Below are 288,358 nucleotides of genomic sequence, written 5' to 3' on the forward strand. Positions count from 1 at the left end.
TGCCATAGTCAGATTGGAAAGTAAGTCACAATATGTAGGGTTAAATAAAATCCATCTGATGAGAATTTATGGTTTGTAGGGCATGACTCCCCAGACCCCTTAGATAGGAATTTGGGCAAGATAAAAAACATCAGAGCTTAGTCCTCATGAAGATGCGAGCAATTACAACAAAAGAAAAAATTGACAAATGAAATATAATCAAACTTAGCAAATAACAATCAACAGAGTAAACAGACAACCTACAGAGTGGGAGAAAATATTTGTAAACTATGCATCTGACAAAGGTCTAGTACCTAGCATTTAGCTTTCTCTGCATTTGATATTCAATTGATTAAAAGAGACATTCTCCAGTATTGTAAAGGAATTAATTCAGGCTGTAGGCAAAATCATACCTTAGTAGAACAATCTTTCCACACTGTTCTCCCAGGAGATGAAGACATCATCAAACATCAGTCTTCAGCCACATGATGTCTATTGAAAGAGGCATTTATAAAATAATTTCTATCTTGATGAAAAGGTTTATATCATGTATTCTTTATCAACCCCTGTGCTGCCAAACTAATAGGTGTTGACTCTTCATGTTTCTTATTTAAGGAAAGCTCCTATTTTTTTCTGGAATTTTGAAACACTTGACGACTAAAAGCTAAAACTGACCTTGAAGTGAAGCAAATGATAGATGAAGCTGACTTCTCACACAAGACATCTGGACTAGGCCAGTATACGATTAAGATCCCCGACATACTTGGTCTCTTACATGTTGCTTTCGCTATAGTCTTGGTTTACGTCTTCTACTTGCACAACAGAGTTTTCTTGAATTATATCTCAGCTGAGCAAGGAATTGTTTACACTGTAGTCAATGCCTCCTGTTACACTTGGATAAATACTTTTCAAAATTAGAGACCAAGTTGGAAAATTCCACACATTTGCTAATTATCTAAATAGAGTGCTTATTGCTAAAATGCTTTTTTAAAAATCTCTTTAACTGACCACCCTCTGAAGTCAAAATGTTGCTATAATGCAGTCTTCAACTTTTATTACTCACTATTAGGTTTATTATTGCTATTGTAATATTTAAGATATGTCTGTAACTCCTTATCCAAGTTTACTTAGAAATAAAAGTTTTACGAAAGTTACAGTTGCTTAGAAGCCCAACATGATCAGTCAAGCCCATGATTTAGAAAAGACATCCAATCTGACAATCTTTTCAGGACCTAAGCAGGCTTAAGAAATCCCCTTGCAAAACTTCTATGTCACCTAAATACGGCTCAGTCTAGCCTTACAATCTTTTAGACCTTGAGATCCCCTAGTGAGGGACATGGATCCCTGGGACAGATCCATCCCAGTGATGAGGGAAAGATTAGACTTGCTAATTAATCTGCTTTCTGGAGAAAGATCTTAGTCAATAGGGGGAAATGTAAAAGAAAATGAAATAACTAAGACCAAGCTTTCTAAAGTGGAATCAGGAGATTGTGAAAGGATTGCACTCACACCCGCTAAACATCAAACCACATATTTTCCAACAGACTTGGATAAACAACCGTAGTCAGTATTCCCAGGTCTTCAATATCTCTCAGCTGGAAATATTCTAATTAATTAACCCATCAAAATGGATTTGTGATTTAGAATTTCTGACGATCAAATGAACCGCCTCCAAAAATAAGTTTTTTGTGTGTGAAAATTCTCTATTAAAAAATACTCCAGTGCTTGCCTATGCGACACTACTTAGGGCTGCCCTGATTCAGTGCACCCAAATTGCAGTTCTTTGTTTGCCAAATAAATGCTATTTCTTTTGACCTTTTGTCAATCATTTTTTAGTTAACATATCTCTATCTTCCTTTCTTTTTTTTTTTTTTTTTTTTGAGACGGAGTCTTGCTCTGTCGCCCGGACTGGAGTGCAGTGGCCGGATCTCAGCTCACTGCAAGCTCCGCCTCCTGGGTTCACGCCATTCTCCTGCCTCAGCCTCCCGAGTAGCTGGGACTACAGGCGCCCGCCACCTCGTCCGGCTAGTTTTTTGTATTTTTAGTAGAGATGGGGTTTCAACGGGTTAGCCAGGATGGTCTCGATTTCCTGACCTCGTGATCCACCGGTCACGGCCGCCCAAAGTGCTCAAGGCTATCTTCCTTTCTGTCTCCCTCTCTCCGTCTCTGTCATCAATTCTGCCAGAGATTTGTCCTTTTTATTGGTCTTTTTGAAAAGTAAGTTTTTGCTTCATTGATTTCCCGTTTTTCTATTTTAAATTTAAAATTAATTTCTATTATCTTTATTCTTTTCGCTTGCTTTTGATTTACTTTGGTGACCTGTTTTTTCAATTTTTTGAGAATGGCACTTAAGTTATTATTTTGAGATTTTATCTTAAATTTGGAGATTTTCCTGCTGTCTTTTTCTTACTAGCATTTAGTTTTATTCCATTATGTTCTGAGAAAATATTTTAAATGGTTTCAATTCTTTAAAAATATCTGTGGTTCATGTGATGGCCCAGGATATGGCTTATCTTTGTGAACATACAACAGTCACTTGGGAAAAAAAGATGTATTCTGCTGGTATTAGGGTTCACATATGTGAATTAGATCCTGTTGCTTGATTGCACTGTTAAAATCTTTTATATCCTTATTGATTTTTTTCTCCAGTAGTTCTACCAGTTGCTGAGAGGTGAATTTTGAAGTCCCCAATTGTAAGTATGGATTGGTGTCTTTCTCCTTTCAGCTTTGTCAGAATCTGCTTTATGTATTTTGACATTTCATTGTTTGATGCATATGCACTTGGATTGTTTTTTTCTTCTTGAAGAATTGATTCTTTTATTATTACACAATGTTCCTCTGTGTTTCTCGTGATCTTTTCTCTGAAGTGAACTTTATCATATTTTGATATTAATGAGGCAATTCCTGCTTTTGTATGATTAATATTTGTTTAGTTAAAAAAATTTTTTTACATTCAATCTATTTTGTTAAATTTGAAGTCAGTTTCTTGTAAACAGCATATAATTGGGTCCTTTATTTCAATTCACTTAGCCAAGCTCTGTCTTTTAATTGACCTATTTAAACTATCTACATTTAAGGTAGTTATTGATATGTCAGATTTTAGTCTGTCACTTTATTATTTGTTTTCTCTTTGTTTCCACTATTTCTTGCTCTTCTGTTTATCTTTTCTTGCCTTCTCACGGACTACTTGAATATTTCCCAGGATTCCATATTAATTTCTTTGCTATTTTTATGTGTTTCTTTTTCTATAGTTTTCTTAGTGCTATATTCATTATAGTATCCATATGCAAACTTCTCAGTCGACTGACATCAGCTTTTTTTTTTTTTTTTACTTTAAATAAAGTTTGGAACCTACTTTCATTTATGTTCCTTTATATTATCACTTTAAAATGTGATTGCCTTGAATATCAGGTGGTATTACATTTTTTGTTTCAATCAAGTATGCTTTATGCAATTTCATGGTATGTACTCATATTTCTGCTCTTTTCATTGTTTTTCACTCATGACTCACCAAGATTCCTTCTTTCTGTTAGAAGAAAAACTTTCTTTAGCCATTATTTAAAGGTAGGTCAGCTAGTGACAAACTCCTTTAGTTTTCCTTCTCCTGAAAATGTCTTTATTGCCCCTTCAGTCCTGCAAGACAGTTGCTCTAAACAGAGAATTTGTGGTTGACAGTTCTTTTCTTTCATCACATGGAAAATGTTCCACTTTTTTTGGCTTCTGTGGTTTCAGAGAAGAAATTTGTTGTTGTTGAACTGTTTCCTCCCTCTAGGTAACACACCATTCCTTTCCAAATGATCTCAATACTTTTCTCTTGGCATTTACTTTCCAGAACTTTAATTATGATGTCTCTGGGTATGACTTTCTTTGGGTTTATCCTATTTTGCATTTGTTTAGATTCTTACATTTATGTCTTTCACCAAATTTGGCAAGTTTTCAGACACTATTTCTTCAAATACTCTTTCTGCCCATTCTCTTTCTCTTCACCTTCTGGGATATCCACTGTTGAAACTTTGTTATTGTACAGGTCCCTGAGGATCTATTCACCTTTTTACAGTATTTTCTCTCTCTATTGTTCAAACTGGGTAAATTCAGTTGATCTACATTCAAGTTCTCCAATTCTGTCCTCTATCATCTTAATTCTACTATTGAATACATCTGAAAAATATTAAAATTTCTATTATTCTGTATTTCAGTTCTATAATTTTCATTTGGTTTTGGATTTTTAAACGTTTTTTCATGTGATTTTTTGATTCCTCATTTTTTTGAAGCACTTTTATAATGGTTGCTTTAAAGTCCTTGTCAGATAATTTTAACATTTCTGTCGTCTTGGTGTTGGCATCATTTGATTGTGTTTTGCCACTCAAGTTGTGATATTTCTGGTTCTTGTTTTAGCATGTGATTTTCTATTGTATCTGAACATTTTGGCTATAATGTTAGGAAATTCTGGATCTTATTTAAATCTTTTATTTTATCAGGCTGTTTCCTTGTTCAGGTTCAGCAGATCCTGGCCTTTTATCATGAGCTGTGGTTCCAATGACAAATTTCTTTTTTAGAACTTTTGGCCTGCGACTTTGTTCTGCTTGGTGTATATGGTGCAGATGAGACTCCTATTGGTCCTTGCTCAGGAGGTGTAAGGATTCCAGGCTGCCTGTATCTAGGTGGGGAAGGGAGTGTCAGTCTCACTGGGAGAAATAGGCCTCCCAGTCTAGACCATTTGTTCTGCATAAAACCTCTCTTCATAGTGCTGCCTGGTTACCTGGTATCTCTAAGTAAGAGAGAGGAGTTTTAAGCCTAGGGAGACAGGGAGGCAAAGGAGCATTTTGGACTGTCCACATGTTGTAGCTGAATCCCCCTTGCAGGTCCTCCCTGGCTGTCCAGTATCTCATAGTGGTGAGGATATTTTCAGGCCCAGCAGTGAAATAAAGTGTTTGTTTGTTTGTTTGTTTTCTTATCCAGGGTGCATGTTGTGGCTGGATCCATCTTGACAGCTGCCCAAACACCTGGTGTCTTTAAGTGGAGGAGGAGAGGGGCCACTCAGTCTTATGGGGACAAAGAAGTTACCTGGACAAGGCCACTTGTTGCAGAATTTCTCTTGCTGTTGACCCTCCTCCTTTCCTTCTGCTTCTACCTACTGCTTGCTATCTCTGGGTAGAGGAGGAGAATGCTTCTTGTGGCCACTTATTATCAGTAAGGCTCCTGATCCATCCCCACTGCCAATGCTGCCAGGCTTTCCCAGTATTGTTGGCAGGATTCTCATTCAATATGGAAAATGAATAAGTCTCCCTGAGCCACCTTCTGTTGCTAGGTTGGGGATCAGGAAGCATGAAATCTGGGTAACCTTCTGCTAAGTGGGTTTGTTGGAGGTACTGCCACTATGTATTCCTTCAGAACTGAGATCCCTAAGCAGTTTGAATTCCTATTTCTACTTTTTAAGGTTATTTTTTGGTCACCTCTTAAATTATTTCCAAGGTTGATAATTATACTTAGTGGAGAGGAATAGAGAGGAAACAAGGCTATACCATCCTGTTTGGACAAGAAGTCACTAATTAATATTGTAGATACAATTCCTAGAAATAAATGTATTATTTGTTATATTTCCTTTAGGAGATGAGAGGTTGTCTGGAACATACAAATATTCCAAATTACTTGTAGGGAATTGCTCATAACAAATTGTAGCAGGACTAGCCACAGACAAATCTCCTCAGATACCAAGTTAACGAAGGAAGGGGTTTATTCAGCCAGGAGCATGGGCTAGACTCCTGTCTCAAGAGCTGAGCTCCCCCAAGTAAGCAATTCCTGTCCCTTTTAAGGGTTCACAACTCTAAGGGCGTCCGTGTGAGAGGGTCATGATCACTGAGCAAGCAGGGGGTACATGACTGGGGGCTGCATGCACCAGTAATCAGAACAAAACAGAACAAGACAGAGATTTTTACAATACTTTTCCACACAATGTCTGGAGTCTATAGATAACATAACTGGTTAGGTCAGGGGTTGATCTTTAACAACCAGGCCCAGGGCGTGGCACCAGGCTGTCTGCCTGTGGATTTCATTTCTGCCTTTTAGTTTTTACTTCTTCTTTCTTTGGAGGCAGAAATTGGGCATAAGACAATATGAGGGGTGGTCTCCTCCCTTATTCCCCCTCTTTGAGACTCTCACTCATTTTATTAGTGGGAGTTCTCACTTTCATCCTCACTACTTATGTCTTCCTGCATGACAGATCGATAGTGATTTATGTAGTACACTTGTGCTGAAGCATTCTGGTGAACTAGAGTAGCGATGATACCTTTTACCATTTGAATGAGTACAGGTAGTAAACAAAGGATGAGTAAGCAGGTTCTTATGAGTACTATAATTTCTATTATAACAGTTTTAAATCCTCCTAGTGCTGGAAACCATTTTTAAACATGGCCTCAGGGTCAAATCCTTGCCACACTTGTACAGGCACATGTGCCAGTTTTGTCATATCTTTAACTATATCTTCGACTACTTGTCCCTGATAATCTATGTGCAGGCAGCAATTGGTAAGGTTAAATTTTCTACAGACTTCTCTTTTAGCTGCTAGCAAGTAGTCAAGAGTCAATCTATTTTGATAGATAGCATTTCTCATCTGAGTTTCTTGCCAGGCCAGAATAGTCAAGGCTCTGCCAGTCTTATTAGTGATTATTTCTAAGAGAGCTTGTATGATTCGGTTGAGCATATAAATGGGGGTCTGGTATCCTTACAGACTGTCTTGTGCCTAAGTAGCAGGCCTAAATATTGTATGATTCTCTCAGGGGGCTATTTATTATCTTTCTTTTTGTTTGTTTTGTTTTGGCTAACACTTTACTCATATCATTTATGAGCCCCCAACAGTCTTCAGTTCTTAATATTATTTTAAAAACTAGTCATGAGAGGCTCAGATGGGTCATAACACACATCAGATTGGTCATTTCCTAGGCTACATGCCTCATATATAATAACATTATACAAACAAGTTTTTTTTTGTTTGTTTGTTTTTTGTTTTGTTTTGTTTTTTGTTTCTTTTTTTGAGACGGAGTCTCGCTCTGTCACCCAGGCTGGAGTGCAGTGGCCAGATCTCAGCTCACTACAAGCTCCGCCTCCCGGGTTCACGCCATTCTCCTGCCTCAGCCTCCCGAGTAGCTGGGACTACAGGCGCCGCAACCTCGCCCGGCTAGTTTTTTTTTTTTTTTTGTATTTTTAGTAGAGACTGGGTTTCACCGTGTTAGCCAGGATGGTCTCGATCTCCTGACCTCGTGATCTGCCCGTCTCGGCCTCCCAGAGTGCTGGGATTACAGGCTTGAGCCACCGCGATAAGAGCTCCAGTACACTTATAATAATCATAAAATAATAGGACCATAGCAACCTTTTGTCCTATCTCAGTGACTTGATGTATACACTGGGAACAGCCCTCAGTCTGAGGAAGGTCAGTTGAAGTCTTTACTGTACAAGTCCAAATTTTAAGGAAAATGAGTCCCACGATAAGTTTCCTCATGCTTCGGCCATGCATGGACCAATCAGCTTCCAGGTGTTACTGGAGCAGAGCTTGTCATCTTCTTCAGAGTCACTTTGCAGGGGTTGGTAAAGCTGCTCCCATCCATGTACAGCTCCCAGTCTACTGATGTTTAAGGATGGTCTCGGAGGTTGGGCCTACTAAAATAAATTAAGCCCAATACCTCTACACAGTTATGTTCAACTGGGCTCTCTGATACCAGGAGCAAGGTGGTAGGGTTTAGGGTGTTGTAAACTTCAATGGTTATGTGGGGATTTTCACAGAGCAAGCTTTGGTGTCTAGTTAGTCTAGCATTTGTTAGCTAATGATGTCCTTTGGTATTTATTAAAGTCACCACAGCATGGGGGGACTTTACGTTTAAGTTTTGCCCAAAAGTTAGCTTATCTGCTTCTTGTGCTAACAGGGCCATTGCTGCCAGAGCCCTTACACATGGGGGCCAGTCTTTGGAAACCTCATCTAATTGTTTTGAGAGATAGGCCACTGGCCTTGACCAGGGCCTGACAGTCTGGGTTAAAACTCTAACTGCCATTTTTTTTTCTTTCTGACACATAGAGTGTAAAAAGTTTTGTAAGGTAGCCCCAGGGCTGGGGCCAACCTGAGTTTTTTTTTTAACTCATGAAAAGCTCATTGCTGTTGGTGGTAATAGATGTAGCTTATCCAATCTACATTTTTATTAACTGTCACCCACTAAAATATTGACTTAAATCCTGTAGCTATTTGATTTCAAGGTTTAAATTGATCTGATATTCCTTACAGGGCTCCAATTGCATCTAAATAGATGTGAGAGTTGAAAGACCTATAAGGGGCTTCTCTTGCTTTATGATGTCTTATTTTTTTTCTCCCTCTGGTTGATGAAATGCCAGGGTGAAAGGGATAGTCAAATGAACTAAAGCACAAGTGCCACTCCAGTTATTCAACAGAGTGCCCAGTAAAGGTCCACCACAATACCACCACATGTCCGCTCGGGGATGAACAAGGGCTGACTGATTGATAAACTCTTGAAAATTATTAAGCTCATTGCAGGTCTCCCTTCAGGTCTCCAGGGAATGCTAAGTTTCCTTCCTGTCATGAGAGACATGAAGTGAACTTAGTATTGGGAGACGGAAGCTGGATGACCCTCAGGGGCTGACCCTCAGGGTGCCAGATTTTGGGATATAGCAGAGAGAACTTGGCATGACTTATTACTCCAGGCTGTAGAATCCTGGAAAAGAGCTATCATGCAACCTACACCTGGTCAACTGGAGGACCACCTTAGTGGAAGGGGGACAATCTGGGCCTCTGGCCTGCCATGTGCACAAGCATAACAATTGCTTTTGTTTAACATGCAGATGGAATATTTGATCCATTTTAACCAGGCATTCGCATCTTGGTATCCTGCCTTAATTGCTAAAGTTTGTTTTAAGTCTTTAACTTCTATAATTCTCTAGTAAAATGAATGTGTGATTTTAGGAAATTACAAAAACTGGTTGGGGCAGTCCATCCTTGCTGTTTAGTGGTCCACAGAATGTTGGACCAACTATGGCATAAAAGCTCTACACTGGGGGCAAGACTCCTGGTTGGCACTGGGGTCTTTATCTAAATCTCCCTGGATTAAATGGTCCTAGTTTACTAATGCCCAGTCTGAGGAGAGTCCGGAGGGACAGAAGTACTTTTCTGAAGTAGAAAACTGTCTTTGACTTGGCAAGTCTCCACAGGGTATAACAGGGTATAACAAGGCAAGCATTAAATGCAACAGTTTGAGGTGAAATTGACTTGGTTATGTTAATAACTAGATGGTCAGCAATAGAATGAGGAAAGAGGAAAGGGTAATAGAATAGATGAAAAGAGTTAAATTTTTCTTAGCTTTAGTTTGGTGGGGTTTTCCCCTGGGACTACGGCCCACGACTCTTGAGGCAGTGGCACTTTCTTGACTCTGGTGTGATGAGTCCATCCTTTTTGCTGTATGAACAGCAGTCTTGGGGGTTAGCAGCACAAGGTAGGGTCCTTCCAAGGCTGGCTCGAGTTTTTCTTCTTTCTACCCTTTGATGAGAATGTGATCTTCAGGCTGGTGCTGGTTTACCAGAAGTTCTAGGGGTGGTACATATACTAAAAGATTTTTAGTTTTTCAGGGAAAGGAAAGTAGAAGAAAAACCAAGTGTATAATTTTTAAGAAATTGATCTTTTGTTTTAAATGTGGAGGCTGGGCGCGGTGGCTCAAGCCTGTAATCCCAGCACTTTGGGAGGCCGAGACGGGCGGATCACGAGGTCAGGAGATGGAGACCATCCTGGCTAACACGGTGAAACCCCGTCTCTACTAAAAAAAATACCAAAAGCTACCGGGCGAGGTGGCAGGCGTCTGTAGTCCCAGCTACTCGGGAGGCTGAGGCAGGAGAATGGCGTAAACCCAGGAGGCTGAGCGTGTAGTGAGCTGAGATCCGGCCACTGCACTCCAGCCCGGGCGACAGAGCGAGACTCCGTCTCAAAAAAAAAAAATGTGGGGGCCTTGGCAGTGGACTTTATAGTCCTTAGTGCCTTTTTAGTGAGAAATTTCCTTTAGCATCTATTTTTATTAGTTTTTAAACCAAAGAAAGCCAAATACTATCTTACATTTAACAATGCTTCCTGTATGATTTTTATACCAGGTAAGCTAAATTTTACCTTTATATTAGTGTTATTAATGTTAAGCCTAATTTTAATAAAACCTTTTAGACATATTTATCATATTTTTAATGTTTGACCATAAGGTAAAGTTTTACAGAGTTTTACAGAGTCTTTTTAACCTTTTATAATTTTTGCTAAAGAGCAGGTTGGTGCTTTAAGAAAAACCTGCGATGCTTTTATTTTAATGTCCAGTTTACAGAAAAACTGGATGGTACCTCTTTAACTGGAGCCAATGTTTACACACAGAATTTTCTTTCCAATTAACATTTCAAAACTTGATTAAACCTTTAAAACAAAATATACATATTTTTAACCTTTTAATGTAGGTAAAAATTTATATTCTTATGCCACCTTCTTTTACCAAAGGTATATTTTACTTTCCTTATACACCTTGCACATAAACTGTTGTTTTTTTGTTTGTTTTTAGTTTTACATTCAGGAGACCTAGTTACTTTTAAATTATACAACATTTCTTGCATAAATTCTTTTTTTAATAACATTTTTCTCTTTCACGACTTTTGCAGACAATTCTTCAACATACTTCAACTTTCTGACTTATTACAAATATTTCTTTCTGTAAACAACCAGTTAATTTATTTCAGGACAAGAATTTACCGTATAATACTCTTTTTACATAAATTGCGCCCCGTTTTTTTCCTATTGTTTTGTTTTTTTGAAGATGATAACCAGTCTTTTCCAAAGCAAACTTTTTTTATGTCTGTGGGCTAGACTGTCTAAGGCAACAAGAATAGAAGTTACTATAATATATGTTACACTGTTAACTTTTAGCAAACTTTACTTTTGTTGAAAATCTTGTAAGTTTGGTATTTTAATTATCCTTTGCTATTAACAAGACCTTGTTTTGTCTAAATTAACTTAGAATTGGTATAGATAGTTTTTTTTTTTTTTTTTTTTTTTTTTTTTTTTTTTGCTTTTTTTGATTTAGGATAGTTCTGAACTGAACTAGTGAGGTATGATCACAATGTCACAATGAGGTTTCCTCTAAAAGTTACTTTTTTTTTTTTTTTTTTTTTTACTTTTTTTGTGTTAGCAAAGCAGTTGCTGTTACAGATTGAATGCATTTGGGCCATCTGCGGATTACTGGGTTAAGGATTTTTGATAGGGAGGCCTCAGTGCTTTCGGGATATGCCCTTGTTTACACTGACAACAAAGTGGTATTGGAGTGTTACAGGACTATGGAGAATACCTTCAATTATCAATTACAGGTTTTAAATTTACCGTGGCTTTTAAAGGAATAGGGTACACTGTTTTTATTCTTAACTACTTGTATATATCTCTCTTTGACTTTCCTTTTGCCTCTGTCTCTTCCTCTCTTTTGCTGCCTCTCTCTTTCTCCTCTCTGACTCTCTCTCTCTCCTCTCTGCCTCTGTCTCTGTCTCTGTCTCTCTCTCTCTCTCTCTCTCTCTTTCTGTCTCGCTTATGCTGCAGTTCTCTCAACCACTGTGGAGAGACCAGCTGTAACCAAGCATCTATATATGGGAACTGGTCTGGGTGCCCTGGCTTTACAGGTTACCTTGTGCCATACCTTTGAAACAAGGGACCTGTCCAGGCTTCCTTCTGATGGCCAACCCACCTCTAATGCTGGCCAGTCTATTTTACACAAAGTTCTAAGTTTTCCTGGTGTCATAGTACTCCATAGTCTCCCTTAAATCCTTTTTTGAAGTTTTTCAACATAGTTCCTACTATGGTGGGCTTATCTGTGCCTGACCCATGCTTCTTTGAGACAAAAACCCTATGCTTACACCACATGCACACCACAAAACAAAGAACAGGTAAAAAGGGCACACACACACACTTTTGCAGTTTACATCAAACCAAAATCAAAACCAAAATCAGAGTATCCAGAAATCCAAGCCAGGTCAAAACCAAAACCAAAGTATCAAGCAATACAAGTCAAGTCAAAAACAAAAACCAAAATGCCAGCACAGGCACACCATCAGTTGGATCAGGCCACGCTTCCACTCAAATGGAGTGGGCAAGTTCCCAAGACTGGTCCTGTCAAACAATCAAACCAAGTCAAAACCAAAACCAAAACCAAACCAAAGTGCTGATAAAGGCACGCTGTGGGTGATCAGGCCACACTTCCATTCAAACGGAGTAGGCAAGTTCCAAAGACTAGTCGTACCAAGTTTCAGAAGTCTGGTCTCCAAGTAGCAGTTCTGTCCCAGTGTTCAGCCACTGCATTGATCCTGCAAGGGGTCCTGCCACTGCTCTGGCGAGGCATCCCACTGGGGCAAATGTCTACCCCTGAACGCTCTCAGGATCCGCATCGCTCAGGCTGGTCGGAGTCCCCCACAGGGATGTTCCACTGGCCAGGTTTAAGTTGCCTAAGGAGCTGCCTCGACCATCTGCCAGTCACCTCACTTACCAGTCAGGGAACCAAGAAATGTAGCAGGACTAGCCACTGACAAAACTCCTCAGACACTGAGTTAAAGAAGGAAGGGATTTATTTGGCCAGGAGCATTGGCAAGACTCCTGTCTCAAGAACCGAGCTCCCCAAGTGAGCAATTCCTGTCCCTTTTAAGGGCTCATAACTCTTAGGGGGTCCATGTGAGAGGGTCGTGATTGAGCAAGCAGGGGGTACGTGACTGGGGGCTGCATGCACCGGTAATCAGAACGAAACAGAATAGGACAGGGATTTTCACAGTGCTCTTCCATACAATGCCTGGAATCTATAGATAACAACTGGTTAGGTCAGGGGTTGAGCTTTAACTACCAGGCCCAGGGGGCGGTGCTGGGCTGTCTGCCTGTGGATTTCATTTCTGCCTTCTAGTTTTTACTTCTTCTTTCTTTGGAGGCAGAAATTGGTCATAAGATAATATGACGGGTGGTCTCTTCCCTTAAAATGAGCTGAAGCAACGGCAACAAAAGACAAAATTGACAAATGGGATCTAATTAAACTAAAGAGCTTCTGCACAGCAAAAGAAACTACCATCAGAGTGAATAGGCAACCTACAGAATGGGAGAAAATTTCTGCAATCTACTCATCTGACAAAGGGCTAATATCCAGAATCTACAAAGAACTCAAACAAATTTACAAGAAAAAAACAAACAACCCCATCAAAAAGTGGGCAAAGGATATGAAGAGACATTTCTTGAAAGAAGACATTCATACAGCCAACAGACACATTGGTGAGAAAAATTGCTCATCATCACTGGCCATCAGAGAAATGTAAATCAAAACCACAATGAGATACCATCTCACACCAGTTACAATGGCAATCATTAAAAAGTCAGGAAATAACAGGTGTTGGAGAGGATGTGGAGAAATAGAAACACTTTTACACTGTTGGTGGGATTGTAAACTAGTTCAACCATTATGGAAAACAGTATGGTGATTCCTCAAGGATCTAGAACTAGAAGTCCCATATGACCCAGCCATCCCATTACTGGGTATATACCCAAAGGATTATAAATCATGCTGCTATAAAGACACATGCACACGTATGTTCATTGCGGCACTATTCACAATAGCAAAGACTTGGAATCAACCCAAATGTCCATCTGTGACAGACTGGATTAAGAAAATGTGGCACATATACACCATGGAATACTATGCAGCCATAAAAAAGGATGAGTTTGCAACCTTTGTAGGGACATGGATGCAGCTGGAAACCATCATTCTCAGCAAACTATCGCAAGAACAGAAAACCAAACACCGCATGTTCTCACTCATAGGTGGGAACTGAACAATGAGATCACTTGGACTCGGGAAGGGGAACATCACACACTGGGGCCTATCATGGGGAGGCGGAAGGGGGGAGGGATTGCATTGGGAGTTATACCTGATGTAAATGACGAGTCGATGGGTGCAGCACACCAACATGGCACAAGTATACATATGTAACAAACCTGCACGTTATGCACATGTACCCTAGAACTTAAAGTATAATAATCATAAAAAAATTTTTAAAATTAAAAAATTTTAAAAAAATGAGCAGAGATGCTGCTTGTTGTGAAACATATCACTTTTCAAAAACATGTTTCTAATCATGCATGATATGTAACTAGAACAGAATTGACATATGGTAGGTGCTCAAGAAATACATGTTGAATGAATAAAATAATGGGTAAAAATTAAGGAATCTCATCCCCAATTTTATTTGATAATTCAGATGGTTTAAGTAAAGTTTAGACGGTTTGAAATAAATATCACATACATTTTTGCTAGATATGCCTAGTTATTTTTTTTTTTCTGATTCTGAACACAGGAAAATCCTTTATAAATCTATAGTTAACACATCAAGAAGAAAATCTAAATGTGCCATAACATTGTACGAAACACCAGACAATTCTTGAAGAATGAATAAAAAAGATAGCTTCTGAGATCTTGAGACTCTGTGCAGAAGAGATTTAGGGGCATCTGTGGTTTGGTGGATTGGTCCAGCTCAGGTCCAACTTTAGCCGAATAGTAATATTAATTAGCAGTAACTTCAGGATGACCTGATCAGGGACTTCAGGTGGTGGTATGATCTGACCAATGGAGGACAGAGTTCAGACTGATGGCCCCTTCCCAGGAGAGTGCCCTTTGTTTTGTGAAAACACCAGGCTGCATGCAGATGCCTTTACAAGGAAGATAAGAATGTACCAAATGTACCATCTCACACCAAGCTTACATGCTTCTCTCAGTTGACCCAAATAACTCCCCTTTACTTCTGAGCTCTGAGGATATCCCTGAGAAGTTGCTGCTATAGCTCCTCATTGTTCCTCCTTTGTAAGGTACTATTTTCCCTTTTCATCTCTTGAGGCGCATTTCCTTTATCAGGCTAGCAAAGCAGTCACAGCCCTTTTCTGAGTGGGCACTGCTGTTGATCATCTTTTGAATCTGTTGTCCCGGGAGACAGCTGGGTCACACAGAGCATGCATGGCTCCATCCCAGGGACCTGATTTTCATCCCTGACAGCAGACCCAAGCCGGAGGCTTAGTCTTTCTGCATTCCACTGCTGATGAGCTCCAGCATGAGAAATTAGTGGGGAATGGCACAGGCCTCTGTCTACAGACTTCAAACACTAGCAGCAGATGAGGCCTGGTGTTGGTTAAGGGCCATTTGCAATTGCAACTCTCTGTCTCAGCTGTACTTTTTTATGTTTCACATTACCCATTCTGCTCCACCTCCCTCTCACATTCCCTGGAGATGGATTGTGCAGGCAGACACTGTCTGCAGTACCTCAGTGGGAGAGGGAGGCCTGCCTTCACACTGCACATGTGGTATTTTTTTTTTTAATGTGAGGAGGCTACAAGTAACCCCTCATCAGTTGGACATTATGCTATTTTTCTGCCATGGCAATAGGCAGGGCTTAGCCCTTAACACTTTCTGTCTTGGCCCCCTTCTAACCAATAGTATATTTAGTGAGCCTACAGTTTCTACCTGAGGAATAGAGGAATTAGTTGTGCAAAGGCTGGGGTTTCATGTAGCACTCTCACCTGTTGAAATGGGAAAAATTCCCTAATCCCCCTTGCAGGGTGTGCCATGGGGATGTGGCTTGCTTCTTTGGTGCCCCACAGCTCAAACCCCTAGGGGGAGCATGCATACGGGCAGATCGATTGTGGGGAGCATGGGCTCCGTCCTCAGGGCAGCATTTAAGGTTTAGTGTTTACAGCTCCCAAAGCCCCAGTGGGCGTGTGTTACAGAGTGCTCCTTCAGTTTAGCTGTCTGCAGGTGGCTTGTGTTAATCAGCTCAATTAGACCCTCTGCCTTATCGCAAAGGCAGAGGGCTTTCTGCATCCCAGGTTCTTGCCTTGGTGTACCAGAAAAATCAGATCACATGTGGGCTTGGAGGATGGGTGCAAGGTTTTATTGAGTAGAGGTAGCTCTCAGCCAGGTGAATAGAGCGGCCAGAAGGGGGACAGAGTAGGAAGGTGGTCTTCCCCTGGAGTCAGGCTGCCTAGTGTCCAGACTCTCCTCCAACTGCCCCTAACTGAATTTCATGTCACCCTGCTGCTGATGGCCTGCAGGCATCTGCTGGTGTCTGTCAGTGTGCTCCTTTGCTCCTCTGTTCTTCTCGACATCCAGCTGCTTGTGTGTGTGCCCACTAGGGTCTCAGGGTGCACAGGATGGGGGGCATGGCAGGCCAGAGCAGTCTTGGAAAATGCAACATTTGGGTGTGAAAATAGGAGCACCTGTCCTGTTCTCCCCTAGGTCTGTGGGCACAAGCCCGAGGATGGAGCCCTCACTAGGGACCCTACCCCTCTCTACCCAGCACTTCCCTGCCCCCCGTCCCTTATCACTGTGAGCAGAACCACACCAGAAACATATCTTTCCGTGGACAACCACATTTCAGGGACGGAGTGCTAAGTTCTGGATTAATTACTCTCTCATAGCCAGGGAAAAATGGACAGCTGCCTGCAGATCCTCCCAGGGTGGCTGGACTGAGTCTGTGGACCAAGGTACATGGGGATTGGGCTCAGTTGGTCAGAGGTAGTCTGAAGTAGTCAAAAGTATTTTCCCTTTTGACACATGCTGCTCCCTTCCTTACCTGTACCATTTTCTAGAATTTTAGCTTGAAAAGTTCTTATGGAACTGCAAGGACATTTGGGGAATAAAATCTTAAGAAAGATACCTCAGGTTATGAGAAATGTGTTGGAGGTAGAGAAAAGTTAGCTACAGCATAAATATAGTTCATTTTACTGAAAAAAAAAATCAGTGTTACTCAAAGTTTGTTTTTCCATTTTGAAATAATGTTTTAAAACATGAGGATATATTATGGATTACATGGAGAACTTATCTGCATTTCAGTGATAAAACAGGATACTTCAACAACTTTTAGACTTGAGTTTAGGTTGAGTTGAGCTACATCCCCTGGGATGGTAGCCATTGTACCCCATCATAGGGTGCAGAAGCAGAGCACCAAGGAAACACCTGGCCTGTGCCTCTTGAGGAATGATCAGTTCAGAGATGGGGACCTCTGTGGGGCTGATGGAGACTGGAGGTAGGAAAGAGGACCCACAAGAGGGGGATATTGCTGTAATAAAGCATTAAGAAAAACATGAGAATGAGCTCATTAAAAGCTTATCACTTAGAGATTGCATGTCTAGAAACCTGGCATAGGAGTTCACTAATGAAAGGCTCTGTGTGCATTATTTCACAAAAAAAAAGATCAAGACTTAATCATGAAATGAATCTTTCACTAAATCTGCCTTTTCAGAGAGATTCTGGGTATAAAAGATGAGTATGCATTATTATAGAATTCCATATAGGATGTGTAATATGTTTTTCATGATACCCTATATTATCTTCTTTAACCTCCAAGATAAGTAGGGACATAAAGCCACTTTAGAGATGAAGAAACTGAAGTTAAAGGGGTGAAGAAACTTGCTCAAGTTGACCTGGCTGGTGGATATGGCACAGCAGATACCATCATTCCAGTTTCCTTGTGTTTTTTTAATTCTGCTTTTCTTCACTATTCTTCATGGCCTCAAACTAAAAAGTGCATGGCAATATGCTTCCATGGCATGCAGCTTAGAACATCTTTCACTTATTAAAGATGTAAATATGAATTTGTATGAAGAATGCAGTGAATAATTTAGAGATGCTAATATTTGTTTACTTGGCATTTTGCAATATATACGTGGAACTTAACAAGCTTTGAAACCTAGATTTGCATCTAGGTCTAAGGTCTAAGTAAGACTTAAAAGTTTTTGCAACATTCTGTTTTCTCACAGAAATGCAGCTAGGATTTCCGTTTGACACAATAATATATCTTGGTATTTTAACATAGAATTTTCAAGACAGAAAAATATTTTCATGTCCTATTGAATTTTTCAGTAAAAATTGTCCTTGAGGGCTTTTGTGTGTGAAGTTAAGTAGCCATTTACACTTGGGTAGGGCAGAGGGAGAAGAGCATAGTGGCCTCTTACCCTTGGAAATTATTAGAAGGAACCACTCAAAGACATCCTATGTGCTGCTTTCAATGGCTACATTGGGAGGGTGCTTTGCATGGTCTAGAGTCGTAGGCCCTCCCACTTCCTTCTCTGTGCCAACAGCCATGGCTGGGATGCCCATCTCTACAGAGCTCAGATCTTAGCACCAATCTGTGGTCTGGCTGCCAACCTACCACCTGCCCAAGTGACAAATGTAGCCTGAAGAGTAAAAATTGAGGACCTCAAAGCAAAGTATCAACAGAAGGTGGATCAGAACTCAACTCTGCTGATTTCTAGCCCAGTCTTGCCTTCACTTGGTTTCATGGCCCTCAGAGATTTAAAGCAAAGTGACCTAAACCCAAGAAATATTCTTGCCTCCAAAGCAATGTCTGAGGATTAGCCTCCAAATTAAGAAATGTTCCTTCATTTGAAATAATCATTACAGCTGGAAGGAGTCCTTGATTGGAACATGGGTATGACACTTATTAAATATTTTATTCTTTCTCATCTTTCTCCCCCTTTTTAAAATCTGGGTAAATCTGTTTCTCTTTACATTTCTAAATCAGAGGTTGTATGATAGATTTCTCATAAGGCTCCTCTTAGCCAGTGAAACTTTCTCTGGCTCATTGTTATTGTAAAGTCCCCCGCCCCCCCGCCCCGCCCCACTTAACATGCACTTATTTGAAAAACAAATCTTGAAATTTTGGCCATTAGGCTTGCTGCCTATAAATTTGTCTGCTTGCAGAGACCCTCTCAGGGGTACCCCACAGGTGCCAAAGTCCTAGCAGCTGTGGCAGTTACACACTGATGAATTTAGGGAATGGAATGGACTTCAGATCCAAGATGACCAATGAGATACACTTTACAACTCAAGCTGAAGCTTATGCTAGAAATTAAAAGGCCTTTGTAGATGGCTTTTGTTTTCCCCCTGAGTCTTCTAAATCAGGAAGACAGCTTGCAGCAGCCTGCATATTGGTTATTTCTTGCATGGCGTGGCTCCCTGAAAAACCAGAGGGCCAACACATTTGCTCTAGTTAGGTTTAGAACGAAGAGGAGAGAGGGTTGCTAAGAGGCTGCAGTGGAGTTCAGACCCCTGCAGAAGAAGATAGATGGCTTTTCCAAGTAGATTTTGGCACCTGTTCATGTTGCCTGCATTTCTAAATCTCTTGGTGACATATTTTGCTAAGGTGGCAGCTCTAACAGACATAATAGTGTATGATGTAGCATGAGTCTGGCTATGGTTCAAAGCAGACCAAATAAAAATACAAGCAAACAACTCCCCTGTAGTGTAGACAATTTATAAGTCAATAAGGAAAAATGTGATAATGAAATTGAAGATGTGGTCCTATTGCTAGTGGGGCCCTGATTTGTAGTAATTATGAGAGATTTCCTTGACTTTACCAGCATGGTGTTAGCACATGCACACTCTTACACAGTAACAGGGCCTCTCAGTGTTCAGGCACTCCTCCATGTCCTAATCACAACTATAATTAAAAATGACATAAAAAGCAACTAAAAGCATTTTATTTTGAGGGAGAGAAGCAAATAGTTGTCTTCTTTATTTTAAATATTTTAATCCTTTAAAATAACCTTATTGAAAAAAATAAACTCACTGAGAAATAACCTCATTAATTCATCATATGACCTGAAAAACAAAACCGAACTTTAAGGTTCTCATATTATCCTTCCAAAATTCTTTACAGCACTTTATAAACCACCATCCATCAGTGCAGAACATGTGGAGCTGGTGTTAGCAGAGCGTGCAATGCCTTTGGAACATTCTCTGTACAGCAGCTTGCCTGTAACGGTCAGTAAGGAGCACAGCTCTTGAAGACTCTATCCGAGGTCTTTGAAGAGTTGCATGTTTACTAGCAGCAGTAAAACAGAGAAAACGGGAAATGTTAAGGAAGCTCTAGATGGCTGAACTCCCAAGAACAAGAAAGTCTGGATCTTGAGCATAAATTTCCTCAGAAAAGGACTTTGAAGTTTGTTTCAATCTGTGAAATTCTAGTAATGGTCTAAATTTGCTCCTCAACATCTGGTGTAGATAATTACAACAAATGGTATGGATATGTCCATTTGTTCATTAATTCATTCATTTATTGGAGATGGTTTTATTGAAAGCCTCCTATTATAAGAAAATGGCCTTTAGCACTTCAAGGAATAGAAAAGTGAGTAAGGTTGTCCTTGCCCTCTAAGACCTTCTATCTTAGGGAGGGGGGAATCCATAAGTATATAATGGTAATATAGAGTACCCTGAGATAAACATCAAAAGCTGTATCTGACTCATAGATAAAATGAGGGAGGGATGGTATATTGTTGGGACTGATTTAATGAAAGGAATCATGAAAGGGTTTTCATTACAGCTGCTGAATATGTCTGGGTACTGTAGCTGAACAGGACGGGAAGTGTGGGAAGATATTCCAGGCAAAAACTCAACCCAAATAAAAGTGTATGAATGGGGAAATGCAAGGCAGGTTTGGGAACAGTGAAAAGTTCAATTAGATTAAATCATGCAGTCGGTGTAGTAGTGAGTGATAAAATTACATAGGTAATTTGGTGCTAATATTACAGAACACATTGCCGAAAGTGCTCAGGGTGATTTAATTCCCCAGCCAAGTATTGGGAGAAACATTTTTAAGACTCTGCAAGAACAGGTAGAAAGTAGTGCACTCCTATATTAAAAATAACTCCTTATTTCAGGGACAACTTCTAGTCTGTTACTTTGTGTAGCTGGATCTCAACTTATTAATTCATCCAGTTAGGTTTCCCAGCTATATTACCCTTCTCTAGAACTTTCTTTATACAGAATGACTGACACTCTAACTCTCTCAATGGAAGGAGCCATGTCCCTTCTTTCTTCCACCTCATCTATTCATGATTCTCCACTGATCATTGTAAATCATGATCTAGTCATGTGTGTACAGCCTCTAATGACATTCCACTGATCAGTGCCCCCATCTGCATACAAAGTAATGAGTGCTCAAAAGAAGTACTTGCCCAGGACTACAGAGCTAGTAACTGTTACAGCCAAGAAACTCTCAGATTACAAAGTCATGCCTTTGGATTGCCCAGGAAATTGATATTCCTGGTTGTCCCATCATCTGTATTATCTGAGTCATTGTTTCTTTCTTTTACTTATTCATTTATTAATTTGGTAAACTTTTACTCAACACTTAACGTGTTCCAGCCCTGAGTTAAATGCTGAGGATATAATGATGAACTAGATTAATTTAGTTTCTACTCTCATGGGTATTACAGACCATTTGGAAAGACAGGCATATAATTTTATTTACAATTATATGAATAAAAGAGTACTCACTTTCAGGCCCCAGCTGCCAAAACTTCAGTGAACCCTCTGGGCCAAGGATTTCAGGCCAGGCCTCTCTTGTTTTCTTCTTCCCCTACCAGTCACTCTCAACTGGAATTCTCTCACTGAGATTTGTCTAGTTTCTGATTCCTTCCCATAGAACTGGATGCTCTGGGGCTCCCTAAATGTATTAATTAATTCATATAAAATAAAAATACTGACAATAAGACAATGGAAGAAGCAGTAGGCATGCTTATCTGAATATTTCACGCTGACAAAAATGCAAACGTAAAGATGACAAGTTCAGAATTCAGCTATGTTTTGGTGATTACAAGAAGGCAGAATCAAATTCCACCCATGGTGCTTTTGCAGAACTGATTTAGAAACAGGTCGACTAAGTTTAAAACGTAGGGCAACATAAAGAGACTCTACCAAGTCCAGAGTGAGTTCCCTGGAGATGGGCTGGAGATCTTAGGATTACTGACCTATGGGAAGAAAGGCTAAAGTTAAATGATGATTTATTTTTGAAAAAAAAAAACCATAAATCCTGACCTTCATGCAATAATAAAGTGAATATGTATCAAAGTTTTTTTAACTTATTAATGAGGGAACTAGTAAGGTGTTCAAAAACTTGTTTAAAGGAGACTCCCAGGAGCAGACACATGCATAGGCAATCAGTGATACTGAAATTAATTTGTGTAATAGATGCAAAATTGGCTTATTACACAGGCCCAAAGCTATATCAGTTTTACCTCCATTGGGCAAAACTCACTTGCATTTCTATGAATTAGAATAATTTACATAAATATCAGTTTTCTACAACTTACAGAGTTGAAAATAGCTCAAACACAGTGATCAGTGCAGACCTTTATAGAATGAGGTGATCTGCAAGGGTACAAAAGCAACACTTAGTTTTCTATTGAAAAGGCATTCAGTAATCTTTTTGGTTTATTTAAAAGGCTTTCAAAATTTTTATTTCTAAAACTTCTAACTCTCTTCTCTGAGAAGAGGAGGAGTAACTCAATGGCTCAGTTACATTTGGCAATGATTCCTTCTCTGTGTTGGGTGACTCACATAGAATCTACTGAGAAAACATGAGCCTTACCTCTGGGAAAAAATAGGTATGCAAGTTGATGCATACAAACAAGTACAAGTGTAGTATAACCTGGATACACTGGAGTCGAGCAGAATCAGAGGATGAGTAGGGTTGTTTGAGTGATAACTGTGATAACGCCAACCATGAGAAGCCAGGAATTCAGCTCTTCTTAACATGGAATTAACAAATGACTTTTATAAATAGAAAAGCATACTTGAAACACTATCATTTTAGAGAATGGAAGTGATAAATAAGAACTAGAAGATGTGGATCAGGACAAGAAGAACAAATGAAATAAAATAGGAAGCAATATAGCCTTAAGTACTACATTTTGCATTGTGGTAGGAGTTTGAGGAGAGGTAATTGTGTGCTACAATATTGCGAGCAATTTGTCCACATGTGGCGAGTGGGAATGGAGTCAAGGGGACTGCATTTGCAAAGAGGAATAATTGACCGGGCACATGTGACAAACAGATTTCTGAGTCTGGCACATAATAAGCTAAATATGCAACATATTATTATATAATTACATTAATATTATACAACAGAACCAGAAAAAGGCTGCCATGGTTCATAAATAAATGAATTATATGTAGGGAATAATAAATGCCTATATCTCTATAGCATTTTGTACTTTTACACAAATTTTCTCATTAATAACCTCTAGATATATGTATTGTTATTTCTGATTTACAGTGGAAGGACTGAAGCTCAAGAAGCTAATGAGTGGCAGAAGCTTCACTTAACTAGGTCCCTCTGATTTTCATCAAACTACAGCAATTTCTTCTGTACCATGAACCAGTTCTTTTATTACACTACCATGGCCAGATCCTGGATAGAATTCTTTGTGGAACCAGAGGTCAGGCAACATCTACCCAGGAGCTTAAAACATACGAAAACAAGACCCACCAACAAAGTCTAAAAGATCTTCAATTATGTCCTCTAGAGGCCAGAAAGCTGAGGGGAACAGATTGGGTATCATTGTGACTGAAACACTAAATACAAAGTAATAAGCAGCAGAATCCTCTGATGGAAAAATGCAAAATGAGAAAATAATAACAAACTTTTTGGGAAGATTGACTATATGCCAGCCAGTGGCCAGCTACATTGGCTTTCTCATTTTTTCTTCACAGCAAGCCTATGAGATAGGTGCTATCATTATCTTCATGTTTTTGATGTGGAAATTGAGACACAGAGATATTGGCTAAGTCCCCAAGGTCCATGTCTTGTAAATGGTAGAGCTGAGACTGGGACCCAGGTCTGCTCAGTTTAAAATCCTCCACTATTCACCACTCTACTTTATACAAGCACATGCTGCTATAAAAGTGACTATTGTTTAGTTAGGGCTTTTCAGATTTGAAAAGTGTATCTGAGGGAATTTTAAAAGAATTCTTTTCTGGGAGATTAACGAATAATTAGATGATATTAGAGATATTAATTTGCATGAAGTGTACAATTGAAAGTTTAAAACAAAGACATAATGCACACTCTTAAACTAATTGAATATTTACAATGTTTTGAAATTACAAATGTCATTGCCATAGGAGGTCAAGGTGACACCTGGAGAAGGAATGCTATGACTTAGTGGACAGTCTGTATCATACAAGTATTTAAAATAAAGAGAGTCTTATTCTAGTTTAGTAACCATTAGGTGAGGAGATACAAATATGGATACTAATTAGTAAAATAAAATAATGAAATAATCATTATTCATATAAATTTATGCTGCATGAAACCTACAAAATCCTATGGAAAGAATTCTTGGTTTCTTAAGCAATTCATTTTAAAAGCACTACTGCCTTTCAGTGGGATTCCAATTAAATACAAAGGATATCCTAAAGATTTGCCAAGTGCTATCTTTAAATGTTACATTGGTCTTCAATTATTATTCATTCTGAGCCAATGGCATGTGCATTAGGAGATACTGCCATGTTCCCACAAATTGTCTCAGATGAAAATCTAATACAATTAAACAGAAAAAGTCCAGAAAACCCATGATGTCAAATTTCCCAAGCTGTCAGGGATTGCTTCTATTTTCTTTGACTTCTTTTGTTTGATCCTTGTCCCAGTTCGATCTCTGGGCTTGTTCAAACCTCTCTCTTCTCCCCACTTCTCTATCAACACTGACTTTCAGTTTAGTTCCTCTCCTCAGATCTGTTTATTGCCATTTTGGGGTCTGGGGTTCCCAGATGTGCTCTACCAAAATACCAGAACTCCAGCTAGCATCGCGGGTGAGTGTTCTAAAGAACGCTTCCTCTCTCTGTGGCACATTATTAAACAAAATACAGCACAGAAATGGGAAAAATTTGCATTTGGATTAATTTATTGAAGCCCAGTGTCAATACCAAGGATAGTGAAAATGTAATTGATGAAGAGGACTCATTGAAGTAACTACAGAGGCTGCCCTGCACAGAATTCCCATTTCTACCTTTAGTGTCACAGAAGGTGCATTTTTTTCCTGGCAGTTTTTGAATGCTTCTTTTGTCCTTACCTCCAGTCATCAAGGTTTTAGGAATATTCAGGTTGAACCTCATAGCGGCTGGACATGAAATGGGGACATAAGAAAATTTTTAAAAACTAATTACATGACCTATTTTCATATTTTCACTGGACTGAAAGTTAAAACAGTCTGCCCACTTCAACCCAAGGAATGTGGCCACCCTTGCGACAAACAACCTGCAGTCCCCAGTCAAAAACCTCTCCTTTCTGGCCTCAATCTAGGGAAAGAGTTCTCCTCCCATGGTGGAGCTTTGCCAGGGTGATTATGCCCCAGCTAGTACTAGTTGGGAACTCCATATCTTATATGAATTTGGTTATTTCTGGAGACAGGAGGATGGGTCAGAGGACCTTGCATTCATCTTCTCCTGACAGTGTGGTGTGTGATTCTCTGCTTCTCTTCAAGGTCTTACTGGTTCTTGCTTTTCCTCCAGCACTCCCTGATTCCCCTGGTGAAAGATTAAGGCATTTTGCCTTCTAAGTTTTCTGAAAGCACATCATGGCATAAAGCAGTGGTAATTATTTTATTTCAGTTTCTAAATCATTTATGAGGACAGTGGATAGTTTTAATTTGACTCATCCAAACCTTATTATTTCCCAGTAGATGACTTTTTTTTTCCATTGCCTTGTTTGGCAAAATCCCTGATTTGCCCCTGGCTAATTCAAAGAATAAGCAAAAGAGATGTTTTCAGGTGTCCTTAATCTCAGAGTTGATAATAAATTATGCAGTTATTAAATAAACTTGTCTTGTGGCCAAGGGCAAAAATAAATAAAGATGTTTGCTTCAGTGAAGATAACTCTTTATTTCTAGCCTTTTCTAAATCTTGCCTGGATCCGTAGGGCATTAGCACATTAAAGAAAATCTTCAGCAGTGACTAAAGGCCTTCATTCCCAAGACCATTTCTCATCCTACTGCTTAATCACTTCTCCTGTAAGTCCAGGCTCAGAGGAGACACATATTTAGGGAAGAATTTGTGGATGGAAAACAGCTGAATACAAGTTGATAGAATGATAGAATGAGTCAAACCATCCTAAGGTAAAACAACAAACTATTTGGGGGAAAAGAGAAAAATAAGTCCAGGGACTTACTTTTTATTGATTGTATTGTTCATTGGTTGCATATTTTTGCTTTCTGTTTGTCTTCTTTAGGGTCTTCATATTTCTACAAATTCAGGGATCCATGTCCTTTTGTGTAGACTCCTTATATTGACTGACCCTACCATTCACCAACTCTCCCTGTTGAGATTTAGCCAATATCCTTCTTTTGCTTACCCCCAAGATTTCTAAATGAAACTCTATGACAGATGCTGCAAGACTGGACCTGTAGAAAATTGCAAATCAGGGGAAACTTTCTTCAGAGCTTTGCAGTCCCCTGTCTAAATGTCCAATGCTAGTAATGACACAGTCTTGCTGACAATGTCATATAGTCTACTGGGATTTGTATAAATTTCCCTGGAAAGCCTTTTAACAATATGCATCAATAAGCTTGCTGCATTGATACATTTTGATCTGATAATTCTAAATTTGGGAATTTGTCCCAATGAATGAATCTAAAATACAGCAAAAATTTTATGCATCAAGATATCAGTTTCATCATTGTTTCTATTTGTGTGAAATTGAAAAAAATCTAAAAGTCCAACAGTGGGGGAATTATCCATAAATCATGATATACCCACATGATGGAATATTATTCAGCTTTCAGATGTGCTCTAACATGGGGAAAATGTGTATTAGAAGGTGATATTAATATTAAGTAAAATGTGCAGTATGAGCTCCATACATAATAAAACTTGCATAGAAAAAATAAAGAATGGAAATAGAAAGGGGAATAAAGATTTTGGGGGTAATTGTCATTGAGTGAAGTTTGTCTCTTTGTATTGTTTTTCATTTTCCAAAGTTGGTGTAATGAGCATATATAACTTTGTAAATAAGGAAAAATAAAATTCAGAGGAAACGTTGGGTTTTCACTGCTTTTCCAGAGAAAGAGCAGATAGAAAAGCCATGTGGTAGCTGCCTCTGGGCCCTGCTGGGAAGGCAAGGGATAGAGGAAACTGTCCTTGATGCAGCTCTTGGGGCTTCCTTTTAAGCCTAGTGTCTTGACTTGTGCTCTGATGAAAAGGGATCTACTGAGATTTGGAGAGTTTCTAAGTTTAGAATTAACCCACCTGAATAAGAGGTTTGAGTAAACTTTCAGGAAGGAAGGGGTTTCAGTGTTTATAACTTTTGGGGTTCCCTTGGGGGTGCAATTGCCAAGGAAGTCACCACTTGACAATGGAAAAATCAAGAGCTATGTCTCATCGTTATACCTGTTATACCTCATTGAGTTTCAGTTGAAATGTACCCCTTCCCAGATCATCCTTCTTTTCCTGGTGGGTTATAAGTACAGGCTCTAGAGTCAGACTGCCTGTTGTTATATCCTGGTCTCAACTCTTAGCAGTTGTGGACCATAGGGAGGTTTCTTTACATCCCTGAGCTTTAGCTTCCTCACCTATAAAGCGGGGATAATAATTGCCCCTATTTTATGTGATTCTAAAGATTAAATGAGAAATTCACACAAAGTGATGAAGAAATGCACATAGAAAACATGTATTAGATTAAGTTGTTACTAGATGTGATATACTAGCAGTTTTAAAAATTAACTATAAAATTTTTAAATTATTTATTTTGAGTTTCCTTGTTTATTATGTTTCCCTTATTCATATATGATCTCCATAAAGGTGGGGGTCTCTTAGCAGAGGGGACTCACCAAACAACGGGAGTGCAATGGTGAGAGTATGATGAGGGTAGATAAAAGGAAGGGCAGTTGGTCACCACAGTAATGGGCTTGTAGCTGAATCCAGAGCTGATGTGAGAGGCCAGGGCTTCAAAGGGCCAAGGAGATGAAAGAAGGGAATGTGACTCCAATGCAGAAGACAGGGAAGGGTCTGAGAGTGTTGTGAGGACAGGCTGTGTGCATGAGAAACCAGCTGTACAGGACCCCCAGCAAGGTCACAAACAGGACAGTTCTATCTCAAGGACTGAGTTATTTCCTGGAAGCATAGCTAGGACTTTTGTTATAGAAACAAGGAAGAGAAAAATTTTAAATAGTAGATAAAGGAAATGGCCCCAGAAAAGTGACTCCCAGGCCCACATCAAATACTACTTCCAATAAAAACCTTCCTTGATTACTCCAGCTAGCCACTTATATGGTGTTTAGCTTTCACTGTCTTGTATTTTGAATAATTTGTGTTCAGTACATACTTGGACTACTGAATTGTACACTGAAGTTTTCTCCAACAGGATGGTTTGCTCAATTTTGTGACATCAGTGGGGGAAAAAAGCTAGACTGATTACATCATGCCTCAGATGGCATTTGCAAACCTTTTTGAATGATTAGAAGTTGATATATCTCCGACTCCTTCCGGGCCTCAAACTGTAATTTCCTTACACAGTTCACAATTCCAACTCTCTCTCTTTCTATCTTTCTCTTCCTGTCTCACATCACTGCCAAAATTTGTCCTAAATGTTTAAGCTATGCTTGCTGTATTGGTTTTGGATTTGTAGGGGCCAAGGAGGAACGTTCGCCTTGGTCCTCTGAAGGTTTGCTGAAAAGTTAGCTTGCAAAACACAGAGCAATCACAGTAAAGGCATACAGATTAATGTGTATATATGGGAGGCTTTAGATGAAGATCCAAAGATACGGAGGAAATTGTCCATTTTTATGCTTAGGTTCAACAAAATTCCCCAGACAGCTATGTAGAAATATGATTGGAGAAAAAAGGTATGATGTAATGCTAATAGACGAACTGAGGAAACCCAGCAAGGCCTGTCTAGATTCTGCTTGGCCTCTCTGAGCATGCATTCCTTCCTTCTGGATATAGGGCAGAAGCCTCTCTGGAATTCTACAGTCAAAAATTTTAAACCAGGTAATTTCTTTATGGTCAATTTTTATGCAGAAAGGTGGAGGGAAAGTTAGAGCAATATTTGTAGGTTTTATGACTGGCTCTGTGGAAAAGAGGTTCTGGTTGCAATGATCTGCCTTAGGGAAGGGGGATTCTAGTTTCTATAGAGTTCTCTAGTTTCTACAGATTCTCACCTTGGGAGAGAATGGGACTGAGAGTCAGGAGGGCAGGAGAAGGTCAGAGAAAAACTTTTGCTTCTGAGGCTTTCATTTTGGGGTATTATTTTTGGAGCCCCAGCAACTTCCTTCATATATTGATGCAGATTGCTGTTGCCTAAAATGGTAAACTTTTAGAAGATAGGCACTGTGTTTATTGGTATATTAGCATCTCTGTGCTTTGAGTTAGAACAGTGATACTAAGCCTTAATTTTTCAATCTCTGGGTAATATTTTTTTGTGACATCCACTTTTTCTTCTTTGACAGTTCAAACTCCTTGACTAAGTCTCAAAATAAATTCTTTTCAATTAACCATAATTTACAAATACTATGTGCAGGGAGTATTTCTAAGGTTATTTGGAAGCAGCAATACAAACATTTGTCATAACTCCCCCAAATTGGAAATGGATCTATGAGGGGATAACAGCTAATAGTGTTACTATCCATATATATAAAAGTGACTTAATTGATGAAGGTCAGTAGCAGGGCAGGTTAAATATTTCCTTTGATGAATTATGTTGTTTCCTGATATGCCTAGTTTCAAGAAGTTGGGCAAGCTAGAAGTTGGATTATGACTTCATCACCTATGACTTACATGGAATGCACAATTTTGATCCAAATGTTTGTTCTAATAAGATTTCAATTTCCAAACACTGGTAGCAATGAGAGCCAAGAGCAAGAATGTGACAGTGTGCCAGGTTGATCACAGTGTTTATCCTTCCTTCCTTCTTTCCTTCCTTTTTCTTTCTTTCTTCTTTCCTTCCTTCCTTCCTTCCTTCCTTTTTCTTTCTTTCTTTTTCTTTCTTCTTTCTTTCTTTCTTTCTTTCTTTCTTTCTTTCTTCTTTCTTTCTTTCTTTCTTTCTTTCTTTCTTTCTTTCTTTTTCTTTCTTCTCTTTCTTTTTTCCTTCCTTCCTCTTTCTTTCTTTCTCTTTCTTTCTTCCTTCTTTCTTTTTCTTTCTTCTTTCTTTTCTTTTTCTTTCCTTCCTTCCTTCCTCTTTCTTTCTCCTTCCTTCTTCCTTCCTTCCTTCCTTCCTTCTCTTTCTTTCTTTTCTTTCTTTCTTTCTTTCTTTCTTTCTTTCTTCCTTCCTTCCTCCTTCCTTCCTTCCTTCCTTTTCTTTTCTTTCTTTCTTTTCTTTCTTTCTTTCTTCTTTCTTTTTCTTTCTTTCTTTCTTTCTTTCTTTCTTCTCTTTCTTTCAAAATGAAGTCTCACTCTGTTGCCCAGGCTGGAGTGGAGTGCCATGATCTAGACTCACTGTAACCTCCACCTCCCGGGTTCAAGGGATTCTCCTGCCTCAGCCTCTCGAGTAGCTGGGACTACAGGTGTGTGCCACAATGCCCAGCTAATTTTTTGTATTTTTAGTAGAAATGGGGTTTCATTTTGTTAGTCAGGATGGTCTTGATCTCCTGACCGCATGTTCATGAGTCACTGCACCTGGCTTATGCTTCATTTTTAACAAAAGTTGTTTTCAACACATTTTGACTTTGCTCAAGAATGGCACTAGTTTTTAGAAAAATTTTGGAGTGGTGAAGTCAAGGAATTTCAACTGCAGTAGATCATGTGCTCAATGACAGCAGCAAAATGGCATCCATTGGGGATCCTAATACAGAGGCACCATTTCTCCACTCTGGGAAATGATTAGGCGCAGAAATGCAAACATCAAGCTTTGCTAGGTGCACTGTTATTTCCTTGCTCAACTCCAGATGATAAGGTAAGCAACTGGCCCTGAAATTGTAACTGGGTCAATTCAACTATCAGATGCCTTACTGTGATAAAAATGTCAATAATATCTCAGACTTAGGCAGTGCTTTGTAGTCTACAGAGAACTTTCATCTACTGTCTCTCACTGGATCCTGTCACTTGATTCCTTATGATAGGAAAAGTTAATATGTGTATTACCAAGTCCATGTCTAGTTCAGTCCTTGCTGCATACATTATTGGCACTTAACTACTTATAGAATTGAAGTTGTTGAATCCATGGTTTCAGATAAGAAAGGAATGTTTAATGATTTCTGCAAACTTAGCCTTCCCAGGTGAAACTCCTGAGACTTAAAGTCATCTTTTATGCCTTCTGTCCTCTGGTGTTGCCATTGGCACTTGTAAAAATACTTCTTTTCTCCGAGTCACTCTTGATACCAAAGAAAGCTATTATCCCCACAGCTATCCCTGGTGCCACTGAGCTGTAAGGATTTGAACAAGCTTGAGAATAGTGTTTAATGTAATTAGTTCCATGTTAAAAAGAAAAAGAAGAGGGAGTAGGAAGGAGCAGTAAGTAGAAAGATGATTAAGACTTTGGGTGTGGATCAGAATGGCATTTAAAATGAATACAATAAAAGTTATCCTGTAATCAGTAAACAGCAATATAATTAGAAAATTTTTTTCCTATTTACTTCCTTTAACATGCAATGAGGGGAAATGGTGACAAAAGAAAGTCAAGGACTCAATCAAACAGATGGTTGTCAAGTTATTATTTTCTCCTTACTGTTGTTTACAGGAAAAAACTTATTTAACAAAACGTGACTCACAGATTCCAGTGAGACCAGGAGTTCTCTATGTGAAGGAGAGGAAAATAGTGGGAAGAGAACTCACATCATAAGCTTTTATTATGCACATTATTATGCCTCATTAATTAACCCAACCACTGTCCTAGTGACGTCTTGGGCTCACTTCACAGGAAAAAATTAGTCTGGATTGCCAAGTTAGATAGACAATTACAGGAAGATCGAATTATGCCTACATTGCATTCTGTCAGGGCATCAAGCCAAATTCCTGTCAAACTCATAAGACTGGAATATCCTTACAAAAAACAGCCCTGAAGAACCAACGTCACAAGCCATTTGACGTCTACACGGAGGATGTATTGATCTTGCCTGAGCTTCCTTTCTCAGAACCGCATAATAGACTAAGAAAGAGGGCTTTCTGAGCATCTTACTCTCTTCCACCCAGCAGCTGGCTAGATCCTTTGTTATGTCTAATAAAGCACAATGAAACAGGGAAAAACATCCCACCTCTTGAGCTCCATCCCTCATCCTGGCTGGCAGCTGTCACAGATTTGAAGAAGCAGCATGGACATTTAAAGAGAACAATGAAAATCCCCAGTGTAGGTTTTCCCCAGTGGAAACCTTGGTTCTGTCCCCTATCTTGAGAAACACTTTTCCAAAAAATCTGAGCTGAGGCCAAAATAAATAAAGCTCACCCCAGATTTTCAGAACCCACAGTGGAATGCCTGATGTCCCCAGCATCAGAGACAACACGATACTGGAGAGAATAAGAACAATTGCCACAATGCTTTCAGGTAAGGTGATGTTTGCTGGTGGTTCAGGACTCAAAAAGAGAATTGAATGTGCTTTGTATATACTAAAGAATGAAAGTTTAAGAATTTAAGTGTGGAAGGTTAGATGAGACTTGGAAAAAAATTTTTTTCCTGATTCCCATTCTGGGACATTCCTCCTTTGTAATCAGAAGTGTCTACCTGAAGCCTTTTTCCATGATACTTCCCTTTTATGAAGAACTCCCCCTCCCTCAAGTGGTGGAATCTATTTGCTCCCCTCTTGTGGTTTTCTATGAAACAAAAATTATGTTTTAAGAATTCTGAGCTCAAACCTAAAGAAGACTAGCAGGTTACATGTTATATCTCTGAAAAATCAGCTGACATATAAGTTCAGCTCCCTGGGAATCACCATATTGTGAGGAAGCACAAGTTAGCTGAAGGAAGCACCACATGGAGGAGAACCAAAGAAGCCAGAGAATAATGAGAACTTACCCATATGCCTTCTATTAAATTGTCCCAGCGAGCTGTTACTGGTCAGCCATCCTAGCTCATGCCTGGAAATTGCGGAGCAGAGATGAGCTATCCTCACTGTGCTCTGTCTGAATTATAAGCAAATAAATGGCCGTTGTTTTCTGGTGGCAAGTGTGGAGAGATCTTTTTCAGTGCAGACGACTAGAATATCCTCAAAATCTGGCATGAATGCTTCTCCTGTAATCTTCATGCCATTTCAGACCTTCAGCATATTACTATCCTGCTGCAATATCCAAAACAAAGATATCTTTCTCTGGCCATCTCCCTTGCCCCAATTTTGTCCTCTTTAAGGATATAGAAACTGATTATCTTAATAGTCGTCAGAATTTCTCTTAAGAAGGGAATTCTCTGCACTTGTAAAGATAAGTTTCTGAGCCCCTGGGGATTGAAGGCTCTGTGGGCAATAGCCAAGACTTCTGAGAAAAATGGCTAAACTTGTCTGCATAGGAAAGGAAAAGTTTTGGAATGTAGTGAGAGAGAGAGAGAGAGGGAGAGAGAGAAAGGGAAGAGAGAGAGCTCTGAAGAGGCCCTGGGAGGCAGAAGATCTCCCCTGTGTAGGGAGGCAACCAATGGACAGCTCCCTATGACTCATGAGAGAAACTAAGGCACATATTGAAAGGAAAATGACTACTGTAAAATTTGAATTTGCTTGGTGTTTTGACATGCCATATCCCTCCTTCCTTGTCCATCTCTTCCCCATAAAACCACCATATCTTACCACACTCACACCAAAAGCATGGGCAACAAAACAAAACATACATAGGAGAGGTGGAGTAAGATGGTAGAATATAAAGCTCCACTGATTGCTTTCCCTCCCCATATCCCTACCAAAGACACCAAGTTAACAACTGTATACACAGAAAAAAACACCTTCATACAAACCAAAAATCAGGTTAACACTCACAGTACCTGGTTGTGACTTCATATCTCTGAAAGAGGTGCTGAATAAATAGAAAAAACACTCCTGAATGACTGATTCCACCCCTACCCCACCCTGGCAGCAGAGGTGTGATACAGAGAGCATCTCTAGGTGCTGGGAGAGGAAGAACATAGCAGTTGTGAGGCGCTAAACACAATGCTGTTCTGTTAGAGGAGAAAGAAAACCAGCTGACCAAACTCACCAAACTCAGCTGATGCCCACCCATGTAGGGAACATTTAAAGGATCTCTAGGAAGAAGGGAATCACCTATCCCAGCAGTTCAAATGTGAGTACCCGCAAACCTCACCATCAAGGGCTACAGCACTCTGTGTCTTCAAGTAAACTTGAAAGGCAGTCTAGGCCACAAGGACCACCAATCTTAGATGACTCATAGTGTTGAACCAGGCCTACAGAGAGTGGACTGGGGTGGGGGCACACAACATACTGAGAGGCCAGCTGGGGCAGCCAAGGGAGTGCTGGTATCATCTGTCCCATAATCCCAGGTGGCACAGCTAGAGGCTCCAAAAGAGACCCACTCCTTCTGCTTGAGGAAAGGAGAGGGAATAGTGCAGAGGACTTTGTTTTGCATCTAGGATACCAATTCAGCCACAATAGCATAGAACACTAGTCAGAGTTGTGAGGCTTCTTTTTCAGGCCCTAGGTCCCAAGTGACATTTCTAGAGACACCCTGGGCCAGAAGGAAACTCATTGCCTTGAAGGAAAAGACCCAGTCCTGGTAGCATTTATCATCTGCTGACTGAAGAGCCCTTGGGTCCTGAATAAGAAGAAAGGATACTCAGGTACTACATCAAGAGCCTTGAGTGAGCCTCTGAGACCTGCTGGCTTTAGATGAGACTCAGCACATTCCCAGCTGTGGTGGCTATGAGGAAAAATTCCTTTGGCTTGAGAAAAGCAGAGGGAAAAGTAAAGGGGACTTTGTCTTGTACCTTAGGTACCAGCATAACCACAGAGGGGTAGAGCACCAAATGAGCTCTTGGAGTCCCTGATTCCAGGACTTAACTCTTGGATGGCATTTCTGGTCCTGCCCTGGACCAGAGGGAAGTCCACTGACCTGAAGGGTGAGTCCCAGGCCAGGAAGTATTCATGACAAGCTGATTTAAGAAACCTTGGGTCTTGGCCGGGCGCGGTGGCTCAAGCCTGTAATCCCAGCACTTTGGGAGGCCGAGACGGGCGGATCACGAGGTCAGGAGATCGAGACCATCCTGGCTAACACGGTGAAACCCCGTCTCTACTAAAAAAAATACAAAAAAATTAGCCGGGCGAGATGGCGGGCGCCTGTAGTCCCAGCTACTCGGGAGGCTGAGGCGAGAGAATGGCGTAAACCCGGGAGGCGGAGCTTGCAGTGAGCTGAGATCCGGCCACTGCACTCCAGCCCGGGCGACAGAGCGAGACTCCGTCTCAACAAAAAAAAAAAAAAAAAAAAAAAAAAAAAAAAAAAAAAAAAAAAAAAAAAAAAGAAACCTTGGGTCTTAAGGGAACATCAATAGTAGTCTGGCAGAACTCCTCGTGGCCTGGGGCGGCAGTGGCTATGAGGTGAGGCTGTTCTGCCTTTGAAGGGAAGGGAAGAGTGGGAAGGACTGCGTCTTGTGGTTTGAATGCCAGCTCAGTTGCAATAAAATAAAATACCAGGTAAACTTCTAAGGTTTTTGACTCTAGTTTCTGACTCCCAGATAGCACTTCTGGACCCACTTGGAGCCGAGTGGAGGGACCTTGCTGCCCTGAAGGGAAGGACACAGGCCTGGCTGACTTTGACACCTGCTAATTGTAGAGCCTCAGGGTCTTGAGTGAACTGTAGAGCCCCAGGGCCCTGACTGAACAGCAGGCAGGAAGTGGTTACAGCAGACATTGGTTGAGACCCAGTGCTGTGCTGGCTTCAGGTCTGACCTGGTACAATCATAGTGGTAGTGGCCACAGGGATGCTTGTGTCATTCTACCCCCAGCTTTAGGTGGCTCAGAATAGAGACAGATAGATTCTGTATGTTTGAGAGAAAGTAAGGGAAGAGCAATCTGCCTGGCAATCCAGAGAATTCTTCCAGATCTGGTCCAAGACCATCAAGGCAGTACCTCTACGAGTCTGTGAGAACCATAGTGTTACTAAGTTTGGGGTGCCTACTAAAGCAGATACAGCTTAGATCACAATATTCAAGCCCTTTCAAATATCTGGAAAGCCTTCCCAAGAAGGATGACTACAAATAAGCCCAGACAGTGAAGACTATAATAAATACCTAATTCCTCAATGCCTGGACACTGACAAACATCCACAAGCATCAACATCATCCAGTTGAAAACATGATCTCACCAAATGAACTAAATAAGGCACCAGGGACCCATCCTGGAGACACAGAGATACATGACCTTTCAGACAGAGAATTCAAAATAGCTACTTTGAGGAAACTCAAAGAAATTCAAGATAGCACAGAAAAGGAGTTCAGAATTATATCAAGTAAATGTAACAAGGAGATTGAAATAATTAAGAACCAAGCAGAAATTTTGGAGCTGAAAATTGTAGTTGGCATACTGAAGGATGAATCACAATCCTTTAACAGAATAGATTAAGTAGAAGAAAGAACTAGTGAGGTTGACGACAGACTGTGTGAAAATACACAATGGGGGGAGGGATAGGATTAGGAGATATACCTAATGTAAATGACGAGTTAATGGGTGCAGCACACCAACATGGCACATGTATACATATGTAACAAACTTGCACGTCGTGCACATGTACCCTAGAACTTAAAGTATATTTTTAAAAAAAAAGACAGAAGAAAAAAAAAGAAACAATAAAATATGCCTATAGGATCCAGAACATAGCCTCAAAAGAGCAAATCTAAGAGTTATTGGTCTCAAGGAGAAGGTAGAGAAAGAGATAGGGTAGAAAGTGTACTCAAAGGGATAATAACAGAGAACTTCCCAAACCTAGAGAAAGATATCAATATCCAAGTAGGTTATAACCAAGAAGGTTATAGAACACCAAGCAGATTTAATTCAAAGAAGCCTATCTCAAGGCATTTAATAATCAAACTCCCAAAGGTCAAAGATAAAGAAAGAATCCTAAAAGCAGCAAGAGAAGAGAAACAAATAACATACAATAGAACTCCAATACATTTGGCAGCAGATTTTCAGTGGAAACCTTACAGGCAAGGGGAGAGTCACATGCCATATTTAAAATGCTGACAGAAAATAACTCTCACTCTAGAATAGTATGTCTGGTGAAAAAGATCTTGAAGCATGAAGGAGAAATAAAGGCTTTCCCAGGCAAATAAAATATAAGAGATTTCATCAGCACCAGGCCTGTCTTATAAGAAATGCCAAGTTGAATACTTCAATCAGAAAGCAAAAAAATAAGCAATAGATAATCACCAGAAAGTATAAAACTCACTGCTAATATTAAGCACACAGAGAAACACAGAATTTTTTTTTTTTTTTTTTTTTTTTGAGGCAGAGTCTCACTCTGTCGCTCAGACTGGAGTGCAGTGGCATGATCTCAGCTCACTGCAAGCTCCGCCTCCCGGGTTCATGCCATTCTCCTGCCTCAGCCTTCCGAGTAGCTGGGACTACAGGCACCTGCCACCACACCTGACTAAGTTTTTGTATTTTTGGTAAAGATGGGGTTTCACCGGAGAAACACAGAATATTATAACCCTGTACCTGTGATATGGAAACTACTCTTATCCTAAGTAGAAAGACTAAGCAATAAACCAATCAAAAATAAGAATGACAACAACTATTCAAGACATAGTCAGTACAAAAATATATAAATAGAAACAAGAAAAAGTTATGAGTGGGGGAGACAAAGTTAAGGCATAGAGTTTTTATTAGTTTTCTTTTTGCTTGTTTCTGCAAATAGTGTGAAATTGTTATCAGGTTAAAATAATGGGTTATAAGATAGTATTTGCAAGCTTCATGGTAACCTCAAAAAAAAATACAATGGATACACAAAAAATTAAAAGCAAGAAACTAAATTCTATCAGCAGAGAAAATCACCTTCACTAGAAGAAGACAAGAAGGAAAGAAACAAGGAAGAGAAGACCGTAAAGCAGCCAGAAATCAAATAACAAAATGGCAGAAGTAAGTCCTTATTTTCAATAATAATATTGAATGTAAATAGACTAAACCTTCCAATCAAAAGGCATAGGCTGACTAAACACATGAAAAAAAGACCTTTTGATCTGCTGCCTACAAGAAACACACTTCACCTATAAAGACACATAGGCTGAAAATAAAGGAATAGAAAAAGATATTCTATGCCAATGGAAACCAAAAAACAAAAAACCAGGAGTTACTATAATTCTATTAGATAAAATATATTTCAAGACAAAACCATTGAGAAGAGACAAAGAAGTTCACTATATAATGATAAAGGGGTCAATTCAGCAGAGGGAATAACACTTGTAAATAAATACGCACACAACACTGGAGCACCCAGATATATAAAGGAAATATTATTAGAGCTAAAGAGAGAGATAGGTCCCAATACAATAAATAGCTGGAGACTTCAGCACCCTTCTTTCAGCATTGGACAGATCTTCTAGACAGAAAATCAACAAAGAAATATCAGACTTAATCTGCACTACAGACCAAATGCATTTGATAGATACTTATAGAACATTTCATCAAGAGGTGCATAATACATATTCTTTTCCTCATCCCATGGATCATTCTCAAAGATAAACCATGTGTTAGGTTATAAAAACAAGTCTTAAAACAAAATACTTGAAATAATATCAAGTATCTTCTCTGTTTACAATGGAATACAACTAGAAATTTATAGGAGGGATTTTGGAAATGATACAAATACATGAAAACTAAACAACATGCTAGTGAATGACCAGTGGGTCAATGAAGAAATGAAGAAAAAAATTGAAAATTTTCTTGAAACAAATGATAATAGAATCACACCATACCAAAATCTATGTAATACAAAAAAACAGTAAGAGGGAAGTTTATAGCTATGTGTGCCTACATCAAAGAAGATGAAAAATTTTAAATGAACAATTAAAAAATGCTTCTTAAAGAACTGGAAAAGGAAGAGCAAAACAAACCCCAAATTAGGAGAAGAAAAAAAGGAATAAGAATGAGAGCAGAAATAGTTACAATCGAAATTTTAAAAAATATGAAATATCAATAAGACAAGATATTGGTTTTTTGAAAAGTTAAACAAAATTGTCAAACCTTTAGCAAGACTGACTAAAAAAAGAGAAGATCCAAATAAATAAAATCAGATATAAAAAAGAAAACATTAAAACTGATATTGCACAAATTCCAAAGATTATTAGTGGTTAGTATGAGCAGCTATATGCCAATAAATTGTAAAATCTAGAATAAATGGGCAAATTCCTAGATACATACAACCCACCAATATTGAACTGGGGAGAAATCCAAAACCTAAACAGACCAGTAACAAGTGACAAGATCAAAGCTGTAATAAAAATTCTCCCATTAAAGAAAAGCCTGGGACCTGATGGCTTTACTCCTGAATTCTGCCAAACGTTTAAAGAAGAATTAATATCAATTCTACTCAAACAATTCTGAAAAATAGAGGAGGAAGGAATACTTCCAAACTAATTCTACAAGGCTGTTATTATCCTGAAACCAAAGGCAGATAAAGACACATGAAAGAAAGAAAGAGAGAAGAAGGAAAGAAGAAAGGAAGGAAGGAAGGAGGAGAGAGAGAGAGAGAGAGAGAGGAGAGAGAGAGAGAGAGAGAGAGAGAGAAAGAAAGGAAGGAAGGAAGGAAGGAAGGAAGGAAGGAAGGAAGGAAGGAAAGAAAGAAGAAAACTACAGGCCAATATCCCTGATAAACATTAATGCAAGAATTCCTAAAAAATACTAGCAAACCAAATTCAACAATACATTAGAAAGATCATTCATCATAAGCAAGTGCAATTATCCCTGGGATGCAAGGATAGTTCAACATGCACAAATCAATGTGATACATCATATCAACATAATGCAGGATAAACACCTTATTACCATCTCAATTGATGCTGAAGAAGCATTTGATAAAATTCAACATCCTTCATGATAAAAACCATTAAAAAATGGGGATAGAAGTGTACCTCAATATAATAAAGACCATATATATAAGACCTACAGCCGGTATCATATTAAATGGGGAAAACCCAAAAGCCTTTCCTCTAAGATCTGGAACATGACAAGGATGCCCACTGTCACCACTGTTATTCAACATAGTGATGGAAGTCCTAGCTACAGCAGACTAGAGAAAGATATAAAGGGCATCCAAATTGGAAAGGAAAAAGTTAAATTATCTTATTTACAGGCAATATGATTTTACATTTGGAAAAACCCAGTGACTCCACAGGAAACTATAGAGCTAATAAAATATTCAGTATAGTTTAGTGATAAAATTTCAGGATACAAAATCAACATACAAAAATCAGTAGCATTTCTATATGCCAATAGTGAACAATGTGAAAAATAAATTAAAAAGTAATCCCATTTATAATAGGCACACATAAAATTAAATACCTAGGAATGAATGTAACCAACATAATGAAAACTGTAAAACACTGATGAAAAATATTGAAAAGGACACCAAAAAATAAAAAAATTCCACATTCATGGATTGGAAGAATCAATATTGTTAAAATGCCCATACTACCCAAAGCAATCAACAGATTCAATGCAATCTCTATCAAAATACCAATGACATTCTACACAGAAATAAAAAAAAAATCCTAAAATCTATATGGAACCACTAAGCAAAATGAACAACAGTGGAGGAATCATATTATCTGACTTCAAATTATACTACAGACCTATAGTAACCAAAACAGCATGGTACTAGCATAGAAACAGACACATAGATCAACAGAACAGAATAGAGAACCCAGAAACAAATCCACACACCTACAGTGAACTCATTTTCAACAATGGTGCCAAGAACATACACTGTAAAAAAGACAGTCTCTTCAATAAATAGTAATGGAAAAACTGGATATCCATATGCAAAAGAATGAAACTAGACCCCTATCTCTCACCATATACAAAAATCACACCAAAATGAATTAAAGACTTAAATCTAAGACATCAAACCATAAAACTACTACAAGAAACAATCAGAGGAAAATTTCTAGGACATTGGCCTGGGCAAAGATTTCTTCAGCAATATCCCACAAGCACAAGCAACCAAAGCAAAAAATGTACAAATAAGATGACATCAAGTTTAAAAAGCTTCTGCACAGCAAATAATATGATCAAGAAAGTGAAGAGACAACCCATAGAATGGGAGAAAATGTTTGCAAACTACCCATCTGAGAAGGGATTAATAATCAGACTATATAAGGATCTCAAACAACAAGAAAAAGCTCCACAAGAAAAAGTCTAATAAGCCTATCAAAAAAAAAAAAAAAAACAAAAAACAGAAGATTTGCATAGAGATATCTCAAAAGAAGACACACAAGTGGCAAACAGACCTATGAAAAGGTGCTCAACATCATTGATTATCAGAGAAATGTAAACAAAACCTACAATGAGATATCATCTCACCCCAGTTAAAATGGCTTATATCCAAAAGACAGGCAATAACAAATGCTGGTGAGAATGTGGAGAAAGGGAATACTTGTACACTGGTGGTGGAAATGTAAATTAGTACAACTAGTATGGAGAATAGTTTGTAGGTTCCTCAAAAAACTACAACTTGAGCTACCATATTATTCAGAAATTCCACTGCTGGCTATATACCCTAAAGTAAGGAAATCAGTAAATCAAAAAGATACCTGCCCTCCTATGTTTGTTGCAGCACCGTTTACAATAGCTAAGATGTGGAAGCAAACTAAGTGTCCTTCAACAAATAAATGAATAAAGAAAATGTGGTACATATCCTCAATGGAGTACTATTCAGCCATAAAAAAGAATAAGAGCCAGAAATTTGCAACAACATGGATGGAACTGGAGATCATTATGTTAGGTGAAATAAGCCAGACATAGAAAGACAAACGTTACATGTTCTCACTTATTTATGGGATCTAAAAAATAAAACAATTGAACACATGGACATAAAGAGTAGAAAGATGGTTACCAGAAACTGGGAAGGGTAGCGAGGGGCAGGGGAGAAGGTGAGGATGGTTAATGTGTAGAAAAAAATAGTTAAAATCATGAATAAAACCTACAAGTTGATAGTACAATAGCCAATAGTAACTTGATTGTACATTTTTAAATAAAGAGTATAATTGGATTGTTTGTAACTCAAAGGATAAATGCTTGAGGGGATGGATATGGATACCCCATTCCCCATGATGTGCTTATTTCACACTGCATGCCTACATGAAAACATCTCGCATACTCCATAAATATACACCTACTATGTACCTGCAAAAATTTTTAGAATTAAAAAAAGTAGATACATTGGACTTGATTAAAATAAAAAAACTTTTGTACATTGAAGGATACTACCAATAGAGTAAAAAGACAACCGGTAGAATGAGAGGAAATACTTTCAAATCATATATCTGATAAAGGATTAATATTCAAAATATATGAAGAACTTATAAAACTCAACAATAAAATCCCAATTAAAAATGGGCAAAGGACTTGAATCTACATTTCTCCAAAGAAAATATATAAATAGCCACTGAGCACATGAAATGATGCTCAACGTTACTAATCACCAGGGAGATGCAAATCCAAATGACAATGTGATACTATTTCACATCACTTAGGATGGCTATCATGAAAAATCAAACCAACCTAAACAAAAGAAAACAAAGGCAGAAAATAACAAGTGTTGGCAAGGATGAGGAGAAATTGAAGCCCTTGTGCATTTCTGGTGGGAATGTAAATTGGCGTAGCCACTTTGCAAAATGATATGGCAGTTCCTCTAAAATTCAAATGTAGATTTTTTATAAAACATTTAATGAAAAATGGGACATTTCCAGTTACAATGAACATCTGTTGAATAAGTGATTGGATAAACAAAAGAAAGAATTAATGAAAAAATGAGTTTTAGGGTAAAGCATAGCTCATTTAAAACCTGTGTAGGGTGGCAGAACAGCATGAAATCTGGTCAGATAACCTTGTTTGGGTTCCTCTTACTTTTATGTGCCATTGGTCAAGTTGCTTTTCTAAGACTCCGTCCTCTTATTTGTAAAGTGAGATTAATACTAATGCCTCTCTCACAAGGTTTTAGCTAAGACCAAATTAAAGCTACTTCCTTTTCCCCATTGCCTAAGACAGAAACATCTTGGTGTACAGGATGTGAGGGAGTTTGCTCAGAGCTCTAGGTGGGGAAAAAGAGGGAAGGGGACTACCATTGTAGGTAGCTCTAGGTGGGGAAAGAGAGCGAAGGGTACTACCATTGTAGAACACAGGGTTGCTTTCCATTTACTACCAGACTTGTGTTCGGTAACTCTATGCAAATAATTTCCTTTTATAAGTTATTGTTTTACCATTTTTCATTTGAGGTTCTAAATCTGGAAGTGGAAGTATATGGGAAGAAGAAAGGACGGTTGATTTTGATAAGTCATCTAAAAGATGAAGAGCAAAGAGAATTAACATTAGCCACATAGGATTACTAAAAATAAGCACTGTGTCCATGGTTCTCATTTTATTATTGCAATGGGAGCAAGAAAAATAAAAGAACTGGAAACGATTTTAGCTCTTGGGTTATATAAATTTTGACCCTCAAATAACAGTTGCAGAGAATACATTCTCCTTCCAAACTGAACTTCTCCCTTGACCATCTCCTATCAAAGAAGAAGAAGAATGTATCTATTGGGGTGGATAACCAGCAAGTATGCTTGGTTCCCTCTTCTCTGCTCTTTGTATTTTCCCTTCCCTAGGCAAATGGACTTTATTTCCTTTTTAATCTTCCCTGTTAAATGCTGGTGAGAATCATTTTACACATGGCCGAATTGCCAAGCAACATCCCCACAGTGCTGAGCTGCTTTTAATCTCTGATCATTTGTGACATGGAAAGTGAATTTTATTGATTTCTGCTCTAGCCTTGATTATTTCGTTTCTTCTGTTGGCTTTGGGTTTAATTTGTTTTTCTTTCTGTAATTTTTAAGGTGAAACTCAAGGTTATTGATTTGAGACATTTCTTATGTAATAAATGCTATATGGATTCCCCTCTAAATGTGTTTTTATTGGCATCTCACACAGTTTAGTTTGTTGTAGTTTCATTTTCATTCAGTTAAAACTACTTTCTATTTCTCTTGACTTCTTTGAGTGTTTGATTTTTGGATTATTTTGAGGGTATATAATTTCCAAATATTTAGAGATTTTCCATATCCATTTCTGTAATTGATTTCTAATTTACTTCTTCTTTTTTTTTTTTTTTTTTTTTTTTTTTTGAGATGGAGTCTGCCTCTGTAGCCTAGGCTAGAGTGCAGTGGCCCGATCTCGACTCACTGCCACCTCCGTCTTCTGAGTTCAAGCGATTCTCCTGTCTCAGCCTTCCAAGTAGCTGGGATTAGAGGCATGCCCCCACCACGCCTGGCTAATTTTTGTATTTTCAGTAGAGATGGGGTTTCGCCATGTTGGTCAGGCTGGTCTTGAACTCCTGACCTCAGGTGACCCACCCACCTCAGCCTTGCAAAGTGCTGGGATTACAGGCATGAGCCACTGAACCTGGTTCTAATCCACTTCTGTTGAGGGCAGAGAACATTCTTTACACAATTGTATCCTTTTACTTTATTGATACTTGTTCAGCAGATAAGCTTCTTGGAAGTAGTTTATCCCTTTAGGATTTTCACTTTAAGCTTTGTTAGTTGGGAAAAGAGGAGTTTTTAGTCTAGGGCAAATTTTGCCCCTTTACTGAGGCAAAACCATTCTAAGTATTCTATCCTATGACTCAGAGGATGTAAGGTTTTCCACTCTGGTTGGAGAGAACATGAACTATTTCTACCTCTGTGTGATCTCTGGGATTATTTTCTCTAATACTGTTGGGTTCCTCCTCCCTTTACCCCCAGGTAGTTTTCTGTCTCATTTATACTCGGCAGTACTCAGCTGAAGATTCAAGGGAGAACCTCCTTTCTCTACAGCTCTCTTCTCTCTGGTACTCTGCCTATGAACTCTAGGTGTCTTCCCTGGACTTACAGGTTATCTCTCTAACTTATCATTGCCACTGGACTCTCTCTGGATTTTCTCCTCCTTGTGCTACAACTTGAAAACTCTGTCTAGGCAGTAAGATGGGGTAATCGTAGGGCTCACCTTCTTCTTTTTACCATCTGTTAGGGATCACTCATTGCCTTTTGTTGCCTAATTCCAATGCCTGAAAGCTGTCATTTAATATATTTTGTCATATATGTGGTACGACTTATGTATTCATTTATTTGACTTATGTGAGGTGAAAAAATAGATCCAGTCCCTGATTCCATCTTAGTCAGAAGCAGAAATCCACTGAAAAATGAATTTAAATAACCATTTGGTAGATGTTACTCACCCAGGATACAGATTCAAGTTGAGCATGCCTTAAAACATATGCTTTGTTTTGTTTTCTTCTATTATCCTTTCAGTTTCACAGTTTGGTTTACTCAGTGCCTTCCTCTGGCTTGTCCCAGAAATCCTGTAACATCAATCTTGATTCTTTGAGCTGGGAAAAGATGTCTTCAGCCCATCCAAACTCTCCAAAGTCTGAAGAATTGGTAGTGCTCATCAGAGTTTATCAATTTGATGAATTAAACTAATGACACATAGTTATACAAATTTTATATATGTATATACACACATATTACATACATACCCACAAATATTTTATGTTCTTTATACTATAATGACTAGTAGGCTGATAGGCTGATTGGCAGAGATATCTAAACACCTAAAAGCTAAAATGATCCAGCTATAATAGGATCAGGGTCTAGTCTTTTGAAAATCTTTGGTATGGTCTAGAATTTCTTTTTCAATAGAGTTGTGTCCTGGTGGCTGGATTAAAGAAAGACATTTATAAAACTATTGTAAAGGTGCCGGGTGAAAGAGATGCTACAATTTCACAGCATCCCTCTGTTAAGCATACTTGTGAAAGTCATGATGATGCCTGTCACATGCTTGAGGGAACAAGCAGTGTCATGGAGTTGATGAAGATGCTGTCTCAAGTGAGGGCTCTCCAATAAGCAAAGAACATCTGTCACCAATATTTCAACTTCTCATGGCATCTGCAGCTTTGCTGCTCTTTGTGTATACTTACTACAGACTTCATTTCACTTTTCTCCTCATCTTAAAAATATAGTCATTCTGCGATAGGATTAGGGCATGTCTAAGTGTGCTGCTGTATGATTTAAATCCCTGGCCCTACTATCTGAGTCCATAATCAAGCCATATAGCCTTTCATATCTCTTCCAAGCCCCACCCTCATCTCTTCCTTCCCTAAAACTCTCTTCCCTCCCTGCTTCAACATTATCACTCAATCAGCTCCTGGGCTACTCCTTCCCAAATTCCATATTTGGAGATTTGAAGTGTTTGAAATCAACAGAAAACTAACAGATATGGGATAATACTATAACTGATTTTTTAGAAGACAAAGTAAACCCTTTAATGGGATAATCTAACTCACTGAAGGAACTCTGGATCAATAGTCATCTTACATTTCAAGACAGAAAGAGTCACAGGATAGAGAAGGAGAAAAAGCAATTAAAAAGCTCAGAGACTTTTCTTCTTTGAAAGCAAAGTATGTTTCATTTGGATGCAGTCATTTTTAAAAATTAAAGTAGACTTAAATTTCAATAAATCTACTTTGCACTTCCAAGATTTGAGTTACTTAAAAAGCACACGTATGTTTATTGCGGCACTATTCACAATAGCAAAGACTTGGAATCAACCCAAATGTCCATCAGTGACAGACTGGATTAAGAAAATGTGGCACATATACACCATGGAATACCATGCAGCCATAAAAAAGGATGAGTTTGTGTCCTTTGTAGGGACATGGATGCAGCTGGAAACCATCGTTCTTAGCAAACTATCACAAGAACAGAAAACCAAACACCACATGTTCTCACTCATAGGTGGGAACTGAACAATGAAATCACTTGGACTCGGGAAGGGGAACATCACACTCCAGGGCCTATCATGGGGAAGGTGGAGTGGGGAGGGATTGCACTGGGAGTTATGCTTGATGTAAATGACGTGTTGATGGGTGCTGATGAGTTGATGGGTGCAGCACACCAACATGGCACAAGTAAGCATATGTAACAAATCTGCACGTTATGCACATGTACCCTAGAACTTAAAGTATAATAAAAAACAAAACAAAACAAACAAAAAAAACAGTCGTGAAGTGGATTTCCTTAGGGTAGTGTGCTGAAGACAGAGCGTAGATCAGAATCTTTGGCCTTAATCCTTTTGCTTAGCACCTGAGGCTGCACCTTTGTAGTATTTGCATCTAAATACCTGGATACTGATAGGAGATTAAGAGAGGGAATCCCCTCTGAGGCCAAAACAGGAACTCTAGGATATGCTGGTGCTGCAGTCACCCATATCATTCCTGTGTTTATAATGCATGAGCCCTGCAATGGCCAGGACGATGGAGCAGCTACATGCCAGCCTCTATTTGCTCCTAGACTTAAATTGCTGGCTGAGTCCATGCTGGTGAATAGAGTTCATTTCTCCTTCAAAGAACTTAGGAGTCAGTCAATCAGAAAGAATAGGGGGTGGAGCAGGTTATTAAGAACAGGCTCTAGGCCGGGCGCGGTGGCTCAAGCCTGTAATCCCAGCACTTTGGGAGGCCGAGACGGGCGGATCACGAGGTCAGGAGATCGAGACCATCCTGGCTAACACAGTGAAACCCCGTCTCTACTAAAAAAATACAAAAAATTAGCCGGGCGAGATGGCGGGCGCCTGTAGTCCCAGCTACTCGGGAGGCTGAGGCGAGAGAATGGCGTAAACCCGGGAGGCGGAGCTTGCAGTGAGCTGAGATCCGGCCACTGCACTCCAGCCTGGGCGACAGAGCGAGACTCCGTCTCAAAAAAAAAAAAAAAAAAAAAAAAAAAAAAGAACAGGCTCTAGAATTAGATTAAATCTTGCCCTCACAGCTTTGTAACTGTGTGACAGAGGATGCCAATAGGGGATACTTTTTCCCCCTCCTGGTATTTCCTTCTATGTGATGGGAATTTGTGCAAAACTTAGGAATCAGTCAAACAGAGAGTATAGCGGGTGGAGCAGGTTATTAAGAGCAGGCTCTAGAATCAGATTAAATCCTAACTTCATTGCTTTGTAGCTGTATGACCGTGGATGCCAACAGGGAGCAATTTTCTCCCCCTCCTGATGTTTCCTTCTCTGTGACAGGAATTTGTGGTAAGTTATAAAAATGGACACAGATTCTTCCCCTCTCTGTAATTACACCCCTTATAAGTACCATCGATTGTTCTTCCACTCTGCCTTGGTCTTTTTCTTTGGACAATGAGATATAATCAAATATAACTCCAACAAAGCCTTGAGAAATGCTTTCACATTGGGCTGGTCCTCTCTTGCACCTCTTGGGAGCCACTTACCTGCGGTGGGAAGGAAAGGTATTTCAAATAAGACCTGGTGACTGGGCCTGCTATCCTTACAAATACCTCAAGTTCTCAAGGGGACAATAACATCTTAAATGACATTTGGAGAGAAAGGAAAAAAATGGATGTTAAGATCTCCTCCCTAGATTTGATACATTCATTGTGCCAAAATTAATCTTTACTAGGTAATTTCTTCTCATTGACTTTGGACTTCCCAGTTATGAATTCTGACAGACTGAATTGCACCTTCCTGTAGCTGAAGAAAATGAAATCTCCATCTATCTTTTTTTTTTAATTATACTTTAAGTTCTAGGTTACATGTGCACAACGTGCAGGTTTGTTACATATGTATACATGTGCCATGTTGGTGTGCCGCACCCATTAACTTATCGTTTACATTAGGTATATCTCCTAATGCTATCCCTCCCTACTCCCCCTACTCCACGACAGGCCCCAGTGTGTGATGCTCCCCTTCCTACGTGCAAGTGTTCTCATTGTTCAATTCCCACCTATAAGTGAGAACATGTGGTGTTTGGTTTTTTGTCCTAGCGATAGTTTGCTGAGAATGATGGTTTCCAGCTTCATCTACGTCCCTACAAAGGACATGAACTCATCCTTTTTTATGGCTGCATGGTATTCCATGGTGTATATGTGCCACATTTTCTTAATCCAGTCTATCATTGATGGACATTTGGGTTGGTTCCAAGTCTTTGCTATTGTGAAGAGTGCCACAATAAACACACGTGTGCATGTGTCTTTATAGCAGCATGATTTATTTATAATCCTTTGGTTATATACCCAGTAATGGGATGGCTGGGTCAAATGGTAATTCTAGTTCTAGATCCTTGAGGAATCGCCACACTGTCTTCCACAATGGTTGAACTACTTTACAGTCCCACCAACAGTGTAAAAGTGTTCCTATTTCTCCACATCCTCTCCAGCATCTGTTGTTTCCTGACTTTTTAATGATCGCCATTCTAACTGGTGTGAGATGGTATCTCATTGTGGTTTTGATTTGCATTTCTCTGATGGCCAGTGATGATGAGCATTTTTTCATGATTCTGTTGGCTGCATAAATGTCTTCTTTTGAGAAGTGTCTGTTCATATCCTTCACCCACTTTTTGATGGGGTTGTTTGTTTTTTTCTTGTAAATTTGTTTGAGTTCTTTGTAGATTCTGGATATTAGCCATTTGTCAGATGGGTAGATTGCAAAAATTTTCTCCCATTCTGTAGATTGCCTGTTCACTCTGATGGTAGTTTCTTTTGCTGTGCGGAAGCTCTTTAGTTTAATTAGATCCCACTTATCTATTTTGGCTTTTGTTGCCATTGCTTTTGGTGTTTTAAACTTGAAGTCCTTGCCCATGCCTATGTACTGAATGGTATTGCCTAGGTTTTCTTCTAGGGTTTTTATGGTTTTAGGTCTAACATTTAAGTCTTTAATCCATCTTGAATTAATTTTTGTATAAGGTGTAAGGAAGGCATCCAGTTTCAGCTTTCTACATATGCCTAGCCAGTTTTCCCAGCACCATTTATTAAATAGGGAACCCTTTCCCCATTTCTTGTTTTTGTCAGGTTTGTCAAAGATCAGATCATTGTAGATATGTGGTATTATTTCTGAAGGCTCTGTTCTGTTCCATTGGTCTATATCTCTGTTTTGGTACCAGTACCATGCTGTTTTGGTTACTGTAGTCTTGTACTATAGTTTGAAGTCAGGTAGCGTGATGCCTCCAGCTTTGTTCTTTTGGCTTAGGATTGTCTTGGCAATGTGAGCTCTTTTATGGTTCCATATGAAGTTTAAAGTAGTTTTTTCCAATTCTGTGAAGAAAGTCATTGGTAGCTTAATGGGGATGGCATTGAATCTATAAATTACCTTGGGCAGTATAGCCATTTTCACGCTATTGATTCTTCCTATCCATGAGCATGGACTGTTCTTCCATTTGTTTGTGTCCTTTTTTATTTTGTTGAGCTGTGGTTTGTAGTTTTCCTTGAAGAGATCCTTCACATCCCTTGAAAGTTGGATTCCTAGATATTTTATTCCCTTTGAAGCAATTGTGAATGGGAGTTCACTCATGATTTGGCTCTTTGTTTGTCTGTTATTGGTGTATAAGAATGCTTTTGATTTTTGCACATTGATTTTGTATCCTGAGACTTTCCTGAAGTTGCTTAACAGCTTAAGGAGAAAATCTCCATCTATCTTAACTCTATCAGCTTTGTAGTGTTCTTTGGCAATACAAGTCTATGATTTCTTCTCTAAAATTTGTGGAGTCATGTGTGTTTCTGAATTCAGACTTAGTCAGATAATGTATACCAGTTATTTACATAACACCTCTAATAGGATCTTCAGAAGTACCCTGTAATCTACACATTCATATTTTGAAGCAAAGTATATGAATATTCATACTTGGCATGATACATAAAAACTATGAATCACATCAGTCAGTTGAGGTGAATATTTGCTGTCAAATACTTTTTGAATTTTGGAAATGCAAATGAGGGACTGTGGATAAGAATGCATTTGAGGGCTGGGCGCGGTGGCTTATGCTTGTAATCCCAGCACTTTGGGAGGCCGAGGCAGGCGGATCACCTGAGGTCGGGAGTTTGAGACCAACCTGACCAACATGAAGAAACCCCGTCTCTACTAAAAATACAAAATTACCCGGGCATGATGATGCAGGCCTGTAATCCCAGCTACTTGGGAGGCTGAGGCAGGAGAATAGCTTGAACCTGGGAGGTAGAGGTTGCCATGAGCTGAGATTGCACCATTGCACTCCAGCCTGGGCAACAAGAGTGTGAAACTCGGTCTCAAAAAAAAAAAAAAAAAAAAAGAATGCAGTTGGCAGTCTAAGAATAAAAGTTTTCCTAGGATATTGCTCTGCAGCTGGACACAGCTTGTTTTCTACATTTGCAAGGTATGGGGCCAGTGCTACAAAATGTTGTGTGTTCTATTCACTCTTGAGAATCTTAAAAATGTAAGGAAGATCAGAGACTCAGACTTGAGCTAACGTACAGTCTTAAGCCTGGCTGAGCTGCAGTCCCTCCTGTGAGATACAACCCAGGCGATGTTGGCCATAGAAACTTTATTCTATGTAGGTAGTAATAACCTTTCTAACTGAGACTACAAAGGGGAAGAAGTGGGAAAATTAAACTTCCTTTGATTTTTTTATTCATATTTGAGTCACTTGGATTCAATGATAGTTTAAGGAAAAGAGAAGAAAGGAGTGAGGGAGAGAAGGAAGGAAAGAAGGAAAGATCTAGCTTACTGGCCTGGATAGAGGGGACTGAGCTGTGGACAAAGAAAAAGGCCAAAGAGTCAGGCAAAATGGGCATACATGGTGGAAAGAAGACTGGGGTTTGGGGGACTGTGGCTTAATGCTCATCAAGAATCAAGGCCACTATTACCCCTAGCACAATAGATTTGGGACTTAGGACAGCAGGCAAGTCTTCATTTCTCACTCTCTAGTGAAAAGGAATTTCTCAGTATATCAAAAGACCTGGTTTTCAGAAGCTCAAGGCTTCGGTGGGTCCAGGCCTCCTCATGGGAGGGTGTTAGTGTTTACATCCTCCTCAGGGACGATCCTCCTCATGGGAGGATCCAGTGCACACTAGGATCCAGAGATACATGATGGCTATCGATCTTACAAAATGTTTATTTGGGTCGTAGGAGGAATGAATACATAAATCATTGTTAACTTCTCCAGAGAAAACCATTACATAACTCTAGGTATAACTCTATTTATTAAAACTCTAACTTAAATTAAAACTTCTATTTTAATTTGGTATAACTCTAAATTAAAAACTTCTATTTTAAATAGAAGTTGAGACTTCACCGTATATTGTCAGTTACTATCTAGCAGCATTTTATACTTGGCACATGGACAATGCACATATTTTCTTTAAAAGCACTATAACCAGAGGTCCCATGTACCTCCTAGAATATACATGATATGACTTCCTTTGAAAGGTGACCTGCTATTTTGGCTAATGACCTTGCTAATATAAATGTCATGGAGAGATTACTAAACATTTTTTTTCATTTCTTACAAGAGATCTCTCTCTCTCTTCAGTTCAATGCTTTACCTGAAGTCACAGAGTGTCTTGATGGAGCAGCCAACACTAGGACCTATATAATTGTATTTATGGGTGACTCTGCTTGACCTTCCCATCTCCATGGGCAGTAACATAGCCCTGGTATGCATCCAAAAATGGCATAGCAACAATCACCTTTGTTTTATTTTACTTTGTCGTCAATGGTTAATATTTCCTGGCACATCAGAAAAGGATTACATCTGGATTCACAGGCTTCCTTCTCCTATTGGTAGCCTTTGTGATTTGTCATAAGCTGTTGATCATTAAATAAGCATGTCTTTTAATCATGACCGGTCTGGGAACAGCTTAGACTAACAATCCTAAGAAAAACCCGCCGCTCTTTCCTAAGTCAGATTCCTTTCAATAGAACCGTATTATGTTGGACTTTGTTGTATTTCCTGCTTTGGTCCAATAATGGGGCTTTAGTGACCCTTGCTTGTTTTGAAGAAGGATGACAGATTTCCTGCAGCTCTTTCTATAAGCAGGCAGCTGCAGAAACATCACAGTAATAAACCAAACATATCTGGGCACCCAGGAAAGCTCCTAAACATTCACTATCCTTTTATTCTTTGCTCTGGGGACTTTCTTCTGATATGATATGGGAGACATTTTCCACCCAAAGTTCTTGACCCTGCCATCAACCATGGTCAGTCTCCTTTTTCAACCCTGTGGTTAGGTAACTGTTGTGTTTTTTCCACTCAGATGTTGATTATTTGTCCCAGCCAGTCATTCAGAATGTACAGATTTGATCACAATGAGAGGTAACCTTGAACACACAGACTGTACATTGATTAACTAAATTTTAGACATCGTACTATGTCACTTAACTCAGGTGGAGATGAGGTAAAACTATAGATCACATTTGTAAATTCATTTTCTATATTAATTCTCACTTGAAACAATTCTTATGGATATTTAGGAAATACAAAGCAAACTTTGAATACTTCACTTTTGCAAGAATGACAGCCTATCTCTCTAGCTACCTATTTTATTTTTTAGAATAAACTGGGGCCTGCCCAAGTAAATTACATTGCTTTTTTTCTGTTTTTGCATTGTAAATTAAAATATGTACAGAAAGACATGAAGCAAGCTGAAAGGCTTCCAGTTTCATCCACATCCCTGCAAAGGACATAATCTCTTTCCTTTTTATTCCATGGTGTATATGTATGACATTTTCTTTATCCAGTCTATCACTGATGGACATTTGGACTGATTCCATGTCTTTGCTATTGCGAATAGTACTGCAATGAACATGCGTGTGCATGTATCTTTATAATAGAATGATTTATATTCTTTTGGGTATATACCCAATAATGGGATTGATGAGTCAAATAGTATTTCCAGTTCTCAATCTTTGAGGAATCACCACACAAAACAACTGCAGGGTTTTATGAGTTACTGCAAGGCAGAAATTATTGTTACCATCACTCAGGTCAAGAGATAAAATTTGTTAACATCTTAGAAGCCGTTTCAGCCGTAGTCCTCTCTGCCCAATTTTAATCACAAACTTGTATTTTCTTGTTCACTTTTGTGAATTTCTTTATACTTTTATTACTCCAGTGAACATCCCAGGAGCTTCAGTTAGTCTGATCCACTTAAAGAAAACTGATACATCTTTTAAGTCTTCTCCTTTTATCCCTTTCTTTTCTTTATAATTTATCTATTAAAGAAAAAAAGGGCATTTGACCTGGATATTTGTCTGCAGTCTCGATTTTGCTCATTGCCAACAAAAAGTTCAGTTCAGCCTGCTCCTGTATTCCTGGTATTGGCTGCAAACTGGATCAGATCAGACAGATCCTGCTCCGACTCAGTTCCTACCCATGTGTCAGGACGGTAGGCAGTGGTATGTTTTTACAATGGGAGACATTCGATATCTGGGTGTCTCTCTTTTTGTGACGTTAACAGCCAATGATACTTGATGACTGGATTCCTTACTAATTTGGGGAATTGCAAATGGGGTCATCCTAATTCTGTCATTAATTTTCATTTATGAGATGGGAAGCTTTTATAGCACCACCTTCCCTTCATCTACAATTTGGTTGTCTACTGATAAGTTATCTTGATTCCGCTTCCAGATATTTGTGTGTGTGTGTGTGTGTGTGTGTGTGTATCTACGTGGAAGGAAGTTCTGGGGGTTAGTTTTAAGGATTTATTGGGGATTGACTGCTCCAGCCCCTTTAGGATACGCCGCAGGCCTCTTCCTGTAATCGACGCTCGTGCTCGACCGTTTCTGGTGCTAACCCAGAACTGGTCCATGACACTTTCCACTGCTCTGGCTACTCCGGGCTTCTTCTGGTTGTGGATATTTCAGGCAACTCAAACACCAACACAGGGCTTTTGGGTGCTGATATTTTGCCCTCAACCCCTTGTAGTTTGAGAATTGTGGAGAATTGTGGAGAAAAGCTGCTATCTAGTTTTATTTTTGATATGACTATTATCCTTGCATTTTTCTTTCGCTGTCTGGTTCTTCTTTCTTTTTCATGGTGTGGTTTGGAATGATTAGAAAGCAATGCAGCCAACCCTGCTGACTCCTTCCGGAACCATATTTTAATTGGTTTCCTAGACATGAAGGGTAAGTCACATGCAAAAGTGTGTGTGTGTTTGGGGGGGGTGAAATTGTAAGGAGAAGTCTACTTCATCGAAAGTACTAGAACTCCAGTTTTAATTTTTAAAAAATTGTTTTTATTTTTTAAAAAATTGTCATGGTAGCACATGCCTGTAATCCCAGGTAGTTGGGAGACTGAGGCAGGAGAATCACTTGAACCTGGGAGGCGGAGGTTATGGTGAGCCAAGATTGCATATTTGCACTTCAGCCTGGGCGACAAAAGTGAAACTCCGTCTTTAAAAAAAAAAAAAAAAAATTGTCTCTATTTCTGCATCTTGCAAAGCTTGTAAGAACTGTTTCAGCTATAAATAAACCTCTGGCTTTGCTGTTGGACTCACCTGGGTTCAACCCTGGCTGTGCCATGGATTGACTCTGTGACCTTGGGCAAGTTAATTAAGTGATCTGAACCTAATCTGAAATTCAGAAAAAATATTATTCATCTCATGAATCCAGTTTTTCCAAGGCCATTCTCATATTTTCTTTCTTTCTGCTCCCACTTTCGCCTCCTACTAATACCCACTAGAAATTCCAATTTTTACCCCATAAAAATCTCTTGACTCTGTTCATTTTTCTCCATCTTCACTACCACTGCCATATCCATTCTAATACGAAGTAGTATCTTCTCTTGCCTGGGCTAGTCAAATACTCTCCTAAACTATCTGCCGGCAGCCGTTCTGGGCTCTCTTGTACCCATTCTTTAGACTCAGGCAGAAGAATTTCAAAACATAGTTGTATTAACCTTTTGCTTAAATAACACTGATTATGTCAACTTGTTCCTAAAGCTCTTTGTAGTCTTCTCATTGTTTATAAGATGAGGTGCAATTTATTTTGAACTAGAAGGTCTGGCCTCTGCCATCTTTCAAGCATATCTCACATCTCTCTCTTCATTTCCCTTTTCAGTTCCAGTGGTACTGGCCTACCCTCATCACAAGAACTTTGCATATGCAATATCCTCTTCTTGAAATGATCTTCCCACCTTTTGTTGCTAAGTTAACTTTTAGTGATCCTTCAAATCTCAGAGTAAGCATTTGTTGCTCAGGGGAAGTCTTCCCTGACCTCCTAAGTAGCACAGATCCTATACAGCAACAGTGCTCCTGCCTCAGCATGTGGAACACTGATTTATGACAGTAAGTCATTAATGTCTCTTTACTGCACCAGAGTTTAAACTCCATAAGGGCAGGGGGAATGTTGTCACCACGGTATCCCCAGCCCAATCCCTGGCACATGGTACTTAGACAATTTTTATTAAATGAATGAATGAATGATTTTTTAGATGGTTATAAACACAAAAAACTTTTGCTGGTGTTGTGAACTGCTCTAAGCTATTTGGTTTTATGTGATAATTAAGTTCTTTAAAAAAATCTCAGTAGCCATGGAGGTCATGGGGTTAGTCACTTCCATTCAACCTCATTAACAGGTTATGACAAAATCAAGTCTCAGATTGGATGTGCCACCCACACAAAAATCTCACAATCAGTGTTGTCAACATGATGGTTTTGTAGACCTCTGTGCTTCTTGATTGTCTGAGAAAATTGATTGAAAGTCATGACCTAGGCAAATCCAAGAATATCCTTGAGTGGGATTAATCCATGTATGACATTTGGAGAATTTTCCTCAGGTTGTAACAACTGGGCTGTTCAGAATTCCAAAGCTCTCTGGACTTTCCAAACTCAGACACTACCTTAAAGCAAAACCACCAAAGCCTATGGTTTTTTAGGCTCCTGATTTATTCCTTTATCTTGGAGTATCACTTTCGTTAAAGCCCAGAATTCTAAGAAAAAATAGTACAATAAAGAATAAAGCAGTTATTGTGTACATGTGATTATTGTAGGAATAAAGCAAAAAAATAGAAAGGAACTTCCCTCATTAAGAAAAAGTCGAAGTCATTGTTCCCTAGCCATATAATAGTCACTTAAAAACAATTCAGATAATTGTGATTTATTACGAACATTCCCCACGCACCTGAAGGCTGAGCTTCCCTGTCCCTGTAATGAATGAGTCATTATAACTTGTTTGTGTAATAAAGAGAGGAAAACAACAAGCTCATATCTCTCTCACACAAATGATAAGGTGACACATACTTAATCAAAATAAAGGACACTTAAATACTTCAGAGGTCAGTTTTCAAAGGAATTCTTGAGCAGTGTTCTTTTCAGTTAACAGAGAAAACAAATTTCAGGAAAAGGATATAATAATCATTCAAACTAGATTAATGGTTCAAAACTGGGGGTGATTTTGCACCCTTAAGGGACATTTTTTGGTTGTCACCACTGAGTGATGTCTGGCATCTGGTAGGCAGAGACCAAGGATGTGGCGGCTTAACATCCTACAATGTACAGGACTGCACCTCCCACCCCACCCACCCACTCAGCAAGGAACCTTGGCCCAAAACGTCAATAGTGACACCCCTGAGAAACCCTGGGTTAGGTCATAGATGAGGAATGAGTGAAGCTGAGAAGGACCTGCAGATCATTACAACTATGTTGGGTTTCAAGAGACAGTGACTCATACAAGTCACCAAATATCTGTAAGCTGAGCTAAGCCTAAGTTCTTTCTACTCCACCATACTCTTATTATCGACTACATAATCTTGTTTTGTGTCCTTGAGGACATGTTGAAAATAAATGAAGGGTGAATTTTATAGTAAGGTGAGGCATTCAAGGAAACAAAGACTTAAAATGTAGTTGATTTTTTGAAGTGGGTATGATAATTTTTATACTTGTCTTTAATATAATCTTTCCTAATTATTTTATTATTCTCTTCTCCTCCGTCTTCTTCTTTCCCCACCTCTCTACTAGCGGTTTCCATCCCCATCAGCATATGACCTTCCATATTTTTTAAGTTTATAGAGATATAAAGACATAAACAGGCTGGTCATGGCGGCTCACACCTGTAATCCCAGTGCTTTGCGGGGCAGACGTGGAGGGATTGCTTGAGGCCAGGAGTTTGAGACCAGTCTGGACAACATAACAAGACCCTGTCTCTACAAACAAAAAATAATTTAAATTAGCTGGATGTGGTGGCACATGCCTGTGCTCACAGTTACTTGGGAGGCTAAGGTGAGAGGCTCACTTAAGCCCAGGAGTTCAAGGCTGCAGTGATTTATGATTGCACCACTGCATCCCAGCCTGGGTGACAGAGCAAAACCTTGTATCTAAAACGAGAGAGAGAGAAAAAAACAAAGGACATAAACACCTATGTATTACACATATTCCTACATACACTTCTGGCATTTTTGTTTTATAAGTATGGATTCATATAACATAATTTCCTACAATTGGCTTCTGTCATTTAAAAATATTTCCTGGGAAGTCTTTTCAAGACAACTGTTGTAACTCTCTTTCTTCATTTAATGGTGTTTGTCTACCATAATTTATTTAATCATTTCCCTATTGATGGACATTTATTTTGAAGTGAGATTGCATATTTGGGAGATTCCAGGTAAACCTAGAGGTAAGAGAAGCATCTTGCTTAAAACTAGAAACTCTAAGGCTGGTCGCAGCAGCTCATGCCTGTAATCCCAATACTGTGGGTGGCCAAGACAGGTGGATCGCTTGAGGTCAGGAGTTCAAGACCAGTCTGGTCAACATGGTGAAACCCCGTCTCTACTAAAAATACAAAAATTAGCCAGGTGTAGTGGTGCATGCCTATAATCCCAGCTACTTGGGAGGCTGAGGCAGGAGAATCACTTGAACCCAGGAAGCGGAGATTGCAGTGAGCCGAGATCACACCATTACACTCCAGCCTGGGTTACAGAGCAAGACTCCATCTCCAAAAGAAAAAAGAAAAGAAAAGAAAAGACACTCTATAAAAGGGAAGATTAAACTAAATGACACTTGATTTTAAAAGCAAAACTTTAAATAAAATTAAATTTACTAAATAAAGTTAAAATGTGTGTGGAAAAGTATGAGCAATTTCAACAATGTTTACTTTGGGGAAATGTTTATGATGCAAATAGTAGGCAAAATAATTAATTACAATATCCAAATAGCTTTTATAAATTGCTAGAAAACTGGGTAAAGAAAAGTTACATGCAACTCATTGAAATTATATGCGAATGGCCACCAAACACATGAAAATATGTTCAAATTCTGTAGAAGCCACAAAACAGCAAATTAATGATGTGCTATGACTTTGTACTTATCACGCTAGCAAAAAATTAAAAAGAATCATAATACTTACTGCTGGCAGAGATGTGTTAAAAAGGATGTTCTCATATATTTCTGATAACAATGCAAATTGCAAACCAATTTGGAAAACAGACCAGATTAATTTTTATGAATTTTTACCTGGTCATAGAAGCAACTGCTGTTAAAGTGGTTTGGGAAAAGAACAGCTGAAAGAGATTTCTTTGGTAGCTTAAAATACTGGTGGAGCAGCAAAATAAGAGTGACAAATAAGCTTCAATCAGTATGGACACTTTAACTGCCCAGTGGAAAATTCTATCATATAATTCAAGTCAGATATGCAGTAGTTCTATCTCTTTCCTGAATTTCTGGATGGTAGTAGTGTGAAGTTCTTGGGGAAATCATGGTGGGGAGAGGATGTCTGATATACGGATTCCTAAGCTGTGATTCAAGCTGGATTCCAGATACACCAGGATTAAATGCTGACACGAAAGGGACAAAGCTATCAAGTGCTTGATGATTCTAACTGTGGCTAAATCTGAAATCAGCTGGCAATAGAAGACACAAAGGCACAGGTGGCATGGAGAGGATGAGTCTGGAGCAATTCTCATGTACAGGATACTGTCCTTGAAGCTTGGCAACCTGGCCAAGCATGGAGGGGCCATGTCCAATGAGGGAGGGTGTCCTGGGTGAGAAAAAAGCAAATTCACGGTCTGCACAGGGGATTCATCTCTTTTTATTCCTCCCTTCTCTTGGTCCCTAGACTCACCACCATTGATCATGTCTTTGAAAGTCAAAGGAGAAGGAAGAGAGCTCAAGTCCCAGAGGACTAGGGTATAAATTAGGGTATAAATAGGTGTATAAATTGAAACTCTGCATTGTAACTAATTTCAATGCAAATGAGGACAAATACCAGTAGAAATTATCTATTAAGCCTATTGCAGAGTGAGGATATTATGAAAACAGTCTCCAAACCTAAATTTAGGACACATGGTCTCATAAATATAAATGTTCTCTTAAGAACAATAGAATGGGCTATTTTCCACTGGGATCATTTCAGAACATCTGAGGAATATAATCACTATGAATACGTGGAGAAATGTAATGGCAAATTAAGTTTCAGGTCAACTGGGATGAGGGGACAGGATAATCTGTAAGTCCTTTCTCACTCTCTACTTCCAGGCCCAGATGCCAACCTCACTCCTCCCAATCTGGTTTGTAGCACAGGGGACAGGGCAGGCCACAGAACTGTAAAAGGAAGTGAGAGCCCGGTCTCTGTTTCCCTCATTCTTTTTCTCAATAACTGCTGAACAGCCAACACACCTGCCAAAATAATTTGAAAGAAGCCCAGCATTAGAGCAAGGTCTGAGCAAAGTGCAAACTAAAAATGGGGCCCTAATATGCAAGACTGTCTAAGCAATCACTGAGATTTATGATATTAATACCCACGATTTTTCATAAAGGCAGCAGAAGGTGTGCTTCCTACATGCGAGAGTGGAACTTGGCCCAGATCCCCAGTGTCGGCTCCTATAATCAAAGCCAATAGGCAGCCTCCCCTGGGCAGAGGCAAGTACAAGTACAGCCACCCATTCCAGGGTAACAAAGCACTCCTCCTCCATCCACACGGTAACCATCTAGGCTCTATCACTTAGGTGAGAGTTGTGTTTAGAATGAAGATGTTAATAATAAGACTTTATGAGTCAGAGCCCTAGAAAAAATTTGGCTTGGAGTCTGGGTTTTGTGGACATTAGACTCAGAATGGGTACGTTGATTGATTGTATTCAGCCAAGAATAAACCTTTCTTGTGCAGCTGAGTCACAAGACCATTTGGTGCAATTGTTAATAGCTGAAAACTCAGTAATAAGTTCCATATTTCACAAGTGGTGTCTCATACCAGAGATGTTGCTTCATCAACCTGGACATGTTCCTTGCTTAAATATAATCTTGGTAGTGGTGGCAGGTACATTTTAAGTTCTCCATGCTTTTTTAGGTACCAGATGTGCCTGCTACAGATAATACTCAGATGTTCCATGTCTTTCTACAAGGTGGGGTATGATTTGATTTTTTTTACCAGAAAACAAATTTTAAGTGAAATTGGTATATAACAAGGAAGATTGTTCAAGTGCATAGTTATAATCCAAAGGTTGTTAAAAATCCACTTTTTTGAGTAAAGAAGATAGTAAAAACAAATATTATTTTTATGATGAACAAGAGGAAAACAATTATGGTCTTAAGCCAAACAAACATAATCAGGCGTCAGGAAACTTCAAACATGTAGTTTCACTGCAAAGCCAACATTTTAAACTTTCTCCGTGGTGGCCTACTGCTGTCAAGAGACTCTCGTTAAAGGAGGAGAGAATTAATACATACATGTCATAATCATGTGACAGATAGGTACTGTGAAAGCCAACCCTGTAGATATTTTAAGGAGTCCTCAGGGAAATCGAAAATGTAGGGTGGAACTTCTATTTCTAGCAAGATGAGGAGTAAGATATTGTTTAAAAAAAAGGTACAATAAATTGACTTTTTAAAAAGTTTAAAATGTATATTTGAGCCTACTCATGTGATTAAAACAGTGAATGTGTTAGTCAATAGTAATATATAAAATGAGAAAAAGATAACCTAAATTGTTTAAGTTTCTTGTACTGTTATAAGGAGAAGATATCAATGAACTATAGATGTTGGTAAGTTGTACACACATACTAAATTTCTAAGGTAATCACTAAAAATACTAGAATGTACACTTTCCAAGAAAATCAAGCACTCCAAAATAAGTAAGAAAAGCACAAAGGAGAAACTTAGAAAAGCAGAATAAATACAAAGGCAAAGTAGAATACATGTGCTTATATTGTTATATAATAAATATAAATTGTTTTCCTATCCAAAGACAAAGATTGTGAAACTAATATATCTTTTTAATCCAACATCTGCTATTTACAATAGATACTTCTAAAACATAAGGACACAGGAAAGATTAAACTAGTGAGAAAAAATACTAGGCAAACACTAATCAAAGGAAACCTTATGTACTTTTATGACTGTCAGAAAGGTAAGACTTTAATAAAAGCATAATTAAGGATAAAAAAGGCCTCAAGCCTGTAATCCCAACACTTTGGGAGGCCGAGGCAGATGTATCACGAGGTCAGGAGTTCAAGACCAGCCTGGCCAAGATGGTGAAACCCCATCTCTACTGAAAATATAAAAATTAGCCAAGCATGGTGGTGCATGCCTGTAGTCCCAGCTACTCAGGAGGCTGAGGCAGGAGAATCACTTGAACCCAAGAGGCGAGGTTGTAGTGAGCTGAGATTGTGCCACTGCACTCCAGCCTGGGTGACAGAGAGAGACTCTGTCTCAAAAAAAAAAAAAAAAAAACACTACTACATAAGATTTCAGCTTTTTATCAAGGAAAATAAACAAATCTAACCTTGAATATTTCTAATAATGTAGTTGCAAAATATATAAATAAAATGGCAGATGTATAAAAAGAAATGGAAGATTTTTTACTGTCACAGTGGTGGGAGAGTTTTATGTCTATTTCTGATTTCATATATATATATATATATATATATAAGTTCATTATATTAAACAGAAAAAAATCCAGATGGATACCCCCAATTAACCTAATTTGATCATTACACATTGTGTGCCTGTACCAAAGCATCACATGTACCCCATAAAAATATACAACTACTATTTACCCATAATAATTAATTTTATAAAAAGAGAAAAAAAAATCTAGCAAAGTTACTATCTAACAACATATGTAGGGATTTTCTCTCAATAATTCAAAAATGAAAATTATTTTTAGGTATTTGGATTATTTACGAAACTTACCATCTACTAGGATATAAAAAACACTAATACATCTTAAAGGATACGTACTACACAGATTATTTTACTCAGTCACAATGCGATGAAATAGAAATAGATAGTCAAAAGATAGCTTTAAATCCATAAAAAGTCATAGCTGAAATAATTTGAAAGCAAAGCAATAATAGCCTACAATTAAATTATAACACAAAGTATAAAATAAATATCCATCCGTTTATACTGACATAAATAAATTATTGAATAAACAAATAACAGAGAAGAGACAAATCTACCATGCAGAGAAATTTCAAATAATTTATGTAAATATCCTCATGCCATCTCTCCTAGAGGAGCATAACTCTCTATCCTGTAATGTGAACTGCGTATAGTGACTTCCTTCTAAAGGGTACAGTGTAGAAAGTGAAAAAAAAAACAACTTAACAGTAGAGAAACTTGGCAAACACTACTTGAGGGAAAGTGATCAAAGTTAACATCATTAATGATAAGTCATGTCAATACTACATCCTTACGAAATGATGTGATGAAAATGGTATTTTACTTTCCCCCAAAAAACCATAACCCCCTAACCATGAGAAAATGATTAGACAAATCCAAATGAAGAACATTCTACAAAATAACTGACCAGTGCTCTGTAAAATTATCAAAGTCATCAAAAGCAAGAAAAGTCTAACAAATTTTTACTCTGTAAGGGAGTTCAAAGAGACAAGATAGATAACTGAAATGTAGTATTCTGGAACAGAAAAAAATAGATAAGAACAAAAGAAATATAAACAAAGTATGAGCTTTAATTGTTAATAACATATTAATATTGTTTCATCAGTTTTAACAAATTTACCATAATATTGTTAGAAGTTAATAATAAGTAAACTGAGTGTAGGGTATGTGGAAACTTTCTGTAGCCTACGTGTTATCCTTGCAACTTTTCTGTGACTCTGAAAGTATTGTAAAATAAAAAGTGTATTTAAAAAAGTCCTGGCCGGGCGCGGTGGCTCAAGCCTGTAATCCCAGCACTTTGGGAGGCCGAGGCGGGCGGATCACGAGGTCAGGAGATCGAGACCCTCCTGGCTAACACGGTGAAACCCCGTCTCTACTAAAAAATACAAAAAACTAGCCGGGCGCAGTGGCGGGCGCCTGTAGTCCCAGCTACTCGGAGGCTGAGGCGGGAGAATGGCGGGAACCCGGGAGGCGGAGCTTGCAGTGAGCCGAGATCGCGCCACTGCACTCCAGCCTGGGCGACACAGCGAGACTCCGTCTCAAAAAAAAAAAAAAAAAAAAGTCCTTAAGTTAGAAATAAAATAAACATTGCCTTTGAAAACCTACAAAATTCTAAGTGAAAATTGGTAAATGGAACAGAATTATTATAAAAATACTACTTTCAAAATTTGTGGGATTTAGCTAAACAGTAGTTTAAAAAAGGTATACAGCCTTAAATGTTTATCCTAGAAAGAAGGAAAGTTAAAACTTAATTAGCTAGGTGTTCAATTTATGGAATTAGAAGGATTATCATAATGAACATAAATAAAATAAAATAATAAAATAAAGAACAATAATTTTAAAAATACAAAGTAATTATATGAGAAAGGATAAACATAGACAAAAACTGGTTGTTTGAAAAGACATAAAAATTGGCAAGATTAATCTGGAAAAAAGGAACAGTCCCCCTCCCCCAAAAAATATTAGATATTTTTAAAAGACATAATTATAGATGCAGCAGATTTTCTTAAAGATGTGTTATTAAAAGTTTGTGCCAACATGTTTTAAAACCTAGATGAAATGGAGAGAAAATATGAAAACTGATTTAAGAACACCATGTGACAAAAAATGAGCTTGAGTTATTCAAGCTTAGAGATGAGTTATTCAAATGTTTAAGGAACAGAGAATTCTGTCCTTACACCAAATCTTCCAAAGAATTGCAAAAATGAGGCCACTCCCAACTATTTTATGAGGCTCATATAACCTGAATATTAAAGAAGAAAAGATAAGAACATTTTGAGAACAAAATCAGCAAGTTCTGATTTATAAACATAGATGAAAAAAGCTAAGAAAAAGTGTTAGCAAACTGAATTCCATATTGTAGAAAACAAAAATACATGCTGGCTGAGCTAATTATATTCCAGGAATACAAGGCTGGGTCAATCATAAAAAAATCTATTAATGTGATTAATGACAGGGACAAATCAAACCAAAAAAATCATATGATTTCTTCAATATATGCAGAAGAAGTATGCAATATACTCAACATTCATTCTTTATATTTAAAAATTCCTTAATAAACTCAGGTAAGAGGAGGATACTTCAACCTGAAAGAAAGGCACTACAACATTTTAAAATCATTATTCTAAATAGTAAAACTCTTAAAATGTTTCTGTTAAAATTAGAAGCATGACACATCTTCCTCCTATCAAAATTTCATTTAACATTATATTAGAGGTTTTGTCAAATGTATTTTTGGTTCCTTGAGCAAAAATCTCTTTTTAGAAGAAAAAAATCTTGTTATTTTCAAATGATATAATCCATATAGAAATTCCAGAGGAACTTGCAGACTCTTACTTTTAGACTTAGAGAAGTTTATGCAGATTGTCTATAAGTATAAGCTGCAACTAGATTATATAATGATGAGTCATCATTTACCATATCAATTAAAATACAAAACATCCACAAAGATAAAAAAAAGTAAAACCTTTATAAACTTTGAGTGACTTTAAATATCCAATTTAACCAAGCTGTATACCATGTACATGGTTAATAAGACTTAAATTACAACTATGTCAATTCTCCACAAATTTAATAGATTGATTTTATGTTATTCCTATCAATACCCCAACAGGGCTTTCCACAGAACTTGACAAACCAATCTTAAAACTTATGTGAAAAAGCAAAAGGACAAGAATAGTCAAAAGGCCCCTGGGATTTTCTTTGTTGGAAGGTTTTAATTACTAAGTCAATCTCTTCATTTCTTGTTTGTCTTTTCACATTTTCTAGTCCTCCATGAATAAGTTTTGGTACAGTATTAGTCCATTTTCACTCTGCTGATGAAGACATGCCTGAGACTGAGTAATTTTTAAAGAAAAAGAGGTTTAATGGATTCACAATTCCACCTGGCTAGGGAGGCCTCACAATCATGGTGGAAAGTAGAAGGCACGTCTTACCTAGTGACAGACAAGAGATAATGAGAGCTTGTGCAGGGAAGCTTCTCTTTATAAAACCATCAGATCTCATGAGACTTATTCACTACCATGATAATAGCACAGGAAAGACCTGCCCACATTATTCAATTACCTCCCACCAGGTCCCTCCCACAACCTGTGGGAATTACGGGAGCTACAATCCAAGATGAGATTTGGGTGGGGACAGAGCCAAATCATATCATTCCACCCCTGGCCCCTCTCAAACCTCATGTCCTCACATTTCAAAACCAATCATGCTTTCCTAACACTCCCCCAAAGTCTTAACTCATTTCAGCATTAACTTAAAAGTCAGCAGTTCAAAGTCTCATCTAAAACAAGGCAAGTCCTTTCCAGCTATGAGCCAGTAAAATAAAAAACAAGTTAGTTACTTTCTAGGTAAAATGGGGTTACAGGTATTGGGTAAATGCAGCCATGCCAAATGGGAGGAACTGGCTAAAATGAGGGGCTATAGGCCCCATGCAAGTCCAAAATTGAGCAGGGGAGTCAAATCTTGAAGCTCCAAAATGATCTCCTTTCATTCCATGTCTCACATTCAGGTCACGTTGATGCAAGAGGTGAGTTCCCATGGTCTTGAGTAGCTCTGCCCCTGTTGCAGGGTACAGTCTTTTTCCAGGCTGCTTTCACAGATTGGCATTGAGTGTCTAAGGCTTTTCCAGGTGCACAGTTCAAGCATTCAGTGCATCTACCATTCTGGGGTCTGGAGGATGGTGGCCCTCTTCTCATAGCTCCACCAGGCCACAGTCCAGTGGGGGATTCTGTTTGGGGGCTCCCACCTCACATTTCCCTTCCACACTGACCTAGAGGAGGTTCTCCATGAGTGCTTCACCCCTGCAGCAAACTTCTGCCTGGACATCCAGGCATTTCTATACATCCTCTGAAATCTAAGCAGAGGTTCCCAAACCTTAATTCTTGACTTCTATGCACTCGCAGGCCCAACAACATGTGGGAGCTGCTAAGGCTTAGGGCTTGCACCCTCTGAATCCATGGCCTGAGCTGTATCTTGGCCCCTTTTAGTCATGGTTGAAGCAACTGGGATATAGGGCATCAAGTTCCTAGAATGCACACAGCAGAGGGACCCTGGGTCCAGCCCACAAAACCATATTTTTCCTCCTGGGCCTCCAGGCCTGTGATGGGAGGGGCTGCTGCAAGGGTCTTGACCATGCCCTGGAGACATTTTCTCCATTGTTTGTGGGTTAATATTCAGCTCCTTGCTACTTAGGCAAATTTCTGCAGCCAGGTTGAATTTCTCCTCAGAAAATGGGGTTTTCTTTTCTATCACATTATCAGTCTTCAAATTTTCTGAACTTTTGTGATCTGTTTCCCTTATAAAATCAAATGCCTTTAACACACCCAAGTCACCTCTTGAATGCTTTGCTGCTTAGAAATTTCTTCCACCAGATACCCTAAATCATCTCTCTGAAGTTCAAAGTTGCACAAATCTCTAGGATGGACAAAATGCTGCCAGTCTCTTTGGTAAAACATAACAAGAGTGACCTTTGCTCCAGTTCCCAACAAGTTTCTCATCTCGATCTGAGACCACCTGAGTGTGGATTTCATTATCTGTTATCATTAACGCATTTTGGTCAAAGCCATTCAACAAGTCTCCAGGGAGTTCCAAACTTTCCCACATTTTTCTCTCTTCTTCTGAGCTCTCCAAATTCTTCCAGCCTCTGCCTGTTACCCCGTTTCAAAGTCGCTTCTACATTTTTTGATATCTTTTCAGCATTGCCCCACTCTACGGGTACCAGTTTACTCTATTAGTCCATTTTCATGCTGCTGATAAAGACATACCCAAGATCAGGCAATTTACAAAAGAAAGAGGTTTAATGGATTCACAGTTCCATGTGGCTAGGGAGGTCTCACAATCATGGTGGAAGGTGAAAGGCACATCTCACATGGTGGCAGACAAGAAAAAAGAGAGCTTGTGCAGGGAAATTTCCCTTTATAAAACCATCAGATCTCATGAGGTTTATTCACTATCATGAGAATAGCATGGGAAAGACCTGCCTCTATGATTCAGTTACCTCCCACAAGGTCTGTCATGACACACGGGAATTGTGGGAGCCAGGATGAGATTTGGGTGGGGACACAGCCAAACCATAGCAGGTAAGTTGGATATTTCTAGGAATTTATCCATTTCTTTTAGGTTATCCAATTTGTTGGCATGTAATTGTTCAGCCTCTTATAAATCTTTTTATCTTCATGGTACTTGTTGTAATGCTTTCTCTTTAGTTTCTGATTTTGTTTGAGTCTTCTCTCTTATGTTCTTATTTAGTCTATGTAAAAGTTTGTCAGATTTGTTTATCTTTTTTTCAAAAGCTTTTAGTTTCATTGATTTTTCTATTCTCAATTTTGTTTATCTCTGCTCTAATCTTTATTATTTCCTCCCCTCTGCTAACTTTGGAGTTAGTTTGTTCTTTCTTTTCTAGCTTCTTGAGGTCTAGGGTAAAGTTGTCTATTTGATATATTTTCTCTTTTTTAATGTAGGCATTTATTGCTATAAAATTTCCTGTTAGAACTAATTTTGCTGCCTCCTATATGGTTTGATATGTTGTATTTTATTTTCATTTGTCTCTAGACATTTTCTAATTTCCTTTTTGATTTTTTTCTTTGATCCATTGTGCATTTATGCATGTGTTATTTAATTTTTACTTATTTTTTAATTTTTCAGATTTCTTTCTGCTATTGGTTTCTAGTTTCATTCTATCACAGTCAAAAATACTTATTATTTTAATCTTTTTAAATTTGGTAAGACTTCTTTTGTGACTTTATATGTGATTTATCCTGGAGGCTGTTTTATTTACAATTCAGAGTAAAGCATCTTCAGTTGCCATTGAGTGAAATGTTCAGTATATGTCTATTAGGTCCAGTTGGGTTATAGTGTTGTTCAAGTTCTCTGTTTCCTTATTTATCTTCTGTCTGGATGTTCTATCCATTATTGATAGTAGAATATTAAAATTCTCTATTATTATTGTGTTGCTGTCTATTTCTCTTTCAGTTCTGTCAATGTGCGCTTTATTCATTTAGGTGTTCTGATGTTTGGTACATATGTATTTATAATTGTTATATCTCCTGGCGAACTGACTCTTTTGTCATTGTATTATATCCATTTTTCTCTTGTGGCACTGTTTAACTCAAAATCCATTTAGCCTAAAAAGTTATGGCCACCTTTGCTCGATTTTGGTTACCATTTTTATGAGATATATTTTCTTTGTATTTTTTTCACCTTGTCCTACATATTTGTAATCTAAAATGAGTCTCTTGCAGAGAGTATGTGACTAGGTTTTTAAAAATTTTATTGATTTAGCCACACTGTGTTTTTTTGTTTAGAGAGTTCAATTCATTTACATTTTATGTCATTATTGACAGGAACAGATTTACTATAGCCATTTAAAAATTATTTTCTATCTGTCTTATAGTTCTTTTGTTCCTACTTTTTTCATTATCTTTATTTGTGTTTCATTGATGTTTGTAGTGAAATACTTTGGTTCACTTCTCATTTTCCTTTGCATACCTTCCATAGGTTTGTTTTTGTAGTTATCATGGGACTTCCATAAAATAGCTTATAATTATAACAATGGGGCTTAAGCTGAGGACAAGAGTGCAACTGCACACACAATTGCATATTACTCCTCCTCTCTACACTTTGTTATTGATGTATCAAATTGCATTTTTATTGTATCAATTGTATTTTTATAGTTACAGTTATCTTTTATACTTTTTTTACTTCTATGCCAAAACTAAAAGTGATTTACACACAACTAGTATAGTATTATAGCATTTTGTATTTGTCTGTGTATTTACTTTTATCAGTAAGCTTTATACTTTCATATGCTTTGTCTTAATGTTTAGCATATTTTTGTTCCAACTTGAAGGACTCCCTTTAGCATTTTTATAAGCCAGGCCAAGTGGTGACAAATTTTCTTACCTTTTATTTCTTTGAAAAAGTAATTATCTCTCTTTCATTTTTGACAAGTAATTTTGCTGAATATGGTATTTTTGATTGGCATTTAGTTGTCATTTTAGTACTTTGAATATATCATCCCACTTTGTTCTGGCCTGCAAATTTCTGCTAAGAAATCTGATAGTCATATATTGCTCAATTGTATGGGATGAGTCATTCTTCTCTTGCTGCTTTCAAAATCACTTGTTTATTTTTGGATTTTGACAATTTGATTATAATGTGTCTCAGTGCTGACTTCTTTGGATTCATCCTATTTGGATTCCACTGGACTTCTTGAACCTGTTTATCTATCTCATGCACATATTTTGGACATGTTTGGCCATTATTTACTTAAGTAAGCTTTCTGCCCCTTTCTTCTTTTTTATGAAACCCTGATTACAATATATATATTACAAATATATAATATATAAAATATGTAATATATATTATATATAATATAATATATTACATATTATATATTATATATTATATATAATATATATTACATATAATATAATATATATTATATATATATCAGGGAAATCATTCATAAGAATGGTTTTCAAAGGATACAGAGAGATGGTTCCTCTCCATTTCATTCTAGCCAGAGTTAACCTAAGCATTTAGAGGTTTTCCTTCCAGGTTTGTATTGCTTTTATTTCTTTCCCTATGTTTAATATATATAGAGAGAGAGAGAAAGAGAGAGTATATACATATATAGTGTGTGTGTATGTGTGTCTTCATAGCGTCCCATAAGACTCTTAGATTTTCTTCAGTCTTTTCCATTATTCTCTTTTCCTTTAGGTCTTCTTACTGGGTAATTTCAAATGACTTCCAGTTCTCTGATTTTTTTATTCTACTTAATCAAGCTTGCTGTTAAACACTGTTAACTGAAAAATCACAAGATTTATACATTTAGAAAAGGAGAGGAGATTTCATTTCTTGTGAAGGGTTACAGCCTTCAAGGTCACTATCTGCAAATGGGAAGCATAGCCTCTGGCAAATAACAGGGAGGCACTTTTGAAGGAGCAGGGATTAGGGTAGGAGCCTTATGCTGAGTGGGTTGGCTAATGTACATATTCAACAGGTTACAAGAGGAGCTACAAATATTCAAGCAGGTGATCCTGACTCAACATCTTATTGCATTACAATTAGGGCTTATATTTCAAAAAGCAAAGAGGGACATGGAAGCTCTTAAGTGCATAACCTCTTAACTGGCTAGAATGGGTCCACAGTTGGTGATCTTCTTATCAGACAAATCAGTTTTTTGTCTAATTAAAGTTGTAGTTATGTATGTCTTGTAGAACAGAGTGGTCAGTTAGTCAGTGCCTGGTGGTAGAAGAGCTGCAAGTTTTTTTGAGATGTTGCTTATCTCAAGACCAGTGTTTGTTTAGCTGCTAAAGAAAAAGAAAAATCTTGTGGCAGTTAGAACATAGTTTATTTTTTAAGTGTGGGGGGTGCATGACTTAACTCTTGCCTGGCATGGCCTTGGGTCCTGTTTATAATTTGACATTTTATTGCCACAAAGAGTTTGTTTTGTCAGTCTTAGATCTCTATTTTAACATTAATGCTGGTCAGTCATTGTGTCTAAACTGCCAAAGGGAGGGTGTACAATAAGGCATGTCTGACCTCCTGTCCCATCACGGCTGGGAACTCAGTTTTTATGGTTTCTTTATAGATTTTTTGGCCAAGAGGCAGTCCATTCAGTTGGTGTGGGGTGGGGGCTTAAGATTCTAATTTTAGTTTATAATATTAGTTATTTTTTTCAGTTCATTTACAAAGTTCTTCAGCTCCAAAACTTATTCTTTTTGTTTGTATCTTTTTCTTGAAATTCTTGTTTTGCTCAGTCATTGTATGAACTCATTGAGTATCTTTTAAAGAATTCTTTGTTAGGTAATTCATACACTTTTATTTATTTAGGATTGATTTCTGGAGATTTGTTTGTTTATTTTTTTGTTGGGGCATTTCTCCCTGTTTCTTCATGCTTTTTTAAACTTTGCGCTGGTACTTATACATTTGAGAAAACAACCACCTCTCCCAGTTTTTACACACTGCATTTGTACAGGGAATGATAACTTCATTAAGATGGGCTGGGGATTCTGGGGCCCTCTCAAATCTTTTCTGTGATATGTCTTCTTTGGACTTTTGCATGTAGATTCTTAATTGTAGAGATTTGCTTGTTTCTTTTTTTAGGAACTCATAATCTCTGGCTTCCTCTAATGTCTGTCTGCTGTACCATGGGTCCTCTAAAACAGCAGCATGCTCCCAGCTCATTCTTATTCTCAGCTTCCCCCAAAGAGCTAGAGTATATTTGTTTCATCAGCAACCCAAGTTGAGTTAGAAAAAAACCAGTTGCTCATGAAAAGTCAGAAAGTTTGATACATACTCCACTCTTCTCTTTCTCCCCTGAGTGAGAGGCCATTTCAGCCCAATATGCTCTACCATAAGCCTTCTGAAGCAGCAATAAGCTTCCCATCTCTATTTTGTTTTCAGTGACTCCTAGAAATCTAGAGTATGCTGGCTCCTGTAAGTGCTCTGAGACAGGTAAAACAGAAGCCAGTCCCTCAGGTAACTCCCAAAAGGTCAGAACACTGGACATACAGCTGAAACTTCTTTCTTCCTTCTTAGGGAGAGGCTAGGAGCTAGGAGTTTCTTCCCAAATGTGTGGTGCTGTGACAAGGGGAGAGATTATGGTATTAAGGTGCCATAAATTTTTCTAATGGCTTTGATATGGTTGATTTCTGCATTCACTTGGGGTGCAGAAGCCTCTTAACTGGTTTCTACTTTATCATAAAGGGAATTGGTCTATATATTGTTGTTGAATCAGTGTTTCCACTGGAGGAAAGAAGTGTCTGGGGCTTCATACTCTACCATCTGGATAATGGCAGTCTCAAAGTATGCTTTTAAGGTCATGGCAACAAAGTGAGGTAAAGCATTAATACCAAGATCCTTAGTATGGAGCAAACCCAGGGCAGAGAGATTGGTCCTGGAGGATGTTATTTGGTCATTGAATTAAGCAATGCCTGAAGTCTACCCATGCATTTATGCAAACAATTTAGTTCTCTTTTTGTTTAAGCTATTTGGCCTAGGTGTTCAGTTACTTACAATCTGAAGAGTCCTCAGTGATAAAGTTGTGATGTAGGGTTTTTTTCTTTTTAACTGCATTCTGTAAATGTAGTTATTACATAATTACATTGCTCCTTTCAATGGTATCAAGAATTATCATAACTTAATTTTAATTTACTATTTCTGTCCTCATCTCTTGCTACTCTTGTCCCATGCACATGTGCTCCAGCCACATTATTCTATGCTTTGTCTGCAAGCGTATAATTACATGCTGCATGATTTTTCATGGTATTATTTTTTCCTGAAATGCCTTCTACCACCTCATGGCTATCAAAAAGTAGTTAAACACTATAGACAAGCTTAAATATCCCCTCATGGGTGATTGTCAGGATCAACCCTCTGAACTGCTGAAATTGTGTTCACATTATTATAATTCAATATTTCAATATTTTTAATGAGTTGATGGACCCATTTGCTATTACATTAGATAGGGAGCCCCTTGATGGTAAGACCCATGTCTGTTAATTTACATGCCAATTATTGAATGCTGGCTGACATTCAATAAATATTTACTGAATTAATAAACAAATGACTACCTCAATGGAAAATAGCAGGATGAATGTAAAGGTTTATAGTCAGCAAACTAGTCAGAACTCAGCAAATAAATAAAAGAATACAAAGAACTTCCTTGACCTTGAAGTTATCTTTCAGACTTTAAAGGGGCCCTTTCTGCTTAAGCAGGTTTGCTATTTTCACAATTTTATGAAGCAATGTGAACCTGTTGAATTTCTTTTCGAATCATAGTAACTAGACCAGAATTGACATCCTTTAAAAAAATACAAATTTTTCTCTGCCATTTTATCTTGCCTAATGAAAAACCCATTCATTTGGTCTTTTGGCAATTGCTGTAACACGCACTCTGGGATTTTTAAGAATGGTTTTCAAAAGAAATAGAGAGCTGGTTCCTCTCCATTTCATTCTAACCAAAGTTAACTTAAGCATTGAGAGGTTTTCCTTCCAGGCTTCTACTGCTTTTATTTCTTTTCCTATGTTCATTCATCACCATGGATGCTATGGTTGGAGAGAAAGCAGTTTCGGTTGCAGAACTTGCTTCCTGTTAATACTTCCATTACAGAACATTTTGGAAGCAGATGCAATGACTTGAATATAATAATAAAAGTAAAATAATTATATCCAGACAACTAAAGCCTAGTGAAAATAATTTTGCAAAGTAAATTTTTATTTTCCTCTTCATATCATAAATATATTGATATCAGTCCTTACCTCTCTGCTCACATCCATTTAGTTTAATAATATTGGAGATATAATTTGCATGGTAATTTTATGTAAACATGTAGATCACTATGTTTCACCTCCACTGCAAAAATATGATTCATTATTTCATGTATTGTAGTAACAATGCTCTCTAAACATAATAATTGTATATTGAAAGCACATTACAAGACATAAAACAGAAATTTGTTTTATTTCACAAATGCCAGCAGCATCACATATTTCCACTTTATTCAATAGGATCCAGAAGTGTGTTTAGGAGATAGCTTATAAAATTATTTTCACGGGCTTAATAGCTTTTTGAGAGAGAAGCCTGGTTCCTAATCATTTTTATTCTATTCACAGCACAAAGTTCACAGTGAGTAATACAAAATTTGATCAAATTAATGCACAAATGAATGTATTGTAAAAAATAATGTTAAAAACACAAAATTAGGGAACAAACTGAGCTTTAGTAAGCATTATCTATAAATATTTGAGGGAACAGAAATGAGAAGCCAATATTGGTGAGAGCACCACCCAATAGAGCTTGATAGATCTGGTCACTGGAGAAACTTATTTTAATGTTTCAAAGGTATCAAAAACAATAAACAAAACCAAATAAAAATTAATGATAACAACCAAAAGGACAGTCTTCAGTCTCAACGCAGTGCTTTGATGTAATATATTTACATTTTCTTCCTTCTCAGCCCTCACTAAAATAGTTGCATAGGATGGTACAGTTCTTTCGCTTAAAGTACTTCTGTACTATATATATAATTTATTTAAAAATATAAGGGGCCTCTACGGCTCTCAGGGACCTCCATGTTTTGGCAAGGAAGAGAATGATAAAAGAAGATTCCTCAAATATGGAAATTAATTTTTGGGTAACTTAAAGCAAAACAAAACAAACAACAAACAAAAGTAGAGTGAGACATATAAAAGATATCCCTGAAGCGGTTTAATCTGGTTACCTTTCTTTGCAGACCAAAAGAGCACTTCTTTTCTAAGATTGACATAAATGCATAAATTGTGCATCCTAAACCTTACTGGAGTTACCTAATTCTATTACAATGTCACTTTCAATTATGGGACAAAAGAAGTCAAATCTTGTTCTTGCACTTCCCGGTAGAGATATTTTTCACCTGTATCAGGGCCTAGAGTTGAAACTGGAAAACAAACTACAATAGAGGCTGAACTATGAAATTGAATTACAGAGTACAGAAGCCAGCTCAGAATACAATTTGTCTGTCTTTACCAAAAGCCATGTTCCTGGGAACATACACCTGTTTGCACGCTAAGAACCTTGAAATTTAAAAAAATAGCATGATAAGATTTAGAAAGAGGACAATTTTTTTTTCACCATTCCCCAAATCTATTGGCCATTTACTGCCCCAATTAGTTTTTTCAAACAACTTTAAAAGATCAACACAAGGTTCAATTGATTATCCTACTTAGATAAGGAATTGTAAATTATTAAGTTTGGCTTTGAGATTTCACTTTACATTTGCACATTTATACTTACATGTACCCATAGCTAAAAAGCTGCTTTCATTTTTAAAATAATCCCACAGTCAAATAGTATACCAGCATCCAAGCAAGACTGCTTGTGTGAAGATAGACACCTGGTGGTCAATATATAGAACTGCAGCTTAGGAAAGAGATTTCTTGGAGGTTGTCTCTTGTTTTTCCCCCATTTCCCTCTGCTTTCTGGGTACAGACTGCTGTTGATGGTGGACATACTGCAGCTGTGTACAAGTGAGTCTCAAGTTCAAGTCAAGAGATTTCCAGAACAGTTACATCAACTCCGTGAAAGCTTCAGGTCACAAGTTTTCTAAATTATTTGGAGAGCCAACCAATGTAGCATGCTAAGAATTTTTAAAAGTTACTGAAATCTCTTAAGCAAGAAGTTGAACAGGAGCCACAGTGTTTGGGAGTAAGGGTTAATCTCCACCTACAAACTTCTTCACTTTCTGTCAGGATAATAAGCTTCTGTTTCCTTTTGGGAAGAAAAAAGAAGTGTCGATTCCTTTGGCACCACAAAAACAAGCATTTTGAGCTTTTAAATATGGCCCTGCCCCTGAACCGACCCTGCCTCATGTCTAAGTGTTTTTCTCCAAATTGAACTTCACAAGATGAAAATACGTAACTTAAAGAAATGGCAAGCTAAAATCTCTCTCTCTCTCTCTTTTTTTTTTTTTTTTTTTTTGTTACTCCTGGCTATTAATTTTATTCTCTTTAAGTTTTAAGTCTTGAGATAAGCTTCTGGAAGCAGATAGAGAATAGTTTCTTTCTCAGAGTACACTTGGTTTTAGACAGGCAGTGGAATCATAGCAGGAGTTCTCACTCTAATTGTAGCAGTAAAGGAGGAGAAAGACATGCATCAGAAGGACAAAGTGCGTGAGTTGGATCAGTGTCTGATAAAGTGACATGCTACAGTGCCGAAGATGCCTTGATTTCCCATTAAGCTGCTACAGAGAAAGGCATAGCTTAGTCACATGGGCTGAATTCCTTATGGTACAATTATAGGCACAGTTACACCTGAAATGACAAGACATTGTGGTCAGAATGCCCTTTGCTTAACTTCTATTGGGCCTTTGCTCTGTGTCAGTCACTGTGCACAGACTGCCCCAAATAATGCCACACGTTTCATCTTCCTGCTTGCTTTCATTTGGCCCAGCTGGGCACACAGCATCCCAGTCCTGGCCAGCAGAGGGCTGGGGTGTCCATGCTTGGGTCTAACCCAGGCCTCCCATCCTGTTTCTAACCAATGTGTGTGCTCACATACATACATCATCATATGAAAGCCAAGGTCTTCTCCAATATTTAGGGGCTGCCTGGCCAGTAGTTTTATCACCAGAAAGAAGAACGGGAAAAGATATCAAGAAACGTCCTTTGTCACAAGAGAAACATATTAATTTAGGTTGAATAATGTAGTAAATAGAGTGATCTCTCTTTCCATTCTCAGTCAAATTAATGTGAACTTCTGGTCAGGATTGGGGATACTGGAAGAAGAGGTTCCTTGTCATGATTATGAGAACTATCATATCACAAGAACTATTTAAATGTTAGATGCACAATCCTCTTTCTGAAACCCTTGTGAACAAATCCACTATTCAGGATTCAGAATTTTCAGATGGTAGATATGCAATACAGTCTATACACTGAATATTGTGGAATACTCTGATCAGGGCCTGGAGTAGGACCCCTAATTCGACACATGAAGACTTCAATAACTGAATGTGCGGTCGTCAAATCAATAGGGATAAAATAAACACCACAGGTAGTCTCACATTGGTTCAGATCAGGCATTATCATCATATGAATCTAGCACACATGAAAAAACACTTGCTTATCAGGCTATTTTTGAATATTTGATGGTGGATAGCAGACTGCGGTTCTGCCTGTGTGTGATGCAGGAGACATTCCCAGGCATGAAGCCCTGTCCAGAAGGCTCCTACAACTCTCCAAAATCAATAGGGCAAATTACACCACCAAGAAGGAAATCTATTATCAAGTAGCCAATTTTCTTTGTTTATCAAAAGGCAATGTATTCATCATAAAACTGTAAAACTTTTAGAAGAAAACATAGAAAAATATCTTTATTATCTGGGTTTAGGAAAGGAGTTTTAAATGATGCCAAAAGCATGATACAAAAAAGAAAAAATGAAATTTTATCAAAATCAAACACTTTTGCTCTACTAAATCACTTCCAAGAGAATAAAAAGACAAGCCACAGACTAAAAGAAAATATTTTCAAATCTCTTATCTAACAGAGAACTTTGTATCCAGATTACATAACAAACTCTCAAAACTCAACAATAAGAAATCAAATAACCCAATTAAAAAAGAACAAAGAGCTTGAACAGGTGCTTCACCAAAGAAGACACAGGAGTGCCCCCACCACTGTCGCCTCCTTATCCACAGGGGATACGTTTCAAAACCCCCAGTGGATGCCTGAAACTGTGGATCATACTGAACCCTAAATAACTAATAATAATAAAACAATTATAATAATATACTATAATAAAAGTTATATGAATGTGGTCTCTCCCTCATCTTGTACTGCACTCACTCTTCTTATGATGATGTGAGATGATAAAACGAATATGTGATGGAATGTTGTGACAGTAATCTGGGAAGTGAGGTGCCTACTCAGTGACTAGCAGGCAAGTAGCCTATACAGCATGAATACACTGGACAGAGGGGATTCAGGTCTCATGGAGCAGGGCTGCACAAGATTTCATCACACTACTCAGAACAGTGTGCAGTTTAAAACTTATGAATTGTTTGTTTCTGGAATTGTCTCCTAAATAGTTTCAGGACGCAGTTGACTGCTGGTAACTGAAACTGCAAAAAGCGAAACCTTGGATAAGAGGGGACTACTGTATAAAGTACAAGAAAAGATGTTCAATACCACAAGCCATTAAGGTAATGTGAATTTAAACAACAATGAGCTACAAGCACACACCTATCAGAATGTCCAAAATAAGGCCAGGCGTGGTGGCTCACGCCTCTAATACCAGCACTTTGGGAGGCCGAGGCATGCGGATGACCTGATGTCAGAAGTTCAAAACCAGCCTGGCCAACAAGGTGAAACCCTATCTCTACTAAAAATAGAAAAAGAAAAAAAAAATAGCTGGGTGTGGTGGTGCACGCTACTCTGGAGGCTGAGGCAGGAGAATCGCTTGAACCCGGGAGGTGGAGGTTGCAGTGATCCAAAATCACGCCATTGCACTCCAGCCTGGGCAGCAGAGCAAGACTCCGTCAAAAAAAAAAAGAATGTCCAGAATAAATACTGACAACACAGAGTGTTGACAAGGATGCTGAATAAGTGGAATTCACATACATGATGGCTGGAATTGGAAAATGCTACAGCGACTCTGGATAATGGCTTGGCAGGTTCTTTATAAAGTGAGACATACATCTACACTATGACTCCACAAGGTCAATCCTGAGTATTTACCCCAGGGAAATGAAAATGTATGTTCACATGAAACTGATAAGCAAAACAAAAACTTCGGAGCAGCATTTTTTTTTTTTTTTTAGCAGTAGCTTCAAACTGAAAATAACTTAAATGTCCCTCAATGAGTGAAAGGGTAAATAAACTGTGATACCACATATGATAGAACATTATCAAGTAATAAAAAAGAACAACGTAGATAACTCTGCGCTGAGTAAGAGATGCCAGTTTCAAAAGAAAAGCACAATGCTGGAGAAGTGATTAGTGATTGCCAGGGATTATGGTGGAGGGAGGGAGTGACTATAAAGAGACAGCATGGGGAAGCTTTGGGGAGTTATGGCACTGTTTTGTACCCTTTGTGGTGGTTACACAAATCTATACATATGTGGAAATCCATACAGCTGTACATCAAAGAAAAAAGTCAACTTTACTATAGGATAATTTGGAAAATAATTTTTTTAAAGGCCAGTGCCTCCCTATTTGACTTTTCTATTCACAGTTTGTTGTCAACCTCTTCTTTACTTAACTGATGACATGATGACATCCTGTTTTCGCTAACACTGCTTGCCTGGCGGGGAGATGTGAGGCATGTGTGAGGCATTGCAGATACAAAGATGAGTCAGGCTGAGGCTCATGCACAGGGCTCACCACCTGGGCAAGGAAATGAGACAGGGAAGTGAAGAGACATCAACAATTTATGCTACAGAAATTCAAGGGGTGAGAAGTCCCTGATCACTATGGAAGTGTAAGTACAAAGCATGTTTTCTTAACCAAGAAGGAATAACTGGCTCTGCCTAATGTTTCCTTACCAAATATATTGTTGATAAATTTGAAGACTCCCTTGCTTTGATCAAAAAATATTAAATTAAAAAATCTCATTAGTTGATAGGAACAGTGCCTGTTGGGTTGTAAATTTATTGAAACATGGCCTGTGTCTAATTCCACTTATATATTCCAATAACCAGCACTCTGACACGTAGAAGTCCCTTCACTCATTAAGTATTTATTAAATAAATGGATGAAAGATAACATCATAAGCACAATATTTGAATCATTGCTAGTCACTACAATATTATTTTGTATTGAGTTGTCATGTTCATGAGTATAGCTTCTGTCATAGTCATTTGGAGATGAAACGTATTTTAATTAATATGTGCCCACTACATTCTGAGGCTCTGTGGGTGGCACTCCCCAGGGGAAAGTCCCTAAAAGTGAGTCACCGTGATTATTCATGTCTTGTGGCATCAGTCTTTGAAACCAATATCTACAGGAAATAAATACCAGGAATGTGAATGCAGATGCTTCGAGAAGACCACTAATCCTGCTATGATAAGTAACTGGGCAGTTATTCAAGTGGGGTGTTTTTAGTGCCATGGAAACAGACAGAGTCGGTGTTTTCCAAAGGAAAGTGTTTTAAATCCAGAGTCCTACCTAATCTGGATATAAATATGCTGACTGTTAACGAATCTAGCTTCCTAAACCAAGCCCGACCTTAATGTTCTCATATGTGAGATAAAGGTCACCCACCACAGTCTGGTGTGAATTCGTGGCAATTAAGGTTCTTACTTAGAAGAAGTCATCATTTTTATTCCCATCTGGGCAAAAGTCAAGTTCAAAGTCAGAGTTGTATCAGGGTTCAGCTTCTGTGATCAGTCAGACCATTTCTGTTTAGAAGTGAGTTTTCTAGAGTAAGTGCTAAGTATTTTAGGCAAGGAAACCCAGCTGTGAAAATACTGCTAACATTTGTACAGTTGTTTTATATGTGGATTTATTTTTACTTGCACTTACTTTAGTGAGATTCTTTGCAGAGAAGTTCCTCTTCCCCTCCTCTCCTACCCCGTGGCTGACTCTGGCTGCCTCTCGTGGGTCATTTGAGAAACGACAGTCTGTCTCTCTAATCCTTACAGGTCACAAGTGTTCTGCATCACGGCACACCCTTGACTAATTAGCATTGATAAGTGATGCTGGGAGAAAGAACCCTGGAGAAAAAGCAGAAGGCTTGTTTTTGCCAAATTGGAATTGACCCAGCTAGCAAAATTTTCCAGCGTCCTTTCTTACTCTCTTGCCTCTTGTGTGTTCTTCCTGCCTAAACATACATTTCTGACATGAGGTCTTGGACAGCCCATGAAATACACTGCCCTGCATACCTTTTGTTCCAGGGGGCATGGGGACTTTATTTATTTAATAAACTTTTCCTAAATGGTCTACTGTGTACAGGCCATAAGGGATAATAAGACATCATTTCTGCCTCCTACCTCTTTATGTTGTTTCAGCAGAGATATAGTAAAGATATATCTCACTATATGTTAGTTATGGAGCACCTACTGTGTGAAAGGCATTGGGTAGGTACAAATAGAAGAGGCTTGCAGAATAAACAGGACTTCAGTAGGCAGGGAACCAAAATAGGACAGGACAGGTAGGCTGCGCAGCAAAAGGAAAAGCTCAAAGGCAGGAAAGTAAAGGGCCAATTAGAGGGCCCTGGGTAGGGAATCCAAACCAAAAGGGCTTAGTGGAAACTTCTGGGTCTATACCCAAAAGCAGGGTTTCAAAGAGATATTTATTCTACCAACGTTCATAGCAGCCATATTCATAATAGCGAAAACAAGGAAGCAACCCGAAGGTCCATCAGTGGACGAAAGGATAAATAAAATGTGATCTATAAGTGAGTGGAATAGACTTAAAAAGGAAGAAAATCCTGCCATATGCTACAACATGGACAAGCCTTGAGGACAGGGTGCTAATGAAATAAGCCACTCATCAAAAGAAACTACTGCATGATTCCAATTACATGGTATAGTTAAGAGAAATCACAGTCATAGAAACAGAATGTAGAATGGTGGTTTTCACGGGCTGTAGGGGAGGAGAGAAAGAGGAGTCATTGTTTAATGCGTATAGAATTTTAGTTTTACAGGACAAAAAGTTATGGGGATGGATGGGGTGATGGATGTGCATTATGAATGTATTTAGTAACACTAAACTATACACTGAAAATGGTAAAAATTGTAAATTGTATGTATATTTTACCACAATAAAGAAAGAATGGAAAAAAATGGGCATAGTGGAAAAACTCAGGGTTCAAATCCTACCTCTTTCCCTTATGCACTGATTCTTCATATACAGACTAAAAATAACAATTGTGCTTTTCAGGGTTGTTGTGGGTATTTAAGAAAATCCACTTAAAACAGGCAGGCAGGAGGTAAAAGATAGTTTTTCGTACTAGTCAGTTTGACTATAGCAAACAATTTATGAAGAAGGACGTGGAAAATGAGGTGGCAAAAGCAGTTTAGAGCCTCAAGTGAAATGCTTTGAATGCCTATCTATACAATGGAGTTTTATTCTGTGAACGGTGAGGAACCATTGATGGTCAGTGAACAAAAGAGTGACATGGTCATGGAGCTGTTTTCAGAACAATGAAGAGTGGATTAGGAGCAGGGAGAGAAGGGACTCACCAAATAGCTGGCAATTGCTGCAGTGATTCTGCTGAGAAAATGGAAAGAAAAAGGTTTACTTGAAGTGACGGTACTTTGCTATGGGAACATTTCTATTCTACTTTAAATAAAATTCAAAGTTATATCAAGAAAACTTCAGGTAAAATGAAAATAAGTTAATGTTTTCCATGCTTGATCAATTCTCAATTTTTTAATCAAACACTCTATGTTTGGTGACAAAACATAAATGTGATGTGGCATCCTTCCATCAGTACACACTTTGTATGTTAACAAGAAGCAAACCCCTGATTTCATAAATCCCAGACCAGACAGCAACTCAGGTTCTGGGAGCCTTCTGCCTCCAAGAGACCACCCAGCTTTCAAGGGTCCACACAGATCTAAGTGAAAAACTATAGGAATAACCATTTTGGAACCAGCTTACCTCAAAGACTTTCAGATGTTTATTTGAACATTTAGGCACATTTGGAAGAGAGCAACATAATGTCCCCAAAGAGGAAATCATTGAATAAAAGGGTGTGTGTAAAAGAATTGTGCAGCCATTAAAATCACGTGTTTATGAAACAATGCTCATGGTATATTAAATAAACTAACTTAGAAAAAAATGTTCTTTAGGGTATCATTTCTGTTACAAAGTTAAACATATATTAACATAATACTATGTGTATAAGTAAAGAATTGAAAGAATACACGTTACATTGTTTTTTGAAATGCAGTCTCACTCTGTCACCAGACTGGAGTGCAGTGGCACGATTTCGGCTCACTGCAATCTCCACCTCCTGGGTTCAAGCGATTCTCCTCCCTCAGCCTCCTGAGTAGCTGGGACTACAAGCGTGTGCCACCATGGCCAGCTAATTTTTGTATTTTTGGTAGAGACGGGGTTTCACCATGTTGGCCAGGGTCTGGATCTCTTGACCTCATGATCCACCTGCCTTTGCTTCCCAAAGTGTTGGGATTACAGGAGTGAATTCCTGCTCCCAGCCCACATTACATTTTTAACAGTGATTGTCTATGACGGAAGATATTATGATGGTTTTAAATGAGAGATTACAAACTGACAGCTTAAGGTTGCATTTGACTTCTAGACATTTTTGTTCACTTAACCTCTTCTGTTCTGTTACCCCTCTTCACACTATTCTCCAAAGACCTACTCACTTTGTATATATTTAGGTTACCTGCCGGAACACTGTAGGTGTTCCTGGGTGAAGTTTTCACCTTTACACTTCTCTACAACAAGCAGGCTTTAATTTTATATAAGAAAAAGCAAAAGTTTTAATAATTAGCTTCAATTTGCAGTGTGCACATTAGAGTTAAAAATTTTCCTTTAAAAAAATTAGATAAATCATTTGCCTTCTGCTGCCCTTAGTCCTAGGGTACAAGAACTAACAGCATACTTACTATCATCCCCATAGGAGGCTCCTCAGCTGATAGCTCTGGGTATGACCAGCCCCACCTCAGCCCTTGTTTTTGAAGGCTCTAAACATTCTGATCTTAACACTTGGGGTAGAAAACCAGAGTAAAATATTTATCTACACATGATGGTCAGTATTTAAAGTGAGAGAATAATAAAATTATTATTCAATACATGCAATTTTGGAAGGTGCAGGATCTTTAAAAATATGAATTGCTTGAGTGAGGAAAATCAAAGCAATTTTTGGTGGTGGTCCATTCAATATCACTCATTTAATCCAAGAACTTCATTTTATAAATTGGGAAATTAATAACCAAAGACATAAACCAGATAAGACTTGATTAATGAGATACTGAATAGAATACTAGGTAGATCTTATGCAGTGGTTACTGGGGACCAGGCCCTTGTCCATTCAATCATTCAATCCTCTCAGCAGCCTGCATGGTAGGTGTGACTTCTTGCCATAGTGTTTGTTCCATTTCCAAATAAATTATCAGAGATGTACAGAAACAGCAGTATAGACTTTAGAGCTGATGAAGCCCTCATTGATCACCTTTCCCAATGTCCACATTTTATGAGTAAGGAAACAGAGGACCAGGTACATTTGATGACTTCCCCAAAGTCACTATTTTCTAGGACTAAAATTCCAGCATCCTGGCTGTTTTCCAGGTGTTCTTTCATCACATTATGTTCCCTTCATGTGTGAACTGAAAAATAAGTTAAGACCAGGCACGGTGGCTCACACCTGTCATCCTAGCACTTTGGGAGGTCGAGGCTGGCAGATCACCTAAGGTCAGGAGATCAAGACCAACCTGGCCAACATGGTGAAACCCCATTTCTACTAAAAATACAAAAATTATCCGGATGTGATGGTGCGTGCCTGTAGTCCCAGCTACTCTGGAGGCTGAGGCAGGAGAATCACTTGAACCCAGGAGGCTAAGGTTGCAGTGAGCCCAAATAGCGAGACGGCACTCCAGACTAAGTGACAGAGCGAGACTCCATCTCAAAATAAATAAATAAATAAATAATAACATAAAATATAACAAAATAAGTAAGTTAAATTACTAACATTTTGACTTAATAAGGTGGGATGACGTGAAGGAACTTTTTTATTAAGGAAGTCAAGTAAAGCTGTTATTGAAAAAATGAAGAATATATTTTAAAATTTTATAACAAGGACTCTGGTTAATAAAAATAAACAACTAAGTGTATTTTCATTCTACTCCTTGGAAAATATGAAGTACTCATTCTTACTCAAAAATAAATAGATAATCTTAATAACCATACATCTATTACATAATTGAATATAAAATTAAAAATCTTCTTGTAAGAAAACCCCAGATCCAGAATGTTTTCATTGGTGAATACAGGGGATTGGCAAACTGACCTGTGAACCAAATGTGGCCCAACATGTTTTTCTACAACCAACAAACAAAGGAGAGTTCTTACAGTTTTAAATGGTTGGGAAGTAATTGGAAAAAAATAGTTATTTCTTGACATCTGAAAATTATGTCATTCAGATTTCAGTACCCATAAATGAAGTTTTGCAGAAACACAGCCATGCTTATTCATTTTTGTATTGTTGTAGACAATACAATGGCAGCATTGAATAGTTGTGGCAGAGATGGTTTGGCATATAAAGCTTAAAATATTTGCTATCAAATTTTTTTAAAAGAAGTTTTCTGATCCCTGAATTCTCCCAGTGAAGGAATAAGTAATACAAACTCCACACAATTCTTCTAGAAAACAGAATAGAACACTTTTCAACTTCACTTTATGTAGCTACCAAAATATACACATGACGTATACAGGCTTGTCCCTTGATATCCATGAGGGATTGGTTCCAGGACCGCTGTGGATACCAAAATCCAACAACAGTCAAGTCTCTGATATAAAATGGCATAGCACTTGGATGTAACCTATGCACATCCTACAGTACACTTTAAATCATCTCTATATTACTTATAATACCTAATGCAATGTAACTGCTACCTGTCACACTGTATTTCAATGTGTACTGTTTTTTACTGTTTTATTGCTATTTTTCCAGGTATTTTTGATCCATGGTTTATTGATTCTGCAAATGCAGAATCCCGACATAAAAAATGCAGACCATACACTGGAAACCATAGAACATGGCAAAAAGAAATTAGAAGACCCAAACAAATGAGTCCTCATGAGTTGAAGGACTCAATATTATCAAAATGTCTATTCTGCTCAAATTGATCTATAGATTCAATGCAATCACAATCAGACTCCCAGAAAGAGGTGTTTTTGCTTATTTGTTTGTGTTCTGTTTTGGTAGAATTGCTAAGCTGATTTAAGAATTTATAAGGAAGTACAAAAGACCCAAAATGACCAAAATAGTTTTTGTTTGTTTGTTTTAATGAGATAGGGTCTCACTATGTTGGCCAGGTTGGTCTTGAAGTCTTGGCCACAAGCTATCCTCCCGCTTCAGTCTCCCCAAAGTGCTGGGATTACAGGTATGAGCTACTGTGCCCAGCCACAAAATGACTAAAATAGTTTTGAAAAAGAAACAAAGTTGGAGTTCTTATGTCATGGGATTTCAAGTTTTATTATAAAGCTACAATAATCATAACAATGTGGTTAAGGCATAAGGATAGAGCCATAGATCAGTAAAATAGAATAGAGAGTCATAAAATAGTAACTCACATATCTGAACAATTGTTTTACAACAAAGAATATAAAGTAACTCAATGGAGAATAAAGAAAGGATAACGTTTTGAAAACTGGCACTAGAACAACTAGATATCAACATTTTAAGTAGGAGGGAGGGAGGGAGGAAGGAAAGGAAAGGAAAGGAAAGGAAAGGAAAGGAAAGGAAAGGAAAAGAAATAACAAATAATTTATATTCCTTCCCTCTCTTTCTGTCTCTCTCTTTGGATACAAGAGAAAACATCTCTTCAGAATGCTATTTTGGGTGATGAATAGGTTATATGTTAGGAGAGAAGGGTTCTAACCACAGAGTACGTGGGTATTGACTGAAAGACCAAAGAGTTTTATTCTTAGTATAAAGGCAATAGGACACATTGTAAAATGTTGAGTGGAAATGTGACATAACTGGAAGGGCATTTCAGAAAGCATTTTAAAATTGAAATGTGTAGGAAGGATTTAAATATGAAGAGACTAAAGTCATGGAGAGCAGTAAGGAAGCTTTTACTAATTTGAAGCATGAACACAGACGAGCTAGGACAGGGTGCTATTTTTGGGCATGTTCCCTCCCTTACCTGTAAGGGGCAGATAAATCCTGGGAAGAACCAAATAATGCATATGAAACGAAGAGGACCATTTCCTGACAAAATAGATCAGGTATGAAAGGAGCTCCAGGGAGAAGAAAATCAACAAAGAATCAAATAATTGAGGCAAACTTCAAGAAGGCAGTCATATTTAATTTGTGCCTTGAAGCAGGGTAGAATTGAGATGCATGAACTTGTATAATTGCACGAAAAAGGGAGAGCACTAGGCAAACAAAGAAAGTAAATGTGGTATTGTAACTCTCAAATATCCAAAGAAGAAAACTTTGGTTTGATTGTATTTTAAGGGAAGTAATTTAGGCAAAATAATGGTTTCCCCAAAGATTTCTCCATACTAATGTTAGGACCTGTGACTATCTTACCTTACACGCAAAAGAAACTTTGCAGATGTGATTAAGGTTGAGGACTTTGAAATGGGGATATTATCCTTGATTATTTTAGTGAATCCAACCTAATCACATGAGTCCTTACAGTTCTAAAAGGTTAGAAGTCCAACACATGTTTCACTCCTTAATAATGCACTTGTGGCTGCTAGCATCCAAAGCCATCCCCTGACAATTCCTCTTTTTTTTTTTTTTTTTTTTTTTGTTGTTGCAGGTATTTGCCTTTGAATTCTGGGCCAAACTTGTGACTTCCTTTGGTCAACAGAATGTGGCAGAAATAATATTCTGAAACTTCTGTATTGAAATCTTAAAAGGATGATCAATGTCTACTTCCTGCCTTGTAGAATCTGGATGGCACCCTGTGAGGAGGCACAAGTAGCCCTTGGAGAGACCCACGTGGAGAAGAACTGAGGCCCTTGGCCAATAGCCCCAGGTAAGCTTCCCATTCAACACCCAGCACCAATTGTCAGCTATGTGAGTGACTTTCCAGCCACCCTCACAGAATGGCACATTATGCAGTTATAGGCAGTCAAACCAGAATTACTCTTAAAATGTTCCTTTCTTATTCTTTTAAAAACATTTCATATTTTCTTCCAGAAGCATATGTTTTCTAAATTGTAAGCATTTTAATGGCAAGGACTCCATCTTGTTTAAATTAATATTTCAATAATTATCCCTTAACTGGCACATAGAAGCTACTCAAAACTATTTAAAGAATGAAGAGGGAATGAATGAGTATTTAACCTATAAGTGGAAGGAAAAAAATACAGTGTATTAAAATTAAAATTGTAATAATTAAAGTGCTCAGTTAAGCTTGGAAGCAGAATTTTTCACTTGGGGATTTTATCCAAACCCAACCCACAATATTGCCATTAAAACTAAGAAGTACACACCACTTCATCCCAATTCTAGCATGCACTAATAATGTGTCTTAATTCCCATTCCCAAGGCAACTCAGTTCTTGGGTCGTTCTGTATATTCATGTGTATTCTGTTCAGCAGTTCTAAGTATACTCAACAAAGCATGATACAGAGAGTAGCTCAAATGGTTATGCTTGCTGGTTGTTTTTTTTCATCTGAACAAAAATGGCTTGTCTTCAGACATTTTTTGGAAATAAAATGCTCTGCTCCAATTGTAGGAAATAATATTTGTCCATAAGTTTCAAACAGGAATCTCAGAAGTTTTTAATTACTGTGTATTATTTCCCCTTTGAGCTCACAAGAAAAAAAAAAAAAAAAAGAGATCTGACACTGTGGTTGGCATGCCAATGAAGCCTGTTGTGAACTCTCGAGTATAATATAAACCTCCACTGAACACATAAAATTCTTGGCTTCTGAGAGGAGTCTTGTAGCAAGAGAGCATTGTGTTTGCTTCCAACATAGTTATTCTATTCAGAACTCTAATCCCAAGTCACCTTTAAAAGACCAAGTCCAAAGAAAGTTGACACAGTTCACATTTTTTAAATTAAAGAACAATTTCTATTCTTTTTATAGTTGACAAGAGTATTGTAACATTGTCTTATTAGTAGTGAATAATTCTAGAATACATAAATAGTTCACTTTATAAAAATCTTTTAGGTGACGCTGCCAGATCGGGATGAAAATCCAAAGATTGGAAACAACTGAACTTCCCATCTGAAATTAGCTGCCAAACTACCCAGATGGGAAGAATCGAATACCAATTTTTTTTTTTTTTTTTGAAATTTGAGAAAAGTATCAGAATGGTCACTCAGGCTTAAAGAAATAAAACAAAGAAAGTAAATGTGGTATTGTAACTCTCAAATATCCAAAGAAGAAAACTTTGGTTTGATTGTATTTTAAGGGAAGTAATTTAGGCAAAATAATGGTTTCCCCAAAGATTTCTCCATACTAATGTTAGGACCTGTGACTATCTTACCTTACACGCAAAAGAAACTTTGCAGATGTGATTAAGGTTGAGGACTTTGAAATGGGGATATTATCCTTGATTATTTTATCAAGGGGTCTAGGCTGGTGAATCTTAGTCATTCTGATAATGAAAGGCTAATGGCATGATCTCTGGAGTCAGAACCCTTGATAAGTATTCCAGCTACATCCCTTGCAAACTGTATGGAGGACAAACATGACATTGAATGGATGATCAACAAATATTAGGTTGATGCAAAAGTTATTGCTGTTTTTCCCATTGAAAGTAATGACAAAAGCCGCAATAACTTTTGCACCAACCTAATGCTAGCTATCAGGAGTCTGCACATGAAACAATGCCAAAAAAAAAAGTCCAGAGAAACAAAAGAAGTTAAGGTTGGTTATGCTTTTCTCTGTTTATTATCTCACTCACAAAGACCCTTAGATTGGTCTTTAAAAATCTTAAGCAGTGTATAGTCCAAAGGGAAATTAGAAGAACAAAGAAAGTAAAAGAATCCGATGGATAAATTACCTAAGATTAGAACATGGTACCACATGCATCTTGGATGACAAGAAGTATATCAGATTTTAAGGAGAAGACATATTGCACACATCTCCTTATCTTCCTATACCTCACAGGTATAGTAGAGTCCCCAGGATTTAGAATTTATGAAAGTACTGATGATAAAACAAGAGTTACAGGCAGAAAGAAGTCTCATGCTCTAGATCCCCAAGGATATTGGAAAAAAAGACATTTCAAATATGGAGACAAATATGAAAAGGAATGCACGTTGTATGAATATGCTTATTCTCCAATGTTGTATGGTAGTGATGGGAAAGGCAATGATGAATAGATGTGGTTGGTCTTGGAACCGTACTGATTTAAGAAGGATGTGGCTGATGAAAATTGAGTCAGGTAAACAATGTGTATGCTGCTCGTTATGTCATTTTACCTATCTTACTTTCTGTTTCCCCTCTGTGAAATAAAAGAAAGAAACTCAATTGCTGTTAAACTATGTATTGAAAAACCAAGGGTTCTGAGGAAGGGCTTCTTTTCATTTGGGTTCTCCAAAAGTACATCCCAAGATAAGGATTTTAATATTAGTCATTTATTTGGAAGCTAATCCCAGAAATTGTGGTCTTGGAATGGAGAAATGAGACAGGGAAGTCAAGTAAGTCTATAAAGTGTGAGTTATCAAGAAAGTCACCCCTGTGAGCAGCTTGAAAGGAATGTTACTGTGGAACACAGAAACAACGAGAAGCAGCAGTTTTTAAACCTTTCCTTTACCATCTTCAAATTTATTGAGGACCTGAAAAAGCTGTTGTTTGTGTTGGTTATATCTAAAAATATTGATGACGTTAGAAATTAAAACTAAGAAAATTCTAAATTATGTATTTATTAATTTTAAAATAATTCTAAACACATTACATGCTAAGTAATGTCATTTTATTAAAAACAGTTACATCTTCTAATATCAAAAATGTGAGAATGGCATATTTCATAATTTTTGGAAATCTCTTTAATACCCAGTCTAATAAAAAACAAATAAATTATCCTATGCTCTTTCGCATTCAATCTGTTGCTATATATTTTGGCTAACATAAAGCTTGCTTCAGACAGATATGTGGTTGAAAAAGAGGAGTCTTTTAATATCCCCTCAGATGGTTGTGTACAATCTTCTTTGATAGTACTCCAAAACTTGACAAGTAGCAATTTCTCAAAGGTTAGTTTCAGTATGGAAATGGAAATCATATGCATGAAAGTTTTGTACTCTATTTCTTTAAATGCCTTTTTAAAAATCTTGCTCTTTAAACAAATCTTGTACCCATGTTGGATTGTGTAACATCATGCATTGGTCATATGGAAATTATTAGCTACCTTAGGCAAATATTGTAAATGTTACCATATTTCATTATACAACTTAAAAAAATTCCATTCCTGAATATCTTCACTCATCTCATCAGAAAAAGCCTTTAAGCATTGGGAAGTCATCAAGCTCACAGTGGTAGATGTAAGTTTTCCAAAATTCTAATTTTCTCTTGAAAGCTCAGATTTTATTATTGGCAACAAATACTGTCAATGATTTACTTGGAGTGATGGCCTCATTTCATTAATTTTCCAAAAACTTGTCTACCAAGTACACGAGTCTGAATAACCACAGTTTGTCCATTCTTTCAACTCCATCACACAATTGCCTTTCTTTGAAATAACCATCATACTTCAGTATGCTGCAGAAGTGCTTTATACATAGCTTTTACTTTATTATATGTTTTTACAATTTGTATTTGAGGGTCAATATTTAATAAAATGTAATAGTTTTTACCGCTTCATCAAGGATATTCCTTGTGAAACCTCCACAACACAATGGTGTGAAAATTTTCATCACACCAAAAAGAAACCCTGTAGCCTTTAATATTTACTGCCATTTTCTTGCAACTACATGCCCTAGACAATCAGTAATCTACTTTCTACCTCTATATGTTTGCCTATTCTGGACGTGTTATATAAATGGAATCATGCAGATTTTTGTGACTGGCTTTTTTCACTTAGCATAATGTTTTCAACATTTATCTACATTGTAGCCCATATCAGTATTTCATTGCTTCTAATTGTTTAATAATATTCTATTATATGGATATGCCACATTTTATTTTTCTATTCACTAGTTGATGGACATTTGGGTTGTTTCCACTTTTGGGATCTTATGAATAACGCTGCTATGAACATTTGTATATAAGTTTTTGTGTGAACATATGTTTCCATTTCTCTCCGGTATATACCTAGGAGTAGAATTCCTGGGTCATATGGTAACTCTATGTCTAACCTTTGGTGAACTGCCAAACTGATTGCCAAAGAGGCTATGCCAGTTTACATTGTGATCAGTAGTAAATGAGAGTTTGAATTTTTCACATTCTTAGCACCACTTGTCATTATGTCTTTTTGATGATAGACATTCTTGAGGGTGTGAAGTCACATCTCATTGTGATTTTGATTTGTATTTCTTTGATGGCTAATGATGTTGAGCATCTTTACACATGTTTATTGACCATTTTCTTTGGAAAAATATCTATTCAGATTATTAGCCCATTTGTTGCTGTTGTTGCTAAGCTCTTATTTTTATTGGTAAATAATATTTTATATTTTGTGTATAATAATCAAATTGGGGTAACTGGAATATCCATCGCTTCAAACATTTATCATTTCTTTGTGTTGGAAACACTTCAAACCTCTTCTAGCTATTATAAAATACATAACAAAGTAATAATATTATTAACTATAATACATTATTAACTATATAACTATTATTAACACTACTGTAGTATTAAATAGTGGAACTTATCTATCTAACTGTATGTTTGTACCTATTAACCAACCTCTCTTCATCTCCCATTGCCCCCAATCCTTCTCAGTCTGACGTAACCATCATTATACTGTCTACTTCCATGAGATCAATTATTTTTGCTGAGAACATGTAATATTTGTCTTTCCATGCCTAGTCTAGTTCACTTAACATAATGACCACGGTGCCATCCATGTTGCTGCAAATGACAGGATTTCATTCTTTCTTATGGCTGAATAGTATTCCATTGTGTACATATACCACGTTTTCTTTATCCATTCATTCATTGATGAACACTTAGGTTAATTCCATATCTTGGCTATTGTGAATGATGCTACAATAAACATGGGAGTGTGGGTATCTCTTTGATATATTGACTTCCTTTCCTTTGAATAGACATCCAGTAGTGAGATTGCTGGATCATATGATAGTTTTTAGTTTTTTGACAAACCTGCATACCATTTTTCACAATGGCTATACTAATTTACATTCTCACTAACAGGGTTTAAGAGTTCCCTTGTTTCCACATATTTGCCAACATTTGTTATTTTTTGACTCTGGTAGTAGCCATTCTAACTGGGGTGAGATGACATGCATTTCTCTGATTCAGTGATGTTGAGCATTTTTTAATATACCTATTGGTCATTTTTTATGTGTTCTTTTGAAAAATGCCTATTTGGATTATTTGCCCACTTTTTAATGAGATTATTATGATTATTATTTTCTGGTGAGTTGTGTTCCTTGTATACTCTGGATATTAGTTTCTGATTGGATGAGTAGTTCACAAATATTATCTCCCATTCTACAGGTTGTCTCCTCACTTTTGATTACTTCCTTTGATGTGCAGAAGCTTCTTAGTTTAATATAGTCCTATTTGTGTATTTTTTGTTTTTTCTGCCTATGTTATGTAAGACTTAGCTATAAAATCATTGCCTAGACCAAATTCCTGAAATGTTTCTCCTATGTTTTATTCTAATAGCTTTTTTTTTGGAGCGGGGGTTGGGGATGGGAAGAAGCTTTCAGTTTGTTGCCCCGGCTGGAGTGCAGTGACACCATCTGGGCTCATTGCAACCTCTGCCTCACAGGTTCAAGTGATTCTCGTACCTCAGCCTCCCCAGCAGCTGCACTACAGGCATTTGCCACGATGCCTAGCTAATCTTTGTATTTTTTGGTAGAAACGGGTTTCACTATGTTGGCCAGGCTGGTCTCAAACTCCAGACCTCAGGTGATCCCTGCACCTCGACCTCCCAAAGTGTTGAGATTACAGGCATGAGCCACCACACCCGGCCCTTCTAGCTTTTTTTTTTTTTTTTGGCGGAGTATCGCTCTGTCACCCAGGGTGAAGTGCAGTGGCGCGATCTCAGCTCACTGCAACTTCTGCCATGCGGGTTCAAGTGATTCTCCCCCTGCCTCAGCCTCCTGAGTAGCTGGGACTGTAGATGCATGCCACCATGCATGGCTAATTTTTGTATTTTTAGTAGAGACGAGATTTCACCATACTGGCCAGGCTAATCTTGAACTCCTGACCTCAAATGATCCACCCACCTTGGCCTCCCAAAGTACTGGGATTATGGGCATGAGCCACCGTGCCTGGCCTCTAGTAGCTTTGTAACTTCAGGTGTTATGTTTAAGTCGTTGATTCATTTTGATTTGATTTTTGTATATGGTAAGAAATAGTTGTCTAGTTTTATTCTTCTGCATATGAATATCCAGTTTCCTCAGCACTATAGATTGATGAGCATGTCTTTTCCCAATTGTATATTCTTGACACCTTTGTCAAAAATCAATTGACTGAAATGCTATGAATTTATTTCTGGGTTCCCTCTTATGTTCCCTTGGTCTATGTCTCTGCTTTTATACCAATGACTCAACCTTTGGTTTATTCTTCTTTTATTCTTCTTCATTGTGGGAATTTATGTTAGGGATGCAACGCTGGCCATGTTGGGGATTTATAAAACTTATTTTCTTTTAAATTTTTGTATTAAAACAAATAAAAGAAATAAAAGTGTTGCAGTTTGCCACAGGCACTCACGGCTAGCATTGCTGCTCAGTGTGATACAGCAACTTCTAGACCTTTCATTTAAGATTACACCAGAAGCTTTTCTTTCTTTCTTTCTTTCTTTTTCTGTCTTTCTTTTTTCTTTAAATAACTGTATTTGGACCTGACTCTTGGAAGGGAACCATTAGCCGTCTAACTCGATCACTTAGTAGTGCTGACCTTAGTGTCACTGAGTTTGGTATAAGATTGCCTCTTAACGAGGGAAGCAGGCCAGGAAACCCTGACTCATCTGGAGCAACAGTTGAAGGGGGCTCTGGGAAGGTAGGGAAATGTTTGAGAACCTGTCACCTGCCTAGAAAGAGCCGTCAGAGCTCCCTGCACCAGCTTTGAGAGTTCCCTGGGGTTGTGGCAATAGTAGTGGGGTATGGGAGTCTCTGGCTAAAAACCATTACGGAAAAAGTCATGGAAGGGCACACACCATAGGCACAACCTTGAGCCTTTCTAGAAAAGAATCAGCCTGGGGCTGAGAATATTTTTCACCATTTTACCTGTACAACCAAAGTGTTGGTCTAGAATGACTTAGGGTAATATAAACTGCATCAATCCCTCTTATGTTTTCCTTAATTAAAATCACACATATATACGTATGGACAACAAGCAAATAAAAACTGGTCTTATTTCTTTTTTTCATAGCAAAAATAGTTTATCATCCTTACAAACATCTAGAAAATATGCTGAAGCATGTAATGATAATAACAATAATACCAAAAAATTAAGTAGATGTAGTCTCATCACTCAAAGATAAGCACTTGCAATTTTTTGGTATGTTGTCTGTCCAGCCTTCCTTTTTAAAAATGTTTTGTATATATTGTGGAATCATAGAATCATTTTATAATCAGTTTTATGTTTTCTTTTCTTTTTTTTTTTTTTTTTTTGAGACGGAGTCTCGCTCTGTCGCCCAGGCTGGAGTGCAGTGGCCGGATCTCAGCTCACTGCAAGCTCCGCCTCCCGAGTTCACGCCATTTTCCTGCCTCAGCCTCCCGAGTAGCTGGGACTACAGGTGCCCGCCACCTCGCCCGGCTAGTTTTTTGTACTTTTTTTTAGTAGAGACGGGGTTTCACCATGTTAGCCAGGATGGTCTCGATCTCCTGACCTTGTGATCCGCCCGCCTCGGCCTCCCGAAGTGCTGGAATTACAGGCTTGAGCCACCGCGCCCGGCCTATGTTTTCATATAACACTATCTAGTAAACATTTGTCCAAGTCATTAAATACTACTCTTCTATCATCATATTTGCCATACATTATCTCATTGTTCAGTAGAATGAGTTTTGTTTCCTTCTCAAATGTTTTAAACTTTCTAAGAGTCAGCTTTCTTATCTAGCATACCTATTACAGGTATTTTGAAGATTCATTAGAACCAGCAGCAGAACACCTGTCATAATAACCACTCAGAGGGCGTAACTTGTTCGTGTTACTTCTATTTGTACTACTTTCCTGTTGCCGTGTTTTCAAATTATTCCTTTTTGTAAATACAAATCAATAATTGTTTTTTAGACTAAATAACAAAATAGATTTACAGAATCAAGGATTTTAAATGGAAAACTCTAGTGTGTTTTTCATTGCTCAGTGAGCACAGTCTGAATATCTTCATGAGTACGTCTGTTCCAGGTACCACAGTAATATGACATGCACACAGAGGATATGGCTGGCACATGCCCACACAAAAGGCAGTTAAAAGGGGACATAAATGGACATGAAAACAAATTGGCTTTTATAGTTATCTCTTGACTTAAAAAAATACAAGGCAATAACCAAAATACACTTTCTATAACATTTTAAGGAAGACTTGGCTGTTTATGTTGAACTGCTAATATGATACAATGGGAAGAAAAGATATACTTGACTTGTGCACATTAGAGTGAGCATCTGAGCATAAACTGCCACTTTATCAACACAAAGTCTATTTCATTTCAAGTTCCACTGCACTCCATTTCTTCACAGACATAAGATCATAAGATGAAGTTAGAGGAGAGAGGCAAGAACAGATTCCTTGAATTGCACAGAGCTCCATAATGTAGTTATGGAAAATAGATATAAATTCTGTACTTAACTTTCAGCATGTAGCAAACTGATAAGAAAATGACAAGAATAACTAAAGAATGCTAACTGAAGTGCCATAATTGTTGAGAACAGAGATGATAATAAATTTTACAGAGAGTTGAGTCCCAGGGGATGAAAAGAATTGAAATGTGAGTAGTTCACAGCACTGTATTCCAATCAAGGAGAATTGAATGAGAACAGGTAAAGAAAAGTGATTTATGGGTGGCATGTACAGAAAGCCATAAAGAGTTTAGCTTGGTCAAAAGAAAGAGTGTGGACAACAAATAATACTTTACTGAACACTGACCATGTATGTGATAACTTCTGAGTAGAGGGCTTGATGTGGTATCTTGCTCGAACTCTACAATTCTGTAATAGATCATATCATGCTCATTTTATGGATTGTGAAAATAGAAAGCCCTGAAGATTTTAGGCAAGAAGACTGATCATTTGGAACTGTGCTCCTGGAAGATTAATTTGATGTCAGTGTGCATGACAGAGTGTAATGGGGAATAATAGAGGTGGAAGGCCTTTCTATTGTTACGACCATGGCAATAGTCCAAATGACAACTGAAGAAGATATGACTTATAAAACTATAATGGAAAAGAGAAGATGAATGTGAGTGTGTTGCAGAGGTTGAATCCAAGCGATTAGTAAGTAAGTTGCATGTGAGAGGTAAGAAAAATAAGGATGTGAAGGTTTTACACATAAATGATTACAAGGATGGTAGTGGCATTAAAAGAGGGGGAAGAGGAGGTCCCTGGGAGGGTTGATGATGGAATTAGTTTGGAATGTACTAGGTTTGTAGAAAAGCCAGAGGTACATCTCCATCAGATAATAGGTATGATAAAGTAGAATCCAAGAGACAAAAATTTGGGAGTAGAAATGTAATAAAAGTTAGTATTAGGCCAGTAGCTGGACACATTTCACAGAATTGGCCACTGCATATGGTTGTGTCACAGAGATATAACAGGACAATCAAACTCCCAAAATTTGAATTTCCAAGATTATTTAAAATTTATCACATAACCATTCATCTCAAAATTGTTTAGTGAATTTTAATCAAGTGAGGATAGCTATTCAAAATATGATTCATTTTACTTTTGGGAAAAACGTTCATGTCACAGCAATGAGGGTGTGTGCATGTGTGTGTGTATGTGTGTGCATGTGTGTGTGTAAGCATCTCACTTAACTCCCCTTGGGCCCATCTCTTCCCCCTGTGTATTTTGAGTATTGATAAGAGCAGAAAATATAAGTTGCTGCTGAGGAAGACTTGAAGAGGCAGTATGCAAAATCACTTAGCAGAACCTAAGCCATGGTTGAGTCAGACTACTCACATTGGCTAAATTGTGAAGATTTTCTCCTTATGTGGTGAGTCTTCCTAATGAGAAGCTTGATAAATAAAGTTTATTTTGTGTATAAATGTTTCCACTTGATGTGTTTTTCTCCTAAAAACAAAATACAATAAAAGCAATTTTCATGATCTGTCCTTCAAAATTGAATCGCTGGTAGCATTTTCCCCCCAATTCCTAAAGTAAACAACTTCCTTTCAGATCTAAAATATAAATCATAATTGTGCTTTCTCTCGGGGGCTTCTGCCTTTTATCAAATTAACAGCTCTCGAAAGAAGCGCATATTTTCAGCTGACCTACAGTTGGACCTAACATTTCTTTCCCAAACTGTCAGACATTTTAGTCATGGAGGAGAGAGGACACACTTCCAGAATCTGCTGTGTGTGGCCCGGATCCTGTTCTCTGGCCCCAAGCAGTCTATCGCTCTGCCTCACAGGGGCCGCTTTTGGCTAATGAATCCTTAGCTCCAAGTTTTTCCTCTTCCTAATGAGTGCTAATAAAATGCATTTAACTCCACTAATGCAACAAAAACTCAGCATTATTTCATTGTATCTACTTAATAAGAACCTTGTTTAATATCAAATTACAGCCTGCTCAGCCAAAGCATTATACTGGGGGAAGTGGGACTGTGAGAAGGGAGTATCGAGTGCTCTAATTTGGACATTCCTCCTTAATATGCCCTGCAGTATTACGTGATTGCTTAATTCATTTAGCCGAGCTAGTCTGATCCATCTGCCAACTGTTGTGTAAAATTTACTGCAATGCTAGGCAACCGGTCCCACTACACAAGCTAGAAATATAGTATCGCTTTTCCTGGGACCAAGTTATTAACAGTTGTTTGGGGAGAGGCAACAGGCAATGGTGCAGATACTGTTACAAAAAGGAAGACCTTCTGGATGTGCCTCGTTTTATAAAATGGTTACAGCAAATCCCATTTTTATTCATCAAAATGTGTTTCTAATTGTTCATGGTCTAATTTCAGAGGCATTTCATCTTTACTTCAAATTTATCTTCGATGAGTAATGATGTCTAATCTCCTATGTATCTCAGCTTTGAACTTCTCTGTCTTCTTTTGAACCGGCCTCTCTCTCAAGAAACGATCAGTAACAAATATCTATTGGAAACTTTCCATGTGAAGGAAATAATCATTTCATAATTTGAGTAATCATTGCTTGAATTAGATAAAGTTCTGTGTATATTGGATTTTCTTAAAGTGAAGTATATCTGTACTCTTATTTCTGTAAACTAGAGGGAAAAGCCTTTGTTTTGAGTTTCCCATCAAATTTAGTGACCTGGAAATTTCTGTTCTTCTTGTCACCTGAGAGAGATTGCATTTGGAGACTCTTTCATCTACATGGTTCCTTAGGGTACAAGATTGTATTATCCTTGATACCTGTGTATTAAACTGGTAGATAGACTTCTCTTGGATGTTTGAAGGAGTTAAAAAGATTTGTAACTTATTCATGGATTTATGAAGAGAAGAGAAGTTGGGGAACCTTAAAAGAGCTTCCTTCTGTCTTTTTATACATATTCAGAAAAGCCAATTGTTACATATAGATAGGAAAATAGTTTACAAACTGTTTAGGAAAATTCCAGTGTAAAGGAGTAATAGTTATCTCACAAGACCTTATAACTGGCCGCCTGGTAAGAAAATGGATGAAGATGGTAGGACTTCATTCAAGACTTACCTTGTAGAGTTCATGTAGAAACTATTAAGACGAGAAGGTTGTTGCTCAATTTCTAGTAAGTGACTTGAATCAAAATTTGGTTCTGCCCACAACAGTTAAGTACCCTTGTAACTCCTTAGTGGGTGAAGTGGAGATTCTAGATCCCTCCAGCCAAGAACAAGTCAGGTAGTTATGCCAGCTATAACCATGTTCCCTAGCATTCCAACATCTCAGAAGACTAAATGGATATTTCCACCTAAACAGAAGGCATGCCTTTGTTCAAAAATGAATCTGGATAGGACAGAACTTTTTATACCTTCTAGTAATACAATTAGTTTTTTTCCTTCTTCCGACCTTAATTTTTGGTCAGAATATAAAATCAATTTCAAAACAAAATAATATGATTCCAGATAATTGCATGAAATATACTATTAATAAAAGAGCCAATATGTAGTGATTTTATGTGATAGGGAATATTAATATGAAATTATGTCCTATATAATGTTTTTCTCCCAATGTTTAAAAACTCTGTGGTTATAGATCATCTATTTATTTGCAAACAGCACTAAATAATTTTGTATAAAATCTTCCAAGCTAAGTTTATTTTCAGTGTATTGGTAGAGAAATGCATCTAGGTAGCTTTGTAGTCATACTACATTCATCCATAGGCTAATGAAAAATTAACTTGGGGAAGCTTTGGGAAAAGCAGTCAGGTACTGAGTTTTTCTTAAACAAAAAACCAAAAATTTGGAAGAATATCCTTTTTGAAATCTATTCTTCTTAGGGAAAACTAGCTTTCATCCAAACTAAATTATAAGAAATGGTAGGATTAACTAATGTATAAGTAGAAATTTCTCTCTCTGAGATATTGTACTGTTCAACTCCTGTAACAGTGAGAAGAAGCTTCAATTACTTCGGGGAAGAGGCTAAAAAAAGAAGAGGTTTATTATGTCCCTAGTGGGTCAAGGTTTCTAAAGGTATCTTAGCCTCTGTGCTCCTAAAATAAAACGTAACCCTTACTAACAGAGCCTTGCCTGGGAATAAACATGCTCTTAGTTTTCCTTGTATCAGACATTCTGGAAATGTTTCTTTTAAAGAACCAAGACTCCGGTGAGAGCTAAGAAAACGAAGTCATAAAATCTCTTTCAATCCTGAACCTTTAAGGGACTAGACAAAGAGAGCTGTTTTGCTTATATAATGAAGAGGATCATATAGACTTAGTTTTACTGTTGTTTCTTTGAGCACTAACTTGATATCATTCTTGTATTTGTTAAGCATCACCACAGAGTCACCTTAAACTCTTCTCACTCGTCCTTCACAGACAACCAGCCACTGAGTCTGGAATCTTCTATATTCTTCTTTTCCTGCTTCTCTCAAATACATCTTACTCACCTCTCCCCTGACATCACTTTAAAATAGCTGTATTGAAATACTGAAATTGCCATTAAAAGTAATGGCAAAAACTGCAATAACTTTTGCACCAACCTACTAATTTAAAAACCAGAAATCTACCCATCGTAAGTGTAAAGTTTGATTAGTTTGAGTAAAATTATACATTTGTGCAACAGTCCCCACAATCCCGATTTAGAACACTTCCCCTTCCCCAAAAGTTCCCTGGAGCACAGTTGCAATTAATCCCCACCTGCTGAGTCTCTGACAACCATGGAACTAACTTCTGTCTCTAGGGATTGCCTCTTCAGGACATTACATATAAATAGAATCAGGTGGTCTTTTGCATCTGGCTTCTTTCACTTAGTGTGATGTTGTTGAGATTCAGTTATGTTGCAGCGTATGTCATTATCTTGTTTTATTATTGCTGAATAGTATTCCATTATATGGCTATACCACAATTTGTCTGTCTGTGTATCCATTGATGGGTGTTTTGGTTGTTTCTAGTTTGGGGCTATTATAAATAATGCTGTTATAAATATTTGTGTACCTATCTTTTTGTGGGCATATGTTTTCATTTCTCTTAGTAAATATACAGGAGTAGAATTGCTGGGTTGTATGATCAATATATGTTTAATTTTTTAAGAAACAGAAAAACTCTTTTCTAAAGTGGCTGTACCATTTTATACCTTCCTGCCAGCAATGTATGAGCCTCTTTCTCCACATCCTGGCTAATATTTGTTATTTGCAGCTTTTTTATTTTAATCATTCTAATGGGTGTTCCATGGATCTCGTTGTACTTTACTGATTGGCTTTAACCTAGTGACCAAGATGTTGAGCACCTCTTCTCCTGTTTATATTCTCCCTTAGTTCAAACCTTCATCCTTTCTCACCAGGAATACATGTAAAGGGCTATGTGCTATTTACAGCTTTTCTTTATCCAGCATACCTTCTCTTTAACATTCTTCTGATAATAAACTCCTTTTGTCCTATGGAGACACCATTACACACTATTCAAGTGTGGAAGATCCTGCCTTCCTATTGAGAGCCATGGGAATGAGGCCTGACTAATTAGAAAATAATATTTTCTAAACAAAGTGATTGCTTTAAGATTTAGGTCATCGCATTTCCCTTGAAAGAAGCCTTTCTGCAGAGACCTGGGAAATACAACTAAACACATATTCTAATCTTGTTAGTCGCAAGTACCCAGAACTAGCTAACCTAACAACCTCTAAAATTGTGGGAAATCATGCACAACGCATTCTACGGCTTCCTTGACTCTATCATCACCCACTCCTGTAAAAGGCTCCCCTTATGGACAGGAGAGAAATAGGGCACCCCACTTACACAGCCTCAATAAATGAATTTATCTTATTCTACTTTACTCAATTTTTTAAATTTTATTTTATGTTATTGGTTATTCTCCTCAGATCTCCTTCTCTTGCCCTAATATTAATTAGGGGTTTGATCTTGAGAAAGGAGAATGACTGACCAAATGCTCAGGCTTGTTCTAACTTGCTTGGAATAGCAAGTCTGCCAGAAACTTTAAGGCCCTGTATGGCCAGTGGTCAGACTGTTAGGGGCTGGTTGTCTTTTACAAGCCTTGTAACTTTAGACAGGTTATGCAACATCTCTATGCCTTAGTTCTGGGATGAGTAACATGGGATAGTAACAGTTCCTACTTCATACATTTGTGGCAGTGATTACATATGTCATACATCTTAAAAAGTGCTCATAACAGTGTCTGGAACATAGTAAATGCTCAGTAAGTGCTTATTGCATGTGCAGACATAGGAGGTACTATTAATGAACACCACAGGTAACTGGCTGAAAGAACTGGCTCTGAAACCTCAGAGAATTCCCTTGTCCTACTTCGCCAATTGACTATTTGTTTATGATTCTGAAGGAAAAGTACTATTGTTGGAAAATGTTATTGTTTTAGATCATCTGTTCCAGTTTCTGCTGCCAATCATTGCTCTAAAGAATTTCCTCTCTACCACATTTCCTTCCCCATGAACTTCCTCCCTCCAATTCAGTAATTGCTGAAAATAACCAGCTTGAAATATAACTTGATAAAAAGCTCTTAGCTGTCCTCACTGTGCTTTAATAGTGAATCCTCCCTTAAATAAAATGCAAAACAAGACAATAAGACATTCTAGGCACTTTCTCTTTAGCCAAAACCAGGAATTTTATATGGATAAAATTCACGTTTTATTTGTACAAGCCCCTTTAGCAGATTTTGTTTATATTATTGGCAAAATTATGATCACCATTACCTTTATAGAAATGTATTTCTTCTTTTCTTCATTCATTTATTCTATGTATATCTGTGAATATTTACTAGATAAGGGGCTGTAGAGTGTATTAATCAATGTTATATTCTTATTTTTCAAGGGCTTTGAATCTAATAGGAGAAAACTTTTAATATTCATACACACAACTAAAGCAAAGTATCACATTACAAATGCTGAATGAGTGCTACAAAAAAAGCTCTAGAAGTCTTGAGAAGAGTTCACATTGGTGTGATGATCATGGAAGGCTCCGCAGATGGTAAATTTAATAGGACATTGAAATAGGGTGAGAGGAATTGCAATTGGAAGAAATTGCAGGAGTTGGGAAAATGCGATGAGATCAGAAATATCAAGTGGACCTATCTTGCTGTGGGAATGGAAGTGTGATTTGGGCAAGCTGGAAAATATTTGAAAAGAGTTTCCATAGTCATACTAGATTTGCTCATTATAATAACAATTGTTTATATATGTGAAGATATACTGTCAAACTTTTAGCAAAATAAGTGCTTTGCAATCATTTTTCCAGTTGCATGTAGAAATTGGCACTGATCTATCCACACTGTCTCCATCTGGTCTATTTTGTGACCCAGAACACACAATTATGTGTGTGAATGCTGGTGTGTGAATGCGGTGCTTTGAAAAATATAACTAATTGGTCCGTCATTATATCTTCTTCTGCCACTCACAAGAAATAACCACTAAGCTCCTTAATTAATGTCATAAACAAAGATAAATCATCAATCATTTTGTGATACTGATAGCTGTTCAAAGAGGGCCCACCTCTCTATTTTTAGTAAAGGAGATGTATAATTATTGAAGCTGGTGGAATGATCCCAAAAGGAATTCAAGAGGGGGAAAAAAAACAACTTTTATTCCTATCTAGAGGCAATTCCTTTGGCCCACTCAAGGGTTTTCCTCCAGCAATTCTGCCATCTCTCTTATCCCTCTTTCCTGGATTTTTTTGTGAGAAAGGTATGTATGTGTGTGTGTGTGTGTGTGTGCACATGCGCGCATAGGTGCCTGTGTTGTTTCTTGATATACTTTAAGAACCTGTTACAGAGTATACTCTCAATATATATTGTTGGTTGAGTGCCTTTTATATTTCCAGAAATTTATCCATCTCCTCTAGGTTTTCTAGTTTGTGTGCATAAAGCAGTTCACTGTAGCCTTGAATGATCTTTTGTATTTCAGCAGTATTGGTTATAATATTTCTCATTTCATTTCTAATTGAGCTTATTGGATCTTCTCTCTTCTTTTCTTGGTTAATCTCACTAATGGACTACCAATTTTATTTATTTTTCAAAGAAACCAACTTTTTCTTTCATTAATCTTGTGTATTGTTATTTTGTTTAAGTTTCATTTAGTTCTGCTCTAATCTTCATTATTATTTTTTTTTCTGCTGGGTTTGGGTTTGGTTTGTTCTTATTCCTCTAGTTCTTTGAGGTGTGACCTTAGAATGTCTCTTTCTACTCTTTCAAACTTTTCGACGTAGGCATTTAAGGCTATGAACTTTCCTCTTAGCCCTGCCTTTGCTGAATCCCAGGGGTTTTGATAGGTTGTGTCAGTATTATTGCTCAGTTCAAAAAGTTTTAAATTTCCATCTTGATTTCATTGTTGTTGACACAATGATCATTCAGGAGCAAGTTATCCAATTTCCATGTATTTGCATGGTTCTGAGGGTTCCTTTTGGAGTTGATTTCCAATTTTATTCTACTGTGGTCTGAGAGAGTACTTGATATAATTTTGATTTTCTTAAAGTTATTGAGACTTATTTTGTGGCCTATTATATGGTCTATCTTGGAGGAGGTTCTATGTGCTGATGAATAGAATGTATATTCTGCAGTTGTTGGGTAGAATATTCTGTGAATATCTATTAAATCCATTTGTTCTAAAGTATAGCTTAGTTTCTTTGTTGATTTTCTTTTCTTTTTCTTGAGACAGAGTCTCGCTCTGTCACCCAGGCTGGAGTGCAGTGGCTCAATCTTGGCTCACTGCAACCTCCACCTCCTGGGTTCAAGCGATTCTTCTGCCCCAGCCTCCCAAGTAGCTGGGATTACAGGTGCACAACACCATGCCTGGCTAATTTTTGTATTTTTAGTAGAGACAGGATTTCACCATTTGGTCAGGTTGGCCTCAAACTCTTGACCTCGTGATCCGCCCACCTCAGCCTCCCAAAGTGCTGGGATTATAGGCATGAGCCACCACGCCAGGCCTCTGTGTTGATTTTCTGTCTTGACGACCTGATTAGTGCTGACAGTGGAGTACTGAAGTCCCCCACTATTGTGTTGCTGTCTATCTCATTCCTTAGGCCTAGTAGCAATTGTATAAATTTGGAAGCTTCAGTGTTAAGTGCATATATAACTAGGACTATGATGTTTTCCTGTTGGACTAGTCCTTTTGTCATTATATAAAGTCTCCTTTTGTCTTTTTAAACTGTTGTTGCTTTAAAGTCTATTTTGTCTGATGTAAGAATAGCTACTCCTGCTTGCTTTTGGTGTCCATTTGCATGGAATATTTTTTTCCAACCCTTTACCTTAAGTTTATGTGAGTCCTTTGTGTTAAGTGAGCCTCCTGAAGATAACAGATACTTGGTTGGTGAATTCTTATTCGTTTTGCCCTTCTGTATCTTTTAAGTGAAGCTTTTAGTCCATTTATAGTCAACGTTAGTATGGAGATGTGACGTACTGTTTTACCCATCATGCTATTTGTTGCCTGAATACCTTGCATTTTTTCATTGTATTATTGTTTTATAGGTCCTGTGAGATTTATGTTTTAAGGAGGTTCTATCTTGTTGCATTTCAAGGATTTGTTTCACTATTTAGAGCTCCTTTTGGCAGTTATTGCAGTGCTGGTTTGATAGTGGCGAATTCTCTCAACATTTGTCTGAAAGAGAATGTATCTTTCCTTCATTTATGAAGCTTATTTCACTAGATTCAAAATTCTTGGCCGATAATTGTTTTACTTTAAGGAGGCTAAAGATAGGACCCCAATCCCTTCTGGCTTGTAGGGTTTCTGCTGAGAAATCTGCTGTTACTCTGACAGGTTTTTCTTTATAAGGTTACCTGATGCTTTTGCTTCACAGCTCTTAAGATTCTTTCCTTTGTCTTGACTTTAGATAACCTGATGACTTTGTGCCTAGGCGATGATCTTTTGTGATGAATCTCCCAGGTGTTCTTTGAGTTTCTTCTATTTGGCTGTCTAGATCTCTAGCAAGGCTGGGGAAATTTTTCCTTGATTATTTCTTCAAATAAGTTTTCCAAACTTTTAGATTTCTCTTCTCCCTTGGGAACATCAATTATTCTTAGGTTTGGTTGTTTAACATAATCCCAAATTTTTTTGAGGCTTGTGTGTGTGTGTGTGTATATATATATATTCTTCTTTGTGTTTGTTGAATTGGGTCATTTTGATAGCTTTGTCTTCTAGCTCTGAAGTTCTTTTTTCTATTTGATCAATTCTACTGTTGGGACTTTCCAGTGTATTTTACATTTCCCTATGTGTCCTTCATTTCCAGGAGTCATGATTTTTTTTTTTTTTTTTTTATTTATGCCACTTATTTATTTGGGGTTTTTTTCCACCCATATCTTGTAACATGTTTTTAATTTCTGTAAGTTGGTAGGCACTTTTCTCTGATGCCTCCTTGAGTAGCTTAATAATCAACCTTCTGAATTTTCTTTCTGGCAATTCAGAGATGTTGTCTTGGTTTGGGCCCATTGCTGGTGAGCTGGTGTGATCTTTTGGGAGTGTTAAAGAACCTTTTTTGTCATATTACCACAATTGTTTTTTCTGTCCTTCTCGCTTGGGTAGACTATGTCAGAGGGATGATCTGGGGCTCAAGGGCTGCTGTTCAGATTGTTTTGTCCCACAGGGTGTTCCCTTGATGTGGTGTTCTCCCGCTTCCCTTAGGGGTGGTGCTTCCTGAGAACCAAACTGCAGTGATTGTTATTTCTCTTCTTGGTCTAGCCCCCCAGTGGAGCTACCGGGCTTTTTTGAATGCCTTTTAGATCAGAGCCCTGGATCAGTACACTTTTTCGTGCTTTGTCCTTATGTCATAAATTGGCTGCTATAAGAATGGCTGTGACATGGATTCCTTTGTATGTGTGAGCTGGAGTATGCACCTTGTGGATGAATTTAAGCACTTTTCCACAAATCTATGGCAGCCCATTGCTCTTGTGTTTTCCTCAGTTATAGAACAGCCAAGTCAAATGGCCATGAGAAGTGACTGGGAGTCGCCCAGTCTGTCACCAACAGTGCAGATGGAATTTCTTTATTGATTAATAAAACAAGTGGAGAAGATCCCTAAGACCATGTAAAAGTCGTGGAGAAAGAACACACCCTCTTCCCAACTTTTTCTTCAGATCCAATACATATGGTTGAAAATTCATCTATGCTGCTTAATCAAAGAATATGTCAATTTTTTTCAGTAAAATGAAATTGAAACCACTCTCCCACTCTTCACATATTTTAGGCAGGATGTGGATTGGCATAAATACCCATCTGGTTCCCAAGGGCTCTTTTCAGGTAGGATTAGAATAATCTCAGGACATACATGGGAACATGCATTACTACACCATGATGAAAATTAGAGAACTGGCTTTTCCCTGTCCCTTGTCCTGAATAAAAGTTGGGACCAGGGGTCCAGATTTTGACCTGATGGATCCAGCCAGTGACATTTTAAGTGAGAATCACACACACACACACACACACACACACAAACTTTTTTTTTTTTTTTTTTTTTTGAGACGGAGTCTCGCTCTGCCGCCCAGGCTGGAGTGCAGTGGCCGGGTCTCAGCTCACTGCAAGCTTCGCCTCCTGGGTTTACGCCATTCTCCTGCCTCAGCCTCCCAAGCAGCTGGGACTACAGGCGCCCGCCATGTCGCCCGGCTAGTTTTTTGTATTTTTTAGTAGAGACGGGGTTTCACCATGTTAGCCAGGATGGTCTCGATCTCCTGACCTCGTGATCCGCCCGTCTCGGCCTCCCAAAGTGCTGGGATTACAGGCTTGAGCCACCGCGCCCGGCCACAAACTTTTATATTGAAAAAGAAAACTAATATTTTTAGATAATGAAGAGGAAGACTCAGTAGGAAATAGACTGGAGTCTATTCCAGTTCCAATTTCACACTGAAGAGCAAATGTTATTTGTCTTTATATCTAGTGTAAGAAAGCAACATCATTTTCAGTAATAAAACAAACATGGGATTCATTGAGGCTTGTAGAAGAGAGAGGAGGACCGTAGAGTTACAGATTTCTGCTGCACTATACACAGCTGGTTTTAAGGATGCCTACCAGATGGTAACGTTTGTCAAAGATGAAACATTGTATCCACAAGCGTGGAGGCTGTGCCCTGTGGCAAAGCAATTCTCTTCAGAAAGAATGTTGGGGAAATAATTTTTCTCATGGGCTAAATGTATACATTTTTAATGATTGTGGATTTATTTCCACCTTGAGTCAAGACAATTTTAAGTTTGTTATACTGTCTCATGAACTAATAGGTTCTAAATAGTGAAAAAGAGATGAGATGGAATAGGGGAGGAAGGGAAAATGTGCATTTTGGGGAGTTGAGTTTCCTTGACACTGAAAGATTGCTTCCAATATAATCACTGGTTTGTGGTTTCATTTTCCCCTTTAAGGACAGTGTACTTTATTCAATTCTGTATATCTCTGAGGTAGGAAATTGCTTATGCTGCTTTGACTTAACTCATGAGTGTGACTGAGGCTCAGAAGATCATTTAGCACCTAACAGAAGCAACCTTTCATTTTGTGGCAGGTGGGTAGGGGCAAGGATGGAAGATAGCATAATTCATTCCTGCGGATCACAATCTCCAGTTACTCCTAATCCGAGTCATTCTTTTTCTCAGTGAGAATCAGGTACATAGAGGATACCACCAGGAAGGTTATTTTAATTTACCCTCTTGCTGATATTCCTCTCACTCTGGGTTAACAGAGCTGAGCATGGCAATACTTGATTTGTCAAGTCTGTTTCTAACGTATTTTTCCCTGTGCTCTGTCTTCCACCTCTGACTCAGCCATACACAAATGCACATTCTGAATGCTTCTAACCCTTCTAACCAATAGACATGATTAATTGTTTTCAGCATAATCTAAGGCTGAAGATTTTAAACTGATCCACTCTAATACCAACCAGTTGATAATCACCAAAACAACTTATATATTTGTTTTTCCCTATTAATTGACTTTCAGTGAAAATGTCATGATGTGTCAACATTTGCAAATTCCTGCCATGCTCATACAAAGTAAAAATTGCCATCCTAACTAAGCCGCAGGCCTTCTCAGACATGTTTTTGTTCTAAGGAGGAAGATTTTGTTACACTTATGTGAAGAAATTATTTCCAGCAAACAAAAATTCAGTGTCTACAATGTGACATCAGAATCTCAGTTAGTCTGGAAACTCTATGAAGAACACTTTACAAATTGGCCTTTCCGAGGTCACATCTCTATTTTATTTTTACTCCTTTCGAAGGTATTCACATCTTCCCCATGCTCCTTCCCCGTTTTCAAAAGGAGGTTGAAATAACAAGCTTTCTGTTATTCAATTAATAAGTCTTTCAATCGTAGTGTCAGGCAAAAGTTCAGAGCCAAGTCTGTAAAGGCTAACTACTCAAGACCATAGGCCAGTAAGTTCTAATGTGAAAGAGAGCATGTCTTTCTGTCAGACATTAAGCACATGATAGAGAATGTGCACACCTGCTAAAGAACATGAAAGGGTCTTTCCTAAACTGTATTTTGCAATAAGCTCTCATTTCTCCACATAATAGCTCTAAACCATGCACCTGACTTTCGTTGCCCTAGGGGAAATCAGTACTGTTGTAGACGTAATGGGAGAAGTGCAGTATATTGCACTGCAGGAACCACCTTCCACCATCACCCTCCCCATCCTCCAAACACACTCCTGGAATAATCCCTGTGGAACTCCATTGCTGCATCAGTCTTTGATCAGTCTTCTAAACTATGCAGCTCAGAGTAGCTCAAATTCACTGCCTCCGAACTTGAAAAATTAGCACCATATCTTATATGCTTTGTTCAAAATGATCAACACCACACAAATTAGCATTTTATTATACCAGCATTAAATAAGAGCTAAAAAGAATGAGCTTTCTTGACATTTGTGCTTAAGTTTGCCAAACTCATTCCTTTTCCATCTCTGTGACCTCTCAAATGACATCGCCTCCCTCAATTTTTTTCATCATCTATAAAAGCGGGATTGTAATAATTCCTATGGTGATACGAAAATTAAACGAGATCCTGTGTATAAAGCACTTTCACAAAGCTGGAATTCCATACATATTAGTTATAACAATTGCATAACAATTATTATTATACCATCCTGTTAAGCAAATGCTTCTTCAGTTATTCAATACATATTTAACTTTCATGTGGGTTTTAACTTGAGTAGGTTATACATGAATACTAGCTTATAACGTGGATCTCTAACCTCAGCACCTAATATAATGGTTGTTATCAATACATAATTTAATTTTCTTTACTAATTACATTTCATAGTGTTCAGAATAGCACTAAGGTCTTGGGAGCACGTAAATATTTCTTACTCCTTAAGTAATTATTATAGTAGCTTGTATTTTGTGCCTGCTATGTGCCTGGCCCTGTGCTAGGTAGTTTACACATATTATCTGTAATTCTTAAGCAGCCTCACGGGATTGAATTGTGGCATGTGTGATAGAGAAATCTCTGATGATTTTACATAAGTAGATTTGAATAGCACTATGATTCATTAGTAGATGGAGTGAGGATATTCGTTTATTCATTCATTCAACAAGTATTCCCCAATTTCCTTCTACATTCTAGCTGCTCTTCTAAGTCCTAGGCTTATAACAATCAGTAAGACTTGTCCTTATAGAGGGGGAAGCAGGTAATTAACTAATAAAACGATAAGATACTTTCAGAGAGTGGTAAATGCTCTAAAGAAAATAAAACAGGCTAAGAGTGTAGAAAGAATTTAGTGTGCCATGTGAGAACTGTTAGATTGGTTGGTAATAGGCAATCTGTGGAAGGGACTCTCGTGCTGAGACCTGACTTTGCACAATTTAAAGGCTTGTTATTAAAGAGTACTTATTATTATTATTATTTTGAGGCGGAGTCTCACTCTTGTTGCCCAGGCTGGGATGCAATGTCATGATCTCGGCTCACTGCAACCTCTGCCTCCTGGGTTCAAGCAGTTCTCCTGCCTCAGTCCCGAGTAGTTGGGATAACAGGCATGTGCCACCACACCCAGCTAATTTTTATTTTTAGTAGAGACAGGGTTTCTCCATGTTGGCCAGGTTGGTCTCGAACTCCTGAACTCAGGTGATCCGCCCACCTCAGACTCCTAAAGTGCTGAGATTACAGTGAGCCATCGCACCTGGCCTAAATAGTACTTATTACAAAAAACTAGGAGCCTGGAAGGATGTACATCATACTCTGGGGATTTTTGCCATAAGCTAAGAGAAATGAGTTGGAAGCAGTAGAAGGAGTGATTCAAGAGAGGATTTAAATGAATAAATGAAAGAATGATGTTAAACAATATAAGCTTATACCTCAACTCACTAAGGCATCAGACACCTCTGGTCCCTGGTGCCAGACATATCTGGCATGGAATGTGACTGGGGACCTCGAAGTTATATCAGGGGGTTTCCCCTGAGTACCCTGCTCCTTCTTTGTAGAGGGCTCCCTTTTGTCCATTTTTCTCACCTCTTATCCGTGGGAGCAGCATTTTGCATACAGTCAATGTTCACAAATGTTTGCTATGTAGCTATTGCTCAAGCACTTTAACTGCTAAAAAACAATGCTTCTAGAGAGAAAAGTATTATTGGTCCTTTCCAGTGACTGAGTTTAATTAATAATCTGTCTAGCAGCTATGTGACCTTAAGTTAATCACTTAACCTCTCGGGACCTCGGTTTTCTCATCTGTGAAATGCATATGATAACAACCGCCTCCCTGTGTTGCCCTTGGGACTGGAAGAGGGGAGGTGTGAGAAAGCCCTTAGCCATGTCTAACCTGGGACGCCCTTGTAGGGGCTTCCATACTCTATCTCAGGGGATGAGAGGGCGGAGAGAACTCACTGCACTGTCACCGTCTTCCCCATTGCCTCCATCACAACACAGGTGTGGGAGGTGGGGAAAGGGATGGGAGCAAGAACCAAACACATTAGCAATGTTATGGTTGTTTATTGTTTTCACCTATGTGGTAATAAATCAATGTGACGTTTCTCATTTTAATTAGTCTTCTTTCAGTCTGGGAAGTCAAGGCTTTTCAATGCTGATAGGGAGCTGAAAAATTACCTGAGAACAAGTGTCCGGAATGAGTCTCAGTATCCTGGCTTCAGAGTGCTGCAGGTCACTGGAGATGGGGAGTGAAGAGCCCTTCACTTCAGAAAGGGAAAATTAGCGTTGGGTGTAAGGCTGACAGCGGTGGGTGGAGAAGGAGCTGAATTCGTCTTTTCCTTGCTTACTGCTAGTTCAGCCCCGTGGTGAGCTGCAGGGAAGAGAGTGCAGAGGGAAGGGAGACTAACAGGATAAATTTCTGTAAATGTTTCTATACAGCCTAACATGAGAATGCATTTTATACACACACACATATGTATATAATTTTATTGTGTATATATATATCCAAATAATTTATATATATAATCCAAATCATTTTTTATATATATCCAAATTATGCATACATATATATATACACACACATATATATTATATGCCCAAAAGTTTGAGGAGTTACTGTCCTCAGTGGTGAAAACAGGGGTAACTATAAAAAGCGAATCAAAGCTCTATTTTAAAATTTGTCAAACAACACGTTGCCAAATAGATTTACTTGCCTTGAATTGAGTTGTATCACAAGGAAGCCCATTTCCTGCAATGTCTCAGGGAAGATTCAAAGCAAAGCCCTTGTAAAGTGTGTGGTTGTACAAGGATGTTCACTGGCTTGTTGGGGATCATGGTTATATTGCTACTAGATAATAAAAGGAAAAAATGACCCTGAGCCCTTTTAACACAGTCTTTGCTGATCTTCCTGAAATCGGCTATTCCTTCCTTCAGCAATGTTTAGAATGGTCATCTACTTTCTCCTCATGATCAAATTTGGCAGCAACAGGATGATATACAGGCACCGCTTGGGTGCTCATCTTAATTCTTCCACTTACTGCGTGTCCACGGGAAAATCACTTGACTCTCTGTGCCTCGATTCCTTGAATGCAGTGGAAATAAGATACCCATTCTACCTGCCTCACACAATTGTTTCAACCATATGATGGCATAATATAAACTATAAAGCATAATAGAATAATAAGGAATTGTTATTGTTAGTATATTTTATTATTAATAATACAAACTAATTCCTTCCATTTTATGGAATTTCTAAATTTGGGAAAGACCTTAAAGTTCAGCTAGTTCAAGTTGTCCTCCAATTTCAGTCTGTTTGACCACTTCTCTATGAAGTGATAGTTCACCCTTTCCGGAGAACTTCAGCCAGATTTACTGCCATCAAAGGAAATCTGAGCCACATCGGGCAACTCTGATGTTTCCTGTTCTAATGATGGAGTTGCGTGGAAATCTTTCATTTCTATCCTGAAGTATTTATTTAGCCTTTTAGAACCCCAGTCTCTTTTCCAAGATGGTAACTTTTAACATGTTTTAGCAGAGCTCTTGCTCCTAAATCTTTGCTTTCTCCAGCTGAGGACCCTGAGCATGTTCAAATATTCTTCAAGTTATATGGTTTTGGGTTTTCTCATCATTCTAATTGGTCAGCTCTAAATATTTCTGTTTTCTATTTCTTTCTTAAAATGTGCCTCTTTCAGCTGAATATCCTGGCATGTTATGACCAGTGTGTCTAAAATACAACTTGATATTCTCACCAACCAGATCTGCACATCTTTCCCCATCTTGCTTTCCCCAACTTGCTAAAAAGCAAGTCTTCATCTTGCTTTTTAGCACAAGTCAAATGCCTTAATTTTCTTATTTGTTGTTGTTGTTGTTTGGTTTTTGTCACTTGTCACCTGTCTTCATTCTAAAATCTGCTCCTTCAGTAAAGTTTTCCCTGAATATTTTTATCCAGGGCCAGTGATCACCCTCATCCTTACAATCTTCAGACACTCAGGATAGTAAGTGCTCTGAGGAAACAGAGCTGCAAAGAAGGACAGGAAGACGGAAATGCTTGGTTTTCATCAAGGAATCAGGGAATCGATTCCAAAATCATGAAAGACAGGCTTCTAGAAAAGAGGCTAGATGTCTTCTATGTTGATCTAAAGAGCAAAATTGAGACCAGTCAGGGCAACTTGGTGGGGGAAGCTCCAGCTCCCGCATGAGATACTGTGGAGAAGAGCATAGTATTTGGGACAGGATAGCTCTGGGTTCAAGTTTGAGTCTGCAACTTCCTGATTCAGTGGTCTTAAGTGATTTTCTGTGTTTGTTCCCAGATTAAGCCTCTCCCTCTACAAAATGAGGTGAATTTTACCAACCTCCTATGGTCCTTTTTAGGACTAAATGAGACAAGGCATTGATTCAATTAGCCAGGCCCAGGACTCTGTATCCTGGGGTCTTTTCACTGCACCTGCTAACTTGTCCTGCCTCTACTCAGTTTACAAGAAAAGTCTGAGTGATAGATTAAGTTCATGTTCAGAAATATTCACTCCCTTCACATAACTGCATTGGAAGAACAGAATTTCCTGTTCCATTCATGGTGAGCTTGGCTATGTGAATTGTTTCAGTCAGTGGGATACCAGCATCCACGATACAGCAGCCTTGAAAAGTATCTTCATGCTTCAACTTACACTCTTGAACTTCTGCAATTACTATGGAAAAAAAATATGCCCAGAACAGACAGTTCATCCCAGGAGGAGGATGAAAGTCATGGGGAGTGGAGCTGTACCACCAGAGCTGAGGCCACCCCAAATCAGCAGCCCCCCAGTTGACCCCATCCTGCTGCAGATGCATGAATGAACCCAGCTGAGACCAACAGTACTGCAGAGCCAACCAGCACACTTGCAAGCCGCGTAAATGCATTTTTATATGCTCCTGAGATTTTGTGGCTGTTTTATATGCAACGTTATTGTGGTCATAGTTACTTGAAATAACCAGTAAAATAAGATATGAATGGCTGACAAGGCTCAATGTTTCCCTCCCCTGAAAGACATGGGAAGCCAATATTTTTATTTGTTTAATAAATATTTAAGTGAACACCATGTGCCAGGTCCCCAATTGTAGTTAATTTTCCATTGTACGAGGGACTCTGCTTTAAAGAACTCTACTTAAAGCAGTATAGAATTATACTAGCATCCCAATTCCCTTGACTTAAAGTTATTACACACAAAGCACAACAAAATCTCCTGCATGTGCAGAGCTTATACAATGTCCTTCTTTTTAAATTTCTGTGCATCTGTCTGCCTGGTGGATGCTGAACATCACATTGTTTCCCTGGTTTCTAGAGCTGGTCTACCTGAGCATCCTGGAAAATCCCTGTAATGTTAGGTAATGAAGTAGAGTTTTACTGCGTGGAAAGCTATTTCCTTTCCCTTTCAGTAAAGTGTCTCGAACTCTACTCCCTAGTCTTTTCCACCTTCCTAGATAATTCCAGAGGAATTAGGTGTTACACAATCCTCTGAAGGGTGGAGGCAAAGAAGGAAACTAATAAGGACTTTTTTTTTTTTTTTTTTTTTTTTTTTTTTTTTTTTCATACCTGTGCCTCCCTTAGAATGGGGATCACAGCGGGACTGCACAATGCCATCGCTCCTGCTCTCTGAAGGCTGGGGCTGCAACTGCACAGAAGAGGGTGCTCTTGTGCAAAGCTGCTGCCGGCTTCCTGGGAGGAGGTGAAGTTTACCGTTCCTTGCTGAGCGGATGATTCATTGCTCATGATATTTGGTAAATGTAGTCTGCATTAGTGCACACATATTCTGCAACAACAGATAAAAACCCCAAACAGCAAAAATGTCAGGAAACTCATTCATATGGAGGCTGCACATCCATCATCTTCTGCTGTTCTGATACGACATAGCCAACTTTTATCAGCATCCTTCCCTTTTACCCTATCTGCCAGGACCCTTTAAATGAAAATTATCAAGGAATAGGGACAAAAATAGTGCCATCCTTTTTAGAATTTTCCAATTGCTTTCACCATTTGGAGAATAACTATATATCCATTAACTTGTTTGTTACACAAATATTTATTGAAGGCCAGTTATTCTGCTTTTTCGGTGCTTTTGGAGAAAGAATTGAAGCTCCGTCCTTACCAATCAGACCCAGATGACCTGATTTTTGCTTCCCTCTCCAATGTGATTTCATGCTAACTGCCTTTTCTCTGGCTCTTTTCAGTCTCAGGCTTTTGCTCTCATATTTCATTTTACTAGAATTTTTTTTTTCTGATTCATATTAGGGCTTATTTGCTTTGTTTTTCTCATTCTCCAGAGCTCAGCATGAATGTCGTATTCTCAGAGTGATTTTCCCTAAGTCTGTATGTTAGTCAGGGTTCTCCAGAGAAACAATCAATAGAAGATATTGATAAAGATCTAGCATCTTGTGATTATGGAGACTAAGAAGTTCCAAGATCTGCAACTGGCAAGCTGGAGACCCAGGAGAGTTGATGGTATAATTCAACTCAGAGTCCCAGTCAGAAGGCATTAAGGACTGACTTCCCAGCTGAAGACAGGCAGGCAGAGAGAGAATTCTCCCTTACTCAGCCTTTTAGTTCTATTTATGCCTTCCATGGATCGGATGAGGCTTTACACAGTCTACTGATTTAAATGTTAATTTCATCCATATATACCCTTATAGACACACTCAGAGCCATGTTTAACCAAATATCCAGGCACCTTGTGATCCAGTCAAGTTGACACATAAAATTTACCCTCACAGTCTGCATCTATAAATATAGATATCCTTCCCTAATTACTAATACCTAGTCTTGTTTATCTTCTCCTCAGTGTTTATCACAATGTGTACATGCCTTGTTTCTTTGTTTGTCACATGTGTACTGTCTGTCTCTCCTAGAATGCGAGCTCTCTGAGGGCATGGACAGTTTGTCCTGTTTTTACTCTGGCCCTTCAGCTCAGAAGAGTACCAGGCTCTCGGTAAACACTCAATATGTATTTTTGAATGAAATAGTGCAAAAAATTAAAATAATTATGTAATGAAATAAATATTGAAAGGCAAAATTAACAGATAGTTATGAGAACAGGCCGGGCGCAGTGGCTCAAGCCTGTAATCCCAGCACTTTGGGAGGCCAAGACGGGTGGATCACGAGGTCAGGAGATGGAGACCATCCTGGCTAATACGGTGAAACCCCGTCTCTACTAAAAAATACAAAAAACTAGCTGGGCGAGGTGGCGGGCGCCTGTAGTCCCAGCTACTTGGGAGGCTGAGGCAGGAGAATGGCGTGAACTTAGGAGACGGAGCTTGCAGTGAGCTGAGATCTGGCCACTGCATTCCAGCCTGGGCGACAGAGCCAGACTCCGTCTCACAAAAAAAAAAAAAAAAGTTATGAGAATATAGAAGAACAAAAGTCTAATTCTTTCTGGAAGAGTCAGGAAAGGCTTTAAAATGAGGAGACAATTGAGCTAATGGGAAATCCGCTAACCTGTAAGGAAGTCAAGTAGAAGAAAGATTTGCAGAACAGATCAAACAGTGTGTGCTAAGGTGAGTATGAGTATACTCCAGAAGTGGCAAGAAAGTTAGTGTGTCGGGGGATCAGAAGAGACTGAGAAGGCTCTTGTATGCAGTGGCAGGATCAGCACTTGACTCACCAGAAAATGAGAAGTCAGCGGATGCTGGAGGTTTTAAAACAGGACATTTACTTTGGAAGCAGAGTAGATAAAGCTTGGAATGGGGAGAAACTGAGGCCCTGGAAACTAGTGAGGAAACAGTTACAGTAATTTGGAAAGATAAAAGATGAAACAGCAACAGAGGCATGTAGGCTTGAGTCCACGGCTTTGGCAGAAGCTGAATTCCTAATAGGAAACCCTGGGTTTAGAAGTGGGTAAAACTGGCTTGTGGCTTTGGGAACAGGCTAAGAAGAACCAGTGTCTTCATCCAACCTGTGATAATCTCAAAGTGTTAGTGTGTTTGCAATACCATAAAGAAATATCTGAAACTGGGAAATGTATAAAGAAAAGAGGTCTAATTGGCTCATGGTTCTGCAGGGTATACAAGAAGCAAAGCACCAACGTTTGCATAGGGTGAGGGCCTCAGGGAGCTTCCAAATATGGCAGAAGGTGAAGGGGAATAGGAGTGTCACATGGTGAGAGTGGGAGCAAGAGAGAGACAGAGGAGGTGCTACACAATTTTAAACAACCAGACCTCATGTGAACTCAGAGCAGCAGCTCACTCATCACCAAGGGGTCGACGCTTAGCATTCATAAGGGGTCTGCCTCCATGATTCAAAGACCTCCCACCAGGGCCTGCCTCCAACACTGGGAATTACATCTGAACATGAAATTTAGAGGGGAAAAACATCCAAATCATATCACTGGGGAAACAAAAAATAATTTGCTGTTGCAAGGACATCGGATGGGGAGGCGGGCACAGAGCATGGCCCAGCATGTGGGCACAGAACATGGCAGAGATTCTGCCATGGGGGCAAGATGACATGGAACGGACATGCCAGGTGGCAGGGCAGGGTCTGTATAATCAACTGAGGGGGACAGATCTTTGTAAGGAGCTGGCATGGCTGGAAGGGAGCTGTTAGAGACCCTGAGCAGATTCAAGCAAAATAAAAGAGGAGAGAGTAAATTTTGGGACACTTCTGAGGTAGAATTATATAGCCTGGTGACTGATTGAATATGGGATGACAAGGGTGAAAGCCAAGAAAGTCAAGAATGACTTCATTGCAACTTTGAAGCAGGGACTAGAGGAGTAACAGATTTGGAGGAAGTATTTGAAAAGTGATGTTTTCTCTAAATTGAATTACTGAACTCACCACCTCACTTGCACTCCTTGTGGTCAGCCTCTTAATATTCACATTGTGGGACTTTTCAGCAAAGAACTCCACAGGAAGAACATATGCTGCTCAGTTTCAAACCTTCGTCACATTCCAGAACAGCTGTCTTTACAAGAGGCACCAGAGAATTCACCCATTCTCTTCTCCATCATCATCTTCCTTTTCAGTACTAGCTCTTATTTTTATTTTATTTTATTTTTTTGAGGTGGAGTCTCGCTCTGTCGCCGGGACTGGAGTGCAGTGGCCAGATCTCAGCTCACTGCAAGCTCCGCCTCCCGGGTTTACGCCATTCTCCTGCCTCAGCCTCCCGAGTAGCTGGGACTACAGGCGCCCGCCATCTCGCCCGGCTAGTTTTTGTATTTTTAGTAGAGACGGGGTTTCACCGTATTAGCCAGGATGGTCTCGATCTCCTGACCTTGTGATCCGCCCGTCTCGGCCTCCCAAAGTGCTGGGATTACAGGCAGTACTAGCTCTTATTTACTGAGCACTTACTGTAGTAAATAACCACCATTTGCTGAGCACTTCCTATGTCCCAGGACTCTTCTAGGTCTACTACACATGCTAAGTCAATTGAACTCCTTGCACACTTAAGTGAAGTAAGCACATCATTATCCACTTGTTACAAGGGAGAGAACTAAGAGACAGTGAGGTGAGTGACCTGCCAAGAAAAGTCAGACATGGTGGAAGTACTATATGTGTATTAGTGCCTTTGGTCTTCCCAAAACATTTGGAGTAGCATTATTCCCTTCTTTCAGGAACAAGGAGAACAAGGAGTGAGGAGGAGGTTGCATCAGTTTCCTCAAACCATCCAGCCCACAAGTTCCAGAACTGATATTTCCAAGTACAGTTTCTAAGCTGGGGCCCAGAGAGGAACTGATTCTTTGAACACCTTTCTGTGTTCAAAGGCAAAGAACACAAAGAAACAGAACACATTTTAAAAGTTGCAAATAATAGTGAGGACTACAACTGATGCTTAAAAAACACAAGTTTAAACTGTGTAGGTCCACGTACATGTGGATTTTCTTCGCTTCTGCCATTCATGAGACAGAGGGATCAACCCTTCCTCTTCCTCTTCCGCCTCAGCCTACTCAATGTGAAGGCAAAGAGGATGAAGCCCTTTATGATGATTCACTTCCACTTAATGAATAGTAAGTATATTTTTTCTTACTTAGATTTTCTTAATAACATTTTCTTTTCTCTAGCTTACTTTATTATAAGAACACAGTGTATAACACATATAACGTATAAAATACCTATTAACTGATGATGTTATGGGTAAGGCTTGCGGTCAACAATAGGCTATTAATAGTAAAGTCTGAGGGGAGTAAACATTTAGATGTGTACTTTCTATTGTGTAGGAATCAGCAACCCTAGTCCTGTGTTGTTCAATGGTCAACTGCATTTATCAAATACAAACAATGTGAAGTGCTTTACATTGCTGTCTCCTATAAAGGGTATTATCATTCCTATGTTACAGATTGAGGATTTGAGGACATAGCAATTTGCTCAAGGTCACGTAGCAAATGACAGAGCCAGGATTCAAACCTACACCTGACTCCTGGGAATTATTCAATAATGGAAAAGTAATGCACTCTAGAATCATGGACCCTGTTTTGTTTTTCTGGCTTCCTCAGAGTTGGCTATTAAACACCACATTCAGATTCTCAGTTTTTATTTCTGAAGGCAAGGTTTACAAACACTTTTCCATCCTACCATCCTCCACATGTCCTCAACTCCAATTATGTCTAAAATTGGAACTTTCTTCCAAAATCTCTTTAATAAAATCTGCAGATAGTTACATGTTATTAGTTAAAGTGAGAGCTAAATGACGAGAATACATGAACTCTATATATAGAGAAGAACAACAGACACGGGGCCTTCCAGAGGAAGGACGGAGAGGATCAAGAAAAATAACTAATGGGTGCTAGGCTTAATACCTGGGTGATTAAATAATCTTTACAACAAACCCTGTGACATGGGTATACCTGTGTAAAAAACTTGCACATGTACCACTGAACTTAAAATCAAAGTTAAAAAAAAAGCCCTGCAGATATTATCAGGCCTCAAAACACCACCTGGGCAATGGCAGAGGACAATTGTCTCCCTTTACATAGGTCTGAGAATCTTCACACGGAGTGAGGTCAGGTTACCGGGCTTTCCCCCAGCATCCCTAGCAATCATTGTCTCTAGGTATTCATTTTTATTCTCCAGGGATGTAAATTGCGAAGAGAATAGCTTCTTAAGACTATATTGTAGACCACAAATCCAAGACTAAACATGTTAACTGTGAATTTAGTCTAATCTGTACGCTGGCCTTTCCTATATGTAAAAATACTGTGAGAATCTTGATTGAATGCTAAACCGTCCTCTAGTTCATGGGCCTCTGCTCCCACTGCTGCCCCAGGAACATTCCCTTCATTCTATTAGTGCTACTGCCTGACAAGTTGACCAGGATGGGGTGATCGATTGTGCAGGAAATAACTTTTTGAGCTCAGACCACAAGGACCAATTTAAGAACACAATTTCTGTCTTCTTACTGTCTTAACCTCAGCCCTTTTTTGTGTGTGAAATTGATAGATTTGGATTGAAAGGACTAGAATATTGGGCAGTAGACTAAAGCTATATAAAATGCGACATAGACGTCATTAGCTTGTTAGTGACTTTTGCTGTAAGTACATGCCTTCCAGGTCGCTGGGGAGGAAGCAAAGCGGGACACTGCCGGTACTCTTCTGGAACCTGGGGTTTTATTCTTCATTTTAGACTTAAGTGAATGAGCTACTTGACTCATTCATAGGACTTAATTTGTGTGTGCCTGGGTCTTAATTTATAAAGGTGACTGAGTGACAACATGGGGAGTTAAATGCCACTGAAATAATTTTAGCTCAGAAGCTGTACTTTCAAATATCAGCTCCGTAACTTGTGGGCTGGATGGTTTGGGGAAACTGATGTAATCTCCTCCTCACTCCTTGTGCTCCTTGTTCCTGTAAAAAGGGAATAATGCTACTCCAAATGTTTTGGGAAGACCAAAGGCACTAATACACACAAAGTACTTCCACCGTGTCTGACTTCTCTTGGCAGGTCACTCACTTCACTGTCCCTCAGTTCTCTCCCTTATAACAAGTGGATAAAATAATTTATTGCTTGTCCGGGCGCGGTGGCTCAAGCCTGTAATCCCAGCACTTTGGGAGGCCGAGACGGGCGGATCACGAGGTCAGGAGATCGAGACCATCCTGGCTAATACGGTGAAACCCCGTCTCTACTAAAAATACAAAAACTAGCCGGGCGAGGTGGCGGGCGCCTGTAGTCCCAGCTACTTGGGAGGCTGAGGCAGGAGAATGGCGGAAACCCAGGAGGCGGAGCTTGCAGTGAGCTGAGATCTGGCCACTGCACTCCAGTCCGGGCGACAGAGCGAGACTCCGCCTCAAAAAAAAAAAAAAAAAAAAAAAAAAAAAATAATAATAATAATTTATTGCTTTTACAGTTCCTGAGAGAAGGAGGCATGGTGTGCTGTGCAGGGCTACATGGGGAAGCACCAGGTTTGATCGGGAGGAGAAGTGGGAGTAAGGCTACAGCCTTTAGTGAGGTTTCCATGGGAAAGAGCAAGGCAGAGCAGAGGAAACAGCTAAAGACACGTTAGTTTGAATAATTTCAGCAGGCTTTGGGGCATAGGGACTGTCCCTAGTTGTTTAGCGCTAGGCCCTACCTGGTTGATTTAGGGCAGGTGAAATATTGTCTTGGTATGTGAAAGTTAAAGAAGGTAGTTGTGGGTATAGACCCAGGATTGGTTGGAGGGTTTAGAATACGATTTTCATGCACTTATGAAAACCGTATCACAAGGAAGATATAAATATGTTTGGTCATTAGTTTGGTCCTATAATTAATGAGTGTCAAATAGGCAAATATAGAATCTATGAAAATACAGAATACTATGGCAGAAAACTCTAGAGTATACTTCTTGCATGTCTCTCTATCCCATTTCTCTATTCCCCTCACTACCCCAGGTCAGCAGGAAGGGTAAATGAGTAGGCTGGTGGTTTCTCTTAGTGCTCACCTCAGGCTATGATTGTATAAATAGGGGCTTTAGTGGATATGGCTTCGAGACCAATGTATGGTTTTGTCCCTGTCCTACCTGAGAACTGGCATTGCCAGTGACCCGACCTTAGCAGTCATCAGAAGACAGACTATCTACATGAGATGAGCACTCAGTACTTATAGTATGGGGAGTGTGAAGGCCAAAGGACAGTCCTGCTGTCATTTCTCAGAGAAGCTGTGATTTAACCTAGAAGAGGATATGGATAAGCAGATTTTTAGCATACAAGCAATGATTATGAAAGTGTGCAGGGCAAGAGATAGATATTTGGAAAACAGGCAGAATTTAGCGATGAATCCAGAGTGACCAGTACCCAGATTCTCAGTTCTCTCATTAGTAGAATTTCAAAGACTTCTATTATGCTTGCATAAAAGAGTCAGAGTCAATTTGTCTAGGCTGCATGTCTGCAGCAAATTTGAATGTCTACAGTAAGATAAAATTCTACGGGAATTCTGGTGGTGAAATAACTTTTTAAAAACTGTAAATGAATAAATAAAGGATTTGTAGAGAAAAAAACACATTTGTAGAGAAGAAACCATTACTGGTTTTGTACCACCATTCTTTGCAAGGAAGAAGGTGGCTGGAAATCCATAGAGAGTAACCACATAAAAAGAATGCGCTTACCCCCTTTTAAATTTATTTTTCCTTTCGCATTTTCTACCACTAGAAGAACAAAGGTGCCTGGAAAGACAGCCTTTCTGTGTATTCTTTATACTTTATATGATTGCATTGATCATTTTTTAACTCTTCTTATTTGCCACTATGAAGAATTTTTAAACTTTTATATAAAAATATATGTTTCTCAAGAGCAAATGGTAATATATACAATCTACAGTGGATGAACCAAGAAATAAGGATATACATGCATTGTGCAGGATGATGATAGAAAATACCTAAATATTAGAAAGGATTTTTTAAAAGCAGACTGGGTTGGGAGGATACATTGTGAAGGGGAATCTCTGAGGAACTAAGTTGAAGTCCCTTCTCACATGAAAGCCCAAAAACTGTGGCAATGAGGTCCTCTCCCTGCTCAATGTTACCTAAAGAAATGCGTTCAGTACGAATTTATAGTGCTGCTTGAAAAGGCAGGCAATCTGACTGTCTTGTCTCTGGAAACTTGAATCAGTAGACAGGTCTCCTTTGAGTAAGTGCAGGAAAGAGAAGTAACAGTTCTCACTGCCTTCCTCCTTACTCCCTCTCTCAGTCCTGTCTCCTATCCCCAGCTTTTTATCTGGCTACTTTTCATAAGCCTCCTTCAGGGCACCGGCTTCTGTGGGATGTTCTTCAGGGACCCTCTCAGATGGGCTGGTGCCTCTTCTTGATGATTCCATAATGCCTCGAGCCTATCTTCATCATTACATCCTGGACTATGTAATTTTTTTTTTTTTTTGAGATGGTGTCTCACTCTGTTGCCCAGGCTGGGGTACAGTGGTGGGATCTCAGCTCACCATAACCTCCACAACCTCCACCTCCCAGGTTCAAGCAATTCTCCTGCATCAGCCTCCTGAGTAGCTGGGATTACAGGTGTGCACCACCATGCCCAGCTGATTTTTGTATATTTAGTAGAGACGGAGTTTCACTATGTTGGCCAGACTCCGCCTACCTCAGCCTTCCAGATTTGGACTTACTCATCTTTATATCCTTATTATGGGTAGAGGGCTTGGAACATTCTAAGCACTCAAAAATATTTAGTTTAATGAGAGAAATGAATATCCCAACCACATCTATTCAACAAATTATCTGAAACAAAATGATTTCTATCCCTATGCCTTATGCACTAGCATAGAACTTGAAAGTTGCCTGTTAATTAATAGATCCTAGTTCTTTAATTTGAGAACAATCTGCTGTATCTGCATGGAAAATTAATCTCCAGGGATATATTTTAGACTTTGGACATTGATTGTGTAACCATTCTCCCTGTTCCTTCCACCCTGAATGATTTTCAGCATCTCTGTGCAATTTCTGAATGCAATGTCCCGGTAAACCCATTCACACACTTGACATAGAAACAAACGTTGTGTTTGTTTATAAAACTGGCTCAGTGAACAAGGATGAGAAATTGAGTTATTTATTCGATGATTCAGGCCTTGATTACTAAACTAGAATTTGCCTCTGTACCTTGAGGGAGTGGAGAAAAGAAATCAAATAGATTAAATGAGACTGTTTGTCTTTCTGTGCCTCTGCCGGAAGCGCTGTGCACGGGATAATTAGGTCCCAGGAATAGGAAATCTGACCATGAAATAAAAAATACGAACTTATCATCCATAAGAAGTGGCCAGGTTCTGGTTTCACCAAAATGTTTCATGTTAACAAATGTATATTTTTTTCTAATCTAGAAAGTTCCAGTCACAAATGCCTAACCCCTCTTGGAATTATGGTTTTGTGGTGCACGTTGATCACTTGACAGCATTGTAATGTGTGTTTTTCCCATGTGAACACTATGTGGAAAGGGATCATGAAATGCCATAACATGGAATGCAGAAAGGTTAGTTTCCATCTTCTGGGAGAATGCTGTCAGAAACAATATATACTCTGCGAATTTGATTGATGGACAACCAACATTCATGTCACCATTCCAAATCCTGTCACTTCTATTCGAGAAGCGCCTGAAGTATGTGTAAAGGGAGCAATGAATTCTCTCTCCTGCCCATCTTGCTTACATGCATCATTGCCTCCCTACTTAAGAAATGCCTAGCAACTCCAAAGGCATTAGCATGCATGTAATGAAATTTGATAAGTATTTATTAATTATCAGTAATCGAATGGCTAAGATTTTGTTTGTGTAATTATTTACAAAGGACCATGGAAACCTCAAAGCAATATGGTTCATTACACCCAGGATACCTCACACTCATATCTCAGGAAAGTTCTAAGAAGATTGCTTAATTCTTTAATGCATTTAGTAGCAGCTCACATTAGCAGTCATTTCCTAACTCTCTAGTTTCTATCCATTTTTGAAAAAAACAGGAACTGATTCACAATATGAATTAAGCTTGTATCAGTGCATGCCATATTTTATTCTGGTCTTGTGTCACCCATCCCATCTCACAAAACCTATATGCACACGTAGACATTATTTCCTGTCAGAAGGGTGATATTGAGTAGATGCATTTATTCATTGCTTTTTTTTCTAAGAAAGTACAAAAGTTTATTGAATACCGACTATGAGGCAAGCAAGGTATATAGATCCTGATTTTCTAAATTGTAGACAAATATCCCAAGGTCTTCCTGGGTCACAAGATGCTTCCTTCTTGTTCTGCCACCCCATTCCTGACACTGCCTTGTATTACTTAGAGAAGGCCCCAAACACAAGTAGAGCACTCTTGATTTCAGGCACATAGGAAGGCACAAGATAGGAGAGGAGAGATGCAAAACCGTCATTACTTTGCCTCTGTCTACAGACCCAGCCAGTGCTCTGCAGTGTCACCCCAACAAATGGCCCCGCATCAGCTTCACATCCTGTCAACCAGCCTTGCTTTCAAGTCCTGGTCTCAACTTCATCACATTCGTGCTTTCAGAGCCAATGATGTATTTCTCATTTTCTTTCAGGAAGGCTTGGAAATATCTCATTTTCTTCTCCTTTAACTTCTACTCTAAAAATAAAATAAACCAAAAATACAAACTGAAAATCTGTCAGTCAGAAACAACCCATTCTTTGCTGTCGTACCAAGTGAGAAGCATTATGCTTTCCAATCCAATTCAATTGGTTTAAAAGTGCTTTTAGACTCTCGCTTGAATTTGTCTTCTCAAACTACAAGTCATTTATGCTATGTTGGTTATTGAAGCAAATTAAATAATATAACACAAACAGAGATATTGTGTTAAATATTTTGTTTATCTTTTCACACTTACCTTTTCTTTTTCTTTTTTGAGATAGTCTTGCTCTGTTGCACAGGCTGGACTGCAGTGGTACGATCACAACTCTCTGCAGCCTCAACCTCCTGGGCTCATGTGATCTTCCTGCTTCAGCCTCTTGAGTAACAGGGACTACAAGCATGCACCACCACATCCAGCTAATTATTTTTAAATTTTTTTGTAGAGACAGGATCTCACTATGTTGCCCATACTGGTCTCGAATTCTTGAGGTCAAGTGATGCTCCTGCTTCAGCTTCCAAAAGTGCTGGGATTACAGGTGTGAGCCCTGGTGCCTGGCTGCATACTTACCTTTCTGAATCTCACGCCAATATACACGCACGCACCCACAATCTCACACACACACATTGTCTTTAAAAAGATTTCAGCCACAAATTTACTAGAAGAAATAATGTAATAAATATTTCTGGAGTTTTATTTAATTTAAATGAGAGTAAAGGAGATATAGAAACAAAAATGTATTAAATACCTAATATGTGCAAACAATTTTTTTTACTTACATTATTTATTTAACTCTTAAAATGTCCCTGTGGAGTAGATTCGATTGACTTCAATTTACAGATGAAGACACAGAAACTAAGGGAGAGATAAAAATCTTACCAAAAGTCATACAGTTAATAAATGAAAGAGCTAGGAGTTGGCACCCATTCTTTCCAACTTTAAGTTCCTTTTCCTACTCCATGTTCATTCTCTCAAAGACACTGTGGGAACTGCTATGGAAAATAAAAGGATGAAAAAATTATGTCCTGGACATTATCTTTTGAAAGTCGTTGTTAACTGAGGGAAGTTCTTTGTCACATTGCATGGGTGGCATTTAGTGGATGAAACCCAGGAGCTAAGTGTCTTGTCATGTGCAGCACAGCCTCACACAATAAAGAATTACCTAGATAATGCTAATAGAACCCCTTTGAGAAACTTTGACTGCAGGCTTACAATTGTGAGAAAAACATGGAAATGTAAAAAATGGAACAGGGGAACAAAATTAAGTAAATGTTAAATTAAAATACCATTTTTTAAAAAATACTAATGAACCTCTGACTTTTCTAGGCTGATGGAGGTTTTGCCAGCTTGAACATGTGGTTTCCAAAATGACTCTGGTTGTCAATATCCATCCAGTAGAAGAAGAAAGAGGAAGAGGATTGTGTGGTAGAAGACTGAATGAGTCAGTCCTGGAGTCCCTACTACTCATACTCCATTGGCCAGAACTCAGTCACATGGCCACGTCTGACCATGAGGCAGTCTGGGAAATGGATTCCAGCTGTGTTCCAGTGAGGAAGCAGGTTTGATGAAGATCTAGCCGATCTCTCTCACACAGAGGTATCAAAAAGCATTAAAGAAAGGCAGTGCTATTTTCCCTTCAAATTCTACTCCAACTCATTCTCTTACTCTGTAAATAGCTTCAGCATCCACTCAACTTTCCACATTATTTCAGTCACAAAGTCTGTATTAGTCCATTTTCACACTCCTATAAAGAACTGCCTGAGACTGGGTAATTTATAAAAGAAAAAGGTTTAATTGACTCACAGTTCAGCATGGCTTGGGAGGCCTCAGGAAACGTACAATCATGACAAAAGGTGAAGAGGAAGTAAGGCAGCTTCTTCACAAGATGAGAGGAAGGAGAAGCGCTGAGCGAACGGGGAAGATCCCATTACAAAACCATCAGCTCTCATGAGAGCTCACAAGAACAACAGGGGGGAACAGCCCCATGATTCAATTGCCTCCATCTGGTCCCACCCTCCACACATGGGGATTATGGGAATTACAATTGGAGATGAGATGTATGTGGAGAAAGGAGCCAAACCATCAAAGTCCATTTGTTTTCTCATTCATTTAACAAACATTTTCTGGCTATTAATCATTTTGCCAGGAACTGTTCTAGGCACTGGGAACATAATAGTGAAAAAGACACAATATTTTATTATTAGTCAATGATAATGGACTGAAAGAAGAATATAGTTGACCCTTGAACAACGAGGGGATTAGGGACACTGATACCCTGTGAGGCTGAAAATCCACGTATAACTTTTGAATCTTCCAAAACAACTCATGCCTGTAATCCCATTACTTTGGGGAGGCCAAGGCAAGCAGATCACTTGAGCCCAGGAATTTGAGACCATTCTGGGAAAAATGGGAAATCTCTATTGCTAAAAAAAAAATTAAAAATTATCCAGGCATGGTACTGCATGCCTGTAGTACCAGCTACTCAGGAGGCTGAGGTGGGAGGATCTCTTGAGTCCAGACCGGAAAACTTACCTACTTATAGCCTACTATTGACCAGAAGCCTTACTGAGGACATTAACAGTCAATTAACACATATTTGTATGATATGTGTATTATGTACTGTATTATATAATATTATATGTATATTATAATGTATACATTATAATATATATATATAATTATAATATATGTATATTATATACTGTAATAAAGCTAGAGAAAAGAAAATATTATTAAGAAAATCATGAAGAAGAGAAAACATATTTATTATTAATTAAATGGAAGTGGATCATCATAAGGTCTTCATCCTCATCATCTTCACATTGAGTAGGCTGAGGAACAGGAGAAAGGAGAGGTTTGGTCTTGCTATCTCAGGGGTGACAAAGGTGAAAGAGGTAGAGGAGGTGGGAGAGGAAGCATATATTATATTATAAAAGTAGTATAGTATGTGCTACAGTTATTTTATGCAGTTATGATTTAATATGTGTGTTTACTTTTTTAACATTTCATTGTGCTGAAAATGGCACCATGTACGATCTGTGCTTGTGTGTGCGAGTTTTGATTTTTTAATTTTTTATAATAGATTTGCATATATTTTAATATGATAAATGATAACAGACTAGTATCTCCATATATTTAATGCATTTCTAACACATCTTTTTCTTATTTTTTTGATATTTATAGGCCATGCAGTTTATCTGCAAGTTTAATTGTCAAAAATCTCCAAAAAGTTTTCCAATACATTTATTGAAAAATATCCACATATAAGTGAACCTACACAGTTCAAACCTATGCCATGCAAAGATCAACTGTACAGTCAAGATGATGTTTTCAAAATGTAAATGAGGTCATATTACTCTCCTGATTAAAAGTCTCCAAAACTTTTTCCATTGCTCTGTGGAAAAAAAAAAATGTAAATGATTTGAAATAGCAAAAGAGATTACTGGGTGTTGTATTACTCAATTCTCACGCTGCTAATAAAGACAGACTTGAGATTGGGTAATTTACAAAGTAAAAGAGATTTAATGGACTCACAGTTCCATGTGGCCAGGGAGACTTCACAATCATGGTGGAAGGCAAAAGAGGAGAAAGTTACATCTTATGTGGCGACAGGCAAGAGAGTTTGTGCAGGGGAACTCCCATTTATAAAACCATCAGATCTCATGAAACTTATTCACTATCACAAAAACCACATGGTGGAAATGGCTCCCATTATTCAATTATCTCCACCTGGCCCCACCCTTGACACATGGGGATTATTACAATTCAAAGTGAGATTTGGGTGGGGACCCAGCCAAACCATATCAGTGTGTTTTTAATGAGAATATTAGATGTTCTCTGGATGACCCTCTAGGATTATCTCATTCTATAGGATTTAGGCTTATTTTACAAGTCATAAATTGTTAAAAAACAATATATAATAATACAAATGATTTTTGCTTATAGAAATGCAAATGGTTTTTCCTGGCAGAATACAATTGACTTCTACCCTACGGAAAAGGTTATTCTGAGTCTTGAGTTGTATTGTCTTGTAGTTATTAATAGTTTTGCTTCTGCTGGCAAATTTATTTCACAATTCTTGATCGTGTGTGTGTGTGTTTGTGTGTGTTCTTCAGATGTATTTATGTATATGTATATATCACATTCTGATTGAACCAGTTTAACATTTTACTGGTTTCCTTATTAATGAATGAACTAAATTACACTAGTGATGTGCATTCATTTCATATTTGTGATAGAGTCATAATTTTAACTTTTGAAAATTATAGTTTAATAGCATTTAGAATAAAACTTGGACTTCCCATACTTTCTTCACATTCCACTGTTTAAAGCCCTATGAAATCTAGGATTTGTTCCCTTCCCGACCTCATTTACTACTCCACCTCACCTTGCTCATGCTGCTCTTGCTCCCCTTCCCCTCTCTCCTTCCTCAAATACTCTCATGCATTATTCCCAGTTTCCACTTAGATCTCATCTCAAGTTTCCTCTCCTCAGAGAAGCTTTCCCCATCAGGCTCAATCACATTGCCCTGTTTTAATACCTTCAAAAATGTTAGTATTATCTAAAAGTAACTAGCTCTGCTGTCCACTTAGATATTTGTTTTTATGTTCTTGCCTGTTTTGTTCACTGTTATATTTCCAGTGCCTAGCAGATGATCTAGCCAATAAATATTTTCTATAATTCTTTCTGGGTAAAATAATTGACATAAAATAAAAAGAAAAGGACTATGTCCAGGAGATTATAAAAGAGGTTTCTCTGACTCATCTTGGGGTGCCTTCAGCAGGCCTCTGCATCTGAGCTCTGCTCTCTTTCATGAGGAGACTGCCATCTCTTCCCACTCTTACCCTGATCATTTGCTGACTGGTTTCTGCTGACTGATGTTCCTCTTGTAGGCCATCCTTTACCTAGGGATTCCCAAGTCAACTTTTTATAATACATCTTGTATTAGTCATGGTTCTCCAGAGAAACAGAACCAAGAGTATGTATATAGATATTTGAGAGGGATTTGTTAAGGGAATTAGCTCACATGAATATGGAGGCTGAGAAGTCCCTCAACACGCCATCTGCAAGCTGAGATGCCAGTGTTGCAGGACTTTTTCCTTAGCTCAGCTAAAGACGGGGGTCCTTATCACATGGCCATGAAAATTCAGGCTCACAGACAATTTGAAGGGTGAATAAAATGGGATTTATTGGGCAGAAAGGAAAGAAAGGAAGAACAGGGACTCTGCACAAGGCCAGAGTCCCTGCTAGTGTGCTTCCTGCCTTGCAGTTTGAATCCCAGGTTCCACCCAGGAAGAGGAGGGGCCAGGCTCCTCCCTGCTGCAGACAGCATGAGCTCCTGTGGCTCCGCCCCAGTGCATATTCCTCCCAGTGAGCAGACTGGTTGGAGTTTTGCCAGGGAGCCCTTTCCACCATGCTGTCTTATTAGCATGGCTTGGTCCAAGTCAGTGATGAAACTTAGTATGAGGCTGAAGACCTGAGAACCTGAAGGACTGCTGGTCCCAGTCTCAGAGCCTGAAACCCAGAGAGTTCTGGAGTACTGATGTTCAAGGGTAGGAGAAGAAAGGTGTCCCAGCTTCAGGAGAGAGAGTAAATCCCTCTTTGCTCTTTTTTGTTCTATCAGGACCTTCTGCCAATTTGATGTTGCCCACCCACATTGGTGAGGGTGAATCTTTTTACTCAGTCTACTGAATCAAATGCCAATTTTTTCTGGAAACTTCCTTATAGACATACCCAGAAATAATACTTAACCAGCTATCTAGGTAGCCCTTATTCCCACTGACGCATAAACTTAATCACCATACATGTCTTAGGGAGCTCTTAAAAATAAAAATTCCTGATGCGGTGGATCACATCTGTAATTCTGGCACTTTGGGAGCCCTAGGCAGGCAGATCACGTGAGGCCAGGAGTTTGAGACCAGCCTGGCCAACATGGCAAAACCTCATCTCTACTAAAAATACAAAAATTAGCTGGGTGTGGTGGCACACACCTGTAATCACAGTTACTTGGGAAGCTGAGGCATGAGAATCAATAGAATCCAGGAGGAGGAGGTTGTAGTCAGTCGAGATTGTGCCACTGCACCCCGCCTGGGTGACAGAATGAGACTCTCTCCAAAACAAATAAACAAACAAACCAACAAAAGCAAACAAAAAGAATTCCTGTGGCCTATGCTGACCCCCAGGAGAAGCTGATATGGCAAATCTGGTATCTTTATTTCTGATAAGCTGAAAAGGAGATCTGTGGGAGTCTGTGACAACATTTGGTAAACTAAAATGAATTTTTGTGAAAAATAAAAACGGATCACATTTCTTTCTTGTTTCTAAATCTTTGTGCCTTCTCACTGCTAGCCCCATAATATTCCAATTCTTTAGCTTAATAGACAAAGTCAGCCCCATTCTGACCTTTATGTCTCTTTCCCATTGTGTCTTTCTGTCACTCCTTGCCTCCTACCACATGGGCCTTTCAGACAGACACTGAGGTCTCCTTTCGTGGCCCCACATCTAGCATATTCTGCTCTGCACAGGAAGACATCTTAATATAAGTCTATTCATCTCTCCATAGTGCTCCAGTGTTAACATCATTGAACCTTACCTGTGGCTTCATTCCTTTGTATTTTCAGAGCTCATTTTGTTGTTGTTGGTAATAGTGCTGTAAAGCTTTTATCTGCTATGTCAAAATATGTCAGTTTACTAGTTCCTCTCTTCCAGTGGACTGTGAGAATCCTTGAGGACAAGAATTATGTCTTATTTATCCTTATCTCCCCAGGACTTGGCAAAACACTTGCCAAGGTTAAGTGTTTGATAAGTGTTTTGATAAATAGAAAAATGATGGGAAAGATGCTATTTTCATTGAACTTTGAAAAACAATGAGAAAGCAAATAAAATAGAACAGGGAAAATGATATACCTCAAATAGTGAGCAGAAAGGCATGGAAGAAACAAAAGCTAAGGGAAGATGCTTGTGGAAATGACAAGTGTTTAGTGAGAAAGAGCTGCACTACTGGGGCATCAAAGTGGTACACAATAGCCTGATAAGGACCGGCTTTCCTTGCAAGTTGAAAATGAGGCATGAAAGTTCAGATTTTGTTTTTAAGCAAAGTTATAGAGCTAAGGAGTTTGATTCTTTTCTCTTGAATATTAGTCCCATTCCTCCACTGAGGAATAAATGACTAGAATCACTTTGTCATTTTAGCCTTGTCAGCAGCGAGTGCTCCACTGCACCGTAAGTCTGATAACAGTGGAAGAGACATTAGCTGTAAATGTTGGTGAGAATTACCATTGTTCAGACTTCTGCAACTGCTGTCATCAAGATGTTGGGGGAATTGCCCCACTTCACGGACAGTAAACCTGGACCTCGGTGGGGAATGGCAGGGGCAAGGGGATTAGAGCTCCTGATGAAAAGAAAGACTCGTGAGAATAAACATGGCAAACTCATGTGGGGGATAAGGCAATGGATGAATTTAAATCAGATTATACCCCTATTATCTACCAATATGCACTTGAATTGGTCCTAAAGGAAAACCACAAGAAATAACCTTTTACATGGTGCTGGCATGTTAAAATAGAGCCGTGGTTTCCTCCCTCCTCTTAATTGCATCTTAGGGCATCCGACATTGACGCTTCTCAGACGTTCTTTCTCAGGGCTGTTCAAGGCCATGCCTAACTAGGACACTGGTGTAGCACACACTGGATTCCAGGTAAACTTCTAAATGTTTTGGACACATTCGCTTACTTCCCTCCACAACAGTCCCGTAAAGCGAAGAAAGTGAGACTCAACTTGGTTAAGTGATATAGCAAGATCACAGATTTAATTCAGAGATTTGAAAGATGAGGGAGACAATCTGACACTTTGGAATCCCAGGTGACTTGAACACCGTATATTTCATCTAATTTAAGACCACAGATTTTTATGATTAACCATTATTTTATATACTATGACAAAGATTGGGGGAAAGGGGGCCTGCCAATTAACCTACAATGCACTATTGTATAATAGAAACATTTCTATTCAAATATGTCAAAATATAATGAAAAATGTGTATTTTAAAGTTAATGAAATAAGGTATATTGGGCAGAATTATCTTAGCCTCTTTGTCTACAACTACCTGTCATGAGAACATAACTAGCACTAGCATGGAGCAGAATGTTATGTTCAAAAGAATATCCCAGAAAGGTGAGCTTATTGTATGATTTTTTGTGTGGGTCCAGGGTGTTTTTTTAAATACATATTTTAAATTAAACTAGAGTTTGGCATGAAGTTTTTTGATTACAGATATTTCCATTTTTGGGGGCTGAAAAAAATGTTTTCTTCCCCTATCAAATTTAGAATACTTGGAATCTTCAGTAAAAAAGAAAGCTAAAGATTTGGTTCTGATTGTCCAAAGACAGCATATCAGCATATCAGCAAAACATGCTTTATACAATAATTTGCATGAGGCAAAATGTGTCTCTGCATCTTAAAGAGGTTTCTGTAAATAGTGGATTGGTACAATTTCAACAAACTCCAAAGAGCTTATACACCAACCTTGTTGTCTGAGTATAGCGCAAAAAAAAAAAAAAAAAAAGAAGACATAAAAATCAAATATAAATGAACACATTATTATCATTATTATTATTATTATTATTAGAGACAAGGTCTGGCTCTATTGCCCAGGCTGGTGTGCAGTGGTGCCATCTTGGCTCACTGCAATCTCCACCTCCCAAGCTCAAGCCATCCACCTACCTCTGCCTCCTGAATACCTGGTACTAAAGGTGTGAGCCACCACATCCAGCTAATTTTTGCATTTTTATAGTAGAGACGGGGCTTTCGCCATGTTGCCCAGACTTGTCTCGAGCTCCTGGGCTCCAGTGATCTGCTCACTTCACCCTCCCAAAGTGCTGGGATTACAGACATGAGCCACTGTGCCTGGCTAACACCTAATTATTTTACCAACAGCAACAAAAAATCATGAAACAAACAAGAAATCAAATTATAAATTAAAAATATTTAGGGGTAAAAAATAAGACTAAAATATGTCAAAACATGTGATAGAGTTAAATGGTGCTTGAGGAAAATTTTAGAACCTTGTATATAAAATTCAGAGTAAAAAAACTGAAAACATAATAAATAAAATTTGCAAGTCAAGAAGTTAGAAAAAGAACAGAAAGAAAAAAGGAAGCAAAATGAAGGAAATAAAAATACCAAGATCAGATATTAAGAAAATAGATGCAAACAAAAATAAATAAAACTATGATGTGTTTGGTTGCAAAGATTTATAAAATAAACAAAATTTTGACAATACTAATCAGTGCAGAAAGAGAGAAGGCACCAAAAAGTAATATGAGAAACTAGAAAAAGACACTTAACCAGAGGTAACATTGTTTTTTTAAAAAATACTATGAACAATTTTATAACATGAAATTTGAAATATTAGGAGAAAAGGTAACTTTGTTTTAAAAACATATTAAAAATCTTTAAAAATTCTAAAAATTATAAACATCAGATAAAATAATCAGTATTATAAAATCAATTCCTTAAAAAATGAAGCAAACAAAACAATGACAAAAAAACTAGTTTTATAGGCAGCTATATAAAAACATCAGAGAAAATGTATCATCTAAAAATTGTTTTAGAATATAGAAAAATTAAGAAAGTATTCCAACATATTTTATGAGGAAAGTATATCTGATGATAAAAATAAGTCAAGATCAATCCAAAAAAGTACAATTTTAGTCATTCTAATTTATAAGACTAGATTCAAATATTTAAATTTTTAGCACCCTAAATTCAATAATTAGAAAATAAGGAACAATAATATATAATTAATGATTAGATTTATTTTGGAAAGACATTTTATTTAACAATTGAATAATTAATCAATGCAATTTATCACATTAACACATTAAGTAACAAAAGAATCATCTGAATAGATTTCAAAAACATTTATACAATCAAATGCCTGTATATTATAATCTTATCAACTTAATTTGAGTTAAAGGTAACTATAAACTTACAATGCATGTGTATTACACATATTCTCATTAAAGTCAGAAAAAAAATTTTTTCTTTTTTTTAATGAGATGAAATCGCACTCTTTTGCCCAGGCTGGAATGCAGTGGCCCGGTATCAACTAACTGCAACCTCCGCCTACTGGGTTTGAGCAATTCTCCTGCCTGGCTTCCCAAGTAGCTGGGATTATAGGCACCCACCACCACACCCAGCTAATTTTGTGTTTTTAGTAAAGACAAGGTTTCACCATGTTGGCCAGGCAGGTCTTGAACTACTGACCTCAGGTGATCCACCTGCCTCAGCCTCCCAAAGTTCTGGCATTACAGGCGTGAGACCCCATGCCAGGCCAAATGAATTTTTTAATGATTTTTCTATTTAGCATTTAATTTGAGATCTTAGCTGGTGCAATGACATAAGAAAAATAAAATGCAATGTAAGAAATGGAAAAGAAAGAACACAAATATTATTTTTACACGCTAAGATTATTTGTTTAGGTAATTCAACATCTACATGAAAATTATAAGAACTAATCATTGAAATTGTTGGATACAAGATTATTACATTAAAAAATCAAAGTAGCCCTATACATTAGCAACTAAAAATAATGTTTAGGAAAAATAATATGCTTATAATATATATTACATTACATCAAAGCAACAAGAAACATATAAATAAATGTTAACAAAAGGTGTCATTGTAAAAAGTAAACTAAAATAATTTATTGAAGTAGATAAATGAAAACATAGAGTAAACAGGATAATAAACCATCGTCATCCATTGGTATCCATGGGGAATTAGTTCCTGAACCCTCCATTGATATCCAAATCTGCAGATGTTCAAGTATTTTATATAAAATGGTGCAGAATTTGCATATAACCTGCACATATTCTCCCATTTACTTTAAATCATAGCTAGATTACTTGTAATACCTAATACAATATAAATGCTATGTAAATAGTTGTTATACTACATTTTCTATTTATTATTTTTTTTCCAAATATTTTGAATCGTGGTTGGTTGAATTCACAGAACGTGCAGATACAGAGGGCCAATTGTATGTTAATGTGTGAATGGAAATGCTCAATATCATAAAGATGGACATTATTTTCAGATTAATCTTTAAACTCAATATAATTATAATAAAAATCCTACAGAGTTATGGACAGAACTCGACAGAATGAGCCTAAAATTTATATTAAAGAATTAAGAGTCAAGAAAGATACAAAAAATTTGAAGGGAAAGAATAGCAAGGGGAATTTATGCGATTTAATATTAATATTGCTTATAAAATTGTTATATTTAAAACGGAATATTATTGGCACAGATCTGGATCAAAAGAACAAAGTACCCTAGAAAGAGGCTCATGAATGTGTGATAACTTTCTATGTAACAAAAGTGGCATTAAAAATAGTAGGGAAAGGATAGATTGGTTTAAAAATGGTCCTAGTCTTCAGATTGGTTTAGAAATGGTCTTAGACTTCAGATGCATCTGATGCTGGATTGAGCAAACACTAGGCTATATCTGCAGAGCCTAGAGCTGTTATTTGGTCCTGCTTACATTTCTTACTGGAAGGTTGGACTGCACTGATGCTGTGCCATAACTGACTGACTTCCTTGTTCATCAACAGTAGCACCAATCTCACCTTATTCCAAGAATTCATAAACAGGGCTGTTCCAAGGATAAAATAGCAGGTAATTTTATGTCTTAACTGATTTTCCTTTAAAACCTCATGTGTACATAGGTCCAAAGTTGTATATCTTTCATAGAAGCCCAATGAAGTGAATTTTGCAGCAAGTAGTGGGATATGTTTTTCATGGCCTTTCCTGATTCCCAAAAAAGCAGCCCCAGCCAGGCATGGTGGCTCATGCCTGTAATCCCACCACTTTGGGAGGCCAAGGCAGGCAGATCACCTGAAGTTGGGAGTTCGAGACCAGCCTGACCAACATGGAGAAACTCCGTCTCCACTAAAAATACATTAGCTGGGCGTGGTGGCGCATACCCATAATCCCAGCTACTCGGGAGGCTGAGGCAGGAGAATCGCTTGAACCCAGGAGGTGGAGGTTGCAGTGAGCCAAGATCACGCATAGGACTCCAGCCTGGGTAACAAGTGTGAAACTCCATTTAAAAACTAAAACAAAAACAGCCCAACCCTAGAAGCTATTGAGCAAGGCTCCTTAGGAGTGAGGTCTTCCTATGCTAGTCTGAATCTGCTCTTTCACATGCCTGGGGAGCAAGGGCACAAAGAGACCAAAAGGAAAACTCAAGTTGGAAGCAGTCATGTAGATTTTTGTTAAGGGACATATATATCTGATATATATATTCCTCCCAAATTTGGTCCTGAAATAAGTGATTATTTGATTATTTTCTTAATGAAAATTTAAAAAATTAAGTCCCTATATCATACACACATATATACACATATACAGACATACAGTCAGGGTTCTCCAGAGGAACAGAGCCTATAGAATAAGTGGTGTGTGTGTGTGTGTGTGTGTGTGTACATAGAGAGCGAGAGATTATGGGAACTGGCTCACATGATTATGAAAACTGAGTCCCATGATCTGCCATCTGAAAGCTAGAAAACAAGGAAAGCCAGTGGTGCAATTCAATGAGTTTGAAGGCCTGAGAACCAAAGGCCTAATAACTCAATGGGGTACCCTCTCAGATGAATTGGAAAGCCTGAGAACCAGAGAGATGATGGTGGGGTGTGGGGTCACTGGTACCAGTCCTGGAGTCCAAAAGCCTGAGAACCAGGAGCTCCAATGTCCAAGGGCAAGAGAAGATGGATCTCATAGCCAAGCAAAACATGTGACTTTTTTGCCCTTCATGTCCTAAACAGATTAGATGAGGCCCACCCACATTGGTGAGGGAGATCTTCTTTACCCAGTCTACTGATTCAAATGTTAATGTCCTCCAGAAACACCTTCACAGGTACATCCAGAAGTAATGTTTCACCATCTACTTGGGCATCCCTGAGGCCAGTCAAGTTGACACATAAATTAACCATCATACATACATTATTAGAATCCTTATCTTAATATAGGAAAGAATTCGTCAAACAATATAGAAAACCCACACACCTTCAAGGAAAATGTTGACATATAGATATGTTAAAACTTTAAACTTTTATATGGACAGAGAAAAAAGACAAGGAGAAGATGTTTACAATGCATATAACTAACTTACATGACTCCTATAAATCAATAAGAAGCCATATTGTCCATTAGAAAAGTATGCAATGGACATAAACAGGCAATTCACAAATGAATAAATATGTTTCCAATAAATATACAAAAACATGCTTAAATTTATGACTAAGCAGGAAATGCATATTAAAATAATAAAAAGTTACCATTTTGTTCCCCCAAAATTGGCAAAAAATGTTTAAAATCTGATAATAGCAAATATTGGCAAAAGTGAAGTAAAAACATTCAGAACTGATGAGAATATAAATGGATACAATTTATATTCCATTTTAAAGGGGAATTTGGCATATCTAGTAAAATTGAGGAAATATTCGTAGGCCTTTTTTTTATGGATAACTCCTGAATAAGCACACGGAAGACAGGGAAAAATATTCAAAGCAGTAGAAAAAATAGAAATGGTAGTACGTGCACAGCACTTAAAATGAATCAGGATTTCAAATTTTATAATGCTGAGTTGAAAAGGCAACTTGCTTTTTCTTTCCAAATGGTGGATTAGAGGCTTTTAGCATGCCTCAGTTACTTGGAAATAGTAAGACAGTGCATAAAGATCAACTCTTTGAGTTTTAATTCAAGAAGGAAAATGAGAATCCACCAAAATCGTGAAGGACACCCCAGATCCCAGAGAGGAGAACATGAGCAAACAGTCCCTGTCACAGCATCCACCTGATAAAAGTGAGTAAAGACCCAGTACTTGAGAGAGGCGGGAAGCCTCCCTCTGTGACTCACCTTTCCGCGGGGATCTGAGCAACTCAGGCTGAGGAAGAGCACTTTGTTTCTCCCAAGCCCCTGACCTATCTTGGGGATAGACTTGGAGGTACTGAGAGAGAAAAACACTGGGAAAAGCTGCAGGCATTTTCCCTGACCTGGGACAGAAAAGAGGAAGCCACTTTTAACCCAGGCACACACAGAGTCAGCCTTTCTTTGGTGACCCAACGGTATAGCCATGCAGGCATTTTTGTCTCAGGCCAGAGATTGGAAAGTTGCTCTAAAGTAGGGTAGGGACACCCACAGCCAGAATTGCAGTAAAAGCCTCAGCTATAGGCACTGAAATGGTGCTTTCATAGGCCTGGGGGAGCTGCAATTTCTCCTGGGCCACGAGATCTGCAGCAAGAGCTAGCCTGGTAACCTAGAACTAGTCTGCATGTATCATTGCTGGGTGCCCCAGTCTGCTCCTCTGAGATCATGATGCAACAGGGCCCCTCAGTTCCACCTCCAGGAGGATCTCCAGGCATTCTGTACTCACCTGGTTTAGCAGCCTGAGCCACTCTGCCTTTCTTGGGCATAGATCATGGTGAAGTGGGCCCTTTCTGCTTCACAACGAGACAGATATCCAAGCACTCAGAGCATCTACTTGTATGGACTAGCAACTTGAGGTGCCACACTCTTCCTGTTCAGAGATCTTGGTGCAGTAGAGCCTTCTCTGTTCAATGTCCAGGCAGATCTCCATGTATTCAGAGCACATGATCACCTGGATCACCAGACTGACCCACCCCACCCTTCCTGGACATAGAATATGGTACAGCAGGACTTTCCCCATTCCACTCCCAGACAGCTCTCCAGGCATTCAAAGCACTGGCTCATCCACATTGGTAGCCCAAGCTGCCCCATCATTTTGTGCAGAGATTCTGGAGCAAGGGGGCCCTCTCTGCTTCATGCCCAGGCAGATCTAGGAGTATTTGGAGCTCCTTCTTGCCTGGTTCAGCAGCCAGAGTCACCCCACTCTTCCTGTGCAGAGATCTTGGTGCAGGGAAGCCCTCTCCCCTCCATGACCAAGTAGATTTCCAGACATTCAGGGCACCTGCTCACACAGATTGGCAGCCTGAGTGACCCTACTCTTCCTGCACTGAGATCATCGTGCAGCAAGGCCCTTTCTACTCCATACTCAGGCAGATCTCCAGGTATCTGGAGCATTCACTCACCTGGACCAGCAGTCTGAGCCATCTCACCCTTCCAATATAGAGATTACAGTGCAGCAGGGCCTTCACTGCTCAGTGCCCAGGCAGATCTCTAGACACTTGGAGCACCTATTCCCTAGGTCAGCATCCTAAGCCAGCCCACTCATCCTGCACAGAAACTGTGGTGAAGCAGGGCCCCTTCTGCCCCATACCAAGGCAAATCACTGGGCAATTGGAGGACCCATTCATCTGGATTCCCAGCCTGAGCTGGCCCACCCTTCCTGTGCAGAGATTGTGGTGGAATGGGGCCCTCTGCACTCTGTGCCCTGGCAGATCTCTAGGCACCTGGAACACTCACTGTCCCGGATTAGGAGTTTAGGGAACCCCCCATCCATGCAGAGAAATGGGGGCTGAGGTTTTGTGACTCCATGCCTGAACATACCTCAGGGCACTTTTTGGTCACCCATTGGATTCTCCCTTATTGCTAGTGTTTGTGACTGCTATCAAGCAGCCTATTATGTATGCCTACTGACCTGGGCATGCCCATCTTGTCTACTGCCCCTGGGGCAGAGCAGAGCTCAGACCACTGTGTACTCCACAGATCAGACCATTGCCTGAGGCAACAGAAAGCACCTCTTGAAAACAAGGATCAAGTATATACACAGCCATGTTGGCTGCAGCCAGCTCTTACCCATAAGTGTCATCCGCTTGTTTGTAGGTCAAAACACACAGCCCAATATAAAATCTGTGAAAAGAAGTGCATAGGGGTATAGAAGCAAAGCCAAAAGACCCTACCCAACATTCTCTACAGTCACACCTCCTAGGGCATGGAGGAAAGAGAAAAAGAAAGAAAAAAGAAACAATAATACTATAGTGAAAGAAAGAAAAAGAAAAAATACTACCCACATGAAAATAATTATAAAAATTAGAAGTATCAGCATCTCCAAATGAGCAGAAAGTAGCACAAGAATTCTGACACCATGAAAATTCTGAATGTAGTGACACCACCAAAGGAAATGAAAACTCATAAATGACGGATAAAGAATTCAAAGCATGAATTGCAAAGAAGCTCAATGAGATCCACAATAAGGTTGAAAATCAACACAAAGAAACTTCTAAATCCAGAAAATGAAGGAAGAGATAAACATCTTAAAAAAAAAAAAAAAAAAACACACACACACACACAACCAGAGCTTCTGAAATTGAAAAACTTACTTAAGGAATTTCAAAATACAAATGAAAGTTTTATCAATAGACTGGACCAAGTAAAAGACAGAATTTCAGAGCTTGCAGACCAGTCTTTAGATCAAACCCAGTGAGATAAAAATAAAGAAAAAATAATTTTTTAAAAAGACACAGTCTTAAAGAAATACAGGATTATGTAAAGAGACCAAATCTATGAATTATTGGCATTCCTGAGAAAGAAGGAGAAAAAAATAAACAACCTGAAAAACATTTTTGAGGAAATTATTCAAGAAAATTTCTCTAATCTTTCTAGAGAAGTAGACATACAGATACAAGAAATTGAGAGATCACCTACATACAAAATGAATATCATCAAGGCGTATAGTCACCAGACAATCCAAGGTCAACACTAAAGAAAAAAAATCTTAAATGCAGCTAGAGAAAAGTGTTAGATTACCTACAAAGGGAACCCCAGGCTAATAGTCTACCTCTACCTCTCAGAAGAAACTTTACAAGACAAGAGACATTGGGGGCCTATTTTTAGCAGTCTTAAAGAAAAGAAATTCCAACCAAGAATTTTATATCCTGACAAGCTAAGCTTCGTAAACTAAACTAAACTACAATCTTTTCCACATAAGCAAATGCTAAAGAAATTCATTAGCATGAGACTAACCTTATGAGAGACCCTAAAGGGACTTTTAAATGTGGAAACAAAAGAAAGATACCTGCTGCTACAAAAACACACTTAAGCACATAGCCCACAGACCCCACATAAACTACAAAGCAACCAGCTAATAACTTCACAATATGATAAAAACCTTACTTATCACATTAAGTTTGAATGTAAATGGTCTAAACACTGACTCCACTTAAAAGGCAGAGAGTTGCAAGTTGGATAAAAAAAATAAGACCCATCCATTTGCTATCTCCAAAAGGCCCATCTTACATGTGTTAACACATTCAGGCTCAAAGTAAAGGTTGGAGAAAGATCTATTATGCAAATAGAAAACAAAAAAAGAGCAAAGGTTTCTATTCTTATATCAGATAAAACAAATTCTAAACAACAACAGGAAAAAAGTACAAAGAGGGATATTACATAATAATAAAAGTTTCAATTTAACAAGAAGACTTAACTATCCTAAATATATATGCATCCAATATTGGAGCATTCAGATTCATAAAACAAGTACTTTCAGACCCACAAAAAGACTTAGATAGCCACACAATAATAGTGGGGGACTTCAACACTCTACTGACAGCATTACACAGATCACTGAGGCAGTAAACTAACAAAGAAATCCTGGACTTAAATTTGACTCTTGACCAATTGGACTTAATAGATACCTGCAGCATACTCCACCTATCAACCACAGAATATCCGTTCTTCACATCTGTACACAAAACATACTCCTAGACTGACCACAGTCCTGGCCATAAAGCAAGTCTCAAAAAATATTTTTAAAAATAGAAATTATACCAACCATACTCTTAGACCATAGTGGACTAAAAACAGAAATCAATACCAAGAAGGTCACTCAAAAACCACACAATTACATGAGAATTAAACAATTTACTCCTGACTTATTTTTGGGTAAACAATGAAATTAAGGCAGAAATTTTAAAAATATTTGAAATAAGTGAAAACAGACACAAAATACCAACAGTTATGGGATACAGCAAAATCAGTATTGAGAAGAAAGTTTATGTCACTAAACACTTACCTCAAAAAGTTAGAAAGATCTCAAATTAAGGCTGTAACATTACACCTGGAGGAATCAAACAAGAACAAACTAACTCCAAAGCTGGCAGAGGAAAAAAAAAAAAAAGCAACTACAATCATAGTGAAACAGAATGAAATTGAGACCCAAAAATCCATAGAAAGAATCAATGAAACCAAAAGTTCCTTTTTCAAAGAATAAACAAGATCAATATACTGTTAGCTAAATTAACAAAAGAAAAAGAGAGAAGACCCAAATAAGGACAGTCAGAAATGACAAATGTGGTACTACAAAAGATCCTACAGAAATACAAAATATCCTCAGAGATCATCATGGAGATTAGGAGAAGGGACACCTCCCTAACTCATTCTATGAAGCCATCATCACCCTGATACCACAACCTGGCAAAAACACAATGAAAAAAGAAAACTACAGTCCACTCTCTCTGATGAACATGGAGGCAAAAGTCCTCAACAAAATACTAGCAAACAGAATCTAGCAGCATGTCAAAAAGTTAATTCACCACGATCAAGTAGGCTGCATTCCTGTGATGCAAGGTTGTTTCAACATATGCAAATCAATTAATATGATTCACCACATAAACAGAATTAAAAATCAAAATCATATGATAATCACCATAGATGTGGAAAAAGTCTTTTATAAAATCGTATATCCCATTATGATAAAAACCCACAACAAACTAGTATTGAAGGAACATACCTCAAAATAATAAGAGCCATCTATCACAAACCCACAGCTAACATCATGTTGAATGAGCAAAAGCTAGAAGCATTCCCCTTGAGAGCTGGAACAAGACAAAGATGCTAACTTCACCACTTCTATTTATTCAACATAGTACTAGAAGTCCTTGCCAGAACAATTAGGCAAGAGAAAGAAATAAAATGCATCCAGGCCGGGTGCAGTGGCTCAAGCCTGTAATCCCAGCACTTTGAGAGGCCGAAGTGGGTGGATCACAAGGTCATGAGATCAAGACCATCCTGGCTAACCTGGTGAAACCCCGTACTCTACTAAAAAATACAAAAAACTAGCCAGGCGAGGTAGCGGGTGCCTGTAGTCCCAGCTACCCGGGAGGCTGAGGCAGGAGAATGGTGTAAACCCGGGAGGCAGAGCTTGCAGTGAGCTGAGATCCAGCCACCGCACTCCAGCCTGGGCAACAGAGCGAGACTCCATCTCAAAAAAAAAAAAAAAGAAAATGCATCCAAATTTGAAAAGAAGATGTCAAACTATTTTTCTTTGCTGATGATAGGATTCTATAGTTAGAAAACCCTAAAGACTCCATCAAAAGGCTTCTGGAACTAGTACATGACTTCAGTAAAGTTTCAGGATACAAACTCAATATACAAAAATCAGTAGTATTTCTATATACTAATAATGTTCAAGGTGAGAGCCAATAAAGAATGCAATCCTATTTACACTAACCAGCAAAAAAATTAAAATATCTAGAAAATCATCTCTCCAAGGAGGTGAAAGATCTCTACAAGGAGAACTACAAAACAGTGCTGAAAGAAATCATAGATGACACAAACAAATAACAAAACATTCCATACTCATGAATTTGAAGAATCAATGTTAAAATGGCCATACTGCCCAAAGCAACCTACAGATTTAGCACCATGTCTATCAAACTACCGATGTCATTTTCACAAAACTAAGGAAAAAAAAAAAAAAAACTATTCTAAAATTCATATGGAACCAAAATAGAGCCTGAATAGCCAAAGCAACCCTATGAAAAGAGAACAAAGCTGGAGGTATCACATTACCTGACTTCAAGTCATACTATAAGGCTATAGTAACCAAAACAGCATGGCAATGGTACAAAAGGAGACAGGTAGACCAATGGAACAGAATAGAGAACCCAGAGGTAAAGCCTCACAGCTACAGCAATCTGATCTTTGACAAAGATGACAAAGGTAAGCATTGGGGAAAGGACTCCCCATTCAATAAATTGTCCTGGGATAGCTGGCTAGCCATATGCAGAAGAATGAAACTGGACCCCTACCTTTTACCGTATGCAAAAATTAACCAAGTTAAAGTAAAGATTTAAACATAACATGTCAAACTATAGGAATCCTAGAAGAAAACCTAGGAAACACTGTGGACATAGGGCTTGGGAAAGAATTTATGACTAGGTTCTCAAAAGCAGTTGCAACAATAACAAAAATTGAACAGTGGGACCTAATTACAGAGCTTCTGTACAACAAAAGAAACGGTCAATAGAGTAAACAGACAACCTACAGAATGGGAGAACACATTCACAAACTATGCATCTGACAAAGGTTTAATACCTAGAATCTGTAAGGAACTTTAACAATTCAACAAGCAAAACACAAATTACTCCATTAAAAAGTGGGCAAATGACATGAACAGACACTTCTCAAAAGAAAGCATACAAGTGGCCAACAAACACATGAAAAAATGTTCCACATCGTAATCATCAGAGAAATGCAAATCAAAACCACAGTGAGATATCATCTCACACCAGTCAGAATGGCTATGATTAAAAAGTCAAAGAACAGCAGATGCTGGCAAGACTATGGAGAAAAAGGAACACTTATAAGCTGTTGGTGAGAATGTAAATTAGTTCGGCTATTGTGGAAAGCAGTTTGGATATTTCTCAAATAATTTAAAACAGAACTACCTTTTGACCCAGCAATTCAATTACTGGGTATATATCCAAAAGAAAATGTGTTAAGCAAATGTAGAAAACAGAAGACTTAAATGTCTAGCATTGTCAATACGAATTAAGGGTATGAACTTTAAAAATGGAATGATTTCTGAAGGCCAACTTAGCCTGTTTCATGATTTTGCTTAAGTTATATGTGCCAACAAAACACATTTGCTCGGCTGGAGAGAGCCTGTTAAGAAATATCACAAAACTTATCAGCCTAACCAGCATCTACCAAGAAGCTCCAGGACTCCCCATCTGGAGAAGGGTTTCCTCTCATTTGCTTTAGAGCTCTGGAATTTACAGATACTACTATGTGGGCCTGGTGCAAAATTCCTGGCTCAGAGTTGTATCTTTTTTTGTAATGTGGAAAAACAAACAAACAGTGATTTTTTTTTTTTTAAGAAATCAGAGAACACTGCAACTCTTCATCATCCTGCGTTCTGTGTGCAGAAAGTACCTCAAATGGTTTACAAGAAACTATGCCCACAAAAACGTAATAATAATAAAAACAACAATGATAGCTCCTATTTACTGTACATATACTACTTTATATGCACTATCTCCTTCTTTGTTCATATCGGCCCTGTGAGACAGATGTTTTGTTGTCTTAGAGGAAACTAAGAATCGTATAAAGTTTAAATAACTTGTCCTTAGTCAAACAGCCACTGAGCAGCTGATTTAAACCCACTTGATTCCAGTTTAGACTCCTTACCACGAGTCTATACTGTATAATGTGTATGGGAATCTTTCTTGACTTCTGAAAGACTTCTGAAAGAAGGAATTTCGATGGCTTTTAAACTCGAGTCTTATCTTTTTGTTTCTTTTTCTAGTATGATCGCAGGACTACAAAGAAAGAACATTTGCAGAGCCATAATTTTCTACCATACTGATAGGCCCACTGATGAACATTTACAGTCCTCCTCTTTGAGCTATGCTTCCTGCTTCTGTGGGCCAAGTTTATGCTTCTGAGCTCCTCACGAGTGCTTTTGCAATTGATCCACATGCATATAGCCAGGTGCCCTATGTGCATGTAGAAAATGAGCCAGACAGGGCATGGACTTGGTACGCTTAGCACAAAGCAGACAGGACAAAGTTCTGCAGCAAAATGCTGGGACCCCCCCCAAAAAAACCCTCCACTCAGACTATGCAGCCAAAAACCTGGAGTAGCTGAAGGAACAGGTTTCCTTAGAGAGTGGTTCTACATTTCACTTCCCAGGAGGAGGATGACCTCAGAGCTGCAATATTTGGAGTGTGGCAAAGCAGAGATCAAATGGGTATGGTGCTACAGGGATTGATGGCTATCTTGCAGGAGTTAGAGTAGGGAAGGAGGGAGCTGCGCTTGGCTCAGACACTGAGGATCTGAAGTCAGATCCTAGACCCCATGTGAGTGAGCAAGTGCAGAGATAAGCAGTGAAGGTTGGGCCCTTAAGGGATGCCCATAATCAACTGTTAATAAAAAGGGAAGAGAAGGAAGCTCAGAGCCTCAGCCAGCCCTGGTATCCTGGCTCTGAGAAAGACTTTGCTCCTCCCCAAGCTGTGCTGTCTGTGGGGACTCAGTGGACCACTGTCTTTTCCAAGGACACAGTCAGTCCTGTACCACACAGCTGCCTTCATACTTATATTGGTTCCCTCCTTTTTTAGGACCATGAGGATGGGATAAGTCAACCCACACATATTTATTATGCACTGTCTGTTTTCCTGAGCTCCAGGGCTGTATTCTCCACTGTTCATGAGGTATCTCTGTCTAGAAGTCTTGCTGACCCCTGAAAGTATGCAAAATGAAATTATCTTTTATCCCAAATATCTTTCCCTATTTCAGTGAAAGGCATCACGGTCATAGGTTGAATAACTTCCTAGGATTTTATTCCTACCTCATCATTGTCCCCACACCTGCTCAGTTGCAAATGTGACAGGTTTAGTGGTGAACTCTTTCTCACTTCCATCCCCCTTACCTCTGTTTCCATTGTCCGCAGGCTAACTCAGGCCCTCATTATCTCTTATCTAGACCATGCTGACTGCCTCCTAATTGATCTTGCTGCAGCACATTCTTCTGCCTCCAGCATATCTCATCCACTGTTGCCAGATAAATCTTACTAAAGCAGGGCCCAGATGGTGTCACTTCCCTGCTCTGATGCCTTTAAAGACTCCCCATGGCCTAGAGGATCAAGAACAAAATCTTCAGCTTGCTCTGTGAGGCCCTTGAGATCTGGGATCATTACTCCAAGACCTCTTCCCTTCATGCACTTTCTCCCCTCTGTATGTTAGTGTGGCAGGTCTTTGCTTAAGCTTTCTTTTACCCACAGTGTTTTTCCACCAACTGTAAGTTTTTAAACCTTACCTATCTTTCAGAGCTATCAGATGTCATGCATGAATCCTTCCCTGAACCCCTCCAGTTACAAGTGAACACTACTACTGTGGATCTTGTGGCATTTATTGCTTTTTTTTTTTTTTTTCTGTTGCATTCATTTACTCAGGTAGCAAATGCCTTGATGATTTTTTTAAAAGGGGGCTTAATGAATAGCTGTTAAATTCTTTTTTTTTTCTTTTTTTGACCATTTTACCACTTTCTCTTACTAATGAGGAAGATGTCATACGTTGCTTGACTTATGTGGTATAATGTGGCTGTTTTCCTGAAAAAGTATTGAATTAAACTCTGAAGTCAAGGGCTCAAACAAACTTAAAAAAATCTTTAAGTTTATAGTCCACCATTGTCATAGCATTGTTCCTTATGCTAACCATAGAGCAAAACATATTTCGAATGCTACTGACAAATCTGTCTTCCATGACAATCTTCTCATTTTACTCTTCTTTCTTGTGGGTCCTATCTGTAGATGGAGTGTGAAGGAGAAGTAGTACTTACCATTCTAAGAATTCATGTAAATGTAATTTGAACAGGCATGACTTCAAAGCCTACAGATGCTTTATCATCACCAAACACTTCTGAAAGCAACACAGGTCAGAGTTTTCCCTAAGTCATTTTTTAAGGTTGGCTTTGATCCTTCCGGCAGTCACTGGGTAACACTTCTAATCTTAATGTAACAGGAAAGATGTAATAGTATGCGCATTCTTCAAAGCTGGAAAGTTACATATTCTGGTCATTATAGATTTTCTTTCTTCACAATATTCTGTGGTACTTCCTGAAAAGACAACTGGCCTTAAATTCAAATGTAACTCTGGATTAACTAGCATCTAATAGGGAAGCATTTTACAAATGTTACCACGATTCACATCAGCATTGTAAAAATATTTAGTAAATAGACTAAATTTATAAATAAGTTCCATGAAAAAGTTACTTTTTTTCCTTACAATGTCATGGCTATTAAAATAAATTTTTATCAGCTTAAAGCTTTGTTTTGCCTTTCATCATTAGAAATAATAATACTTGCCCTCTGAATAGTCACACAAATTATTCAGCTATAAATATTCACCTTTTTATTTTTTTAAGTGAAGGAGAGTATTCTGTAAGCTTTTTATAGAGGACAAGGCATAAATCAATTCTATGCAACATAAGGCAATAGAATATTGGAACATTTTTATTTTACTTCAAATTTGACTAGCTCTTTGTCAGTTAAGTCTATATAACACAGATGATCTTGTACTCTTTCAGCAACATGATACTATGCTATTTTCCTACATGTACAGAACTGTTTTATTTTTTATTTATTTATTTTTGAGACAGAGTCTCACTCTGTCGCCCAGGCCAGAGTGCAGTGGCGCCATCTCAGCTCACTGCAATCTCTGCCTCCTGGTTTCAAGCGATTCTCCTGCCTCAGCCTCCTGAATAGCTGGGGTTACAGGCACAGACCACCATGTCTGGCTAATTTTCATATTTTTAGTAGAGATGGGGTTTCAACATGTTGGTCAGGCTGGTCTCAAACTCCTGACCTTGTGATCCGCCCACCTCGGCCTCCCAAAGTGCTGGGATTACAGGCGTGAGCCACTGTGCCCGGCCCCAGAACTGTTTTTGTAATAAAGTTAACATAAACTTCTTATATTTGTTCTTTTTCTTTGGCAAACAGAACTTTTTAAACACACAAAATAAATCTAAACAAAATACATATAAAAGAATTTAAACATAGGTTTATTTTGCTACATTCAACAACCACAATAACTTTCATTTATGTCTGGTGTTAATTTCACTCAAGGGCAACATAGCAAAAATTACATGAGTGCCTCATAGACAATTCCTGTGTGGTATTTGTGTGTCTTCTAGGTAGCACCGTCTAAACATAATGGTGCTATTAAGATTACTGACATACGTAAAGTTTATATTTTTCCTTCACAGAATGCTTACAGACCAAGCTACTTTTTAAATGTGGGCATTTCTAGAGAGGCAGGATAATTCCTTTAAAGCAATTGAAATATGAAGGGCTCCAACTGACACATGTTCCTGATTAATCAATTTTTATTGAGATTCTAACATACCTACAGTATAAGCAGTAAAACAACCTATGAAATGTGATTTATGTCAATAAAGAAATTATAATTAAGTTGAGAACCATTAGGTTGATCCTATGGTTATGGATCACAAAAAGGCTACATAGTCACTGTGGCATGATGTAGTTTGTAACTTATGAAAAAGGGAACTGGAGATAAATTTGAGGAGAGAGGGAATTCTGGGAAACATGAAATATACTCCCAATAATGGGGCACCACTTGAGCAAGGGGTACTGAATGAGCAGAAAACAATGCCAATTCAAAGAACATTGCTTTAGTGACCCCATGGTGCTCTTGTTTGATTTTATGCTAGAAATGTCAATGATATTCACTACCACATATTTCCTTCCCACCTTCCTAAAGGAATTTCTCTACTCTTAGCCTAGAAGGAGCAACCTAGCTACAACTCGATAGCCTACTACCTACCCAGCCACTGCTGATTGACCGAGGGTCTTCTAACACCCATGCGGAGCCAATTAAATTTCTCTCCCAGAAATTGAAAACAGAGTCTCAAAAGTGGAGTCAGTCAGGGTTGGTCACATGAGATAGAAGGTCATGTGGATTTAGGCACTGGAGCTTCAGAACAAGAGGGATTAAGAGACATTTGAGAAGAAGCTGCCGATAAAACTGACTCAAGAGGAAGAGAGCTATAGAGCAAGTAGTTGTTTAATGATTTTCAGTTCCTGCGAAGTCCCAATGTACTCCCTGAGCTTGATTTCCTTAAGCTAGTCTAACACAAGTGTTTTCTCCCCACTCTTACTAAGTCACCTCTAAAATGACCTTCTGGGTACACTGTAGTGGTCATCTCATATTTTTCATTGGCCTCTCTCTCATTAGCTCTAAACTCTGCCACCTTTTCTATTATCACTTCTCTTTTGTCTTCTGTTATTGTTTTCTTTTCGTCTCTTATCTTTCCTCCCTGTTACTTCACCTGTACTTTTCAGCATTGTCACTACAAAGGTTAGTCATTTATTATAACAAGGATGGGGCTACTTACGTTTGGCAAATGAACCAACCAATCATATCATCCTGTCAGTAATTTTCTTATCCTTGGCACTTGATTATTTTCATTATTGCTTAATATTTGATTTTTTAACTTAATTTGGATTGACATTTATTTTAATGTGATAAAATTACTAGTCATCCATTAATAATTCTCATGAATGGAAATGACGGCTTTCATTGCTTTTCTTAAGTAATCATGAAAATTTACTAGTTTTATATATACAGACAATGTGGGCAGAGGAGTATGATTTATTTCTGCATTAAAATAAGCAAGTTGAATGATCTCACTGTCTAAAAAAGCTATGTTTGAATCACTAGGTCATTCACTTCCACCCCTAGTAATCATGCTGTTGGTGAGAGAAGATGGGAGGCAGAGGCAAGTTAGAAGTCATGGAAACCCATTCAAAATAAAAATAAATGCATTTAAAAGGTTTCTATTTTTGCTATCATTTTCATTAAGTCAATCTTTCCTTCACTCAATAAAAACATGTTAAGTCTTTCTGATGTAGTAGGCTATGAGCAAGATTTTGAGAGGACAGGAATGTATAAAACAGACAAAGTCTCTTCTCTCCTGGAGTTTATATGCTAATGAGGAAAGACAGAAAATAGATAAACAAATAAATATAATATCCAACAGGTGGTAATGAATGTTATTAAAAAAACAGAGTGGAAGCTAGAGAACGCTGAGGTATGGTGTTTCTTTCAATTGCATAGTCAGGAAACATGTCCTTGATGTACTGACATTTGAGCAGAGATTTTTATTTTATTTTATTTTATTTTATTTTATTCTATTTTTTATTTTATTTATGAGACAGAGTGTCATTTTGTTACCCAGACTGGAGTGCAGTGGTATGATCATGGCTCACTGTGGCCTCTACCTCAAGGGCTCAGATGCTTCTCCCACCCCAGCCACCCAAGTAGCAGGAACTACAGGCACATGCCACCACACTCAACTAATTTTTTGTATTTTTCTTTCTTTCTTTTTTTTTTTTTTGGTAAAAACAAGGTCTTGCCATGTTGCCTAGGCTGGTCTTGAACTCCTGGGCTCAAGTGAACCACCTTCCTCCACCTCCCAAAGTGCTGGGATTATAGGCATGAGCCACAGCACCCAGCCTGAACAGAGAGCTAAATAAGTAAGGTAGTGAGCCATGATATTCTCAGATGAATCAACTAGACTGCCTGCAAATACTCACTGATCACATAAAGAATCATCTCACTCTACATTTCATATTGGTCTCATGGAAGAGGTTCTGTCATGCCATATACTGTGTAGTGGGGTATAATAGGTTAAATTATGACCCCCAAGAAGCTATGTTTAACTCCTAACCCTTGGTACTTGGAAATGTGACCTTATTTGGAAATGAGGTGTTCAAATAAGGTCTTTGAAGATATAATCCAGTTGAGATAAGATCATACTGGATCAAGGGAACCCTACATCCAATGACTGGTATATCTATAGGAGAAAGGGAAGAAATACTTGAACACAGAGACACAAAGGACACAGAGAAGGTCATGTGATTATTGAGGCAGAGACTGGAGTCTCACAAGCTTGTGGACTGGCAGCCACAAGCCAGGGAATGCCAAGGATTGGCAGCAACCATCAAAACTAGGAAGAAGCAAGAAAGGATTCCTCCCCAGAGCCTTCAGAACAACCACGGCTTTATTGACACCTTGATTGCAGATTTGTAGCCTCCAGAAGAGTGAAAGAATAGATTTCCATTACTTTAAGCTACCTTGGTGGCAATTTCTGTGGCAGCCATGGGAAACTAGTACAGAGGTATGAACTAGAGGAAATCATTGAATAGGCTGTGTCAGATGGTTTCGAAACACATACATACATGCAACAACCACCACCACAACAGAAAATAATTAGCTTTTTAAATGGATAATTAAGGATACATGAAAATACAACAGATTAGATGAGAATCAGTGGAAAATTTAAGATCACTCTTTCCACGTGCTTATATAGCAGCCACCATGGGCCACATTGCTTCCCATTTGTACCAAGAAATTTTAGGTAGGTTATGCTGGTGACATTGAAACATTACTTCTATTCTTCCTTCATAAAATTTGTCTCTTCCATGTGGCCAGAAAGCCAATGTTTGTCCTTTCTGAAATTGTTCTGCCCAGAAGAACTGTACTTCAGTGAGTTTAGCTTCAAAAGATGGTTAATTTCAGGACCTGGGTGTTGGTGCTTCTGCCAGAATGATGCAGTTAGTACTACTCTATAGAAACAAAGGAAAAAACCTTTACATCTTTGCAACATTCAGATGAGCAGAATAAAGACAATGAACAAGGTGGAGGGAGAGCCAAACTATTCCAGCAAATGTTGATTCATCATGGTTAACTTCTCTATTCAAAACCTGATGCTTATCTGGTGCATTGGTCATGTTTGTAATCCCAGCACTTTGAAAGGCTGAGGTGGACAGATTACTTGAGCTCAGGAGTTTGACACCAGCCTTGGCAACATGGTGAAACTACAAAAGTTTACAAAAAATATCTATCTATCTACAAAAAAAAAAAAAAATAACAATTATCCGGGCATGGTGGTGCTTGCCTGTAGTCCCAGGTACTCAGGGGACTGAGGTGGGAGAATCACTTGAGCCCTGGAGGTCAAGGCTGCAGTGAGCCATGTTCAGCACCACAGCCTAGGCAACAGAGTGAGACCTTATCTCAAAAAAACAGAACAAAACAAAACAAAACCTGATGCTGAGGGAATTACTGTTGTTGTTTTCTTTTTCCTAGTGAACATATCCTTTTCTAAGGCAATGAATTTCATATGTTGATGTTGCAATCAACCTATTGTGCAATTCAAGTCATCAGAATGTTCATGCTGGGTTTGGGGCAATGTAGTAGGTTGCACCCCTGCTTGTCGTTCATATTCTTTGTCATGTTACTTGTATTTCCCTTCACAAGAAGTACGTGGAGTTCCCACTCTATTGATTCTGCATTTGGCCATTGGTCCTGTTTTGTCCAATAGAACATGGATGGGCATGAGAGATTTTCCATTTTGAGCTTAGGAGTTAGGAGGCCTCCCATGTTTAAGCTCATCCCTCTTGTGTTTTATTTATTTATTTATTTATTTATTTATTTATTTTTATTTTTTCCATTTTGTGTTTCTGTTGTCACTATGAGAAAAACATGCTGTATCTAGTTATAGTCCAAAGAGAATGAGACACACATGGAGAAGGCCTGAACTCAATCTGGAAATTGGAGTCAAGCTCAACAGACTAGTCTGGATTACTCAACCTGGAGCTGACCCAAAATTACATGAGTTAGTATAAAAGATGGTTTGTTTTAAGCCATTGCTTTTTGGGATATTTCTTATACAGCATTACTGTGACAAACATTGACTGATATGGGTGGATTCTGACAAGTGAGATATTTTATAGAAAGTATAAAAATTCATTACAGCAGTATCTATTAATGATTAGATTGATCATGGTCATGGAGAGCATATATGGTATTCTAGAAGGAAATAAAGACTAGCATACAGGATTACTAGTAAGGACCTTAGATATATATGAATCAGCCACCATCTCTAAGCTTTATTTCATTCACCCATTAAATGCCTCCCTTATCCCAGAGTGGTTGGGCGAATGGCATGTAAGAAAACTATTCAGAAAGACTTAAGTGCCATATATATATATGTAGTTATTATTATTAATCATCATTATCATTTGACCATCACAATATTATTGTATATATTATTTATTACAATTAATATGTAAGGGGGGAATATCAGGATGGTGATAATCAATTTCAAGGTAGGGCATTAGGCTTAGGAAACATTCACTTGTAGTACAAAAAATTAATGGCAATATCTGGGTTTATATTTATCCCTAAATTTCTTATTTATTGTCCTGACATCTTGGTTTAATATTTTTCTTTCAAGTTCAGCTAACGCTGTATGTGGAGAGATGTAGATAACTTGGTAAAAGGATGAGTTCCTAAGAAGAGATGAGCATAGTTTAGTCCTTATCAAGAAAGCACCATCGCTGTTCCTATACACAGCAACGTGATTACACTTCAAGGAACCAAGTTTATGTTTGAAACAGATGCTTATATTTCAGTCAACCTGCTTAAAACAACTATGAGATTTGAAGTAAGAATCTATTGTCTTTGTGGCTTTGAAGTCTATTTTTTTAATACGATCTTCCAGAAGGAGCTCAGATTCTGGCTACAATGAAGACCTGGCAGAGCTACTGTTGAGGCAACTGGCTGGAGGGGAGGGGTTTTAGTGCCTGGTTCTGGAGAATAATTTTCTAAGCTTATCTTATGGTGCCACAGATGCAGTTTATTCATTTGTTTGCCCAACAAAATCTTATTAAGTCTCTGCTTCGTGGAGGTTTCTGTGCTAGGCTCTGAGATAACTGTTGCTCCGAATCACTTGTGATAGCTCTGTGTCTCACCCATATGAAATTTAAAGTCATCTCCCTGTCCAAAGAGCACTCTAGTGAGACGATTCTAGTTTACATTTTACTCCTTGAGAATTCTGATCCTGGCAGTCTCATGTCTTCCAGTGACATGAAAGGGTTAATGTGTGTTTTTCAGCACCTGTCGCAATTCTGGAGCAACTCAGGCAGTCAAAAAAAGAGGGCTCAACTGATGTAGGCACAAGTGTGTGGGCATTCGGAACACTATTCATAGGTTGCTCTTTTATTCTCTCTTCCCTCCCCCCCAGCTTTGGCCTGGGGACGTGAGTGGTGACTTAAATGAACCATAAAACATTGCTAGGAAAATCTGCAGTGTGCTGAAGGAGGCAGCAAAGCATTGAGATGAATAGATTTGGGAGCTTTCTGAGCGGGGAATAGATAGCACCTAATATTTATGGGACAGTTAAACTCCCATGTGCTCTGGTACTATGAATCTGGAAAAGTGTCATCCAGTCATCAACCCAGTACTCCTCATTGACATTTATCAAAGTCATGATACCTTCCCAATGTGAATGATGGGACACAGCCAGACAGTTCATACAGAACTACATTGTCATAACTCTTGTTCCTTCGTAAATGAAAGGATGTATTTCATCTGTATGGATAGACAGTTACTTTTCTTTTCTTCCCTTTTTTATTTTCTTTTCTCCCTTCCTTCTTTCTTCCCTCCTTCCTTCTTTCCCTCTTCCTTCCTTTCTTCTTTCCTTCTTCCTTCCTCTCTCCTTCCTTCCTTCCCTCCTTCCCTCCTTCCTTCCTTCTTCCCATCCTTCCTTCTTCCTTCTTTCTTCCTTCTTTTTCTTTCTTTCTTTCTTTTCTTTCTTTCTTCTTTTCTTTCTTCTTTCTTTCTTTCTTCTCTTTCTTTCTTTCTTTCTTCTTTTCTTTCTTCTTTCTTTTCTTTCTTTCTTTCTCTCTTTCTTTCTTTCTCTTTTTCCCTCCCCGGCCCTCCCTCCCTTCTTTGCTCCCTTCCTTCCTTCCTTCCTTCTTTCCTTCCTTCCTTCCTTCCTTCCTTCTTTCCTTCCTTTTTTTCTTATAAAGCTCCTCCATTTACTTATTACCTGAGCAACTCCTGTAAGTCTTAAGATTCCAGAGGTGAAAGGATCCTAACATAGACTTACAGAGAAACAGTCACAGAAGTAGATTTTATCACCAGAGTGCTGCCGAATTCAACAGGAGCATCTGTGGAAAAGTAGAACAAGGTTTATTATTTTCAGAAGGCTGGAGTTTGAACCCAAGCTTGCCACTGAGAAACATTTTGGCCTTGGGCTAGTTATAATCTTTCTGAACCATGCTGTTCTCATTGTCTTCATCTGTAAGATGGGCACATAAATGCCTGTTCTGGCTGTTCATTCCACAAAGTCTGGGTTCTTTCTATGTGCCCAGTGCTGTGCTACACACTAGAGATACAACTATGTTCCTGGTCCCATGGAGTGGAAAGAGAAATACTGAACATGTAAGCAGGGTGACAGCCATGAAGAAAAAGTGTAGCACACGGCAGAATCAGGAAATAGGAAGTCCTAACTTATTCTGGAGAGTATCCTTGAGGAAATACTGTTTGAGCTGAGGTAGGAAGAACAAGCATTCATTTTTTAGATATTGGGATAACAGGAAGATTCCAGGCCTAGGGAAGAGGATGTGTGAAAGGCATGGCGGGGAAGACAACAGTGCATGTTATTTACAATATGGTATTGTGAGACATTTTTTAAAAAACTGCATTTGGCAGAGCTGTATAAACCGCTATGGATATTTGCCAGGGACTATCAGGCCCTCTATGGAGCCATGAAAGAGACCCTAAAGAGACTTAATTCACCTAAATGCAGGTGTATCCTCTAAGCTAACACTGCTTAGTGTTTGCAAGGCTTATTTCTGGATTAAAGAGGTAATCAAAGCCTGGATATAGTGGGAATAAAACTCTGATCCTTGCCCAGATTTGATATCCTGGTCAGTAGAAGGCCACATGGAGGGTATGAGTCAAGGTATCAGCTGTTTTGTGTGTTAGTGATACTTTCATTTTGTAGCGAGATGGGACTGTTCACCCCTTAAGTTCACAGTTTCTCTTGCGAGGTGTGGCAGCGCTTCCTGTTGTACAAGACAAATGTTGCCCTGGCATTACATAAATCATCATGTCTCCCTCATTTAATTTAAGGAAAGCCAATTTTTAGTGATTGGGGTACAAAGGAAGACCCATTTATTAGTGATGGCACCCACTGACCAATGTTCTAAGCCAGATATAACCTTCCAGCTCATGTTACTCAGGAGTGCCCTGTCTGCCCAGGCACACACACAAAGTTGGGGGTAGTCTTTGCCCTCCATCTTTGTGGTTGTTAGACCCTGAGCCCAGTCTCCCAGCCCCCTTCACTGCATCTCCATGGGTCTTTGTATTAGTGCATTCTTACATTGCTGTAAAGAAATACCTGAGACTGGATAATATATAAAGAGAAGAGGTTTAATTGGCTCACAGTCCTGCAGGCTGCACAGAAAGTGTGATGCTGGCATCTGCTTGGCTTCTCGGGAGGCCTCAGGAAACTTAAATTTATGGCAGAAGGCAAAGGAGAAGCAGATACAACTTACATGGCAGGAGCAGGGGTGAGAGAGAGAGAGAGGGGGAGGAGGTGCTACACACTTTTAAACAACCGGATCTCATGAGAACTCCCTCACTAACCTGAGGACAGTACCAAGGGGGATGTTGCTCAACCATTCTTGAAAAACCACCCCTATGAGACAACCACCTCCCACCAAGCCCTGCTTCCAACGTTGAGGGTTACAATTTGACACGAGCTTTGGTGGAGACACAGATCCAAATCGTATCAGTCTTGTGGATTATTATTCATGGCCTCCTGAGGATTGGCTTGACAGAGGTAGAATGAGCTCATCTTTGCTCAAAGTCATGCTAGAATTACAGGCATGCTTTCTGGAAATTATGCAACCAGTATTTTTTTCTAGTTCTGTGATCTCCAAAAAAAGACTATAGGTTTCTAGTACAGGAATTGGCAAATATTTTCTTTTTTGTAGAAGTCCGAGGCTTTACAAGCCACTTATGGTCACTACCACATATTCTTTGTTTGGTTATGTTACAACTCTTTAAAAATGTAAAAAAATTTTTTTAGTCCAGCTGTAAAGAAACTGATTACAGGCTGGATTTGGCTCATTGGCTGTGATTTCCCATCCCAGGATCTGGGGCACAGCTGGACCAGAGCCAGGTAGCCCAACCAGCTAGCTCATCAACCTGATGAGCTGCCTCTTCCCTTACACTCTTTGGCATTGGTAATTGTCAAATAAATGTTTTATGCCTAACAGGGTCCATTTACATTGCAGTTTACATAAGATAATGAGGTCATTTCTGAGAATTTTGTTTTTACCCTGCTTGCAAGCTAATAAGTTAGACTGCCACAGTTTCATGAAAGATGGTTGAATTCACAAAACTCCTGGCTCAGAGAGAAGAACGGATTATTCATTGCAACAACAGTGGACAGATTGTACATATTACAAGCTTGTTGTGATGGTTCCTCAAGCTCCAGTTCCCACAAGGTGAGGCCAAGATGGCCAGATGATGTCTGCCTATGTAGTGGGCTACATTACAGATGAAAAATATTGAGTTTATTAAAAAGAATCTTTCATAATGGGCAATAAGCACATTTACCTTTTGTAGCAGAGGGGCAGACTATCTCTACCATCCCAGGCTATAGCAAATCTGCTCTTTTTTCTCAGGGAAAATACTATCTCTATCTTCCAAGGCTGTTTACAAATATCCTTGAAAAGATAGTCCAGGAGGGAAAAAGGTAGTTGGAGCCTTACTTATATGACATGCAGAAACGTAAGACATCCATGGAAAATTGTATTTCAATAGACAACTGGTATCTGCTTATATTAGTATGACAGTACTTCCATTTTGGAGAAATAAAACATCAAGTAACCCATTTCTGGTGTAAGTGATCTTTTCCTAGTGCCCTGTACTTATGATGTCATCTAAGGACAGATCTGAGATGCAATCTTAAGATTTTATAGTTCTATGATAGCCAATCACTTTGATATAGGGATTTTGGCTCCAGGACAAAGAAAAGGAACAACAGCAACAAAACAGCATGGCTCATTTGGGGAACTTTCAGGACACTTGAAATTTAAAGTGAAATCAGAAATACTCTCTAAGGAGACATTAAATGATTACTTCCTTCAACAAGCAGAGTGTTTTTCCTTCCACTGTGTCCCAAATGATATGTAATTTGGCAGAATTGAAGCCAGAAATCAGTGGGAAAGGCTTGAATGTGGTCCATGAGTCATGAGACTACTATAGAGGACAGCCAGGCATGAATACAGGTGGTTTAATGGGAAACACTAGGAGCTAACTGATGCCTGGGTCAAGAACAGAAATGAAGAATCATGAAAGGGCAGAGCACATATCATTTGTGAATAAAGGTGGCTGAGAAAGCATCACTAGAGAAGTTTATGTTAATAACTCTCTGGTTTTGCTTTTTTTCTTTTTTTTTTTTAATGATACTTTGCTTTTTTCTTTTAATGATACTGCTGAGTGATTTTAAAGATGATCCCTAATATAGGACAGCTTTGCACAATAAGTTTAGTACTGAAAATTGTGTCAGTTGAAGCTTTGATAGTCAAATATATTTTTCCCATGGTCATATTTCTATTTCAGTGATGCTTAATATTCATTTTTTGAGTCATCTTCTTCATTATTGAATTAGCATGTCAGAGGTCCCAAGTTTCCAAACCCTTCACAAATGCAATCTAAAAACAAAATATAAAGCAATATTATACTTAAGCTTCAAGAGGCAAGATCCATTCTCTGCAATATCAAAATTACTAATGAATCAAAATAAAATCAACTTCATTAATATTAATGCAATTTTTGTATTTTTAAACTTATAATAATAAATACTGAATATAAGAGAAAACAGTAAGTAGAAGTCTCTTTATCAGAAATTGTGGCATAAATTATTCCTGTGTCCCCTCCCTTGATGGAGGAATTTGTGTGATTGGAGTAACGCAATGTAGAGAGGCAGTAATGTTGAGTGCAGATTCTAGAACCAGGTCAGGTAGCTTTACATCCAAGTTTCAGAACATATTAGCTTCAAGGGTAGGTTAATTTATCTGTGTCTGATATCCTGGTCAGTGGAAGACAATACGGAGGGTATGAGTCAAGGTAGCAGGAAATAAAATGTTTATAGATCGAATGCTTCCCAAACTTCAATTTTTAAATACTCTAGAGACTACTCTCTTCCAGAGAGAAGTCTCACTATCTCCATACAGGCAGCTAGATTAGGACAGATCATCTCACTGAGATCCAGTGTTGGGCCAATACGAGTCTGTGTTACAGACTTTGTAAGTCTCATCCTACTGCTGGTTTACCCTACACTTGAGAAAGAGTGTAGGGTTCCAGGTTCATAGCTGACAGCCAGCGGTATTTTCAGAGACAGTCCTCCATGGCATAGCTTGAACTCCTATTCTTTTTTTCTGTTAAGCACTTCTCCTTCATTGCTTTTCAGCTTGATTTTTTAGCTTCTTACCCTGGACAGCTTAAATGTCTTGGTCTTTCTGGCTGACACTTAATAAATAAATAACACCATCAGCCCTGGAGATTGCCCCATCCTCCATTGATTTTCTTGAGGGAGAGATTCAGTTTTGTCTGGGAAACAGGATTGACTCAGGACTCTGTCAGAATATAACCGTGCCTGTTTTCTTGGCCTATTTCCAGTTTCAATACTGTCCAATAAAACTATCTGTGATGACAAAACGTTCTAGATCCGTGCTATCTAATCGGGTGGCTATTAGCCACATGTGGCTGTTGAGCACTGAAAATGTGGTTAGGGCAGCTGAAGAGATTAATTTCTTATTTTATTTAGTTCTAATTAATTTAAGTGTGAATAGCCACACATGGTGACTGGCTGTCCAATTGGACAGCACAGCTTTCCACAGCAGTTTTAGGTACAGCATTTCACAGTTTTTATTGAATTGGAAAAACTGTGACAAGAAAGGATTAGATCACTGCAGGTTGATTCTAGCTTGTCAAGGTTGCCTTTATGTGCCAGCTCTCCTTGCCTTAGAAGGGGTGTTAGTGAGACAACAGCACCCTTAACAAAGCCAAGAAAATCCAGAGCCTGTAATAATATAATAAAAGAGGCAGACGCATTGAAGACAGATTTTCCCCATTTTCAAGGTCTTCTCTTCTCTCATGTACCTTCCAATTGATGTTTTTTAAAAACGCCCTTAGAAATTGCCATTCAATGTTTTCAAATCTTGTTACTGTTACTCTTTTAGGAGCAGAACTTTTTATGACACTAAGACTCTCATGAAACCCCAATATATTAAAGAGGTAAAATCAGGGATAGAGGACTCATAGCCATACCTGATCTCACATCCCCTTTTCCAACTACCTTCTCAGAGCTCTGAAGAGCAGTTTGAAAACCACAATTGTAACAGACTACTATGGCTTTATACATGAATTAACTAAAAGCCAGAGAAATGAAATGATGACTCTAAGGTGCTTGAATGCTAAAAAAAAAAAAAAAAAAAAAAAAAAAAAAAAAAAAAAAAAAAAAAAAAAAAAAAAAGGAAAGAAAGGAAAACTTGGCTGGGTGCGGTGACTCAGGCCTGTAATCCTAGCACTTTGGGAGCCTAAGGCAGATCATGAGGTTAGGAAATCGAGACCATCCTGGCTAATATGGTGAACCCCGTCTCTACTAAAATACAAAAACATCAGTCAGGCATGGTGGTGTGCACCTGTAGTCCCAGCTACTTGGGAGGCTGAGGCAGGCAAATTGCTTGAACCCGGGAGGTGGAGATTGCAGTGAGCTGAGATCTCACCACTGTACTCCAGCCTGTTGACAAAGCAAGATCTGTCTCAACAAACAAACAGACAAACAAACAAGCAAAACAAAACAAAACAAAACAAAATAACACTTTATTCAGGTTTCTTGTCTCTCAGTACAGTGTTCTCCCATGTTGTTGCTTCTGCATAAAGATTTTCTAAATTCATTAGTCTTTTTAAAGCCTCTAAAAATAGGGCTGGCCTTTACCCTATAACACAACAGGTCATCTAAGCTCTGTTGGGAGTTGTTCACTATTGTAGGACATGCCTTTCTCTTGTTTCCTTGCTCACACTGCAAGTTCCTTAAAAGCAGGAACCATGCCATCTATTTCTGTTAAAGCCATGGTACACTTGGCAGAATGTAAATAAGCCTACAGTCAACATCCATTTGAATGATGACTCTTACTGCAAGTCATTTTATTGAAGGCTCGCTGAATGCCCAGCAGTCCCTGTTGCCTTGGGAAAATACAAAGTATAGAAAACAGTTTCTCCCCTTAGGAAGCTTTGGGCTTAGGTGGAGAAATAAGACAGTACAGAGAAATAACTCCGATGGTGTCTCTCAACATGAGCTTCATGGATCACCTGCATCAGAGCTACCTGAAGAACTTGCTATGAATTCAGACTCCTGGATCTCATATGCAGAGATTCAGATTAGGGAAGACCCAGAAATCATCATTCATGATAAATTCCTCAGTTGACTGCACATTTGCAATTTTGCAAACTGGAAAACATTAAGTAAGTTAGTGATCGTTTATGTAGTAATGGTCTTGAAAACAGCATTACAGAACTTTGATGACCTAAGGAGAGAACTCAGGCTGTATGACGTCAAGTGGAAAAGATGGGAGATGGAGTGGAGCAAGGGACCCACGCCTGTTAAAGCTGCCATGCTAACTGCCACTCACCCCTGAGAAAGTGTGCCCTGAGCCCTTCTGCATGATGGTGAGTGGCATTTTCATACTCCTGATCAGCTTGTACTCCAGATAAGTGGGCCACCAGCTCAGGGAGATGGAGTGGCAGAATGAGGCCGCATTTCTGGACAACCTACGTGGAGGAAAGCAGACAATATGATCAGCACTGGAGGGGATTTGTCAGTCACTCTATTGGGTATCTGTTGTTACATAACAAAGCATCTCGAAACTTAGCAGCTTAAAACAACAAACATTAATTATTTCACAAGGTTGCTCACAGAATTCGGAAGCTGTAATACTTGGGCTTAGCCCCTACCATAAAGCTGCAGCCAAGATATTGGCCTTGACGACCATCATCTGAAGGCTTGGCTAGAGCTAAAGTATGTGCCTCCATGTTCACACACATGGCTGTTGGCTGGAGGTGTCAGTTCCTCACCATGTAGACCTATGTAGATCTTTCCAGAGGACTGCTTGTGACATGGTATATGGTTTCCTTAGAGAAAGTGATGAGAGAGAGAAAGTGATGAGAGAGACCAAATGAAAGCCACGATGTCTTTGATAATATAATCTCAGAAGTGATGTATACCCTCACTTGTGCCATAGTCTATTAGCTACACAGATCAACCCTGGTAGGAGGAAATTATACAAAGATATGAATACCAGGAAGTAAGAGTCAAAGAGTAAGAAACACGTGGCAAGAGTTATATCTGAGTAGAACTTGAAAGTTTTACTTTGTCCAGAAATACTGCCTTTTGCTAAGATGTAAGAGAGATTTGATGATCTTAAAAACATCTTAGAGGTCAAGTTACTCTGAGTCTTTTCTCTACTTCTTTTCCCAGAACTGAGTTCATATGCACCTCCCTTCTATTTCCCTGGGGACAGAACTGTCAGGATTAGAATAGGTATCTATAAGAAGACTTCTGTAAGAAGACCTGTAAGATCTTCTGACTGAAATGGGAAGACCCTGGAAGTCTTGAGCCTCCCAGTATAGGTTATAATATATGTCACACTTCTTAGCAGACTGCAAAGCCACATGATGCTAGAGTCTTGGGTAGGTTGGGAATGATGACCCTTGTCCCCATTCTCAGAAGATAACTTTATCTCATCCTTTACCATGATGGCTATTCTCTACTTGCCCCCTTCTACATGTACATTCTTTGCACTTCTCTTGGTCCCAGGCTCCTTGCCACCTGCCTTTTGTTTGAGTTTGGCCACTGGAAATCACTGGTAGATGAACAATATTCTGTGTGTCCTTCTGGTTTGCTGTTATCTCTAGTAGCATCTGCATCACTTCATGACTTTAGCTCCTGCTGGGTGGCCCCTGTTCCAAGGATTCTGATCTCACTGGCTTTCAATTGCACTTATTCTTCCCCTCATCCCTTCAACACTAACAGTGTAACAGCTTCTGATGCTGTTAGTCTCTGAATGCTTCTTTTTAAAAAATTTGTGTTTATGTATTTATTTATTTGAGATGGAATCTCACTCTGTCACCCAGGCAGCAGTGCAGTGGCATGATCTTGGCTCATTGCAACCTCTGCCTCCCAGGTTCAAGCGATTCTCCCGCCTCAGCCTCCCAAGTAGCTGGGACTATAGGCGCGTGCCACCACAACCAGCTAATTTTTGTATTTTTAGTTGAGACGGGGTTTCACCATGTTGACCAAGATGGTCTCGATCTCTTGACCTCCTGATCCCTCCACCTCAGCCTCCCAAAGTGCTGAGATTACAGGTGTGAGCCACCATACCTGGCCTGAATGCCTCATTTTAACCTTAGTCCCACATCTATTAAGTGGTCTCCCATTATGCACTCTGATGATTTGGTTTGCAACCTCCACTTGGAAGGTTCAAGCAATTCTCCTGTCTCAGCCTCCTGAGTAGCTGGAATTACAGACACCCAACACCATGCTTGGCTATATTTTGTTGTATTTTTAGTAGAGATGGGGTTTCACCATGTCCATGGGTTGGTCTCAAACTCCTGACTTCAGGTGATTCACCCGCTTCAGCCTTCCAAAATGCTGGGTTTACAGGTGTGATGTCTCTCTTTATTAATCTCCCATTCTACATCCAGGAAGAGTAGGGCTTCTGCACCCATCACTCCCAAACTGCTTTTGCCACATTTGCCTACTACTTCCATGTCACTGCGTGCAATGGATATGTTTTTGTCATCACCTTGCTTACAGCAAGAGGTTCTGGTGACAAGTTTCTTTTTTCTGAAGTCCCTTCTTCCCTTAGCCTCCACAACCTCATATTTTCCTGGTTTTCCTCCTATTTCTGTGGGCATTCCCTTTTAGTTTTTTTTTTTTTTTTTTTTTTTTTTTTTTTTTTGAGACGGAGTCTTGCTCTGTCGCCCAGGCTGGAGTGCAGTGGCCGGATCTCAGCTCACTGCAAGCTCCGCCTCCCGGGTTTACGCCATTCTCCTGCCTCAGCCTCTCTAGTAGCTGGGACTACAGGCGCCCGCCACCTCGCTGGGCTAGTTTTTTGTATTTTTAGTAGAGATGGGGTTTCACCGTGTTAGCCAGGATGGTCTCGATCTCCTGACCTCATGATCCGCCCGTCTCGGCCTCCCGAAGTGCTGGGATTACAGGCTTGAGCCACCGCGCCCGGCCTCCCTTTTAGTTTTATAGCTTGGCTTTTCCTCTTGACTCATCCCTTAAATATTGGTACTTCTTTGGGTATTTCTTTGCTGGCTTTTTTTTCTTTTTTCTTTTGTCTTAGGAAATAACCTCATTAACCACCAAACTGTTGGATGCAAAGTCCTCGGAGTCACTCTGGACCTCCTCCCTTTAAGGGGAAACTTCAAAAAAAGCCCTATACCTCCAGCCCTTCAGCCCCAGTGATAAAGCCTGTGCTACCATCTTCAGCCTTCTCTGCCCCATTTCCCCTTAAATCCTGAGATGCTCCCGCTCCACTGGGCTAATTTCAGCTGCTCACGCCTCTGTCCCATGCTCCCTTGCCTCCAGGCCTTTGCACATCCTACCCTTCCGTCAGGAGCACTCTTACTTTTGTTCATCACCTCAAACTAAAATATATTTATTTTATGCTTTGGTTTGTCTTCAGAATAAATAAATATTTTGTCTTTTAAAATGTATTTATTTTTCAGCTCTTAACATAAAAGTGACTTCATCCAGGAGTCTCTTCTGGATAATTTAGAAAATCTCAGAACCCCCTCCCACTGCTCTCTTCCCTCAAGTCCGCATCCTTCCCCCAGTATAATTTTATATTCACATTTATTTAACAATTCATCTTCTTCTCTAGACTCTATTCACCACTGATTCCCCTCCAGGCACATGGAAGTTACTCTAGTTAAATGATGAAAGAAAGTTAGGAGAACCAGAATTTTCCCATGTATACAATGACCATATTCCTAAGGCAAGTTTTGGGGCATGAATATTTAACAATGTTTGATGTATATGATATTTGACATACAGTCTGATGGACTGAAGATTTGGAATCAAGACTACCCAAACTGTTAAAGAAAATGAAAGTGATGTTTTTCTGTTTGTTGTGTGTGTGTGCATGTGTGTGTGTGTGTGTTTCTTAATCTGGAAGGTGTTCTTAAGGGCATGATGTGTGTATGAAGGGGAGGAGGCTCAGAAAACCAGGACCTGGGTCATTCCTCCTCTCTCTCCTGTCTGTTCCTACCCTCTTCTGTGCAAACTTATTGGGCCCTTAATTATTTTCTATCAAGTTAATCAAACCTGGGGCCAGAGATGATTGAAAAGTAAATGCAAAGGGGCCAAGGCAGTTCATGGACTGGGTCCCCTAACACATCTGCACACTTCCCTCCCAGCCTCACACAATCTTCCCTCTTCAGTCAAGCCTCCCATTTCCTAAGCTCCCCTACCTCCACTCAGCTCTCAAATATAGGATATCTTAAGTCATTCATCCTCTCGCCCCTCACACTTTTCCTGGTGGCTCCATTCATGCCCATGATTTCAACCTCCACTCCCATGTGGAATAATGCCGATGCCCAAATCTTTAGCTCTCACCCTCAGTACTCGCTGGGGTGCCAGACCTGTGTGACCAGCCAAATGCTGATTAATGATTTCCAGTTGGGTGTCCTCTGAGGCACCTATTGTGTCCACAAATAAATTTATCATTTTTCTTTTATTCCGCTCTCTCTTATCTTTGTTCTACAATATCCCAATAGAAACCTTAGAGTCACAATAGTGATAATGAGAAACATTTTTTAATGTTAACTATAAGCCAGGCACTATTCCAGCAGTTATGTATGTATAAATCTGTTTTATACTTAAAACCCCATTTTACAGATGAGCAAGTGAAGCATAGACAGGTAAAGTAACTTGACCGCAGTTTAAGTCAGAAAGTCAGGATTCAAACTCCAGTTTAGGTGGAGAGGCTGAACTCATAACCACTATGCTATGTGCCTCTAGAGGATTAGGTGTCTTAATATTGTTCCTTTCACTAGGGAGCAGGATTACTGAGGGTTGGGTTTCTAACTGAATAAACTTTTATTTCCATCACCCAGTTTCATGCTTGGTAAATAGTGGTGTATATTGGATAAATAAATAAATAAATGAAGGTGTGAAGAAGATATTGGAAAAGTAGCTATGAAGTTAACCACAAGTCCAAAAAAAAAAAAAAAATCCATTCTAGAAAGGGATCCTCTACAGTCTCCTACTTCCTCTACATTGCCCCTTCTACTTGGATATTAGGGTCTTTAGAATCCCAGAAGACGTCTATAAAACATGGCACAATAGAAGTGGAGGTGGAGAAGTGGAGGGAAAGAGAAACAAACAAACAAAAAGCATCTTCCCTTCTCTTACAGCAAGACTTTGCACTTCTCCTGGCTTTTATTTGACACATTACAACAGCGTTTGGTATTTTCATTGTAGTTATACAAGTATACTTTGTTAATCTCAAGAGGAATAAAATATAGCCATAAAATTTTATTTTCCCAGTGGAGAACCAAATAATAATAGCGAATTCTAAAGAACCATTTTGAGGTTCCAGGTGTTATGCTAAGCAGTTTCTAAGCCCATGGGTATTACTATTATAAGTTCTAATATGCAAGTGGGGAAACTGAGGCAAAGAGACTTGTTAAGGAACTTGCTCAGGATGACAAGGCAAATACATGGAGGACAGGGATTTGGACACAGCCGGTGAGCCCGTGAAGCTTCTGCCCTTCACCCTCAATGCTGTAGAAAGGCTTCCCGTGAAAATGGGCTTCTAAATAATCTGAACAGTGATGAACTGGGGATGGGAGGTGATGTATCATTAGCAATATTTTCCCATTTTGTGAGGTGTGGTGAGAAAATCTGTTTCTCAATTCCATGGCAGAGCTTTCCCCATTTATTTTCTTGTGGTTTCATCAGCATACAACATGGGAAGGCAAGGGAAGGGAAAATAGCCATAAAAAATGAAAACAAAACCTAAAGTAAAGCCTGTTCAATCAGCTGCACCTGTCATTAATTTCAATAAATATCCAGTTAAATTCATTGACAAGCAGCTTACGAAACTTGAAGAAAAATGGATCACTTCAAAAAATCTGCAACCTTTTGGAGGCTTGCTGAGTAATGTTATTTTTCAATGTAATGTTGTTTAATATTAATTTTAATTTGCTGAATATGCCCTGGATAATTCGGAGTATCTACGGGGTTTAGTTTACAGGTTGCCTTTCCTTTTAAGGGGCTGAACAATGTAAAAGGAGAACTGATTACACTGAACATTCATTTTAAATATACTGGCAGAAAATTGTTTACCCCTCATGACTTCAAGCATCTGAATATCATGTCTCATGATCAGGATTGCTTCTGGTTTGGTTTTTATTACTAGAGAATAGTCAATCTGAACAAAGCCTGAAAGAAAAATCTACTCATTTCTGTTCAATTTTGACATTAAAGCCACTGCTCAGAATCAAATATACTTTTAGTTGTTTTACTAAATGCTTGAATTTAGGTAAGCTGTGAGGATATAGGAAAAGATAAATTCAGTTTCTCCCACTATGCTTCTGACACCAGCTGAGTGTGTATGTTGTAGGGCTGGGGGTTCCCCAAACACTGAAAAATTCCCTGGCAGAATCTCCCATGGACACCAGTTGGGTGTCCTCCAATTCAATTCTGACACTACCTACCTGGAGATAGGGTCAGACCTAATAGGTTGAGGGCTCAGTCCATAAGACTGTCCCCTCCCCCCTCCAACTTAGGATGCCAGTTGCAAGTCCAAGTTGTGGCCTGTGCTTCTGATCACTTGTCTGTAAATCAGCGTTCCCACAGCACCCTCCTTGATCTGACGAATTTGCTAGAGTGGCTTACAGAATTCAGGAAAACACTTTGCTTGTGTTTACTGGTTTATTTTAAAGGATATTATAAATGATAGAGATGAGCATCCAGATGGAAGAAATGCACAGAGTAAGGTATGGGAGGAGCGGCATGGAGTTTCCCCGCCATCTCTGGGTGAGTCACCCTCCAGGAGCTTCCATGTGTCCAGCTATCTGGAAGCTCTCCAAACCCTGCACTGTTGGGTTGTTATGGAGGCTTCAACATATAGGCGCAACTGATTAATCATTGACTATTGATGATCAACTCAAACTTCAGCTCCTCTCCTCTTTCCAAAGATTGGAGGATAGGGCTGAAAGCACCAAACCTCTAGTCACCTGCTTGCTTCCCTTGGAAACTGGTCCCCATCCTGATGATATCTAGGAGTCCACCAAGAGTCACCTCATTAGAACAAAAGATGCTTCTATCACCCATGGAATTCCAAAGGATTTAGGAACTCTGTGTCAGAAAACGGGGAAGAAGACAAATATATATATTTCACAAAATAGCATAAGCTGAGACCAAGCAAACAGCAGCCCTTTTTATATATTTCAATAGCCAGTTTTATAAATTTCTGTATTCTATAAGAGAAGAATGTTTCTAAAGCAACTAAAGAACATTTGACATCTTAATTATAATCTCTCATTGCCCCTATGATTCCATTCCCTCCACCGGTTTTCTAAACTTGTATCAGAAGTCCAGGAAGACCTCAGGGTGCGTGTATTTACATTCTTGTAGAAGTATCCAAGAGTACCCAAATATAAGAAATGGCCACATAAATTCAGTCTACTTTGGGCCCTAGATATAATTCTGTCATTTCCCCCACATAAATTAGTGTATATTTGGGACTTAATCCACTTCAGCTCCACAGACATTTTACCAACAGATCATTCTGTTGTAACTGTTTTCATGTTGCCAGTATGACTCTCTTACGTCATCATACACACACACACACACACACACACACAAATGTCAGAAAACAAACCATCCTTGGTGAAGAAAATCATTTGCTCTTGTCCTCTTCCTGTTATTTAATCCCTGGAAGCCTAAAGAGGAATAGGGATGAAATGTTTGTGTAAAAATGTACAACTATGAGGAAGGTATACTTTGGTAGATATTGTTTGTTGATACTTAATATTAACACATTACTTTTCAACTGTCACATGTACTATAGAGTCTTAAAGTTTAGAAACTACATTTCCCAGACTTCTTTTGGGTAAATTCCACCAATGAGAGGTGCTTACATGAGATACAGAAGGTGAAAGAGAAGATACTATTCTACTATGGATGTTACAGGAAGATACAGGAGGGGTTTGCAGATGATTGTTCAGAAGACCTTCTGGGAATCACCCACTTTGTTGCAACAGGTAGCAACGGTTCTCGGCTTTCAGTGCTTTGGGCATCCTCCTAAGAATCACTCACATTGCTAGTAACTCCCCTGCTATTCCAGCACTTCTTGGTATTTATAAATCAGCTTTACTGACTTTTCCTCCTCCAGCCTTCCTAGAGATGCGTAAGCCTCTAACACACTGTGTTAAACTTCTTTTACCTCTGAAAATCTGAAGTCATTTCAGGTTTTTATGACCAAACCCTAACGGATAACAGGTTCCCAGATTTCTTAATATTTGAAGTAAAACTCATTATGAGATAATAGTTTAGAAAGAGAAAGAACTCTTCAGTTCTTATAAAATGGGTTACTGAGATATTTTGTTATCCCTAAGTAAAATGATATAAAAACTAACAGTGAATTGCTAACACAAAACTCTTCTCAAACTAAGAATTCAAAATAGACATGTTTCATACTTAGGGAGGATAAGTGCCTCATTTGAATGAAAACCTTGCTGTGCGCCAGTCTTTTATCTCTTTCTGAATATCTCTGCTTTCTCTGTTTTGTGTTAGTATTGTTCGTTATTGTTATTGTTCCAATATCTCGATGGCTTAGCTTATTATATGGCATAGAGTTGTTGTACAATAAATGTTAGTTGAATAAATTCATGAATGAATGTACCAATGAAAGTTGCTATGTTTCAAGTGCAAACTCATCTTACAATTTCTTCTACATTTTCCAATCTTCTTAGTTCATTTGAAATTCTCTGTCTTGGGGAGTTCAGGGACAGCTAGTGAACCTGGAGATTGACTATGACTACACAATGTTTATTTATTCATTCTTGTATTAAACACATTGATTATGTATGGACACCATTCTAGGAAAAGGAGATACAGTGCTGAGTGGGGTACAGTCCCTGTCCTGGAGGATTGAGTGGAATGCAGTGCAGGATGGACACATCATCACTCAGCTAATACTTTTATGGCCAGATAGAGTTCAGCATAAAGCATAATTACAGATTTAGAAAGATAATCTGGTGCCTATATTGTATATTTTTAACACCCCCAGTGGAATCTCACGCAGCCCACCACAGCCACACACAATTTTTCGGCAGCAAAATGCATGACTATTCTCACCAAATGAAGTAGGTTTGCATTAAATTTAACACATATCATATCTAGATTACAGGGATTTGGGGATGTTATGCTTGTAGATAAAGTGTTTGGATTTGTACAGTTTTCTTTTTTTTTTCTTTGAGACGGAGTCTCTCTCTGTCGCCCAAGCTGGAGTGCAGTGGCCAGATCTCAGCTCACTGCAAGCTCCGCCTCCCGGGTTCACGCCATTCTCCTGCCTCAGCCTCCCGAGTAGCTGGGACTACAGGCGCCCGCCACCTCGCCCGGCTAGTTTTTTTGTATTTTTTAGTAGAGACGGAGTTTCACCGTGTTAACCAGGATGGTCTCGATCTCCTGACCTTGTGATCCGCCCGCCTCGGCCTCCCAAAGTGCTGGGATTACAGGCTTGAACCACCGCACCTGGCCTGGATTTGTACAGTTTTCTATAATGCAGTATAAAGAAGGTAAAGGGAGGCAAATTGCTTAGGCACACTGTGTGTGTGAGGGGAGTGGGGGGCGGAGAGAGAGAGAGAGAGTAATGGGGGAGTATTCCAATCTCGAGTATGGAGAACAGGTTTCCCAGAGCCCAAAAGCTAAGTGGGAGTTGGTCAGATGGAGGTAATGGATTTTATGGGGAAGAGAAAGATGTTCTGGGGAAAATGGCAACACGATGTATTACTGAAACTTCCAAGTTGTGGTGAATTGAAAGATGGGAGGTGTGAAAAGATGAGGCCACATCCACCGAAGTTGGAGAAATTAAGGGTAAGAAGTGCTAGATCTGATTCCTGAAGGAACTCCCACCGAGCTGGCAAAGTTCCACCTCCTCAGTAACAGATCATGGTAACATCTCTAAGCTGCAAACAAGCTGCCTCCCAACTACAAAATGACATTGCCATGAGCTAGCAACGTAGCTTTCCCTGAACCCAAACTTTCTCTCAGACTCAACACTGCCCTGCAAACTCTCCCTTCTGCTTTTCTAGCAACGTGGAACCACAGTTTTCCAACTATCTGCTTCACAACCAGGCTCTGAGATAGACTTGTCATTTCAATGTCTTTATTGTCCAGACTTCGAATTCATCCACTGCAGCTTACAACCATTGATGTATATAATTCAGCACTTTAATCATCTTTGCAATTTTAATCATAGGGTTAAATGATTCTATTTTCCCATCCACCCCATTCACCTTTAAATATGCCAGGAATTGTGTATGTAAGTTGAGTTTTGCACCCATCTTTGAACATATTCTTTACTTACAATTTCATTTTTATTTTCAACATTCCCCTGCCACTTTTTTTTTTTTTTTTTTTTTTGGTATATAAACTATTTATTAACAGACAAGGCCTACAGACTTATTTCTTCTTGGACACACCCACGGTGCGGCCACGGCGGCCAGTGGTCTTGGTGTGCTGGCCTCGGACACGAAGGCTCCAGAAGTGGTACAGCCCTCTGTGGGCCCGAATCTTCTTCAGTCGCTCCAGGTCTTCACGGAGCTTGTTTTCCAGACCATTGGCTAGGACCTGGCTATATTTTCCATCCTTTACATCCTTCTGTCTGTTCAAGAACCAGTCTGGGATCTTGTACTGGCGTGGATTCTCCATAATGGTGATCACACGTTCCACCTCATCCTCAGTGAGTTCTGCCGCCCACTTGGTGAGGTCAATGTCTGCTTTCCTCAACACCACATGAGCATGTCTTCGGCCCACACCCTTAATGGCAGTGATGGCAAAAGCTATTTTCCACCGCCCATCGATGTTGGTGTTGAGTACTCGCAAAATATGCTGGAACTTTTCAGGGATCACTAGAGACGTGGTGGCAGCACAACCGGCGGCATGTAGGCCTCCTGTGGAAGAGCCCCTTGCCACTTTTTGAATTAAGTAGAAATAACGGCAGCTGGTGCTACTTTTGGTGTTTGAACCTGGGTTAATCATTAATTCATCACTTACTAACAGTAATGTCAGGAAAATTATTTAACCTCTTAGACGATTTGTGCTTTTGTACACCAACAATGTAAAAAGGCAAGATACACCTCACTGGGTTGTCATCAAGATATCCCAAGTGAAGTGCCTGACTCATGCTGGGTGCTCATTAGCAGCATGACTCATTAGTGGCAGATCCCTTCCGTAATATAAGTACCCCTCCCTTGTTCATTAGTGTATATATTGTGTGGTTATTAATGCTCATATTGTCTCACTGGACTCATGGTATAAAGTTTCTTCTGAATTAACTTGTGTCAGTCAACTTGGGAGAAATTAGTTCCTCCAGTAGAAAATCAGAATTTGGTTGACAAATCTTGTACAGGTGGGTGTAGACATTTTTATTTTCCTTTGATCTGCATTCCTCAGGATTTGGACTTTTTAAAGACTGGTTTCTAAATGTGGACTTCAGCCTAGTGGATAATATGCTGCCATAGGAGGTAGATCAGGTAGATGGGAACATGCTTAAAGAAAGTCATGCCTGTTAAATGAGATGATGTAATTTTGAGCTCACGTGCATGGTGACCACTGCAGTTGGACAGTGCACAGTTTATGCCACTATAATGTGGCAGTGTCACCTGGGCTTAACTTTGTGTTATCCCTGATGCTTTAGTAAAGTTTCATTTCACTGTCCTAGACTTGGGTTAGCTGTGCTAGAAGGAATGAAAGTAAAAGCAGGAGCATCAAATGAGAAACAATCCTCCATAAACCACCTTTCCAAAGCAGGTAGGTGGGAGCAAAGTTAATTAGTGGAAGAAGATGAAGAAAAATCTTGGAAAACAAGGGTTGGGGTCATGAGCTATGGCTTCTCCTTCCTTTGTAAAGCCACTACTAGTCACAGTGTTAATAATTTTTGTGCTTTCCTGTTAAACATCTTCTTCCACAACTTTTTTCTTTTTAGTTCTGTGAGCACTTTCTCATCTGGATCCTGCTTCTAACAATGATCCTAAATTGGTTCTTTGAGAGAAGCTAAGTTTTTTGTTTTTGATGGAAACAATCTCTAATTCATGGTCTTAGAGCTTGCAAACAGGGTAAACAACTAACATGATTGCTACGGTTCCAGTGTATATGTCCCTCCACAATTCGTATGCTAAAACTTAATTGCCAATGTGATAGTATGAAAAGGTGGGGTGTTAAAAGTATTTTAATATTTGATAGTATTAAAAGTATTTGATCACCTCCTAAAGAGGTGGAGCTTCGTGAATGGGATGAATGACCTTATAAAAGAGGTGTAAGAAGGCTGTTGTCTGCATTTGCACTTCCAGCCCATCTGCCATGGGAAGACACAGCTTTCAAGGTGCCATCTCGAAAGTAGAGATGGGGCCCTCACCAGACATAAAATCTGCTAGCACCTTGATCTCAGACTTTCCAGCCTTCAGAACCATGAGAAATAAATCTCTATTATTTATAAATTACCCAGTTTCAGGTATTTTGTGTTAGCCACATGAATGGACTAAGATAATGATTTATTGAGATCACATCTCTGTGCTCTTCTCAGCCTCTGACCTGCTTTATTATCCATGCTTACTACAGTCTAGGAACAAGCACTACTGTTGTTGTAGGAAATGTCAGCTCTTTAGGAACCTGGTGAGCGACCACAATGACTGGACTGTGGCTATCCTCAGTGGAGCTTGCTGTCCTTCTGGAAGTGGATTCTCTCTCTCAATTTCTATTCTGTGGAAATATTTCCAAGGAAGAGTTGGAGTTTTCCTCCAAAGTTCCTATGTATCCTGCACACATTTTTTTGTAGTTTCTCTCAGTAGCATAGAGTTCGAATAAATAAAACCTACTGTTGAGAGGAGATCCCGCATTCATAACTCTCTCTACTGTGCATCCTAGAAAATGGCATATATCTTACCACTCTCCCCAGCATAGCTCCATTTTTATACACACAATAAAAAAATTAAAATCTTTATTTCACATATTTGTTATTTATCATGCACTATATTAAGAATTTTACATATATTGTTTTATTTAATACAACCTCCCTATGATGAATAAACTCTTACTACTCTCAATACAGAGATGAGTGTCAAAGAATTTAACTGCCCTACATAAAGTTAGCAAGTGGTTGAGAAAGGTTTCAACCACATGTCTAATTGATCCAAAGCCCATACTTTTAACTTCTATACTTTTCCTAAATACACTACTAAAACAAAAATGATCTGAATTTAAATGCCTCTGTTTATTTGCATCAACAATTGAATTTGCTTGTATAAATGTTACGACACTGAACAAAATTAAAAAGCCCCAAACGAAGCTCAGCCATACAGACTTCATATACCCATTCATTATACAATACATTTTTCTACCATTCAACATTTAAAGAAACCTCCCTTTCCTGACTGGGCATGGTGGCTCACGCCTGTAATCCCAGCACTTTGGGGCCTAGGCAGGCAGATCTCATGAGCTCATGAGTTTGAGAGCAGCCTGGAAGACATGGCAAAACCCCGTTTCTACAAAACATCCAAAAGTTAGCTGGGCATGAGTGGATGAGATGGGAGGATAGCTTGAGCCTGAGAAGTGGAGCCTGCAGTGAGCCGAGAGTGTGCTACTGCACTCCACCCTGGGCAATAGAGTCAGATCTTGCCTCAGAAAAAAGAAAAAAAAGAAAGAAATTTTCCTTTCTTTTAGTGGCAGCACATCTGAGCATTCTGCCTCTTCCATCTACCTCTGGGTATCTGGCACAAGGTCTCCTGGCTTGATGCAATGTGAAGTTCACCCTGGATTCAGTCACATCTGAGTCCTCATAGTGAAGGCTTGAAGTGACTCTTCCAGGCTATATGTGCATGAGGAACCTAGGAAGCCACTTGTGGGGAAAAAACTAATCTAAAGAATTAGAGTCAGGCCTGTAAACCTGTCCCGGTAACACTTCCTCAGTCATTAAAGTAAGATGCCAGAGAGACCAATTCTGAACACTGGAAGGTATTCCATGACTCTTTTCTTCCTTGGACTCAACTTCATGGCCTCCAGGCTGACTAGGGGGGAATTTATGGTCGGTATAGGCTCTGCAAGTAGCTAGGTCAAAATGAATTGTTTTCACTCATATCTGTGAGACACAGAGTCCAAAGCAGTGTGGCTTTTGGTACCCAGGGATCACAGTACAGCGAAAAAGACATGTGTTCACTGGTTGACACTGATGCATGTAGGATTTGGGAAACCACAGTGCTGGTTGGATCTATTAAGGCTTTGACTCATTAGCAGTACACAAGGCCTGGCTATGACAGCTGTGACAGCAGGTCCCACTTACAGAGGTAAGGGGCAAAGGCCACAGTGGTAGTAGCAATGTTCCTAATGCCCCAAGGCAGAAGCCAGGGTGACCTGTCAGTGGAAGTGTGTGTCTCACTTCCTTGTGCACTTCCCCATGGCTTTGCTGGCAAGAGTGCGAGGGACTTAAACACGGCTTTGCTGGCAGAGAGTGGGAGCATTTGAGAGGCACCATTTGCAATTATGTAGGGATAAGTATCATGCTCGGAGAATGGTTGGATGTTCTGCAGGAACTGAGAGGTGGGAAAGAAGAGAAGTGCTAGAGAATTGTTTGAGTTAGACATGTAACACTAACTTGCATAGTTATTTCTCTTTGATTCTTACAAGTACCCACAGAAATTTGGGTTATTGTTTCCATTGTATTTGTGAGGGGGCTAAGGCTAGGTAAATTGTCCATGATCAAATAGCTGGTAAGTAATGGAGAGAAGATCAAAACTTAGATCCTCTGACTTACCATTCTTTCCTGTAACCTTCCTACTTTCACAATCTCATGAAAATTATTATCTTCAATAAATGGTGGTTTTTTTTTTTTTACCAGCAAATTAGGCTTATGTAATCATAATTTTCCTTTTTACATTGACAATTAGAAATCTGAATTGAATTTTTAAAAATTCTACTGGCAATATTAATCTAGTTAGTTAATATGTTTACCACAATTCTTTTCCTAAAATTTTTCTATTTTCTGTTTTTCTTTTAACTGCTTTTTGTCACCCCTCTCTTTTGTTGAAAGCCACTTCAGACCTTCTTGGAAGCAAATGGGATATTCTCTTTATGTAAGTAAAGGAAGAAATCTGGAAACCAAACTTCCTACCTTCAGAGTGTAAATCAGATTGGTCATTCCCAGAGAATAAACTGAGAAATTCCAAGTGAATTGGGAGATATCACATAAACTTTGATTTTTTTCCCCATAGTCTTAATGAATTTTGCTGATGTCTTGGTATTTCCACTCAATCTCCCCTTTTAATCAATGTTATACGTTTGAGATAAATTCGGCAGAGGCTGGAGGATCAGACTTTAGTCATAGAACACAGAAAGGAATATCTAACAACCTAATAAATGCATATACATTAAATGCATACTGTGCAAACCACTCCAGATTTGAAATATTGAAATCTGGGGAAGAATCACAGTTAAACTGGCTGACTGGGCACTTCCTGACTTACTGAAAATTTGTCAGCAAAAGGCTACCATACGAGTTTGGGAAGGTGTACCTTAAGCACATCTTGAATGGCATGACTTTGTGAGTGAGGAAGAGAGCATTTGCTATGAAATAGTAACAGGAATAGACATGTCACACACAAGGGAGGAAGAGCAATTGTTCCTAACTAGAGCTGACAGTATGGTCCAGGAAGATATGGAGATGAGTTAGAAGTTCTGGGGGGAAGAGAAGAAGAGCTTAGAAAAAAAAATAGGAGTTAGAAGTGCCTGTGAGGAACTCAAAGCAAAAGCCATCTGAGAATGCAAAACCTCATAAAGGAAGGATGAATAGGAGTAGGAAAAACCATTGAACCACCATTACCTACAAGACAGGTGTATCACCTATGCTTCAGAAGAAATCTCATCAAAAATGTATGTCAGGACTGGACTATGAATTGCAATTAAAATATTTACACAGAGGAAGAAAACTAATTTTGTTAAATGATAATGTGATTCTGTGAGGGTGATGACACTGGTGGTAGTATACATTTTGGATCCTCCTGGATTCCCACCTGAAAATAGAAAAAGCAAATAGCAAGCAAGCCAGTGAAAACATGGAAAGCATTTATAACATAACGAGATGTCAAAGTAGCCCCAGGAATTCCAAAGTACAAGCAGTTGGGAATTAATGGCCGATAGCCAGAAGACTGTGTGATATTGACACTGTGCAGGAAAAATAAAAAAGGAAGCAGTGCAGATTCAGATAGACCTGGGAGGAGGAGAATCCCTAAATAGCTAAAAGGTATTCACCAGAAAGTAATGCAGACAATTTGACTTCTAGCAGGGGTTTCACTGTTCCACAAACAGCTAAGTGCAAGGATCCCTGCTAAATTTCTCAAGGGGTAAACATATAACCTAGTCCCTGCGAACTTTTGATCATAGCCAACCAGGACAGCTCTCCATGACAGAGTGCCAGACTTACTGGGGGCAGAACCTAAACTTTTCGGGGCAGAATTAAAATGTACCAGCATAAACAACAAAGAAAAAGGAAGGTTTCCAAGAAAGTCACATGGGAAACAGAGTCCTCTAGTTCCAACATTTCACAGAAGCAACAGAAGAGGGAGCTCTGTAAGGTTAAAAACAATAATAAAAGCTATCTGAACCCAGTCTTTGCCTAAAAGTGCAAATAAATTAACTTCACAGGAAGCTAAACAACAGAAAAGTATAAAAGTCAAACATCACACAGAATTAATATAAAAAAAAAGAGAATAAGAATCAGAATAACGCCTCTACAGACAATGAAATCTTGCCAGAGACATGTTCCAAGAATGGATTAAAATTTTAATATATTATTTTAAAACAAAAGAAATTTTTATTATTTTTATTTTTTATTATTATTATTTTTTTTATTTTTTTTTTTGAGGCGGAGTCTCGCTCTGTCGCCCGGACTGGAGTGCAGTGGCCAGATCTCAGCTCACTGCAAGCTCCGCCTCCCGGGTTTACGCCATTCTCCTGCCTCAGCCTCCTGAGTAGCTGGGACTACAGGCGCCCGCCACCTCGCCCGGCTCGTTTTTGTATTTTTAGTAGAGATGAGGTTACACGGTGTTAGCCAGGATGGTCTCGATCTCCTGACCTCGTGATCTGCCCATCTCGGCCTCCCAAAGTGCTGGGATTACAGGCTTGAGCCACCGCGCCCGGCCAGAAATTTTTTAAAGTACATTATATAATACATGAAGGACACATAAATAAAAATAAAAACACATAAATAGGAGACATAAGAAAGACTTCAAAATAAAAGAAAAAATACTTTCAGGAAATAACAAAACTAGAAAGTATGCAACAGCAAATAAACATAAGAAATAATGCCTTAAGAGAAATAGAAAATGACAAGAAAAAAACTGTAAAAACATAAAAGAATTAAAGTACTACCAGTGCTGTAATCCCAGCACTTTGGGAGGCTGAGGCAGGAGGACCACTTGAAGTCTAGAGTTCGAGACCAGTATGGCCAACATGACAAAACCCCGTCTCTACTAAAAATGGAAAAATTAGCCTGGCATGGTGGCACATGTCTGTAGTCTCAGCTACTTGGTAGGTTGAGGCACGAGAATCACTGGAACCTAGGAGGCAGAGGTTGCAGTGAGCTGAAACCGCACCACTGCACTCCAACCTGGGCAAGAGAATGAGACTCCATCTCTAAAAAAAAAAAAAGAAAAAGAAAAATTAAAAGAAGTTGTAAAAGATTTTTGACAAGTAACAAAAAAAGCAAAAAAAGAAAAAGACCTAATACAAAGAAACAGAGGTCTCCCAAGGAGAAAATTAAAGCAAAGAAATAGAACAATTAATAAATACTATAATTTAAGAAAACTTACCTAAAATTAAAATATTCTTTAGAGAGTAAAATGGTGGCTGCCAGGGGTTAACAGAAGGGAGGAGTGGAAATTATTGTTTAAAGGATACCGAGTTTTAGTTTTGCAGGATTAAAATAGATGGATGGTGGTTTGCACAACAATGTGATATGCTTAATGTTATTGAACTATGAACATACAAATGGTTAAAACAATAAATTTTATGTTATCTATACCTTATCATAACTGTAAAAATTAATTAAAAATACAAAACACATTTTTTTAAAAGCAGGTACATCTAAACCATAGTGTCTCAGTGATTAAACCCTAAGGAAATGCAAGGAAGTTATTACTATAAAGGATGCTGGCTATGTAGGAAAGACGAAGGGGGCTGTGACTGGATAATGTGATGAAGTACCCAGAAGAGCGTTTTTGAGAAGGTGGGCAGGAAAGTTCTACATATTGACCAAGATGGGAGTCACAAGAGTTTTGACCTGAAAATAATTCACTGTGCTATACATTTGTATTGTTTAGTTTTCTATATTCATGTTTTATTTTAAAATAGAAAGGGAGAAAGAATAGAAAATAAATGAGATAACTATGAATGTGTTCAGATGCACAAAATCTAATACAGTATTTCCATTTGTTTTGGTTGCATCCCAGCTATAGATCTTCACTGTGAAGACATTTATCTTGTTTATAGGTTTTTCGTTCAACCTTTCTCTCATTTATTTAACTTTCAGATTAATGTGCTTATGTTCTAGAAATCAAATATAAAGCTCTGAAGCAGGAAGACAGATACTAGTTACCCTCCATTCCCCTGACCTTGCTGAGACCCATTCTCATCACCTTCTTTTATCTGCTCTGTGCTGCTGGAGATAATCCTTGTGAACTGAGTCCTCCAACACCCAAGTCCTCTGGTTTCCATTTGTGTTTGGCCAGCGAGAGACACCATCAAGAGACTGAAGGGCCAATTGGGGAAGGAGAGGTCAAGGTATGTCTTGCCTCACTTTTCCCTCTACTTCTATGCTATAATTCTGGCAAAGGTTTTATTTATCTGCGATTACTACTAGGATTCTTCTGTTCCAAAGCGACTCTCCCATTGAGCCCCCATGGCATTGTTTCCTACTCTTCTTCCTTTAAGCCTGGGGTGGTAATGGCTTCACACTGTTGCTATTCCCTTGGGGCCTCAATGCTCCTATGGGGTTCTTAAACCCCCATAATTATTTTATAATTATTATTTTAAATAATTTTTATGTCACTGCCATAAATAATTATTTTATGTCAATGCCATAACCACTTCAACAGGTGTGGAAAAGAGGTTTTTGCAGATGTGATCTGGAGATGAGATTATCCTGGATTATCCATGTGGGCCCTAAATCCAACGACAAGTATCCTTACAAGAAACAGAAGTGGAGAAGACATAACACAGGGGGAAGGCTACAAGCTGAGGGAGGCTGAGACTGGAGTTATGCAGCCGTAAGCCAAAGAACACAGAGAGCCACTAGAGGTTGGAAGAGGCAAAGTAGAATTTTCCCCCAGAGACTTCAGGGAGCGCATGGCTATGCTGACACCTTGATTTTTTGTTTTATTTCTGGCCTCCAAAACTGCGAAAGAATAAACTTCTCTCGTTTTAAGCACCAAGTGTGTGGCGATTTGTTACAGTACCACAGGAAACTAATACACCATGTAAGTGTGCCTTCAGGATCCTGAATGAATTAGAGATTATAGTCTACTAAGGAAAGCAGACATTAAATAAATCAGCCCACATCTCCAACTCAATATTCTTCACACTATGCCTTTACTTCTCATCCAGGGAAAAAAACCGAATGGCCCTAAAGAAATGACTGCTAGACACTGACAGTTGAGGTTCCTCAGTGAAAGAAAAATCTACAGGGAATCCCTCCAAACCATATCTCCTCTATCCCCACTTATCTCCCTCTACCCCACAGAAATTCCTATTTTTCTTTAAGGTCCTATTGTTAAACATGAATACACACAAAAAAAGGTTTACCAGACTTTTGAAAAATTATTTATCATGGAAACAGAGACCAAGACACCTATAATGCACATTACACAATGCACACACATACAAATACACACACACACACACAGAAATTCAGAAAACAAAAAAGAAAGAAAACTTTAGAAAACAATATGTCCTCAAAAAATAAAAGAGGATACTGCATCCATGAAACAAGAACAGATTACTACTTAAAAAGAAATCAGAGAACAAGGAAGCAATTCTGAAACCACTTTACATGTTGGCTAAAACCAAACAAGTAAATATTAATACATAAATTGTAGATAATGAGAGTCAAGGTTCTCACTGTCAAAGAAAGAAGTAACAAATAAACAATGAGAGAAGGTTAGAATGAATCCTGTGAGGCTAGATTAGAGTCAAATAATAAGAGCTTATGATTATGTATATACACAACACACACATAGATTGAGAAATATTTAAAATGTATATAATATGTATGTATATATGCATGGTATAAATACATATATCTCCTATCTCTATCCACAGAGTGACCTAGAAACAATAACCACCCAGTAGCAATAAACACACCCAGAACCCATACCTTGGCTTCTAATACTATTCTTCAATAATAGGAACCAGGGATACTGGGAGAAATGGCTGATTCTAGGGCTATGGCAGGAAATATGCAAGATGAATCTGCAGCCTCTTATTAAAGGTGTCATAATGTAAGGAAGTGCTCAAAACTACAAAATAATGGGGATATGTCAAAGGGACACAGAAGCCAACTTAAAGAGATTCTAAAGACTAAAGTTAGAACAATCTGAGGAGCAAAATAAACAACATAGTATTTGATTATAATCCAGAGAATAAACTATCACAAATCCATACTGATATCAATATATGATTGAATAAATAAATAGGGAAAAGAGACAAATATCACATACAGATGAATTCCAAATAATTTTTGTTATTTATAGAGATGGAGCTTAATTCCCCATCACTTGAGTGTAGGCTTTGCTTAGTGGTTTGCTTCCAGGGAATAGAGTATAAAAAGGGCTGGGAACTTGACATGGATGGGGCTATAAATTCAGTTGAGAAACCTAGAAAACACTCGGTTGGCCAGATGATAAGGATTAACACCATCAGGGATGAGACATGTGAATATCGAGCATCCTTTTACAGGATGTAATAAGAATAGCACTTTACCTCTGTGGTCTTCTAAAAACCCATAATCTCAAACTGACCAGGAGAAAAATATCAGAGAAACCCAAATTAGGGACATGCTACCAAATAGCTGACCAGTACTCTTCAAAAATGTTTAGGTCCTAACTAACAAGGTTAAAACAGAGAAATTGTCACAGATTGGAGGAGACGAAAAAGATAGGATGATTAAAAGCAACATGTTATCCTAGCTTGAATATCAGAACAGAGAAAGGATGTTTATGGAAAAATCAGTGAAATCCAAATAGACTATTTTAGTTAATGAGAATTTCTTTGTTTTGATAAGTGACCATGGTTGCATAAATGTTAACATTAGGATGCGCGATGTGGAGCTTTCTGAACTGTCTTTGCAACTCCTCTGTAAATTTAAAATTATTCCACAATAAACAGTTTGGAATAAGTATGGTTGGTTAAACAGGTATGAATTGAGAGTTGAGGTTTTCTGAGAGCTTCCCAAGGGCTTGGGGATGATGGAGAAAGATATTCCTGAATGAGAAGATGGTCACGGGATGAGATTGGAATCACATAATTTTAGTGACAGAAATAATAATAATAAGAGCAATCAATATTGTTATTCAGTTTTTATTGAGAACCAGACACTGACTTGGGGAGCTTATTTATAATATTTCATATAATCCTCACAATAGCCCAAAGAGGTAAATATTTATTTTTGTCCTTGTGGATGTGGCTGCTCAGTTGACAGAAAGGAACAATAACTTTGCCTGGATTGTTCATGCAGGGAGTAGATCTGGGATTGGAACCCAGGTCCATCTGAATCTAAAACTCATACTCTCAATATCACATTTGATTTTAGTCTCCAGTCCAACCAAAACCAAGGACCACAAAACAGAAAGGACTGAGTCACTCTAACAGTTAGTTTTGCTGCACGGACAACAGGCTAGCTTGGCCTTAATTGCAAGGTCCTCTTAGGGTTTCAACTAGCATCAAGAGGGCAAATCCCAAATTGCAGGTGTTTCTCAAGCCTCTGCTTGTATGATGTTTGCTAACATCCCATGTGACAAGGCAAGTCCCACGGTCCATGGAGGTTCAGTGAGTGGAGAAACTGACTCCACTTCCTGGTCAGAGGACCCGCAGTATCACATTGCAGAGGACTGGAGCAGGGTGGAACACAATTGATGACCTCATGGGTACTTGGACGAGGAAAAGAGGCTGTGCAAATGCAGGCCTCTGGAGTTCTTTTTGGAAGGTTGTTAATGATCTACCCTGCCTCTAGGCTGAATCCTGAGATGTGGAGATTTGGACTGTAAGGACAGAGAAGGGTCAGGGAAAGCCTGGTGGAAGATGTGTGATCAGGCTGAACTGTGAGGCTGCCAAAGCTCAAAACAAGCTAAAATAGGACAAACTGTGGGAAGAACAGTTGGGAGGAGCCCTTAAATGCTAAGCTCAGACACTGGGCTTGCTAGGCCAGGAAACCTCCGGCCAAGGATGGGTTCTAACTGATTTCTGTGTCCTGAATAGAGTCTGACATCAGGTAAGAATAAGACTGTGTGTTAGTAAGTAAATATATGAATATAATGTAGTGCATGGGTGGTTATAATTTATATAATCATATTTGAAAAGAAGCATGAACAATTTTAATTTTAAAAGATTAAGTTACAAAAAGTATGCTAAAAATGAATATTTCATTTTAGAATAAAATATCCTTTCTGTTACATCTTGCAAACTACCATTCAATAAATTATACATGCTTTTTTTTACTTATTTGAAAATAATTGGCTTATTTAACATTTTGTATCTTCTTGAGGTGACCTTCTTTTCATCATAAAAATCCGGTTGAGTACTCTGTAGCAATTTACATTTTCTTCCTTCGTGTTTACAGAGTACAGAATGAATATAGGCTCTTAATCTTACACCAAATAACTACATAAAATGCCAAGACTCTGGTTAATTAACAGTGGATCTTTAAATAACACATGTCCTCCAAATAAGGCAAGTCAGAACCTGAAGTGCCCAAACATGTCATAGATGATGGATAAAGTGTACCTAGTGATCCTGTAAATTGGTAAGTTAACCATGACAGCCATTATTTCAGATAGCTGCACCATAGGCAAAGCAGAAACTGACCAGAGACCAGATATTTCTTACTCTCCATCCACTGTCTCAGAGAATAGCACAGCAACCAATAACAGCAGAACAGCAGAAGGTATTGGTGCTTGATAGTGCTGCAGCAGCGTTGAGTTTACTTGAAACTCATGCTGCTTGGTTTCTGCCCACGCTGGATAAGGGGGTGTAACTAAAACACTGAGAGCAGAAAACGCCATGCCAAGGACATTAAATTTCACATTGTAATGTGAATTTAGGATTACACCTAAAGTTACAGGAATCAGTGTTGAGTTATACTCTCGTGAAGAAGGCCTTCTCGTGGCAGAGGGTCTGCATGGCCATAATCACCAGTGTAACGATGGCCTTAATCAGCTGATGGACACCTGTGGAGTTGCCCTGCAGAGGGAGGTTGGTGAATACCTTGTAATCACCGAAGCAAGGCCAGAAGGAGGATCTTGGGGTGGCAGACATGTTGAGGCAAATATAACCAATTTCTGGCAGATGTGCAAGCCCAGCCAGGTGACCACAAGATACCCCGGGGTCAGGGTCATGTTAGGGATCCTTTTGTTGAGGAACATGATGCAGATGGATACCATCAGGTTGCGGAGGGGCCTAGTGATGATGCTTGCTTTGGGCCACTGGGTCCTTGCTCCCAGAGCTCCCAAGATGGTGGCAGGCCACTTCCAAAATGGCAGCAGGCCACTTCCAAGATGGTGGCAAGCCTCCTGTTCTCTGAGCTGGGGTTCTTGGCCTCACAGATTCCAAGGAATGGAACCTTGAGCCATGCAGTGAGTGTTATAGCTCTATTAGAAGCCGTGGGTCACGGAAGAGAACCGCGGAACCCAGGGACTGGTGTTAAGTTCTATTAGGACAAACCTGGGCACTTGGCTGTGCAGGAACAATGGCAAACCTTTAGTCCAATCGGGAGCGGCAATGGGCACCTCACTGGATCAGGAGCAGAGCAGACACTCTGCCAGATCTGGAGGGGTGGAAGTCAGTGGCTGGTCTGCGATGGCGGCAAACAGCAGTGGTGGAGGGCAAGTGAAAGCTCAGCTTGAGCTGTAACAAACACCAACCAAAAGAGAGTGCAGTTGCAAGGTTTAATGGAGTGAAAACAGAGCTCCCATACAAAAGGAGGGGACCCAAAGAGGGTAGCCATTGCTGGCTGGAATGCCTGGGTTTATATCCCGATCATTGTCCCTCCCACTGTGCTGCCAGACAATAGATGATTGGCTATTTCTTTACCTCCTGTTTTTGCCTAATTAGCATTTTAGTGAGCTCTCTTTACTATCTGATTGGTCAGGTGTGAGCTAAGTTGCAAGACCTGTGTTTAAAGGTGGAAGTGGTCACCTTCCCAGCTAGGCCTAGGGATGCTTAGTCGGCCTGGGGAATCCAGCTAGTCCTGTCTCTCACCATCACGAAGAGGAGTGCACTCATCATCTTCCAGGCAAGCAGCCATCCCTCAGCACTACCCCAATCCAATCATGGGTACTCTTGAAGACACATAGTTGTAATTGGTAAGAGATTTGGTCCTTATGGTAGGACAGGAGTAGATATTTTAGTTCACAAAGGATTTGAAATTCCTCAAATCACTTTCTTGGGGAATCTCTTTGCTTTGCCCATACAGTGACCCTTTGGGAAATGGCACCAGGTGTCCCAGGCTGGCGCTTAAAGTGGGAGTATTAAGGTAGTATGTGGCAGATTCTACCAGATAGAATATCACTATGCTTCCTTCCAAACAGAGCCTTATTCCTTCTACCAGATAGAATATCACTATACTTCCTTCCAAAGGGAGCCTTATTCAACTCCTCTCTGCAATTGTTGGTATACAGAATGTGCCAAAGGTCCCGAGGAGAATCGTAACTCTGACACCACACGTGACCCAATGGAATGCAGAGGGCAGGGCCTCCTTCCAGAAACACATCAGCCCCAGTCCTAGCTCCAATCCTTCTTGCTGAGGGGCCTCAGCTCTGTTACCTACACCCTCTATGTCTCAGTTTTCTTATAAGTAAAATACTAATATTAATAGTAGCTAGCTCATATGATTAAGAGGATTGACTGAGTACATAAAGCACACAGAACATGCCTGGTACAGAGTGGGTGTAACTGTCTCATTAGTGACCATGACTTAGAATCATCAATTTCAGGAGTCCTCCTGGGTGGCAGGACTATCCTTTACATATATTCCAAAACTGCTTAATGAGAAGAAATACATTTCAGTTAAAAATAATTTACATTGAATCGGGTGGAGCAAGATGGCCGAATAGGAACAGCTCCAGTCTCCAACTCCCGGCGCGAGCGACACAGAAGACGGGTGATTTCTGCATTTTCAACTGAGGTACTGGGGTCATCTCACCGGGGAGTGCCGGACAATCGGTGTTGGTCAGCTGCTGCAGCCCGACCAGCGAGAGCTGAAGCAGGGTGAGGCATTGCCTCACCTGGGAAGCGCAAGGGGGAAGGGAATCCCTTTTCCTAGCCAGGCGAACTGAGACACACAACACCTGGAAAATCGGATAATTCCCACCCCAATACTGTGCTTTAAGTAAATGGGCACACCAGGAGATTATACCCACACCTGGCCGGGAGGGGACCACGGCCACGGAGCCTCCCTCATTGCTAGCACAGCAGTCTGCAATCTAACCGCAAGGCAGCAGCGAGACTGGGGGAGGGGCGCCCGCCATTGCTGAGGCTTAAGTAGGTAAACAAAGCCACTGGGAAGCTGGAACTGGGTGGAGCTCACAGCAGCTCAAGGAAACCTGCCTGTCTCTGTAGACTCGACCTCTGTGGACAGGGCACAGCTAAAAACACAACAGGGAAAGCAGCAGAGGCCTGTGCAGACCCGAACGACTCTGTCTGACAGCTTTGAAGAGAGCAGTGGATCTCCCAACACGGAGGTTGAGATCTGAGAATGGACAGACTGCCTGCTCAAGTGGGTCCCTGACCCCTGAGTAGCCTAACTGGGAGACATCCCCCACTAGGGGCAGTCTGACACCCCACACCTCACAGGGTGGAGTACACCCCTGAGAGGAAGCTCCTAAAGAAAGAATCAGACAGGTACACTCGCTGTTCAGCAATATTCTATCTTCTGCAACCTCTGCTGCTGATACCCAGGCAAACAGGGTCTGGAGTGGACCTCAAGCAATCTCCAACAGACCTACAGCTGAGGGTCCTGACTGTTAGAAGGAAAACTATCAAACAAGAAGAACACCTATACCAAAACCCCATCAGTACGTCACCATCATCAAAGACCAGAGGCAGATAAAACCACAAAGATGGGGAAGAAGCAGGGCAGAAAAGCTGGAAATTCAAAAAATAAGAGCGCATCTCCCCCTGCAAAGGAGCGCAGCTCATCGCCAGCAACGGATCAAAGCTGGTCAGAGAATGACTTTGATGAGATGAGAGAAGAAGGCTTCAGTCCATCAAACTTCTCAGAGCTAAAGGAGGAATTACATACCCAGCGCAAAGAAACTAAAAATCTTGAAAAAAGAGTGGAAGAATTGATAGCTAGAATAATTAATGCAGAGAAGGTCATAAATGAAATGACAGAGATGAAAACCATGACACGAGAAATATGTGAAAAATCCACAAGCTTCAGTAACGGACTTGATCAACTGGAAGAAAGAGTATCAGCGATTGAGGATCAAATGAATGAAATGAAGCGAGAAGAGAAACCAAAAGAAAAAAGAAGAAAAAGAAATGAACAAAGCCTGCAAGAAGTATGGGATTATGTAAAAAGACCAAATCTACGTCTGATTGGGGTGCCTGAAAGTGAGGGGGAAAATGGAACCAACTTGGAAAACACTCTTCAGGATATCATCCAGGAGAACTTCCCCAACCTAGTAGGGCAGGCCAACATTCAAATTCAGGAAATACAGAGAACACCACAAAGATACTCCTCGAGAAGAGCAACTCCAAGACACATAATTGCCAGATTCACCAAAGTTGAAATGAAGGAAAAAGTCTTAAGGGCAGCCAGAGAGAAAGGTCGGGTTACCCACAAAGGGAAGCCCATCAGACTAACAGCAGACCTCTAGGCAGAAACTCTACAAGCCAGAAGAGAGTGGGGGCCAATATTCAACATTCTTAAAGAAAAGAATTTTCAACCCAGAATTTCATATCCAGCCAAACTAAGTTTCATCAGTGAAGGAGAAATAAAATCCTTTATAGATAAGCAAATGCTTAGAGATTTTGTCACCACCAGGCCTGCCTTGCAAGAGACCCTGAAGGAAGCCCTAAATATGGAAAGGAACAACCAGTACCAGCCATTGCAAAAACATGCCAAAATGTAAAGACCATTGAGGCTAGGAAGAAACTGCATCAACTAACGAGCAAAATAACCAGTTAATATCATAATGGCAGGATCAAGTTCACACATAATAATATTAACCTTAAATGTTAATGGACTAAATGGTCCAATTAAAAGACACAGACTGGCAAACTGGATAAAGAGTCAAGACCCATCAGTCTGCTGTATTCAGGAGACCCATCTCACATGCAGAGACATGCATAGGCTCAAAATAAAGGGATGGAGGAAGATCTACCAAGCAAATGGAGAACAAAAAAAAGCAGGGGTTGCAATCCTAGTCTCTGATAAAATAGACTTTAAACCATCAAAGATCAAAAGAGACAAAGAAGGCCATTACATAATGGTAAAGGGATCAATTCAACAGGAAGAGCTAACTCTCCTAATATATATGCACCCAATACAGGAGCACCCAAATTCATAAAGCAAGTCCTTACAGACTTACAAAGAGACTTAGACTCCCATACAATAATAATGGGAGACTTCAACACTCCACTGTCAACATTAGACAGATCAACAAGACAGAAAGTTAACAAGGATATCCAGGAATTGAACTCATCTCTGCACCAAGCAGACCTAATAGACATCTATAGAACTTTCCACCCCAAATCAACAGCATATACATTCTTCTCAGCACCACATCGCACTTATTCCAAAATTGACCACATAATTGGAAGTAAAGCACTCTTCAGCAAATGTAAAAGAACAGAAATTATAACAAACTGTCTCTCAGACCACAGTGCAATCAAACTAGAACTCAGGACTAAGAAACTCAATCAAAACCGCTCAACTGCATGAAAACTGAACAACCTGCTCCTGAATGACTACTGGGTACATAACGAAATGAAGGCAGAAATAAAGATGTTCTTTGAAACCAATGAGAACAAAGATACAACATACCAGAATCTCTGGGACACATTTAAAGCAGTGTGTAGAGGGAAATTTATAGCACTAAATGCCCACAAGAGAAAGCTAGAAAGATCTAAAATGGACACTCTAACATCACAATTAAAAGAACTGGAGAAGCAAGAGCAAACAATTCAAAAGTTAGCAGAAGGCAAGAAATAACTAAGATCAGAGCAGAACTGAAGGAGATAGAGACACAAAAAACCCTCCAAAAAATCAATGAATCCAGGAGTTGGTTTTTTGAAAAAAATCAACAAAATTGACAGACCGCTAGCAAGACTAATAAAAAAGAAAAGAGAGAAGAATCAAATAGACTCAATAAAAAATAATAAAAGGGATATCATCACGGACCCCACAGAAATACAAACTACCATCAGAGAATACTATAAACACCTCTATGCAAATCAACTAGAAAATCTAGAAGAAATGGATAATTTCCTGGACACTTACACTCTTCCAAGACTAAACCAGGAAGAAGTTGAATCCCTGAATAGACCAATAGCAGACTCTGAAATCGAGGCAATAATTAATAGCCTACCCACCAAAAAAAGTCCAGGACCAGATGGATTCACAGCTGAATTCTACCAGAGGTACAAAGAGGAACTGGTACCATTCCTTCTGAAACTATTCCAATCAATAGAAAAAGAGGGAATCCTCCCTAACTCATTTTATGAGGCCAACATCATCCTGATACCAAAGCCTAGCAGAGACACAACAAAAAAAGAAAATTTTAGACCAATATCCCTGATGAACATCGATGCAAAAATCCTCAATAAAATACTGGCAAACTGGATTCAGCAGCACATCAAAAAGCTTATCCACCATGATCAAGTGGGCTTCATCCCTGGGATGCAAGGCTGGTTCAACATTTGCAAATCAATAAACGTAATCCAGCATATAAACAGAACCAAAGACAAAAACCACATGATTATCTCAATAGATGCAGAAAAGGCCTTTGACAAAATTCAACAGCGCTTCACGCTAAAAATGCTCAATAAATTCGGTATTGATGGAACGTACCTCAAAATAATAAGAGCTATTCATGACAAACCCACAGCCAATATCATACTGAATGGGCAAAAACTGGAAAATTCCTTTGAAAACTGGCACAAGACAGGGATGCCCTCTCTCACCACTCCTATTCAACATAGTGTTGGAAGTTCTGGCTAGGGCAATCAGGCAAGAGAAAGAAATCAAGGGTATCCAGTTAGGAAAAGAAGAAGTCAAATTGTCCCTGTTTGCAGATGACATGATTGTATATTTAGAAAACCTCATTGTCTCAGCCCAAAATCTCCTTAAGCTGATAAGCAACTTCAGCAAAGTCTCAGGATACAAAATCAATGTGCAAAAATCACAAGCATTCTTATACACCAGTAACAGACAAACAGAGAGCCAAATCATGAATGAACTTCCATTCACAATTGTTTCAAAGAGAATAAAATACCTAGGAATACAACTTACAAGGGATGTAAAGGACCTCTTCAAGGAGAACTACAAACCACTGCTCAGTGAAATAAAAGAGGACACAAACAAATGGAAGAACATACCATGCTCATGGATAGGAAGAATCAATATCATGAAAATGGCCATACTGCCCAAGGTGATTTATAGATTCAATGCCATCCCCACCAAGCTACCAATGAGTTTCTTCACAGAATTGGAAAAAACGGCTTTAAAGTTCATATGGAACCAAAAAAGAGCCCGCATTGCCAAGACAATTCTAAGTCAAAAGAACAAAGCTGGAGGCATCATGCTACCTGACTTCAAACTATATTACAAGGCTACAGTAACCAAAACAGCATGGTACTGGTACCACAACAGAGATATAGACCAATGGAACAGAACAGAGTCCTCAGAAATAATACCACACATCTACAGCCATCTGATCTTTGACAAACCTGAGAGAAACAAGAAATGCGGAAAGGATTCCCTATTTAATAAATGGTGCTGGGAAAATTGGCTAGCCATAAGTAGAAAGCTGAAACTGGATCCTTTCCTTACTCCTTATATGAAAATTAATTCAAGATGGATTAGAGACTTAAATGTTAGACCTAATACCATAAAAACCCTAGAAGAAAACCTAGGTAGTACCATTCAGGACATAGGCATGGGCAAGGACTTCATGTCTAAAACACCAAAAGCAACGGCAGCAAAAGCCAAAATTGACAAATGGGATCTAATTAAACTAAAGAGCTTCTGCATAGCAAAAGAAACTACCATCAGAGTGAACAGGCAACCTACAGAATGGGAGAAAATGTTTGCAATCTACTCATCTGACAAAGGGCTAATATCCAGAATCTACAAAGAACTCAAACAAATTTACAAGAAAAAAACAAACAACCCCATCAAAAAGTGGGGAAAGGATATGAACAGACATTTCTCAAAAGAAGACATTCATACAGCCAACAGACACATGAAAAAATGCTCATCATCACTCGCCATCAGAGAAATGCAAATCAAAACCACAATGAGATACCACCTCACACCAGTTAGAATGGCAATCATTAAAAAGTCAGGCAACAACAGGTGCTGGAGAGGATGTGGAGAAATAGGAACACTCTTACACTGTTGGTGAGATTGTAAACTAGTTCAACCATTATGGAAAACAGTATGGCGATTCCTCAAGGATCTAGAACTAGATGTACCATATGACCCAGCCATCCCACTACTGGGTATATACCCAAAGGATTATAAATCATGCTGCCATAAAGACACATGCACACGTATGTTTATTGCGGCACTATTCACAATAGCAAAGACTTGCAATCAACCCAAATGTCCATCAGTGACAGAGTGGATTAAGAAAACGTGGCACATATACACCATGGAATATTATGCAGCCATAAAAAAGGATGAGTTTGCGTCCTTTGTAGGGACATGGATGCAGCTGGAAATCATCATTCTTAGCAAACTATCACAAGAACAGAAAACCAAACACTGCATGTTCTCACTCATAGGTGGGAACTGAACAATGAGATCACTTGGACTCGGGAAGGGGAACATCACACACCGGGGCCTATCATGGGGAGGGGGGAGTGGGGAGGGATTGCACTGGGAGTTATACCTGATATAAATGATGAATTGAGGGGTGCTGACGAGTTGATGGGTGCAGCACACCAACATGGCACAAGTATACATATGTAACAAACCTACACGTTATGCACATGTACCTTAGAACTTCAAGTACAATAAAAAAAAAGAAAAAAAGAAAAACATTTCAAAAAATAATAATAATAATAATTTACATCATAATATCCTTTAGTTGGGTTTAGTTAGGTTTCTGTTGTTGATCGAAAGTGCTCCACGTATGTTCACTGCAGCACTATTCACAACAGCAAAGACATTGAATCAACCTAAATGCCCATCAATGATAGACTGGATAAAGGAAATACGATCTATATACACCATGGAATACTATGCAGCATAAAAAAAGAATAAGATCATTTCCTTCACAGGGACGTGGATGGAGCTGGAGGCCATTATCCTTAACAAACTAATGCAGGAGCAGAAAGTCAAATGCCTCATGTCCTCATTTATAAATGAGAACTAAATGATGAGAGCACATGCACACACACAGGGGAACAACACACACTGCGACCTGTTGGAGGGTGGAGGGAGAGAATCAGGAAGAATATCTAATGGGTACTAGGCTGAATACCTGGGTGATGAAATAATCTATACAATAAACCCTCATGACACAAGTTTACCAATATGACAAACCTGCACATGTATCCCTGAACTTAAATAAAATGTGGTTCTCAATCAGGGGCAGTTTTTATCCCATGGACCTTTGTCAATGACTGGAGCCATGTTTGCTTGTCACAACTGAGGGTGTTACTGGATGTAGTAAGCAGAGGCCAGGGATGCTGCACAGCACTCTACAATGCATAGATAGCCCCTGATGACAAAGAGTTATCTGGCGCCAAATGTCACTAGTGCCAAGATTGAGAAACTGCTCTACAGGACCTAGCAAAAAGAAATAGCCAGCAAACAATTGTATTCCCATTAGGCAAAAGAACATTTTCTCTTCCAAAGGAAGTTAGAGGACAGGGAGAGTGGCTCACGTCTGTAATCTCAGCACTTTGGGAGGCTGAGGCTGGCAGATCATGAGATCAAGAGATTGAGACCATCCTGGCCAGCATGGTGAAATCTATCTCTACTAAAAATACAAAAATTACCCAGGTGTGGTGGTGCATACCTGTAATCCCAGCTACTAGGGAGGCTGAGGCATGAAAATCACTTGACCCTGGGAGGCAGATGTTGCAGTGAGCCAAGATCATGCCATCGCACTCCAGCCTGGGCGACAGAGTGAGAGTCTGTCTCAAAACAACAACAACAAAAAAGGAAGTTAGGTAAAGCCAAACATGCAGCTTGGATTTGGGCTTGTTGTGCTGATTTTTTCTGTTGCTGATATATGATTCTAAACTTTCTTTCCACTGATGTTTTGTGGGGAGGGTGTCCGAAGAGCAAAGGGAAAGAGAACAGAACAATCAGAGAAGAAAATAAGTGTTTTCAGCTAATTATCCTTCCAATCCTAAAAGAGTAAAGTGCTTACTTCCCTGATGGAAAAAAAAAAAGTCATTCATAAATAAAAAAATCATTTACAAGAGTTTTTGACACCAGAATGATTAGAGATCTCAAAGCCATCTTGGGATATCTCTAAGCCTAAGATTGAGTTGAAATAAACAATCCACTTACCAATTCCTTATTAAAATATTAACCATATCCACTATAAAATGAAGCAGAGAGCTTTAAGAAGAAATCTCTAAATGAAAACAAACTGCTGGAGAAGTAGTTACTTTAATTAAATATCATTATATACTACTGATTTTTAATAAGCACAGTACAAAACCTAGAAAAAGTGTCCTACTAGAATCAGAGATATACAAGCTCTTACATTCGCGCTTTTAAACATATGAGCTAAAGATGTTTAAAATGGTTTAGTTTTGTTTAGTAAAAATTATCTCCCTTCCTTCTAAGGATGGAGTTTATTTTCCCGAACTTGGACCCATCTTGGACCATCTATGTGACTTGCTTTGACAAATGAAATATTAGCAGAGACCTGAAATGTGCTTATGCAGTTTGTTTTGACCTGTGTCTTTAGGTGATTTGCCATGAGAAGGACATGGCCTGGTGGCTACTGCACCTTCAGCTTCAGCACACATAAATACATATGGAGTACACTGGACCCAGTCTCCAGCCTGGAGCCATGCCTGCAGCACGAAGCAGGGCTAACTGGCCACATTCAGCCTCCATCAGCTGAAGCACAATACACCTGCACACCTATGAGTCTGAGAATAAAGGTTTGTTATTGAAAGCCACTAAGATTTGGGGTGGTTTGTTATATAACATTCTGATGGCAACAGCAGTAATAGATCACCAGGTCTTTGTGATTTTGCTTTGAAATAAATTCACTAATTCTAAATGGAATTCTCAATAGATATTTGCAAATCAATCTTTTTTCTATAGAAACAATGACTACTGCTTCTTTGTCTTGAGTTGTTAATAAAAATATATGTTTCACAGAGCATAAAATTGGCTACATGAGGGCAGACTTCTATAAGGATTAATTTCTATAAGAGGTGGAAGTGTCTTTTATATCACTTTAGAACTCTCCCAGGCATTTAAGTAAGAGTAGTCTTTTTTTAAGGAAGTTCTATTGGCTGCATGTAAACTTTGAAATCAAATGAGCTCCAAGTTAGAAAACAATTGGTATAGCAATTTATCTATGGTATTCTTGGAAAAAGTTGGGTGGCATGATTATTTCAGTCTTTGAATTTCCAGAAACATTTCTTCCATTTGGCTTGTGAGATTAGGGATTTAGCGAAGAAGTAACAAAACAGTACTTAGATAGGCAACTGATCAACTGCTTAAACAAAGATTTCTAATTCATTGTGATTGGGAATCTCATTTACATAAAATGAGAAATAATTAAATCGCATCTTAATTGTGATCTTTTCCAATTTAATTGAGTTTCAACACTTAGGTCAGTGACTGGAGTACAAAGGCAATTTCTTCCTGAAAAGTTTTATTATTATTTTAAAATTAATTTTTTTCCTTATTCACAGGATGGGAGTAAGATAGCCCAATGTGAATGAACTATTAAAGGGACCTATATTAGGTTTTGAACAAATACATTGACTTGGGTCCAATAAGCTTGCAAAGGTGGCTACGTGTATGTATTTAGTTGTCACTGGTGAATTTGCATGTGCAGGCAGATGCAGAAGGAAGGTTGTGATATAAGTTATAGACTGTAGTCATTTGTTTCACACCTGAGGATGGGGTGGACAAAATAAGCTTGAAAGCAGTATTCTGAAGTTAGAGGTCACCGGAATTCAAAAATGCTAGAATTTAAAGCTACCCAAGAAGCCAGTGAAACTACTTCAACCTGCCGTGTGAGGAAATGGAAACTCTCAGAAAGGCAGTGATCTACCCAAGACTGAAAAGATAGTGAATTCCAGAGCTGCGTGGTCCATCTAGATTCCCTGATTCCTAATTCTGGGTACTTCTCAAGCAGATTCAAGGAAGATTATCTGATGCAAAGTTACCAAAATTACAGAAATTGTTTATTATGGTCATATATACAGGATCTGACTTACTAGCCTTTAAGCACAAAAGTAGTGGTTGCCTACACTTTACCATATCATCAGCGCATATTTGGGGGGCCTACGGGGTGGCAGAGCCCCCAAAGAACAGCCTCTCCCATTGGGAGTTCTCCAAGATCATTGTCCTTCTCATTTAGGAGTCCACATTCCTACAGGACCTATTCTGACAAAGCTGTCCTGGGTGCCCTGTGGCCTCACAGTCATATCTGTCAAGGTAGCATGGTTGTCCAGGACAAGCACGTATATCAGTGGCTCCTGGCAGGTGATGATTACATAAGCATCCTGCCAGCCACCGGAGTGGAAATGATGGCCCCAGCACTTCCAAGAGAAGAGAACATGCCAGGGGTGCAGCGTGTGGCTGGGGTGCACATGCTTTCTGGCCTTGCGGAGATCTTTTCCAGTGAAGTGATTTTTCACATTGCGGGAGGAAACATGAGAAAAGGTTTTTTCATCTGCCAAACTCAGGGTGCCTTAAAACACAAAGTGCTTCAACTGTGTTTGAGCTTTGAGGGGGTTGGGGCTTGTTTATTTTTACAGTTATTTATGCTTTACTCTCATTTCAAGAGGCAAGCACTTTATTCAGTTTTCTCAGTGGAGCAAGAACAGACTGATTGGCCCTCTGGGTGTTCGGGAATGAAAGGTCACTCATCCACTTTGCAAACACATCCACTCAGGCGCAGAAAGCCCAGACAGCCTGTGACCTGAAAAAGCTCCTCATGCGGTGCCCCTCGGCCAGGCCAGATCCAAATGCTTTCCTCAGAGGGCTGAGACATCAGGGGGACTCACTGATAAGACCATCTAGCAAGGATTGGACATGGACAAGGGTCTTCACTGAAAAGAGAGAGAAGATGGGAGCAGGGGATTAATACATACAGAAGGAGAGAGAAGCTTGAGACAGGAGGGATGTGGAAAAGATTGTGGAGATGGTAGAGAAGGATTGCTTTTTCTTATTTGAGAGCTATTTTTATCAGGATAGCATCTAGGCCAGAAGAAAGCAGGTCTTGTTTCCAGTGTATCAGGTTAACACAAAACGTGTTTGTTCACCTCCAGAAGCATAGTTTTGTTTCCTTACCAACGTTCTGTGAGCAGTATCACACAGTGGCTAAAAGGTCAGGCTCCTGAGTCAAATGGACATGGATTTGAGTCCCAGCTCGAAGATATACTACCTTCCCTAAAGCTCTATTTTATCATTATACTGTGAAGAAAGAACAGTAACTACTGCATAGAGTTATTTTGAGTATGTAATGAGATAATGCATGGAAGTACATCGCAAAATATCGAACACATAGTTCTCAAATACTAGCTATCAATAATTAGTGAGTATTGCAATGGACATAGCACCAAGAAGATTTAGAGACACAAAAAAATAGAAACTGCTTTCAAGGAACTTACAGTCAGCTTGAGGATATAAGATGAACATACATGAAGCACTATGGAATGGCCCAAGGCAGCATGAAGTGTATGAAATACACTAAGTTCTGCATGAGTTTACAAAGCCCACAGTGATGAAAAGTTGTGTAATAATTCAAGATACTATGGGTAATCATCAATGAAGTGGTATATTTAAGTAGGTGCTAGAAGTGGAGATGAAAGATGAGTGTCTTTTAAACCAGTGCTTCCCCAATTGTAAGGTGCATGTGAATCACCCAGGGATTTCCTGATAATATAACTTATAGTTCACTCCTGGGGTGGGGCCTCAGATCCTGCATTTTCAGGAAGCTCCTTAGGTAATGTCCATGTTATTGGTCCTCAGACCACTTATTGACCAGCAAGAACTTAGAGAAAGATGTTGGAACATGTTCCTGGCAGGTAATGTGTTTACCCAGTGACCTGTTCCTTATTTTATACCTATTAAATATGAAATATGAAGGATGAAGAAAAGAGAAGAAAAGAGTGGCAAGAGAAATAGGCCACAAGGTTCCTACTCACAAAGAGTTTTGGGGTTGTTTTCTCCTAAATTCTCATTGATCAGAAAAACATCACCATTACCACCACTCCAACACCATTACCACCATTACCTACCCAAAACAACTGGTGGAAAAATACCCATTGAACAAGTATGTGACAATCCAGTACCAAAGCTTTAATAAACTTTAATAAGTCCCAAATAGAAGTGGAAGAGAGCAATCACCATGGGGCAAGGTTAGTTAGGGAAGATTTCCTAGATAACTGACATTCAACCCAGAAGCTAAAACAAATGACAGCAAGGAGTGAAAAAGGTGGATGGTGACAACACCCAGGAACAGGAGCTCCCAGCTCTCCTTACTTTTGCTTCTTACTCTTATTATGGCACACTTACTTATGTGCTGCTCTCTGATTGTTTTTGAGATAATTCATTCAAACACATTTGTAGCCACCCCCTCATTCCCCAACAAACACATGTAGTAGATTCTTCTATCCTCATATAGACATAAAAATTATATTCTTCTTAAACCTTCAGTTTATGATTAGTCTAAATGTAAGCCATGCTTGCTATTCCAGAAAGAAAATTAAGTGTAGAGAAGTCAATGCCTTAGGTTGTAGATCATGAAAATGTTCTAAATATTAGAAGCATTACAGAAATGCAGAGATAGCTGACATGTTTACATGGCTTGTGTAATTCTAGGTAACAATGTATGTTCCTTCTGATTTATAATAACACTAGGTATACAGGAGGAGCTTCTTTGATGAGGAAATGAAATCTGCTTTGCTATCTTATTTAACTGAGCAGATCTTAAAATATATGCTTTGAAATGTCCCCTCTTCCTTGGTATTTATCCAAAGTCTTGCAAAAAGAGTTATAATCCACTTATCTCCAAGAAGCAATTTGAGGGAGAAGTTACATAAAGTAGTTGGTTTATTTATAGATGTAGATCTATTCTGTAAGCCCATATGTAAAGACCAGAAGGGCATTTTGTCCCTAAAACCAGGACAAATAGAAAATTTGTAGAGGGAGGCCAGGTCATCAGCAACTTCTGCTTTTATAGAAGATGATTTCTTAGACTACAAAACTTGCCCCATCATGCTTACTCATTACAGAAATTTATATAAGTATGGAATAAGAAGTTGGATTTCACAATTAAAGATATTTAAAATGATCACCTGCAGTTTGGAGTCTTTCGCACATCAATGGCCTCACAACAGCCACACCTGGCAATAAATTCTATAATAGTTTGTCTTTTTGAAACTCTATTTTCCCCAGTATTGGCTTTTATATTTTGTCACTACTTTCCCTTTAACTATCAGTGCTTCAGTGGTCAGATGGAGAAATCAAAGATGGTTTGGATTTTTTGTTTTCTTTTATATTTTCATTGTTTGACCCTGCTTGCCACATCATTTGGAAACTAACCATCCTAGAAAAGAGGATCCTATGTTCACTGACCAGCACTGGTGTTTGACATCTGCTAACTGGTCCCATCTTATGCAATGCTTGAAGCTGGCTTCTCATCCAAGAACATGTTTAAAAAGCTATCTATATAAAAACAAAAAAATCCTTAATGTCTGGTTCTTTCAAAACATCTGTTGAGGTTTCAACATTTTCCCCAAGTAGACCTAGGACAGGGATATAAAAAGACATAATGATATGGGAGAATGGTAGATTTTATCACCTCGAGAAACAATTCTTACAATTTTGCTGGAGAGTAACATCCCAGGCCAAAAGAAAGGACCATCACTCCCTAGATTCCCCCAAAATCAGATGGCTCAGATACTGGAAATGGCACCAGCCTTGGTCACTCTATTCTCTCTGGCAAGAACCTGGAAAGCCAAAGATCAGACAAGCTAGGCCTGGATCTCTGACCTCCTTTCTTCCATTTGATCACCCTTCATTATATCTGAGAAACAAGGAAGGGACAAATTGACCCTACTGAGTGGAGTTACCAAGCTAGACTATACTACGATAACTGCATAGGGTGGCTTTGAGAAAATTTCTACCAAGTCAATGGGCCATCCCTGAAGAGAAATTACCTATCCAGCATTGGGCTAGAATGACCTGGCTCTTGAATCCCCACTATTTTCCTAATAACCTCACCATTTCAGTCATTGCCTGGGAGCAGCCTGAGGGAATTTCCACAGAAGTGGACCTGAAGGAATAGCAGCCAGGACACTGTCAGTCACTATGCTCCTTGCTACAGGTTTTCCGGAAGGAAGAGCTGAGTGCCACATCATTAAAGGCCACCCGTGGGTTCTTAACTATGTGTAAAGTTCATCCCATAAGGAAAGGGAAGAATTATTTTAATTAGATAAATCAATGTGAACTCATGCAAACAAAGATAAAAAGATCATAAAAGCGGCCGGGCGCGGTGGCTCAAGTCTGTAATCCCGGCACTTTGGGAGGCCTAGACGCGCGGATCACGAGGTCAGGAGATCGAGACCATCCTTGCTAACCTGGTGAAACCCCGTCTCTACTAAAAAATACAAAAAACTAGCCGGGCGAGGTGGCAGGCGCCTGTAGTCCCAGTTACTCGGGAGGCTGAGGCAGGAGAATGGCGTGAACCCGGGACGTGGAGCTTGCAGTGAGCTGAGATCCGGCCATTGCACTCCAGCCTGAGTGACACAGTGAGACTCTGTCTCAAAAAAAAAAAAAAAAAAATCATAAAAGCTATGGATTTTATCTTTAAAAAGGAGTACAACATGCAGGCAGGCATAATGTCAGAAAAGCTAAAGCTTAAAAAGAACTCAAGGGAGAAAAATGACTCTTTTTAACATACATTTGGAGTATGAATAAGAATGAGAACACTACAGTTTCCTTTACTGGAAAAGAGGGAACAACATTAAAAAGGGAACTAACATTAGTCAGTTAACCAAAATGTATTGAGTATCCCACTACATACTGAGAATTCTACTGCTAAACACCAGGATAAAGATAAGAGACATTTTCTCTTTTCCTTTAACATATTAGAGGGTCATAGATCGCTTTGAAAATCTGATAAAGCTATATAACCAAAGACGGCAAAGCGTTTAGGAGGAAGCAAGTGGGGAGAAAGAGGAGATGTTGGGTGGTGAAGGGATAAAAAAAGAGGAGAGAAGCAATGTATGGTATAGTAAAAATGCACAAAAATTTGCATGCAAGTTCATAAGCCCCCTAAAATGGGGAACCCTTAGGTAATTTAATTCATTAGATTTTAAACTCCTAATCTTAAACTCCTAATTCACATCTGTTTTCAGTTAGGGGGATGATTTTTCACACAAGAACAAATAGAACAAATATTCACCAAAATAAATTTTAAAAAATGTAAGAGCGTATGCTGCTCTCAGTGTGTTTATAGCTATTGATTGTAACAAATGTCATCTCAGGATACTCAGGGGTTATATATTAATAATGCTGCCAAGTCAAGATCTGTTTTCTTCAAGAAAACATAGAGAATAGGAGACATTTTGGGTAAACGATGGTATAATATTTCCAAAGGAGAAAGATGTAGATAAACCAATAAGCACATTAGTAATCCCAAGTAGGATTCTAAAACAAGTTATATGTGCTTAGAAATGGAGAAGTGGTCACTAGTAGCAAGTATGGGTTTAGTAAAAGCAGAGCATAACAAGTTAACCATATGTTCTTTGGTGACAGGTTATCACTAGATTGGTAGGTTAGGGGAATAAAGTAATCATGTGTCTGTAATTTGTCAAGGATTTCATAGTATATTGGATAGAGCAGTGCAACTGAACGATAACACAGCTGGAAGAAAATACAAATGCTTAATGACTAAAACCAAAGGATCTTTATTACCAGACTGATGCCTTCATTGGTGCTCCTCAGAACTCCATCTGACCAGTGTCCAGTTAAACTTTATATTATGGACTGTAAGGAGTTCAGAAATAGCATGGAATGAAAACTGGTGAATGGCATCAAGGTAAGAATGTAGCTAATACGGTAATGAAAGAATCCGGATCTAAAATTCAGGATTTTGTTATTGTTAAATTTAGGGTTGATGGAAACAGAACACTGCAAACATAACAGGTCATTTTATTTTGCATGGGTTAGAGCACACTTTCAATAACACATTGTACTTCCAGATACAATGTTATTAATAGTATATTGAAAGACTCAACCTGTCCTGGTAAGAAAGATAACATAATAAAGGACCTCAGAATAATTCAACATAAGGAATGACTAAAAGAACTAAAGAGTGTTAAACGTGGAGAAGTTGAACTTAGAGAGTTCATGTTGTTTAAATTATTCAAAAGGAATACATAAAAAGAGAATGACACATGTTCTCTGTGGCTCTGGAGAAAAGAATAGGGACAATTAAATATACATTACAGAAAAATGTTGACTTAGCTTAAAGAATAACTTTTTAATCACTGATTGCTGAAAAAAAAATAAAAGAAAATGTTTTCTGAGTATGACAGATTTTCCATTACTAGAGGTATCCCAGTAGACAATCCGATGGATAACTCAAACCACCTGGTAATGTCTTCAAGAGACATTGTCAAACTAGGATTATACTCAAAGTATATGAAGGTAGAAAGAAACCAACCAGAAAACCTGGCCCTCAACCTCCTTAATGGAAAATTATCTCTTGGGCTCTTTCTAATTAAAAAATTCTAATGCTATTATGGTGTATAACTTTTAAATTCATTTCTGTCATCCTGCATCAGTCAAAATAGGTTACGCTGCAGCAACTAACAACTTCAAAATTCTCAGTGGCTTTTAAAAAAACAAAGATTTATTTTTTGCTTTCAGGTTGATGGGGAGCCTTAAGAAACTGAAGGAACTTGCTCGGGTAGCTAGCAGAGTGAACTCAGTAAATTCTGCACTTGCTCTTGATGGCCTCTGGCCTATCTAGAACTACTCTCAAAGCTCACTCAACCTTGAGAGTAAGCCTTGAGATGGGGGTGGGAGGAACGGGCAATGTAGTCTTACATGTACTCAGAGGAGAGGAAAGACAGATTTTATGAGCAGGAACTGACAACCGTCTGAAATTAAAATGGGTTTAAGACCTAAAAAAACAAAATAACTCAAAGAGAAAGCACTGCTGTCTCTTCCTGGATCAGGTCCTGCTCTCATCATGAATTTTTTCTGGGTAGGTCATTTCACCTTTCTATGCCTCAGTTTCTATAAAACAAGGATTGGAATATATTTTTCTCAGGATTGTTGTTTCAAAATAATTAATAAATAAAAATGTAATTCAAGATATTTTAATAATCTTTGTTAAAAGAAATACTTTACATAAATTTATTAATTTTCTTTGAACATTATTAAATAAATTCATGTAGAGTTTATTTAAGCAAAGAATGGTTAATGAATTGGGCATCACTCAGAACCAAAAGAGGTTCAGAGGGCTCTACCCAGATAGTGTGAGCAGCGAGCTTGTTTGGCTGAACACAGAGGCAAAGAACAGAAATCACTGGATTGGCTGTATCAGAAATCACAAACATTTGCCTTATTTGGGTTTGGTGCGATGCACTGGCTGCCTGTGATTGGCAGAAGCTCACCTGTTTGCGTTGGCTGAAACCCAGCCATTTGTTATAAAAAATATACTTCTGGTTAGGTTTTGATTTGTCTGACATACTAAGTTAGGCTGTGATTTGTTACCTAGGAACTCAAAGTTCAGACAAAGCCTCAGATAATAGCCTCCTGCTAATTTAAGTTAACACTACACAAATTAAGTGGGTAATTCATAAATACTCTATGCCAAAACCTAAGATAAAGAACCATACAGCTGAAAGTTTCCTGTATATTGAATACATTTTTAGCAATTTTGTAACCGAAGGAAGCACTTCTACTTGTGCAATTTAATATTGTTTTAACGGTCTTCCCACTTACAGCTAGCTAGGTACAAAAGAAAAAAAAAAAAAAAGTTGCTCCAATCCGTGTTACAGAGGCCAGCTAAGGCATAGGACCCAGCAAGGGCTCCTCTGAAAACACCCAGAGCCGGTGTCAAGATCAAGAATAGGGCCCCCTGGCTCCCCACGCCTACCGGGCCAGTTTGCGTACTCTTCCTCCTCTCCTTTGGCCTTGCTCCTCCCTTACTCCCATTTCAATAGCTCCACAAACTCTTGGCCTAGAGAACCGAGAATGTAGGGTACTTGGGCAGTGGATGAGGCGACCTCTGCCAGTGGCCTTCTCAAAAATAGTTCCAGTTCCCTGCCGACCTGCCCTGCCCCCTTGGGAAGGTCGCAAGAGGGAGGCTGGGCACATGACCCAGACGTTTTGGTCCAAAGGCAGCCCAGATGTTCCAGGCACCCACGTTCCCTGTACAGATGCCGAGTAATAATCGCGGCATCCAGGAATGTGGGCCCAAGTCCCTGTGCTTCCGGCCGGGGAAAACTCCCGCGTCAGGGAACTAATTGTGACTTGGACGGTGAATTGGAACGTTTGGAGGCACAGGTCACGGACTAGATAGGGTGTAGGCAGATCCACAGGCAATGAATGCTCTCTCATCAAGGAGTCACTGACCTACCATGGGGTAGGAAGCAGCGGTGGAAGAGACCGGCTAGCGTCACGGTGTCAAGTGAGGGCGAGGATGCGTGCGCATACTCAGACATCGCGTGCACACATGCAAGGCGGATTACTGGCGTTCTTAGCAACTGCTCGCCAAGCTCAATCTAAAAGGATCTACTAAAGACCCAATTAGAGATTATCAAAATTCAGACAGTTATAGTGCCTGCCCTTAAAAAACTCGTAAACTGAGGAGACCAGGCATAAACACATGTAACAACTAGGAAAAAAGAAAAAAAAAAAAAATCACAAGGCAGTGCAGAGTATCACCAATATGGTAGAATTCGGATGAGGTAGAGCAGAAGTGGGTCTGAATTATTGGGAAATTTTTCATAGGTAATTTATATTGTGGTTCACTTCTAAAATCTGTCTTTTTCACGCTACTCCAGACAATTCCAGCTTCTTGCAATCTAAATCTACTTGCTTCTCAACTAGCTAGATCGCTTTCTCCTCCAAACAAAACAGTATAAAGAAGCAGCCTTGGCCGGGCGCGGTGGCTCAAGCCTGTAATCCCAGCACTTTGGGAGGCCGAGGCGGGTGGATTACGAGGTCAGGAGATCGAGACCCTCCTGGCTAACACGGTGAAACCCCGTCTCTACTAAAAATACAAAAAAACTAGCCGGGCGCGGTGGCGGGCGCCTGTAGTCCCAGCTACTCGGGAGGCTGAGGCTGGAGAATGGCGGGAACCCGGGAGGCGGAGCTTGCAGTGAGCCGAGATTGCGCCACTGCACTCCAGCCTGGGCGACAGAGCGAGACTCCGTCTCAAAAAAAAAAAAAAAAAAAAAAAAAAAAGCAGCCTTGGCTGGGCTTGGGGGTTTACCCCTGTAATCCCAGCACTTTGGGAGACTAAGGCGGGTCCATCACGAAGTCGGGAGCGAGACCATCCTGGTCAAAATGGTGAAACCCCATTTCTACTAAAAATACAAACATTAGCTGGGCATGGCAAGCGCCTGTGGTACCAGCTACTCGGGAGACTGAGGCAAGAGAATCGCTTGAACCCGGGAGGCAGAGGTTGCAGTGAGCCAAGATCGGCCACTGCCCTCTAGCCTGGAGACAGAGTGAGACTCCTTCTAAAAAAAAATAAAAATAAAAAGAAGAAAGAAAGAAAAGAAAAAGAAAAAAAAGAGAGAAAAGAAAAGGAAAAAGAAGCACCCTTTCATGGAGAAGCAACTAACTACTCTACTAAAAGATTAAGACATATATACATACACCAGGAGTTGGAAATGATTAGTGGCATTTTTCTTAAATATTGCTGTTCTACCCTTTGTAATTTTTAATTGATAATCAAATATCCAGCTGCTGTTCTGCCTAATTGTGACTCTTTTCCATGCTTTCATTTAGCAGTAAAAATAATTCTGCTTGTCATAATATCATGTCAGTTATGAATTAGATTATCAAAGCAGAGAGATCTGGAGTGTGTACAAGGGAAAATACCAACTGCATAATCCCTTTATGTAGGACTTGCCATCACTCTAAGTTAAAGATGATGGGGGAACCCTTTCCATGCTGCCTAATGCAGCAGAGCCTAACAATATGGCAAGTGATCATTCTAAATGGTTGCTAAATGAACAACATCAGCATTTTTTGAGTTATCTGAACTTATGTTCTCCTTGAACACACCAAGATAAGGTACTTTCCTCAGTCTAGAGAGGAACTATGACTTCTCCTTGTTTAGTTGTTCTGGCTTTAGAATTTGTTTCCCCAAATCAACTCCTATAGAAACATTCTTTAAAAAAGAGAGAGAGAGAGAATATTTTATTCTTTAAAAAAATAATTCAACTTTTACTTTAGCTACAGAGGGTATATGTGCAGATTCTTTATGTAGGACTATTGAGTGATGCTGGGGTTCTTTTTTCCTCTGAAAATGGGATGAAGGAAATGAGAGTCTAGTGTTTTCTTTCATCAGAACTATCAAAACAGTCAGCAAAAATTCCTTATGTTTGCAGAAGTTTCACAAATGAAGGAAAGGTCACAACCAACAAAAGCTGAGAGGAGAGGAGAGGCCCCAGGCAGAATTTGCCTTAGAAAATTGAAAGAACCAGATCTCATCCTGCCAAACACGTTCAGTCTTTTCACCTTTTTTTTTTTCTTTAGGAGATTTCTGATGACTAAAGCTGCTTAAGAGATCCTTAAATAACATTTTGGTCCATGTAACTAGCAGATTTTTTCAAGAGCTCAATACAACTGTCAGTACGGACACGGGCAATATTATGTTAAAATAGTGTTCATTCCACTAAGTGTTCACAGGGTGAACATTTTATTATATGCCACTGAGAGGTATGGGTATGAGACCCTTTCTTTCTCAGCCCTATTTTTAGAGGGCACATGTGATACGTGGCACTTGCACCTGTCGTTAGTAAGCTCAACAGCCAACGGCCTGTTTGTGCTACTACTGTACGTGTGTCCAAATGGTGAGACCAGTGCTGGGGCTGAGGCTGCGTAAAGGTCATGATCACCCATGGCCTTCAAAAAAGGACATGCTTGCTGGTCCTTTTAACCTGCATGCCCTTCGCTCAGAGTCAAACCTTAACATCCCAAGGTAGTAATTACAATTGTTTTGCAGGAAGAAGACTGGTTTCCCAGTTTATTTGTTAAAAACAAACAAAAACAAAACAACATACATACATACAAATATGTAACATATACACATATGTATTTACATATGAAAGATTTAAAATTATGTACCAAACTCAATCGTTACAACATATAGGTACAGTAGAATGTGATTTAAAAATAAAGGGAGAAGAATATTTTAATGTAACTTTTACCCTATGAAACTTGGTATTGTTTGAATTTTTAACGACTTGAATATTTTCATTACCACTACTGTGATTTTTAAATTTCTTGGCACAGAGGCCCTCATATAATAGGAATTTAAGGAAAAGAAAGAAAGAGAATGAGAAAGAGAGGGAGGGAGAAAGGAAAGGAATAGAAATAGAAAGGAAGAGTATGTACGAATTGTCAAGAGCCACATCCATCAGCTCTGAATGAATGGAGTGATTAGAGATGAATGGAGCTAATTCAGAAAGACTTTATGAAATGGTTGAATTTGAGCTACATTTGTAAAGCAGTTTAAAAAATAATGATGTACTTACTATATCCTGTAACATGTTTATTCCAAAAACATTGGATTATATAGAGCAGCACAAAGAAGAAAATGAGCATACCAGGAACCCAGTCTCACAGAGGAAACCACAGCTAACATTGCACTGGCTTTCCTTTCATTTTTCTTTTTGTCTCTTTGTTTTTTTCTTGGACTACATTTTGAAGGGCAACAGAAACAAGATGTAGCAGAGAGAATGGGGTAGATGTGGGGAGGGCATTCTAGAAGAGCAATGAAAGAAGGGTGTACCTGAACCTCCCTTATCTCAGGGCTGAGATCTCAGAGAGATCTTGTCTGGACCTGGAATACTGGTATTGTGTCTATCCCTGAAGCTCTGCCATGGGGACAGGATCTCTTGATCTTAGTTGCCTCCCATTCTGTAAAATGGAGATATTCTCTTTATCCTGCCCACCTTGCTGCGTGAGATACAACACACAAAGACAAAGCACACCCCAAAAGTTCCTATACAAAGCAATTTTTACCTGCAATCCAAAATAATAATATTATGCAAGTTTGTGAACTAGCTCCCAAAAGTCTATTTAAACCAAAACGTAGCTGAAATTCTATACTGGGTATTTATAGCAATATATCATTTTATCACTATGTGTGTACCATTTTTAGTCGTCATATGGGCACTTTAAGGCAAATTCTGTGTATTTATCTGGGAACCCAACCGACATTTATTCATCTGAGAAAATGCATTTTATTGGCTTATACAGGGGACTACTGTTAGCCCTACCTACAATTCTGGGGCATCTCTTAGAAGCCTTATTAGGAAGAAGGGAAGATTGCAGATTGGGGACAGGTTTCATTTTTTAAGAGCGCTCCTCAAACAGAAAATGCATAGATCTATTTGATAACAGAATAATAGCCACAACAACATGTGAAAGCAGTAATGATCACAAGTATCTTTTATTGAGGAACAACTATACTCCTGAAATACTTTATGTGCCTTATTGTGTTTAACTTTCAAATCAACTCTATGACAGTTAGAATTCTCTCCCCCATTTTATAAAGGAGGAAACAAAGCACAGAGAGGTGAAGTAACTTACTCAAGGTCATTCCATTTAGATTGAGGTAGAGCCAGTAGTTTCACTCTGATATTCTGGCTCCATAGCTGAAGCTCTTATCACTTGTTAATACACAGGCAGATAGGTGAACCTAGGTTACCGTTTGTGATCGCCACCACTAGGAAGTTGTGCTAGGCTATTTTAAAGATCGTTCAGGCATTTTGTGAGTTCTTCTGAAGGGTAAGAAGACAGCAACGGTGGAAATCTGACCTCTCTCCCAGAGATGTTTAACAGGCAATTGCCCAACCCTACTCACACTCCTTCCAGAGATGATGCCCTGGGCAGCCTGGCACTGGAGAAATGTGTTCATTCTGCTTGAAGTGGTGATGCTGTCACTACCTGTCAGTAGGAAAGTTCATTTAAGGTTCTATGAACAACGATTCTGACGTTACGATTTGGTATGTGTAGGGGTGGGGGGATTTGCAATCATCCCATTCTCTCCCGCAGTGCCCACTTCTCTGCTGGATCCATATTTCTGAGTCATCTCTCAATTAGAATCAACCACCCATAACATGCTCAAAAATGCGTTTTGATGCTAGCCTCTATACATTTTTTTTGTTTTGCTATATTCTTATAATGTTTGTGCAGCTGCTTTGAGAGCTAAATATGCAATCAATGTGATGCAATCATGTTCCTTCCTTATCAGAGAAAGGAGAAAATGTCAACTTGAATTTTAGGCAATTGTCAAGAACTCCACGATACAAAATCGTAAGTGTATTTAATTGATGTGATCTTAATTGGAATCACAAGGAAAATTGGAATGTACATGCAGTTCACTTGTTTGTGTTCTTAATAGCACTATTTGGCTGAGATTGGACCATTATCTGTCTCTGATTCACCAAATGATGGAGAGTTTGTATTTCTAAAGTTTGATGAAAACTGAATGCTATGTTACAGTATTTTTTTCTGGTCTTTTTTGTTATGCGCTTCTTATGAGATTTGGATTTTGTGGGTTATGATTTGAGAATGAGCTACCATAAGTAGGCATAAATATGTACTTCTGTTCATATTCTAGCAGTTAGAAATACATTGATAGTCATTTCTTATTTGTTATTATAACTGGTGATATTTATTTATTCACTTGTTTATACAGACATTTATCCAATCAATAAATGTCTACTGATCCCAAGCCATCTCTTTCTGTGATAAGAACAGAAAATTGATAAATGAACAAAACTAAATCCCTGCTCTCAAGGTCTGACCATAGTTGGAGAGATGAGCAAGTAAAGCACGTGGAAGTCCTGGGGTAAAAGTATGCAGAGGGTGCTGAGGGAAGAGAGAGAGAACTATAGCTAGACTGAGGAAGATCAATAAATTTAAAACATAGGGCTAAGTTTTACCAGAGAATGAAAAAATGATGACCCCAGAAGCCAAAGTGATTGGAGAAATTTTGCTTTGTTTTTAAGTTATCTTACCTATATTAATCAAACTGAGTAAACTTTTAAGAACTCATTCATTTCTCATCACTGATGTTCTTCCATTAAATTAGAACTGGACGAGCTCATTAAAAAAGAGAAGAGATCAGGCAATTTAGTTTGTTAAATTGGTATGTATTATCCTAGGTTTTCAGGTACCAATGTTGCATATTTCTATTGAAAGCACTTTTTACAAAGCATCATATCACATGGACTAGAACTAGGATGTGGCTTTGTCCAGAGGAGTGCATTCATTCAATACGTCCAAAATGTGTTAGGTATGGATTTTACCTCATTTCTGCCCTCAAGTTAAAATCTAGAAAGGGAAGATATAATCAGTTACCCAAATTGATTTGTTTAACATTCAAGGAGATCTTTTAAATGCATTTTCAGTCCTAGGCATTCATAAATAACATCACAGAAAAGCCTGAAGATGCCTAATGTCAAAACCTCATATTGCACTTTTTCAAGTGCGAGTAAAGAAGCAAAAGTGAATCCAGCATGGCATTCTAGTGTTTGTTAGCTTCCTTTGGGGTGACCATAGGCCCTAGTCACACCCTGAAAAGACAGAAAGTTTCAAACACTCTGAAATGGCTGAAAGATTTAGGAGAGAAAATGGCACTGTGATGGAACAAATACTGGAAGAAAAAAAGGAAACAAAAAGAGAGATTGGTTCTGTTCTGTTCCTAGTTCCTAGCTCATCAGTCTCTATGTGTATAGCTTTGAAGAATTTCTTAAAGTTTCTAATCCTTAATTGCTTCATCTAAGATATGGGGGAATGGAATATATGATTCATAGACTTTAAAATATGAATTACAAGAGAAACACAACATTTGAGATGACTCTTGGTCACTTAGCTTGAATCAGTCAATAAAGATAATTTAGTTAAAAGGGCTTTTGATAGAGAATCAGAAGACCAGATTTCAAGTTCTAAGTCTCCTACTAACTTATCTGTGTAACACTGGACCAGACACTTCATCAGTCCATAGCTGCCTCTTCTATGAAATAGTATGGGATATGTGGTGGGTGGGGAGTGGTTTGGAGACATGAACTATATTATTGCTGTGCCATATTCCGGTTCTAGCCCTCAATGGTTACACAGATGTGTCAAGACTCCCTGAGAAATTGTACAAGTGCTTCTTTAGTTTCCCTAAAATAGTATACACTTATCTTCTCTGGAAGGGAGAAGCAAGGTGGCCATTTTCATTTTATAAAGCCAAGTGATCTTTCTAATACAGCTTAGATTGTGAAGTTCTAATGAAATTGAAATTAACTAGGACAATTTATCTTGTTTAAGACCTCATGATAAATACTTTCATTCATAGGCTAAGACAGGAGGTTCTTCTGTTTTCTTTGATTATTTCCAAAACCAAAAGGCTTCTTATCCCTTTGAAGATTATTTACTTCTAGCAAATGAGTTCATGCATCCTACAGCTTGTTCTTCTCTGGGGGTCCTCAGGCTTATAAATTGAATGGATACAGAGAAAAAACAGATGTTCTTGTAAGCTTCCTCCAAACTCTAGAAGACCGTGGTACACATTAGAGGTGCACTTGATGTGCTTACTTGAGGGTCCAATCACAAAAGATTTTAAAGAGCTATTAGAAACCTTTTGAACTCTCATTTCTATCTTTATTAAATGATAGTCTTTCTTGCATGCGTGAGCCTAGAGAAGAAATGTAATAATTTCAGAAAATTTGGAGCTGATAACACTTGTTGATATTTTTATAGTCTGTCCTTTACAGAGAGCTTTCATATGTATTATCCTAGCAAAACATGCAGACTGTGTAACAGTAGTCCACTTACCGAATGAGAAACCCAAAGCATAGTTTAATAGGTCACGTGTCCAAGGACACACATTAAGAAGGACTGCAGCAGGACTTGAAGCCAAATCCCCTCCATCTTTAGTGATAGCTAGTTCAGTCTCCACTACTTAGTATTGATCCCCAAGTGGGGGCCCCCTGTGACCCCTGGGGAGAACTGTTGAGTATGATAGTAACAGTAGTCTTCATATCACGAATATGTTGATTATTAAAAGATTCTCTTTTAGCTTTTAATCTCTACTCCCTCTTTCCTCATCCTTAACACATACTGCGACCTCTAAAAGAGATAGAAACTAAAAATCTTCAAGTGGCTTTTTGGTTAATGAATTACTTTGTAGTACTTCTTGGAAATTCTTGGATGCTTTCTTTGTGTTTTAGAAGGTGATACAATATGTAGTATGTTTCTTCTCTCCTGGGTTGGAAGATTTTGCAGCTCCTTAGCCAGTGACAGAATTTCTAATGCAAGGCCATGGCCTAACTGGTTTTATTTCTTGCTTGATTCTCCCAACCAGGATCAAGGTCAGAAGTAGATTTAAGTGGAAAAAGCCCAATATTCATCAACCAGTGAAAGAATAAACAAAATGTGGTACACATACACAGAGGATATTGTATTTGACTACATAAAGGAAATGATGTTAGATGCTGCATTAACGTGAATGAAACTTGAGAACATTATCTATCCTAGGTGAAATAAAGCAGTCATAAAATACCAAACATTTTAAGGTTGTATTGATCTGAATCTTCCAAAGCAGAGAAATATTTAGAGACAGAAAGTAGATAAGCAAATAAGGGAGCAATAGCTAGAATATGGGGTTTCTTTTTAGATGATAAAAATGTTCTAAAGTTGATGGTGACTATGATTGTACAATACTGTGAATAAAGTAAAAACTATTGAACTTTACACGTTAAATGGATGAAATACATGGTATATGAGTTATATTTCAAAAAAGTTATTTTGAAAAGAAGGAGATTTATAATAATATAGCACTGTCTCTTTTGTATTCCATTACTATGTAAGGCGCCCTGATATTATTAGTCATTAAGAGTACCTGTTGCCTCTACCATTCACTTAGTTAAGGACTGATCAGCAATCATACTGGCTATGCAACACTTTCCTTAAAAGACACAACCACTGGCTGGGTGCGGTGGCTCGTGCCTGGAATTTCAGCACTTTGGGAGGCCAAGGCGGGCCTGAGATCAGGAGTTTGAGACCAGACTGGCCAACATGGTGAAACCCCATCTCTATTAAAAATACAAAATTAGCCAGGTGTGGTGGCAGGTGCCTGTAGTCCCAGCTACCCAGGAGGCTGAAGTAGGAGAATTGCTTGAGCCCTGGAGTTGGAGGTTGTAGCAAGTCAAGATCATGCCACTGTACTCTAGCCTGGGCAACTCTGTCTCAAAAAAAAAAAAAAAAAAAGTTACAACCACAGTGTATTTCTTAAAACAAATAAACTTTTCTCCCTCAAACACCAAAATATTTAATTCAAATCTCAGCCCTACTCACCGCATATTGCAGTTATATTTTTAATTGTAAGTTTTTTGTACTCAATTATCAGCTCAGGGAGGGCAGGGGACATTTATTTGTCTTTGAATTCCTATCACCAACCATAGCGCTTCATAGTAGGTAGGTTCACCATAAAAGTGGAGAAGGAAAGTAGGAAAGAAGGAAGGGAGGGAAAACAACCATCTCATTTCATCAGGAGTCAGTGAATTCCGGAACATCTGGAATATAGTAGCTGCTTTGTGCATGAGGTCCTAAATCACACTCGGATTAGTGATGTCTTTGAACAGCATGCAGTTGACTGATGGGTTAGACATGGGTTAAATTTACGCACATCTTTGGAAAAAATGCATTCCATCAGAATGTCTGAATTTATCTAAATAAACTATTTAACCTTGGTTTGTAATAAATATAATACTACTCTTTAATTATTGTCTATTTGTGGTTTACATATATGAATCCCAGAGTGTATCTTTCACTCGGTCTGTGTTGGTTATAAATTTAAGTCCAGGAACCTTAGATTCTACATCTTACGTGTCTCTCAAAGCATACACCATGGAACAATTTATTAATAGAGACTTGTTCTCTGAATAAATGGCTGAATGATAACATTAAATAAATATTCTAAAAATTTTAACAGTGTGGCAAGTCTAAATAGCGAGGTTAGGTTTATTTTTTTTAATGTACCGTTAAGTAAACAACCTGATTCTTCATACACTAGAATTACAATTACTGCCTGCCTGGGTCTATATGATAGGCTATTTTGTGGTATTGATGTAAAAGAAAATATTTCCCTGAAAAGACTTTTGCATCTGCAATACAAGGAGATGGAGTTATTGTATCCATAATTTCTGTGGTCATCAGTGGCCAGGTACAAAGATAAACCTTTTCTCTGAGCTTGTGACTCCTGGCTCTCGGGCACACCACTCCTTCCTGCCCTGGCTGCCAAACTGTTATATGTGTGAGGCAATCAAAATCTGCTCAACAGTTTCTACAGTAGCATCCTGTTAGGTCCATGCCAAAATGTAAATTATTATCACCATTAAGCACTTATTAAATGCTTCCTTATGTATGATGTGGGAGAATGGGTTTCATAGCCAGAGTCCTGGTCTTCTATGAGTTTATATATTCTTTTGGGCAAGGCAGTTGAAAACGACTGAAAATCTGGTGGTTTACCTACATAGGGACATTTGTAGCAACAGTGGCAAGAGTAAAATTTGTCATTTTGTCTACAGAAAACTTTTTTTGCGAAGCAGGGAGCAAATAATCAGGTCAAGTGTGTGAATTTTAAGGCAGTACTTGGGCATATTGGAGCTGTCTTTTTTGTTCTCTACTGGGACATTTGATCCAATGGGGAGGGATTAGGATGGGCTCAGGTCCAAGAATTACGGCTGCTATTTCCAGTGCTTCCAGCAACTCAGCAAGGCTGCCTTCACTGTGCCTGGGGCAGGGCCAACCTCAGGGCAATGTGAGGCCACACTGAGTGACCCTAGGTGGCCTTATGTATGAGAAAAAACTAGTTTTCCTGCAAACTAATACATTTCTGTGTTGTGCAACTCTTCAATAGACCAGGATCCCAGATGGAGGACATGTGATGGAGACTGGGGAGAAAAGGGAAGCCAGCTCGGGCAGAGCTGTTTTGAATTTTCTTCGACCCAGACTAGCTTCTCCGAAGTCACTCATTTGATTGAAGGAGTATTTACTAAGCAGCTACTATGTGCCAGGCACTATTCTAAATAATGGGAGTACTATGAAGCATAAAACAGACTCTCCCATGGGACTATTTTTTGACGGAGGAGTCGTACACATATGGGCACCCTCTCAAAGAACCCATTGAGCTTCCCTAGTTTGCTGCAGCTGCCCAAGAACTTTCCTTTTAACTGGGCATTTTCTGGGCCAGAGAAATTCATTTAAGAGAGGACATAAGACATAAGTAAATGCTTATCACAACTTAACACAATCAAAGTCCTCATCTTGAAGAGTAAAATATTATTTCTGATATCCCTTTGTTATAGGCAATGACTATAGTAAGAGGTAAGGCCTCAAAGTCAGACTCTTTGGGTTTGAATCCTGGCTCTTCTACTTACTAGCTACATGTTAGTAGGTAAGTTAGTTACACTATATGCATAGCAGCTTCATTGGTAAAATGGGCATAATGTTAACAGCCACCTCATAGAGTAACCATGAAAATTAAATGAGGTAAAGTACCTGGAATGTTGTTCATAGTCCTGTGTATTTTTCAGTGTTAACTTATTATAAATATGCCAGTTTGGAATGTGCCCCAGCTGTCTTACTGGACGAGTACTTTCAGCTCTATTCTAACTTTCTCAGGGTAGGGGCCTTGTTTTGTATATCATTGCCTTTCCTATAGTAATTCTTCCAAAGGTTCTACATGCAATAGGGGATCAGTCAGTGCTTGCTGACTTCTGCTAAGAAAATGAATTGAAGGTCATTTATATGGCTTTGAAATTGCTGAGATGAGCACACAGTACATATTAAGTCATCTTACCTTCCACCTTTGATTCTGTTCAGAGTCCCTATACTCTTCCCTATCAGCCAGAGCCCAGGTCCTAGGCATTTCTGCCTCCTTCCTTTCATTAAAAATAATACCCAATTAAACTCCAGTGATCAGCTCTTGGAACAGTGTCCTTTGTCATATGTTTTTTATTCATTCTGCTGCTTTTAGTCCACCAATACCTTCCCTGTCTAGAATCTTATCACCTTATTATAACAACTTTACCTCTGTTGGTAAAGTTGTTGCCTCTGACTCAGATTATGAATGCTGAATATTTGGTTTTTACCCATTAACAAAGAGCAACCCGGAATCATTTCATTATCTTATACCAAATATATGTTAATGGAAAGTTTCTACCACCTATGAATCCCAAGGAAGAGGAAGAAAGAAAGTGGGGATAGATACCTGAAAATTGTTTTGAAATGTGGTCCTTTTTTTCCCTCCATGAATGAGAAAAGCATCCTCAGCCTCTGGTTTGTTATCTAAAGCAGGGGTCCCTAACCCTCAGGCCATGGATGGGTACTGGTCCATGTCCTGTTAGGAATCAGGCCGCCCAGCAGGAGGTGAGCAGCAGGTGAGTGAGCGTTACCACCTGATCTCGGCCTTCTGTCGGATCAGTGGCAGTATTAGTTTCTCAGACCGGCGGAAACCCTACTGTGAACTGCGCATGCAAGGGATCTAGATTGCGGGCCCCTTATGAGAATCTAACTAATGCCTGATAATCTCAAGTGTAACCGTTTCATCCTGAAGCTACTCCCCTCCACCATCCACAGAAAAATTGTCTTCCATGAAACTGGGCCTGGTGCCAAAATGGTCAGAGACAGCTAATCTTAAGGGAGTGAATATACTGTCATACTAAGAAACCCTTCTCATGTGTGAAAGATATTACTTTGTAAGATGAAAAGCAATTATAAAGCAAAAGTTGTCTAATACTGAATTGATCAGAGTTCAAGAAGACTCCCTTTGCCTCCCCTCTCTCAAAAGATTCTGAAGCACTCGCCCTCTTACACTGGGAATAAGTGACTCTGACAAAGTTTTTTTTCTGATAGTTGAATCCATATCAACATATATTTATCAATTCATTCCATTTTATTTTATAGGCATGCTGCCTCTGTAATTGATTACAGTAAGAAACACTTAGGAAACTTTAAACACAAAATATATCCTGAACTTCTGGAAAATGTGAAGTAACAGGGAGTGGATTTATCCTCCTGAATGAAACAAGTAAAAAGTGAAAATATATACGGAACAGTGTCATTCAAAAAAAATGGTCTCAGACAATAGAAGGATCATGATAACTGTTAAAAGAAAAAAGCTTTAGACATATTAAATTTAGCAAAGTTTATTTGCACAAATAATGATTCATGAAACAGGCAGCACCTTTAACCAAGAAAGATTCAGAGATCTGCACCCAGCAAGGTGGGCAGGTAGTATTTTCTGACAAAAAAAGAACTTACTGAAACAACTTGATTGGTTACAGCTCAGCATTTGCCTTACATGGCCATGGTCTGCTCAGTTAGCAGCCTGCAATTGGCTGAAACTCAGCTACTTGTTATAAGAACACACTCTTAAGTTGGTTCTTATTGCTTACATACTAAGTTAGGTTGTAGTTCACTATGTAGGAATTCAAGGTATAGAGGCATCTTTAAAACAAATTCAATTTAATTAAACACAGCTAAGATGGGAAACAAGTGAGAGAAACCCAATGACTACTCTGGCTTGCTGACTGGGTAAGCTTCAGGAAATGATACAGACAAGGGGAACCTAGGCAGAGCTCTGCATTCTCTTTGATTAAAAGTCTTAGAGCTGAAACCTCAGGGATGTCAACAAAGCTATAGTTTTCTGTGAGAAATAAAGTACAGGAGAGAGCTTCCAGGAAGGAGAACCCCAGAGATCTGGAGAGGGTATTCCAGGAGAACTCTGCTGAATACTGACCTGCACATGAATATAAAGAAACTGCCCATGGCTAGAGAAAGAGTCACTGCAAAAGATTAGGAGAAATAGTGCCTACACTCACATGGGGTTGGATATATTGTCCCTAATAATTAGAGGAAAGCATACTTGAGGAAGCATTGATTAAAGTAATAACAATGGTCTTACCTCAGTAGTGAGAAAAATTAACCTTAAACTAAAATGCAGGCCAAGCGCAGTGGCTCATGCCTGAAATCCCAGCACTTTGGGAGGCTGAGGAGGGTGGGTCACCTGAGGTCAGGAGTTTGAGACCAGCCTGACTAACATGGCAACCCCATTTCTACTAAAAAAAAAATTACAAAAATTAGCTGGGCTTGGTGGCAGGCACCTGTAATCCCAGCTACTCGGGAGGCTAAGGCAGGAGAATCGCTTGAATATGGGAGGAGGAGGTTGCAGTGAGCTGAGATCATGCCACTGCCCTCCAGCCTGGGCGATAAGAGCAAAATTCCTTCTCAAAATACGAAACTAAAATGCAGCCCTGGTCCAGCTTAATAAAGCTTAAAAACAAAATCCAAGGGGATCAAACTGTTTTCAAGTAACTTAACCACCTCCCAGGACAAAACTCCCTAGAATAACTGTAATAATATAAAAATAAATAATACCAAATACAATTTTTTTTTAAAAACCTGACATCCAACCAAAAATTACCAGGCATGCAAAGAAGCAATAATGGACAGAAAAACAGATCAATTGACCAGGCACAGTAGCTCATGCCTGTAATCCTAGCACTTTGAGAGGCCAAGGCAGGTGAATCACAAGGTCAGGAGTTCAAGACCAGCCTGGCCAACATAGTGAAACCCCATCTCTACCAAAAATACAAAAAAAAAAATTAGCCAGGCATGGTGGTGGGCACCTGTAGTCCCAACCACTTGGGATGCTGAGGCAGGAGAATCGCTTGAACCCGGGAGGCAGAGGTTGCAATGAGCTGAGATCGCACCACTGCATTCCAGCCTGGATGACTCAGTGACACAGTGAGACTCTGTCTCAAAAAAAAGAAAAAAAAAAAAGAAAAGAAAAATAGATCAATTGACACTGACTCATAAATGACACAGATGATAGAATCAGAAGACAAGAATATTAAACAGTTGTTATTTATTCCATATGTTCAAGAAGCTATAAGAAAAGATTGAACATGTTAACTAGTTACATGAAAGATATACAAAAGACCTTAATAGAACTATTAGAGACAAAAAATTACAATGTCTGATAAAACACACTGGATGGAAATAATAGCATATTAGTTATTGCAAAAGAAAAGATTAGTGAACTTGAAGACATGGGAATAATAATTTCCCAAAATGTGACACATTGAATAAAGTGAACAAACATCAGTTAACTTAGGATAATTTTAAGCAGCCAAATAGATTTGTAATTGGAGTCTATGAAGGAAATGATTGGGTGAGATATTGGTAGAATAAAGGGCAAAACTATAAATCCACATATCTAAAAAGTTCAACAACCCTTGAGTAAAGAAATAGGAAAGAGGTACAAAAAATAAAATCTTTATTGAATTACTTAAAACAAATGATAAAATGAAAAAGTCTAAAGCAGCTAGAGAAAAAAAAGATAGATGAACAGGAGAACAAGGATAAGGATGACAACCAATTTTTGTCAGTAGTCATGCAAACAAGAAGAGAGCAGAGCAATATTCTTTAACTATTAAGGGGATATAAGCTTGTTAAACTAGAACTTTTACCTAGAAAAAAATACATTTCAAAATGAAGGTGAAGACCTTTTCCATGCATAGACAAGCTGAAAGAATAAATCACCAGCAAACTTACACCACAAAAAAATGTTAAAGAGGGGGGCAGAACAAGATGGCCGAATAGGAACAGCTCCAGTCTCCAGCTCCCAGTGCCAGCGACACAGAAGACGGGTGATTTCTGCATTTTCAACTGAGGTACCAGGTTCATCTCACTAGGGAGTGCCAGACAATTGGTGCTGGTCAGCTGCTGCAGCCTGACCAGCGAGAGCTGAAGCAGGGCGAGGCATCGCATCACCTGGGAAGTGCAAGGGGGAAGGGAATCCCTTTTCCTAGCCAGGGGAACTGAGACACACAATACCTGGAAAATCGGGTAACTCCCACCCCAATACTGTGCTTTACCAAGGGTCTTAGCAAACGGCACAACAGGAGATTATATCCCACACCTGGCCGGGAGGGTCCCATGCCTGAGGAGTCTCCCTCATTGCTAGCACAGCAGTCTGCAATCTAACTGCAAGGCAGCAGCCAGGATGGGGGAGGGCCGTCTGCCATTACTGAGGCTTAAGTAGGTAAACAAAGCCACTGAAGTGGGTGGAGCCTACAGGAGCTCAAGGAGGCCTGCCAATCTCTGTAGACTCCACCTCTGGGGACAGGGCACAGCTAAACAAAACAAAAAAGAAGCAGCAGAAACCTCTGCAGATGCAAACGACCCTGTCTGACAGCTTTGAAGAGAGCAGTGGATCTCGCAACATGGAGGCTGAGATCTGAGAACGGACAGACTGCCTGCTCAAGTGGGTCCCTGACCCCTGAGTAGCCTAACTGGGAGACATGCCCCACTAGGGGCAGACCGACACCCCACACCTCACACAAAGGAGTACACCCCTGAGACGAAGCTTCCAAAGCAAGAATCAGACAGGTACACTCACTGTTCAGCAATATTCTATCTTCTGCAGCCTCTGTTGCTGATACCCAGGCAAACAGGGTCTGGAGTGGAACTCAAGCAATCTCCAACAGACCTACAGCTGAGGGTCCTGATTGTTAGAAGAAAAGCAGGAAGGACACCCACACCAAAACCCCATCAGTATGTCACCGATGTCAAAGACCAAAGGCAGATAAAACCACAAAGATAGGGAAAAAGCAGGACAGAAAAGCTGGAAATTCAAAAAATAAGAGTGCATCTCCCCCTCCAAAGGAACGCAGCTCATCGCCAGCAACGGATCAAAGCTGGATGGAGAATGACTTTGATGAGTTGAGAGACGAAGCCTTCAGTCCATCAAACTTCTCAGAGCTAAAGGAGGAATTATGTACCCAGTGCAAAGAAACTAAAAATCTTGAAAAAAAGAATGAAAAATGGATAACTAGAATAATCAATGCAGAGAAGGCCATAAACGAATTGACAGAGATAAAAACCATGACACGAAAAATATGTGACAAATGCACAAGCTTCAGTAACCAACTCAATCAACTGGAAGAAAGAGTATCAGCGATTGAAGATCAAATGAATGAAATGAAGCCAGAAGAGAAGTCTAAAGAAAAAAGAGGAAAAAGAAATGAGCAAAGCCTTCAAGAAGTAAGGGATTATGTGAGAAAACCAAATCTACATCTGATAGGGGTGCCTGAAAGTGAGGGGGAAAAGGGAACCAAGTTGGAAAAAAAACTTCAGGATATCATCCAGGAGAACCTCCCCAACCTAGTAAGGCAGGCCAACTTTCAAATTCAAGAAATACAGAGAATGCCACAAAGATAGTCTTCGAGAAGAGTAACTCCAAGACACATAATTGTTAGATTCACCAAAGTTGAAATGAAGGAAAAACTGTTAAGGGCAACCAGAGAGAAAGGTCAGGTTACCCACAAAGGGAAGCCCATCAGACTAACAGCAGATCTCTCAGCAGAAACTCTACAAGCCAGAAGAGAGTGGGAGCCAATATTCAACATTCTTAAAGAAAAGAATTTGCAACCCAGAATTTCATATCCAGCCAAACTAAGTTTCATAAGTGAAGGAGAAATAAAATCCTTTACAGATAAGCAAATGCTTAGAGAGTATGTCACCACCAGGCCTGCCTTACAAGAGACTCTGAAGAAAGCACTAAACATGGAAAGGAACAACTGGTACCAGCCATTGTAAAAACACGCCAAAATGTAAAGACCATCAATGCTAGGAAGAAACTGCATCAACTAACGAGCAAAATAACCAGTTAATATCATAAAGACAGGATTAAGTTCACACATAACAATATTTACCTTAAATGTAAATGGACTAAATGGTCCAATTAAAAGATACAGACTGGCAAACTGGATAAAGAGTCAAGACCCATCAGTTTGCAGTATTCAGGAGACCCATCTCACATGCAGAGACACACATAGGCTCAAAATAAAGGGATGGAGGAAGATCTACCAAGCAAATGGAGAACAAAATAAGCAGGGGTTGCAATCTTAGTCTCTGATAAAACAGACTTTAAACCATCAACGATCAAAAGAGACAAAGAAGGCCATTACATAACGGTAAAGGGATCAATTCAACAGGAAGACCTAATTATCCTAAGTATATATGCACCCAATACAGGAGCACCCAGATTCATAAAGCAAGTCCTTAGAGACTTACAAGGAGACTTAGACTCCCATACAATAATAATGGGAGACTTTAACACCACACTGTCAATATTAGACAGATCAACGAGACAGAAAATTAACAAGGATATCCAGGAAATGAACTCATCTCTGCATCAAGCGGACCTAATAGATATCTACAGAACTCTCCACCCCAAATCAACAGAATATATATTCTTCTCAGCACCACATCACACTTATTCCAAAATTGATCACATAATTGGAAGTAAAGCACTCCTCAGCAAATGTACAAGAACACAAATTATAACAAACTGTCTTACAGACCACAGTGCAATCAAACTAGAACTCAGGACTAAGAAACTCAATCAAAACCACTCAACTACATGGAAACTGAACAACCTGCTCCTGAATGACTACTGTGTACATAACGAAATGCAGGCAGAAATAAAGATGTTCTTTGAAACCAATGAGAACAAAGATACAACATACCAGAATCTCTGGGACACAGTTAAAGCAGTGTGTAGAGGGAAATTTACAGCACTAAATGCCCACAAGAGAAAGCTAGAAAGATCTAAAACTGACACTCTAACATCACAATTAAAAGAACTAGAGAAGCAAGAGCAAACACATTCAAAAACTAGCAGAAGGCAAGAAATAACTAAGATCAGAGCAGAACTGAAGGAGATAGAGACACAAAAACCCTCCAAAAAATCAATGAATCCAGGAGTTGGTTTTTTGAAAAGATCAACAAAATTGGTAGACTGCTAGTAAGACCAATAAAGAAGAAAAGAGAGAGAATCAAATAGAGGCAATACAAAATAATAAAGGGGATATCACCACCGACCCCACAGAAATGCAAACTACCATCAGAGAATACTATAAACACCTCTATGCAAATAAACTAGAAGATCTAGAAGAAATGGATAATTTCCTGGACACTTACACTCTCCCAACACTAAACCAGGAAGAAGTTGAATCCCTGAATAGACCAATAGCAGGCTCTGAAATTGAGACAATAATTAATAGCCTACCAAGCAAAAAAAGTCGAGGACCAGATGGATTCACAGCTGAGTTCTACTAGAGGTACAAGGAGGAGCTGGTACCATTCCTTCTGAAACTCCTCCAATCAATAGAAAAAGAGGGAATCCTCCCTAACTCATTTTATGAGGCCAACATCATCCTGATACCAAAGCCTGGTAGAGACACAACAAAAAAAGAGAATTTTAGACCAATATCCCTGATGAACATCGATGCAAAAATCCTCAATATCCTCAATAAAATACTGGCAAACCGAATCCAGCAGCACATGAAAAAGCTTATCCACCATGATCAAGTGGGCTTCATCCCTGGGATGCAAGACTGGTTCAACATATGCAAATCAATAAATGTAATCCAGCATATAAACAGAACCAAAGACAAAAACCACATGATTATCTCAATAGATGAAGAAAAGGCCTTTGACAAAATTCAACAGCCCTTCATGCTAAACACTCTCAATAAATTTGATATTGATGGAATGTATCTCAAAATAATAAGAGCTATTTATGACAAACCCACAGCCAATATCATACTGAATGGGCAAAAACTGGAAGCATTCCCTTTGAAAACTGGCACAAGACAGGGATGCCCTCTCTCACCACTTCTATTCAACATAGTGTTGAAAGTTCTGGCTAGGGCAATCAGGCAAGAGAAAGAAATAAAGGATATTCAGTTAGGAAAAGATGAATTCAAATTGTCCCTGTTTGCAGATGACATGATTGTATATTTAGAAAACCCCATCATCTCAGCCCCAAATCTCCTTAAGCTGATAAGCAACTTCAGCAAAGTCTCAGGATACAAAATTAATGTGCAAAAATCACAAGCATTCTTATACACCAGTAACAGACAAACAGAGAGCCAAATCATGAATGAGCTCCCATTCACAATTGTTTCAAAGAGAATAAAATACCTAGGAATACAACTTATAAGGGATGTAGAGGACCTCTTCAAGGAGAACTACAAACCACTGCTCAGTGAAATCAAAGAGGACACAAACAAATGGAAGAACATACCATGCTCATGGATAGGAAGAATCAATATCATGAAAATGGCCATACCGCCCAAGGTAATTTATAGATTCAATGCCATCCCATCAAGCTACCAATGACTTTCTTCACCGAATTGGAAAAAAACTGCTTTAAAGTTCATATGGAACCAAAAAAGAGCCCGCATTGCCAAGACAATCCTAAGTCAAAAGAACAAAGCTGGAGGCATCCTGCTACCTGACTCCAAACTATACTACAAGGCTACAGTAACCAAAACAGCATGGTACTGGTACCAAAACAGAGATTTAGACCACTGGAACAGAACAGAGTCCTCACATCTACAGCCATCTGATCTTTGACAAACCTGAGAGAAACAAGAAATGGGGAAAGGATTCCCTATTTAATAAATGGTGTTGGGAAAATTGGCTAGCCATAAGTAGAAAGCTGAAACTGGATCCTTTCCTTACTCCTTATATGAAAATTAATTCAAGATGGATTAGATATTTAAATGTTAGATCTAATACCATAAAAACCCTAGAAGAAAACCTAGGGAATACCATTCAGGATATAGGCATTGGCAAGGACTTCATGTCTAAAATACCAAAAGCAACGGCAACAAAAGCCAAAATTGACAAATGAGATCTAATTAAACTAAAGAGCTTCTGCACAGCAAAAGAAACTACCATCAGAGTGAACAGGCAACCTACAGAATGGGAGAAAATTTTTGTAATCTACTCATCTGGCAAAGGGCTAATATCCAGAACCTACAAAGAACTCTAACAAATTTACAAGAAAAAAACAAACAACCCCATCAAAAAGTGGGCAAAGGATATGAACAGACATTTCTCAAAAGAAGACATGCATACAGCCAACAGACACATGAAAAAATGCTCGTCATCACTGGCCATCAGAGAAATGCAAATCAAAACCACAATGAGATACTATCTCACACCAGTTAGAATGGCAACCATTAAAAAGTCAGGAAACAACAGGTGCTGGAGAGGATGTGGAGAAATAGGAACACTTTTACACTGTTGGTGGGATTGTAAACTAGTTCAACCATTATGGAAAACACTATGGCGATTTCTCAAGGATCTAGAACTAGAAGTACCATATGACCCAGCAATCCCATTACTGGGTATATACCCAAAGGGTTATAAATCATGCTGCTATAAAGACACATGTACACGTATGTTCATTGCGGCACTATTCACAATAGCAAAGACTTGGAATCAACCCAAGTGTCCATCAGTGACAGAGTGGATTAAGAAAATGTGGCACATATACACCATGGAATACTATGCAGCCATAAAAAAGGATGAATTTGTGTCCTTTGTATGGACATGAATGCAGCTGGAAACCATCATTCTCAGCAAACTATTGCAAAAACAGAAAACCAAACACCGCATGTTCTCACTCATAGGTGGGAATTGAACAATGAGATCACTTGGACTCAGGAAGAGGAACATCACACACAGGGCCTATTATGAGGTGGGGGGAGGGGGGAGGGATTGCATTGGGAGTTATACCTGATGTAAAGGATGAGTTGATGGGTGCTGAAGAGTTGATGGGTGCAGCACACCAACATGGCACAAGTATACATATGTAACAAACCTGCACATTATGCACATGTACCATAGAACTTAAAGTATAATAATAATAATAATAAAATTAAAAATTAAAAAATTAAAAACATTAAAAATAAATGTTAAAGAAAGTCCACGGGGTAGAATGAAAATCATACCATAGGAAAATCTGGAGCTACACAAAGAAATTAAGAACATTGAAAATGGTAACTACATGGGTAAATAGAAGGTATTTTACTTGTTAATTAAATATCTTCAAAAGAAAATCAAATATTTAGAGGAAAAACTATAACAATATATTGTGGGGTTATAACACTTGTAAGAATGGATTGTATGACAACCACAACTCAAAGTGAAGAAATGAAAGTGTACTATTTTAGGTTTTTATACTTTATATGATGTGATATTATTTGAACGTATATCATAAGTTAAATTATGTATTCTTCAAACCCTAAAGCAACCACCAAAATAACATAATAGAACAATCAGTTGTAGCTAATGAACCCACAAATAAGAAAAAAATAATTATAAAAATACACAATCAAGAAGGGTCAAGGGACCAATAATTGTGATGATTGCACAATGATGTGAAAATACTTAATGTCACTGAACTATATCTATCTATCGATATAATATATATAATAAATAGTTAAAATGGTAAATTTCACGTTACATATATCTTACCATAATAAAAGACACACAATCAAAATAAGGCAGAAAAAGAGGAAAGAATGACCCAAACTGAATGGACAAATAGAAAACAAATAGAAGGGAGTAGATTTAAAGCCAACCATATCAATAACTACATTTAACAGAAATGACTTAAATATATGGATTTTAAAAAATGGTTGTAAAAATAGATAAAAATCAAGATGTAACCTTATTTTGCCAACAAAAACCAACTTTGAATATAAAGATCAAAATAGTTAAAAGTAACTAAAAGAATACCCAGTGTGGTGGCTCACATCTATAATCCCAGCTACTTGGGAGGCTGAGGCAGGAGAATTGCTTAAACCTGAGAGGTGGAGGTTGCAGTGAGACGACAGCATGCCACTGCACTCCAGCCTGGACAACACAGCTAGACTCCACTTCAAAAAAAAAAAAAAAAGTAACCAAAAGAAAGCTAGAGCTCCCATATTAATATCAGAGAAAGTAGATTTCAGGGTAAAGCATAAAACCAGGGATAAAATGGATCAATTCAGGAGAAGGACATCAACATCATAAATATTTACACACCTGCTAACACAATATCAAAGTAAATGAAACAAAAGCTAATAGAATTAAAGAATTAAAGTAAGTAGACAAATCTACAGTTACAGTCTAAGATTTTAGCATTCCTCTCTCAATAATTGTTTGAACAAGATGGAAAATCAGTACAGATACTGAAGACTTGAAAAACACTTAAAGTCAACTTGATGGAACTGATACTTATAGAATACTCCACCTAACAACAATAGAATGCACAATCTTTTCATGTGCATGTGAGACATTCATGAAGACTTTTATAAATGATATAAAAACTTTATCCTGGTCAATAAATCAAGTCACAACTAATACAAACAGATGCAAGTCATACAAATTATATTATTTAACAGTAATGAAAATAAATTGTGAGTAAATAATGAAAGGCTACCAGGTAGATCTCTAAATATGGGGAAATTAAATAAATATTACTAAAAGAAGAAAAAATATAATCTTCTCAATAGATGCAGAAAAAGTATTTGACAAAATCTAACATGTTTTCCTGATTAAACAAACAAACAAACAAACAAAAAACTTCTCAACAAACTGAGAATAGAAGGCAATTTCTGTTCTAGAAGGGATACCTGGTAATGGTCCCTATGAAAATGTGTGTCTGAAATCATACCTAATGGTGAAAGAAAACAAAGCAAGGATGTCTTCTGTCACCATCTCTGTTTAATATTATAGTGGACGTGCTAGCTGGTATATTAGGGCAAATAGACGAAGTTAAAAGTACATAGAGTATATTTTTAACAAGCTAAGAGTATAATTGGATTATTTGCAATACAAAGAAAGGATAAATGCTTGAGGGGATATATACCCCGTTAATCCTGATGTAATACTACACTTTTTATGCCTATGTCACATCATCTCATGTACCCCAAAATATATGTATATACTTACTATGTACCCCCAAAAATTAAAAATAAAAAAATAAAAGAATTAGATGGATAGGAGAGAAAAAAAATAAAAGTTTTTATTTGAAGACATGATTATATATGTAGAAAAATCTCATGGGATCTACAGGAAAAGCTACAGTAAGTAACACATTAGTCTTATAGGGTTGCAAGATATAAGATCAATATACAAAAAGAACAATTCTATTTCAATATAGTAGCAACAAAAACTGAAATTACTAAAATAATATGCTTACAACATCATAAAATACAGAATACTTATGGATGAATCTGATAAAATACATGCAAAATATGACACTGAAATCTATAAAATTATTGAGAGAAATTTAAAAGACCTAAACAAACATGGAAAGATGTACCTTGCTATGCTTGTAGCTCAGACTGTAAATTTTTCTAAAATTCATCACAACCCAGTCAAAATCCAAATGAGCTTTTGTAGAAATTAATAAACTGCTTCTAAAATGTATATAAAAATGCAAAAGATCTAGTATAAACAGAATTTGACAAAGCATAACAAAGTTGGAGGACTAACGCTTTTTAATTTCATGATCTATTATACAGCTACAGAAATCAAAACGGTATAGTAATGGCATCAAAATAGACAGATTGATTAATGCAGTGAAAAAGACCTATGCGTTGATCTTCAATCCATTTTTTTGTTTGTTTTAATTTCTTTTTATTATTATTGTTATACTTTAAGTTCTAGGGTACATGTGTACAACGTGCAGGTTTGTTATATATGTATACATGTGCCATGTTGGTGTGCTGCACCCATACTTCAATCCATTTTGGACAAAGATGCACAGGCAATCTTGGGAAGAGAGGATAGTCATTTTAACAAATAGTGCTGAAAAAATTGGATATCCATATGCAAAAATATGAACTTCAGTTCATACCATGCACCACATACAGAAATCAATCCAAGAAGGATAATAAACTTGAAGGTACAACTTAAAACTCTAAAAGTCTTAAAACTTAAGTCTTCTGTAAGAAAACATAGGAATAAATCTTTGTGATTGTGGGTTCAAAGACAGTTTTTTAAATATAATAACAATAGCACAATACACAACATTAAATATTGATAAGCACGGTTAGGAATTTTGCTCTTTAAAAGATACTGCTAAGAGAGGAGCCATACTTTTAGTTTTGACTTGGCTTTCAAATCGCAAGCCCTGCCCCTTCCCCATCATGCGGGCAGAAATTAGTTCTCAGGCTCTGCTATCTAGCTTAGTTTCTTCTCTGCCTCAGTTTCAACATCTGTAAAATGAGAATTACATTGTTAGGAGGGATTAGGAGCATTAAATGTAAAATGTGTAGAACAGGACAGGTCTCTGATACTACTCCCTCATCTCTGTCTCACATTCTGGATTTAAGGGTGCCCAGAAAACTATTTGCTTTCTTCCAAAGAGCTTTTAAAAATAAGTTCCTGTGACTTCTTCAAGTATGTTAAAAAAAGAAAAATTTAAAAAAAACGCATATTGGATGACAATCAGTAGCCAGTGTTCCTGTCACTCTTATCTGCTTATGAAGAGAAAACATGCCAAAGTGCCGACCCACCTGCCTTCCTCTTTTACCCTACCTCCACCCTACCTACTGTTAACATACCCCAGGCCACAGTCTCTTATTCACAATTCAGAGTAAAAAATCTGAAAAGCCAAAAGTATTTTATTCAAATTTGGTGGCAAGATCTAACACTAGGCTTTTCACAATCTTTATTTTCACACTTAATATGTATACAATTTACTGCTGATTGATATATTAATGGTTGAATATGGGGAGCTAGATTCTGAAGCGGTGGGATTTCATATGCAATGTGCACAAAGAAAGTTAGGGCTTCTAAATTGTTAAAAGACAATTTGTGGCATTATTCTTCGTAAGTATTTCTAATACTACAGGTTTTATTTTGTAACTCAACTTTAAGTTTTCTTTAACTAAAACTCATCTCTAAAAGTTTGTTTTATGCTTTCTGGTCCTTAACAGTTGCCAAAGCAAAGGATTTGCAGTCTCTTTTAAATGTATGATGCCATCCATAGTAAGAAGTACATTTTTCTTTATTGGGATCAACACCAACCATTTGACTACGTATGTGAAATAAAAGTTTAATGAATGAATATTCCTTTGTGCAATATTCTCTGAGGTTTCCTAACTTATTTTAGCAAAGACAACTAGCCTCATACTATTAAAATGATCATGGAATCTGCATTTTGAAAAATGTTGTTTTTGTAATTGCTAAATCTGGTTTACATTATATCACAACTTTTCTTTTTTTAACTTTTTCAAGTTCTGGGGTACATGTGAAGGTTTGTGACATAGGTAACGATCTGTCATGAGGGTTTGGTGTACAGATTATTTTATCACCCAGGTATTATTCTATGTGTAAATTTGAAATTTTTCATGATAACAAGTTGAAAAGAACAAAAAAGGAGTCAAGCTGCAGACTGAGATAAAATGTTTTCTGATTACTTACCTGATAAAGGACTTGTGCTCCAAGGTTTGTAAAGAAATGTCAAGACGCTATAACAAGAAAATAAGCAATCAAGTAAGAGAAAAGATTTGAACCATACTTCATTAGACGAAATATACAGATGGAAAATAAACACACAAAAAGACGCTCAACATGAATAGGCATTGGAAAAACGCAAATCAAAATCACAATGAGAAATTGCTTCATACCTATTACATTGTCTAAAATTGGTGAGAATGTGGAGGAACTGGATCTCTCTTAGACTTCTTGTAGGTGTGTAAATGGCTACAATGAGTTTGGAAAACAGTTTGTTTATTAAAAAGTTAAACATATATCAGATGTATGATACAGCTATTCCACTCTTAGTATTTACCTAAGTCAAATATCCATATCCATATAATACTTGTAACAAAGGTTCATAATAGCTTTATTTGAAATACAAAAGTGGGAAAACCCAAATGAGGGTGATTGATATTTGTTATCTTGATTATGATGTTGGTTTCACAACTGTATTCATTTGTAAAAGCTTATTAGACTGTGTACTTTACATTTCAGTTTATTATATGTCAATTATAACTCAACAAAATTATTAAACAATTATTCCTGTGACACATCCATATGATTAATAACTTTTGGTAACTTCTGAATTAGACCTCTCTGGACTGTCATTACCTTATTGGCTATCATCTGAGCTATTATTCAACTCAAATTATGTCAAGAACTATGCATGGCATTAAAGAAAAGTATGATAAATATATGTAAAGGATGATACAGGAATATAGGAAAGGAATGCTTTGGCCAAGCATGGCAGGTCAGGAACATATTCCTCGTATGGTAAACTTTAAACTCAGAGGTAATGGAGCCAGCCAGACATCTACTGGCAAGATTAGAGAGGCATTTACATGCAAAGGGAGCAATGTGTATAAATGATCAGAGGCAATAGAGAGAATGGGATTTGGGGGAATAGAGTGATTCAACATGACTGGGAGAATGATTGTCAGGGAGTGTGGGCAGGTAAAAGGTCAGATCATGAAAGACCCCATGCCATCCTAAGGAGTTTGTGTCTGTCACCAAGAGTAATAGAATGCCACTGAAGGGTTTTTATTAGGGATAAAGTGTGTGAGATGTAGAAACACACACACACACACACACACACACACACACTCTGCAGTGACTAGGATTGAAGGCAAGACTAGATGTAGGAAGTGCAGTTAGGAGAGTTAAACAATGAATCATCAAATTAAAGGGTGATAGGAGCCTCAACCAAGATAGTGAATGTGGGATTTGAGATATGGATAATTTGAGAGTTATTTCTTGGTTTCTGATGTGAGAATACAAGAGGACAGTAGTTGAATGGAAAGAATGGTAAGTTCAGTTCTGAACACTTTGAGATGCCTGCTGAACTCCAAGAAGATGTGTGACTCAGGGAAGCTGCTTCAAAAGTATCTAAGACATTTTCCTCAGAGTGCGATGCAAATAAAACTACATTAATTCTATTTCTTATTAATGTAAACCAGTAATACATATAACATGCTTTACTTATTTTCTTCATTTTACTATAAATCTGAAACATTTCAAGATTTAAATTAAAAAAATTAAAAGATACATGATACAGAGTATGGTAAATTTGAAGTCACTCTCCTATAATTTAACTAAAAATTGGAGAAACTGAACAGGTAAGCTTTTAAGACTGAACTCACAAAATAGAGAAATGTTCAAGCCCTATTTCAAAAATTGTTCCTCGGATTTAAAATTTAATCCTGAAATGAATCTAAGACCTCTTTGTTATTTAGTGGCCCTCAAAAGGGACTAAAGTGGTTGGCAGATATAAACCCAAATCCTTTCTGGAGGAAATCAACCCCAATTTAGGGTCTCAGGATTATCGTAGATCAAATTTCATAAAATAAGAGCTTACATACTCACACACATACACAACAAGGAAAAAGACAGAACAAATGACAGCAAAAACACTAAATGATTTAGGTCCCCAAGTACTTCATATATTAGAATTATCAGGTAAAGAATATTTATGCTTAAAATGTTAAATGAAATAAATTATTACATTTTATAAAAATGAGTAAAGAACAAAAGTCTATCAAATGCCATCCTACAGATTTGAATAAGAACACTCACAGAAGAACATTTCTATGAAAAGTAAAATATTGTCATTGCAATTTAAAAGTCAGTGAATGAGGTAAATAGCATAGTAGAAATAGCTAAAGAGAGATTTGGTAAGCTGTGACACAGAGCTGAATAAATTACCCCAAATAAAACAGAAATACTGAGGCAGAAAATATGAATAGAATGAGAGGGTATCCCCACCAGATATTAAAATGTATTACAAATCTCCCATAACTAAAACAGTGTGGTACTGATGCATGAACAGACCAAAACAACAGAAGTTTAGAAGTGAACAAAAACATTAAAATCTGATGCATTATAGAGGTGGCATCTCAATTACTGGAGCAAAGATGGTCTGGTGTCACATATATCTAATCAAATACAGGGAACCCAAAGAATAAAGAAAAGGCAAAAGAGATGATGACTGAGAATTATCCAAAAACTGATTAAATACATGAATAAGCAGAATGAATGAATACAATGTATAACAAGCAGGATATAAAAAGAAATGTATCTGGTACATCGTAGGGAGACTAGAGAACACTGAAGAAAATAGTAGTACAGATTGCTTTCCCCGCAAAAATTTCAGGTAGCCTAATAGCAGACATAGCCATAGCAATAATAGAAGCCAAATAATCTCTTCTGCTGAGAGAAAATGACTGTCAATTAGAATTATGTACTGAGCAAAGTTATCCTTTAAGAGTGAGACTGTGTAAGTTACTAAATACTTAGAAAAAATCAATTAGGTGACTGTGTAAAGAGTATAGTTAAAAAAAAAAAGAATGACTTCAGAAGGAATATTATTCTAGTAGGAATGATGAGAAAATGACTAGTAAATAACTATAAAAATATAAAGAGGCAATTATAAAATAATAAAACAATGTCTAATCTATGGGTTGATTTTTAAAAAATGACGGAATTCAAGTATTAGACAGGAGGAGCTTAAACACCAAGAAGGAATGCCTGTATTTAAACTGTTCGAAGCCTTTTATTTTGTTGAAAAGGAATTATTTTGATTAACTATAGACTTTAAAAACTGAGAATGCATAGTAAAATTTCAAGTAATCACAAAAATGCACATATAGTAAAACTTATCAGCTAATTTAGAAAATTTTTAGGGAAAAAGAATGAATTGTCTTAAAATACTGAGTAATTGGAGTAGATGGGCATTACCAGATGTTATGGATATCATAGCATATCATAAATCACCAATTACTTAGTATGGTATCATTTAAAACATATTCTAATATGAAAAAAAGGAATAAAAGAGTTACTTAACAAATAACTCTAGAGGCATTTCCACTAAGTCAGAAACAGGAAAATATGCCCACTATTTCTACTAAAATTGAACATTAATCTGGAATTATTGCTCAAGGCAATTAAATAAGATAAAACAACTAAGAGCATAAGAATAGGAGAAAAACATCTCTCTTTAGAGATAACAAGATAATATATCTGGAAACCCCTAGAGAATTAATGACTAAAAAAATACAACAACTAAAGAATTCAATAAAACAATCTGTGTCTTTTTATTATCAGACTTTCAGCTCACTAGATCATATCACTGGTAAACAGTCACTGATACCTCAACACATACATCCACACATACACATGCACACACACATCAACTAGTCTGTAAAAACAAAAACAAAAACAAAAACAACTCCTGATGCACGCATTACGAATTGGGGGCTTTTATAGATTAATCAGGATTGCACTCTGACTAGCCAGTGGGGCTATAGGCAGAGTGAGCAATGGATTTCAGAGGACCAGAGCACCCTTCTGACCCCAAACATGTCCATCTAACATCCTGAAATAACTTTTATGTTAAAGGTTTTATTGAGAAGATTGATATTTAATGAGTTACGAAAGGAACATGTTAGAAGAGATTTGTGTTCACTACCATCAAATTACATGGGTTCCAATCCTAGCTCTGCCCTACCTTCTGTGAATTCTTAGCTGCTCTGTGCCTTAGTTTTATCAACAGTAAAAAAAAAAAGCCTACACCATAGACTTAATAGAGTTATATATGTAAAGTGCTTAGAGTGAGCATGTCATTAGAGCTATGTAAGTGTATTTTATTATTTCTTTATACATTCAACAAAGTAATTAAGCAACTACATTATGCAAAGCACTATGCAAGGTCCTAGAAATACCAGTATATATGAAACAAATAGCTTATAAACTATTGGGGGAAAGCAACTATAAGCAAACAGATGTTTTAAGCAAATCATCATTTAAACCTGGAGGAGAAAGAAGATGCAGAGGGAGAGAATGCAAGGGTGTTGGTGGGGCGGGGAGTGAGGAAAGGGACTTGGATTTGGCCATCAGAAAAGGCTTCTCTGAGGAGGAAGCATTTGACCTAAGGCCTGAATTGAAGGGAAGAAGCCAGTTCCCAAAGAGGAAGAGGAGGAGCACTTCAGACACAGGGGAAAGTCTCTGTAATGGCCACCAGGGTGGACAATGACTGTCCAGTAGAATCTGGGCTTAATGAGTGAACATGAGTGGCCTTCAAGGAAGGCAGGGGTCAGATTATGCAGGGCCTAGGAGGGAATGGTAAGAGTTCAAATTTGATTTTATGAACCCTGTGAAGTCATTGAAAGGTTTGAAGCAAGACAGTTACATGATCCAATTTACTTTTTCAAATGCTCTATCTGAATACCCTATAAAATTAGATTGGTACCAGGGCAAGATAGATTACAGGAATGCCATCACAGGGGACCTGGCTGCTACATCCCATGAATTGCACAGGCCACTCAGGCAGTGCTCTGTTTGGGTCACACTTACAAAATGTATCATTTTGTGTTTCAGGGAGCCAGTCCAAGACCTTGTGTAGTTTTGCGGCTTGGATCGTGGAGGTTCCATTGGGGCTGGGAGGGAGAACGTATTTTGACCATTGGATAATGTCTTGCAGCTTGTAACATGTGGCTTTGATCTATTTGAGTGAGAACCTCAGTCTGTTAGCTGACATCATTTATACAGTCTCTTTGGCACTCGAGAAGTAAATTATCTCTCTTTAAATGTTTTAATTATATCATCAGCTTATTTTAATATTTTACTATTAATAAGAATATTTTTCTTTCCTCCTCTTGAAGTGGACATTTGAGGAAATAATGTCAAGATTGAAAATCATTTCATATTGAGATTATCTATATCCTCAATCATTTGGCCAGATTCCTGTGGCTTTGTTTGTTTGCTTGTTTTTGAGTAGATATGTTTGAATGTCTGGAACTACATGGTACCAATAATTAGCTTGACTGTTATTTCCTATTTTTATTCAGGCCTGTCTGGTGTTACATAAATAGTTCTGATGTGCTGAATATCTGTTGATCCCTATTTTGACTCCTAGTGGTTATATGAATTTAAATCTCTGAGACTGTCAGCTAAGTCATCTGTGACTACTTCCATTCTAATATTCTAGGGCTTTGGATAGTATCTGAGGACACTGGGGAGGCACAGCAGTGTTTCCTTTTAGTTATGATTTTATAAAATTGTCCTGGTTGGGTTCTCTGAGAATAAGATGCTGAGGTGGAGTTGGGAGTGCAAAAGGTTTCTTGAGGAATAAGACTTGTGAAAAGAAAAAGGAGGAAACAGAATTGGACTGAGATGTCATCACACTGTGACACAGTCCTGACAAACTCAGGGCTCCAGATCAATGACTGCCCATTAAGAGTCTTGCATTGGACAAAAATAGTTATGCCTTAGTGTCACCATCTGACTCAATCTTTGGCTTAGAGTCCCCTCAAAAGGAGCAGAACCTCAGTTCAACTATTAAAGTGAACCCCAGAAAGAGCTAACCACTGGGGACTGCCGGCTTACCATACTTCTTGCAGCTGGATAGCAATTCTTCCTCTGAGGGGGAAACAAAGTGGTGGTATGTCTCTTTGTCTTCCACATGTAAATTCATCCCTCTGCCTTTCAGAGAAGCTTGTGCTGTGCAATCTGCTTGTCTACACACATGAGAGAACAGCTTCTCCTTTCTTCCTAATGGTAAATGTGTAAGAGGGAAGTTAGTGGAACAAACTATGGCCCTTGTGGCTCCCCTTGGTCTAAAGACCACTACTGCTGCTCATTGTTTCCTCCTCCACTCTCATTCAAATTTGTTCTTATCCCCAGCTACCACTTCTGTTGGTCTCAGTGGCTTAGTTGATGGTGTCAATCAACCCTCATTTCTGAGGGATCTGAGCTCCTTCTCAACCAGAGCTACACCCTTGTTCATTCTCAATCACAATTGGGCAAGGAAGAATAAAGAAGCACCAAAGTGGATCACCTGGGTTCCGCGTGGATTCCTCCTTGCCTCTGGGGTGTAACAGCAGCTGTCTCCTGCTGAGCGCATCAGTTACTCCTGAGAAGACGGTGAATCTTCTTCTTGCCTACCACTCCCTGGCATGAGGAGCCCAAGATGCCTCGGTATTAGCTGCAGTTTATAGTTCCATTACACATTTGCTGCGTACACTGGCAAGAGTGCTCCCTTTTGGTGTTGGGAACCTTTATCTCTACAGTAACCTTTCAGAAATATGAAGCACAGTTTGCGGTAGTGGTGGTCAGTGGTTCTACTCCCCATATGTGCCTTGGTTCTCAAATCCATGTATTCTTTCCACAATGGACCCAGTGCCATAGAAACATCTCTGACTTCATAGGTATGTGGCATCCTGAAGGATGATGTCCAATTTATATAGAGTTTTGCCTCTGGGCTGGTACTTCAGCTGTGACTTCAAACAGACCTTTTTAATGCTCTGAACCTGGCTGCTTCTGGATGGTATGCTAGGTGCTTCTGTACTATACTATTTGGGATTCTGTCTCACTGAATCAAACATTCTGTAAGCCCCATGATAGAGGTGTTAGCTGAAGTCCTGAAGGCAGAAATAGCAAACGTGCACCTGAAATAGGTGTCTACTCCTGAGGGATCCAATATAATAAATTGCCACCAACTGGTCAGTTGATCTCCTCAAGGAAAAGCTCCAAAGGGGCTTCCAATTAGCCTCTCTTGATGATAGGTTAGACATTCATCAATGGCAGCGGTTACACTGATCTTGACGAGTGGGAGATGGTCCTGTTAATCCCATGTATAGTTTTCATCTCTGCTTCTGTGCTCACATGATTCACCTGCCTGTTTTGTCAACACTGGAGCGGCTGCTGACAAAGACTGGTTAATACCAATTGGCCATGCCACTTTTTCCACTTTGGTTGTTCAGTGCCTCATTCCTGGTAGATGCTATTTCTAATGAGCTTTAATATGTGAATTAAAAAACAAAAACCTCCAAACTTGGTTCCCATTCTAATATATCCAGCCATATACCTCCAATCTCAATATTCTTGTCTCCAATCTTCCAATCTCTTTCCTTCTAGGCTCTGAACCAGCTGACTAGGCTATTTGCCACTGACCATGGAGGTTTTTCCCCTCCATCACTGCTATTTTTCAAGGTATCCTCTGAGTGAGGCTATCATGTAGTCTCCATGAATTTTTGGCTTGTACCCAATCGCTAAGATGACCCATTCCAACACCAAGCTCTGGTTTTTTGTCCTTTCTTCTTGGCTTTACAAAATGGCCTTTGCAATAGGCATAACCCAATACAGCCATAAGTGAGATAAGAAAAGAATACTAGAGCAAATGTGGTGGATGAATGAGAATTTAAGCTACTTGCTCATGCACCATGATGACACTTTCTGCTCCTGCTCATAGTAGGGCTTGAATATACCATTTCCATCTTATAGTCAACTGCTGTGGTCATCTTCCCAACTTTTTTATTTGGTGAGTCCAGTAGGACCCAGCTGTTCCAGACAAATGATCATTTGGTGTCTCATGGTCAATTGTTTTACATCTACTACAGTCCAATAATCATAAGAGCCTAAGAGCTCTTTTCCAGTCCTGGGCAATTCTCTGCTAGAGATGGTATAGCCTGTCTCCAGAAATTCAGGTTTATTGATTGCTATTCTTACACTGGAACTTGCTATAAAGCCCACACTACATATTTTCTTCCACTGCTATCTCCTGTACCATAGGGCCTGCCAGATTATGTGACCCAACTGCTAGGGTTGCTCTTCAAGAAGCCAAAAAGTCCCATCAGGTATTGTGCATGCTTCTTTGAAAAAGGAGACACAAGATGCAACAATTTCTCTTTTACTTGGAGCAGGATAATTAAGCATGCCAGTAGACCCTAAATATTTTACTGAGATGGCAGGCCCATTAATTATTATAGCATTTATTTCTCACTGTCTGGAGTGCATGCATCTAATCATGGCTTCCAGTGTACGCTCCACCTTTTCCTCACCCTCAATGTGATGTTATGCAGGATGTCCAGATGGAGGAGCTAACAAAACAATTAACAGTGCGCAAGACTGTAAATATGCATTGTTTTCTGTTCCACATGAATGCAAGCTATTTCTGAAAGTCTTTCATCATTAAGATAGGGAAGAATACATTTGCCAAGTCACTGGCTGCATATCATATTCTTGTGGCCATATCAATCCACTCTAGCAATCTGAAATAGCAGCTATCATTAGGGCTGCTGCAGATTGAAGCCGTGACAGTCTATGCAGTAATTCTCCAGGACCCATCCAATGTTTTCAGGGTCAAACTAGGAAGTTAAGTAGATAGTGGCCACTACCTTACCAAATTTAAGCATGATACTAATCTCTAATAACTCCCACTTTCAGAGCATATGATTCTGTTTGTGTCTTACCATCTTGTACAGATGGTATAAAATGATACCTTGGGAGAATGTGCTGATAGAGGGATAGGCATGGGTTGGAGGGATGATTTCAAATATTTGAAATGTACAGAGGTGCTGCTGGTGGTGATGGTGATAAATATAGGGATAATGATTTTGGATGATTATTACTAAATTGCATTTATGCCTTGCATGTAGATGATGGAATGCTGAGGGTAGTTAACAATGGAAGTTCCTGAGGAAAGAATTATCTTTGCCTTTTGGAGAAAAGGGTTTCTCATTTTCTTCCCATACGGGAAAACACTTGCTTTTATTGGGAAAGGGCTGCTCACTTCCACAGGCTGAAATTATTCAAAGAAGTTTATGGAGTCAAAATATTGAGGGTATTATCCATATGTCCCCAAGTCATGTGTCCGGGATACAGGTTTTCCCAACCAAGGCCTTGGCTTGGTCAAAACAGATTTGCCTTGGTTGGGCATCCGACAATCTTTGAAGTTCAGCTGCTGTTTATTAGATTCTAGATTTGATCTCATACTTTGCTCACCATTGCATGAGAGGAGGACTTTGTGTAGCCTGCCAAAGAGACTCTCTGGCTCTCATGCTTAGTTTTAGTTCTTTCCATTGTTAACTGTCCTCAGCATTCCATTATCCACATAATGGAATAAGGCATCAATGCAATTTAGTAACCATCGTCCAAAATTATTATCCCTATATTTAACACCATCACCACCAGCAGCAGCATCCCTATACATTTCAAATACTTAGAATCATCCCACCAGCCCGTGCCTATCCCTCTAACAGCACATTCTCCCAAGATACCATCAGTGAAAGTTTTAACAGTTAGACCACCACATTGGCCTCAGCCCATCTGTGCTCTACCTGCCACCCAAAATGGGGTCCTCCTTGCTAGCTCCAAGGTAATTGTTCCAATGCATAAATCCCGTCTTGCCACCTGCTTTCTCAGAACATTCCCAGTGCCAACTGTGCCAGTTGGGTTCTCTGAGAAGGCATTTCTGAGATAGAATTGGGAACGAGATCTATTGGGGAATATTACCTATAAAAAGAAAAGGAAGGAGACAGTGTTGGGTAGAGGAAGCTGCCAGAACTTGATGCTGCCCTGACAATGCCTCTGCCAACCGAGTGAGGCAATTCAAAGAAAAGCTTTCCTTTTCTTTAAAAGAAAAAAAGTTTAGAAGTTTTTTTAAAGAAAACTTTTTAAAAAGTTAAAGAAGTTTTGCATTGTGGTGAACATCTGTGTTATTAATTTGTTGACTTAAGGCTGCCCTGAAAAAAAGATGATCTCAGCAGTCACCACTTTTTTCTGTCCTTGACTGAGGATCACCCCAAAAGAAGTGACCTTGGCTTGAAAGCTGAGAAAGACATTAAAGGTCTTTCTGGAGGCAGCCAGCTAACCATATGTCTTGTAGCTTGGAAGAAAGTCTTTTCTTGAAGGAGGATATAGAAAGCCTATCTCTGTACCTGCCAAAAAATCATAGACACCCACAGCCAGACAAAATTTTGAAGAATTTGTTTCGTCCCTTCTGCTTTCAAATGCTACTAGTCTAAGATGTGCCATTGGTATGTGTACTTCCAAGAAACACACACAAAACAACAAAGCCAATCATAAAAGTCCATCAATTTATACACATCGCATTCAGAGTTGTTAAAATCTAGAAAAATATGTATCTTAGAACTTGATGAAATATAGTACTTGCTTTCCTTTTTGATAACACTTCACAAATGGAAACACCTTTCAACTCCTCTGTGGCACAGGGAATCAGGCCAGCATCATCCTGAATTGGAAAAAGAAGCTCAGCTCTATTTCTTCATGGTCTGTTGACTGTGTTGCATGTAGAGACAAAATAATTGACATCTCACTTTTTAAAAAATGCAAAAACAAAACAAAAACAGTGCTTCTGGATCATATAAAGGTCACACTTCTCCTTTCCACCACTGCTCAGAACACATAGAAATGAGAGATTAAATTTAAAAAGGAAAACCAAAGAACATAGCAAGCCTTAAAAAATACCCAATTCATTCACCAGTGGATATTAAAATTGGTACAGCCACTTTGGAAAATTGTTTAGCAGTATTCATTAAAGATGAACATGTGTATATCCACAACTCAGAAGCTCTACTGCCAGATAAATAGCCAAACAAATACATACCAAAAGGCATGGGTGTGAGTAATAAAGGAGCACTATTTATTATAGCTCCCAACTGAAAACAACTCAAATGTTCACAAACAGTAAAACAGACCAATTAATGAAATATAAAACAGCAATAAAAATGGATGAGCCACTGATATATGCAACAACATGGATGGATTTCATAAAAGGCAGACACAAAGAGCACCTTCAGTGATACAATTGTGCTCACAAAATCACAGAAATCGAAAAAACAAATTTGCAATATTAGAAGTCAGGACAATTGTTAGTGTTGTGAGAAATATGAAGATCATGGCTAGGAGGTATGGAGCTACCAAGTTTCTGTAGTTCTGGTAATTCTCTGCCTTAATATGTATTGTACTCACTTTGTAAAATTTTGTCTAGCTGTACGCTTTCATACTTTACCATAGGTGCATTTCAACACAGTAAAAAACTAACAATAAATAAAAATAATATGAAGCACATGTAACTGAAAAGTCAGAACTTGACAGAGCTAGGTACCTAATAGTACTCAGTAGTTTGCTATATTGTTTTGCATTTTCTCGTGTGCTTTAAAAATTTATTACAAAAAATTTTAAATCACTTAAAGGTCATGAAAAAGTCAAGTCTCAGCTTTCTGCCTCCTGTTGAAAATTTGCTTAGTCATTGGGGGAATCCAAAGATATGAAGGGCAATAATTCTTGCCTCAAGGTCAAGTTGGAGGCAAAAGTATGAAAAAGATGATCATGCAAGTTTCAACCAAAGGTCAGATGACATAACTGTATTTATGTCACACAAAATATACTTCAAGTAGGAAAAATGCATTTTAAAGATAAAGAAGGTCATGTCAAAACATAAAAGCTTCAAATCTGTAGGGAGATAAAAAATTAAAAATGTCTTTGTACTGCTCAAAGCACAGCCTGAAAATATATGTAAATGAAACTGAAGAGGTCAGGTGAGTGGCTCACACCTGTAATCCCAGCACTTTGGGAGGCTGAGGTGAGAGAATAACTGGAAGCCAGCAGTTCAAGACCAGCCTGGTAAACATAAGGAGACTCCATCTCCAAAAATGAATAAATAAATAAAATAAAAAGAAATAAAAGAAACTGAAGAACTACCAAAAGGAATAGACAAATTGACAATTATCTAGGTATATGATAGACTACATAGATTAAAATATCTGTAGTAAAATGTAAAATCATTATAGAAAAAAATATTTTATAGTGTAATAAAAATACTACATAGCACACTTATAAGAGACAGGTAAAGCAGTTCTTAATGAAAAATTATAACCTTAATTTGTGTATTAGAAAAATAAAGAAAATTAATATTGAGAAACCATTGGAAGATGTGAAAAAAATAAAAGCATAGATACAATTAAGATTTTTGTAGCTAATACTAACGGAAAGTTTTTGTTTTAGATGATCAATAAAATTTGACAAATCTATAGTAAAATTTCTTTAATAATTAGCATAATAGATATTAAGAATGAAAAAGACTATTATAAAGTGATAGGATATAGTATGAACAATTTTACAGTAATCAATTTGAAAATTTAGATAAAATGAGAAAATGAATAACCTATAAAAGCAAACCAAGTGAAAAATACAAAACCTAGAGCTTCTAAAACTATTAGAAAAGAAATTAAATCACTTTTAGAAAAAATGTTTCCACATAGCAAAACTCCTGCCCCAGATAACTTCATCAAATAATTATATCAAATATTCAAGGACCAGATAAGTAAAATCTTATCCAAGCTATTCAAGGATTAAATTGAATTTGTTGGTTTGAAAATGATAGTGTAGAGATGCTAATTCTCCCCCAAACACATTGCAATCTAATTAAATTGCCAGCCATAGTCTTTGAGGAACTTGTCAAGATACATCAAAATTGATATGAAAATATAGAGGGTTAAGAATATCCAAGACAATCTAAAGGAGAGAAGGTATGAGTTGCTGTCCTACCAGATACCAAGACTTATTTTAAACTAACATTATTATTATCATTATTATTTTGAGACAAGGTTTTGCTCTGTAACTCAGGCTAAAGTGCAGTGGCCTATCTCAGTTCACTGCAACCTCCACCTCCTGGGTTCAAGTGATTCTCCCACCTCAGCCTGACAGTAGCTGGAACTACAGGTGCATGGCACCACACATGGCTAAGTTTTATATTTTTTGATAGAGACAAGGTTTTACCATGTTGGCCAGGCTGGTCTTGAACTCCTGACCTCCGGTGATCCAACCGTTTTGGCCTCCCAAAGTGCTGGAATTACAGGTATGAATCACTGCTCCCAGCCTATTTTAAGTTAACATTACTAAGACAGTGCACCTCTGGCACAACAATATACAAATAAAACAATGGATCATAAAAGATCACCAAGAAATAGATTATGCATCCATAGCCACTTGATTTATGATAGAGATAGTGTAGCAGATTACTAACAACAGACTTTTTAGCAAATGGTATTGGGACAATTGGATATCTAATTAGAAATCCCACACCACATGAAGCATTCAATCTGGATGGAATAAAGACAACTGTAAAAAACAAAAGTATAAAATGTTCAGAATATAACATAGGAGGATATTTTATAGCTCACAGAAGGGAAAATATCTCTTAAACAAGATGTAATAAACATAAACTAAGGCCGGGCGCGGTGGCTCAAGCCTGTAATCCCAGCACTTTGGGAGGCCGAGACGGGCGGATCACGAGGTCAGGAGATCGAGACCATCCTGGCTAACACTGTGAAACCCCGTCTCTACTAAAAAATAGAAAAAAATAGCCGGGCGAGGTGGCGGGCGCCTGTAGTCCCAGCTACTCGGGAAGGCTGAGGCAGGAGAATGGCGGTAAACCCGGGAGGCGGAGCTTGCAGTGAGCTGAGATCCGGCCACTGCACTCCAGGCCGGGCGACAGAGCGAGACTCCGTCTCAAAAAAAAAATAAAAATAAAAAAAAATAAAAAAAAAAAAAAAAACATAAACTATATAGAAAGAATATACATTTGACTACCATTAAATAAGAACTTGTGTTAATCCACAGATATTAGTAAAAGAGAAAAAATACAAGCTACAGTGTAGAAGTTTCTAAAAATATATCCAAAAAGACTACTATCCCAAATATACAAGGAACTATGAATTAATAAGACAAGCAAACTGACAGAAAATAAGCAGAATTAAACAGATATTTTACAAAGAAACATTAATGACAAGAAAACGAGAAGAAATGCTTAACGTCATTATTAGTCAGAATAATGAAAATTAAACCCAGAGTATGCCATATTGGCAAAGATGTAAATATTATTTTAGACAATACCAAGTATTGGTGAAGATGAGCTCTCATCTACCACTGTGGAAGTAGAAATTGCTTCATCTATTTTGGAAAACAGCTTGGAATCATTTAGTAAATGTGTGCATGCACATTTGCAGCTACCAGTAATTATATTCCTAGCAAGAATGTTCCTAATATTATTTTTGGTAATTGCTAAAAACTATAGACATCCAAAATGTACATCAGTAGCAAAACAGATAAATAATTTGTGGTATATTCATGATTTTTTTCTTTAAAAAAGACCAAACTATAGTTATATATAAACATGAATAAATCACAAACAATATTAAATGAAAGATAAAAGGAATGAAAAGACATATTCAGGGTCATTCTATTTGCATAAATTATATAAGCAGGAGTATAAATTACATACATGAGGATGGAATACAAATGTAGTAAAAACTTCTTATTAAAAAATCAAACGAATGACTATTAAAAAGTCAGAAAAGTAGTTATCTGTGGGGAAGGGGATGAAAAAGAAACCATCTTGTGGGGTCAGAGGGAACTTCTGTCAATGTTTTCTTAACCTATATGGTAGTTGCACAAATGCTCATTTTAATATTATTATTGAAAATGTAAATATATTTTATATACTCTTTGATATATGCAGTATAAAATCATGCATTGCTTAAGGTGGGATACTGACATGGTTTGGCTGTGTCTCTACCCAAATTTCATCTTGAATTGCAGTTTCCATAATCCCCGCATGTCATGGGAGGGACTCCGAGGGACGTAATTGAATCATGAGGTCGTTACCCCCGTGCTGCTGCTCTCGTGATAGTGAGTGAATTCTCAGGAGACCTGATGGTTTTATAAGAGGCTTTTCCCCTTTTTGCTAGGGGACTAGGCACTTTTCCTTTTGGTAGAGATGGGACATGCCGTCATGTGAAGAAGGACGTTTGCTTCCCCTTCCACCATGGCTGTAAGTTTCCTGAGGCCTCCCCAGCCATACAGAGCTGTGAGTCAATTAAACCTCTTTCCTTTATAAGTTACCCAGTCTCAGGCAGTCTTTTAAGGCAGCATGAGAATGAACTAATACAGATACATTCCAAGAAATATGTCTTTAGGAGATTTTGTCATTGTGCAAACATCATAGAGTGTACCTACATAAACTAAGATGGTGTAGCCCACTACACACCTAGGCTATATGGTACAGCCTATTGTTTCTAGGCTACAGGCCTATACAGAATGTTCCTGTCCTGAATACTGTAGGTAACTGTAACACAATGAAAAGTATTTATATATCTAAATATATCTAAACATAGAAAAGGTATAGCAAAAATATGAAACAGATAAAGAAAAAAATGTACACCTGTGTAGGGCACTTACCATGAATGGCGTTTATAAGACTGGAAGTTGTTCTGGGTGAGTCAGTGAGTGTGAAGGCCTAGGACATTACTGTCCACTATTGTAGACTATATACTCTATACATTTAGGCTACACTAAATTTAGAGAACTTTTTTATTCAATAACAAATTAACCTTAGTTTATTATAATTTTTGACTTTATAAACTTTTTTTTCTACCTTTTGACTTTTGTAACAACACTTAGCCTTAACCTCAAACACATTGTAGAGATGTACAAAATATTTTTATATTCTTATTATATAAGCTTTTTTTATCAGCTTTTTTCTACTTTTTAAACTTTTTTGTTTAAAACTAAGATACAAACACACACATTAGCTTAGGCCTATACAGGGACAGGATCACTAAGGTGTCCCTAGGCAAGAAGAAATTTTCAGTTCCATTTTAATCTTATGAGACCACTGTTTTATATGCAGCACATTGTTGTTTGAAACATTGTTATATGACACATGACTGTATTTCAAAATTAAAAAGAAAAAGGAACAACATCTCAGGTAGCTGAAATTGATAAGTCTTTGGCCCTTTTCTCAAGAGTTAGGGTAATCTGATAGCAGAGGCATTGTTTCAGATGTGAGACATTTAGTCAAATTACCTGTTTGTTTTCTCACAAATTCATACTTGTTTGACTGGATCATCTGGGTACCTTTGCTTTCTGCAGTCACAGCCTTTGATTACAAAGTGTCAAGAGATGGTATCACGGGCCAGAACAGCAATAATAAAGCTACAGTCTTAATAAAGGTGCTTATAGGTACACCTCATTGTACTGTGCTTCACAAATAGTGCTTTTCTTACAATTTGAAGGTTTGTAGCAACCAGGGAGTGAGCAAGTGCATCAATGCCATTTCTCCAACAGCATATACTCACTTTGTGTCTGTGTCATATTTTGACAATTCTCAAAATATTTCAAACTTTATTATGATGATTATATCTGTCGTGGTGATCTGCGATCAGTGATCTTTGATGGTACTATTGTAATTGTTTTAGGGCACCACGAACTGCATCCATATAAGATCGCAAACTTAATCAATAGATGCTGTAGGTTCTGACTGCAGCACTGACCAGCCATTTCCCTGTCTTCCTCTCTCTCCTTGGGTCTCCCTATTCTCTGAAACACAATAATATTTAAATGAGGCCAGTTAATAAGCCTACAATTGTCTCTAAGTGTTCAAGTGAAAGGAAGGAAGGGTTGCACGACTCTTACCTTAAATGAAAAGCTGGAAGTGATTAAGCTTAGTGAGGAAAGCGTGTTGAAAGCCAAGTTAGGCCAAAAGCTAGGCCTCTTGCACCAACCAGTCAGTCAAGTGCTGAATGCAAAGGAAAAGTTATTGAAGGCAATTAAACTTGCTACTTCAGTGAACATGCAAATTATAAGACAGCAAAATAGCTTTATTGCCGATGTGGAGAAAGTTTGAGAGGTCTGGATAGAAGCTCAAACCAGCCACAACATTCCCTTAAGCCAAAGCCTAATCCAGTGCAAGGCCCTAACTCTCGTCAATTATATGAAGACTGAAAAAGGTAAAGAAGCCAAAGGAGAAAAGTTGAAAGGTAACAGAAGTTGGTTTATGAGATTTTTAAAAAGAAGCCATCTTTATAACATAAAAGTACAATGTGAAACAGCAAGTACTTATATAGAAGCTGCAGCAAGTTATCCAGAAAATCTAGTTAAGACCAATGACGAAGCTGGCCACACTAAAAAATACATTTTCATTGTAGACAAAACAGCCTTCTATTAGAAGATGATGCCATCCAAAATTTTCATAGCTAGAGAAGTGAAGTCAATGCCTGGCTTCAGTGCTTCCAAAGACAGGCCGACTCTCTTTTTAGCAGTTCATGCAGCTGATGACTTTAAGTTGAAACCAATGCTCATTTACCATTTCAAAATCCTAGAGCCCTTAAGAATTATGCTAAATCTACTTTGCCTTCCTCCACAAATGCAAAAACAAAAACAAAAACAAAGCCTGCCTGACAGCACAGCACATCTGCTTACAGCATGTTTTAACGAATTTTTTTTTTTTTTTTTTTCCCAGATGGAATGTTGCTCTCTCACTCTGGCTGGAGTGCAGTGGCTCGATCTCAGCTCACTGCAACCTTCATCTCCAGGGTTCAGGCGATTCTCCTGCCTCAGCCTCCTGAGTAGCTGGGATTACAGGAGTGTGCCACCGCACCTGGTACACTTTTAGTAAAGACATTTTTGCATTTTTAGTAGACACAGAGTTTTGCTATGTTGGCCAGGCTGGTCTGGAACTCCTGACGTCAGGCAATCTGCCTGCTTCAGCCTACCAAAGTGCTGGAATTACAGGTGTGAGCCACCATGCTTGGCTGGTTTACTGAATATTTTAAGCTAACTGTTGAGATCTACTGCTGAGGAAGAAAAGATTCCTTTTAAAATATTACTGTTCATTGATAAGGCCCCTGGTCATCCAAGAGCTCCTAATGAGATGTATAGAAGATGAATGTTATTTTCATGACTGCTGATGCAACATCCATTCTGCTGTCCATGGATCAAGGAGTAATTTTGACTTTCAAGTCTTGTTATTTAAGAAATACATTTCATAAGGCTATAGTTGTTATAAATAGTGATTTATCTTATGGATTTGGGTAAAGTAAATTGAAAACTTTCTGAAAAGAATTTATCATTCTAGATGCCATTAAAAACATTCATGATTCATGGAATGAGGTCAAAATATTCACATTAACAGGAATTTGGAAGAAGTTGATTCCAACCCCCATGGATGACTTTGAGGGGTTTAAGACTTGACTGTAGAAATAACTACAAATGTAGTAAAAAAAAAAAAAAAAAAAAAACTAGAACTGAAAGTGGAGCCTGAGAATGTGACCAAATTGCTATAATCTCATGACAACATTTTACTAGCTGAGGAGTTGTCTCTATGGATAAGCAAAGAAAGTGATTTCTTGACCTGGAATCTACTCCTAGTGAAGATGCTGTAAACATTGCTGAAAATGACAGCGAAGGATTAAGAATATTACCAAAACTTGGCTGGGCACGGTGGCTCACGCCTGTAATCCCAACCCTTTGGGAGGCCCAGGTGGGCGGATCACGATGTCAGGAGATAGAGACCATCCTAGCTAGTACATGAAACCCTATCTCTACTAAAAATACAAAAAATTAGCCGAGTGAGGTGACAGGTGCCTGTAGTTCCAGCTACTCGGGAGGCTGAGGCAGGAGAATGTCGTGAACCCGGGAGGCGGAGCTTGCAGTGAGCCGAGACGGCATCACTGCACTCCAGCCTGGGGGACAGAGCGAGACTCTGTCTCAATACTAATACTAATACTAATACTAATGCTAATACTAATACTAATAATTTAGAAAAAAAAAACTAGAATATTTCCAAAACTGAGTTGAAAAGCAGCAGCAGGATTTGAAAGGATTGACTTCAACTGTGAAAGAAGCTCTACTGTGGGTAAAATGCTATCACACAGCATCACACGCTACAGAGAACTATTTCATGAAAGTAAGAGTCAATCTATATAGCAGATTTCATTGTTGTCTTATTTGAAGAAATTGCCACAGCCACTCCAGCCTTCAGAAATCACCATCCTGCACACATCAACTCAACTGTATTTTAAAAGTCAGCATACATCAACTCAACAATATTTTAAAATTATGTACTTTGTTTTCTTAGACATAACACTATTGCCAACTTAATAGACTACAATATAGCATAAACATAACTTTTATGTGCACTGGGAAACCAAAAATTTTGTGTGACTCACATTACTGTGTATTTGCTTTATTGCAGTGGTACGAAACCAAACTTTCAATATCTCTAAAGCATGCCTGTACATTATTCAAGGACTGGTGGGAAGCTCCTTCTTTACAATATTTCTTGGTGAAGTAAGAATGTAATATCTACAATTCCCAAGACTTTTCTAGTTCTACCAAGTCAATTATTCTAATCTTTTCTTGTTTGTACCTTTCCCTACTACTCAATAACAAAAGAAACTCAGTACCACGTAGGGGATTTCCTGTGAATTACACCTTATCGAACAGACCAGCTCAACCAAAGAATAATTACCTCAGGATAATTCCTTTTATCTTCTTTTTAAAAATAATCCTTATATCACATCTAATTATTATTCCTTTAATGTCTCTGTTGTAAATTAGACTGTAAAAGTCTCGAAGAGAAAAGAGACCTTATCAATATTGTTCACCTCTTTAGTTCAACTCTTAGAAAAAGACCTAGCATAAAGAAGGTATTCAATAAATATTGTCAAGAGATAAACAAATAAATGGATACATGAATTAATGAACATGTAATGCAACATTCACTAGTTGCTTCATGCAACTGCAAACTCAGAACTGAATAATTTTTCTCCTGTTGTTGTTTTTACTATCAGGGTAACTTTCTACAGATTCAGCAGATATATTAGTAAGCATGAGATTTAATGAAAAACATGATAGGAAAAAATGCAAATTATATACAAAACAGAAAATAAATATTTGCCATTTTAACATTCAAAGTTGACAAAAAAATAAAAATAGTGGTCAGTTTGGGCAAAGCTGCTGGAAAAAGGCACTTCTACTGGTAGTATTAATTATAAAAAGATCCATGAAAATCCATCGAATGGATCAAAAACCTTTCAAATTCAATTCTGAGTATTTATCCACAGGAAATACTAAAAGATGTGCACAAAAGGTAGTTGGACAATATTCTCCATAGGTTGTTTACAATTGTGAGAAACTAAAATATCCTAAATACCCCCCAAATAGGAATTGGTTCAATAATTCAGGCTATATTACAACAAAATATTATGAGTTATTAACATTTACATTGTAGGAAAATATTTAATGACATAGGGACACAGTTACTATATATTATTAAGTTTTAGAAAAGAAGATTGCAAAGCAGTATTGTTGGTATCATCCTGTTTTGTAGGAAAAAGCATCATGTATAGGCATCATAAAGGCCTACTCTAAGTTCTAGAAGAATATATGTCAGTGTTATAATGCTTATCTTTGGGTAGTAAGTTTACAGGTAATTTTATGTTTCTTCTATAATAAGAAAGAGTGGTAAAAGTTAGTTAAATTCTAATAAAAGATATATATCATCATAAGAAAACATTAGAAAAATATATAGCAAAAATTAAATAGCTGCTATCTCTGAGTATAGGATTGTGGGTTAGTTTTATTTTCTTTCCACTTGAATGTATTTCTAAGTTTTCTGCAATAATCTCATATTACTTTTATAATAAGAAAAGTTCATAAAAGTTCATTAAATTTTAATAAAATGCATTTGATGGCATAGGAAAAACTTGAGAAGATATACAGCAAAAACAAACAGCAGTTATTTATCTCTGGGTATAGCATTAAGGGAGTTGTATATTTTCTCCTTTTTGCTTCTTAAGACTTTCCATACTTTTAGAATGAGTATATATGTCTACAATGAAAGAAAATAAAATGTTATTTGCAAGAAGTTTTTGCTACTCTGGGCATGGTGGCTCACACCTGTAATCCAGCACTTTAGGAGGCCAAGGCAGGCTGATCACTTGAGGTCAGGAGTTGGAGACCAACCTGGCCAACATAGTGAAACCCCATCCATACTAAAAATACAGAAATTAGCCAGGCATGGTAGTGCATGCCTGTAATCCCAGCTACTCGGGAAGCTGAGGCAGGAGAATCGCTTGAATCTGGGAGGTGGACGTTGCTGAGATCCCGCCACTGCACTCCAGCCAGGGTGACAGAGCGAGACTCCATCTAAAAAATGATAATAATAATAATAATCATCATCATCATCATCATCATCTTTTTTGCCCATCAAGTCACAGGGACAAAAGTCTCTTTGAATAACCATGTGCCCTAGGAGAGTAACTTAGAAGGTTCTAAGAGGTTGGTGAATAGACTATAAAGATCAAAGAAGTACCTGCTCTCATAAAAATTGTCACTGAGGAAAAGAAGGCAGTCAATTATAGCAATATATTGATCAGAATCAAGCTCAAGTAAATTTTGCACCCAAGATATCAAAGCTGGATTCATACTGCTCACTTCCACCTGTGAATGTCTAGTTATATATAGTTTTTAAATTTACAAAATAATACTGAAATGTCAGATTAGCAGACCGAAAAAAAAAACTATATATATATATATATATATATTTCAAGAGGAGAGTTGCTTTAAACCCTTACAGCTTTATCCACTACAAAAGTCAACATGTAAACTAAACTTTGAAAAGATATTTTATGTGTTGCAGGCACATTTTCACGGATGGAAATTAACTGAGAAAAGCCTATTCTGAGTTAGTAAAATTCTGAATTACAGAAGATTCTAAAATAATTATGATTGTAATACTATTTCATACAGTAACGGCAGTTGTGTAAACTGTTGACCCAAGTAGGGTCTGAATTAATGAGTAAAAAAAGAAGTAATGCCCTTACATTTGTATAACATTTACCAACATATAAAGCATTTTCGTATTTGCTTATTTAATTACAATGCTGTGAAGGAGTTAAGAAAAACTCTAATGCTGGCAGATTTCCCAGCATCACAAAGAATATATATGTGGTAGAGCAAGACCTTGACCCTTGATTATCAGCCTCCAAGGCCAATACTCTTCACATCACAAAACTCTGTTCCAGTTCTGATTAATTGCAGATCATTGACAGTAAGCAATGCATTGGCTGAAGTCCATATAATCATTCCCTCTGATTTATTTTATGTTTCTTCTTCTTAACTGCCTTTTACATGGGAGCTGCAGAGATACACTGCTCTCAGGTCTGGGTTGAATTATTATACATTCTTACTGAGTGAAATCACAGTTGATAAGCCTTTGGTATAAATGAAAAGATTTGGGGCATGTTTTGTTTTGTTTAACTGTACCAAGAAGCCTGAGAAGAAAGGGGAAGCTGAAAGCAAGAGCAAGTGACTAGGAAGGGAACAGGATGAACAGCACTGCTCAGGGACTTTAAAGGAAGAATCTGGAGGTGCCACATGATAAGAGAGGAACTGGATGAATGGGTCTGATGTGCGACAAGATAAGAGAGGGACTAGATGAATGGGTCTGATGTGAAGAAGATAAGAAAGTCACAGAAGCAGCTGGTTCTGTTATGCCACACTCACAATAACATAAAAAGCCCACATAGCACAGACTAATTTGGCAGTAATCTGAGATAGAAATGCATTAATACAATTATTCTTCTTGGCAGCCCAAACCACCTACTACCTACAAGCTTTTAGAATCTTAAATAACCCCAGGGCTAGGATGACAAAATGAGTTCCCAGAATAAACAAATCCCATTTTAGGGCAGGATGAGTCATCTTGGGAGGCCATTATGGCCAGGGGCCATGTTTCCTCCCTGACATGAATGAAGCCAGCTTCCTACTTTGTGCCTAGGAAGCCTCCCCCTCCTCTGTCCTACCCCTCTAACCAGTGCCTACAGCTTTGAAAGATAAACCAAAGTTTTCCTTTTTTCATTTATAGTCACAGTTGTTGCTCCTCTCATGGACAAGATTTCTGCTATCCTCAGATGTGTAGATTAGTCAAATATGGGTGTGTAAAGTCTCAGATGATTGAATTTATAAAACATTGCTGGGCTACAGAAGGAACATTATTAGGCACTACATGGGGAGAAATTGAAGATAAATACCTTAAAATTTGAGAATTGGAAAAAATGTTGATTTCTTTTTTTGTGTGGTAGTGAAGCCTTTCCTTCTTGCAGATAAATAGCTAAAATATATAAAAATGAACTTGATCTATTTCAAAAACATGAGATTTTATAATTAGAAAGAACCTACAAATGAGATAGCAAATAGTTTGTATTTCACCTACGGATGTGACCAGTTTATAGTGACCATCCTCGTCATGTTGAGATGAATGGATATGTCTGGGCTTAGGCAGAAAGGTGGTCATGGTGGATGGATAGATGGATTGCTAATGGCTGCTCTCAAGTTCACTATTGTAAATTTTAAACACAAATAAAATCCTAGACATAATGTGACAACGGTAGTAACTCAAGTTCTTTTTCTTTGTCTTTACAATAACTGAGCCATTGTGTTTGTCTCCAATCTACTGTTCAGACTTGGTACTATGTTGCACCACAGGGCTTGGAGATAAACTGCACTGCACTCAAAGCAAGCTGGAATCGTTCTAAATCATCACAAACTTCCTCTCAAAACAAATGGCTGTAGCTGAGTCCACACATGGTTAATTATTGACTATATACGGGGAGTTCTTCCAACTTACTTTGGAATACAATACAATGTTTATAAAATAATATAATGTTTATTAAAACATCAATTAGAAAAATGAGCTAATTTGAAACTTACATATATGTTTTTAGAACAAACTAGTAACTGTTTAATTATTTAGAACTTAGGAAAAATGTTTTTCAGGGAAGATATTTTATGATTGACAATTTTTTTTAGAATTCCTTGCATCCTGTGAAGACAGACAAGCCAACTTTAGTGAGTTTTATTTTTAAAAAAGTTATTTTCTATAGACAGTGCACCCCCTTATTGCCTACCTCTAGGCAGACAGCTCCCAAAAGCCCATACCTGCATGCTGCCCATGACATCTATGCAGGTGTTTGACACCCTGATCCTCTATAATCCTCATTCTATGAGTCCCAGTGAAATGACCTATGTAAGATAGTGCAGGTACAGAGCTTGGATTAATACTTCAATTACTTGAGTCAAAGGTTGATCTAATTTAATAGATAATCCCAGTTTTTCCTCTGACCTGCAGTGCCACTTCTGTCAAGTGTCAACTTTCCATCTAAGTATGAATCTATTTCTGTGCTCCCTATTCTGTTCAATTAGTCAGTATGCCTATTCCTATGCCAATGCATCTAGCATAATGAAGAAAAACCCTGGCTATCAGGTAGGGTAGGTGCCCACTGTGATTATTTTCCCTCCAAATTGTCATGGATTTTTGTTGGCTTTGATTTTCTTCATTAAAAATTGTAAGACCAGGCTATCTGGTTCAATGGAGAAAGTTGTTGTGATTTTGATTGGTATTTTGTTTGAATTTATAGATCACTTTGGCAAGCATTGAAGCATTGTCACTTTTGCAATATTATATCTTCTTCCTTTACATCAATTTGATCTATCTTTTCTTTTGTTTGCATTAACATCTTTCAAAAATATTTTATATTTTTTCACAAATGTGTGGTTATACATCTCACAAGTTGAATTTTAAATACTATAAATTTTTATGCTCATGAATTTCCAGCCCTTAGTTTTTGGTGTCTAGAAACATAATTGACTTAGTATATCAATTTTATATCATGCACTATGACTAAACTCTTTTATTAATTCTAACACTATACCTGAAAAATTTTTTGGATTTTCTATGTAGACTATTATGTAACCAATAAATAACGTGCTGGGTTTTCCTTTGTATTCAATTTTTTAAAAATTTTACTTAGTTTTTTGTACGTATATGTTTATTTATTTGCTTGTCTTATGGCTCTGGCTAGGATCTCTTTTGGGGGCTGGGGGAGGGCAAGAGTCTTGCTGTGTCACCCAGGTTGGAGTGCAGGAGCACTCACTCCTGGGCTCAAGCCATGTTTTGGCCTCAGCCTCCCAACTAGCTGGGACTACAGGCATGTGCTACAGTGCCCATCTCATTTTTAAATTTTTTGTAGAGACAGGGTCTCACTATGATCCCCAGACTAGTCTCAAACTCCTGGACTAAAGCAATCCTCCCGCTTCAGCCTCTCAAAGCTCTGGGATCATAGACTTGAGCCATTGCATCTGACCTGTGGCTAGGACCTCTTAAATAATGTGGGATAGAAATGGCAGTACTGAAAATTCTTATCTTTTTTCTGATTTAAAAGGCAAAGTTTTTAATGTCTTGCCATTAAGAGTAACATTTGCTGAAAGTTGAAAACATAATCCCTTTATCAAATTAAGGATATAACAAATTATTCCTATTTTTTAAAAGGTTTTTTGTTTGTTTTTTGTTTTTTGTTTTTTTTAAGTCCTGACTGGGTATGTATTTTTTCCTGAAACTTTTTGAATAATTTTAGGATTTTTCTCTTTTAATCTGTAAGTGTGATGGATGATAATTGATACAGTTTGGATGTGTGTCACCATCCAAATCTCATATTGAAATGTAATCCCCAGTGTTAGAGGTGGGACCTGGTGGGAGGTGACTGGATTGTGGGGGCAGGTTTCTCATGAATGGCCTAGCTCCATCCCTCTTGATACTGTCCTCGCAATATGAAGTGAGTGAGATATGGTCAGTTAAAAGTGTGTAGCTCCCCCTTCATGCTCTTGCTCTTGTCATGTGAAGTGTCTGCTCTTGGATTGCCTTCCACCATGAGTAAAAGTTCTCTGAGGCCTCCCTAGAAGCAGATGGCACCATCCTTCCTGTACAGCCTGCAGAACGATGAGAAGTTAAACTGATTTTCTTATAAATTACCCAGTCTCATGTATTTCTTTAGAGCACTCTGAGAACAGCCTAATACAATAATAATTGATTTTCTAATCTCAGATCAACTCTATATTCCCAGGTAATGATATATTTGTATATTTCCAGACATGGTTTGTAAGTATTTAAGATACATAACTCTGTGTGAGATTACCTTATCAATGGTCTTTTCCCTACTGTTTGTTTGATGTAGTCTCTAAATTATAATGGCCACATAAAATGATTTAAGAAGTGTTTCTTATTTTTCTAAGAAACTTTATGTAAGATTTGGAAAGAGCTGTTTAGCAAATATTAGTAGAAGATGTCTATAAATCCTCTGGGCTTGATTTTTTGTGGGTTGGTTTTTTATCACCAGTTACATTTATTAACTGTCATAGTACAATTAGGCTTTCCAATTATTTTATTGCATACTTTGGCAAATAATATATTTTTAGAAATTATCCAAGTTTTAAAATGTGTTGACATAAGTTGGTTCATATTTTATGTTAATTTCTCCTCCATCTGAAGCTGCGTCCTACTTTTTGATTCCTAATATTATCTAGCTGCACCTTCTCTGTTTCACGATCAGTCTTTCCATAGAATCATCATACTGTTCTTCTTTAGAGCAAATGAGTTATTGGTTTGTAGATCTCCATTGTATGTTTATTTTCTATTTCAGGTTTTTAAGTATTAATCTCTTCTTTTTATTTTCTTTGAGTTTACTCTTTTTCCAACTTCTAAAGTTAAATGCTTATTTAGTTAATTTGCAGACTCTCTCCTTTTCAAATATATGTATTTAAAGCAGTGCATTTTATTCAATCAACCACTTTTCACTTTTCCCATATTAGGCAATTTTTTAATCTATTTTTTGTTTGTCTTGGTACATATTTTATAATTTCAATGACTTTCCAAAACAATTAGGACACGTGCATTTTTATGATATGTGTTTTTTAATGTGCAAAGTTGAGCTGTGGTAAGTTTCTTATAAATTCCTATTTTAATTTATGGACAGAAAAGCAGTATAGATTAAGCAGGTTAAATGAAATGTGTTGAGACTAAGTGGCCACATTTGGCAAATGTGCTGGGTATGTTTAAGAGAGTGTTTATTTTCCATTTGTTTAGTATATATTCTATATGTACCCATTAGATCAACTTTGATAACTGAATTTCTTGAATATATGTTTGCTGATTTTTGTCTCTTTCATCTAACAGTTACTGAGAAATACATTAAAGATTTGTAAATTCTCTACTATAATATGGATTTTTCAATTTTCTCCTTGTAGTTTTGACAATCTTTGTTTTACATATATTCAAACTATCTTAATAAATATATAGCTTAGAAATTTTTATATTTTTCTATATACTTTATGTTTTTTTATTAGGTATATATTACCCTCTTTATGTTTTGCCTTATAATGCTTTTTGCCTCGAAGTCTAATTTTTCCAATGTTAGTTTTGTCATCTAAGCTTACTTAAGTTAAAATTTACCTGACATATCTTTCCCCATCCTTTTATATTCAATCTTTCTGTGTTCTTAGGGTTTACGCATTTCCTTGTTCCTTGTTAACAGCATATATCAGGATTTTAAAAATATGTTTAGTTCAGTTTTGTTTGTTTGTTTTCTTAAAATGAGATTTCACTATGTTGCCTGGATTAGCCTTGCAATCCTGGGCTGAAAGGAGCCTCTCACCTCAGCCTCCCAAGTAGCTGCGACTACAGGTGTATGCCATTGCACCCCGCTTGTTTTTGTTTTTGCTATAATAATTTTTGGCTTTTAATGTGGAGTTCAGTCCATATACATTGACTACTATTTCTGATATGTTTATATTTATCTATTTATTTTTATTATTATTATTTTTTATTGAGACATGGTCTCACTTTGTTGCCCAGGCTGGTCTTGAATTCCTGGTCTCAAGTGATATTATCTTAGTTTGCATTTTCAATTTATTCTTTTTTTCTCTTTGTTGCTGTTTTGTTTTGTTTTTAATTTACCTTCTATTCTTACCTTCTTTTGCATTGCTTGAGTTGGGATTACTGTTTTCTCATTCCACTCCTAATCCTGTGCTGGTTTGGAAGGTACATACTCTATTTCTATTATTTTAATAGTACTCCTGGAATAATTGTAACATACTGAAATAAATATAAAGATAATCAATATCTTTATCCTCTCATAAAACTACAAGGACATGAGAATTCATTAATTCCATTTGCTGCTTCCTCTAGACTTATTATTTTCTATAATTTTAGAACTAAGATGATTTTCAACCCATAAAATAGTTTATTTTACAGTTATATCTTTACATTTACCAATCTATTACCATTTTTCTCAACATTTCTTTTCTGCATCGTAGCTCTTCTTAAAATCATTTTTCTTCTTCTTGTAGTGCACTTTTAAAAATCTCTTAATTGGGGATTTGTTAGTGATAATCTCTCTTATCTATTGTGCATCAAAATCCATTTTTATATTGCAATTGCTTTTGAAAGATAATTTTTCTGAGTAAATAATTATAAGTTTAAATTTGTTTTCTCTCAGTATGATGAGGATTCTGTTTCACTGGTTTCTGGTTTATCTTGTTGCTATTAGAGGAATAAATATAGTTGGCATTCATTTTTTAGTTAGTCTAACTTTCTCTGTGCATATTTAAGATTTTGTCTGCCTTGTGCCTTCCGTAATTTTACCTTGTATCTCATTCTTGTCTGGTTTGAGTTTCATTATACTACCTCAATCACAGAATTGGTGTCTTCTTTGAACAGAAATTTTCTGGAATGGCATTTGGAGAAAAGACTTCATTCTAAGGAACAGTTTGTAAACTGGGGAAATGCAGCTTTAGGTACAAAGTGGAGTACTCCAGAGAACAAAGGAAGGGTTTGACTTTTACAGAGAAGTTTCCTGCCCAAGTTCCCAAGCAGATTCATTTAAGCAAATGAAGGAATAAAACTTGCTTAGTCCTGATTGGATGATACAGCTGAGCCGTGATTGATTGATGGGCTGAGGCAGGTGAGCTCTGATTGGTTGGCTCAAATGAGTTCTGAAAGTCCCCAAGTTAAATAGAGGTGTTTGGGTTTTCAGGGAACTCAGAGTATGTGTGTGACATCTAGTCAGCAAATGGTTGCGTGGCTCTATTTTAAATTTAGGCCTAGTTAGTCACTTGGAATTCATCTTGAAGGATTGGGTCTTTCAGGTGCACATTTGTTCGCGTTTCTGACCAATTGTAAAAATTCTCAAACCTTATCTTTCTGAATAGTGTGTATCTCCCTGTTTATCTCTCCTAAAGTCTAGTTAAGTCTATATTACTACCTCAGTTATTCATACCTTGCATCTATTTGTCTCTCTCTGGTATAATTAGACTTTCATTTACATCTAAACTATTTATTCCAGTCAGTAAGCCTTAAATTTATACACATACATATTAACATATGTATATGAAAGTGATATGTATTTATACCTATACAAAAGTCTATCTGTATATATCATATTTCTAGACATTTTGTTAGGATCATTTCCATAGCTGCCATGTCATTTTGTCTTGGGTTTTACTCAGACTTTTGATTTTGCATTTTCTGATTTTAAATAAATTAAATATACTTATTTTATTTCTACACTTAATTATTCTAAAATTTGCTTAGTTTTTTTTTTTTCTTTTCACCATAGACGTAGTGTAAATCCAAGCCCCCAACTAATGTGATTGTTAAGATTTTTCAAGGGAGGGCTCTTCACTAAGAGCTGAATACTAGTTAGGCACATTTTCTCCCATATCCGTTTTGTCTGGTTTCTCTATTCACTGAGAATATTGCCCTGTGGGTTACAACAGAAATGTTTCTACCCTTACAGAGTGTTTTGGATATTTATACAAACATTTTTGATTGTCTCATTAAATTAAGAAATGTGCTTGGCACTTACTGGGTAGAATTCAGAAATATTAGATACTCACAATATACAGAACTGCACACTACAATGAAAATCTTTCTTATTGATGAAAAAAGTATTTAGAATTATGTGATCCTAGTAGATAATGTCATTAGGCATATAAACCTAAAGTATTTTTTAATTTTAAAAATATCCTGATTTATCTCCAGGAATGAAGCTTTCTTTCATATTAATTATTGTTATATTTTGCTCATAATTTTTCCAAGAGTTGGGCACCATTTTAGAAAAGTATTCTCAACGAAAATGCTACCCATAGAATGAAAGTTGTATTACCATGCATTTGTATTAGCTGCAGCCATAGCTGTCACTCATGATGAGTCCACAGATAAGAGCAAACGGCTGATTACTGTCTTATGCCTTCCAGTGCCTTCATAATTTTTGTAGTTACATACTTATTAATTTATTATAATTTACTTTTACTTCTTGTTTATGTTTTAGTTGGGGCAATAACTTTTTTAAATTATGCAACTTATACCATGAATTTTATTTCAAAATAATAAAGGGGACATTATACAATTTTGAAAAAAGGGAGTTGTTTCTGATGGGTTTATGTACTACTGGGGTAGCACTCTGAGGGGTCCCAGATTTATATGAGTAATTTAAGTTGAACTTCCTACTTGGAAAACCAAAAGCTTAAAACTATAACTCTAACTCACTAGAAATAAGAGAATCGTTGGAATCCTGCTCCTGTTTTATTAGTCTTCCCTAAAGATTTTCCTTAAAGTCTTGCCAAGTCAGCCATGCATTTTAGATTTTATTTTAAAATATTTAATTTAGGATTTACATCTGTTAATGGGATGGCAATACTTAACTTCCTTGACCCACAGGATTTTTCTGAGTCAAAGCAGAATGCATATATAAGCACTTTATAAAATATTAATTACAAAGTAAATGCAAGTAATTGTTAGCCACAGTGTGCCCATTGCTTAATTATTTAAACAGGGAACTCTAAGAGAAAAACTCAAAATAAATAAATGCAAACATCCTAAATTGGAAGAATTACCATTCCATGGTGTCACGGCTTGGAGTCTGTTTCCTCTTCCTCATCACCCTCCAATCCTATAAAAAGTATTGGATCTAAGCAAGGGAAACAACTCATTGCTGCACTGTTTTGAAAAAACAGATTGTATTATATTAGCTAAAGTCTTTAAATGGGCAACATGATCATTGAATAGGTTTAAGGAAAAACAGATTTTTTTTCAGATGAGCAAAGTCTCTCCCGTCATAAGGATCAGAGCCATCCACTTGGCCTTCTTCCAGATTAGGTAATTATTGTCTGCCTCTGGCCTGGCTCCTCATTCCCTGTCTTTCCTGCTGCCCAAATTACCAATTGCTTATGTTAATCTCAGCAGAAAGATCTTGAACAATTGCCATCTTCTGGGCATGGGGAGTGGAAGGAGGTGAAATGGGGGGCAGGATAGAGTGAATCATAATCTGTTGTTTAAAGGCAGAAAGCACCTTTGGAGAGCAGAAGAACAAACCTTTTGTAGTCTAATCTGTTCAGCACGTGATATGAGATATAATGGATTATTACAAAAGAGTCTCTAGATGTACTTTACTTTCAATGTTTAAGAGCAGGCAATGAAAAACCCTGTGCATGAGTGGGGAGGAGAGTGTTACAAAATAACATTGTCAGCCAAGGGTGAAGCTACATCAAACATAGATGCCAGCTCTGCATTTGAGAGTGTACAGTATGGAGTAACAATAACTCTTTCAAGGTTTGGTGGAAGAGAGACTTTGCAGAGAGCTTGATGGATGGGAGTTAATGGTCAAGAAGCTCAACTGATACCAGAAAGTGTGCAGAAATGGGGATTCGCAACCATACGGAGAATGACACCAGCTTCATTCACAGACTGTAGAGTGTTACAGTCTTACTTTTTCTTTTCAGGAGGAAACTAAGATTCAAGTGATAAAGTAGCTTGTCCAAATTTTCAGTGAGTTAGGAACAAAACTGGGAGAGAATTCCAGATTCCATTGTAGTTATACCATCTCCCCCAAATTTACCAAGTACACAGTTTGTGGGAACTTGGTGTTCTGAGATAGAGAATCCTGCCCACCTTTTAATTGAGCAAACATCACAATATCAACTCCTTTCAACTGATGGCATTTCTATTCCAAGCTAGACTAGGTAGGGAAAACTCCTGGCGCTCTCTTTCAGGAGTATGGGTGGGCCAGGAACTGCCATGGTGGCTGGAAAGAAGTTGCAAGTTCAAGAATACCTTTAATTTATTCATTGTACCTGCTGCTGAGAAGCCTCACAGCATTGGCTCCTCTCCTGGAAAACTGCTAACTAGTCCTGTGAGCCTGACTTCACTGATTGCATATCTAATTATTAGCCAATAAACTAGACCACCCTTCTCGAAGCTTCTCAGTTTTCCATGTCAGCAGCACAGAAAGCCTGAAAAGCAGATTTAAGGAAGTTTCATTGCTTTTTATTTCAGGGTTCTTAAGAGCACAAAAGCAAATTTAAGAAGGTGCATCACCCTCATACAAAGTCGACACATGAGGGTCTAAAGATGAGAGAACAGGAGTCTAGATCTAGCCAAACATACAAAATGGGAAGCATTCTAAGCTACAATATTCAGAGCATCAGTGAACATCACATATGCAATATGGAGTAAAACAAGTCAAATACAAAAATGTACAATATGATGACTTTACATAAAGTTTTAAAGGTAAAACGATTCTTTGTCATTAGGCATCTGGGGAGTGGAGGGTGGCTATCCTTGCTGAGGTTACTGACTACAAGAGGCACAAGAGAATTTGTGGGGGACTTACAGGCTTCTGCATCTAGACAAGCGTGCTGGTTACGTAGGTACATTTATGTGGTACAATTTGGTGAAGCTGTAACTGATGGTTTGCTCACTTTTCTGCATGTGTGTTATACCTCACTCAAATTTCCCTAAAAAAAAAATGAATGATGGAAGGAGGTGTTCTGGTAGAAATTGCTGACTAAGAAGGACATTCTGGTAGTAATATTGATTACTTCAAATCCCTATTTTCAATTTTATCTCGTTAATTTTTAATAGAGTTCGGGGAAAACAAGAGGAAAAAGAAGAAAAAATTGTAGTACATATGTAATTCGCTGCTATAGGGCCTGGATTGGTTAAACAATTACATGTGCTCTGAAATGGACTACTCAAGGGGAATCTTTAAAGTTACACATTCAAGTATAACCATAATAGATTTGTTGCCAGTTCAACGTGTGTGGAAAGTCAGTACGTGGAGACACTGAGTGGCAGCAGAAAAAGAGGTTTAATCGTGGAGCTGTTGAATGAGAAGATGGGAGGAAACCTCAAATCCATCTCCCCAAGGAGTTTGTGTCCAGAGTTTTTACGTGTTTTGAAAGTGATCCAAAGTATGGAGATAGTTGTTGGTCGAAGAGTGAAGGGTGAAATCATGGGACAAGGAGATGAAGAAACTGTATTCTCATGCTGATTCTGTTCCTCTCCGGGGTCTTCAAACTGGTGGCATCAGCGGTTCCACTGAAATTCAGGATTTGAAAAACATCTTAAGCAATTCTTACACAAAAGCCTTAAGATTCTAAGATTCTAACATCAGAAATTCTACCAATGAGAACAATAGGGATGTGAATGGGCAGTGCCAACCACTGAGTGACTTTCTGTTACAAGAGAGTGGACCAAAGTGCAGCCTAATTAATGCTTAATTATAGCTACATTTCTGTCTAGAATTATTGTTAATCCTGTAAAGATGTCATCACAAGTCAATTTGAATAAATTCTGCAAATATATTTATCATACTCTATTATATGCTTGGAGCAGAGAGACCCACTGTAGGTAGTTCCTAGCCAATCAAAGATGGATCTAATTTCAGCTTAGATCCTAATCAGGAAGAGACTCTTTCCACAAAAGTAAGTTAATATCATCTCCCCTTTACTGCAGTAGCAGCAAAAACAAAAGAGGAAGGACAGAGAGCTCAGATGAGAACAGAGTGCTGTAGGCCAAAGAAAATCTGGTAGACAATTGGCATTCTGGAGTACTTAATGGATAAAGAAACTCTCTTTAGCAATCAAGTGATACAAACTATACTAAACTTTGAAAAAAAATTTTTTTTTGACGGAGTCTCGCTCTGTCACCCAGGCTGGAGGGCAGTGGGGCGATATTGGCTCACTGCAATCTCTGCTTCCCACGTTCAAGCAATTCTCCTGCCTCCTCCTCCCAAGGCGGACAGGGTTTCACCATGTTGGCCAGGCTGGTCTCGAACTCCTGACCTCAGGTGACCTGCCTGCCTCAGCCTCCCAAATTGCTGGGATTACAGGTGTGAGCCACTGTGCCTGGCTTATTTTGTTTTTTTTAACTTTTAATTTTTGTGAATACATACTAGGATGTGTATATATTTATGGAATACATGGTACAAGCATGCAGTGTGTAATAATCACATGATAGAAAATTGGGTATCCATCCCCTCCCCTCAGGCGTTTATCCTTTGTGTTACAAATGATCCACTTATACCCTATCAGTTATTTTAAAACGTACAACTAAGTAATTATTGACTACAGTCATCCTGTTGTGTTAGCAAATGTTAAGCATTATTCATTACTTCCAACTACCTTTTTTGTATCCATGAACCATCCCCACCTCCCCACTACCCCTCCACTACCATTTCTAGCCTCAGGTAGACATTTTTCTACTCTCTATCTCCATGAGTTCAATTCTTTTGGTTTTTAGATCCCACAAAAAATTGATAACGTTCAATGTTTGTCTTTCTGTGCCTGGCTTATTTCACTTAACATCTACGTTGTTGCTTCATCTATGTTGTTGCAAATGACAGGATCTCACACTTTTTATGGCTGAATAGTACTCCATTGTGTATAAAAGTTTTTGTAGTAATAATTCTGATTGATTCATTATTTAGTCTTTCTACTTAAGACAAAAGCAATTTACACACCACAATTATAGTGCCATAATAGTCTGTGTTTTTCTGTGTATTTATTACTAGTGAGTTTTATACCTTCAGATACTTTCTTCTTGCTCATTAACATCCTTTTCTTTCAGATTGAAGGACTTCCTTTAGCATTTCTCATAGGACAGGTCTGTGTAGATGAAATCCCTCAGCTTTCATTTGTCTGGAAGATTTTTATTTATTCTTCACACCTGAAGGATATTTTCCCTGGATGCACTCCTTCAGATTTTAAATGTGGCATGCCATTCTCTCTTGGCCTATAGGGTTTCCACTGAAAAGTCTGTGGCTAGATATATTGGAGCTCCATTACATGTTGTCTGTTTCTTTTCTCTTGCTGCTTTTAGGATCCTTTCTTTTTCCTCAACCTTTGGGAAATTGATTATTAAAAGTCTTGATGGAGTCTTTGGTCTAAATTTGCTTGGTATTCTAGAACCTTCTTGTACTTGAAGGTTGGTATCTTTGTCTAGGTTTGGCAAGTTCTCTGTTATTATCCCTTTGAAAAAACTTTCTACCCTAATTTCTTTCTCTACCTCCTTTTTAAGGCTAATAACTTCAAGATTTGACTTTTTGAGGCTGTTTTCTAGATCTTGTAGGCATTCTTCATTCGTTTTATTCTTTTTTCTTTTGTGTCCTCCTGCTGTGTATGTTTAAATAGCCAGTTTCAAGCTCACTAATTACTTCTTTTGCTTGATAACTCTGCTATTAAGAGACTGATGTATTCTTCAGTGTGTCAGCTATACTTTTCAACTCTAGGATTTCTGCCTAATGTTTTTTAATTATTTTAATTTCTTTGTTAAATTCCTCTGATGGAATTCTGAATTCCTGCTCTGTATTATCATAAATTTATTTGAGTTTCTTCAAAACAGTTATTTTGAATTCTCTATCGGAAAGGTCACATATCTCTCTTTCTCCAATATTGGTCCCTGGTGCCTTATGTTGTTTGTTTGGTGAAATCATGTTTTCCTGGATGATCTTGATGGTGGTAGATGTTTGTCAGTGTCTGGGCATTAAAAAGTTAGGTATTTATTGTCATCTTCTCAGTCTAGGCTTGCGTCTGTGCTTCTTGGGAAGGTTTTTCAGGTTGAATAAATGTTTGTATAGAGAATAAGGGCTCCAACTTTTAAAAGCAACATCCTACATGGATCGGAATTGGACTGCACAATGTAGGGCACAGAGCAGTGCATTTTATCATTCATTTGTTCTGTGTCAAACACTAGAATAAATAAAACTGATGACTTATCTGCTTTCATTGAGCTAGCAATTCTAGTGTAAGTGTTAGAAAGAGAGAGAACATAGATAAATAAGTAGGTAACCATGTAACATACCAAATGATAATGTTATAGTTAAAAAAGAAATCAGGTGAGGTAGGTCAGAAAGTATTGTGGTGGAGACTGCTATTTTATATGCAGTGATTACAGAATCCCTCATTACTCATATAACCTTTGAAGAGACTCAAAGTACCTAAGGAAGTGAAATATGTAGATACCTGGGAGAAGAATGTTTCAGAACAAAGAAAAAGCAAGTGCAAATATCCTGAGGCAGGGATGCGTTTGCTGTTTAAGTAATAACTAAGCCAGTGTTGTCAGATGGAAGCAAGTAAGTCAGGGGATGGGAAGAAGGGAGATTGGAAGAAGCAGAAGCCAGATTACAAGGGCTCTTGTGGGCCATTATCAGGAATCAGCTGAATGTGATGAAAAGCCACAGAAGAGCTCTGAGCACATGAGAGACATAATGTAACTTTTGTTTTTAAACATTCTTCTGGCTGCTAGGTTGAGGATATTCTGTAGAGGAGGAAGGACAGGAGTAGAGAGGCCCATTAGGATGTTACTGTGGTGATCCAGAGGAGAGATAGTGGGGGTTTGGCCCAGATGAAAGATTACAGATGTTTGGCTCAGGGTGGCAGCAGCAGATGAAGCAAAGACAGGTTGAACTCTAGGTGCATTTTGAAGGCAGAGTTGACAGAATATTCTGATAGATTAAATATGGGGAATGAAAAAGAAGAATCAAGGGAAACTTTGTTTTTTGGGCAAATCAACTTTTGGAATTCAATAGAGGCCTAGACTGATGTGAGATATGATATGCCAAAATTTAGAATCTACCTAAAAGCATGCAGCCAAATAAGATTACCTAAAGATTTGGTGTGGGTAGAGAAGAGGTCTGTGGGCTAAACTCTGCATTGGGTCAACATTTTAGGAGAGTGAGGACAAATCATCAAGGGAGTCTAAGGAATGAGCACTGAGGTCAGAATCCCAAGAGAAATCCAGAAGCCAAGTGCAGAAAGTGTTTCAAGATGGACAGACTGGCAAGCCCTATGAGGGATTCTAACAGATCCACTAGGATGAGAACTGAGGCCAAGCCATTGTATAGGTCACTGTGAAGGTCATTGGTGATCTCAATGAAGAGGAGTTTATTAGTAGAAATAACAGTTAGTTTATTAGTAGGAATATGTGAGTGGTTCAAGAATAAATAAAAGAACAGAAATAGGCAGAGTATGGACTGCTCTTTAGAAGAGTTTTGGTGCAAAGACAATTAGATGAGGTAATAAGTAAGTTCTCTGGCTGAGGTTGCAGTTGATGTAGTGGCCTGGAAAATGCACACTCAGATGTCTTGCTATGGGGGCCATAGTTGGTGAGCAGCCGCTGTTGCTGCCCTTCTAGATCTACCATTGCATTTGTACCAAGGCCACCACTGCATTTGTACCAGGGCTGAACCTGGACAAGGAAGTCATCCAGGAGGGAATCCTGTAGCAGGTAACTTTGGCCTATGGTCTTTTGCAGCTGAAGCTTTCTTAGAACTCCACTGCAACTTGGAACCCTCCTTTCCTATCCTCCTTTGCTTTTCCTTTCCTTTACATGTGTCAGATCTGCATCACAATCTGAATTTCTCCTTTCACACGCCTGCTTTCTCCCCTCAGTCTCTACGTCTACTTCTTAAAGGAGTTGAATTAACATAGTTGGTAAAGTGATGAGCTAAGTTATAAAGTTTTAAACCCAGGCAATCTGGATTCAGACACTGTGCTCTTAACAGTGCTTCATACTATCACTCCAGCAGAGCGATAGCAACAGACCCTAAGCAAAAAAAGAACTTGAACATTGATCAGAATAGAGATTAACTCTCATGGTTTTCAATAAAGAATATTAAGCGATTTTTCTTGTACTTTTATTTCTTCTCTCTGTCTGGTTGTGTATGTATTAAAAATTATAGTCTAGATTTTAGTATAGGTAGATATGTGAGATTACCTAAATTAATCACATAATTTTCATTTTAAGGCATAGCTAAAATAATTCTCAATGAATCTTTTTTCGTATCTTCAAGTTTCTAAATTTAAGATCTGCCCTAAGAATTGTGCGTGTATAAATGGGATAGTTCCCAGTGAGAAAAAAACTCCCAAGATTTGTTCAACAAATATTTGTCAAGTTTCTACTATCTGTTAGGTTTTGTGCTGAGCACAGGGAATACATGGTTAACAGAGACAGACATGGTCCACGCTGTCATGGAGCAGAGACTGGGTCCATAGAGGGTAAAACAAAGTAAGATACATTCTCTACCACCAGCTATCTGTATGGTACAGCATCATGTGAACCAGACAGACCTAAGTTCAAGTATTGTGGGCCTGCTATTTACCAGTTGTGTGACCTTGAACAATCGACTTAAGCTCTCTAAATCTCATTATCTCCTCTGTAAAATGAGGGTACTAATTCCATCCTATGCAAACAATTGTGAGGACTAGAGGAGATAAAGCATATAAAGCCCCTAACAGGATTTTGGTAGACATGGGATGATAAAAAAATGTGACTGTCATTTTTGGATCTGTTATCATAAGGAGGCAGAGTGCATTCTATGTTACATGTATATTTAAACCTTACTTTCAAAAATTCTCTAACCCTACAAATAATTATGTCAAGTTACAACAATGTCACAATGTAAACTTGTACATTCACTCCTCCCCATCCCTACCACTGTCTTCCAGCCATTACCCAGCGGCACTTACCTTCCTCTTGTGTTCCTTTTTATTGCTTGGCTTTTAACTAACTCCTTGTTCATACTTCCACCAAAATTGAGTATTTGACAAGAAAATGAATTAATGTGGTCTTTAAAAAGAACAAACAAAAACTCCCACAAATTTTTTTTTTTAACTTTGGAATAAGATCTAGTAATTAATAAATGAGAAGGCTGTTGGTACAACTGAGTTGGGAGCTAAATGTGGACTTAGTTTATTCATTCTCTTTTGTGTGTCAGAGCCTGAATAACAGACCATTTGCTGTGATATTTATTGTTCTTCCCTGGTAATGACCTTGCATTATGCAGTTTCCAAAGTGAGCAGACGTCTCTGCCTCCGACACCTTTCCCCAAAACAACCCCACCTTCACCCCCACTACAAACAAACACAAAAAAAGGGTTGGAGAAACACACTTCTAAGGAAAATAATAGTTCATTTGCGAAAAATATGTCTTTTTTTTTTTTTTTTTTCTTGAGACAGAGTCTCACTCTGTTGCCCAAGCTGGATGGAGTGTAGTGGTGCAATCTTGGCTCACTTCAACCTCTGCCTCCCAGGTTCAAGCAATTCTCTTGCCTCAGCCTCCCCAGTAGCTGGGATTACAGGCATGCACCACTACACCCGGCTATTTTTTGTATTTTTAGTGGAGACGGGGTTTCACCATGTTGGCCAGGCTGGTCTCAAACTCCTGACCTCAAGCGATCCACCCGCCTCAGCCTCGCAAAGTGCTGGGATTACAGATGTGAGCCACCGTGACTGGTCTTTTCCTTCTTATTTATTTGAACTTCTTGTTCTCAAGTTAGGGTTTTAACAATAAATGTCATTTTCCATTCGAGAGGAAATATTCACAGTATCTTTGCAATTAAAGGTGCATTACATATGAAAATCTCCTCATTTTGTAACTGAAGAAAATGAGCCTGACAGTATTTGAATATCATCTACCAAGTTCTTGAGTTAACCTGTTCATACATCTGACCAATTAGGGGACCAAAATATCAACTTCAAGTTTTCTTAAAAACAGTGGACTCCAAAGGGAAAACCTCTTTTTAAATGTGCATTTTGCATCTTTTCTTTCATTTACTCACTCAGCCCTGGGGAATTAGAATGGGTAACTGATTGGTAAGGTGGCAAAAAAGAACTGGTGTACCTGAGTCAGCACTGCTCTTGGGATTAGACCCATCTACACCTCCAGTGCCTCCTCCTGCAAACAGCCTGGAGAATTGTCTCTGACTAGTGAGCACTTTCCCTAATTTTGGGTCCCATATGATAAAGGCTGCTTGGCCAACAGCCCTAAAATGGCGTCCTCCTATTCAGCCTCTCTCAGCAAATAAGGTGGTATTTTGGCCTCCATCTTATCTCCGCACCACTCCTGCCCCCATTTATTCATAAGCAGAGCAGGAAAGATAAATCACTTATTGCGTCCGCTAAGATTATACCCCTTCAGTATATTTAAATTGCTTTAGCAATATGAGTTACTAAATGATTAATATTAAATGATTATTAATAATTATTGATGATTATTATCATTATTAAATAATTAATATTATTTATCATTAGGACATGATAATATTAATAATAAGTTTTCTAGGGACATAGCATTTAAGGAAAGGAACGTTTTATGTTGTTATGATGTGAAGCTACATGCCCCTGAAACTTAACCTGCTTCCATTAGAAACACAAAGCCTGTGAGCAGAATTCTCAACATGTGACAGATGGCCAGACCAGGAGAGGGTCCAAGTATCACATCTATAAATTTGTAATCACCTTGGCATAAGTTTGCCAGCTGTTGATATATGCATGGGAGAGTGAGAAGATGCAGGTAGAAATAAAGAAAAGGTTGGAAGAGAACGACTATTCAAACATTTTTCATGACATTTTTTAAAGATAATAGGGAAGACTTTATTCAGGAGGGACTACTGCAATGGGGATTGTGCAGTAGGAGTGAGAGGTTGGGCTCAACTTTGAAGAGAACAAAGACAAAGCTGAATTTATAGCCAAGGAGAAGGGTGAGGGTCAGTAGAACATTCCTAAGAGGAAACATCAAGGCTAGAGGAAGTCTTGCTAAACAAACTCAACAGAATTCTTTTTCAAGGCAAGCCAATGTGATAAGATATCAAGGGTGAGGGATGAGGAATTTGATCAGATACTGAGGATGACCAGATAACACAGATGGGGGATTTTTGCTAAACTGACTGAGCAGAATTCTTGCTAAAACTAAACTAAGCCCAAGATTGGGACCTAGTCAGAAAGAGGACTCAGAGGAGCCTGGCTCAAGTGTGTTCAAGGAGAAATTTATTTGATAAGATTTCCTTGAATGATCATCTTTTTAACTGAGACCATAACTTTCATCACAGTCTAAGAGATTCATTTATTCAACAATATTTTTTATTTATTCATTTAGAAAAAAATATTTACTAAGTATGTGTTATGTGCCAGGCACTGTGCTGGGCATTGAAGACACAATAGTCATTGTGACAAGCCATGGCCCCAACCCTCATGAAACTGACCACCTGTGATGGGGAGACAGATAAACAAAGAGCTACAGTTTTTTGGCAGCTGAGAAAAAAAAAACATAAACAGAGAGCTATACTAGAAAATAACAGGGAAAGCTGAGCTACTGACAATTGAGTGGTCAAAGAAGCCCAATCAGGGAAGGTAACCTTTGAATTCAGAAATGAGAAATAGGCTATTGGTCATCTTATAAGCCCTAGGAAGAACACCATAGTCATAGGGAATAAAACTAAAGGACTCCAAGGCAAGTGGAGCTGGATTATGCTGAGAATGTCAGAAAGCCAGTGTGATAGGGTCTGGGACAGGCAAGATGGAGCAAGTGTTGTGGAAAGAACAAGGCTAGTATAAGATTATATGAGTTTTCTTGAAACATTACTCTGGTCACTGTGAAGGTGATAGACCTAGGACAATAAAGAAAGCAGGAGACTAGTTGGTGGTCTATTAGGTAATCTATGCAAATGCAAGAAATGAGAGTGGCATAGGGGGGATTAGAGGAGGAGAAAGAAGACCAAACAGCCTAAAGGAGAAAGGTGCTAGGGAAGGCTTATACTGCACAGTAGGTTGTCACTGGAGGAATAACTTCCAGTTATTCCTGTGTCTTTCCTGAATGCTGGATTGCTACAGACAGCTACTCCATCAAGCGCAGTATAGATACCATGCATGGGCCTGCATACAGCTCTCAGATGGACAAGAATATGGAGATCTTAAAACGTGTTAGTGAAGCCAGAAATGGGTGAAGCAATTTATTCCACAGTCTCATTCTCACTCTTTCAATACATAGTCTTGCACACTCAGTATGCACCAGGCATTGGAACAGAACAATGAATGGGAGAGGCAAGGTCCCTGCCCTCCTAGAACTCACACCATTGAAGTGGACATGGATCATCAATTGATGAACAAACACATTTGGTAATTTCAGTGGATAACAATTCCTATGAACTACAATTGAAGCTGGGTGAGGAGCTGACATTCAAGAAGCAAACTGAAGGAAGCAGGAGAACAAACCATGCAGGGATGCAGGATGAGGAGGACGGCCCCGTCATCGTCATCATCATGCAGCAGTGCAAAGCCCCCAAGGGGCTGGGGGCTCAGGGTTGGTGCACTCCCTCCGAAAGCTCATACAGGCTTTCTTCTCATTTCCTAGTATTCTATCTGTATCAGTCCATTCTCACACTACTATAAAGATACCACTCGAGACTGGGCAACTTATAAATGTAGGAGGTTTAATTGATTCACAGTTCTGCATGGCTGGGGAGGCCTCAGGAAACTTACAATCATGGCGGAAGGGGAAGCAAGGATCTTCTTCTCCTGGCAGCAGGAGAGAAAAGTCAGAGTGCAGGAAAAAGCTGCCACTTTTAAAACCATCAGATCTTGTGAGAATTCACTCACTATCACAAGAGCAGCATGGATGAAGTCACCCACATAACCCACCTGAGGGGGGACACAGAGCCAAACCATATTACTATTTAATCTCAACAATTCTAGCTTATATAAAACAGAAAGTATCCTACAGGAGGTTGGATGACTCTTGTTTTTTATAATCCCAAATGTCTTTAATTAAATATCCAAAATTCCATGACCATCCATGTAAGTACTTAAGCTTGATACACAGATGAAAATTCTAAACTGTTCCAGTTTAGACAGAAAAACATGTTATTTGAGCACATAGAAAGTGTGGGTGTGTGTGCACATGTGAGACAGAGAAAAAGAAAGTGAGAGAGAGAGAGAGATAAATTAAAAGAGAAGGAGAAAGAGAGGGAGGGAGAGAGGGAGAAAGGGAGAGAAGGAGAGATACACAATCTTAGACCACAGTGGCTTTGTGTCTTACAGATGAAGTCATTTGTTTATAATTGTTCAAAATAGATGTTTACCCAAGGAACTGATAGCAACTTTGAGACGCCAGTCTAACCTTGAGGTTTCTGTGTCTGCTTAGACAAGTGGCAGTGACCAGGCCTAAGTGGCGTTGATGAGTCCACATGACTCCTTTTTTTCTGATCCACTGTATTGGCCACCAGCCGACCCAAGACACCCTCTCCCTGACAATAGCCTAAATTTCTGGTACTTGAAAGAAAGCACAGTAAGTTATGGGCCAGAGTCATTTTGATAATGGAGAAGGCAATGATGCCAAGTCTGGAGACTCTGCAACTGAACCCAGGACCAGGATTTTCAATTGAGAACTACCCTGCTCAGGATAATTGGACAATACAGATTCTTTTAAAAATGCCCCTCTGTTGCCTAGAACCAAAACGATTTCTTTCCCATTTCCTGCTATTTCTTTGGGGAATCTGTTTTCAACAAAATTTCACTCTAAAAACAATAAGTTTATCTTTCCCAGAAACAAATACTCTGGAGCTGCCTTTATGGACCATCTCTCAGAAAGCAAGCAGGTGCATGATCCCAGGGGAGGCACCATGCCAGGTGAAGTCTTGGCCATCCCACCGCCCCCTAGGCTTGGGTGTGTTTTTCATTCATGTAGACCAGCTAGAGGCCAGCAGACTAAGCAACATGTGGCCCACATGACCCCCAGCATCCTGCCCACAGCTCTCTGGAGCAGACAGCATCCATCGTTATTTCTTGAGGCTCTTCCAAGAATGTTTTGCTGTAGCCTCCATCCAGCTTGGTGCTGGGACTGCAGCTTCACCGGGCTTTTTCCAGGCTGGCTCTGTCACTCCCCTCTGAGACATTCTAGACTCTTTCAAAATTAACCATGCCTTCCTCTATGGGACAGACTTTACATTGTCTTCATTTCAATGAGTTCAGAATCTCTGGTACCAATAAATAAATATCTTCCCAAAAAGTCTTATTGCTCTCCCATTGCCAGAGCCAGGAAGTATCTGGACATTACTGGCCCTGCTTCCCTCCTCTGCCTGAAGATAGGGAGTTGCTCATCTGAATAGTTTAGATCCCCTACACTGGAGTAGTTCACTTGATCTTTGGGGGTTGACAACAGAGAGAGGTGACTGCTACCTGCAGCAAAGTCCCTGCCACCAAGAATGGAAGAGTGTCCTGGCCATTATTTTAAATTGATTTATTTGAAGAGATTAGTAATAAGGATATCTAGCCAAAACTCTCTTTTTTATTTGGAACTCTGAAGGGAAAGCATTTTTTAAAAACTACTTTAATAGAACCATTACAAAACAGCAAAATTTTAGATTAAAAAAAACTTTTCAAAAGGATTGTGCAGACATTACATATTTTTAAATCTCTTGTTGAAAAGACATAAGGTATCTCCTGGGAAAGAACACAGGTAAATGTTTGACATGGTAGACATATGGCCATAATCTATACATTCTTTCATCTTTCCATGAAAAAGAAAAGGAACATTGTGTTAGTCCATTTTCACGCTGCTGATAAAGACATACCCAAGACTGGGAAGCAAAAAAGGTTTAATGGACTTAGAGTTCCACATGGCTATAGAGGCTTCACAATCATGGCAGAAGGTAAGGAGAACCAAGTCATCTTATAAGGATGGCGGCAGGCAAAGACAGAGCTTGTGCAGGGGAATTCCTCTTTATAAAACCATCAAATCTTGTGAAACTTATTCACTATCATGAGAACAGCATGAGAAACCTCTGTCCCATGATTCAATTACCTCCCACTGGGTCCTTCCCATGACATGTGGGAATTGTGGGAATTACAATTCAAGATGGGATTTGAGTGGGGACACAGCCAAACCATATCAAACATTCTTGTCTTTTCATGTTGTCATGATGTACCCCAAAAGAGATGTTGCCTAAGAGGTATGTATAACAATAGAGATGAATGCATACAACAGGAGAAACTGCCTTCCCTCTCTCACTCTTCATAGTTCTATAGTCTTGGGAAATCCCATCTGCCATAGTCAACCATGCTGCCAACGCCATGGGACAAGGTTCACAGAAGATGTAAATGGAAATTTCAGAGAAATAGAAAATGCTACTTCTTGGAAGATAAATTAAAATTATCTCTATCTTTACCTTATTTACTTAGTCATTTAAAACAATGATATCAAATTGCCATATTTATTTGGATCTATTTCTAGACTGTCTTATTGCTCTGTCTAGTTTTCTGCCAGTACCTTATTATTTTCACTACTGTAGCTTTACCATATATTTTCCTACAAAATAGAGCTAATCTCTCTGTTGTGGGAGTTTTGAGATTGATGTAGAAAAAATACAAGAACCCATAGCCCCAAGACAGTAGCCATCCCAGGCACAAGCAAGTTGAATGTGTTCAGAGATACTCTGTAAAAGTTGAATATTTTTCTTCATAAATGAAATGTGTTCAGCTGTGGTCTGCTAAATTGATAAGAAATCACAACTGCAGTTAAGCTCCTGAATATAAGGATGTTGCATTATTAGGAAGTTAATTATATGTGCTATATGACTAAATCAAAGGGAAGAACAATGTAATCATTTCAGTAATGATTAAATAAAATAACATTTGATTTAATTCCAAATCCAGGTTTTTAAAAAAATTCTTAGCAAACTAGGATAGATGAACATGATTAAAATATATGCATCTTAAATCAAAAGTCCACAGCATGCTAGCCAATGCAATTGACTGGTAAAACTAAACAAAAGTCACAGATATTGGAGTGGCAGAGAGAGAGAGAGAGGGAGATAATTTTTTTTTTCAGATGATCCTATTTTATGTCCAGAAAGTCCAAGAAAAAAAATGATAACAGGATAAAAGAAAATATAAAATTATTAAAAACAATTAAATCTATTTTGGTTTCTAATTTATTAATTTCTCCATATATTTTTCCTTGGCTTTCCTTAGGTTTTCTTTTCTTTTTATGGTTTTTAAACTTCTTAAGTGGGTCACATTACTTTTTTCTTTATTGTTCCATAATGTCAATGTTCAAGCTGTGAATTTTCCTGTTAGAAAATCTCTACGTGTATTCCATAAATCTTTGCTACATCTCACCAATTCTAAGATGCCCTTTTCACATTTTAACATCTCTGAGATAGAAATTTTGATGGAATAGTATCAATTGTATCTTACTGTCACTGTGGCCAGGAAGTAATTGTCATGTAGTTGCTATTGCACAAACTCGATTATCGCTGTTCATACTTTTGCTTCACTTGACATGCAAGTATTGTTGGTAATTGCCATTTAAAATATCTTCAAAAAGTTTTCTCTATAATTTGGCATCAAAATTAAGTTATTGTGGGTGCAGAAATACATGGAAATAGATCAGCAGGGCACACATTTATATTAGTGATGTACATTTCCACCTCAGAAAAGGTACTACAGTTTCGTATTTTCTTGCAAAGCAGCTACCAAAGGCTTTGCTTGACCTAAGAAATGAATACATAACCAAGTAGATGAAGTTGTGTTACATTTTGTTCCTGCAACACATGAAAAAGGATTGTCCATTATACACTAAGCAATGCAACTGAAGGAAAAAGAAAATGCTAAATCCCTTGGAATGGATAGAAGAAATTTCATAGGAATAAGAGCTGGTATGTCTCACCCACGAATAATGCAGGACTATTGTCAAAGCATTACATATCAATTTGACCAAAAATTCAATCCAATTTCGAACAGAGGCTGCTTAAAGTCTAGTTATATACAATTATTCAATTGAGAAAAAAATTAAATCATGGGTTTGATCATATAAGAAATACTGATCAGTATTCTTTGACAACTTTAAATTATACTGAAAATGCTAAAGGTGACAAAGAGATTAAGATCATGAGCACAGGACACAAAAGCAGCAATCACTGTTTTATAAGGCTTTGCATAACTGTCATTAACCAAATTTGCTAAAATACTTACTTAAAAGCCATAAGACAATACCTGACAATGAAATGTTATTAGGAATGCATACACACAAAAAAAGGATAAACCATGACTTAGTAGTGATAGAGAACTGACTAAATGTCATCAGGAAAAGATGGGCAGGATTCTTAGGATTCTTAAAGAATAAGTAGGAGCTCCAGGCGTGGTGGCTCATATCTGTAATCTCAGCACTTTGGGAGACAGAGGCGGGCAGATCACCTGAGGTCAGGAGTTTGAGACCAGCCTGCTGAAACCCTGTTTATACGAAAAAAAAAATACAAAAACTTAGCCGGGCATGGTGGCACACACCTGTAATCCCAGCTACTTGAGAGACTGAGGTAGGAGAATTGCTTGAACCCTGGAGGCAGAGGTTGCAGTGAGACGAGATCACACCATTGCACTCCAGCTTGGGCAACAAGAGTGAAACTCAGTGTCAAAAAAGAAAACAAGAAAAAAAAAAGAGTAGATAAGTAGGAGTGTTTCAGGAGGATAAATAAGGAACAGGCATTACAAGGGAAATGGCACAGCAAAAGTATAGGAGAATATAGAAGATGATAAACCCATTTGGAGAAATAAAAAATTCTGTTTGAACAGGAGGCTTTACATGGCAAAGGATATGTCAGTTTGGCCACACCCTTTAAATAGGACTGGGTGAGACGATGGAAACTGTGTACAGATCTTCTTGGTAGTAGAGTCCCTCAGTAGCAGTATGGCCTAAATTACACGCTGGAGGGTCTTCCTACTTCTAATTTTATTTCTTGCTTTGTCGCCTATGCCTAGCACAGAGTGTAGTGCTTATTGGACACTGAAGAAGTATTTTTTGAATTGAAAGTAAGATTTTTGTAGCTGCAAGATTGTCCTGTAGAATGCTGAGCATGTGGAAGACCTCAATACATAGATTGAGTGGTGGCTTGATTTGTCAAAAATTTTCATGAGCTCAGTTGGCAGGATTCACTGCCAAAAATCATATACATTTTTTTCCTTCCTACTCCTTGCTTTATCCATCATGCAGGTGTGTTCCCTCAGAGGCACTCTGTAGTGCTGTCGCCCTCTCCACGTTCCATGCTGCCTAGACCTCGCTTGTTTGCCTCACTGCCATTTCCTCCAATTCTGTGCCATAGTGAGTAGTTAAAATAGCAATGGCAAATGTAGCATTGCATTTCTTCTCAGCCATGGCTCTTTGGGCATCAGCTCATTTAACTAGATTTTTTGGGGAAAAAAATTGTAACATCTATATAAAATGAAGAAGTATGATTATTTGGTGACATCTCATCTTAGGTCTTCTTGTTTTAAACAAATGCCAGAGGTTATACCTTCTCCCCATCATTACTAAATAAATTAAGAGAAAACAAAATAAACATAGCTCAGTCTTAGGTTCAGGGATTAAATTGAAGCTCTTATATTAATAGGAAATACTTGAGATGTGCATTAAAAATATTCAAGATTGGATGATTAATTTTTTTAAGCTGGAAATGTGTATATTCAACACACTGAAAATCATATTCAACAATATTGAAAATCCATGATTAGAGGCAGGAGGCATGGTGTGAAGAGATACAGATAGATAGATAGACAGAAAGACATTGGCTACTTTGTAAAATATATTCTTGCTTTAGCCTTAAACAGAAATTTTGCTTACTTAACAATAGATGTAGACAAAAAAAAACTTTCATATTTTAAAAATTTATTTTATTATTTAGATTACTGGCAGTACCTTTGTTTTAAAGAGAATGTTCTGGCTGGGCACAGTGGCTCACACCTGTAATCCCAGCACTTTGGTCGCTGAGGCAGGCAGATCATGAGGTTAGGAGATCGAGACCATCCTAGCCAATACGATGAAACCCCATCTCTACTAAAAATACAGCAAATTATCTGGATGTGGTGGCACACGCCTGTAGTCCCAGCTACTCAGGAGGCTAAGGCAGGAGAATGGCGTGAACCCAGGAGGCAGAGGTTGCGGTGAGCCGAGATTCTGCCACTGTACTCCAACCTGGGCAACAGACAGAGACTCCGTCAAAAAAAAGAAAAAGAAAAAGATAATGTTCTGTTTCACAGAACTAGGATTGACTACCAGCTTCTGCTGGCCAAGGACAGACACCGAATACTGTAACCCCAATTTACTATATCAGTAATTTGGCAAGAAGTAATTCTTCTTAATGGAGTGAGAGAAATATACCATTTTTTGTGTGTATCCCTAAAGCCAAAATTTTATGCTTCTTGCAAGAGAAGCAATATCAGAAATCTCAAAATTATAATAATATAGACTGTAAGAGCTTGCAGGAACAGAAAGATCCTCATCCAATCCTCTCAGTTTACAGATGAAATAAATAAATAAATAAATAAATAAATAAATAAATAAATAAATACATTGATTGGTTACAGACATTTTAACAAGCTAGTGATAGAGCCAAGACTAGAACCCAAGTTCTGACTTTACATAATTAATTGGCCCAGGACATTTAACAGGCCAACTAGTCTAATTCAGAGACATCTGGGTTGTCTATGCAGTCACAGGCTAATTCAGTAGAGTTCAAGAATACTTAGAATCTCTCTTTTGGCAGATTTATGGACTTATAAACCAAAAGTAAAATGTATTAAGGTAAAATTTGCTTAAAGGAATTGATAATTAAACCTGAGAGATCAAAAGTCCTAATTACTGCACTGCAGCTGCCTAGTAGAGGTAGTTCTGAGAAAGAGACAAGAAATTGCTATGTGCTTCTCCCCATTTCTCAGATGAGAAAATTAAGGCATGAGAAAACCAACAAAACCATCTTGCTACAGAAGAAATGACTCCAAAGAAAAGGCTTCTTTTTCCTGGGCTGCATTCTGCAACCCAAAATTTGTGTAAATCTATAAAGCACTCAAGATTCCGCAAGGGCTCTAGCCCAATCAATAAATAATATGTAGAGTTGAGAGATTGAGGTCTCTCAGCAGCTTTACCAAGATCTATTAAAAGTAATTTCAGTTCCCTTTTGAATTGCAGTTCTTTTTCTTTTAGCTCTGCCAGAAGGTTTTTATTTTATTTGTTCTTGCATTTTGGATGGCGTCCTTTGTTGGCTGTAGGATGGATTTGATTATCTCATTTCATTTGGTCCTTTCCAGCCTATTTCTGTGATTCGAGTGGGTTGGAAATGGATTTCAAACTTGTTTCCCAAATGCGAGGGAGGAGGACATTCTCAACAACCTTGCTTCTTGTCCTCTCCAGTGGGTCACAGGCCTGCCTTTCCATCCAGGAGTCCCCATGAACCCAAGACTCCCCAGTTCCATTCTTGCTCCAGCTACACTTATTCCATTATTTGCTGCAGAGCCATAGGATACCTCCAAATTAGGCAGGCACTTTTCAGATTGACTTTTGAGGAGAGGAGTGCCTATTGTTTACAGAATTTCAAGTCCATTTTAAAAACCATAAAGTCAATCAGCACATCAAACAACAACTCTTTACTGGGCAACTAGGGTGTATCTGACATATTGAAAAGTCAAAAATAAGCCCAGCAGAAATCATGGCTCAGACAGGCTGAAGATTTTCCTCACTGACTTCTACCTCTTGTTCCTGCAGAGATGGGCAGGATTCCCTCTCAGACAAGGAGGGCGAGTTCACCGAAGTCATCCAAACATTTTGCCACAGAGGCTGAAATCAAAGCAAGGGTTGTCTACAACACTAGGATATTTTTTTCACTCACAGTCTTCCAGGACATTGCAATGCCATTCTTGAAAATGACATGCTATGATTTGCACAGTTCTCTACCAAACAGCACCTAATTACAGCAATTTCCTGTGAGCTGCTTTCCAGACTTCAAGACAGCCTGCCCTTTGCAGTAGACAACACTGCATGATTCCAGTGATGAGAAGGGAGGAAAAAGACTTCCTTCAGAAGCCTTGTGAAATAGCAGCCCTTACTAAGCATGTAGCAGCCACACTTTATCTCACTGAGTTAAAGATGAGTAACACACCTGCTCCTGGCAGGCCTAACACTGCTTGCATTTCTTTCCTCACCACAGTGTGATGGCAATTGCGCTGCTCTGTTTCTTTCAAAGGGCATATCCTTTCACCACGAGAGCTCTGGAAATATTCTGGCCCATCTATGAATTGAGGTTTGTAAGACTGAGAGACTGTCTGCGGCATTCTGAACTGTGGTTCTAAATAGAGGCAGAACACACCACCTGAATCAAAACCTTGGGGAAAACTGAGGTCAGAAGACCTGCATAGTCTGATTTGAAACCCCTGGTCTACTGAGGATGCTGATGCACTTCCAGAAAAGACTAAAAGAGTCTCCCAGTGCTTTGTCTATAACCCTCACCACGTTTTAGTTAATAAAAGAGGCATAGATTTCCTCAAACTTTCAGAGCTTCTTTCAGGGCAGGTCTTAATTTATTTCTGAATAAGCAAGAGTTCAAGTCAAGTTAATAACTGCAGTGTTTATGAGGAACTTTCTTCAAGCTCAGTGGGTTTCTGAAGATTGTTTGCTCTTAGTACCCTCTAGGTCTTATTATAGAGTCAAGACTTATGATGTTAAGGACAATAGAGGATAGCAAATGACTAAATGATTTTAGCAATATATGCTTGAATAATTTGGATAAAAGAAACTTAATGTGATTATTTTTGAGCAATGCTTTATGCGGAAAAATACACTTGAACCAGATCTTAAAGTGTGAGCTGGGGGCACAAAGAAGAGGAGACAGTGGGGATTTCAGGCCCTCAGGAACGAGCATGTAAAGAGGATGAGGACTCGGCTGGAACAGAGGCTATGCAGGGTTCCCTTCGATGGCTCAGATGCTCTCCCAGGCCTCAATGCCAAAAGTGACAGAAACCTGCCTAGAGGACAGCTAGCGCAGTCTGTAGTTAGCTTCCTGCAAAAGACACAGCAATTGGACTTTCCTTCTGTCAACAATAAGAGCTTCCTGGAGATGCTAAAAAAGTCAATCTAGACGAGGTGAAAAATTGTACAGCATGACAAATGAAAGAAATCACCATTTCCATATAAAGATGTATTGTATCCACTGTCTCCCCTGTGCGTTAATCTTATAATTCTATCAAAAAGCAATAATAATTAACTTTGCGCAGAATTATTTTTAAATATAACATTTTTTATAGCTCATGAGTTGGTGCTATTCTAGTTATTTAAGAATTTTTTCTCTTTAATGGTATATGATTATATCATGGAAGAAACAGATTAGCGTAAGAACTTTAGAGGGAGACAGATGTGGATATGAATCTAACTCTGCTAATTACCAGTCATGAGTCCTTGAGGAAGAAACTGACATTTTTTGGGCCTTGATTTCCTGGAAAATAACGTGGAATTCAACATTTGCCTCATAGAAATGATGGAACATTAAGTAAAATGACACACCAAAATACACCTGGCACAAGGCAGTCATTCAATAAATGGATACTATTGTTACACTTCTCTTATTCTGTAATACCTAGGAGTTTCCTCTATTTGCTGGAGTCAGGGGAGGGGCATTACATTAAAATCTTTAATTTAATTTATTTTATTTTCTACTATCTTTCTTTCTTATGCTAATGAATCCAAGCAACTATTGAAACTGATCCCTAAACTTCACAGTTTAAATGTTTTCCAATAATCCCAAAGGGCTGTGAAGAAACTAAACTTAGACCAAATAAATATAGGATATGCAGCTTATATAAACTCAAGGCTTAATAACCTCAGTTACTTTAGCACGTTGGACAAAAAATTTGACCCAACTAGTTGCCTTAATGGAATAACTAGGTGGATTAACTAAATTTTTAATTTACCAACAAATTGAATATTACCACTTCACATCAGATTAGAAATGTGTATGTGGTCAAATCGTGAAGGCTAGCGTTTTAGTCTGTTTTCTGTTGTTATAATAGAATATCACAGATGGGTTAATTTATAAAGAAATGTATTTCTCACAGTTCTGAAGACTGAGAAGTCCAAGAGCATGGCACTAGCATCTAGGGTGGCCCTTCCTGCTGCCTCATAACATGGCAGAGAGCATCACATGGCAAGACAGCAACAGCGTACCAGTGTAGGTCTCACTTCCTCATATAAAGCCACCAGTCCCATCGTGGGGACCCTGTTCTGATGACTTACTCTAATTCTAATTAACTCCTAAAGGTCTCACCTCAAAATACCATCAGCACATGAATTTGGAGATTAAGTTTTCAACACATGAAATTTGGGGGCACATTCAACACTGTGGCAGTCATGAATAGCAGATTTCTGTCCTTTGCACCTCTTTGAACTGTTTGCTTGCTAGCTAGTAGTCAAATTTGTGAAAGAAAAGCAAGACTGTTTTTAGGCACAACTGAAGTAGGCATCTGCCTTTGGGTATAGTTGAAGAGTCAGCATATCACACAGCCAGGAAGCTTCTAATGAGCTTTATATTCTAAGTTTGTATAACAGATTTTAAAATTCTTCATAATTACCATATTGAGAATGTTTAATATTCTCACGCCATTTCAGACTGCACATGCCATACCAACATGCTGACATGTCTCTCTCACTTCTCTGTTGAGGATCACTGATATACAGAGTGATGTGGTTGCCATGAAAACTAATGTTGCTTGAGCCTCTAGAAAGGTTGCCTCTGTAATAAGGAGTATATTGATTTTGCTTTACTGTCTTTTGGCTGGCAACATCGAGTCCACTACCTTTAAAAGAATTACTGGAAAACTGGAAAGAGGAA

At 38.4% G+C, this 288,358-nt stretch overlaps 1 protein-coding gene across 1 annotated transcript; it reads right to left on the reverse strand.

The window, feature by feature from the left end:
* Window positions 1-175,731: 175,731 nt before the first annotated feature.
* On the reverse strand, window positions 175,732-176,371 carry LOC117074093 (40S ribosomal protein S18-like). Its single transcript, XM_033195319.1, has one exon. The coding sequence runs from the start codon at window positions 176,369-176,371 to the stop codon at window positions 175,793-175,795; it is 579 nt and encodes a 192-aa protein (XP_033051210.1). The 3' UTR covers window positions 175,732-175,792.
* Between the last annotated feature and the right edge of the window lie 111,987 nt (window positions 176,372-288,358).

Source organism: Trachypithecus francoisi, unplaced genomic scaffold, assembly GCF_009764315.1.
Source record: "Trachypithecus francoisi isolate TF-2019V2 unplaced genomic scaffold, Tfra_2.0 Lachesis_group5, whole genome shotgun sequence".
Classification (NCBI taxonomy): domain Eukaryota; kingdom Metazoa; phylum Chordata; class Mammalia; order Primates; family Cercopithecidae; genus Trachypithecus; species Trachypithecus francoisi.

Bases quoted from the DNA above. Each gene is read 5' to 3' on its own strand.
- LOC117074093 (XM_033195319.1), bottom strand. From the start codon at position 176,371: ATGATTAACCCAGGTTCAAACACCAAAAGTAGCACCAGCTGCCGTTAT.